Raw genomic sequence first — 288,358 nt, forward strand, 5'->3', positions numbered from 1 at the left:
ACCACAAGAATAGTGTTAAACCCTTGACTGGGTTGTAAGTCAGTAATAAAATCGAGGGACAACGTGTGCCAGGGTGCTGGTGGGATTTCCAGTGGTTGTAATAGCCCAGGCGGTCTCTGCTTGGATGACTTGTTTTTTGAGCACACACTCCACAAGATAGGATGAATTGGATAATGTCTTTACGCCACGTGGACAACCAATAATTTAATTTTACCTTGGCTAGGGTTTTAGCGATTCCGGGGTGGCCCTCGATCAAGGAATCATAATAACCGGACATCACTTGTTCTCGTAGTTCTTGGTTTGGTAAGAATAAACGATTACTGAAGTAGGGCAACTGATCTTTTATCATGTAATGTTCTCCTTGTGCACTCCACGCTTGTAATTGCTCCGGACTCATCAGATTTTGGATTTCTTCATGTAATTCTTTCTGAGTTATGGTTGCTGTGATTCCTAGGAGCTAGTCACTCGGGATGATTGCTATTGGGTCAGGGGTCTGATACCCTTGCTCTTCCACCCCCATACGGGAAAGGGCATCGGCCTTCCCGTTTTTCACCCCTGGTCGAAATGTTATCACATAGTCATATTCAGCAAAAAAAGAGCCCAACATAGTTGTCGTGAGGATTGGGCCTTTGCTGTTTTTAGGTACTGCTGGTTCCGGTGGTCAGTTATTACGGTGATTGTGTGTCTGGCCCCCAGAGGTAGTGCCGCCATGTCTTAAAGGCTGACTTAATGGCGAGGAGTTCTTTGTCTGTGATAGCGTAATTGAGTTCAGGGGGTGTGAATTTACGCGACCAGAAGGCAACAGGGTGTAACTGGCCCGTTTCGGGGTCCTTTTGTGAGAGGACAGCTCCCATAGCCATGCTTGAGGCGTCCGTTTCCACCAGGTATGGGAGATCAGGGCGAGGGTGGCGTAAGATTGGGGCAGATGTGAATCTTGCTTTGAGTTCCTGAAAAGCCTCCTCGGCTTCTGTTGTCCACTGGAACTTTTTGTTGCTTTTCTTTAGTAATGACGTGATGGGATGCACGATTTGCGAAAATCCTGGGATGAACCGGCAGTAGAAGTTTGCAAAACCCAGCATACTTTGAACCCCCTTGAATTAATTTGGGGATGGCCAGTTCAGGATAGCATCTACCTTGTGTACATCCATTCGGATTCCTTTCGGGCTGAGAATAAAGCCCAGGAATTCCACCTCAGAGACGTGGAATGAGCACTTTTGGAGCTTGGCGTAGAGCTGGTGTTGACGGAGTTTCTCCAATACGGATCGGACGTGTTTAACGTGGTCCTGCTTTGATGCAGAATATACTAAGATATCGTCGATGTACACTAGAGCACAGACATAAATCAATTCCCGTAGGACATTGTTCATGAAGTATTGAAATGCAGCAGGCGGGTTGCAAAGGCCAAAGGGTATTAATTGATATTCATACAAGCCGTATTTGGTGCGAAAAACGGTTTTCCATTCGTCCCCCTGTTTTACGCGAACAAGGTGATATGCCCCTCTCAGGTCTAGTTTTGTGTAGATTTGGGCATCTTTGACTTGATCAAGCAATTCAGGGATCAGTGGCAGGGGGTAGCGATTTTTTACGGTAATCTGGTTCAGTGCGCGATAGTCGATGCACGTTCTCAAGTCCCCCTCCTTTTTCGGAACGAAGAATAGAGATTGGCTGATGGAGACTTCGAGGGACGGATGAACCCGTTGGCCAGGTATTGGTCAAGATAGGCCTTCAGGTGCTGGTTTTCTGGTTCCGTGAGTGCGTAAATTCACCCACAAGGGATTTGTGCGCCGGGTATCAGGTCGATATGGCAATCGTATGGTCTATGCGGTGGCAGGGTATTAGCCTGTTCTTTCTGAAAGACATCTTGAAGTCCTGGTATTCACTTGGTAGGGTACCGATTGCCACAGTCGTGTGAAACAGAAACTCCCTATTGTCTCTGTGTGCTTGAGCCCCTTCTTCCCCGGGGTCCAACCCTTCCCTTTCATCCACAGCTCACCTTGTTTTCTTGGATAGTGTGCTCTCCGTCCTGCTTTCAGCGCAGGGGCGCGTTGATTGATGCAGGCTCATTGCTGCCTAGTTACTTCACTGGCAAGAGTCCGACAGGTAAGTATAATGAGTCTTTTGAACAGTTCTCTAACTTCGTTCCTTTCCTTCCTTAGATGATGGCCGGCGTCCGGGGATGGTGGCGTGCTGCTGAGATGAGTAGCGCTGAAGGTGAGTGAGAGCGCGATTCGCGATGCACCCCTTTCGTATTTGCATTGAACTGAGTTCTTTTTCTGTGTCTTTTAGGTGCTGCGACATTTTCAACATGGATGCCGGTTATGAAGAACAAATGCGGTGGGTAAGCGCGGTATGCGGCGCCTCTAGATGTTTCCACGCTAACCTGGAGTGTCTTTTCCCTCTTGCAGATGAATGAGAAGTTCCGGAGACAGAGTTCCCCCAGAGCGGCTGGGATTCAAGTAAGCGTTTGAAGCTCGTACAGTATATAAAAATAAGCGAAGATTTGCTGAATGCTTACTAATGCCTTTTTTCTGTTTTTCTGAAGCGGCGTGCCGGGATGGGAATGACACCGCCAAAGATGCCCGCAGAACAGAAGGAGCGATGAATGATGGGCAGAAGCGCCGCAAGGTAAGGCTGTTCCTAACAGTGTTCTTGTTCTTGCAGGAGCTGAGAGCAGGAGAAAGATGCACGCCTACTGGAGACCGATCCGAACACGATGAGTGTCACGCTGCAGGTGCAGAAAACGCAAAGCATGTTTCTCAGCCTGGGTGTGGCTTAAATAGTCTCTGGGTATCCCAGGTGTCTCTGGGCTGAACCACACCCAAAAGATTAGACCGCACATGCAGTTCTGGGAACCGAAATATGTGGGGGCTTCCATCTTGTCCCCATCAATGCACTACAAGTCCAATCCCCAATGTTATTCTATGGGAATGAGTGAGTCTGGTGCCACAAGCGCCAAGTCTGACTCCAAGTGGGTCTTTGGAGGGATGGAGAGGCCCTTGAGGGCCATGTAGGTGATTGTGGCCTGGCTCCAGCCTGACATCTTGGAGGGCTGGGGACATGAGGGGCAGGAATCTTGACAAAAAGAGGATCGTCTTTAATGACGCAAGGAGGAAGGCCATCAGGACCTGCGAATTTAGAAGTCTTTAATTTTGAGATTGAGAACAAGATATCTTCAAGAGACCATGGGCATCTAGATGGTATATGTGAAATTAAATTTGTGATGTTATAATATGGGAATTGCGACGGAAAGTAAATATTTCTGTTCAAAAAAAGCAAACCAAGCCATACCAACAATCGCAGATTCCAGAGAGGTATGAGAAGCTTTATTAGCTGATCGTAAGATCTTCCAAATGTCTCGGGTGTTATGATTGCAAATGAGTCGTACCATGTTTTGATTTCCTATAAGATGAAAGGAAGAACAAGCAGCTTTTACTCGGTTTTTGTGTGTTCTTATCAGAGTTTTTTTTGCTGCACAGTATGGTAGATTATCTAGGGCAAAGAACCTTTTTTTTCAAGTTTCTTAGCTCTAGATTTTTTTTAATTTTAATTGAGCAAGAGTGTTTGACAAAATAAGAAAAGTATTTGCTGTTGTGGGTGTCTTGTGTATAGATTCAGCTATAACGAGAAGATGTGACTGGATCATTTAAAGATTCCAAGAGAGAATCATCTGTGATGATTTATCATCAATATTTAAATCAGGCCATAAGTCGCGATTAACTAAAAATGTTAATCAACGACATGTTCAAATGTTCCAATGGATGGAAAGTAAAGGTCTGTCGATTTGAGCTAAAGCCAAAGAATCTAACACAGAGAAGGATTCTGTTATCACCATCATAGTACTAGAAAGTATGGAATGATCTCCATAAGGGGGAAAGGAAGAAGTAATAGGAGATAATATGCCTGTTAAGTACTTGGAAGCCACTATGAAGTCAATGGTAGAGCTTACATTTCCCTTTTTCCATGTAGAAAAGCAATTCGGAAGTTTTGGTTTGATCACATATAGATCCCAACATAAGAATTAACCCATCTTACACCATTTGCAAAGGCGCACTTAAAGTGCTTGGTGGAACCATTAGAAGGATGTGAGTGAGCTGTCGCGTAAAGGAAGGCATTAAAATCGCCGCCTATCATGATCTCCGCTGCGGGCTGTTTTCTTATTATGTCAGTTAGGGTGTCATTTATAATATTAATTGCTTCCTCAATATGTAAAGCAGACGGATTCCAATAAACAGAGACAAGCACAACGTTTTTAAGACCTGATATATTGATGTCCAAATCGACTAAAAGAAACAATTTCGTAGAAAAACTATAATTTATAGAGAAAAGGAGATAATTGTTCAGTAAAATTGTAATGCCCCCAACTAGACGACCCAAAGTCAGTTGAATAGCCAAGTTGTGAAAGGCTGTAAAGCCATCGAGTTGGAACTCATTGCAGCACATTGTTTCTTGCAGAAACAAGATTGAAGGTAGATTCCCAATATCGCTATTAGCAAACCATGTTGAGAGATTTCTAAATCCACAACTATTCCATGATTGTATGATCAGTTTTTTGCATTCTGACTTCGTGGGTGGAGAGGGGTTTGCAATAGTGTTTTGGAGTGGAGTTTTTGAATTGGGTAAAATCTCCAACAGGCCATTCAGTGCTGATGTGAGAGAAGCTAATTGTACTAAAATTTGGGAATTCTCAGATTGATTTGACATAGCAAGTGTATTTCCATTTTTGTCTTGCAACATCGATGGGGGTTTAAATTCCAAAAGAAACATCGCCTTTTCAAAGGAAGAAAAAGCCTAAGAAAAACCAAATCTGATTTATGTTCCCATATTAATTTTGATATAATGGGTGAAAGGACTTTACATAACATTCAATTGTTGTTGATAAAGGGTAACTTTATCCATTCTACATCTTGAGAGATCAAGTTGCGCAGAGAAGGAATTTTATAGAGTGCATTCATCAGGAATGTGCGGTTTATGGGTGCCATTCCATTAATTTGGGGATTACTAGACCACCCAATTATAGTTTGTGTTTCGCCAGGAATGTCATGAAAAGATTCAAGAGTCATATTATTTACAACCAAAGGAAGAGAAGACGGAAGCAAAGGTACCAGCTTCACTGGTTGAACATTCGACTCTTTTGGTGGTAATACAGAGTGCAAGTTAGAAGACGGAAGCGATGGCACAAGCTTCATAGACTGAACAATCTGCTCTTCTGGTTGCAATATAGAATGTGAATTAGAGGGTATATCAATACAAGGCGCAAGGGACTGAGGTGCAATATTCTGTGAATGGAGTAATTTTGGTTCCTCGATAAGCTGACTAGAAGAGGAATGATGGATCATCGCATGCACCACCAAGGGGACAGAGGATATGGGTTCTGTAAAATGTGTGTCAAGTATAATTTTTTCTCCATATCAAGATGTTTTTTTATTTTCTATAGTAGGGAAAAAAGTGTTCATATTTGCCTGTACCATAGGAGCAAGTGTGGCCTGGCCATCACACAAAGATGATGTTATAGATACGCATTTCTCTTCAATTACACTCTCTGCATTTGGTTTAAGTTCAGATGTAGTTGCACCCTTCTTCATGCCCTTTTTCGCTTTTTGTGAGGATTTGAATTGAAGTGCCATTTTGCTTTCTTCGTTTAGCTGGCTAAGGTTAAGCTGTAGATCTTCATTCCCCACAGAGGAAACGTTCTGTGCAGCTTCATCAGCAGATTGAACATTGACTGGACTATGCAAGGAGGAGCCTGCATCGATTGTATTAGACAAGATGTTTTTGTTCAATTTTGCTTTGTTTCTTCTTTTCACTGCTCTCTGATAGGCTTTCTTAATTCTACAAGAAGGATGGTAGACGTTCTTGGACACATCTATGGATTCTAACTTCTCACTAGCTTCATCCTCATCCAACTTGTTAGTGATGGCTGATGGGCTATCGGGAGAAGTACGTTCCATAGGCGTAGAATCTTTCACCATGTCATTCTGAATAAATTCAGGAGGAATTCCTTTAGATTTGAACAAAATGTGTTCTACCTGGAGAATTCGCTCATGTTGTAATTTTGCTACTTCAGCCAGGTCAATTACAGGAGGCGAGGAAGTTATAACCTCATGGACGAGAGGTTTCGCCATTGCATTCACAAATGAAGTGGGGGTTCCATTTAACAGTAATATGGATTCAACAGTTTGGGTGCTTTGAGATGTCAAAGCATGCAAGGGCAACAACGAAGGCAGGCTCCTTCTTACAATCTCAGCAGTTTGTTCTGGACAAGTTACATGAAAAGTGTGACACGCCTCTTGAGCTAGTATAAACCCTTCTATTTTGGAGAGTTTCGTGGAATTAGTTGATATTAATTCCTTCATGTCTTTCAGGAGAAGATGTGTAAATTCATGCCCTTTGTCCAGGAGGTTTAAAATTCGTGTAAGTACAGGGAAAGAGTATAATTCCTGTTCTAGTACGTGCAAAGAGTTCCCCTCAAGAGGTATCGAAGATACCTGAGAATGGGGAGAGATCGGAGCAGTTGTGGATTCCTGAGACATTTGTTTAGATGGAAGTTCTTGAAAGAAGGGATCTTCCATATGCAGCTTCTTTTGAGGATAGAATTCCCTTGTCTGAGAACTCCCTGCTTTGCTTGGGGCAAAGAAGGAATTAATAGATTTAGTACAGTTTAAGGGTTTAGTAAACAAAGATGTTGAGGGTAGTGGAGTGGGGTGGAAATGTACCTGTTCTCGAAATCCACATGACGAAGCAACAGGGGTCGATGGACCTAATGAGAGGCTTGTACGCCGTTCTAAAGCCGCCATTATGCCTGGTGCAAGTATGGAGGTGTCTGAGGGAGGAATGAAGGGATTATCGGTGGTGTCAGTCCCATGAGAAGGAGGAAAATTGGCTGCCCCTTCAATGTTGTCATTCAAATTAAAGGCAGAATCATTAGCTGCCTTTAAAGTAAAGGGTGCTTTTAACTGTGCTGGCATAATTCCTTCTGGCAGCTTTGTATCAAAGGGGTACACAGAAGGAAGAGAGGGAGGTGATTTCACCTCCAGACTTGTAGGAGACTCGACCTGTGTAGAAATGGAAAGGAAGGATTTTTGACCTTTAACCAACGAATGCGTGGATTCCATTTTTGGTATAGACATTTTTTTGGAAGATAATATTTTAGAGGAGTCACGCAAGCACTTGCCAATCCTTAATGTGGATTCCATGTGGGTAACGTCTGGTTTATGTTGGTTTGGTGACAACCAATATCAAAGGAATATACAATCTAGATTGGGGTCTCACAATAGAATAGCACAGAGTCCTAAGAAAGGGTCAGGCGGTATACTAACTAGTACTCTCCAGACCAATTTGAGCATGTCACCTGAGAACAAAACAGCGCCAAAGCTTCCATAAAAGACAACTTGTAAAACACTACGGACTAATCGCTAAATACCCAGCCCCGCACCATGCATCGCGAACAGCAAACAGTACTTGGCTGTGCTTCGCGGTGCGCAGCGCGGATGCGCTAGGCTGCGAGTGTTTTAAAGAGGCATGAAGGGCGTCACAAGGCAGGGAGGCGGAGCCACAATCCAAGGAAACACCTTTGAATAAAGATAAAAAAGGTGTTATAGATACACTGCTTCGTAGGATTTTCACTTTTACACAATCTAAGGGAGCACACAGTTTCAAAGGTCTCCAATGAAAACTAGTGGGGGAGCACACAGTCACATCCTTCTCTCCCTGACAAAGGCCAGGCAAGCCGGGAGTCGCAGCAAAAGATGTCCTCCAGGTCCACGAACGCTCATGGCACCAAAGTTACTCTGCAAGCCGCGAGTGAGACAGGAGGCAGGCGGCCACAATGTTCCTCCAGGGGGTCTGTTAGCAGTTAGCACAGCAAACAGTACTTGGCTGTGCTTCACGGTGCACAGCGCTGGAGTGCTAGGCTGGGAGTGTTTTAAAGAGGCAGGAAGGGCGTCACAAGGCAGGGAGGCGGAGCCACAATCCAAGGAAACACCTCCTTCTCTCCCTGGCAAAGGCCAGGCAAGCCGGGAGTCGCAGCAAAAGACGTCCTCCAGGTCCAAGAACGCTCATGGCACCAAAGTTACTCTGCAAGCCGAGAGCCGTAGACAGAGAGTGAGACAGGTGGCAGGCAGCCACAACGTTCCTCCAGGGGGTCCTTTAGCAGTTAGCACAGCAAACAGTACTTGGCTGTGGTTCGCGGTGCACAGCGCTGGAGCGCTAGGCTGGGAGTGTTTTAAAGAGGCAGGAAGGGCGTCACAAGGCAGGGAGGCGGAGCCACAATCCAAGGAAACACCTCCTTCTCTCCCTGGCAAAGGCCAGGCAAGCCAGGAGTCGCAGCAAAAGACGTCCTCCAGGTCCAAGAACGCTCATGGCACCAAAGTTACTCTGCAAGCCGCGAGCTGTAGACAGAGTGTGAGAAAGGTGGCAGGCAGCCACAACGTTCCTCCAGGGGGTCCGTTAGCAGTTATCACAGCAAACAGTACTTGGGTATCCACTCTCTCGACAATTCGCGCCAGATCTGTCACTTCGTCGATTTAGAGTGGTTTCTTCAGCAGTTGTTTCTTGAGGGCGGGGGACAAGCATCCCTCAATCACATGTAGCCATATTGCCTTGTCCAGAGAGAATGCATGGAACTGACAATGTGTGCTCTTTACCCTCAGGGGGGTGATGAACTCATTGACCGTCTCTTCCATTCTCTGAGTACACTGATTGAACATGTAATGTTCATAGTCTCGATTTAGTTCAATTACAAGCTTCTTGTTCAGGGCATTTATTAGCGAGGTGTAATCTGGTTGATCTTCTGGGGGAATTGTTTTGACAATGGTCTTGATTTCACTACCGACCAGGTTGATAAACATGTCATATAGGTAAGGTGACTTGTCTTCCCCCGCTGCTTTTACAAAATGATTGAAGTCCTCCATCCACTTGACCCACCTCAGGCCTTTGTCCACTTGCAGGGTCATGCTGAAAGGGAGTGGAATGTGCAACATGGTCGATTTGGAGATGGGCGTAGGGGGTTGCTCATTGTGGCAGGTGTGCTAGTTGACATATGGGCATCCTTCTGTGTAGGCTCCTTGCGGGGTGAAAATATCTTGTGTGCACGTGCGACCTGTGCGTTGGACCCAGTGCAGAGGCTGCACAGGGTGGGCTGCTGACGGAAGTTCTTGCCACATTATTATTATTTTTTTTGCCTTTGTGGGGTGTTCAGCTGTTCAGGACCACTCATGGGTTGATGGGAGGATGGAAAAAGAGGCTTTGCCTTGACAAAAGTGTGTATGGCCTTTAATGTGCACCTTGCTGTGTATCGTGGGTGTGGGCAGGGTAAGGCGCATGCTCCCAGTGATGCAGGTTGCCAAGCAGATAATAGATTAGAGCAGCCGTTGTAGGAAGGAGACAGGTCATGATGACAGCAGGATCGCCGATAATTGAAAGGGGGGGAAGTAGCAGTCAGGCACCAACATGCAGGTGGTGCGCATGCGCACGTGCGTTGCCTCATGCACTTTAGATGACCACTGGCGGAGTGCTACGCGGTGGACACGGCGGGCGGCCATGATCTTCTGTCCAGACAGGAGGGGCGCTGCAGTGGGGGCACTTGGTGCACCTCCCTTAATCAGCCCGGGATCGGGTGCAGGACTGTGCCGAGGGATCACCGGCACACAGGACGTACACAAACAGCGTATGGAGCAGGAGCTTGGAAGGCTGAAATGGCGTGGTGGGATCACCCACCAGCTCGGAGGACTCTGGTTCGCTGGAGATGGCCTCGTCGCCAATTGTTAGCCCGCTCAGGTCTATTGAAATGAGGACGTGACACTGGAGGACTTTCTAACGTCATCTTTATTCATACATTAACTACGTACTAACTTTTCCCAACTCAAACTCCTCCCCTTACTCTCTTCTCACTCCCACGTGAGCTGCCTGTCCCTTAAAAGGACAGAGACTGGTAACAGTATCCTTATACAATACTATGACAGCGTGCAAATTCAAAGAATCGCAATTATTTATAAGCAACATCATGCCATAACGATAGTTTATATTGTACATGTGAAACTGAGGCTGTGTATGCCACGACTGAGTAACTGACGACCTGCTGGCAACGCGTGTTAGGTAAAACTCCAGTTGGGGTCTAAGTAGCACATCGCATGGAAGTGTTACATAATGCTCTGTTCCAGCAACAGCGTTTAGGTTTCCCTCACATCTGTCACGACCCTCAGCCCTGATCCCCACTAGCAAGCCCATTGGCCAGGTGGAATCAGGGCTCGGATCACTAATAAGGCCTGGCATCCACTTCTCAGGCCCTCTTGGGGCCATTCCTGGCGCCTTTGGCGCCAGGCTCATCAGTAAGGAAAGACATCTGCTTGAGGAACTACTTTACTTTATTTAGGCTTTCAGCCAACATGGAGGCATCCACATAGCTTGATTCCTAGAACCAAGCTATGCGGTCTAGTGTTTTGGGTGTGGTGGCCTAGGGACTACTTTATCTGGACTACTTTACAGTGACTATTTAAACCTCACCCGAACAAGACAACACGCTTCGCGTTACTTTGCTTCTAGCAACGTGACTCTCACCGTGTCCAGCTTTCTCACGAGCCTGGTGAATTCCGGACCTGCAGAAAAACCAAGAACATCGTTAGCAGCAGAATCTTACCTGCATTCATCATCCTTCACTGCTTGCAGCTCCTGGGCAGCTCTGTTGGTTGAGTTCACCGCCCGGATCAAAGGACCTGAGAAAAGGAGGGAGACTTCATTAAAGGAGGTAGTGGATACATTACAACCACAAAGCGCTTAAAGACTTACCGGTTGGTTGCTTTTCGGCCGGCATAGCTCCAGAACTCCACCTGCGCTGGGAACTCACCGCGACCTATGAAAAGAGAAAAGCACAGGTCAGTGAGGACAAGACATTGCTGCGCTACGCAAAGCGCCTCCTTACCGCCTCACAGCGCTAGAGCGCACCATCATCTCCCGGTGAGAACCAGCATATCCAGTTTTCCAAGCAGACATTCCGCGCTCCTAGGGAGATAAAAAAAGAGACATTTAGAACAGAGAAAAGGCATGCAAGAATTACGACGCCATCAATCGCAATAAGACCTACCTGAAATACCCTACAAGGGCAGCAGTCAGTAACTGGACCGCCCGCGCCCACAAAAGACAACGCGCCCCTGCCCAGAGAGCAGGATGGAGAGCCCACCGATTCCGACAACTAGGTGAGAAGAGAACCTGGAGGGACTGGAAACACAAGGGAGGTGCGGGAAAACTTACCTTGGTCGCCCAGTCCTAGTATAGTCTTCATTTCCAGGCGGAATCCCATCGACACCGAGACCACACCAGGGAATCATTGGAAAGGGCACCAACGACCAACTGGCTGGGTGGCGTCCCCATGGATACCAGGTGAGTGTAACAATATCCTAGGAACTTAGTAATACGTATAAAGCCATGTTGGTGTGCATGTAGAACCATCCACCATCTAGTCCTCATTTTTAAACATTTTCAAACGATATTGCTCTACAACAAGCTCGTTTATCTTCAGTTTGGCATTTGGGCCACTCATGCCATGTTGGAATGATTGGCCATATGCCGGCAGTGTGAGCAATAACCCTATTTGGGAGTATGAGCAGCACATGACACAGATGTTTGATACAACGCTGTGTCTATCCCACTACTGGAGTCCTGGTTTGAAGATGCAGAACAGCTAAACTAGTACTACGTGTGGATGGAACAGATGGACTATATTGAACAGATGGAGTGGATGGAACGGACGGAGTGGATGGAATGGATGGAACAGACAGACTTGATCGAACAGATCGATTGTGTATGGAACGGATGGAGTGTATGGAACGGATGGAGTGTATGGAACGGATGGAGTGTATGGAACTGAGGGAGTGTATGGAACTGAGGGAGTGTAGGAACAAATGGAACAGACAGAGTGGATGGAACGGATGGAGTGGATGGAACGGATGGAGTGGATGGAACAGATGGACTGGATGGAACGGATGGACTAGATAGAACAGATAGAGTGTATGAGTGGATGCAGTGGACGGTATAGATGGAGTGTACGAAATCGAGGGAGTGGACGGAATGGATGGAGTGGACGGAATGGATGATGTGGATGGAACTGATGGAACTAACGGAGTGGATGGAACAGAAGAAGTGGACGAGTGATATAACAGATGGACCAGAAGGAACGGATGGAGTGGATGGAACAGACAGAGTGGATGGAACGGATGGAGTGGACGGAACGGATGGAATGGTTGGAATGAATAGAGTAGATGGAACGGATGGACTGGATGAGTGGATAGAATGCATGAGTGGATCGAATGGATAGACTAGATAGAACAAATAAAGTATATGAGTGGATCAAATTCATGGAATGGATGGAGTGGACGGGATAGATGGAATGGATGGAACGGATGGAGTGGATGGAACAGACGAAGTGGACAAGTGATATAACAGATGGACTGGATGGAACAGACGGAGAGGATGAAACTGACGGAGTGGAAGGAACACACAGAGTAAATGGTAGGGATCGAACGGAGTGGATGGAACAGATAAAACGGATCAAGTGGACGGAACAGATGATGTTGGATAAATGATATAACAGATGGACTAGATGGAACAGATGAAACTGACGGAGTGGAAGAAACACGCAGAGTACATGGCAGGGATCGAACGGATAGAACAGATGAGTAGACTGAACGATTGAGACGAACGAACGGATTGAACGAATGGAAAGGATGAGTAGGCTTAACAAATGGAACAAATGAAAAGATGGAATAAACCAAGTGGATGGAACCAGAGATGTCAATTGGGGGTCACCAGAGGTTGCAAGAGTGACCTCTGCCATTTCCCCAGCGACCTCTAGCATAATTCTGCGACCTCTGGCCTGGACTGGAGCCTGGAGCTTGCGCTTTTTTATAAATAGTTTGTTACAAACTATTTATAAAAAAACAAGCATGCTCCAGGCTCCAGTCCAGGCCAGTGGAAACAGCAGCCAGCGTGGCGCGCCGGTGCCTTCATGTCTGTTACCCGAGCTATGGTTGCTTAGCAACCCTAGCACGTCCAGGGCTGAGGCAGGAAGAAGGACTCGAGGTGATACACTTAGAGTGCATCTGAAGAGCAGCCTGTCATGTCAGCAGCTGTTGCTGCATTGATTGGATGGGGTCGGATGCCATTCATTGCCAGCCCAGCGCGGGAAAGGCCCAGTTAGAGTCAGTGGCGAGAAGTTTGCCAAAGGAGATGAACCAGCCGTCGTCGCCTGCCTGTCTCTGCTCCAGTGCTTGCACCTTTGCTGAATGCCACAATGACAACAAGGTGAGAGGAATCTGCTTGCATGAATTTTAAATGCCAGAGAAACTTGTAATGACAAGAAGCGTGCTCTCGGTGTGGGTTATTTCAGTAAATATTTCAGACACTTCAATGCCCCGTGCTGTACACTGTTGTCCCCCACCCCCTCCAATGCCCTGTGTCTTTCCTTGATGTCCCCCCACCCCCTGCATTGCCCCGTGCTGTACACTGTTGTCCCCCCATCCCCGCCGATGCCCTGTGTCGTTCCTTGTTGTCCCCAACCCCTCCAATGCCCTGTCTTCCCTTGATGTCCCCCCACCACCTCCGTTGCCCCGTGCTGTACACTGTTGTCCCCCACCCCCTCCAATGCCCCATGTCGTTCCTTGTTGCCCCCACCCCCTCTGATGCCCTGTGTCGTTCCTTGATGTCCTCCCACCCCCTCTGTTGCACCGTGCTGTACACTGTTTTCCCCCCACCCCCTCTGATGCCCTGTCATTCCTTGATGTCCCCCCACCCCCTCCGTTGCCCCATGCTGTACACTGTTGTCCCCCCACCCCTCCGATGCCTAGTGTCTTTCCCTGGCGTCCCTCCACCCCCTCCGTTGCCCCGCGCTGTACACTGTTGTCCCCCCACCCCCTCCGATGCCCCATTTTGTTCCTTGTTGCCCCCACCCCCTCTGATGCCCTGTGTCGTTCCTTGATGTACCCCCACCCCCTCTGTTTCCCCGTGCTGTACACTCTTGTCCCCCCACCCCCTCTGATGTCCCGTGTCTTTCCTTGATTTCCCCCATCCCCTCTGTTGCCCCGTGCTGTACACTGTTGTCCCCCCACCCCCTCCGATGACCCGTGTCTATCCTTGATGTCCCCCATGCCCTCCGTTGCCCCGTTCTGTGCACTGTTGTTACCCCACCCCCTCCGATGCCCCGTGTCGTTTCTTGATCTCCCCCCCACCCCCTCCGTTGCCCTGTGCTGTACACTCTTGTCCCCCCACCCCCTCTGATGCCCTGTGTCGCTCCTTGATGTCCCCCACCCCATCTGTTTCCCCGTGCTGTACACTGTTGTCCCCCCACCCCCTCCAATGTCCCGTGTCTTTCCTTGATTTCCCCCACCCCCTCTTGTTGCCCCGTGCTGTACACTGTTGTCCCCCCACCCCCTCCGATGACCCGTGCCTATCCTTGATGTCCCCCCATGCCCTCCGTTGCCCCGTGCTGTGCACTGTTGTCCCCCACCCCCTCCGATGCTCCGTCTGGTTCCTTGATCTCCCCCCAGCCCTTCCGTTGCCCTGTGCTGTACACTCTTGTCCCCCCACCCACTTCAATGCCATGTGTCGTTCCTTGATGTCCCCCCACACCCTCTGTTGACCGGTGTCGTTCCTTGATGTCCACCAACCTCCTCCGTTGCCCCATGCTGTACACTGTTGTCCGCCCACCCCTCCGATGCCTAGTGTCTTTCCTTGGTGTCCCTCCACCCCCTCTGTTGCCCCACGCTGTACACTGTTGTCCCCACACCCACTCCGATGCCCCATGTCGTTCCTTGTTGTCCCCACCCCCTCTGATGCCCTGTGTCGTTCCTTGAAGGCCCCCCACCCCCTCTGTTGCCCCGTGCTGTACACTGTTGTCCCCCCACCCCCTCCGATGTCCCGTGTCTTTCCTTGATTCCCCCCACCCCCTCTGTTGTCCCGTGCTGAACACTGTTGTCCCCCCACCCCCTCCGATGACCCATGCCTATCCTTGATGTCCCCCATGCCCTCCGTTGCCCCATGCTGTGCACTGTTGTCCCCCACCCCCTCTGATGCCCCGTGTCGTTCCTTGATCTCCCCCCACCCCTTCCGTTGCCCTGTGCTGTACTCTTGTCCCCCACCCACTCAGATGCCCTGTGTCGTTCCTTGATGTCCCTCAACCCCCTCTGTTGCCCTGTGTCGTTCCTTGATGTCCCCCCACCTCCTCCGTTGCCCCATGCTGTACACTGTTGTCCCCCCACCCCTCCGATGCCTAGTATCTTTCCTTGGTGTCCCTCCACCCCCTCAGTTGCCCGCGCTGTACACTGTTGTCCCCCCACCCCCTCTGATGCCCCATGTCATTCTTTATTGCCCCCACCCCCTCTGATGCCCTGTGTCGTTCCTTGATGTCTCCCCACCCCCTCTGTTGCCCTGTGCTGTACACTGTTGTCCCCCCACCCCCTCCAATGCCCTGTGCCGTTCCTTGTTGCCCTCACCCCCTTCAATGACCCATGTCTTTCCTTGATGTCCCCCACCCCCTCCGTTGCCCCGTGCCGTACACTGTTGTCCCCCCACCCCCTCCGTTGCCCCATGCTGTACACTGTTGTCCTCCCACCCCCTCCGATGTCCTGTCTCTTTCCTTGATTTCCCCCACCGATGCCCTGTGTCGTTCCTTGATCTCCCCCCACCCCCTCTGTTGCCCTGTGTCGTTCCTTGATGTTCCCCCAACCCCTCGGTTGCCCCGTGCTGTGTACACTGTTGTCCCCCCACCCCCTCTGAAGCCCCGTGTCGTTCCTTGTTGCCCCCCCCCCTCCGATACCCTGTGTCATTCCTTGATGTCCCACCCCTCGTTCTTGCTCCGGCTCCACAGGTCACTGCAGCCTCTCCAGTAGCTTCTTCTTTTAATTATCCGACCCATCCGAGGCCGAGAGTGTGTGCCACCAGCAAGTCTTTGTATTTGCCTTTGGGCTGGCTGCCCTAGACCTGCATGCTGCTCCTGCTTACCTGGCGTTGCTGTCTCTCTGTCGTGTCAGGTCCTCCTGGCAAGGCCTCATTTTGCACCAGGCTGTGTATGGCTAGCGCAGCCAGTGCTGTGCGACCGACTGACCTCAGTCACTGCACTGTTAGACCCTGAGTCTGACCTGACTGCACTTTAATTAAAAATTATGTGCACAGGCTGTGGCATGCCTGCCTTTTAGGTGACATTCTCATCAGGGAATTTGTAATAAACAAAGATAGATATGCAATTTCTTTGTCACAAACTTACTTATTCTTGTATTAAATGTGTGTCATATATTGATATTGTAACCATATGTTTCTTAGTGTACTGATGGATGTTGCCTTAGGATGTCACTTCCGGCGATGCCACTCGGGGGTGGGGTCAAATGACATCACTTCCTGTGATGTCACTTGGGCGGGGTCAATTGACATCACTTCCGCGACCCCTGGCATTTTGGTGAAATGACGTCCCTGGATGGAACGGATGCAGTGGATGAAACGGATACAGTAGACGGGACGGAACAGATGGAGTTGATAGGTACAGATGAAGCAGATAGGAACAGATGGAGCAGATAGGAACAGATGGAGTAGATAGGAACAGATGAAGTGGATGAAACAGATAAAGTAGATGGAACAGATGGAGTGGATGGAAAAGATGGAGTAGATGGAACAGACGGAGTGGACTGAACACATCGAGTTCGATCGAACGGATAGAGCGGATGGAACGGATAGAGCATATGGAATGGATTGAGAGTATGAAAGGATAGAGCGGACGGAAGGGAGAGAGTGGATGGAAGGGAGAGAGCGGATGGAAGGGAGTAAGCGGATGGAAGGGAGAGAGCGGATGGAAGGGAGAGAGCGGATGGAACGAATGAAACTGATGGATTACTCAATCTCAAGCGCTTTACTGATAACCACCACATCACACTACCATGCCTACTCTCTCCTTTACACCACCACTAAACTAGAACACAGCGATACTATGACACATTCGGTATAGCTGTTCTCATACTACCACCTGCCACATACTCCTCATCATCCTAATTTAAACACAGCTAGCACACATTGCTAGCTTATGTGTCTCCTCAGGCCTAACGCAGCCAGAAATCAATCTAGGAGTCCTCCCTCCAGAATTGAACACATACAACTGACCACCCCACCTCCACACCTACTGCTAAGAAGCAGCTATCATGCAACTGCCACACCGGCTGCACACATATCGGGTGCACCCACCCACCCTATGACTCTCTCTCTCTCTCTCTACTGACTTGAACTACGGTTCCCGAGGGCGTTCAACCTAACAGCACTTTGAGATCATACCAATGATACATAAGGTGCTATATAAATGCCAAATAACATAACATAACATAACTTGATTAAACAGGAGCACAATCACTGCCTATTGTGTGTGCTCTGACATTTATTTATTTTTAGAGGAAAGGAAAATGGGATATTCGTTCCCTCAAGTTAAGCACCTACAATTTTATAAGCAAAAGGTGTAAAAAAAAATAATAATTGGAAAGATCTATGATTTGGGTGGTCAGCAAGCACCGGTTACCAGGAAATACAGCCCTGGGTCATACATTTAAACAGGGAAAAAAACACAGTCCAGGGACCAGTTGTGCTCCACCCTCAAATTGAACAGACAGACAGGCAGTCAATATAATACAATACAAAGAAAGAGCAACACAATCTCTCTACTGTTTCTTGGAAGATAATCTGTATAATGGTGTGCCACCGACACGTGTTTCCACCTGTACACAAAGGTCGTCTTCAGGGCTTAATTATACCATTGGTCAAAAAGCAATTACATGATTACACAACATTTGATGAAATACCAACAAAAGCCCATACATTTCATACATTACCACAAAAATAGCGATCCATGTGGAAAGGTACATCCATCAATATTTGCATATTGCAAGTAAAGTATCAAATCCCAGCTTTCAGAAACCTCATGGACTAAGTGTCCTGTAAAAAAAGTTATTGTAGGCTGAGTCTACCATCCATACATCACGGATCTGGATATCCAACACCTGAAGGTGTACATGTTACCTTATTAGCGCCAATCAATTCTCTTTAACCTTCTTTGGGCAGCCTATAGGACATTAGGATTTGAATCCTTTCTTTTAAGTTAGGGCAATCCCAAGTATCTGGAATTTACCACGATTCACAGTTACTAGTTAGGCTAGGTCTATTCACCAAAATCCACACTAGCTAACTGGTTGTCAACAGGTTGCCCAATCCTTATCTCTAAATGGAGTGGTCCTCACATATAATGATAAGACATCTCACTTAATTAACCTTCTCAGGCCAGAGCACAAGCATAATCTGCAGTTCAATGGCTTTCGTGCCTGAGAGTAAAGTAGAATATGGGAAATAGTCTCATTCAGTTGCACATTAAAAGTTGATCTGACTGGTCAATTATGCGCCAAATATGCATCATCCCCATCTTCCTTACCTTTATATAAATGGTAATTCCCTTGAGACTCTGATGATTCACATTCCTCTGCTCAAACCCTGCAAAAGGATAACCTACATTGTTGTGTAATTCTTATAACTCTCTGCCCCAACAAATTGCAGAAGAATTATGGTAAGCCACCCATTTGAGACAACATGTTTCTTTTTTTAAACTGGTGTGTGGACCTTATTCACCCATACCCAGTTTCTCATAATGCACAATTACTAGTTAATGCTTAACTACTCTATGCCAATCCTATCAAGTGCCCGAGTGGTGAACTCACAAGCCTGGCAACCGGCTCAGACAGTTATTATTAACTGTACAGTCTCATTTCAGTCGGTTTCATAACATATTTCTAAACACAGCATAATGTCACTACATACCTATAGACATAGTAATGTACCATACACCATGGTTCATTAACATTATGCTATTGCATCATGATTTTCAACTCTGAGTGGCCTTTAGTATGAGTAGTGTGTCCAGTGTGTGGCTATAGGTTTTTTGGTTCCCAGACTAGCTGGTGGAATGCCAAGCTGGCCATGTTGTTGAGTAGATTTTGACTGATTTACTTGAAGGGAGGCTCATGATCACTTAGTTCGTGAAGGCCCCAATTACTAAAATTGTCTAATGAGTTAGCAATAATGGCCATTGAGTTTATTCATTAGAGCAGGAAGTGTGGTTCACGTCTGTGTGGAATGTGAGCTATAATCAGTGTGTTACACGAGTTGGCATAAAGTTGGCAATTGTTGGTGAAGTGTTCAAACCAATTGTATGACCTAGTGCCAAGAACCACGTGGACAACTCCATCCTTGTGATCCAAAGTAGAAAGGAAACCCCCACAGCAAAAATGCTGAATAATACATCCTGATGACCCACTAGAAAGATAGTGGAGACACACGTGTTCAGGTTATAAAACAAGGTTATAAAACAACTTTGAGGATTTTAAAACTATTGTACCTCACATTTTCCATTGGGATGACGTAATGAATTCATGAGGATCTAATTCAAGAATTCTTTCCTTTTCAACACTTGATTGTTACAAAATTAGCATTTTTCAACCTTGAAGAACCTCCATTCTTTCAAGGAGATTTTAAGGTACTCGACCTTGCTGGCAAGTATGGGGATGTTTGAAATCTTTATTTGCCATTTACTGAAAACAAACTTTGTTTGTTAATGTTAAAGGTATTTTGTACCGTGCACCGTCACCACCAGAGTGGTCCCCAGGTGCTCTAGTGGATCTGAAAAGGAGGGTGAAAAAAGAGGGCACATAAAAAATGCCAAATAAAGGTTTCACCAGGGTTCGAAATGAGGGATGCTGGAGGCTATTTAGCTCCTTCTTGTAGCCTAGAAGAGTGTGGTACCTTGACACCAACAGCTGCCAATAGCTACTTTTGGCTCCCCATGACAACTGAAGCAGAACATCATACAAAGGAAATATGGTAGGTAGAGTCCCTAAAGCAGTAGGTGGATTGGGACATTCAGGAAAAAATATATATACCAACAGTATCCAATATGCTAGAACATATTTGTGAAAGGTTTAATTCATTTTGACTTGTGTGTATCCAAAATCAGATATCACTATTATTTTAGGCCTCTGTAGATGCTGAAAACAGTCCTTATTCTTAAAACAAATTTAATAGAGCATTTTTTATTGCACAAACACATGTTGTTGACATATAGAGTTGAAAAAAACTTTGCTAATTAGAGAAAGGGGCAAGAACCCAAAAAATGATGACAAACAATGTTGAGTCATATTCCAACAATAAACCAAAAAAAACTTGGTTGCAGTCGTGCAATATTCAAATCTTGAAATAAACACAAAAGGTCAAACAACATTAGAAGATAGAGACAAATGATAAGCAATGAATGCATCCAGCTTGGGACTTAGTTAATAAAACCAAAAACGAGAAAAGAAAGAAAATTAGGAAATTAGAGAGAAAATTCTGCGGCCTCTATTAATATTCCAAATTCCACAGTTCCATGTATGCAGGTCTGCCCACTGAAGCATAACAAACACACCTATGCGTTTGGGACAATCTATAAAGAAACATTAGTACACATCCATACAACATTTAAAGCATTAGCGTTCATAAATAATTAATGAAATTATATTTTTGCAGCGCATGGGGAAGTTAGATTTGTGGAAATCTATGTACGAGCTCCTTGTCCTGCAGTGGTAGCTCCTTGTCACTGGTTAATGCTGAATAACCAAGAGCTACGTTTAGCTGCTGCTTATCAAATCTTAATGTCGATCCCTGTTAAGTCTGCATAGCTGACCTTTGAATGGCAGGATTGCACCAAATATGAAGTGTGTTTATGGTTTAATGTGCCATTTTACAGAAAGCACTGGTAAACATTTTGTCACCCGTCACCATGTGGCGAGTGCATTTCTCTTACGTCTAGTATGCAACTAAGGAACTTGCCCTGCAGGTCTAGTGGGATTTTAAGAATTTGGGAGGCATGCATTTGATTTCCATGCCCCAGAGAAGGGGGTGTTGCCTTCTCCTTGTTTGCCAAATAATTTTGTTCAGTTCTCACAGGTTGCTTCGATCTCAAGATAATCCCTTCTTACTGAAATTCAGGAGCTAGTTCTCCTGGTGGCAGCGTTCCCTCTTATGATGGAATGCTGCTGCGAGGAGAACTTGCTCCTGAATTTCAGAAAGAAGGGACTATCCCAAGATAAAAGCAACCTGTGAGAACTGATCAAAATGATTTGTCATACAAATAGAACTACCAGGAATTATTTAGTATATGTCTGGTTTTGAGAAAGGCCTAAGGCCAAAACACGTGTTAACCAGAGGAAACGGTTGAAATAAATATACCTGGCACAACTTGTCATGTAGCAAGTCTTCGATTTTTAATTTTAAGAAGGAGGGGGTAATACTTCTTGGCTACTACAAGAGTGATGGGCAGCTACAAATTCAAGTGTCCTTGTCGCAGAATCACTCTCTCTTCAATACCCCAAGTTTGTTTGTTCTTCTCCTTGTTTGCTATTAGTGCAGCGCTGGAGGACTTTGAGGGGTTTGGTGAAGAAGTGCATTGCTATGTGGAGGGGAGAGGGGCTGAGGGGGTTGACCCAGTAGCGATATCTGGTTGGAACAGATGTAACCAGGCAAAATTGTATTGATCCACATGCAAAACACCAAGAGGAAAAGCCAATTTACATACCAAGTGAAAAAGATTAGCAGTTACCATGTCTTCACTTGGAGACTGGGTTCTTACTAATGGTTTTCGGTCAGATCCACACAAACTGTCTGTGTTGTCAGCTGTGAGGAAGGCATGGTATCAACAGTAAGACAGACAAGTGACCACAGTTCAAGGGTGTTTATTGGATTTCCTTTGGGTTAGAAAAACGCCTATCTAATCCAGAATCTAAAGATTGGAGCAAGCTACCACCATCAAATAATAACGCAGCCCTAGTGGTGTCTTGTCAAAATAAAAGGCCTTATACTAATAAACCTATTTCCAATCCTTACCTCTAAATACAAATAGTGTGGCAAACAATGTTATGTAAAAGAAGAAGTGTTCAAGAAATCATATGTCAGGATATTCAAGCCGTAGCCGTATTGAAGCCGTAGGCTTCCTTCCCCATGTTTTTAGCACAGGACAAGGCAGCACACTTAAGTTTAGCACAGTTTCTGGCCTCTCTCGCACAAGGGTGCAATTCAAAACTTCAACATCATGGCTTTCTGTGCCAAACTGTCTTTGCCATCCATAGTCTCTTCTTTCAGAGGGCCTGATGCATCAGCAAACAATAAAGTTACTTTCCTTTTGTATTTCACATATACACAATTCTCTTAGGTGTTTTACTATCCACCATCAGACCCCCCTCTGCCGGGCTCAGATCTACTTTAAACAATTTTCTTAGGATTTTCACGTATCCAATTTCTCGGGTGATTCACTGTTCACTCCGGATCCCCCTCCGCTGCGCTCAGATCCACTTTGACATCAAATCTTCAATCAGTCTCCCTCTGCCGGGTTCAGACCAATAACACGCACTTGCTTTAACCCAAAGCTTTCAATTGATCTCTCTTTACCGGCCTTGGACCAATACTATCTACTTTGTTATAAACTTTCTTTATCAACATCGAAGACTTTCAACTGTCGCAGGATTTTGCTTGACCCGCCGTAGGACCACTTCGATTCACAATTCTTCACCAATCTTTCACTTTTGTTAACTCTCAGCTGGATATCTTACAGAGACCTTTGTTTGAGCACACACGCGGTGCCGGACCACTCTGTCAAAGGTATTTTGTCTTGGTTTCAAAGTTCAATCACTCATCTACCATTCAACTTCACTCACGTTGGTTTTCACACGTATTTCAAACAATGTTTGTTTCAGCGCTCGCCATACAATGTTGCTGCTTGCAGCCTTGGCTTCAACACAGACCGGTCCTATATCGGTGTCACCAACCCACCGGCTGTGTTGATTTCACTGATGCTGCTTTGTTTGTGGAGCCAAGGACAGTACCACAGCAGCTAGCAAGTCTCACTGCCTTGATTATCGACACGGGAGAGCCCAAGGTACCTCCGACACACAATACAGGTTTCATGAAAGTAACGGTTCCTTGTCAAAAACTTCCCTCCTTGCAATCCCCTTCTGTTGCCGTCTTTCTCCTCTTGTTAAACTGCCATCTTGGAAATGCTGTTCCCTTGTGTGCTTTGCCTCGCTCAGAGTGTGCTCTCGTGTTCTGCCTTTTATCCATGTGGGGAAGTATAATGGAAGTCAGGTGTGTGTGTGATAGTCATTAATTACCTGACCTTGCCTGACCATTGTATTGGGACACATCAGGTATACGGCTCGGGTGTTAGTCAGTTTTCTCACATAGCGGGCTGTCCATGAGAAAGGGTTTGTGTTGTTAAAAGGGGGGCATGAGTTCCTAAATATCCTATCTGATAGGATGGGGTAAAGGTGTTACAGGGAATGGGATAATGCGTCTCGCCATCCAGTGTCCCACTCCCACTCCCCGAAGACCCCTCACCCAGGTGATGCACCCACACTGGTCCGCCCCAGGAACTATATCCAAAAGCGATGGCTGTGTCCTAGCCACCTGGATGACAGATCCCCGGGGACTAGTGGTGCGACACCTTCTGGTTTCTCACACAGCCCACACACATGCCCATGCATCTTGCCCCATGAACAAATAATTGCTCTCTCTGCTTTTACGAAGAAGAATAGGTGAAGGCAATGCTAATCTCCAAGCCATTCCCACACCAAGAAATTACTGAACTCAACCCATCACTACTAGCACCAATCATCTTTACATTCCTCAAAAAACAATACTCCTATTTAGTTCCCCAAATAAAATACACTGTACATTCTGTAACAATATGCCCCATAAAGTAAGTAAAATATCTGATAAGTTTAGAATAGTATGCACAGTCAAATAGATTATAGTTACTCCTAGTGAACTAGCTGTGATGCAGTCTCTGCGGCATGCACCAAGTTCTTTCTAGGCCTCAAGTCCTTCTTATGAAGGGCATAGATAGGGTTCTCAAGATATTAACATAGTCATTTGCGCTGCTTCCATTTTTAGTAGATGATTTTTCTGCAAAACCTCCTTCTACACAATAGGTCATCTTGAAAGTAGGCAACCAACACCACATGTCTGAAGTATAAGCCTCCAAAGGATCAATGTTGCTTGTGGCCTTTCAAACAGCATCTTGGTGAACTGGAAAATGATTGGCATTACAAAAGCAATTAAACACCTGTAGAGTGTGTGTACATTTCAATTGAATAATCTGACTTCAGGCCAAGAGTGTAATAGAGAATGGCAAACTGGCATGCGAGAATGGAATATTGTACCCACTGTGCTCACTAGTTAGTTACATTATAAAGAGGTTTAATGTAAACCAGGATCTTTCAGTCTGACCCCCTTCAATTCCATAAGGCAATGGCCGGCATGTTAACCGTGCAAAGAGCTCCAGTTGTTCAATAATTTTCTCTTGACACTCTTCTTGGTAGGATACCTTTCACTTTGAGCCTGGACCAGGGATCCCCAACGTGTAGCTCGGGAGCAACATGTTGCTCGCGGTGCCCTAAATTGTTGCTCGCCAGTTGCTGTGGTCCATGGTGTGGAGGCCTAGAAGGAGGTGCTGAATGGATGAGACCTCAGTAGCACTGTAGTCAGGACAGAGACCTGGACTGTTTAAGAATGTTGGCCAATGAGCCGCTGTGTTTCCAGCTGGCTTATTTTTATACATGCAAGATTTGTGTTTGGTGCCACCATGCACATCATTTTTCAGTAAATGTCCTTACTTGTTATGGTAGTGTCATTGCTAAAAACCCTATCACCTCCAGTTACTTTGCCCAGCTGACAAATGTATTAATGAGTACAATATTTGAACCATGTTTGTGTTTTGGAGAAAATTGGCATATTCTGTTCCTTGGTATAGCTAGTATGAGCATAATGGACAAGGAGGTGGTATGCATACCCAACTTTCCTTTATTAAATATTGTGCATCCACACTTTCTGCACAAGTGAGGTTTGTGTTTGATGCCACCATTCATATTTATCGACAATATTCATTTTGGTGTCAACTGTATTTATTATTACATAGTGTCGTAGTGGAAAAATTGTCATTGTTTGATACTCTGCCCATCTGGCGCCTGTTAAATAGGCAGATACGGTAAATGCATGCCACATTTTTCATAATTAATTTGTCCTGTATTCCAATCCAATTAAGTTATTATTAATAGGTTTAAACTAAGAAGCCAATTAATTGATTAAAATACTTAGTTAACACCACCACACCCCTCTATGAAGTGGTCATCAAATGCTCAAAGGTTTGACCAATGTTTGCCTATAAGTCTTGTGTAAAATTCCCTATAGGCAGAGAAAATAGGCTCCAAATAATTGAGAAAAGTATTATTTTTATTCCATTTTTTCACAAATGCAACAGCCTTCTGGAGCTTTAAAACAAAAGATTTGCCATAACATTCCCAAATAATTCTCAGGAGGTAACCTCCAAAGGCCCAATGAAGTGATCTTTAAAGCCTACCATGTAATGACCTGAAGTACTAATTAATATTTAATCTTATTTCTCCATTAAGTCAGCAATATTTAAAAACATGTTTCCTATTTTTCATACAATTCACACAGAACAAGCCCAAAATAAAAAAGCAACTTTAACATATTCAAACTTGCTATATATAAAAGTCTGATCATTACAAATAATTACATATACCATAGCTCCCATGCATTCCACGCGTATGCAAAACAGAGAAACAATGGCAAATGAACAGAAAATGAACCAAATCTTGGACTCCTATTTTGCAAGCGCACTTTGTGCTTCCTCCTGCACACTTTCTTAATTTATTAAGGAGTGGGTACATTTAAACGTATCATTACCGCCAGCCTCCTGCATTCTGGGTATCTTATTGCACAGATTTCTCCTTGCCATCTTATATGTGTACTTAAGTCTGTATATAAGGCTAAAGTGGGCAGCCTATGTATATTTTGGACATCTGACTCTTTTTCCATCAGACAAGTTCTTGATTTTGGAGCTATTTTGAGGTTGCTTAATGCACCAAATGTAGTTATATCCCATCCCTATCCAAATGGACAGTGCCTTACAACGACCCCTAACCACAAGTATTTTTCTTCACTAGGGAAGGCTACAATCGCACTTGCACTGAAATTCACTTTATGATTAGCAGAAAATTCCAGATGTGCTTTTAAAAAATAAGGAACATTCTTAACTTGCATGACACTTTCAAATTGAAGACCCCCAATTCAGCCCACAAGGCGCTAACGGGTGTATCTGCAGAGAGACCTGCTAGTCGGCACAGGAATTTATTTTGCAACCCCTCCAGGAAATGAAAGTTCTAACCACCCTAGATTTTGCGGACTTAAAATCATGGAGCAGACCTTTGTCTTATATACCGCCAGACACTTCTCCAATCAGAATGCAGCAAACTTGAAATAACACTGTAAAAAGCCATTTAATAATTCATGATGCCTTTTCAGCTATCTTGTTAAAATGACTGACTCAGGCAGTGCTCTTTCAGAAGAGTAGGCTCAAATAAAAAGGGGACTGCAGTCTCATCTCTACATTCATTTAAAAACTAGCTACAAGGTTTCACTCTTTACCTGAACACCATCATTTTTGTTTTTATTATATTTAATTTCTGCAAAATTCCCAAAATAGTAACTTGTGTTTAGCAGGCCCTGTTGGAGACCTGCTGGGGGCAAGTGCAAAATAGCTGTGTCTTCTGCATAAGGAAGAATGCTATAAAATGAACCATTCAGGTGGAGGGTGGATTAACTTTCCTAAGAGAAGTACTAGAATCAACATCCAAAAGGTATACATTGGGTCCAACCGACATCCCTGCGTGTCACCTTTATTGGTGTTGGAAAACAATGTATAATTCCACAATCTTGTATATTGGACAGATGCTGAGATGTCTCCGTATCACGTTGGATAAGACTTAAAAAACCATTAGTGACCTGTAAGAATGTAGAAGTAGGACTCAGACACAGTGGGCCCATGTTGATTGACATATACTTTTATTGAAAGTAAAAGGGTGGGGTACTAGGGAAACTCCTGCCTTTCGCCAAAAACTAAGAGGGGGTTGTCTTCCTCAACCAAACTAAGGAAACTGTCAGGATGTCTTGTTTAAAGTAAATAGTCCACTATCACAAGTCTGAAGCCTATTTTCATCCCTCACACTATTGACTAACCTTTAAAAACAAAAGGTCTTCTTACTTCAGAAGAATAGGTTGTCGATCCAATCAAAGAATTCCAAGTAAATAAGGTTCCAAACCCAAAGTTCCATAAAGTTCTTAGATATTTCTCTGTTGCACAAACTTCGCAACAACCAGGGGCAACAACTCCCTTGTGCTGGTTCCTTCTCTTGTAGGTCCCAGATCTCTGCTTCTCTCTGTTTCTGCTTGGGCCAACTTGGTTCACGTCCCTGCCTAGTATGGTCCTTAGTAAATTACTCTGTGGTTTCCCTTCTTCTTATGGGATTGGGCCCCAGACCCCTCTTTAGGTTCAGGAACTGGGAGCCCTCTTCTCACAAGTACCACCACAAGGAATAGGACTTGTGTGTTTCTCGTGTAGTGGGTCCCAAACCCCCCTTCTTTGCGTGAGGGTACTTTGATCTCTCTTCGCCCATGTACCACCATGAGGAAGATGACTTGTGTGGTTCTCGTGTAGTGGGTCCCAGACACCTCTTCTTTGTGTGTGGGTACTTGGAGCCCTTTCCTCCCAAGTACCGCCACAAGGAAGAGGATTCATGTTGCTTTTGTTTAGTGAGTTCCAGACTCTTAGGTTTCTCTTGGTGGGGGACAGACATGGTTCACATGCCTGCCTGGTACTGTGACTATTAATATGCTGACTGCACCGTCTTAGTTTCCCACCAGCCAGCCTGAGTGCTCCCCCTTTGTAGTGGGCTCTTGTCTGCAGGAACACCGGGAGCTTCTCTCTGCCAGCTCGCCTTCTGGTACTTCCACTATGGACTGTCCCTTGTCCTTCCAGCTCTTCTCTTGGCATCCTGGTGTGCTTCCTTGCACCTTCCTGCACCGTGCTGGCTCCTGCAGCTCCTTCATGGAGGACTAGACAACTTCTTCCTGAGTCCCTCTTCCTTTTCTACTCTGCATTGGCCAATGAGCAGCCAGCAACAACTAGACTGCTCATTGTGGTTCTTAGGAGAACTCTTCATGCCCCCGCTCCTCCTCTTCATCCCAGTACTTATTCCAAGTTGTCTAGAATGCTCATGTTGTTTATGCGGAACACTCTACATTCCTCCATGCATCTTCTTTGTCTCAGTGGTTGTCAATAACATATCTTTCAACTCTTTCCCATTCTTCCTCGTCTCAGTATTTCTACCCTTGATCTCCCTTGGGTCGGTTGTGCTCTTCATAGTCCCAGTACTTATCTAGGGAAATGGCAGGGTGACTATAGCTCATGAGTCTATTAGGGAAGGGGTTGTTTTCTCGGTTATATGAAGGGAGGTCTAGGGTCTGGTGATTGGCAAGGATATTGCGTTCTTAGGGTAGGCTCGTTCCTAGTCCCATGAGGGGTTTCCTCTCGCATGTGATCCTCTCCCTGTGCACCACCCTCAGGGGAACTAATGTACCGAAGACGTACCGCCCTGGCCCCATGGGAATGGTCTCCCCCATAGAGGAGAAGGGACAGCATCCACAGTTTTGTCACAGACTCCAATAAAATGTAAATGATGCCACATTATGTTTCTATCAATCAAATACCGATGAAATCCAACGTGGAGTGCTACGAACTCCATAATTGAGGACTAACACCGCCAAACCACCACTTGGAATCTGGCAGTGATACCGCTGGACCAAGTGGCAGTAACGGTACCATTGAGATGCCACCAAACTCGTAATGAGCCCCAATGTCCAGTAAGGGAATTGGCCTGTAACCGTGAGGGGCTGGTGGTCCAATAAATACTTGTCTAAGGGGATGGCATAATGCCTGTCTTGACAACAGCAATAAACATAAAACGATTTGGTGTCCTTCAAAAAAGCTCCCATTGTTTCTCAAATTCTTTTTTTGTCTTAAGGCAATTTTTTATGCCATTTTGAAACTATAAATCTGACCAGCAGTGTACACACCCCTCATTAAATCATGGTTCAGTTTTCTTTTTGAGATTCTACATTCTGCATCGAACCATGGTGCATACCTTTCTATGACCTGGAACTCCTGAACTTGGGGGCACAGTTTGCCAATAGCTCTGTCCTGGATACTTTCTCCTAAAGACTCAGACAAACTGACACTTTCCTTTGCGGCCTCTGAACTGTTCAACAGTTTTAAGAGAATATCTTAATTTCTTGTGAATTAGTCATTCTTTCCAATGCCTACTTTTTGAGCATAGGCATTGCCAACCAGCCCCTCTGGCTGTTAGATATCTTCTTCGTGGTGCCTATCCTGGCCATTGGAAAATGAACTCAAGAGGATTGTGTTTACTCTTTGATCAATAAGAAATGTAACATTTCATAACATTCCTGAAGAAAAAAACCATCCACAATACAGTCATCAATGACTTTGGACTAGTATTTCCGATCTTGCATGCTTATGAATGCACCATTTGCCATTAAAGATCCCATAAAATCCTAGGCAGAATCTCAGTAGACCTGAAAAATCAGTGCTCCGTTTGTTGCCATTTTTACTGTCCATACATTTGCACTAATATCTTGCTTCGGAACCTGAAACCCCTGGTAATGTTTATTTACTCCTACTCTATTTTTGAACAGCTGGACTGGTCCTATATGTCTAAAAATGTACTACTGACCACTCAATTTCCTCAACATCTCTTGTAAACAACCACTTAACGTCAAATGAAGTTTAAGGCCTTGCACATTTCCTTGACTAGAATAACACGTGGTGTAGATAACTATTAAGTACTGCAAATTTTAAATGTTCTATATGCAGTTTTAACTTTGTTACATTAGTAATTTGTGTTGCAATAATTTGTCAGCCAACTGTGCGCCGATATGTTCCGTCGAAAAATGGATGTTGCTCACCATTTAATTTGATATGCCAATTTTGCTCAGTGCGCACAAAAGGTTGGGGACCCCTGGCCTGGACGATGAATCCCTGTTAGGAAAGATTTTTCTTTTTGCTGCTTTCCCTCCATAGACATCAATTTTTGTATTGTATTTTTAACCATTCCTTGTATTTGGAGGTATGTGATGCCTTTTTGCTTCGCTTACCTTGCTAAGCTCATCTGTTATGGGGGCACTGATCAGTCCCTATGACTGTCAGTGCAGGAGAACTTTGTTCTCCATAGTTAAGTTATTTTGTTTATTTTCCAGCCCACATCACCTTCTGTGCTTTGTGTCCCTGTAACTTTGTTTTGAGCAATGTAATGGTTACTTGCATCATGTGCCTATGATGGCCTGGTGGCAGCGGATACTTTTATAGTATTTTCTTTTTTATAGTTTTATGCATATTTGCATTTTACTGCTCGATGAGAAGTTTATTACCATCTCTCTAAAATGGCAGTGACACAAGATTTTCACCTCCCCTTGGGCCATCTTGTAGTTTGTCCTTCTTCCTTCCCCAAGGGGCTACATTTTCCACATATGGTAAGCTCTTTCCCGGGGGAAAGTTCCAGCTTTTGTGGGCAAAGTGGTGGTCTGTGCATGTGGATGGATATTTGGGGCTGGGCCTGTCTGTACCAAATCCACATCCATGCCAGCTGTGCCTGTTGCTGAGCAGATGAAGTGGAGAGAGGCTGTCCATGATTGGACAGTCCCTACTCATTTGAATGGAGCAGATCCTTGCCATTGGTAGGCTGAGGCAACTCCAGCCTGTATAAAAAGAGGACTCCTGCAGCCGCTCTTCAGATCACTGTTGGAGCCAAGAACCCTACGAACGGGAGCACCCTGCTGAATACCCGGAACTCCTTGTTAGAAGATCACCAGTAGCCCTTTTGTCATATGCCTGGCAGAGTTCTACATCTCTACAAATCTCTGGAAGACTTATCAGTGCTCTAACTCATGATTAATCAGTCCCAACCTCTGCCTGATGATCCAGCCGCTAGAAGTGCTCAGAACAGTCCCGTAACCATCCTGTGGTATAGCCAGATATCCTCCTGGGCTACTTCGATCCAGTTAATCGGAGCATGGAACTTCAAACTAGCCATACCCAAGAACCTGATGCCTGAAGTGACCTTTGCACCTGGAACTGCTGGGCTTCCTCCAACAGAACCAAGGGACAAATCCAGAAGGCCCACTCCTTTCAGGAACTCCTGGTGGTCCCTGAGTGAATCGAAGTACAGTGGGTGAGTAAACATACCTGTTTTGGCCTATAATCGCTCCAAAGGGTTGTATGGGCATAAGGTCTTTCTCTCCCTTGCCTAGCCTTGAGCAGTGGTGCAGGCCTGGTATCCTCCCCTGGGTCTCCCTTGAGGTTGTTGGATTGGGAGGCTATCCTCTTGATTTCATTAACTTTTGTACACTTACACTACTTGTTGGCTCAAGCCATCACTTGTGCAACTTCATAAAAGAGAATTCTAGCCCCCTGAAGAGACTTTGATTGGGTCCTGTGACTCTAAGGGCACTAGGCCCATGCTTTTCTCGCTAGGGGAGGCATATTTAAGGTTAGTACCTTATTTATAAGGTTGTTTATGGTGTTTATTATCTCCTTTCTCCTAAACCTTGTAGTTGTCAAAGTATTGGTTCTTTTTCTCTATTCACTATCGTTGTTACCCTTACAGTATTTTTAAACATATAATCTAACTGAATTTAAAAGTGAAGTATTGGTGCCCTTAGTAGAGCACACCAAGGTGAATGTGTATATTGTATTCGTGAATGTTTTAGTGTGTTGCCTGGGGTTTCTCATGGGGCCTAAGTAATAATGCCTTCCCCCGTCACCCAGTTCACTACCTAATGTTATTAACCAACCCTTCCAAGTAGACAGTTAGCCCTCTTAAAACAAACATGGCCCAGGAATAGAGAAAAACTCAGTAGAAGATGAGTACTGGATTAGACCTCATACAAACCTTTCTGAATCCTGCATGGTTCACTCATTGATCAAAACAAACATATTATTGAGAGATTCCATTATCCACGCAAACCCTTAGTGGAAACATAACAAAGGCCTTCCCAAATCCTATGCTCTCATTCCTTGCTCAATGGAAACATTTCAGCAAGGTACTTAATTTCTCTCACACTGGATAAGAAAGCTCTTATTATTGCCAAGAGAACCTAGCAGAGCTCTCAGGCACTTGTGCTATAAATTACAATGATAAACCACACCGGTTCCCACAGAGAGTACCTGTGGATATCCTGACCTCAAAGGGGAGAGGAGCATTGGCAGGAGTCCATCCTGGGCTGTTGCAGTCAAAAAACCAAAGGTCCAAGTGAAATAAAGTGCCTGGACGTAATTGCAAGTTATACTCTGTACTAAGTAATCGTTAAGCGCTCCACCAGCTCCTCCTTGAAGCCTTTCTCTGTGCTTTCTCTAAACTGCCTCTCATTCTCTGTCTTGCCCCCTTCCACATTCCCCATTCTGATTCTGAATAGAGCAGAATGTTGCACACCACCCTTCCTTGTGACCGAAACCCAAAATGGTATAACTATGTAGTCTTGTTAAATGATGCCGAAAACAAAAAAAGAAATAAATAACCATTGGCAGAAATTAGAGTAAATATTGACAGGACCTATAGAATGCAGATAACATAAAATACAAAAACAGTTAAGCCGATTCCAAAATGTACAATGCCATTGGTACCCATCAGTGGATCCCAAAAAAGTACGCTCCCGTTGGTATATTCCCTCCACATACTGCCTCAAGTAGCTTGGTTTGCGACATTACCTTTTGGGGTGATCATTCTTTGATCCTTCCCTTCCTACTGCCTCTCGCAACAAATCCCTTCCTGCCTTACTCATTCTAGACTGCCTGCATACTGTATTCACATTCCAAACTCTGCCATCCAAAGTTTTTACAGCTCCATGTAACCTCGCTACAACCTTGATCAGTTTAGACCACACTAAACGTGCATTTCTCCTTCCAGGAGGAGGTTTTAACCTCACCCAATCTCCTGCACTGACAACCTTTACTTTGGCAGCTTTCCTCAAATCAAAAGTAACCTTATTGCCCTCTTGTGTCCTGTTAACCTTCTCCCTAACAGTATGAATGTTAATCTTGCTCAATTTACCGATTCCTATCCTTGGCAGACACACTCTAGTATTGAGCTTTCGCCCTCTGAGCAAAGGGAGACATACCTGTGTTCGACTGAAGTGTGAACCTATAGGTCACTACCGTATCATCAGCAGCCATCTGCCAATCTCTCCCTTGCAAATTCACTCCACTTGTACATGCATACCCTAGGTGATGAATCCTATGGATCCCTCACTGAAACCCTACCTAAAGTATCCTACCAGGTGATATTGATATTGATATTGATGTTTTATTTCTATCGCGCTCATACACAAGTGTTTTAGAGCGCGACAAGGCAAGGGAAGGGGAACAGGGGAGAACAAAAACAACAATCTTACTAGGCCCAGTGACATTGAGAAGACGCAAGTGCAGGGTAGAGGGGGAAGAGGGAGAAGTGAATGGAAGGGGGAACAAAAGGAGAGTGCGGAGCGAGAAGGAAAAAACTAAAATAATAATAAAATAATAAATAAAAAGGCAACAAACAATGGGAGTGCAGCCAGCAAGTGGCAAGTGCTAGGTTTATGGCATCAGGCCGGGTAGTTAAGAAAGTGCAGGAAGAAAAGGGGAGGGCTGTATGGGTACAGATACAGAACCCAGTGCAAAGGGTGGCCCGGAGGCAGTGCGTGAGGGTGGCAAGATGAGCAGGTACCTGGGCCCGGAGGACAGAGGGTGGCAAGGTGCATGGTGCCGAGGGAGAGTAGAATCAACAGGGGAGAGGAGAGGAGAAGGCAGAAGCAAAGAGGAATGTTTTGAGGTGCTTCCTGAACCGGAGATGGTTTTCCTAAAGTCTTAGAGTGGCAGAAACGCTGTTCCAGAGGGAGGCACCAGCTGAAGACAGAGATCTACTCCCAGCTCGTTTCTTTGAGAAACGACTGACGTTGAGGGAGTTGGAGGTAGAGGAGCAGAGTGCTCGAGATGGGAGGTATTTGCAGAGGGATAGCTGAAGGTATGTTGGACCCAGGTCCCAGAAAGCCTTTTGGACAATGCAGAGGGTTTTGAATTTAATCCTTGCATCCACTGGGAGCCAATTGAGAGATTTCAGTGCTGGAGAGATACGATCCCAGGGCTTGAGGCCAAGGATAAGTCTTGCAGTCCTGTTCTGGATAAGTTGTAAAAGGCGGAGAGTAGAGGCAGGTAGATTAAGAAAGAGGCTGTTGCAATAGTCCAACTTAGAGAGAACCAGAGCTTGGGAGACAGTGAGCTTCTGGGGGAATGAGAGGAAAGGAAGAATACCTCTGAAGAGGTGCAGTAGGAAGTTTGACTTTTTTGATACATCAGCAATGTAGGTGGAGAAGGAGAGTGTGGAATCAAAGGTGACACCAAGGTTCTTGGCCTCGCAGGTGGGGATAGGAGGAGGGCCAAGGGAGGCCGGCCAGAGAGTGAGGGGAAAGGAAGGTGGTGGTGTGCCAATGAGGAGGATCTCCGTCTTGCTGGCATTACGACAAAGATCGTTGGCGGCACACCAATCTTTAATGGCAGTTAGGCAATCAGTGATGGGAGAGGTGGAGGAGGTGGCTGAGGGCAGCCTGAAAATGAGTTGAGTGTTGTCTGCTTAGCACTGGAAATTTGAGCAGAAAATGGCAATACAGCGGGCGAGAGTTGCCAGGTATTGGTTGAAATGCCAGGGCGAGAGGTTAGACCCCTGGGGAACACCACAGGTGGAGAGGAAGATAGATGATAGGAAGGACCCAAGTTGGACCTGGGAGGGTCGATCAGAGAGGAAAGAGGTCAGCCAGGCCAGAGCCTGATCGGTGCTGCCCAAGTTATCCCGGAGACGGTTGCGCAGGATGGTATGGTTGACCGTGTCGAAGGCAGAGGAGAGATCAAGTAGGATGAGAACAGAGGGAATGCTAGATCAAGGTTGGAAAGCAGATCTTCGCGAATGTTCAGGAGAGCAGTTTACGTGCTTCTGCCAGATCTGAAGCCAGACTGATGGTCATGGAGACAACCAACAGAATCAGAATGATGGTTTAGCTGAGAGATGGCCAGCTTTTCAAGGAGTTTGCCCAAGAAGGGGGTAATGGAAATTGGGCGATAGTTGGCCAGACAAGAGGGATCCTCTGTGGGTTTCTTGAGGAGAGGATGCACAAGGGAGTGCTTAAGAGGGGAAGGAGAGGATCCTGAGGCAAAGGAGTGGTTGCAGAAGTTGGCAAGGGCCGGAGCGAGGGTATCAATGTGGTCCTTGAGAGTTTTAGAGGAACAGGGATGAACCTGTTTTGACGAGGCTTTCATAGATCCGACTTGTCTAGCGACCTCATCAGGGGAAAAGAGAGGAAAGGAAGAGAAGGAGGGTGGGGGGTGGCTGGTCGAGGGTCGGTGAGTACTGATGGAGAGGGGAGAGGAGAGGGAGTGGAGGAGAGTGTGGACAGCATGTCCTGGGTTTTTGAGATAAAGTGTGAGGCCAGGGCATTGTAAAGAGCCTGAGAGGCAAGGGGGGGGCGGGTAGAGACTGCAGCAGGGTTGGCCAGCTCCTTACAAATTCTAAAGAGTTCGGCCGAGCTGTTAGATGCCGCAGAGACACGGGCTTGAATGTGGACTCTCTTCTTGGTACGGACAGAGACACGGTATTGCCTTTGGAGTAGGCGACAGGCCAATTTGTCAGAGGATGAGCAGGAATCCCTCCATTTTCTCTCAGCTGCCCTACACCTACGTTTAAGTGTAGCTAGGCCGGAGTCATACCAGGAATTGCACTTGGCTTTGGTCTTCAGGCGGATCCTCAGGACAGGGGCAAGAACATCAAGAGTATCAGAAATAGAAGAATAGAGAGAAGACAGGGCTGTGTCAGGGTGTGAGTCAGCCAGAGGAAGAGGGGGTGGGGAGAAGGTGGAAGCAAAAGCCTCAACTGACACACGCTTCATGGGCTGGATGTCCAGAAAGGTAGGTGGCAGTGTTGCGGTAGGCTTGGCTTGGGGGGAAGAGAGAGAGATGAGAGGAGAGGAGGTAGTGGTCACTCCAGGAGAGGGGAGTGGAGAGAGGTATAGATAGGGGAGGCTAGAGGAGATCAAAACATTAAGTGTGTGCCTTGCAGAGTGCGTTGGGCCAGAGGGGAGGATAGAGAGGGAGAGGGAATCGCAGAGGTCTCGAAAGAGCAAAGTTGAGGGACAGGGAGAATCAAGGTGAATGTTGAGGTCACCAAGGAGGAGGAGTTGAGTGGTTGAGACCAGGAGAGAGGAGGAGAGGTCATCCCACTCAGAGAGAAAAGAGGTGATTTGACCAGGGGGCCGGTAGATAGTGGCAACAGTAAGAGAGTGGCTAGGAGAGATTGAGAGCCTGCAGACGAGGTATTCGAAAGAGGAGTAGATCTGAGTGGGAATTATAGTGGCAGGAATCCACTCAGGAAAGATCAAGGCTACACCCCCTCCAGGGCGAGTGGATCTGGGTGCGGAGAGGATCTTGTAGCCATCAGGGAGGAGTGTGTCAAAGCGTGTGACAGAGCTGGCCGTGAACCATATCTCTGTAAGACCAAGGACGTCAAGGTCAAGTTCTTCAAGGAGGAGTCAGATGTCAGAGGAGTGTTTGACAGCAGAGCGAGAGTTGAGAGTGACAAGATGAAGAAGGGGGCCGGCCTTAAAGACCGTCTGGGGAGGGATACAAATCAGAGGTATGCCCTGCAGAGTTGTGGAGGTAGCCAGAAGATGGGCAGAGGAGGGAAGAGTGGGCAAGGTAGCCAAGGAATTAGAGGAGGGGACAGCCGGAGAAGAAAGGAAGTTGATGAGGCGAGGGGAACGCCTATCGAAGAGGAGGAGATTGGCCTGGGGACCTTGGATCATGACAGTGCCATTTAGGTAGAGGTTAAGGATGACTCTGGAGGAGTCAAAAGAAGCCATGAGGACTTCCCAGCGAGTGCCACCATTTATGGGAGAGGAGGAGACGGGACAGAGCACAGAGATCATATGGGGGGTCCATAGATCTGGCGAAGGAACAACAAAGAGGATGTCGGTGAGTGTCAGTCTGGAAGAGGCGCTGGTACAGGTATCAGCAATAGGGAGACCAGGGTTGGAGGCCAAGATATCCTTTTAAACTTCTTCATTCCAGACTTAGTGAGAAGGGAAGGATAGTTGATAGAGAGGTAGTTGGAATAGATGGGAGAAACAGACAGCGCCACAACTATGAAGAGAGGAGGTAGGGCGAGGAGTAAGCAAGTGCAGCGTTATGGATTACAATCAATGGCCAAAGTTAAATGCAAAATACACCCAAGTTTGACTTTCAAGTTAAATGCAAAAATACACCCAAGTTTGACTTTCAAGTTAAATGCATGATACACCCAACTTTGACTTTCAAGTTCAATGCAAAAATACACCCAAGTTTGACTTTCAAGTTAAATGCAAGATACACCCAAGTTTGACTTTCAAGTTCAATGCAAAAATACACCCAAGTTTGACTTTCAGGATAGATGAAGGTCCTGTAGTTAAGGCGTCAAGTGGGAGTCAGATGGTAAGGGTGAGTACAGACACGACTACAATTTGAGAACATAACAAGGAGAGCTGAAGGAGCACCAGCAGAGTAGGTAGTACAAAGGAAGTCAGAAAGGAGGGACTAAACCACGGCAGAATGTGTTGTAAGAGTCATGGTAGTCCAATAGTCCAGGGGTAGCAGCCTCAGGGAGGGTTTGGCTGTGGCAGAAATATCATGTTTCAGTCTGTAAAGCAGACAGGGAAGCTCACAGGAGCCTTTGTGTGGGCCGGCTCCCGCCCCCGGGTTGCTGCTATTGGTCTATGGCGACCTCTGCAACCAATGGGACGGGGAGACCAGTGCAGGCCCAGTGGAGCTTAGGGAAAGGAAAAATGAGCAGCCATCTTAGAGGCAGGAAGAAACAATGCACCACAATGAGGGAGAGGCAGAAATAAAGTGAAAACCAGGGTTTTTGGAAGAAATGAACCAGGTGAGGGCTCTCCAGGTAGTTAGTGCTTTGCCAGCAAGGTATTTTTCGAATTTCGAGCACAAAATGCTGAGCGTGCCACATCAGACGCAAAACACACCAAAAATGGAGGGCTTACGCATTGAGAGGTGCTGGTTGTGCTGGAGTTCGTTGTAAAGCAGCAGGAGGTCTTCAAGAGCAAAAACGAGGGCTCCAAAGGTGCAGAGGATCGAAAGAGAAATGAATGCAGGGCCTCCTGTGGGCCTGGGTGCACTGGGCAGGCTCCCGCCTCCCGGTTGCTGCTATTGGACTATGGCGACCTCTGCAACCAATGGAAGGGGGAGACCAGTGCAGGCCCAGTGGAGTTTAGGCAAAGGAAAAATGAGCAGCCATCTTGGAGGCAGGAAGAAACAATGCGCCCCAATGAGGGAGAGGCAGAAATAAAGTGAAAACCAGGGTTTTTGGAAGAAATGAGCCAGGTGAGGGCTCACCAGGTAGTTAGTGCTTTGCCAGCAAGGTTTTTGTCGAATTTAGAGCATATAATGCTGAGTGCGCCGCATCAGGCGGAAAACACACCAAAAATGGAGCGCTTACCCGTTGAGAGGTTCGGGTTGTGCTGGAGTTCGTTGTAAAGCAGCAGGAGGTCTTCAAGAGCAAAGACGAGGGCTCCAAAGGTGCAGAGGATCGAAGGAGTAATGAATGCAGGGCCTCCTGTGGGCCTGGGTGGGCATTTTCGTCTGCCAGGAAAAGGCAGACACTCCTTGATCCTGACCTTGGGGGGAGTGTACTGTGATCACCCGGGAGGAGAAAAGGGTCAGGAAGTGAGGGATACTTGTGGGATGTGATGTGGTATTCTACCTCTTCTAAAGAAGACATCCTACAAATTCCACATTATGTAATGGCTTGTTGCTTGCCATCATGCGTCCATTGTTCCACAAGTGGACCATTTGAATGTGAACAAATTCAGCCATAAACCTTATGGTGTTGAAAGTAATAAACTTTGTGTCATAACCCAAGAAATACATCTGGTTATAAAGTTCCCTAGCTTCCAAAAGCATAATAAGGGCAAGTTGTATGGTAATGGAAGCCTTAAGATCAAAGATCCATATTCCTTTTCTCCAACCTGCCTTATGCCTGATTCTTGTGATATTGCTTTGTTAAATGTCTTAGAAAGTAGAAATCCAAATTGTAAAGTAGAAGAGGTTAAGAAAACAAACATATTCATTAGGGCATTCAAGTCCCATAACTCCCTCAGTACTGGGACGAGGAAGACGGATGCAGAGGAGCAAAGATGCCGGAGTGGTCAGCTAATTAGTAAAAATGTCCTACACCTGAGGGCAACATAGGCCTACATGGCCCCCTCAGGTGCAGGCAGTCGAGAAGCAGAACTGGAGAAGCCGGAGTGGGCTGTGCATGCAGTGGAAGGAAGAAGAGGAGCAAGAAGGCGTTGGGACCAGGACAGGCTCTGAGAGGTCCGTGCCTCTAAAACTCTGAACTGCAGAGGTCTCGCAGTGGAAGCGTGGAGAAGAAACGGTTACCCCGTGAAACTACATTGTGCAGAGGTTGCTGAGCGGGAAGCAGACGCAGTAGAAGCAGTTGAGAGGTCTCAATTGGCTAGGTTGCACTGGAGACCCTCTGGAGTCAGAGCGACTCCAAACCAGCGTGGTAGAAGCAGTGGCGACCAAAGATAGAGGGTCCGCCTGGTTGGGAGAAGCTACTTGTCCAGCAGTCATGAGAACACAAAGCAGAGCCCCTGAAGGCGACTTACCCGATGAGTCTGAGACAAGCAAGTGACTCTGGGGCGCTCCAATGCAGGCTGCGTGTTCAGCGCAAGCAGGATCACTCACGAGCGAGTGAAAATCAAAGTAACAAGCATTACAAATACTGAACTGTCAAACGTACAAAAGCAAAGTAACAATCGTTACGAATGCCAAAGTATTGAAAACTAAAACCAAAAAGGTGATGGGTGGAAGGTATCAAATTAATCTGAACCACTGGCATTGCTCTGCGCAAGCTTCCACATCACCATCTTTTAGCCCGTCTGTGCCATTGCAAAAGGGGTCCAGCCATATACATATCAGTCAGGTATTGCCACCAATGGGAGCAGCCCTGCCCGAACTGCTAGGCCAGGTCCGCTCTGCATGGAAGGAGAAGCGTCCCCAGGCATGCTTCGGCCTTATTGGGCCGCCTCCTCCAGTGAGGTGCAGATTGGTTCCCTATGGTGCAGCAAGTAAGGGAATACCCAACTGTTGAAAATTCACAAGCTAATAAGCACTACAAATAGCGAACTGTTATAAATTTACTAAAGTGGCTAAAGTGAAATCAAAAGAACCCTAGAACTAAATATGTGAGTTCAAGCAAACACCAACAACCTGGTGAGGAGGCTTTATTAGAATCCCAGGCATACCACCAATACCCAAGCCAAGAGACATTAAACAACAGGCAGTATCAGTCTACCAGAAGTTGCTAAACACAGGAAGGGTATGTTACAAAAGCCCAGTGTTGTCAAGGTTGTGACTCAGGTTCTGGAACATCTATAACTGTGGTTGACTTCCACAGATTACCACAGTCAAAGCAGAAGCATGAAAATACTTTATCCTGACCACTATTTTGGTATTGTTGCAGAAGGGAAAAAAAGGTGGAAAACAGGCTGCCCTTCTGGAAGAAGTCATCCAGAGGGAGATGAGTATTGTTTGGAGACGGGTCCTAGTATGGATCCATATGACGATTCTGTTCCCTCAAAACTGCTAAAATTGTAATACCAAAAAAGACTGTTGAAGTTGTTGTTATTCTTATTTCGAGTTACCATTGAAGCGCTTTTCTGTTGTGGTGTTGAAGAAGTAGACTGGCAGGAGAGTACACCCGTAGGACAAGAAGTGATTGCCTAGAAGAAACCTGGTGAAAGTATAAACAAGGTAGTAGAAGGTGCAAGTGCTGAAGAGTGATACCAATAGAAAACAACATGTTACGTTGTGACATTTGGGGGAGAATTCTGAAAGCTGGTTGAAGAAAAAGTTTTAATTCTTTCTGAATTTGAAGTTGCGATGAACCATCCTGATGCTACGCTCACCTGGTGTCTGCGGAGACGTTGGGGCACGGTTGCAGCCCTCCCTGAACTTGAATCACCCCCTTCAGGCCTCTCCCCCAGTAGAAAAGCTGTGAGTGGTGGTATGTGGTGATACTGCTCCTGCGTGGAGATAAGAGTGTGTGAGTGCGCCAATCTGTGATTGTTGTACCTCTCGAACCCTTCACCCCAACGTATGGTTTCTGTTAGCATACAACAGCCCATAAAGCTCACCTGTGAATTGCGGAAGATAAGCTTTCCGTCCTGCTGCTTCTGGCAGGGGCGCGTCAAATGGGATCTAGAGTTCTCACTGATCCCTGATAAGGATTAGTCCAGTCCAGCTGCGACTATGCTTCTCCTTATGATTGGCAAGTCTTTCATGAGCTCTTGTGATGTTGTCCACTCTCTTTAATGTCTGTATATGTTGGTCCCATTTATGCCCGCAATAATGTCTCTCTTCTGTTATCTACCCTTAGATGGAAATGCGGCCTCAATGCAGCTGTGAGACGCGAGACGCAGCCGGATGGATGCAACCGCAATGCTCGACAGCAGGTAAGTGATGGTTTAAGGGAAAGCGAGAAGTATGGCGAAGCGCAACCTTAAACTGACTGTTTTTTCTATGTCTAACCTTTTCTTCTGTTTTTCCTTGCAGGCGCTGCTGTCTACGATGGAGCGTGTCGTGCTGTGGTGCCAACATTAAGATTTCGGCGTTCAGGAAAGTGTAAAGATGAATACTTGGTTTGCCGAAGAGATGTACTGGGAGAACAGCTTCCCCAGTTGGTAAGTATGCTGGCAGGAAGCAGGATGTCCAGGAAGCAGGATCTTCAAAGGTAAGTCTGACCTCAGGTGATGGTGAGCGTTATGCTGCTTGCAAGTGCAGAAAAATGCGAAGCGTCTGTCTTGAGTATCGGGGCAGCTTATATAGCTGAGATCGTGGGCACGCCCATTAGGGCCGGCTTACCAGCCACCCCCTGCCACTCATAGAGAGTGAGCACGTGCAAAGGCAATCCATTAGCAGCCACACCCAAGAATACATTTAGGGCTGCTTAATGGATGGAATGTTCAAAGTTAATGCATCCTGCTTAATGGATGGAATGTTCAAGGTTAATGCATCTGAAGTGCTATGTCCATAATAAAAGTATTTTGGTGTTAAATGGATGTTCTTGTTTTCTCTTGTTCATGAGCCTGGCACCAAAGACGCCGGGACAGTGTCCACCCAGGTCTCCTGTGCATGCGACCCCTGCATGCCTGTGCCCCTGACTTCATGACCATGACACCTGATCAAACTATTTTATCCCAGGAGGAGTGAGAATGTATGACTTTCTTTTCCAAGACACTTTGTTTAAACAACAGAACATTGTGAACTTGAACTGTGGAGAACAATATCAGAACTTTTGTGTTAAAACCAGGGCTCAAGTCGAGGGTACACGCGGGTGGACGGAGTCCATCCACTTTATTAAGAGGGTGGACTCAGTCCCCCCAGTTAAAATGAGAAACATTGAATGACCTCTTTGAATTGATTAATTAAAGCCGACCTCTGGGATCGAACCGCTGTTGTCAGGTTTGTAGGCCAGACACTTCACCACTGCACTACTGCACTGCATAACCTGATGAAAAACAACAAACAACTAAAGTTGAAATGTCGCATTTCGGTACTGCATGTTCCATGGAAAACATTTGAATTTGTTCTTGGATTTTAAAACATGCACACCTTTAAAGGTTTTCAAAAACACGATTAGAGGAAAATATCCTCTCTTGGTTTTGTGTTTGTGTTGATTTTATAAAAGGCAAATTCCAACCGTCCTGTGCAATTTGGGTTTTTATGCAAAGCCGATGTAATGAAATGTGCACATTTCACCTTGATATGCTAATTTCTGGCGATGTCGCATCCCATTGTGTTTGTTGATGAGTTCCCCCATTTTAATTTTTAGGACTTGACCCCTGGTTAAAACGGATTTCCTTGTTTTTCCGTTTGAACTGTGGAGAAAACCATTGTTTTGATCAGGGGAAGGGAAGTTCGCCCAGACTACTGTAGAGGAGCAGCTGAATGCCTCTGCAGGAAGGCCCGCCCCCCCTCCTTCCGGTATGTTGGGAGCCTGAGATTGTGGCATGCTTGACACCAGCAGTTGTGACCATAACACGGCAAATATTTGAGAAAAGGTATCCACTGAGAAAACCATACCAGATGTATGCCCGAAGAGAGGACAATCTGAGGGAGGAACTCCCAGAAGGAATATGAGATAGAGCGAAAGAGGAGCTAGTGACATCACAAGAGATGAGAAGTATTGCACTAAAGAAGACCGGCTGAAGAGAATGTATGTACCTTATCAAAACTGATGATGAAGTTATGAATCAAGTAAACTTTCATATGAGAAAAGAAGATTGTGCGTGTGTGACGCACTGAAGAGAATGCAAACTATTCAATGACTGTACAGATGCAGCAACGCAAGTAGACTAAATGATCTCAGAAGCTGGCTATACATAGTGAATAGACTATAGGCAAAGCCACCATTGTATAGATAATGGACATCAGTGTCATGAATTTAGTAAGCTCAGACCCACAGAGAAAGAAAGATTGAGAGCTGTGTCACAGCAAGGAATTAGCTGAGATAGCGGACTTCAATGGTGAAGCTGTCTGGCCTGGTATCAAGGTTGAAGCAAGCCAAGGCCTGTTATCTATTCTCAAGGCAGTAAAACATGACAAGCTGAATCATTCCTTGTTAAGGTGCAAAGAAAGAACACCATTTGTGTCAAGTTTTATTAATTTAAGACATTTAATTACTGCAAAATGGACCAAATTGTGGTCTCCTGTCACGGGATCCAAGGATGAAAATAGAGGTGGGCATGCAGTTTCAGAACTATGATCGTGCGTGCTCACACTCCCTTATATTCCCGGAGATGATGACTATGTTGCAAGGCCAAGTTCAAAGACAATCTTCATGGCAGAAGGCACGGGTGATGAGAGACGTTGGGCTAATTGGGTGGGGAGTCAAAGTCATGTCCTCCTCCTAGCACATTGGTATGAGCTTATGTGCTGCTAAATGAACCGAATATTCCAGACTGGCACAAGCGTGTCAACCAATTGTAGAGAGCTGTATAACGAAGGGCCTTACAGTTTGAGAGCCAATGGTATACTGTGTACTTAACAGTGTTGAAGATGACTTGCACTAGAGGAGGGCACAAGTTGTCCACCTGACAGTAGAGACCCTATCACTACCCAACCCCTTATAGAAAGTATATTTAGATGTTCCCTTCGAACGTATCACAAACTCTCTTAGGTTTTTCTTATTTGCCACGTAGTATGATGCCATTTATGACACATTTTTAGTATAAAGGTGTGATTTCTTTATTAAATGTACGAGAAAGCTTGTGCGACGTCTGTAGATGTCCGTTGTAACTCCCTGTTTTAGATAATTGATATTAAAACAGAAATACTTTGCCATCTTCTTGAGTTGATTCGATTATTTGGTGTCACAGTTAATCTGCATCCCATCCACTGCATGCGTATTACCCAACGGGCTCTAAAGCTCACTGCGACAAGAGTCTTTGGTCATATTATGAAGCAGGTTATATGTTCTATTTTGTTGTAGAATTGAATTGCCATACAATTCCTTTTTGATTTGATTGTTGTATAAGTGTGAGGGTTAGATATCCCTTAGAGTGTTCCCTGTAGTTTATTTTAGGCAGGAAAATCCTCATTAGGGTAGGGATAGTGAGGTGTTTATTCAACCTGTTTATTTAATAAACTGGAAAAAGTTGAAAACTCTTTACAAAGTTGTCCACCTCACATTTCTGTCCCCTCACACCGGCCACCAATAGTCTTGCCTTATTAATTGTTTAGTCTTAGGTATTCACTGATGTCCTTCATGAGCCATTTTAAAAATGATGTCCCTCACTCCCACAGGGGAAAACAGCTTGTCGCCTCTCAAAATCAAGCACCCTTTCAGGTGCGGAACAACAAAGATCATCATCACGGCATCTGGCATCATCCCTTTCCGTATCTGCTCACTCCTCAAGCCATTTGCTAACCTCGACTTTATATCCATCATTGTGTTATCTGCCATCATGGCATCTTTCCATTCCTCTTCTGATAGTACCACCCCGATCAACCTCCAGTATGTTATGTTATGTTATATTATGTGTGTGCTTGTATCGCGCCGGTAGCCCACAGGAATCAGGGCGCTGATAACATATACCAATACTAGACATACATTAGGACATGCCTTAGGCGTCCAGACAGACTCTCTATTTGCTCAAATAAGTGTGATCACTTAAAAAGGAATGTCTTCAGACATTTCCTAAAAATGTGTTAATTCTCTTCCAACCGCATAGTGGGCAGTAGTTTATTCCAATGTTGCGCGGCGCGTACAGAAAAGGATCTGCCCATTCCTGCCTTATGATTGTATCTTGGCACATTAAGCAGTCCTTTGTCCGCTGAGCATAGCTGTCTCAGGGGAGTGTATCTTATGAATTGCTTTTTAAAATAGCGGGGGGCGTCTGCAAAGAGGCACCTGTGTATGATGGTCATTGACTTAAAGTTCACTCTGTGTCAGTATCTGACCCCTACTCTCCTCATTCTTATCCTGCTCCTCTACCCCATTGGTTAGGCAAGAAAGACAATCGGCTGCCTTATTCATAATACCCAGAACATATTCCACATCCCAGGTATGCTAGTGTAAATCTGCAACCCATTTTCTTATTCAGAAAGAGACCTTGCCCAAACCCTTTGTAGTCATTATCTCCTCACCCCGTCTTGTGGTCAGAGAGAACAGTAAATCTGGCACCCCACAAAAAAGGTCTTAACTTCTCAATCACCCATTTCACAGCCAAAAACTCTTTCTATAGTCAAATAGTTTCTTTCTGCATCCTTAAGCACCCTGGAGCCAAATGCTGCTTTGTACTCTATACCATCACACCTCTGAGTAAGAACAGCTCCTAACCCTTGATTGCTGTCATCAGTTGTCAATATGCTCCTTCTCATAGGGTCAAATTTACTTGTAGTAGGAGCTTTGTTCAAAGCTAACTTGACTTCCTGGAACTCGGTTTCGCATTCAGCATACCTTTTTCACCAATCTCCTCATATTGTGAGTGTTGGGGCAAGACTTGGAACACATTTAGAATAATATTCCACCATCCCAAGGAATTACACAATCTGCTATTTACTGCTTGGACTGGATAAACTCCAAATATTGTCAATCAGCCCTTTCTTAGGATGGATGCCAAACTCTGAAATCTCGTGACCTAAATACTGGATCACACCTTTGTGGAAATTACATCTATCTTTACCGAGCATCAAACTTGCATTCTTCAAAATGTCCAGCACTCTATTCAACCTCTCATCATGTTCTTCCACACTCTTGCCATACACTAATACATCTTCTTGAAAGCATAACACCCCCTCTTCACTGTGAAACAGCTGGTACATCACATGTTGAAACAAACACAGCCGACACTAGACCAAAGGGCATACGACTGCACTGAAATTACCCTTCTGGTGTAATGAAAGCAGTGATGTTCCTAGCTGATAGATGCAAAACAATCTGATGGTACACCGATTTCAGGTCCAGTGTACTCGGCACTCCCTTAATGGTACTCAACATCTCTGCAATGTACAGTAAAGGATGTCTGTCTGGAATAATAAACTTGTTAACCGAACGCAAGTCGATACAGTCTCAATTTTCCATTGGGTTGTCACACAACTTCTAAAGGGGAAACACACTCTGAAGAATCAGCCCTCTCAGTCACACCTTGTTCCTCCATCAGTTCTAACTCCTCTTTCACTTCATTCCAATGGGCACATTCCTCACTTTGTGTTCTACAGGGATAGATCCAACTTTCATTCTGATCTCATGCCTGTAATTTCTCATACACCCCAGTTCCTCTCTAAACACAGGATGTTGTGGATTACGATCTTCAAGCTTTGTTTCCTTTACTTCCACTGACTACACTGTCTCCTCAGCATTTGGATCAAGCCTGATGCGTAATCCTATCTGGTGTGACCAACTGAATAATGGGTACGTCCCTTTGTTAGAGACGTACACTTTCCCTTTATCTTGCCTGTCCTTGAATTCCAAGATTGCCCAGAACCAATTTAACAAATCAATACATGTACCCCAATACACTATGGGGTTGATATCAACTTTGTTCAAAACCATCCTTCCAGCCCTGAGACTCTCAAACTGTTTCTTAGGCATCAGCATGTATTTGGCTCCTGAGTCTATCACCATATCTATGTCCTTTGGTTCAGTTTTTTTTTTTACTTCACGTTTTATAAATGTTTTGATAAATCAAACAAAGAAGATTACAACATTGATATCATCACAACCTACTTCACCCCCCCACTACCTTCTCCTGCCTGAACCCCCCCCTACCCTGCTCAACATCGTGATGGCTCTTTTCTGTTCACTCCTAACTCCAACCCCCTCTCGCTGGGATCGCAGTCTCTTTGATTAATGTGGCAATCCGCTCCTCTGTGGGGACCCATTTAGTCAGAATAGTGTACCAGTCTGGCTCATTTCCCCTCTGTGGGCCAGGCCATCCCCAGGTTTCACTTGTATTTTTCACAGAAGTCCGCCCAGTCAGTTCGCACAGACCCCACGTCCCCATGAATTGCAGCCATCAGGCTCTCCATCAAATATACATTCTTGGCCGTGGTGACCCATTCCTTCTTGGACAGAGGTTTCTCACTCTTCCAGTGGGTGGCCAGGCATGCCCTTCCCACCAAAAGAAGCCCATGCACCATTGTCAGTAACCTCAAATACTTCATTTCCTGCCCCAACAACATAAGCATCAGAGTTTTACACCTCATGATCCCATTTAGGTCCTTTGTCCAGCTGAGGACTTCCTCCCAGTATGATTTAACCACCTCACACCCCCACCACATATGCCAATAATTGGCTCTCTTGCCACACCCATGCCAACACATAGGGCTCACATTTTTATACATTTTAGCCAGCCCGACGGGGTCATACTGTCACCTATATAGCAATTTAATGGCATGGAGTTTGTATTGGCAGGAGATTGACGCCTGCAAAGCCTCCTCCCCCCGACATATTTTCTGCCACGTCTGGTTGGAAAGGGCCACCTCAAGATCTCCCTCCCATTTCTGTTTAAGCCTTCTGAATGCTCTTACTCCCGTGTCCACCAGGGCCCTGTATAAAGAACTGATTAGTCCCCTCAAGTCTGTGGCAGTATAAAGAACCTTCTTGAAAGGCGTGAGGTCCCTCTGAATCTTTTCTCTCCAAACCTCCCTTGTGCAAATACCCTTCAATTGAAGATACAAGAAGACGGAGAGCCTCCCCAACCCCAGGACCTCCTCCAACTCCTGTAGTGTGATAAATCTGCAATCCTTCCATAGCTGTCCAACCCTTTCCAGGCCCGCCCCATACCACGATTGGAACCTCTCAGGGTTCGGAATGGCGTCCCTGATCCCTGGGACCCAAAGATGTCCAAGGGGTGAGGGCCACAGCGTGACACCCCTCATTCCCGCTCCTTGGCGCCAGACCCCCAGATAGTTCCCAAAATGGGGTGCTCCCTAATCCTCCTCAATAATTTCCGCCTAGGCACCCACAGCCACTCCCTCACCGTAGCCAGTCTAAGATAATAGTAATCCAGGCCCACCCATTGTAAATCCTCCCTTCTTCTAAAGTGTGGGACCAGAATTCAAAGCTGAGCGGCCTTGTAGTACAGCTGTAGATCAAGAAGGCCCACTCCTCCCACATCCTTTGAGAGACTTAGTGTCACTTTGGAGAACCTCGGATGCCTCTCTTGCCAGAGAAACCGTGTGAGAGTGCCCTTAATCATCCTAAAAGAGTCTTGGATCTGTATGGGAAGCATTTGAAATAAATACAGAAACTTGGGGAGCACCCCCATTCTTATACCCATCCACGATACCATCAGCTTATCCCACTTCCCCAAGTCTCTCTCCACTTTTGTAGTTAGAAGCGAGAAATTGGCCTAATAGAGGCTTTTTAAATCTCTTGTGACGTGAATTTGTATTTTGTATTTTATTTATTTATATAGCGCACCAGGCCCAGGGGCAACCGGGCGCATCACATAGTTACAGCAAGATAAAAGCAGACAGGGCAGTACTTACAGATTGACAGGTCTATTACAAAGTATGCAAGCAAAATAATAATAATAAGAGGACAAGCAGCAAATATATACAGGGTACCTCTGAGTACAGGTTACACAGTGAGTCCATTGTTAGATGTCTTGGGAGGACAACCAAGCTTTGGAAAGGTGTTTGAATCTCAGGAAGGAGGGTTCTGCTCTGAGCTCATTGGGGAGTGAGTTCCATAATTTAGCTGCCATGATGGGGAAGCTGGTTCCACCTGCTCTTTGGAGGTTAAATCGAGGGATGACAAGGCAGTTGGCTTGGGCCATTCTAAGAGGTCTAGTGGAACTGTGGAAGGCGAATCTGTTAGCTAGGTAAGGAGCTTGGTTATGAAGGCATTTATGGGTAAGAGTCAGGGATTTCAAAGAAATTCGGTGTGGGATTGAGAGCCAGTGAAGGTTACGTCTAGTGTCAGATATGTGTTGGCACCTCGGAATGTTAAGGGCCGCTCTGATCGCATTGTTTTAGACAATTTGTAGCTTATTTAAGTTACAGTGATTAGAGCCTAGGTACAGGGCGTTGCAGTAATCAACCTTTGATAGTACGAGGGTCTTAGCCAGGGTCACACAGTTGGCTGTAGAGAGGAAAGGACGGCAGGCTGTAATAAGCTTACAAGTATAAGCCGCTGCGGAAGAGACTGAGTTGGTTTGTCTAGACAAGGATAAGGTCGAGTCAATGTAGATCCCAAGGGTTTTTGTGTCCTTAGCGGTTGGGATAGTATTCCCATCGATGGAGAAGGACTTAAACGCAGGTTCAAGCTTGGTGAGTTTTTGTGGCGAGCCAAGGATGAGGAGCTCTGTCTTTTCATCATTTAGACAGAGTCCGTGTTGAGCCATCCACGCTTGGATGACCTGGTAGATGACATTGATAGCGCGGGAGTCAGCAGTGCAGTCACCTGTGATAGGGATTAGTATCTGTGTGTCGTCGGCGTAGTTGGTGTAGGTGACACCCAGATAGTCCAAAATATCGAAAAGGGGTTTGGTGAACACGTTATATAACATGGGTGAAACGCACGATCCTTGTGGCACGCCACAGGAGACAGGTGCGGGTGGGGCGGCTGCTAGAGGAGAGAACACGCGCATTGATCTGTTGTCTAAGAAGGAGCTAATCCAGGTTGTAGCTTTGTCTGAGAAGTGAACAGCTGATTTGAGGTGGTGACAAAGAATTTCGTGATTGACAAGATCAAAGGCCGCTGACAGGTCCAAGAGGAGTAATAGCGCAAGTTTGCCTTTGTCTTTTAGATCTTCGATCTGTGTCTTTAAATCAATAAGGGCGGTTTCAGTACCGTGGCGTGGCCGAAACCCAGATTGCCTAAGTCCCAGAAGTTTGTTTGATTCAAGTTAATCTTGGATTTGTAGATAAGCAGCTCGGTCGAGGATATTTAGAAGAAATGGGACAGTAGTGATTGGCCTGTAGTTTGTGGGTATACTAGGGTCCAACGTAGGTTTTTTCAGAAGAGGGATGACCCACGCGTCCTTTAGGTTGTCAGGTACAATCCCAGAGCTAAAGGAGGAGTTGATGAGCGTAGTGATGAATGGGGCCACGTCATGAGCTGCTTCCTTAATGATGGGCGCAGGACAAAGGTCGCCTTGACAGTTGGAAGGTTTAAGGCTAGCGATGATCTTTTCCACTTCAGGGATGGAGAGTGGAGAGAAGCTAAAAGGAGTCAGCGAATCTGGGACGGGGTGGTTTAGGGTAGGGTTAAGGTTAGGTTGAGGGTTAGATTGTAAACTGGTTTGTTTGTTGTTAATTTTAGTTTGGAGAGTGGCAATCTTGCCTAGGAGAGCCTCTTGGATTTTGGTGCACCAAGAACTATCTTTGGTGCAGGTGTCTGGAGCAGTGACAGGAGTTTCAAGTTCTTTTAGGATTTTGAACAATTCTTTAGTGTTAGATTTGGCTTGTTCTATGCGTTTATTGTACGTGTCTTTTTTGGCCTGGATTATGGCTTCCTTGTAATTGAGGGTAGCCAGGAATAGACACGATTTGTTGGCTGGAGACTGGTTGTTTTTCCAATGTGATTCCGCAATTCGTTTTTCTTTACGCAAGGTTCTAAGCTGTGGTGTGAACCAGGAGTTTAGGTGGGCTCGAGGTTTGGATTTTCTCAGTTTAGATGGGGCGATGATGTCTAAAGCTTTTTGCATAGCGCAGTTAAATGTGTCAACCAGCGCCGTAGGGTCAGAACATGTGCGAATCTGGTCATTGAGAGCAGGGAGGAGGAGTGGGAGAAGTCTGTCGCAGGTGATGTCACGTTTATTACGTGTGTCCGTACCAGGTGAAATTCTAGGAGAGGGGCTGACAGGTTTGGACTGGATGTTAAACGTGATTAGATTGTGGTCAGCCCAAGAACACTGATGGTTAGATGTGATATTGATAAGACAATTGTGGGCGGCTAGCCAGTCAAGGGTTCTGCCCTTGGCATGGGTGGGTTGGTTTATGAGCTGTGTGAATCCTGCATTCATAAGCATATTGTCAATAGCCATGGCCGCAGTGTTGTTAGGACCAGAGAGGTCTAAGTTGAAATCCCCCATTATCATGGCTTGGGATTTGGATTTGGTGTTGTGAGTGATGATGTTAGAGAGGTCCTCAGCGAAGGTGGATAATGGCCCAGGAGGCCGGTAGAGTAGATGGAAGGTGATAGAATGGTTTGGGGTAACGGCTAGTTTAGCTGTCAGTGCTTCCATTGCGGAAAAGTGATGCGTGGGGGAGAGGTGGAAGTTTAAAGCATTTTTATGGATAATGGCAATGCCACCACCTTTGGACTGATTAGAATTACGGTCATGTCTGATAATGTTATAACCTGGGGGGATGGCAAGGGAGAGTAGTGGGCCTGAGGCTGCATGAAGCCAAGTTTCGGTGATTGCTATGAAGTCAAGGTCAAGGTCGAGGATGCGGTCCGCCACTTCAAGAGCGTGTGCCGTGAGTGATCTGACATTGATTAACGCACCCTTGATAATACTTGTGTTGGGGAGGTTAGTGTGGGCTGATGGTGGGTTTGGCATAGGTGAGGACGAGGTGGAGGTCAGTGGCTGTTTGTTAAGATGCGCCGAGTGGTGGGAGGCGTGTATGAGTCACGACCCAAGTCTGGCATTTCTCAGGGTGATGGAGCATGGTATGTTTGGTAGAGGTCTAGATGCAAAGTGTTGGATCCAGAGGGCTGGGTTGTTAAGATAGAGGTTAGTATGGTCGGCAAAGGAAGGCATAATGATGGTGTGGTACGGAAGTGTGTAGTGAATGGGGGCAGTGTTGTGGTTGGGTATGATCCCACCAGTGTGGCGTATGAGGGAGAGAAGGGTCGGCAGTAATCTAACAAGTAGGATACTGAGAGTGTACTTAGGCGAATCTGTGGCTATTAGGCTGTTGGAGAGGGCATGTTGGCCTAATATAGGTATCTTATTTTTCCCACAGTCACCTGCATGTCCAGAGGGAAGAACCATCCCAACTCGCTGTCCCTGTCTCTATCCAACAGAAAAGGGACTGATTTTCCGATATTTTTCTTAAACCCTGCAAAACGACCATATTTTTCAATCGGGTCCACTACACCTGGGACTGAATTCAGTGGGTTCACCATGTGTAGTAACATCTCGTCTGAATATATACCCAGCTTGTAAGTGACACCTCCCACCATAAACCCCTCAATTTGTGGGTCTTGTCGTATTCTCTGTGCCAAGGGCTCCAGAGATTGTGCAAAAAGTGCAGGAGAAAGCGGACAGTCCTGTCTCGTCCCCCCCCCCCCCTAGATGGAACCACCTTGAGTATCCTCCATTCACCACCACACAGGCCCTTGGTAAGGAATAGATTGCGCTAATAACTCTCTGGAATCTCTCACCCAACTTTATTTTGATAAGTACCGTCTCCAGAAAGTTCCACTCAACTCTGTCAAACGCTTCTCAGCATCGACCAACGGGAGTGTGGGATCATCCCACTTCATTAATCAAATGGAGTGTTTTCCTAATAGTATCTGCCCCCTGACGCCCCGCCACGAACCCCACCTGGTCTGTGTGTACCAAGTTCAGCAGATGCCCCCCCAGTTTGGCCGCAAGAACCCTTGCATAGATCTTGGCATTTATGTTGAGTAGTGAGATTGGGCGGTATGACCCACAGGAACTAGGGTCCCTGCCCTCCTTTGGTATCACTGAGATAAGGGCCTGGGAAAATGAGTCTGGTGCCCTCCCTGTGTCAAGGATATCATTGAAGAGTAGGGTGAGGAAAGGATCGAGGACCGATGTGAAAGTCTTATAAAAACCTGGAGTAAACCCGTCCTCCCCTGGCACTTTTCCCAATCGGAGGCATCCTCTGGCATTCTGGATTTCCTCACCCGAGATCCTGGCCTCCGTAAACCCTACAACCACTCCAGATATCGATGGGAGGGCGGTTCCCTCGAGGTACGCATCAATCTCACCCCTTGTGGCCAACAATTCATTTGCATACAAGGTTTCATAGAACGCCACAAATGACTCCTGAATTCCTTCTGTCATATCCTCATGCACCCCCCCTCACCCTTAACCCCTGCAACCCATCTGTCTGCTCGCTACCCCCTTAGCCTTGCGGCCAGTAGGGCATCTGCCTTATCTCCCTTCTCGTAGAATTTTTGCTTGAGGAACTGCAGGGTACGAACCACCTTCCCCTCCTCCAGCAATTTAAACTTTTCCCTCAGACCCCTCACCTCCTGAATGCGGTCTTGCCTCTCTGCCGGGGAGGACTGAGCCCGTCTCTCAAGTGAGCCTATTTTGTCTCTGAGTTCTTTCTCCATTAACGTCGTTCCCTCTTCCTAGGGGGCCCCTACCCAATCAACAACCCCCTCCATGTAGCTTTTGCTGCATCCCACACCGTCCCCCATCCCACCTCACCAGTGTCATTAAGGGCAGAGAATTCTGTAATGCCCTTCTCCAGGCCCTCTCTGAAGACCGGTTCCTTCAGCAGTGAGTCATTGCACCTCATTTGGAATTTCTCTGGCACAGCCCTCCCCAGTTAATATCCAAAGACACCATGTCATGGTCAGACCACAAAATCGGGTGAATTCCTGAATCTCTAGCCACCTCTCAGAAATCCGTAGAGACATACATGTAGTCTATCCTTGTTAAAGTGCCGTGAGGCACAGAGTAAAAGGTGAATCCTCTCTCCTATGGATGGAGATACCACCATATGTCCCTTAACCCATACATTTCCACGGCCAGTCCCAACTGATCATCTCCCTGTCTCGGCGTCTCTTGATCCCCCACCTGCCTGGTCTGTCTGTCCTGGCTAGCATCCATCCAAACATTAAAGTCCCCTCCCAAGATAAGGTGTCCCCGGCTTTCACTCACTATTTTCTCCAACGTCCTCTCCAGAAATCTCTTCTGGCCTTGGTTAGGGACATAAATTGTAGCAAAGGTGATCTCTATTTTGTTAATCCACTACCAAATCAGCACAAATCTCCCTTCTGCATCCGACCAGACCTTTGTTACGTCCATACGTAGTCCCTTTCGAACCAAAAACCCTATCCCTCCTCTCCTGACAATCCCTGTCCCCCAGTACTCACTTCCAATTTGGGATTCTCTGTTCCTCACCCCTCTGATATCTGGTTTCTTTGAAGAACATAATGTCAATGCCTGACCTTTTGAATTCCCTGGTGACCAGCTACCTCTTAGTAGGGGAGTTACGCCCCTTAACATTCAATGTACACACCCGCAGACGGTTTCCTATGCATGCCTTCCCTTTATCCACCATAAACTAAGCCCATGTCTGCCTATACCACCATACAAAAGCGATCCCTTTTGTGCCGGGAGAACATTCATCATTAGCAGGGAACCTACCTTGAGCCATTGTGTATAACCTCTTTACGCTCTCTTTATTGGTGTCCGCTCCTTCGGGCCTGCCCGGTATGCAAATTCAGCCAGCTGGGACTTGGGTCCATTCAGGTCAGACCCCCAACATGGAGGCCCAGCAGGTCAGGTCCACTCTGGGGGGACCAGGTCTCCAAAGGGAACAGAGCCCGACCGGCGCCCAGGACACCATCCAATCTCAACTGAGGCGATGAGGGGCGGTGAGACTTTATTTTTCCCCCTGCCAAAGTCCTCGGGCCCCTTTCCGGGTCAAGGCTGTCAGGCCCGGCGTCTCCCCAACAGTGTTTCCCCCACCGGAGATACTGGGTACCCCTCTTCATCAAGTTCATGGGGTCCGGGCAGGCGGGCGCACGCCCCGAACACGGGGGCCACACACCTACCCTCTGACCCTCAATCGAGGTCTCACTGTCCCAGGGGCTTAGCTGTGGCTCAGTCTCCCTCTGTAGCCTCCTCCGCATCCCCACGTCTGAGTCCGGCAAGGCAGGCACACGCCCCTGTCCAGGGTGCCCTCACTCCCCCCCCCTTTCGTGGTCTTCCAAGTGTCCCCCTTCTGGTTCCAGTTCTTAGCCTAGGTCACTTCCACCAGGCAGCTCCAAGGTGGTCAGGGGCACCGAGTGCTCCCAGTGCCACAGTATTATTTCCGGTTTTCTGCTTGGGTCAAACCCCCCCACCGCAAGCCCAGGGCACTCTGGAGCAACCCAGCTCTCCGTCTTCCTCCTCACCACAGTTATAGTGTCAGGTGGACCCAGGGGACAGGATGGATGGGGTGGGCGTCCTCCACATACCTGGGGGTCCCTCCTGCAGCCCCAAGCTAGTCCTCCGTGGGCACTGTTTGCCAGCCTCACTCACCTGCAGTCCAGGGTTAGCACGCCCTGCCCAGGGTGACCCTTCGGTACAGCCTTTAGTCACCTCGGCTGGAGCACCGTTAGGTGTGAGACCTATCACCCTCTCGGGCTGCCTTCACCCACTTCGTTCCTCCTCTGCTGGGGCCAGCATTGTTTGGCTCAGATCCTTATTCCTAGTGAACTCTGAGTCTTCTATTCAGAGTGCTGTGAGCCCATCCACAGGCCTGCAGTCTATATCTGGGGGCCGTGACTCTCTAGCCTCACGTGTGCGTGAGAGGGCAGTCAGCTGCAATTCTGCCCGCTAGGCACTCAGGCCAACTTCTGTCCTCCCCCTTATGGCCTCCATATCAGGCGACTCCCTTTTGTATTAGTGGGGGTGGAGGGGATAAAGTACTATGTCCGGCCCCCGCTCCCAGAGTGCACATGGCCCTCCTCTTCACTCGGGCCCCCACCAACCCGAATGGGGGGGGTGCTGGTGCCACTTGGCCTCCTTTGCTGTCCTCCTTCAGGTCCCGCTGCGGGCCGCATTACTCAGTGTTGGTGGTGGATGGGGGCACAAGGCACCGTGGCTGGACCCATGCACACCTGGGCGGACACGGCCCCCCTTCTCACCTCAAGCCCCCTCCGATGTAGGTGGGGGCGCCAAACTCTCGGGAGGATAGCTCAGGGGCAACGTGCTCACCTTGGAAGCAAGATGACACAGAGCAACACAGGTTCGATCCCTGGGTCCACGCTTTAGAAATCTCTGGGTATTAAGCGCGTTATAAATAACCTATCATATCATATCAAAGTTGGTCGGCCCACTTCAACCCCGATCTGCTCCTTCAGAGAAACTCAGACGTCCCACGTCCCGGCCTCCACTCCTCACTTTCGTTTTCTCGGCAGTCAGTGCGGAAGGCTAGATCTTCACCTTTCCGGCACCGCTTCCCCGCGGAATTCTCCCGGGAACAAACCCACAGGCCTAGGGGTCCAACACTGGGGTCACTTCCTCACCGTGGGGGCAAACACTCCTTAGGAGGCCCGGGTGATGAAGGAGCACATTTAGATGACTATCATCTGTGCGCCCCCTGGTGGTCGTCTTCCCTTCAGTTTTTATCACAACCATGAGTTTCTTTACATCTGCATCCATATGTTCAATGGCCCGATGGCATCCAACATGTCCTCCACGACATGCGTTCGCTCATTCAATTCCTCGTACAATTCATCCACACAGCCTGTGGATTCTAACTTGCTCCTGCAGCAGGTATTAAAATGCCCCTTTCTGTTGCATTTCTTTGCACAGTGCCTTGAGACTAGTGCATTTATCACTGTTTGTAAAGTGATATAGGTTATCGCAACAAATGCACTTTTTCCTTTCTTCTTCATTTTTTCCTTGAATCTGGCGTGTTTCTTCTTAGTCACTTGCTTATTTTTTCTATTCTCTTGCCTTGCACTGCCAACACTTCCATCGGCTGTGTGTTTTCCACCTTCTTCACTTCTGACTTGTGGGGGCGGGGAGGCGGACCACTAAATACCTGAGCCCAAAGCAGGCCCACCAACTGAGGAATGAGTGCACGTTTTCTATGTAAAGCAAGTTTATTGTACAATCGTTAGGGGGGTAATTAGATAGTACTGTAGGACCATATTAACCCAAGTAACAACAAACCACATCAATTGATACATTGCTATACCTTCTTACAACAGTTAAAACACTCCCAGATACTTTATTACCACCCACCCCTCACCCATGAGTGGACAAAACATTTACAAAGAAGTTCCATCTTTCTCTGTTTCTTTCCTTCTCATTGGTCATAGACAATCTGTACTACAATCTTCAGTTCATACCCAAAGTCCACCTCTGCTGGGGATTGGTCTGTGGTAGGTCGTGACATCATGACATAGTAAAACATTGACACACACACAAACCTAATTAATTACTAATAAAGCCCTTTAACCTTAAGCGTCATTGCACATGCTCCACACAGATATCTTGGCAACATGAGGAAAAGCTGACAAACAGGATATCTTTGAACTACTGAGTGCTATCTCATCCGCCCTAGCTTACTGGCTCCACTTAAGCCATTCCAATGTATGCGACTACCACTCCAGCATGCATGTCCTCTAGTTCCACCCTAAGAAAACAATTTAACACTGGACTCCATGGCCTCAGATCCCATCTTTGGCCCTGATTCACAGAAGGGTTTTATAATGGTGCAATCCCATAGAAAAATGTTCTGTGAATCAGGCCCTATATTGCTGGCCCAAGAAAATGACCAAACCCCTCTGCGCAACTTCAATGCAATGGGTAAGATTACAACTGTTCCTTGCGGAACTGTTAAACCATAAACCACTGCATCGTGTTCACTGGCTGACCTTCTTCTGGATGACTCATTATTCCTCCATTATTTCCCAAGCCTGCAAAACCAGAATTCCCCATTTAACTAATATTCATCACGCAACTGCTAACTGCAAACTCTGAATAAGTTCACAAAACTCCAGTAAATGCAGAGTTATGTAAACTCCTTATAAAACCCAATTTATATTTTTCTCCATGTATATGTTGTATAAATATTATTCCTTCTTTACTGCAGGGTTTCAGGACAGGCCCCCCCTCTGCATGCGCATTAAAGCCCTCTCCGTCTCCCAGTTTCTACATGCTTCCGAGCACACACTGTGTGAATCGTGTTCATGTTATATTTGGCTTTTTTAACATTGTATCTTTCTGCGTGCATGCAAATCTATTATGTGTCAGTTCTAAGAAAAAGTAACACTAGAAAGTAACATAACCCTCCATAATTAACTACACTCGATACATATGAAATTGCAAAATTTGGCTCAGTTCGCCGCCAACCCCAGTCCTCAGTATGGTGCACGCAACATGAAACCGTCATGCTCATGGAGACCCTTCCTGACCACCCCAACACACAAAACCCTTTTCTGCAGTTCCTTGACACACTTGTGTGTGTGTGTGTTCGACTTATTTTGCAACCCTAATGCCCTCTTCTAAGGAGAGGTTGTTCTTGGACCACAGAGCCTCTCTCACCTTGCTGCCACTGCATTTCAGCATGAATTGATCCGACAACTTTCTTACAAAGTGTTCCCAAAGTCACAGGAGGATGCCCGACCCCTCAAAGCAGTTATATACTGTTCTACAGAATCATTTGAGTCTTGCTGCTTTTCCCCCGAAATGGTATTGCTCCAACAGGATGCTCAAAGACTTCTCGTAGTATTTGTCCAGCACTTCTATACATTTCTCATACTCCGTTAAATTAGCCAACTCTTCTGACAAGTTCGGCAAATTCTCAAACTGGTCTTGCCCATAGTTACCGAGGCAGTGGTACAACAAACACTTCTTCCTTTCACTCAAGAAATTTGGACCATTTACAGCTTGTACATGGTTGTCGAAGTGTTTCTTCCATCGTTTCCAGGTTATAACAGGTTCCCCTTGTGTGTTCAGGAAAGTAATTTGGGGAGTGGTGCACCTTGCATACTCGTAGTTTAATATATATTCTTAAAGGTACTGAGAACTGTTCATTATTTGTTTTCGTCTCCTTTTGTTTGCACTGGCACGAAAAGAAGGACTTAATCCAATGATCGTAAAATGCCCAAAAATCTGTACTGGCACGAGGAAAGTGCTGACACCTTTTTTCCTTTTTTTTGTTTTTTTATTTAATCTTATACTGGTATGAGGAAGAGGGACATATTCATGTACTAGATGTACTAGTACATAGAATGAGGAGGATGAATTATACTCGATTGTTATATTTGTAACGAGGAGAGAACATGAAGCGTTGAAAATGGTTGCACATAACCAGACGTTATGGGGTTCTTTACTCTAATGTTTAGTGCCCTCTCCCTGGACTTCTTGGGCACGCAGCAGGACGTTCAGGGGTCCATTCCTCTGAAGATGTGCTGACAGGACGCACTGAAAGTAAGACTTTCCCAATCATCCTGGAAGACCCCCTCACCTCCGCAATCATGAAAGGGGATCCAGGCAAATATGGAAGGTAATCCCAATGAATACAGGAGACTTCCTGCAGATAGGCACACACAGATCAAGGTGCCTCCCCTGCATGACACGTAAAACGCAGCGGCCAGTTACCTGGTGGGGTGGCTATCGCTATGACAGCTCGTCGCCAGTGAAATAAAGTGGCTGGACTCAACGGCAAGTTATACTCTTCATTAAGTAATCGTTAAGCGCCCCACCGGCTCCTCCTTGCAACCTCTCTCTCTGCTTTATCTGAAAACTTGGTTCAGTCTCCCAGTCCACCAGTCAGCCCAGGTGAGCCAGGAAAATCCAACCAATCTCAATCCAGTACATGTTCTACAACATGGGTGCAGACCATCACAGGAAGGCCAGTTCAGTGGGCTCACAGTGGCACAAACACAGACTCTCATTGTGAAGGGTTGGGTGTTTGGAAATGGAGCAATCTTGGAGGAGGCTGGAAGAAGAAGCAGGTGAAGGTGAGGAGAGAGGATGATTCCAGTAGCTGGAGAGGAGTTAAAGCTCATGCCCAGGAGTTGCAAGGGGGCCATGAGAGAGGTGGCCATAGATTGTTGTATGAAATGATAGTGTGGGGCGAATACGATGATGTGGGGAAAGGTGAATGTGAGGTAAACTAAGCCTTCCTCATCGAACAAGAACCACAGAAGGTAAGTAGTTTACATGTAGGTTTATTCTACAGTTATTAAGTAGAGAAAGCACTGGGACATCCATCCAGCCCAGCACATTAGTTCCAACTGACACCAGTAGAACCCAGCACTCCAAACCTCCACCAACACTCCACATAGAATGTCAGTGACATCACCACACCATCATAACACACATAGCCCATAATCGGGTGTCAGCACAGATTATGACACATCTCCCTCCTTACCACTGACACAACACTACACCCATAATAGAGACCCAGCACAAAAGCAATATTGCAAGAAAAGAAGTTATGAATCACCACTAGCACACCACACTTCGATTGCAAACTGCTCACCAACCACAAAGATGAAGGAACACCCCAATCGTCTCACCGAAATACATAGCTCATACCAGCTCACAAACAACTCCCACTGAGCCACTCTGCTGCACCACAAAATCTCCAAATTCTTAAAAGGAAAACACAAAGAAACTAAACCCAAGCCACAGGCCCTCCCCACAGCTCGAACACCCACTCAGCTATAACACCCACTGAAGACAACAACAATTGAAGGAACTAAACTATGCATCCTTCCCCGGTGGAGACCCCGCACACCACAACCAAAACTAGCCCACTCAACTTCTAAGCCCCACACAAACATGTGGCCACCATGTTTGTGTCCAACTCCAAAAACTCCAAACCAAAACTCTGATCCTACCGCCAGACATCACATCACCACACTATCCCCATAACTTACCGAGACAGCACCTCACTGCCCCTTAACCAAACCATAGACAGCACCTCACTGCCCTTACTACACCATAGACAGCACCTCACTGCCCTTAACCCCACATAGACAGCACCTCACTTCCCCTTAACCACAACGTAGACAGCACCTCACTGCCCCTTAACCACACCATAGACAGCACCTCACTGCCCTTACTACAACATAGACATCACCTCACTGCCCCTTAACCACACCATAGACAGCTCCTCACTGCCCTAAACCCCACATAGACAGCACCTCACTGCCATTGACCGCCCGAGACAGCACCTCACTGCCCCTTAACCACAACATAGACAGCACCTCACTGCCCCTTAACCACACCATAGACAGCACCTACTGCCCTTACTACACCATAGACAGCACCTCACTGCCCTTACTACAACATAGACAGCACCTCACTGCCCTTAACCCCACATAGATAGCATCTCACTGCCCTTGACCGCCCCGAGACAGCACCTCACTGCCCCTTAACCACAACGTAGACTGCACCTCACTGCCCCTTAACCACACTATAGACAGCACCTACTGCCCTTACTACACCATAGACAGCACCTCACTGTCCTTACTACAACATAGACAGCACCTAACTGCCCCTTAACCACACCATAGACAGCACCTCACTGCCCTTAGTACACCATAGAAAGCACCTCACTGCCCCTTAAAACCACCAAGCAGCACCTCGCTGCCCCTTAAAACCACAAGGCAGCACCTCACTGCACCTTAAAACCACCAGAAAGCACCCGACTGCCTATATAAATCACTGACGGCACCCACACATAACCAGGGGACATACCCCTACGAACAATGACAAACAAAAGACCACAGGACAACATATAAAACCCCACAATAACCAAACCAGATAAAGTCCATAGCACCAAAGTCCCTGCGCCAACCCCAACATGTCCATGAAATGCAAAGCAACTTAATGTAAGGCAAGTAAATGCAAAGCAAATGAAAATGACATGGCACTAAAGTCCCTGCGCCATCCCCACACCCACATGTCCAATTCAACCCATCCTGCAAAGAAAACATTTTACAAAAACATTACAACTGCCCATGGACCCCACACCCACAAGTCCATACTGAAAACCCAGTAGAAATATCCTAAGAGCAGGCCACTGACATATACACAACAGCAGTAGATAAAGGTTAACAGACCTTAAACTACTAACATTTACCAAGGACCCAACCCTCCGTGCAGATCCTAACCCCCGAAGCCACAACACTAAACAACAACAATATTACAGGCCTCTATACACCTACCCAACTTAGTCCTGTGCAACAGTGCACATCTTGATCCACCAGCATATGCACACACAATTCTTCATGGTGTGCACTGTGATCTTCCTGAAAAGACCCCATAAATCGGGGTCCATCTCCCTCAAACACTACGCAAACATATGACACTTGATCCCGCAACCGCCGTCCTCAGGACCAGCCACACAGTTAAATAAACAAATTCCTAAAGCTCCATCGACCATGCACAGTTCAAACAGCACTCCTCAGTTCTCATGGTTTCCTGCCACTGCTCCTCCCTGGCCCGGGAAATCAATGGGACCATGCCGCCATCACTATGAACGCTGTGTTCCAAATGAAAGCCACTGCTGCATCCAGCGTTGTGTTCCAGCTGATGATGCTGGAACGCCAGGCCTCTGCCCACCGATGCCGGCCCACCTCCAGCCGACGTCACCACAATAGACGACGGCACCGAAGAAACAACATCTCCCACGTTGCCCTTCCTCATCTGTTGCGCCGTCCTGCATATATACACACCGAAATGGGCTCGCTCCATGCTGGAGCACCTCACAGCCCTACGCGCCACCCTGCGCAGGACCCGACTCGTACCAGGACAACAGCCGGCACGCCACAAGCTGTCTCCAGCACTGGATAGCTCCTCCTCCGCCTCCACAGGGCCCCACTGTTTAGGCCCCGCCGCAGCTACTGCAACCGCCCGGCTTGCAGTATAATAACAGGAGCACAGACTCTCAGGATCCTCCTCTGAATCTGCTGCGCTCCTCTGTGCCCTCCTCCGTGGTGACCTAGCGAAAGCCAATACACAGCCCTCAACCTCTGAGGGAGCCACCGCAGCCCCCTCCGGCACCTTCGCTGAACAACTGGACAGCTCCACCAGGGTCTGCACACCGCCCGCCAGTCCAGACAGTGGGCCACCTCAGCCCCGGCGCCGCCTGGCAGTTCCACCTTATGGACCACCGACTACGTGCTCCGCCGGAACAGGACCCCACACACGTAGACCTTCACTGCACCGACCGGCCTGCAGCTTCCTGCTGCTGGATGGATGTCTAACTGGAAGGCAGCACTTCTCACCCACTGTCCCTTCCCAGCAGCAGCATCCTCGTCGCCAATGTCGTAATCAATGAAAGTACTTCCGGACTCCAGTACATTAGTTAATAATTTAATTGTCCTCAGTTCAGCCGACACTCTACATTAAGGACATATGGATAGGACGACCAGACACCAGCTCCCCACACCCATGAAGCCACCTCTGCTCACTCAGGCTCCAACTGCCACACTGAGTATTGTGCTACAGTCCCAATGAAGTCACAATCACCTGCACGCACATCACACACGCCCAGCCCCATGCACGCGATTATGACAGTTAACATCCAGAAGTGGGGAGATGGGAATACCTGGGGGAAGGAGCTGAATATTAGCAATTAGGGGGCAGGCCCAAAGGGGTGAAGTGTGGAAAAAACACACATGTATGGGGGACCAGTGATTAGGGAGTTGATGACGGTGCACAAAGGGGCGAAGAAGGTGCCCAAACAGGTGAAGAAGGTGCTGAAAGTGGTGGAGAGTGGAGAAAAGACATATCATTAAGAGACAAGTGATTAGGGACTAGAAAGTGCCCGAAGGAGGGGGGAGAGAGCCAAAATGGGTGAAGAGCGGGGGAAGGACAAAATAGCGTGGGAGAGCAGTGGTTGGGAAGTGGAAGTTGCCGAAAGGGGTGAAGAAGGGTGTAGAGATGGGAAGAAAATTGACAAATGAAAAAAAATGCGCTCTGAAGTGTGTGGAGGAACTTATCAGGCAGATGGATGCCTGGACCCTTGATCCAGAGAAGTGAAATATGACCTTGGGTCCAAGTGTGAGAGGAAATCAAGGGGGAAGGGAGACGGGGCATGAATTGGGCACGGCCTCTCATAGGTGGACACCCTCTCTGTCTACCTGCATTTCCAAACATCCAAGCCTGGCCCTGGGTTTGCAAAAAACCTAACCCTCAGGCCCTATTCCTTTTCGAACCTGGCCAGCAAGGAAGGAACATTTCAAGGGCAAATGCCTTGATGTGGTGGACTTAAAGGCTGAACCCCAAGAAGATGAATATAAAGGCTGCAGGAAACCCAAAAGACCACACTGACGTTAAAGAAAATAGGGTTCAGAAAGCCCATTTGCCTGAAAGGCCACCAGAGAGAGAAGGGTGTGCCAAATCCTTTAGACTGGTCTGATAGAAGAGAAAGGAAGGGTGTAGGAAACATTAAGCCTGATCCGATAAGGGAAGAGGGCAGGAAACCTTTAAGCTTGGTCTAATACAACAGAAAGGAAGGATGTTAGAAACCATTATGCCAGATCTGATATAAGAGAAGAACAAGTTACTTAGCCCTGGTACCGTTCTTTCAATTAGATGTTCCTCCCCTTGTATTCCTCATCTTAAAATAGATATCCTGTCCAGCTTAGCTGCTTCAGAATTATTTTTTCAGTAGAGGGTGCTGTGCTTCGATGCAGTTGACTCGATGTCCCTCGAGGGCCTCTGTCTCGAGATCGACGTCATCGCTGGTACATATAGCATGCTCAGCGCCCAATAGCTTCAGTTCTGTTTTTACGCCCACATGCACATTTACCGGCATTAGTGTGTCCAAAACAGTATAAGACCTTGAATGAGCGTACGTTGTAATGCACTGAAATTCTACTGCAGAGTTGGGAGGGTCGAGGAGGAATACGTGGGAGGAAAATCCAATCGAAGGAATGTTACCAGGGGTAACTTCTTCGAATGGATTGTGTCCTCCCATGTATTCCTCATTTTTAGACTCCCAAAGCAGTGTTAATTTTGGAGGAGCGAGTAAGAATTTTAGATGCACATTTATGAATTGTGATGGACAGCATGTAAAACTGCCTTACCAAATCCTCCTTCCTGACCTGAGGATGAGTCAGACAGTAATATTTTGTCAAAGTGTGATTGGAAGACCATGTGGCCGCTGCACAATTATCATGTATCGGCACCCCTCTCTGTAAAGCAGAAGATGTTGCCATGCCCCATGTGGAATTTGCCCTGAGGCCTTCTGGGGGATCTTTCTCAGCCAATCTGTAGCATTCCATAATGCCGAATATCGTCTATCTATACAAAGTTTGTTTTTTAACAGATAGTCCCAACTTGTGACCCGTGTATCCAACTAAAAGTTGGTCATCCTGACGTAACGTAGCCATCCTGGAAATGTAAGAGCTAAGTGCTCGTCTTGGATCAAGCCTATGCAGTCTCTCCTCATCCTTGCTAGGGTTTGGAGGCGGATGAAAAGATGGTGAAACAACTTTCTGGGATAAATGAGTCTGATAAAATTATTGTTAGAAAAGTTGTTTTGACTTTAAGAACTACACTGTCATTAAAGAAAATAGTATATGGAGGCTTACAAGATAAGGCATGTAGTTCGCTCACCCTGCGGGCTGATGTTAAGGCAATAATAGGATGGTTTTAAAAGTCAACAGCCTTAAAGCACCTGAATGAAGTGGTTCGAGAGGAGCGCACATACAGAATTTTAGTACAAGATTGGGGTCCCAAATCAGAACTTGAAATGGAGATGGAGGAAACACGCTAGTGGGTCCTTTTAGGAATTGTATGATTAATGGCATCTTGAAGTAGGATACATCTTCCGACATGCGCTTGAAAATTCAAAGTGCTACCAAGTATCATTTAATGGTCCCAATCTGGAGCCCCAGATTTGATAAATGTAACAAAAAAGATAATACTATGGGTGTACTACATTGAAAAGGGGCCGAGTCCCTTTCCCTGCACCAGCTACAGAATTAGTTCCAACGGGAGCCGTACAAGGATTTAGTTCCTGGCCTTCTGGCCGAAAGCAAAATCTCCATTACGTCATCCGGGAGGTCTCAATGCTTACATATCAACCTCTCAGAAACTATGTGTGAAGATTGAATGTCTTGACCTCTGGATGGAGAACCCAACCCTCCTCTCGTGAGAGAAGGTCCTCTCTTTGTGGAAGACGTATTGGAGGGAATATGGACATGTTCAGAAGGTCCGGGTACCACATCCTCCTGGCCAAATCTGGAGCAATTAGGATCATGGATTTGCTGAACTTTCTGAACTTCATGTTCACGTAAGGAATGACGGGGACTGGAGGAAACGATTACAGGAGTGGAAACTCCCAGTCCACTACGAACAGATCCCCTAGATCTCTTGGGGGAAATTCCCTGGAGCAAAACAGTTTGAACTTCCGGTTGACACTGGGCACAAATAGATCAACTTGAGAGGTTCCCCAAGGGGCGAAGATCTCTTGAAGGACCTCCTGGGCTAGTTCCCACTCGTGGGAGACTGTGCTCTGCCTCCTCAGAGCATCTGCCGCTGTGTTCTCCTCTGCGGCTAAGTGAACTGCCGACATAGAGATTCCTTCTTGAATTGTCCAGAACCAGAGCTCCATTGCCTCTCTGCACAGTGGTAGTAAGCCTACACCTCCTCCTTTGTTGAGGTAGTTCATGGCCACTGTGCTGTCTGTCATTATGAGGACATTCTTTCCCTGCACAGAGGGCAGAAAAGCCTTCAGCGCCAGTTTGATTGCCCTCAGCTTCAAAAGGTTGATGTGTAGTTTGGACTCTGATGGAGACCAACTACCGCTTACTGTCAGATCGTTGGCATGGGCTGCCCACCCTGTGAGTGAGGCCTCAGCAACTACTATTATCTCCGGCCATGGTTGCCAAAAAGGTTCCCCTTTCAGGATGTTGTTTTCACAGGTCTACCACAGGAGATCCTGTGCGACTCTGCTCGGAACTTGGATCAGATCTGACATCTTGCCTGAGAACTGGGACCACTGTGTCTGAGGGGCCATTGGAGGGATCTCCTCCTCAGAAGAGCCTCTAGCACCAGGAAAATGCAGGATGCCCTGAAGCCGAGCCACCTCAAAATGTGGAAGGCCAGATGACGTTGGGCACTCTGGAACTTGGAGACCATCTGCAAGATGTGTTCAAGGTCTGCCCTTTCCTAAAAAATCTATTGCCTTAGTCATAAGATGCCTGTAAGAGGCATCTGCATGATCTGCCGGGTCCGGCTTGCCAAATTCAAGCTCAGATGACGTGTCAATGCCACTTGCAGATTGAAGTCCTTTAAAATGGATTCCTCAGAGGTAAAGGCCTCTGGGACGTTATGTGTACCAAATTGTAATCCAAAGGGGGAAGTATCTGCGTCTGAAGGCTTGTGTTCTTCATAAATAGAAGACAACGATTAGAAAAAATCCTTTCCAGGTAAAGTTTAGTATGATTTTTCAACCTCCTTAAAGGCCAATGAAGACTTCATGGGAAAGGCATTGATGGCTTCGACGCTGATGACGTGGAAGGTTTTGGCACCAGTGGTGTTGATGGTTTCAACACCGATGGCGTCAACGGTTTCAATGCAAATGCTGTCGATGTCCTCAATGACTTTGGCGTCGACTGAGTCCTTGAGGGGCATGAAGCCCGACTCATTAGGGTCTTCGCTGACTTTTCGTTGAGTCAAGAACTTGATGGTTCCCGTGGGGTTTCTGGTTTACAGCACAGGCTCGAGGGCGCGCAGGATTTTCCCTTAGCCCTTTCCTTGTCAGCTTTAACAGGCACTAAGTACAATGTTGTAACAATAATAGGCTGCCAGCAGGGCTTTCCTCATTTTTAGAAATGCATATTGTGTGTAGATGGACTTTAAATCACATTATGCTATGTATATAAAATTATGTAATGATTTGAAGGTCTGATACCGAATAAAAGTTTGATGACTGACTGTTAACAGGCACGACAGAAGCATGGCTTGTATGCTTCTCTTTTGAGGGTGTCGGGCCTCCTTCTTGAAGATTTTTAACATTTCCTGTCTGAATGACTCCCACTCAGCAGGAGTTGATGATTTGGTTGGGCATGTAATATTCCTCTCAGGAGATGAATGGATGAGGAGGTGGAAGGTGTTCTATGTCGCCTTTTATTCTTCGACAAAGATGAAGAGTGGTGAGATCCACACATGACTCAGCACCCTCTACTTAAAAATATTTTCAGAAGCAGCTAAGCTGGAGAGGATATCTATCTAAAGATGAGGAATACGTGGGAGGACACAATCCATTCAAAAGGATGAGCACGAGAAACGCTTAAGGCCAGACTGACAAACGAGAAAGAAGGGGTTCAGGAAACCCTAAACACGAGGGGACAATACCACCCAGGTTGGGCGAGAAATTTGGGGAAGTGTGGGCCCTTCCTTCGCTTGTTAGCTTGAACAAGAAGGGAATGTTTGAGGCTCCGGGGATAATTTTTATGTTTCGTTTTGATATTCTTATTACTTGGTGCACTTGCACATATTTTGCCCAAAATAAAGAAGATGTTAAAACCACAATTTTGTCTGACTGGTATTGTGGTTACCATCACCCATGTGACAGATCTGACCTGCCAAAAACATGCATTTTATGATCACCATGGACATACAAAGGAGGGGACCAGGATCTGATCAACCAGGAGTCCTCTTTCCTGAGCATTTTAACTATTTGTACCAGGCCTTCAACAGTACACAGATCAGTCAGTCTCTAAAAAACAGTTACTATCCGTGTAAACTGGGTTTATATTTATTTATGAATCATTTACCAAGAGATTCATTTTTTCAAAAGGTCAAATATATTGATGATAATTTGGCAAGGTACTGTTATAATGAACTTCCTTTCGAAGGAGGCAATGCACATGCGCACAAAAACGACAGGCTCCATTTACTGCTTATCCAACCTGCAGCCCCACTGCAGCAGACTCTTACCAGACACAGCGATGGTTAATGATTTACCTATGTGCACTTTATAGGTAGATAAATGTTATGTATTTTTCAGTTTTAACCATGCTTGGGGTATACGGTCTGAGCGTAATTCCCAGCCATGCAGTCATTAACATGGGCACCTAGTGTAATGCATTTGATATATTCAGGCAATATGTAGGATTCCCGATTAAATGCAGAAAATCACATTGGGTTTGGATTTCTGAGCTCTACACCAGACCTTACCTTTTTTATGGTACTTGCGGATACATCGCATAAACCAAGTCACTGACTGTATTCCTGACTTTGTGGAAAGTGTTCCAAATGCCTTGGTTATAGTTAATAAAACTGAAATAGCAATAATTGAAAGAACTACAGCACTTCCTGTAAATCATGTAGTTGCTGTGCGATACGACAGCAGCTGGTATAACTAGGCGAAAGGTTTTGGCAATCTGCATCAGCCTTGCTTTTAACAGAAACAAGCCTATTACTTCCCTGAAAAGATGCTGATACTGGGCCGGTGAGCTGAACAGCTTTTTTGGGTCGATGGTCTAAACAGCTTTTTGCTCCTGTTAGATATCATGCATCATGCTAATAAGGGAGTGTACAGCTTTTGCTGAGAGAACTATAAAAGGGCTGACTTCGAAAGACAGTGCAGGAGATAAGCTGTGATGGAGTTGGCAGACAAAGACAAGAGGCAGACGGAAGGCTGGAAGGACCGTCCAGAGGGAGAAGCACTGGGACCATTATCTATTATGAATAAGGGAGGGGGCGAAGTCTTTCCATTTTTCTTGCCTACCACTTGAAGCTAGTATATTGGATTTTTCGCCTTTTTTGAGACATTTGAGTCCCCAAAGGACTTTGCTATTGGCTTTTGAGCTGCATGGGGAATATTTTTACATTTCTATCCAAGGCAAAACAGCTCACCACCTATGAACAGATTGTATCCTTAATTAGCTTATGCTGGCACCATGGTTGATTTAAATTGACATTTACACATTTTGAAGCTTTTTTTCCTATATTCCTGCTTTTTGATAAAAAGACCATGGTGATTTGATAGGTGGTTTTTGATATTTGTTGGCATTTTTCTTGGATTGTGCAGACAGATCCTGACTTCTCCAGCCCTCCTCTCCCTACCATCTACAGATAGTGATTATGAGAGGTTTTACCCATTATTGATATCATATTGAGAAAGGTATTAAGGTATTGAAAAGGCAGGTGCTTTAAGGAAGATAGCCTAGGAAGATTTGATAGCAAGATTTGATGAGGTTGCCTAGCGAGACCTGGTGAAGCAGATAGCTGTTTTTAAGTTAGCTATGATATCTTGGAGAATGTAGATTAGTCTTGGTCTTGAGTAGAAGTAAAGGCAATGACATGAATTGCTGCTTATTCATTCATTACTTTTTGCATTTTAAGTGTGTTCTGCGTAGTGACAATAATGGTAGCAATGTGTCTTTATTTTTTATTTCTCATAATTAAAAGATGTATATTTAAAAGATGTATATTATACATTAGAGTGTACGAAGCATTCATTGAGTGTTCATTACTGAAAAATGCTTCAGAAGTATTTTGAATATGAGCATGTGTGGGGCATCTATTGAAATTTAAATATACTATGTATTGCTATGTTATATATGGTGCATGTTTTTAATTCTCTCTCTCTCTCTCTCTCTCTCTCTCTCTCTCACTCACTCTCTCTCTCACTGGAAGGTATGAGCAGTGGACTATCAGTACAAAATCATGTGACGATAGTAAGCCTCTCCTGTGCTGATGAATGAGAGTAGTTGCTCACTGCAGGGGGTTGTTGCTTACTGTCTTTGCTGATGCACAGTGATGGGTATATGCCTTTCCCTACCTCTATTCCTACCAAAGCCCCTGCTCACGGGGAGGGTTGTGGACACACCCCTGGGGGTGGAGCGAAGGCTCTGGAGGTAGGGGTGATAGGAATCATGGAAATCTCTCTTAAGTACATGCTGCTACTTTGTAATGCACGTAAGACATGAGGAGCCGACAGGTTAAACTGCAGTGTACTACCCCCTATACCTTGTTCTGCCCCCATCACTTGTCTCCTGCCTTCTTTTAGGGCATGGATACTTAGAACATTAAAGCCCCCATCATGGAGACATTTATAAATGGCCACCGTTGCTCGTGTGTTGTAGCATAGGCCCCTGTGTAGGCTGGTTAGTGAGGTACTGTTTGTAAGAGTGTGCACCTTTGCAGATATATGAGGCTGATGAAGTAAAATTATTAAGTAAATACACAGATCCTTTTCAGTATAAAAATAACTCCCAACAGGGATTTTAATAGTACAAGAAGAAAATCAAAATAAAATTGTGAAATGTTAAAACAGTCTCCTTGTGCATTGCATAAATCAAACAGGAACACATGGATAACGAAGCTGCCTCAGGTCCTGAGTACATTTGGGAGGCTTGAAGTGTCCAGAAGGAGAAGGTTCAGGAGCAAAAATTAAGAGAGTTTTCAGCACCACAGATTGTACATCAAATTAACCAGTGTAGATTATTTAAAAAAATGGGTCATTTGGGAGGTTGAAGCCATGGATGTTCTCACGTTCACTATGCAGTGCACTGCTCCATCAGGATTCCTGTGTTTGGGACCTGCCCATGGAAGGAGGCCGATTGCACTGTTGATCAGGGATGAAAATGTAGGCTTCGGTTTTAGGAACAATCTCTACAATTTAGGCCTCACAACTAATATTGAGGACCATGGGTGAAGGAAAGAATCAAAACTAGACCTCATTCCTTCCCCAGCTCAAGGATGTGTGCCACCATCCCCCCCTTAATAGCCCTGGGGCCATATCACTTATGTCCTGACCCCAGATGTCCTGTTGGGAGCTTAGAAATGTTCCTTTTTCCATTGATGCCCCTCCTCTGCAGGGCTCTGAAACTTACCTTATTTACTCTCTTAAGAATTTCTCCTATCCCCCAAGGTTCAGACCAGTTCAGTCCCCTATTGCAGTCCCCTATTGACCCATGGTGTGTTCCCCTGGTCTAGGTATCTTGCTGGTTTAGGGCTCAGACGCCTTCCCTCAACTGCTGAGCATATGTTTCCCTTCTCCCCATAACTTATAGATGTTCTGTTCCCTCCTGCCCCAATATTTTACTCCTACCTGGGGTTCGGACCCTTGTTCCATTTCCTGAACCCAAGGACCCTCCCCCACACAGGACTCAGACATCTTCCCTCCACTTCTGATCCACGGTTCTCTTCTTCTTTGGAATTAAGAACATGTCCCTCTTCTACTGACTCAAGAGTCTCACTCTCCGTAGGAACTCTGAGACAGGGGCCTTCTTTTCACTCCTTACCCATAGCCCTCTGCTTTCTCTTCCGTGCTCCCAGTCCAAGATTCAGGACCATTCCCATCCCTCCTAATCATGGTATTGTTCCTGCTTGGGCTCAGATCATTTTTTCTTCTAATGTCACAGGTTTCTCAACCTCTGCAGGACATGGGCTCTTTCCGTGACCCATGGTTTACTCCCTCTTAGTTTAGCCTTTTCCATCCTCTCCTGAACCATGGTTCACTGCCTGGGTGGAGCTCATACCCTTTCCCTCCTCTCCTGACAGTCAAGGGTCTCTGCCTCTGTTGAGTGTAAACCCTTTCCACCACTCCTGACCGAAGGCCCATTGTCTCCTTGGGCTCAACCCCCGCCCTCCACTCTTCTTATCCATGGTATCTGCCTTTTCGTGGTTCAAAACCTTCCCTCTCCTCTAGTCCAAGATGTCTTGTCATGATCCTTAGACTAGCTCTAAAGGATTCTGACAATCTCTAGCTTTTGCACCAGAACCCACTTATCCTAGTTTAAGTCCTATGGTATACTGAACATTATGCACTGTTTTCCACATCTCCCCTTCCCTGTGCCATTCTTTGTTCACTCAAAGTCTGCTTTTTCTTCCACTCCATTATGTCCTATTCATGTAGGCTTCCCTTACCACCTGCATTACTATACTCTTTTTCAAAGTCTTGCCTATGCTCCCTGATCACCTGAGCCACTCCCCCATGTTCCCTTTGCCTGCTCCTTGTTCGCTGGCCTTTTGGCCCCACGGATATGGGTGATGGAGCAGTTTCCCAGTGGAAGCAGGACATGTTTATTCCTTAAAGCTCACTTATGCTGTGGTTACATGTCATATGGCTGAATTTCCATCCGTCTATAAATCTGCTTCTACAATGGTCACACTTCATATGGATAGATCATCATGCTAGAAATCGTCTTGCGTTGGGGTTGCATGTTATATGGACAGATCTTGATCAGTCTCTACATCTTGTTAATGGTGCAGTTGCACATCATGGGGTTGAATGTTCATCATTCTACACATCTGCATTGCTGTGATTGCATTTCAAATGGACAAATCTGCAAAGTATAAATCTTAATTAAACTGCAGATGAATGTCGTGTATTTAACGTTCATCACTATATAAATATGCTCACACCGCCATTTCAAGGCATAGTGATAGAAATCTCCTTTTACAAAGAATGATTTTCATCAAACTGAAAAATGTGGTTATCTTCGGCTTGATCATCACATAGACACATGTTGATGCCCTCTGAACATGGTTATGTAAAGGGTGTATGTCATATGGAGGGGTGTAGAATGGTCTAGAAAACTTCACACATTGAGGTTGTGTGCCATATATATGGCTGTTCATTGGCATATACATCTTTCCTACATTTGGAATGCACATGTGGTGGATTGTATCTGTTTAGTCTATAAAGCATGATTATATTCAAGTTGTACGCCAGTTGGAACTATGTTTGTTGCACAGCCTGCTTAAATTGGTATTGCATGTCACGTGGACAGATGTCCATAGGTAGGTCCATAAAGCCTGCTTCCATTGAGGTTGAACATTGCATGGATTAGCCATGATCAGGCTACAAAGCTTGCTTACCTTGAGTTTGCTCATCACATGGGCAAATGTTCTTTACGCTATAAAGCTTGATAGCGCAGGGGTTATATATAACACCAATTGGTGCTGTTGCGTCTAGTCTGGAGGAATCTGAGGTAGTTGTAGGTAGAGCCCCTAGCTCCACTGGTCCAAACGCAATGATGCTACCCTTGGTGAAGAAAAAGATTATCTGGACACAAGGACAGAAAGTGTTCCAGCTGAAGGGTCATGCAAGGCCTGGCACAGTGTCGTAAATTGTCCACAGTTACAGGTTGCATCACTTAATTATGATTCACTGGGTCTGATGTCCTACGAGGATGTGGTGAGTGCATGTGTGGTCTTCCCTGAGAAGTGCTTCAACAGCCCCTTGACTGCCCTTGGAAGGGGCAGAGTGTCAGCCATCGCTTTGTCCAGCAGACTTTGAGAGACAGTGAAGAGGCAGCTCTCCTGCAAAGATGGAAGGCGACAACGCTGCATCCTTACTTGTAACTCTGTGCCTGCCGCAGTTGAGCACACCATGGGATAGAGGGGAGACCGGACCTGCCAAGGAAAGATGAGGGATGCCTGTCAGACTGTTCAAAACGAAGTGGCAGTGTAGACAAACTTGCAAGGTCAGGTCATCAGAAAACATTTAAACAGTGGAATTTCCTCATAGGCTTCCAGGTACCCTCTAAATACCTACCACTCTGCCTTGCGCGCTGAACCTCAGCCGGCAGACCTCTCTAATTCAGAATGCCCGAGTCTGGTAGAGTCCCCAGAAGAATACCCCATCAATTGCATCACTACAGATTACTAAAGAACTCCTGGAGTATTCCCCCACCCCCTTCTAGTTTACAACCTTGTTTTTAGGAAGCTTAGGCACTAGTGGCACACTTCACCTACCACTCCCTGCTTAGGGTTGGAAGAGTCTTCTGGCACACCCTCCTTATTTACCGCTCTGTTGCGTGATGTACCACTGCATTGATGGTCCACAGACTCCACAGCCACAAATCTTCTCATCCACACTCACCTTACTACTGGGAGAATTCCCAGGAACACCAATCACCTCTACCATATCTGCTATTGGGCTTCACTGTTTCTACAAATAGTACTCTAGGGCTCTACACAATTATATTATGGCGAGGCAGAGTATTGGGAGGGACCTGGTGCAAACTCCTCCAGTTCTAGATATAATGCTCAGGGTTCCCTCTCCTCCTGTAAGGGGCTGCAGCCTTCTACTATGGTAAGTTCAATTAATACTTCCTAAGAGTCCTCACTCCTGAAAGCATGGGAAGCTCTCCAGTCACTGTGAAATTAATCCAGCAGCACAGTTCACATTATTAAGGATGGGGGATTCGGCCAACTGCCTTGTCAAGTCCTATGAATGCTGTCCCCTGGTTCTCCCTATTGAGGGGAGTGTTGTCCTCAGTGGTCGGAGTGTACGAAAAGAAGTAGTGGAACTATGTTCCCTGCTGTTTTCTCCCCCACTGCCCACAAACCCCATCGCCAGGCCCCCTCCCACGCACAATCCAAACTCCCAAATAAGCACACCTGCTATTTAAGGGAATGTTCAGTGCAGTGCACTGAAGTGCAAGCTTCAACTTCTTCCTCCACTTTTATTTTATAATGAAACCATTCCAGAACGGTTTCTTTTTAAAATAAAAGTATAGGAACAGTGAAACCTAAAAATAAAAAGTATAGGAGCACCGCTTCGGACTGCTCTCGCCCACTTCAACCTCTGGTTGCCCTCTATAAAATTAACCTGCATGAATACTGCTCCATGGTGCTTCATGCCTGCATGCGTTGGAGCACATTATGGCATCATTACAAATACGGCAGTGTGGGAAAAACAGTGTTAATCACAGCCAAAAAGCAGCAGAATTGGCAGAATTACCGAGGCAGTAATTCTATCGAAATCCCCTGGGAGTCCATAAAGAAAATGGGGGCAAATCTGCAGGACCAAGTGGTGGTAACAGTAATTCCATTTGGCAGTATTTCTGCGGATTTACCACCGAAATACTGCCATAGTTGTAATGAGGCCCACTATCCTCAACCTTGTTAAGTCCTATGAATCCTGCCCTTTTTCCCTCATGAAACTGTTGGGGGTTGCCAACCTCTACTTTATTGTGTCAAATTGTAATGATATGTTATTTATTTAGCGCTTATGCTTAAGTACTTTACATATAATTTATGTACATACAATATCACTCAACTGAAGTTGGTACTCCTTTATCGAACTCGTAAGGATGAAAGGCTGAGTTGGCCTTGCCGGGATTCAAACCTGTGACCTGCAGATCACACACACTTCACAGCAGTGAGCACTCAACCCGAAGGGCTATTTTACAGGCCACATAACCCCGAATGGGATTCCCTAGTGGAAGGATAGGGGACACTTTTTCTAATCCAATTAATACCAACCCACAATTCATCTCAGGGAACAGTTTGAGGATACATCCCTCTACCTTTTGAGTCCTATGAATTCTGCCTCATATTCAACCTTATTGGATGGATTATGAGTTTCTCTATGTACCTTACTAAAGTCTAAATTGACCCATATTTCTCACTCATAAACTAATTATTTGTGGCTGCAATCGTCAAGTCCTATGGATATTGCTGCATGGATCTCCTTCATGGAAGACTTGTAGATGCATGCCTCTACCTTGTGACGCGCTAGGACTACTGCCCCATGGTACTGCCTTCGGAGAAGGGGATCCTGGTCTTTACCGTATCAAGTCCTGTGAATGCCAGCCCAAGGGACTGCCCTTTCCTGAAGAAGGTGAGTGTTCCCTCTGTCATGTTCAGGTGGACGCCGATTACGGTCCTCTTGTCGTAGAATGGTTCTGTATAGCGCCTACAGGCTCCGCCGTGCCAGAGGAAGCCTTTGTAAGAAAGACCCCAACTTTCACTGTCCTTTCCTGTACAAAGCAAGATGAAAGGAAGAATAAGTGATGACACTTCTATAGCGCTTAAGCATATAATGAGCTATACCTGGAATGAAAACGAGGTGAGGTTATTACCAAAAGGTTAGAGCTAGCGAAAGACAGTTTTATTACAGTGAGTTTGTCGAACCCAAAATCTAAGCCTTGCAGTAGTTTAACACACCCACAGTCTTTGAATTGTTCAGAAACCATCGCAAGGTTGTTTGTTTGTGCATTTATATAGCGCTACGAACCCTCAGCATCTGAGCGCTGCTCATTTCCCACCGTGTGTGGTTCTCACTTTGTGCATGTGGTGCATATCTATCACTTTCCTACTTTATCCTCCATCGCATGTTCTCTCAACCCAGTTCTCCTTTCAACTGCTTCCGTGGTGAGCTGGTGAATAAAGGAATTAGGAGGTTTATCTGACACGCTGGTGTATCTGAAAGGCTGAGGCAGACTCCGGCCCATTCTTACTGGCCCTTCAAAGGCACTGACCGTTCAGAAAACATTTCTCAGTGTTCCACTAGGTTAACGAGATGCTGGTAAAATCCTCCAGGCAGTGTATTCTCTCCATGTGTTCTCCCACATAAAGCTCAACAACCTTAGACATCAAGAGTGCCTTTTGGAGACATTTCCTAACCTTAAATGGTTGATGTTATTGACTTTAACAAGTAGATTTCAATAGGTTATCCAAAGAAATGCACATGTAGGCAAGTGTAAACCCCATGTAAACTTCTGGCTGCTAAAAATATCAAGTGAGGTTGCATGCGCCCCTTGCAACAGGGGAGTCGCCTCTGAATGAATGAAGAAACAGTACCATCTCAGCCCCTGAGCAAGCCCGTCAGAGGAACGGTCACATATTTTGGTAAAGTGCACTGTGCACCCTGGTGTAAAATATGTAATAAGGATTAGGTAAATGGGAGATGATCATCTAAAAGTATGATTATCTACTAGAATGACGAGAAGACCAGAGTATTGTATTTAAATGTTGCAAAATGGTTCATTGCAATGTTGTATGGGAAAGGGCTGAAGGCAGCGTCTCCACCTCTACATTGTGGAGAATGGAAGATTTCTAGCTGACCGACAGGAAGAGTTTTCTAATGTATTACACACTCCCACAGATTCCTCACCTAGATAGATCACCAGAGGTCATCGGATCCTGGCAGTTGTGTGCAAGCGCTGAGCCTGATATCATTTGAAATCAGCCCTCGGATGTTTTGAGAGGAAGTTCTCCTCGTTCTGGAACGGGTGACGCAGCATAGCACAGTATATTGGGCACCTGCTGGAGGTTTTAGTTTAGCATTCCCTGCTTCCAGGTCGAAAAAACAAGCATCATTTGGTTGGCTGATGAAACACCCATAATTAAAAGTGACACGGTGCAATTCAGTTTGGTATATACATACTTCTTGCTAGGAGTGATAGTTATGTTGCTATTTCTATTAGTGACACTTGTGTTGCTGGAAAGAGCGTTTTCCTTCCTTTGGCGGGCATTTAAGGACATTATTTTGTCCCGCCCTGGCAGGTTTTAAGGCATTCGCAGTGTAATGCGGTCATGCAGGTATAACTTGTTCTACTGGGAGGGAGGGCAGGGAGCAGCAACAACACATATGGTTCCCACCCCCAATTAAGTGCCTCCCCCTCCCTATTACTGAAGATAAACAAGGAAGTTTGACCTGCTGCACAACTCTTGCGAGGGAAATTACTTCTGCCGGTTCTGTGCATGTTTTCGACCTTTGGGAGCATACTACGCTCTTGGTACACCTCCTCTGTTAGTGAGAAGGGCTCGCCCCTGTGGCCACCACCCACCCGGAGTTATCCAACGCCTAGCCTCTTGCTGGGAGGCGGAAGGGGCATTCCTGTGGGCTGGCCGTATGGGAGCACCCATAAGGGGCCCACTCACTCTTTTTCACCCCCCCCCTCAGTGTAGTCGCGTTGTTGGAGTTGGCCTGGGGTAGAGGTATCAGGGACTGATTTCAGTATCACAGCCAGTTGGAAGAAAGCGTCCAGGCAAATATGGCCAATGGAGTTTAGAGTGGCCGGCCGTTTGATGCCGGCCCTCCGGTGTTCCCTCCAATCGATAGAGTTGCTCTGGCAGCATGCGGCAGTGTGAGGTCGGTCCGGCCCGTGACTGTACTGGTGGCGATGGCGTCCCTTATTCTTTGCGCGGGAAGGCTGCCTGGGTGTTTGAGGATGATGTTTGTGCCCTGGGTGGTCGCAATACCGCCAGGGTAGTTTTTATGCAGTGTGCTGCTTGATGTTTTGTTGCGCTATGAGTCGTCGCCGTGCCACCGGGGCAGCTTGAACATACATAACGTAAGATCTGATGTTAGTGTTGTGCCTTGGGTGGTTGCTGTGTCGCCAGGGTAGTTTATTTTTTAACTACTTTATTTAAATCTGGATGCAGCAGTTTACATTTGCATGATTGTGCAGTGACAATTGTATTGCTTTTAACCCCATAGTTTCCCCTCCTCCTCCTACCCCTTGTGCCACCGTTCTGGCAACTTGTTCCTTTTCCCTTCGAGTCCTTCCCTTCTTACTGCCCCTCCAATTGCTCCTTGGGCCTTAGGGCGAGTCTCGCTTGTGGTGGCTGAAAGGTTAGGGCTGGGAAGGCTCTGTCATATTCCAAGACTGGGTCCCAACAATCTGTAAAGCGGGGTAGTGTCCCCTCTTTGTCCACGTGACCTTTTCCACCACCAGAATATCCCATACCTTGGTCCACCACAGGGGAAGTAGGGGTCCTTCCTTGGATTTCCATCTGCGGGCGAGTCAGATCTTGGCCGCTAGTTACTCTGGGTAATCAGTTTTGCGGTCGGGCCAGGTCTTGGATAGCAGTCTGGGGTATCTGGTCATTGCATCTAATGCCATTCCATCGAATGCCATTCCATCTAAATGTTTCCATCTAAAAAATGTCCATCGAATGCATATTTTTGGGGGTAAAGGGTTAATGTGTGTTCAGGTGCATTTTAAAGGGTAAAAAACAGGGAGCCCCCCCGCCAAAAAAAGATTAAAAAATGCATTTGCTGGACATTTTTTAGATGGAAAAATTTCGATGCAAATATATGTCGATGCCAGGAATTCGATGCAATAACCATAAACCCAGTCCGGCACTGGGATGCCCGCAAGGACCACCTCTGGCGTCGGCGGTGGGTGATGGCTTCTATTGTTTGGAGTACCTGTTTCTCAGAAGGATTGTGCCCACGGGCATTCCTACAATATATGGGAGTATGTTCCCCAGGCACTGTCTCCAGCAATTCGGATCCAACAAGCTTTTGAAGTGGTGCATCCGGTGGGTAGTACCAGCGATATAGCAGTTTGAGCGCCCTTTCTTTGTTGGTGATGCAACTGGTGGTGGAGTTGCTTCTGGACCAGATGTCGACCCATGTCTGGTCCTCAATGTTATGCCCTAGGTCCGTTTCCCATTTGGCCATGTGTGCCGATCTCAAGACTAGCATGTCCTCTTGCAATAGCTTGTAGAGTTTAGTGATGTGACCTCTGCAGTGGGCTTCCGATAATGAGAGCTCCAAGGGAAAGGGCGCCCTGGTGGCTTTCTGTTTGGTTGGTGGCTGGGAAATCCAGTGGTGCAGTTGTGAGTAAGTGAACCTATCCATTTCCGGTAGGTTAAAGCGGGTCTGGCATTCCATGAAGTCTAGGGGGTTTCCGTCTATGAATAGCTGTGAGAGAGTTTGGTGTCCTCCTTGGGTCCAGTTGTGGAAGTTCGCCGCTTGCAGTCCCGGGATGAAGGGGGTAAGAGGGTCTAGCCCCTTCGGAATCTTTTTCTTTTGTAGTGCGCTATCCCAGATCTTCAAGGTGGCCCTTTTCAGTGAAAGAATTGTTGGCCATTGCCTGCGTGCTGCCGCTGAGGTGTATAAAAGTTTGCAGAGCAGGATCGGGCTTCTGGCTTGTTCGATCTTCACCCATTTTGGAGGGGCTGTGGAGTTAGTCCATGCCAGGGAATGTGTTAGCTGGGCCGCCATGTAATAGTTGCGGAGATAGGGTACTCCCATTCCCCCCCCATTTAGCTACCCCTGACATTACTTTTTGTGGGATCTGCGCTTTTCCCCCCTTTCCACATGAATCAGAGAATTTGTTTCTGTAATTGAAGGAGAGGTTTTAGGGGGATTTCCACTGGCAGCGCCACAAAAAGGTACAGGAATCTTGGCAGTAAATTAATTTTGCATGCTGTCACCCTCCCCAGGAGTGAGATCTCCTGGGTCTCCATCTCTTGAGGTCTACCTTTAGGTCGCTAAATAGATGGGGAAAGTTTGCTGCATAATAACTTTTTGGGGTCGGTCGCAGTATGTACTCCCAGGTGTTTGGTTGTCATGGTGCTCCATTTCAGCAGGCAGATTGGGCGGAGGAGGTGCAGTGTCTCCTTTGACAGATTAACTCCCAGGGCCTCCGATTTGGTGTAGTTGATGGAGAAGCCTGCCACCCATTCAAAGGCTGGCAATAACGAGCTATGGCTATTCGTGAGTGACAACATCACGTCGTCAGCATATAACGACGCCTTGCATTGGTCCCCTTTTAGCGACATTCCTTCGATAGTGTTGTTATTGCGGACTCTCTGGGTAGGGGTTCCATGATTAGGGTAAAGATCAGTGGGGATAGTGGGCATCCTTGTCTCGTTCCGCATGCGAGTGGAATGTGGGCTGATTTATGTTGATTCATTCTTAGAGAAGTTTTGGGGGCCACGTAGTTGGCTAGTACCATGGTGCGGAAATTGGGGCCAAATTGAAATGCCTTCAGTGTTGGGTCCATGAAAGACCAGTCGACACGGTTCATGTTGCAAGCGGGGCATAGGGCATGGCGCTTCCCCTCCCCTAACGGGTCTGGCAGGTGCCGCCATCTTGCTGAGGGCCAGGATTCCCTCTCTGAAGTGCGTTGAGCGAATAAGCCGGCTTGTCGGCTCTGTTTTCGCACCAGAGGCGGCTTGACTTGCTCGCATAGGGTTCCGCCGAGCATACCCCCGCACAGGGGAACCAACGGTTAAAGCCATTCGGGCTCGGGATCCTGCAGACGCTCTCACGGAGGCGACTGTTTTATCGGCCCTCCAAGCCACGCCCCCACCGCTAGGGTAGTTTTTCATGTGCAACGTTTTTTGTTTTAAAAGGAAATGTTATTAAATGAGGCAGTGAGATGTTTTTTTGCAATTTCGGTGCACTGCGTGAATGAGTCTTTGGGGGCAGGGGGGACAGGTCGAGCCTGTTTTGCTGGGTGCAATGCCATGAACTGGGTTGCGGGGGAGTACGACAGGCGCAGTGCCGCACGGACGTGGCGCATGGCGGCTCTCTGGGGACCAGGATCAAAGGGAGGGCTGTCAAGATGGAATTTATTTCGTGCCAAATGTGCAGTGCTTTCTTTTTTCATATAGCGTCCCAGTTGTGCCACAAAAGTGTGTCCTTTCTTTGTGGCGATGGCTGTGTACCAGGGAGGGGCTCATGAGGTGGTCACCCGTGCTGCCTGGTTTTTGTTTGGGCTGTACCACTGAGCGTAACAGTGCCTTTTCATTAAAGGGGATATTTTGTTTAAATGCGCACTAAATACATTTTTGTTGTGGGGAACATAGTGATTTTCGCGCCAATTGTAAATTGACAAACATCATCTTGGCAACTTTCGTTCCAATGGTGATTTAACAAATGCGTGCATGGCGAATTTGCGAAATACAATCCCCCTTTTCATGCTATAGCTGAGCTCAACGGTTTTGATGAGTAATAATGATGGTGCGCATCAGTGACTGCAGTTGTCTGTTGTGGCGATGGCCTGCGATTTAGGCTTGCTCCATTTGTGCCTTTCACATCAATGCGCTGCTTTGTGGGTGCTTGTGGGGGGCTTGCGGCCTTAACAGAGTTACAGTACTATTATAAGTTTCGGCAGGCACTTGTTCCTGGTCGCAAAGATTCTACATTAAGTGCCTTTCTCTTTTGGTGAAGGGGAACATGGCGTCTTTAGCACCGCTGGTAATGTAAACAGATACAGTCGTCCCCCTTGTTTACAGAGCAATGCACTGCGATGGGGCAATGGGGGCGTGGCAGGTTAAGCTGTGCACGCGTTTAAATTTGGTAATTCAGTATGTCACACCAGCATGTGTTTAATATACGGAGAATTATAGGAAGAATAGTTTTAATTTTTTAAGGTATGTTTTTGGGTGGCAGACATTACTACCACAGTTACACATTAAGCCCATCAAGGTAAATTCGACAAAGAGTACTTAACGGCATGACAAATAAAGGGCAGGACATAGATGGTGATTTATTTACTTATTTGTTGGCTATTTATAAAGGTTGCAGGACAAGAATTCGGAGTCCCAGGGGGGTAACGACAAATGCTATAATATCTAACTTTATAGTGATAACGGATTGTTTTGTGTGCTAACACGGGTTCAAGGATATCCTGTAAGGCCAGAGGGCCATTGGCAGGTCGGTCAAAGTACAAAGGAAGAGCTGAAAAATCTTGGTACAGCTTTCTGTGTGCGACTCAGGTGGAAAGAAGTGGCTGCAGAACCGATCTAAAGTAAAGGAAGTGCCCTCTGAATAACTTCCGTATAGTATAATGTTGTAGGGCATGGGAGCCTTTCAGGGCTGCTCAGGGAAGCCTGCAGGGGAAGTGAACGATATACACGCAATAACAGCTGAATTTTGTTCCCGTCCCCCTTAGGTCTGTTAGGAATATCGGGAGATGGGTTACCAGACATGTTCGCCAGCATCAAGGGTGGCTCCAACAGCCCCATTCTACTCGTCGACCACTTTATCTGACTGCCTACGATCATTGCGAACTGCCCACACGGCCAGATTGGCCTCAGGCGAAACGATCTATTCTACCACTTCTAGCAGCATCGTCACACCACTGGGCATATCTGTTGCATCTACATCATTTTACTACCTGCAACGGCCCCGGCCCCCCTGTCGCCAACAACTATTGCCTCACTACCGTACCAGAACGAGAGGCAGAACACTATATTTCACAACGACTGCAGGTGATGCTTTTTGAATTATCTGTGTTATGTGTATGTGATTATCTACGACCTGTCATGACGTTGCTAATGTAATCTCTAGTGTTATTCGGCATCACGCAACGCATTCCCGGTAGCAGAATATTTTAATTGATGCACCTCCTATTTCCCTGCACTTCGCTACTCTACATGTTGTCATGAAACACCCCATCGTTTACTGAGCTACTTCTGGCGTTTCACTGTATTCTGTTGCCTTGGACTCTGTCATGCTACGAATATCATAGCCCCACTCTTATTTGGCATTTGCTGCCTCACATCTTGTCATGTAATGCTTCAATGCATACTGACATGTTGCATATTGCGGACCTCGCTAGTCACGAAATGTATTAACGCTTGCTGATTCAGACGTCGATGTTACCCTCCATCAGCTGCATTTATATTTCAGAACTAACAATTCTTATTGTCACTGATGTCGCATTACCTCAACTTACAATATTCACTTGTTAGAGAACCTATGAGGCCAACTTCGCCCAGTATGCTTCATTTGCATTTATGTCAGGCTTATCTACCAGAGTGCTAGATGAGTAGATGATTGATAATATAATCTAATTTACCAGTACCTAGTTGTCCCTACTGAGATCTGACACATTCCAGTTCACTATTGCTCACCACATACTTCTTAGCCCGGTTCGCCATGTCTTCCTCCTTTGCCTCGCTACTGCCTAATATGCCCTCGCATTATCTATCTCAGATCACTCACATGTTGTTCCCTCTTTTAACCTTACTAGCTTGGACACCCGCCCACAGCACCACTCAACACCACTCCACCAGCCTTACCTTGAGTCACCCTGAGATACCTACCTCTATGATGTTGAACTCAGCCAGTAGCACCAACTGTAACCTACCTACTCACCAGCTACCTCCCTCCCAAGGCCACACCTCAGGAAGGTACCCTATCAGCAACACACTGTTTAGCGCCACACCTTCACCTTCCAACCCTTACCTAAACTCCCCTGCCTTATGGCTTGAACACTTTGCTACAAAACCTACTCTTAATCAACCTTGTGAGCTGCATCTAAGAAACACTAGACTGGACTCTAGAATCTCCTGTGCAGCCACTCACACACAGAAAGCCTTGCACCACTGCTAAATCCCCACCTACTAGCCAGAGACACCCTGTGCCCGCTACTTCCCTACCCACAACCACTCACGACCTCCTAGCCAACACATCCAAAGATAGGATAATTAAAGGCGCCTTGGTCAACGCTCAGTCACTCCCTGCCCATGCGCTGGACATTGCAGACCTCATCACCACCCATGATCTTGATTTCCTTGCCATATCAGAGACCTGGCTACACGCAGTCTGTGGACCTTTACTCTCCCTCGCCATACCTACTGATTATTCCATCTCTAGATGCGACCGCAACACCTCTCAATAAAGAGGCGGCACTGTTGCCTTTATCCATAAAAACTCACTTGCCCTCAGAGTGATGCCCAACCAACTGATTCGATCAGCGGAGCTGCTCTCAGTTAAACTTCCCATTTCACCCAACTAAACTGCAACCGTACACTTGATCTACAAACCACCCGGCCCTATCACCACCTTCTCGGATGACATTACATCCCTATTAGTGGACAAATTCAAAATTAAATCGCAAATCTTCTTACTGGGGGACTTTAACCTGGGCTTCCAAGACCCTAACAACTCCATTGCAGCTGGCATTGCCAACACTTTAACAGACTTGGGGTTCACTCACCACATACAAGAACCCACCCACATCAAGGGAAGGACACTTGACTGGCTAGTTGACTCCAACTGCAACATTAGCCTACAGTCTAACGCACCTTGCACCTGGTCAGACCTTCATGTTATCACCTTCAACATACAAGCCAATCAACGCCCCAAACAAGCCACCGCACCCGCTCAGCGCACCAGAAATAAAAAGGGGCATTACATGCGATAAATTACTTCCACTCATCATTCCCACCCTTAACAAAGCCTCCACATTTTGCTCTCACCACACTGCACTAATTGATACCTACAACCATGCCATACTCACAGCACTGATCTCCATTGCCCCAATGAAACTTAGGAAAGCTAAACCACGTGCACACCTTAACTCCTGGTTTACACCGCATTTGAGAGTGCTACGTAAAGAAAAACGTAATGCTGAAGCCGGATGGAAAAGCCATCCTTCTGATGTCCATAAGGACAGCCTCATCATAGCATCCCTTAACTACAAAGAGGCCATCTTCCAAGCCAAAAAAGATACATACAACATGCGAATCACGCAAGCAGACTCTAACACTAAAGAATTGTTTAACATTTTGAAAGAACTTGAATCCCCTGCTGCAGCCCCACCCGACTCCTGCACTAAAGATAGTACATGGTGCTTGAACATACAAAAAGCACTCCTGGACAAAATTGCCACTCTCCAATCTAAAATCGAAGCTAAGCAAAGCTCCCTGCAGATAGACCCGCAACAAAATCCCCCCACTAGTGCTAACACCCGGGCTACCCTTAACCACAAACCATTCAGTTTCTCTCCAGTTACCATCGCTGAAGTGGAAAACATCCTCAATAAGCTCAAACCATCCAACTGCCAAGGCGACACTTGTCCTGCCCCTATTATTAAAGAGGCCTCTCACGACCTACCTCCTTTCATCACCGCCTTCATAAACTTGTCCTTCAAATCAGGCATAGTCCCAGACAACTTAAAGGACGCCTGGGTCATCCCTTTGCTCAAAAAACCATCACTCGATCCTACCATACCAACAAATTAAAGGCCTATCAACACGGTCCCTTTTATGCTCAAAATATTGGACCGAGCTGCTTACCTGCAGGAATAACTGGAAGCTAACAAACTCCTTGGCCTTAGGCAATCTGGTTTCCGGCCATGGCACAGGATTGAAACCGCCCTCATTGACCTTAAAACCCAGATTGAGGTGCTGAATGACGATGGGAAACTAGCCTTGCTACTCCTACTTGATCTTTCAGCAGCCTTTGACTTGGTCAACCACCAATATCTCTGTCAACACCTTAAATCAGCTGCCCACTTCTCAGACTCTGCCACCTCCTGGATCAGATCCTTCTTAGAAAACAGATCTATGCGGGTATTCTCCCCATCAGGATCTGCCAAGCCTTCTCCCATTCACTGTGGTGCCCCCCAAGGTTCGTGTGTGTCACCGACACTTTATAATGTGCTCACCAAACCTCACTTTGATGTCCTTGACTATCTGGGTGTCACGTATACTAATTACGCTGACACCCTGCTACTCATCCCCATCACGGGTGACTATGAAGTGGACACCAAATCCCTGAATGACGTTTACATTGTTATTCAAGCATGGATGGCCCAACATGAACTTTGCCTCAATGATGACAAGACGGAACTCCTCATTCTAGGATCCCATCAACGTCTTAATACACTTAACCCTTCCTTCAAGTCGTTCATCATTGACGGCAATACTATCAAGGTCTCTAAGGATACCAAAACCTTCGGCATTTACCTTGATTCTACACTTTCATTGTCCAGACAAACCAATGCTGTCAGCTCAGCATCTGCCTATACCTGCAATCTCATTACAGTTTGCAGACCCTTCCTGACCACTGCTAATTGCACCACTTTGGCTAGAACTCTTGTCATGTCCAAGATTGATTACTGTAGTGCCTTGTATCTAGGGACTAGCCAATGCAACCCAAATAAACTACAAGTCACACAGAATAATGCCATCAGAGCTTCCCTAAATATTCCTAGAAATCAGCACATTTCAGACCATAGACGCAATCTACATTGGCTCCCTGTTGCGCAAAGAATCTCCTTGAAAACGCTTGCCCTCACAAAAGTGTTTGGTGAACCAGGCCCCTCCTTACTTGGCTAACTGACTTACCCCACATACAGCTACCCGACCTTTGAGAGCTGCCCAAGACCACAGCCTCTCCCTTCCCAGATTCAAGCTCCAGAAAGCCGGCAGAGTGAGCTTCCCAGTCTTAGCGACTAAATTATGGAATACCTTGCCCAAGGCCATTAGAGCTGAGCCCTCCTTTCAATCCTTCAAGAGTAAAACTAAACTGTGGCTCTCAGCTCAAGACATTTGAGACACCCGTCGCTTCTTTGTCAATGCTGCCCAGGCCAAACCTGTATCGCGACTTCACCTCTTTTTAGCATTTGTATGTAACTCTGCAACTTTGCAATATCATTGGATTTGACCACCCATACGTTGTTGTATCATTGTAATATTCTATTTTGCCTTTACATACACTACTGTATTTTTACTTGTACTATGTATTTTTACTGTATTTTTACCTATTTCATGTTTGTAAATTACCTGTCTGTGTAACCTAAGATAGGCCCCCAGATGCCTTTGGGCCAGGCACGCTATACAAATAATAAAATACAAATATAAATACAGTAGTCACGTGTTTGAGGATGAGGCCGTGTTGTGGGCATTATTTAGGAGAAAATACGCAGGAAGGGCACAAATTGGGTAAATACTATGCCGGAAGAAGAGCAGGAGGTGCCTACACACCAGCAGGTAGTTCAGGCCCAGACCTGCCCTCCCACAGCAATGGCACCTCCCGCCGAGTGAGATGCCCGTCAAAGCTCAACCAAAAAGAAAAAGGACAGTGCATCAACCGAGGGGTAAGGCAGCAGCGGTTAGGTTACAAGAACAAATGTTGTTACAGGTTACGGCTGATCATGCACAGCGCTCTGGTGTAGTCCAGCAGTCGGTGCTGCTAGCAGTTCATGAGTTAGGGCAGGGGCAATAGGTGGTGCATTGATGCCACCAACAAGTAACCAGTTGGGCAATGGGGAATTAAGTCCGACACTAAAGCTTCCAATGGGTAATGAATGTGAAAATAGGCAAATTGGGAAGGCATTGGAAGAAATGCTGAGGTTATTGCGGGGAGTGGTGCAGCCACCTAGGGAAGGGGCCACCATTGAGACCGCAAGGCGCAAGGAGAGTTTGGGAAGGCCCCTCAGAACCTGCCACAATCGCTGGGGTAATGGGGGGGACAGACCTATATTGCTGCACTAGGGCTGTCAGCCACACCGGAGGTTGTAGCACCATTACAACAACAAGGGTCCACAGGAGTGGTTGACTTAGGTGCGCAACGACAAAGGGAGAAAGGGGTAGCAGCCTCAACATTGTCCACAGGGGTACCCACACCACAGCGAGCGGCAGGGGTAGTGAGCAACACAGAGGTGACCAGTAGATCCAATTGGGAAAAAGGACCCCCCACAGTTGACAGACTGGTGCTGCAGGAATTGTTAAATGATTACCCAAAAGCAAGGGAGCGGATGGTTTCCAGATACCTTATGGGGGTCCACTGATGGTCAGGGTTGCAAAAAATGTACCCTCTGCGCTTCAACAGCCAAAGGTAGTATGCTGAAAAATAAAGAAGGAACTGGAACTGGGTAGGGAGGTAGGTCCCTTTGGCCCCTCCCCCCCCAAACCCCTTGTCCAATTTCATAGTTTCTCCATTGGGCATTGTGCCCAAGAAGGAACAGGGCAAGTTAAGGTTGATCCACCACTTGTCATGTCTGTCAATGACTGGCTCAACCCTGAGCACAGGTCAGTACACGATGTCTCCTTTGACAAAGCCGTGGTGTTGGTGGCCAGCATGGGCAGGAGGGCCCCCCTGGCCAAAGTAGACATAGAATCTGCATTTTGGCTGCTGCCGGTGCACCCCCAAACAGTTTCCACCTGTTAGAATTTCAGTGGAAGGGCAGGTTTTACATTGACAAATGTATGCACATGGGCTGCTCAGTGTCATGCGCACTATGTCAAGCTTTCAGCACTTTTTTGGAATGGGCTGCACGCAGGGAACGAACAGCAGGGAAGCATCGTCCACTACCTAGATGATTTCCTTTTCATAGGCAGGGAAGGGTCGGCTGACTGCGCTCATGCGTTGTCTTCCTTCCAGAACCTGATGACCAGGATGAGCATCCTGCTGGCACCTGAAAAAACACAGGGCCCCACAGAACTGATAACACTCTTGAGTATTGAAATCGGTACAACAAAGGACACTGACAGGTTGCCCCCCGATAAAGTACAGGCGCTGATTGCTGAGATAGAGAATAATCTATCCAAAGAAAGGACCATTTTGGAAAAGGTCCAGCAGCTGCTGGGCAAGTTGAATTCTGCCTCCAAGGTTATCCCAGCGGGCAGGAAGTTTACATGCAGGTTGGCCAGGGCAACATCAGGGGTTACACAGAAGTACCATCATATCTGGCTTGGTTCTGCCCTAAAAGAAGACTTGCAAATGTGGCTGTCATTCCTGCTAGGGTTTAATGGGGTGCAGTTATGAAGAACCATGTGGGAAACAAGTAGGGAGCTACAGATGTATTTGGATGCATCAGGAAATTAAGGTTTTGGGGTCATCCTGGGGCAGGAATGGTGTGCACAGAAATGTCCGACCCAATGGCGCAAGAAGGGTAGGCCCAAGAATATCATGGCACTAGAGCTCTTCCCTATTGTGGTAGCCCTCATGTTATGGCCAAAGGAATTGGGGAACAGAAGGGTGCATTTTTGGTCAGACAATAAAGTAGTGGTTCAGGCCATAAACTTACAATCCGCATCTTGCCCTGCTGTACTGAGCCTCTTGAGGAAATTGGTAGAAATCTGCTTGTACCTGAATATAGAGTTCAGGGCTCACCATGTACAGGGTGTTGTTAATACTGCTGCTGATGCTCTTCCTCGTTTTCAGTGGACCAAGTTCCAGAAAGCCCTTCCTGCAGCCAGGGAGAAGGGGGCGCAGTTCACAAGCAAGTGGTGGCATCTGGTGTTGTGGACAGGATGCTCTGGGACTTAGGGAGTGATCGCTCACACCAGGCGTAAGATCCAGGTACCAGCAGGGCTGTGGTATGTTTTTGAGTGTGTCACGTGCATTGGGCAACCCAGAAAGGTGCGCACAAGCCAATCCATTTTAAGTTATTGCAGAAACTACTTAAAGCCCTGGCTGACGTATGCTCCGATGCCTGAGGTGTCACTGTTTAGGTTTGCTTTTGCACTGACATTTTTTGGGGGCTTTCCGGGTCAGCAGCCGGCAAAGAGGATCAGTCAGGAAAGGCCCTTGCAGTGGGTGATGTTGCCTTTATCACCAGAGGCATGGGAGAGGGGTAAAGGATCAGGTTGAGAAAATGTAAGACCGATCAGGAGGGAAAAGGAAAGTGGGTCGATATGTATGGGTCCCCCTACAAGGACTGTTCAAACTGGAAAATACAAAAGCTGTAAAACAATGAGTTAGTAGACTATAGTCTTAATTTACATGGTCAGTGATCATGGTATCTAAGATATCCAAAAGTTCTTCCTTGAAACAACTAAAGATAATCTGAAGGAATCAGAAATAATATAAAGCTAATGTTATAAAAACATTTTTAAGGGTTTATTTGACAAGAAAAAGGAACATGATTTTTCATGAAATCATAATAGCAAATTAACATTCAGTTACAATGAAAGCGAGGTTCATGTAAAAATTGAAGCATCAGAATTTAAACAGCTGAATGAAACACAAACAGAATGTTCAGTACATATAAGCAAAGGTATAAATTAACACATTTGCCAAAATTGAGCAATAAATGAAACACAAACCGAATGAAAAATAAATAAATACATTTGTGCAAAAGTGTAGATTCACTTAAACAGATCTGCCTACGTAAACTTTTCACATTTATTCATGTCAAAAAGAACGGTCTCGAAATGATGTTTCAAAAAGGTTGGGGTTCCAATAAAAAGAGGCCAAGTTACGTTTCGGCGGGCCACCTGTAAGGCTGTTGATGTCAGACAAACGCCTTCCTTGGGGCAAAGTAAGAAATAATAATCCCTACAGGGAAGCAGACAAACGAAAGATACTAAATATTAAATAACATAAAGATTCCGATATGATTCTCAGTCGACTATCTTAAGTAGACAGGGTACCTAAACAATTTCTTGAAAGGATTTTAATATGACTACTGATTAGGTCTGTGCAGAAAAGGAACCTTACCCAAATCAATGCGGGGGGAATCTTCTAGACAAAGTTTCAAGACGCAAAAATCACCTCAGTGCCAGTCGTGAGCACAGGTGTCTAGTGAGAGATCAAGAACCAGTACTCATCTGTAAAACCTATAAATCAAAGTATATAGGTTAGAGTTTGGACTCAGAGTTAGAGCTAAAATAGATATATAAGAGAGGGGGACAGGCATATGCCTACCTTGGTAGAAATGCTGCCATGGTACCCGTGAAAGGATGGGATCCTAAAGTGTTGGGTTCGCCACCTGAAGTCAGTCTAGAAAGAGATTGTATTTACAGTGTTCAAGCTGGTAAAGATAATAATGAAAATGTATTGGTGCTGCACACTCAAAGGCATCAACAATTGCCAAACATGGAAAAGCAGTGCTTACTTGTTCAACTTGGCTTGGTAAATAGAGTCAGGTGTACTAGATGCCTGTCAGATATCTGGTACAAGGTGAGTAAACATGGGCACGTTCCCTATGTGATTTAGGAAACCTGCGAGGAAAGCGAGTCCAGCCCATTAAACATGAAACTAATGATAATGGAACTGATGGTGATAGAAAAAGTTCTATACAAAATTGCGAGCACATGAAATGGAATGAAGCAAATGCGACGGAGTACGGCAGGGGGCCGAGCACTGTGTATGCATGAACGTGCAGAAGTAAAAAATGGGGAGTGTAAGCACTTACCCACGGTAGTGCAGGAATCAAGCTGCGCGGGGAGCTCTGTAGCCATAGAGGACAGGTTCGCACGGAAGCCTAGCATCGAGTGTGTGCTCAAGCGGTTCCTGTGAAAGTAATAGGTAGGCAGTAGCAACACCCACCTAGAAAGCGAGGTACTGGAAATGTGACGTGGCTCGCCCTGATAGGCCGCAGGCCGGAGGCTGGTGCTGTGCGAACCTCATTGGTTGACGGCTGCGCACCCGCCCTGTGTGAGCTGCCATGACATGTCCGACCCTGATAGGTCGCCAGCGACACACCCTTACTAGGAGGTGTGTTCAGTACCAGGAAACGGTGACAGTAACCTCCATATCGAACGCGGTTGCAGGAGGTCGCCGTACATGTGAAAAGGATGGAAATAAGTCCAAAGCCGGAGCGATCCCTGGCGTAAGCTGTCGTGTATGCCAATATGTTGCTGAATAGTGAATGAGCCTGAATGGGTGCTAAAAAATAAAAAATCAGTGTTGAAGGCCGGTGCGCCCCCTGGTGTAAACCGTCGTGTATGCCAATATGTTGCTCAATATTGAATGAGCCTAAATGAGTGCAAAAAAAATTACGATTCTGAGAGTTGAAGCCAAGGTGTTGCCACCATCGTCAAGTGGTAATGCCAAAATGATGTGTAAAGAGTGCAATACTGCCAAGGTAGTATTGAAGGGTTCTACATTATTTCGCCGACCTATTTTTCAACGTGGGACTTTTCATTGTCAGAATTTTCATCGCCAAAAACCCTGTTTTTTGTTTTTTTTATTCTGGGGGGGTTCCCCCCCCAGACTCCCACTTACTAATATAATCAAACCCCAACCCCTACAAAACACCCCCCAAAATAAAAAATTGAAAGAACTGGGTTTTTGGCGATGAAAATTCTGAAGATGAAAAGTCCCACGTTGAAAAATAGGTTGGCAAAATTTGTGTATACTGTATTGAAGAGAGTAAACGCATGATTCAAGCGAAGGTGTTGGAGGGTGCTGCCATCTTCCTGCAATGGGGATGCCATTGTGAGAGGAAGGAAGTCAAGAAGCAAAGATGTGGCAAAGATGATATGGCCAGGCTGACTGGAGCCCTGTTAGAGTGCGTTAGGAGTCACTTAGGTCCTATGATATTATAATGGTGGGATGAATTCTTCATTTAATCCATGGGTGTGAGTGCCTAATCGAAAAATCCAACGTGCTTCTTTATCCAGTAAGCTTTTGGATATGTTGATGGAATCTTTCACTGTTTCCAGTATTCACCATAGCATATCGTTGGGAGAATGTTTCAAAGTCATGTAGTGATTTACCAGGGATGCCGTGGTGGTTTTGCATCTAATGCGCGAGTGATGTTCTGAAATTCTAATGTGTGCTGCTCTGCTTGTTTGCCCCACATACCTCAATCCGCAAGGACATTCAATGCAGTATACCACATTTTTAGTTTTGCAATTTGTCAGGTGAGGTAAGGTCCACACCTGCTCGCCAATTTTAAATTCCTTCATTTTTCTGGTAAAGATGCATGCCATGCAAGAACTGCATGGATAATGCCCTTTAACTGACCGCAAATCCCATAAACCCGTTTTGGGTGATTGTTTGTGAAAGCTCGAGTGTACCAGCTTGTCTCCAATGTTCGAAGCCCTTTTGAGATCGAAGCGAGGTGGGGGTTCCTCAGGTAAATCCAGTTTAACAATATCCCAGTGTTTCAAAATGATTTTCTTGATTTGGAAAACTTTGATGTTGTGAGTAAGAACACAAGTCATTTTGTTGTTCCCTGACTGCTGGGGTTTGGTGATCAATAAGGAATCGCGGTCCGTAAAGCGTGCCCGCTTCCGTGACCGTTTGATGAGTTTCTTAGGATAAACCTCTCTCTTTCAGTCTGGTATCCAATTCGTCCGCTTTCTTGTAGTAGTCTTGTATGTCAGTGCAGTTTCTCCTTATGCGCAAGTATTGCCCGTAAGGAAGATTCTCCCTGAGATGACGAGGGTGATCACTAGTGTAGTGCAGTAATGTATTCCTAGCACTGGTTTTGCGGTGAATACAACATTTAAGTATACCATCATTATGCTTAATGATAAGATCCAAGAAGATGACTTGATTCTTCGAGTGTTCAAGAGTAAATTGGATGTTGGTATCAATCTGGTTAAGCCAGGAAAGGAATGCTGAAAGTTCAGTTTCCAGTCCTTCCCAAATAAAAATAATGTCATCTATCTACCGCTTCCAGTTCAAGATGGATTTGAAGAAGGGATTGGACACATAAAGAATGTGCTCAGTTTTCCCCCTGCAAGGACAGCTGCCCTGTCCAGCTATTAATGTTTTTCTTGGCAATCAGGCCCCATCAGGAGTGTAAGGGCCTACTAATGCATGCCAGCTGAGCCCCCCTGGATCATTTACCAATTTCGGAAAATCTTGTCAGCCTCTCTGGGGGTAGTGGGAATGCACAGTAAATGCTGGTCCTCGCAGTTTTAGGATAGGGGCCACCACCAAAGCCTTTTTGCAGTCGATGACCGCACCTGCAATTAAGAGGATAGGCAGATGGGATTCTGCCCGCTGCCAACTATATGTGAGGCCAGGGGGCTACCCTAACCTCCCTTGTAAAAAGGAACAGAGGGAGGGTCAGCCTAAAATTGTAAATAACCTGTACTTCAGCGCAGGAGGAATTGACTTGCTAGTTGTTATCCTTGGTTTGATATTTTGTGACACAATTTTCTTGTATCGACAGAGGATGCAGTATGGCTTATAGAGCATTCATTTATAGTTTGGGCTGAGAAAAAAAGCACAGCAATGGAGTACAGGTTCCAACTTGGGATTCCAAAAGACAAAAGTGGTTTGGCTGGGCACGTTGGGCATGAGGTGGCATTCCTTGTTGTCCACAGTGCACAGGCAGCTGCGATGGAGGCGAGTGGCCCGATTTATGGTCTTGCACTTGGGTGGGAATCACCTTGCCACATTGGGAAGGGGCCGCTTGTTGGCTCAGATACAGGTGCTACTACAGATCTTGGCATAAGAGCTACCAGGCACAGAGATATTTTGGTTGGAAATTACATCCCGTCAGCAGTGGCGAGAAGCCTCCTCCATCGCGGGGATGGAAAAATCTGGACAGATTAAACAGGAGCATAGAAAAATTTGCAAAATCCGAGGGCCTGGGATTTATTAGGCATAGTTGTTTGAATTCGCTCCCATACCATTTTGAGACTGATGGTGTGCATTTATCCGACAAGGAGATGGACGTCCTCCTCACAGCAATACATGTGTCATTAAGAAGGGCAGGGTGCTGTGAGGAACTCATGGTACAACAAGTAAGACAGACACAAGTGACCACAGTTCAAGGGTGTTTATTGAACAGTGAATGATGTATTCAGGTTGGAAAAACACCTAATCTAAACCTAAATCTAAGATGGGAGCAAGCTTCAACCATCAAATGAAAAATAAGGCAGTCCTAGTGGCGTTGTGTCAAAATAAAAGGGCCTATACTAAGAAACCTATTGCCAAACCTCACAACTAATACAAAAAAGTGGCCTGGGATAGTTCTCAAGAAAAGAAAGAAGTGTTCTCGGATAATATGTCAGGATGCGTTAGCTTTGGTCTCCCTTCCCCACGTTTTGGGCACAGGGTCAGATGGGAGCTTGTAGCACAGCACTGTCTCGGGTCTCTCTAGCATGAGACAAAAGTTCCAATGGCAGCTCTCAGCGCACACTCTCAAGCTTTCAGCTATCAGGGCCGTCGATGGCTAAGTCTTGTTTCACTTGAAAGTCTCTTGCCTTCGAGGACCTGACGTGTTCAAATAACAAAACAAAAAGTTCCTTTGACAAATGAAAAGTTAGTTTCCAATGTTCTCTGGGTGATGGGTTCATCCCTGGGTCCCCCTCTTCTGGGCACTGACCTTTCTCAATTGTTTAACACAGCTTCACGTAGGGTAATGGCTTCACCCCTGGGTCCCACTCTTCTGGTTGCTGACTCTTCGTGTATCGTATTCCACAAATCTTAATGTCTTTTTAAACAGTTCCAAACACACTGTCCCTTGGGACTTTAGATTTTGCCGCTCTTGGGATTCACTTCCCTTTCTTTCAGTTAGTTTGTAGATCAAAGTCTTTCCATTGTACAGGGATTCTTCTTGACCCTTAGTATGACCACTTTGGCCTATTCTGCTGGCTCTCTCACGGCCTGCTGGTAACTGTAGTTTCTCTAATAAGGGGCTTGACCAAAGTCTCTTGACTTAGCATCCACATGGTGTCAGTTTCCCCCCTTCAACCCTTGTTACAATTCTTTTCACAGTTCATAGAACTTGGTTCAAACTTGCCACTCTGCAATTCTCACTCAACACAGCCTGGTTCTTATCATTGGCCCTTTTTGACTCACCGGCTGTGATGACCTGCTTGGCTTTTCTTCTTCATTGGAGTCAAGGCCGGTACCACGGTCGCGGGAGCTTCCCTCGCACCTGCTTTTCGGCATAGGCTTGCCCCGTGTAGCCTCGTTGGCTGTGCCGCCGTGCTGCCTGTCGTGCTCGTACTGTGCTCTCTGGCTCCACCTTTTATCCCTGTGGGGACGGTATAAATGGCCGTCAGGTTGTGCGATTCTGATCAATTGCCTGACTTTGCCTGACCCTTGTATTGGTAGATGTCAGGTAAACAGCTCGGTGTAGTCTGTTGTCCTTTGTGTTGTGCGAAAGTGTTTTTGTTTTGGAAAAGGGGGCGGGGCAGTGGTTTAGAATGCGCTACGTGAGAGGAGGGGAAACATTTGTCAAAGAAAGGGAACTACTGCGTCCCACTCGTCGGTCTCCCACTCCCCGAGGACTCCCATCCAGGTGATCCTCCCTCGCTTGTCCACCCCCAGGAACTGGATCCAATAGCGATGGCTGTGCCCTGGCCACCTGGATGACGGATCCCTGGGGACTAGCTAGGGAGACACCTTCAGGTTTCTCACAGTGCAAATAGGTTCCTTGGTGAGTATTCTTTCTATTTTGGGAGCAGAGTTATGGGCCAGACCTAGCCGGCCGCGAGTGGTACGCGATGGCCTGACCCATGCCAGGTTCAGGCTTGATGGGCACTGACTGCCTTACAGACAGTTGAGACTCCTTGTCAACTGAATTCATTGGTCCTGTGTATTTTAGAGCCTGGCAGTTGCTAACCAGAGGCGGACATCCTCTACTTTGCAAACTGGAAGTGACACATGTCACTGGTGGAAAATAAATCTTGTTGCAAGCCCGTGAAATCTAAAGGGCTACCTTAGATGGTGCTGTAGGGCATTGCTTTGCGTATGTGGCTGGGACCGCCGCCAATTTGTTTGCTTGACTCCAATAAATGTGATAATTTGTTTGCCATTAGACATTGATGGGGGGGAGGGGCTATTAGCAGCTTGCTCTCATTTCCTCGCTCTGTCTGTGTTCATTCAGTGTTCATTCAATTCCCTGTCTTTTTTCCTCTTGTTTCTCAGCTTGTACAACACAATTTGCCCTCAGACCTCTTTTCATCATGTTCTACTTCTTTTGTCTCACTCTCTCTCTTCTGATCCTTCTCTTCATTTCCCCCTCTCATCCCTTTTCTCCATTCCTACTCCTTCTCTTACCATTTCCCCGTTTCTCTCCCCTCCCTTTTTCTTCCCCATCATCTCCCATTATCTCTTCTCTCCCCTTCTCTTCCTTTCCCATTTTCTCTTCCCCCATATCTTCCTTTCCCATTGTCTCCCTTCCCCAGCTTCTCTTCCCCTTCTCTTCCTATCCCATTTTCTCTTTTCCCTTCTCTCTTCTCCAATCTCTTCATCCCCCTTCTCTCCTACTTCCCCTTCTTTTCTCCTTAGCATCCTCCCCTTCTCTTTAATTCCTCCTACCATTAGCTTTCCTTTCCCCTTCTCTCTTGCCCTTCGCTTCCTGCCATCTTCCCGTCCTCCCACTTTTTCCCCTTCTCTCCTTTTCCATCTTTTCCTTCAACCTTCTCTCTTCCTTCCCTTTGTTTCTCCTTCTGCTTTCCTTCCCCTTCACTTCTCCATGCCCTTCTCTTTCTACCCCTTCTCTCTTCCCATTCTCTCTTCCTGCTCCCTTCCCTTAGATTCCACTTCTTTTTACATCTCTGCCCCCTTTCTCCCTTCCCTCTTCCTTTCCCCTGCACTTTATCCTGTCCTCCCCTTCTATTCCCCCCTTAACTTCATTCCCCCTCTCCTTTGATTACTTTCTGCTTTCTCCCTCTTATCTTCTTCCACACTTCTATTTCCATTCTTTCTTTCCCCTTCTCTCTTACTCCCCCTTCTGCCTTCCCCTTTCTCTTCCATTCCCCTTTTCAGTCTCCTCCTTTCCATTTGCTTGCATCCTTTGCAGCCTGTCATTGTTCTTCCTCCTTCATGTTCCTCTAATCTCACCTTCCTTTTCCCTCTCTTCCTTTCCATCTGCCCTCCCCTACACACAACCACACACACACACTCATCCCTCCCCACTTTCCCTTTTTCTTCCAAACACACTGACCATTCCCTGAATCCCCATCACTTCTTCACCAACACCTCTCACCAATCCACTGGCTGCAAGACCTTGCACATCCAAGCAAGAGCTAACCTGTTACCCCAACTTCCTGATCTAACTAAATAGCCTCCAACAGCACTACATGCTTCTCCTTTGCACTCTCCTTTTGTCCTTTCTCAATGTTTTCTCTTCATTCCTCCTCTCACCGAACCACTCTGCACCTTTCCCTTCTCTCTCCTATCTCCTTTCAATGCTCTGTTAATTTTTATTGCCTTTCCTCCTCCCATTTTCCCTACTCAGCTGCTTTTTCTTCTCCCTTCCTTTTCTATTCCCTTTCTGCCCCCACTCTTCACTACCTCTTATCTTTAGCATACTTCATTTGCCTCTTCAGATTTCTTTTATTCCCTTCCACTTCTCTTCGATATTGCCTGCCTTTCCCTTCTCCCCCTTTACGGCCTATCGCTCCTTCTTTTATTTCCATTATTTCCCTTGCCGCCTCTCTTCCTGTCCATTCTTTTATTTTCTTCCCTGCACCTCCAGTTAGGTTTCTTTTTCACCTTCTCTTCCCTTTCTGGATTCTTTCTTGCATCGACACCTTGCTGCCTTCCTGTTCTTTCTTCTTTGCCTCCTTTATTTTGCTTACCCTCTTCTCTGATCCTCTACTTCACCCTGTGTCATCATCCCTTTCTTTTGGTCTTACCCTTTAGTTTAGACATCCCTGTGCATTTGTACATGTTCTTCTTTAGGCCACGCCCATCGAGTCTTACACAACGACCATCAGGCAAGCCACGCCCCCAAATGAGCCCCGCCCCTTTCAAAGTCTTACCCCATTTAAAGCACTGGTTGTGTGTAAATCATACCTGCCTAGCCTCTGGGTTTTTATGCTCTTCTCAGGGTCTCCGGGGAAGAGCGTGGTTTCTCTGGGATTATTGGCAATCCAAGTAAATCCGGCCACCCCTTGATGTGATTGGTTACAAACATGTGGACATACAAACATGTGGACAATCACATTGAGATGTGGTTGGAAACTAAGGATCTTCGACAGATCATGATGGCTGGGACCCAATTCCCCTGTTAGCAGCATCCCCTGCACTGGCGTAAAGAGAGGTAGTACCGCTCGCACACACAAACTCGAGATCTGCCCTTTCAGTCTGTTCAAAAAGGGGAGGAGGCTCATGTAACAAAATCTGTAGCGTTGCTTTTATCATTGCAGTTTTAGGATTTCTGAATAGGAATTCAAACAAAAGAGGATTTTAAGTCAACAGCAAATTCTTAAACACGTGATCCGGCTTTTATCTGAAATTTACTTTGCACTAATTTTAGAAGAGGCATGTCTCTCAGGCGTTTAAAAAAAAGTGTTTATGTGGTCGGATCGGGTGGGCTGGGGCATGAGTGTAGGCAGGTATGGCGTCCTTCTGACGTGTATACATTTATGTTAGAGCATATCCCATGTGGGGGAGGGCATCAGGCCAGTGCCTCATATACCTGTATCTTTCACGATCTACATAGTGCTGTATTTGTAGGCCCTGTCCAGTGTGTGTGAGTCAAATATCAAAAACAGGAGCGTATTTTGTGTCTGGAAAACAATGCAAACTAGTGTTAATACCCATGCAGGCACGGCTGCAGCTTTTTGTGTGTACTTCATATTTAAGTCATGTCATTTTTGACAAGTAAATGCCGTTATTTAGCTTTTTTAAAAATACGCCTTGTCTCACAATTTCGTGGCGTTACAATCTCTCAGATAAGAGGGTAGGGCAACATCTACAAATACGCGGAAACAAACATATTTTTCAATAACATGACTATGTTTGCAATGTTTTGCAAGACGGACTGATAATGGTGGTTGCCCAACAAATGTCAACAAAGTTATCATTGAGAAAACAGCTGATAGTGCAAAGAAACACGTCCTCGCTTTGAGCTGTCTCGCCCACCACAAAACGGATAAGTGCGTGCAAGCGCCGGGGCCGCGAGGACGCCCGGCAATGACGCGCTGTTGTGTAACCCTCAGGGGCAAAAGGCCACACTTATCTCTACTCGCACCGCCACCTTCTTTACTCTTTATCTCTTAGTGCCTGACATCATAGGAACTGTTCAAAATACTTCTCAATGGTAAGGATGCCTGATTTACGGTATTTTTTGGACGTTTCAGCTCAACTTTGAAGTCGAAGCACAATTTCCTCAAAATGTTTAAGGATTGTGACGAAGAAGAGCGCGACTGAGGGTAATGGAGGTTACAAGAGGTAGAGTATCGCCTCCCCAGGGGTGTTGCTCATACCTGCCTACGTTTGAAAATCAAAATTCCTGAGATGCATGCCCCGCCCACAGCCACACAAGACGCCGCCCATTTGCACACTGCTCCGCCCACCTGTCAAAAAGGTAAACTCGGTTGTTGTAGCCTTCAGTTTGCTTACTATAGCATTGAAAATAATCCATTCAATGCTATAGTAAGCAAAATGAACGCGGCACCGCCGCCGTAATAATAGTGCTTTCAATCCAATGCTATGGATTGAAAGCACTATAATTACGGCGGTCGGGGGTCGCATTGAGGGAGCAGCGGCCTCATATATTGGTGATGCGGGGAGTGGGCACGAACATTTTGCGTCGTTTCCGGGTCCCGTCTGTGGCGCTGCCCCATGACGGGACGCGCACGCGGCAGCGTGACGTTGCACGCCGCCGCGTGCTGTATAAACAAATGGGGCGTTCCCGGCCGCGGGAGAGCGACCGGGAAGCCGAACTGTAAGGACGTGTGCTGTGTGGTCCTTACAGGGTGGGCTTACGGGCATCGCGTGGGGGCGCTGCACACACCCCCAACAGCGGCGACGAGTGGAGGCTGATGCCCGGGCCCAGCGGTGAAACAATGCACAATTTTTCTTCCCTGAAACGGAACGAACTGATGTTTCGTTTCATGCCTTGGCCGTGCGTCACACACGCGGCTGGCTGCCATTTTGTCTATGAGGCCGTGGAACTTCACTGAGCTCCGGTTTGGCCGGTGAATGGCATCCAGGCCTAATTTTTGGATACACTGCTAGCAGGCAGTTATACCTGCATGCCCATGCCCGAAGTTTGTATTTTTTCTAACATTTGTGCCTCCTACGTCGAGTGTAAGCTAGGAGAGGGGCTATAAAGTCTGGGCCTGCTTAGCCCAATTCTCTTTTCTTGGCTCAGTTTTTGGGACTCCTACACCCACTGGGTGCTACTGCAGCGAGGAGGCAGGTGCTTCTTCATCCCCTTCATCATCAGGCTGCTGAGGCCTCATCTTCATCCTCTTCATCATCAGGGTGGACTGCTGCAGTGGCGGACCCTTCGAGTTCCACCATCTCCCCCCCAGGTTGAACGTTTATTTGCCTGGGTGGGGCATCAGGACTGTGCAGAGGTGGTGGGTGATTGAGTTGCGGCCCCCAAGATCCCAAGAAGGGGTGCCTGTGCGCTCAAGCCCATGAGTGATTCGGTGGAACAGGACGGTGGTTAAGCAGCAGCTCAACAACCAGCCGCTCAGGCTCCGGTGCCTCCAGTGCAGCCACAGGTGGCTGCTCCACAACAACTCCCTCAAGCCCAGGTGGGTGGTCAAGCTCCAGTACCGCCCGTGGCACAGCCGATTGCTCAGCATGGACCTCCCATCATGTCCCAAGCACTTGCCCATGCAGCCCTGCAGCCCATCCCCGAGTTTAACGTGTCGGGCCCACCATCCAGCATTGGGCCCAGGTGGAAGAGGTGGGTTGACCTTCTTGATATGTACTTTAGGGCCGCACAGGTGACGGATGATGACAGCAGGGTGGCAACGAGGCTGTACTTGGCGGGGCCTTCGGTCCAGGACATTTTTGAGTCGCTTCCAGCAGGGGATGGCTCCTACGGTGCGGCAAAGACTGCCCTTCAGGCTCACTTTCTGCCTCTTGCCAACTCGGACTATGAGAGATTTGTAATGCTGTCGGCCAAACAAAAGGAGGATGGAACGCTGGACACTTTCTATGGACGCCTGCTCCGCCTCTCCCCGGCATGCGCGTGGGGAGACACGGAGGACATGATACGCACCATGCTAATCCAGGCCTGCTCCTCGGGCAAACTCAGGAGGCAAGTCCTGAAGGAGCCGGAATCGCCCTACCCCGCATCCTCGAGCTGGGCCGGTGCCACGAGATGGCGGAGGCTCGGGCAGCCAGGATGGAGGCGGGGTCCCGCTCAGTCAAGTCTGAGGAGGTGTGTGCCATGTGGCGGGGTGGCAGAGGATTGAGAAGGCCTGGGACAGAGCAGGAAGAGAAGGTGAATCTTGCCAGAAATGCGGATACGACCTTCCGCACCCAACTGAGTGTCCGGCAGCCGGAAGAACGTGTGGTAGGTGCGGACTGCCTGACCATTTCTCAAGGGTGTGCAAGGCAGCCCTGCCCGTGATGGTGCCGAGAGGCCCAGCTCGGACCGGGTTTCAGCGCCAAAACCGCCCACCAAATGTTGCCCAGGTGGACCAAGGCGGGGAAGATGCCCACGTGGAGGAGGCCGACGAGGAAGACGAAGAGAACATTTTCTTTTTCTCCAGTGTGGGGATCCTGAAGGGCAAGAACAGGAGACAACCGAGGTCCGTGGTGGAAGTCAATCAATCGCCAGACCCGGTCCTGGTAGACACTGGAGCATCGGTCAATGTGATGGCCCAGGGGCATTATGATGCTCTGTGGACTCGCCCCCCAAGCTACTCACACCGAAAGCTCGCATATTTGCATTTGGGGGACTGGAACTAATCCCACTGGACAGTGCTTTCGTGGCAAAGGTGGAACATGAGGGCTCGCAGATCAAGACCTGATTCTACGTAACGCCAGTATGCAACAACACTGTCCTGAGCTGTTCCGCCGCTGAGGCTCTCGGAATTGTCAGCTTCGCATATTCAGTGTACCTTGAGGACATTAATGATCTGCTCGATAAGTATGACCCCCTATTTAGTGGAATTGGACGGATGACTGGTGACCCGGTGAGGTTGCATATTGATGACTCTGTGCAGCCCATTGCCTGAAACACTGCAGGGTGCCATTCCACCTCCGGGAGCAGGTGGACAGGGAACTGGATAACCTTGTGAGCCTCGACATTATTGAGAAGGTGGAGGGCCCGACTCCCTCGGTATCCCCGATTGTGGTCGTGAGGAAGCCCAAGCAACCTGACTCTGTCCGTATCTGTGTAGACATGAGGTTGCCCAACAAGGCCATCAAGAGGGAGCGGCATGTCACCCCCACCATCAATGACATTATTGCAGAGGTACAAGGGGCTCGCTTCTTTTCCAAGCTGGACCTCCGGGCGGGCTATCCTCAGGTAGTCCTCCACCCGGAATCGAGGTATATCACCACATTAACCACTCACCGGGGGTTATACCGCTACAAGAGACTGAGTTTCGGGGTGTCATCGGCAGCTGAGGTGTTTCAGAATATCATCCGAGGCGCCCTCGCAGATCTGGAGGGTGTGCTAAACATCAGCGATGATATCTTGGTGTTTGCAAGGACTGAGGTGGACCATCTGAGAAAGCTGGCGAAGACGTTTGAGAGACTGCAATCGCTAGGCCTCACCCTTCATAGGGACAAATGTGAGTTCCTGCGCCCTTCCATCGAATTCTTCAGATTCGTGTTCAAGGAGGGAGGGGTATCGCCGGACCCGAAGAAGGTCCAGGACATCAAGAAGGCACAGCCGCCTGAGTCGGTGTCCGATGTGCAGAGCTTCCTCGGCATGGTCACCTACTGTGGCCGGTTCATTCAAAACCTCGCCTCTAGGTCTGAATACCTGAGGGCTCTAACGAAGAAGGAATCTGCCTGGCACTGGGGCCCACTTGAGCAAGCGGCGTTCGAAGACATCAAGGGTGCCCTGGTAACTGAGGACACAATGGCGTTTTTCGACCCGGCGCTACCATCTGAGATCATTGTGGATGCCAGCCCATTTGGTCTGGGCGCCGTGCTAACCCAGGTAGACCGTGATGGGGGTGTCTGGCCAGTGGCGTACGCCAGCAAAGCGCTGTCCGAGACCAAACAGATATTCACAGATTGAGCATGAGGCTCTGGCGGTCCTTTGGGGCTGCAGGCACTTCCGGCTCTATGTCCTGGGACGCCCGGTGATGGTTGTGACTGACCATAAGCCCCTGCTTCCCATTCTGGCAGGGTCATCCTCAAAGCCACCGGCCAGGATCGAGCGGTGGATGCTCGCTCTTCTGGAGTATGGAGTCACCTTGGTGTATCGGCCGGGGGCCAACAACGCAGCAGACTATCTCTCCCGGCATCCGGGAGCATGTGGGGGAGTAGAATATGACACCTGGGCTGAGGAGGGTGATGATCATATCCGAATGGTGGTGGAGGCGGCCACGCGGAACGCAATGCCCTTGTCGGAGCTTGAGGTGGCAGCTGCCGAGGATGAGTGTTTCCAAATCCTAAAGCACTCCATGCAGCAGGGCTCCTGGAAGTCAGTGTTGGAGTCCTTGGCAGGACGGACTCAGGAGGCCAAGACGGGGCTAGAGCAGCTATGGAAGATCAAGGAAGAGCTGTCCTTCTCGGCGTCGGGCCTGCTGCTTCGAGGTGACCGGATAGTGGTCCCCCAGTCCAAGGTAAAGGATGTGATCACCCTGGCCCACCGGGGACACCAGGGTGCCGCAAAGACCAAGGCAAGGCTGCGGCTGAAGGTTTGGTTCCCCGAACTGGAGCTGAAGGTCGACGACTTCGTGGCGGCATGTGTCTGGTGCCAGGCGGCATCTCCGTCGCAGCGAGAGCCGGCCATCGAAGTGATGCCCCGGGGCACGCGGCCCTGGGAGGTGGGCCATGCAGACTTTGGATCAACGACCGTAGGCACCAACTTCCTGGTGATCGTCGATGAGTATTCACGGTATCCGGAGGTGGAGTTTGTGGAGTCTGTGGCTTTCGAGCACGTGGTGGTGGCCGTGGAGAAGGTGTTCGCGGCCCATGGATTCCCCCACACACTGTGTTCGGATAACGGCTCGCCCTTCCAGAGTGAACGGTTCTCTGTGCTGATGGAGAGCTGCGGGGTTCAGCACCGGAAGGTGTCCCCGTTGTGGCCCAGGGCAAATGGATATGCTGAGAGACTAATGCGGACACTCAATAAGACCTTCAGGATCGCACAAGGGCAGGGACAGTCCCTCCAAAGAGGTCTGTATCAATTCCTGCGGGTGTACCGCACCATCCCACATGCGTCCACGGGGGTGGCTCCGGCCGAGGCCCTGTTCAAGCGCTGCCCGCAGGGTTTACTGCCCGAAGTGGGGGAGAAAGAGCCTGGGGTGACTGACAACCAACAGATCGAGAAGGACCGGCGGGTGAGGATCGATCAGGAGAACTTGCGAAGGGGCCTCCGCCCACAACGGCTGGAGCCCGGAGACGAGGTCCTCATCCGTAACAGGTACCCCCATGGGAAGCTATCACTCCCCTATGAGCCGGAGCCATTGGATGTTGTGGCCGTAAAGGGGTCCATGGTGACTGCCTCCGACGGAAGGTCTGCCGTCACCCGGAATGTTAGCTTCTTGAAGAAGCTGGGGGATCCCAGAACTGAACCCTCCTCGGAGCCGGACTTAATGGACATGCCGGACGATGGAGGAGGCTCCCCTAGCATACTCGAGTCCCCTGTCCGGGGAACGTTTGTGGAAGGACTTCCCGTGCCGGAGGTAAGTGGGAGGTACCCCCAGAGGGCTGGGCGAGGGAAACCCGCTTACCTCAGCGATTACGTGCTGGGACATTTGGCTGATCAACCTGAGTCTTACTGTTGAGTAAGGGGACCCGGGTGGTTGACAATAAAGGGGTTGTGGGCAAGTGGTGTGTAAAATGTTGCTGTTAAGCATTTTGTGTAGTTTGCAGTGTATCGTAGTAAAGCATTTGTTTGTCCTCTCGGAAAAGGAGGAGTGTGGCGCTGCCCCGTGACGAGACGCGCACACGGCGGCTTGACGTTGCATGCCGCCACGTGCTGTATAAATAAACGGGGCGTTCCCGGCCGCGGGAGAGCGACCGGGAAGCCCGAACTGTAAGGACGTGTGCTGTGTGGTCCTTACAGGGTGGGGGCTTACGGGCATCGCGTGGGGGCGCTGCACACACCCCCAACACCGCCCACTTCTCCACCCGATTGGCTACCGGCGGCAGCCAATCAGGTGGAGAATATGACGGACCCGGAAAGAATATCAAAATTCCTGAGATTCAAGGGACTTTTCCGGAGACCCGGACAAATGCTTAAAATTCCAGGGGTTAGGCAGGTATGGTGTTTCTAGGTCTGGAAAAGATCCAGGGCTACGCTAACGTCGGGCCTGTTGGGATTCGGGGCTAGCTAGCCTTTTGGTTGTAGCCCCTGAGCTTCCAGCCAGGTCTACAACCCAAAGACCAGGGGCTATAGCCCCTCAGGCCCCCATTAGCAACGCCTCGGCCCATGTCCTCCTTCTTTGTCCCATTCCTAACAAAAAAAAAACAAGGCATACCAAAGCAGGAGACATAGGAAAAGGCAAGTTCTCAACCAAAAGGAGTATGCAACACACATGCATTTAATGAAAGTAAGTCAAACTAAAATAAAGACGCTGTTATTTCCTCACAGCTTCCAACACCCCCACAACAAAGCTATCATATCTATTGTCCATGAGATTCTGGCCTGATTCATGGATTATTTGTGCCGAAAAAAACGGGATTTGTGCACCATTCTGCCCGCAAATCCCTGTTTAACAAATGGGGATTTGCGGGTAGAATGGCGCACAAATCCCGTTTGTTAAAGGTAAATAGTTTTTCCCACGCACGTGGTCAGCACAACAGAGGTCAGGAGGAGGGACACCAATAAGCTGGGATGGACTGGTCTTTAGGGAACTCTGGAGATTTCCTGGTAGGTCTCTGCACGCTGGGCCTCTTTTGTCTGGTATTTCCAAATTTTTCCCATTGGAAATGTGTAATATGGGGCCACTTTGAACATTATTTCCAGGGGTTCTTTTGGTTCCCAGTCCACCCCTGCCAATAAGTTCTGCCCATGTAGCAGCCAAGAGTATGGTTGATTTCCACTTGGCGCATAGGGCCAATAGCATCTGGCCTGATGAGTATGCTAGAGTAATGACCCCCTTAATCCAGCTGCTAGGGCAAAGCCAAGGAAACCTTTCTCCCTCACCCACCAAACCCAAGGTGATAAAGAGACTCTCAGATTCCCAACGGGTGAGGTCCTCTACATGAATGAGCACTTCACTCATAATGTGAAGTCGGTGGTGGGCCCCCTCTTCTGCAGTGGAAGAAAAAGGAAGGAAAGACTATTGCTGGATTAACAGGGAGGTTCTCTACACTGAATCCTACAGGCTTCAAACAAACCCAATAGTACCACAATGGTGCTGGGAGACTTCAATAGATGTGAGGGGAATCAAGACGATTGAGAGGCTAGGGAATTTGAGCATCTTTTTAAAAACCATGCGTCCTTCATTCATAAGAATGAGCCTACTCCTATCCTGGGAAACACACTGGATTGGGTTGTGACGAAAGATCTGCCCCTAACCCCTCTGGTTGTAGTGATGTGTATTTAGTCAGATCACTTCCTAATTACGTTCCACCTTTCAATACGCACCTTGGTGCTGGACAGGAAAAGCGCTTTAATAAGAATGATCAGTAGGAATTATAGTAATATTCACAGGGAGGACTTGAAGACATGTCTTGATGAGATTATGGCTAATACTTCAGCAGAAGATAGTCCACAGACTCTGGTGTTGAAATATGAGGAAAAATGTACCAAGCTTTTGGAACAGGGGGCACCACTGATGTCTAAGACCTTCAGGGAGAAGTCGAATGGGCAGAAATGGTTTACTCCAGCCCTCACAATTCAAAAACAGGAAAAAAGGAAATCAGAGAGAATTTAGAAAAAGCATCAGACTTTAGAGAAGAGGAACTCCTTGAAGGAAATAGAAAAACTATATTGTAAGGAGATTATGCTAGCCTAGAAAAGTTTCTCTTTGAAATTCTCAGAAGTCTGTTGAACCGAAAGCACAATCTGATTACTTCATCCCACAAGAGGAAAATTGTGTAGCTACCCAGAAAGCGTTTGCAGAGAAAATTAAGATAGCACAAAATAATATCAGGACTAGGTTGGGGGATCCAACCTATACGGACCAAATGCAAAGTATGGATGTTAAAGCCCAGCAAAACAAGTCCAGGTTTGCTTTCAACCCCATCTCTAGTGAGACCATGTCTAAAACCATGAACAAAATGAGACCCACCATATATGCTTTGGTGAAACTTTCCCATCGAAAATTATCTTGGATAACAGTGATATTTGTGTGCCCTTTCATGTTAGATTTACTAATGCTGCATTTTAGAATAAGGAAATTCCTGCTATATTCAAAAAATGTATATCATTCACTCCGCTCATTAAGAAGGCTGGGCTGGATCATCACTCTACTCCAATTATAGGCCCATAACCAATGGCCCTTTCTTGCTGAAGATAGTGGACAAACTAGCCACTTTGCAATTTCAGCAACATCTAGAAGACGCTGAAATCCTTTCCAACAGACAATCAGGTTTAGATCCTCTCACGGCACGGAGAGTGCTCTACTAGACCTTCAAACCGAAATGATCAAAATTAAGGATAAGAGCAATTCAGGTCTGCTGATGCTTTTAGATCTATCGGCAGCCTTCAATCTTGTACACCATAATAAACTATTAAAGAGATTATGCATGGGTAATTGCTCTGAAGAGGCGATTTGCTGGAACAGATAATTCTTGAGTAACAGGTTGTCTAGAATTGTTTGGGGAGAGGTGTGTTCTGGACCTGAATTGCTTGAATGGAGAGTTCTGCCTGTATTTCTCCATCCTTGTTTAATGTTTTCTGTTGCTCGTTATGTGACTTGCTAGAAAAACTAGGAGTCCGGTTCTCAATCTATGCTGACAACACTCGACTCCTTATGGAGCTGAGTGGGGATTGTGCAAAGGACGCGAAGAAAATATCTTCTATTTATGGTACAGTCCAGAATTGGCAACTAATGGCATGTGCTCGAACTGAGATAAAACTGAGCTCCTGATCTTTGGTTTCCCCCAGGCATGTGCCAGATTGCATAATTCATACACTGGTTTTGCCATTGAGGGTTATTGTTTTGTAACGGCCAAGAAGGTCAAAACATTAGGGTTTATTTTGGACTCCTCTCTGAATATGGAAGTTCACGTTAACGGCATTATATGCAAAACACAATATCATGTCAGATTGCTGAGATTGGTCAAGCCATATGTTTCTGAAACTAACTGCTCCACACTGGTCCGAGCTATCATTATGCCTAGGATTCACTATTGTAGCGCTTTGCTGGGGGAGCAAACAAAGGATGTTTGGAAAAACTGCAAATTCTACAGAATGATGCCGTCCGGATTGTGATGGGTGTGCCAAGACATGAGCACATTTCGACTTACAGGAGGAAGCTACACTGGCTCCCGGTTAAGTTCAGAATAAGCTTTAAAATACTCACGATTGTCCATAATTGTTTATATGGACAAGCACCTGGGTATATTAAGAACTGCATTTCTGCACAGAAATACCCGGTCTAAAGACACCATGCACCGGGATTGTCCAAGGAGTAAGCGGGTGAGAGGCTACGGTCGTGCTTTGCCCGGGCCAGGCCGCAATGGCATGGAACAACCTACCACTAAATCTGCGTACTACCCAAAACCCACTTCTTTTTAGGAAAGCATGGGAAACAGCTCTGTTTGAATAACATGTTTTTATTGCCTTCTTCTGGCTTCTCAGGCTTCTCCAGCTGCCTCTTGAATTGTGCCTGATGCCTCCAGGCTCTGGCGCTATACAAATATATAAAGTAAAGTAATAAAGTAAAGAAGGGCTCACAACTCAGCTCTATTATAAATTATAAGGGCAGCTACCACGAAGAGGGTTTTAAAAGACTGAACCGCAAGGGAAACCCCCACTGGCAGCTCGAGAAGGGGAGATTGTGTGAACCCGAGCAGGAGTGTCTCACTCAGAACGGTCTAGATAGTAAAACAAAAAAACTCAATAGAAGGCAGGATACCACTTTTGAGGTGTTCTTACCTACTACTAAGAGTCTTAAAATGCTAGAATGGCTGCCAAATGCTTTCACAGCATTAACACAGATTGACCCATGGAAAACCAAACCTGAAGCAATTTGACAATCATGGGTGTAGGACAGAAGAGGGCTACGACATTCTGGGTGGTCTTCTTGATATTTGTACTGAGGTGGCCACCTGGCCGGAAAGCCTCATATGTTCTAAACCTCACCTTTCAACTTCAAGTTCTTTAACTGAGGGGAGTCCCCTGGTGCGACCAAGCCAGACCCTGATAGACCTGTGGAGGAGAGACTGGAAGTTTGGACAGTAAAGAATTGCCAGCTTGAGAACCAGGGCAAACCAAGACCAAAAAGGGGCAACCAGAAAAGGGGAGCCCACGACCTGTGATTTCACCTTCGCCAAGACCCATGGGATTAGGGTGTGGAGAAGAAAGCATGCAGCAAAGACAGTTTTGTCTCTGCAGGGAGAGAGCTTCCCTACCCCATCCACAGTTTTGTCTCTGCAGGGAGAGAGCTTCCCTCCCCCATCCTACCTTTTCCTGAAAAGTAACCTGGATACACAGGTTGTGTCCCTCCATGCAACAAAGTCCAGGAATGGGAGCCCAAAAGCCCTACAGGCCATCCTGAAACCATAAGCTGCCATGTGCCCTTGCAGCCTTTGCCACTGCCCTGTAGTTGTGGGTGATTTCATGACGCCACCTTGCTGCTCAGTCTTCTGGCAGGAACACCTTCCTGACCTTGTTGCAGAACGTGGGCCCAGTGAATGTTAAGTCAGGTGTTGCGGCTGACTCCTTTTCTGGAAACAACCATGCTGGAGAGGATCTGACATACCCACTGGAAATTGTTTATCAAGGACTCTGGTGTTGGTGCTTTCAGCACCCAGTCATACAGGCATGGCTAAAGTGTAGGATGGCCAGCAGCAGAGCAAGACATCTGAGGCATATACTTCAGTCCAAGAGAAATGGTCCAGAACAGAAAATGCTGATTCTCAATGCAGAAATGCAGTACTTCCAGTGCCATGTACATATATGAATCAGCAAGGTCTAGTGATGCCAACTATAACTGCTGCAACAACAGGGGTATGATTTGCTGAAGTGTCGCCATCTTGAAGTGAACAGTCATATCCATCATATCTTGATGTATTTGTTCAAGAATGTCAGATCATCCTGAAGTCACTAGAGGGTTTCTGGACCATGAACACGATCGAGTAGAGATCCTTCCTTTCTCTGAGGGGAGGAGAGGCCGTGGGGACCAAAATAAGGACCTCTTCACGAGAACCTTTCTTGAGATGTTGCATCTTTCTTGGTGATGGATCTTGGCAATGGAGTCACCAGCATCCTTCGGACGGCATAAGCTCCAAGGCACATTCCTCCTGGACAACTTCTAAGGAGTCAGGCCTTCTATCGTCTGAACTCGCCAGTGGATACAAGTTGGACAAAAAAACTCTGAACACTGATTTTGTTTGGACCCCCCTCAATCCTTTGTAGAGTGTCCTCCATGGCTGGGTGAAGAGGCAGACCCTCCTTTGTCAATCTGCATATTTTTATAGTTAGCATGAGCTAGTCCATTCATGCATCAATGTAAACTCGGTTTAGCAATATAGTTTGTTCTGAGCTATCATGGATCAACATTTGATGAGAGCCATGCAGAAAGATATACTTGTTATTTTGTAAAGCGCACATTGTAGTTTTCTAAGCGCTAATTGTGGTCTGTTTTTGTCCATTATGAATCAGGCTTTGCTGAGTACAAAAAAAAATGCGTAAATGTATTCATGCAGCTGAACACAGCAAAGAGATGTTATTATAACAACGTGACTCATGGCAGAGTGTCAGCTATCCTTTAGCAGAGAGAAACAGCCTTGACTGCAGTGTTAGCATGAATGATGTTTTTGTTTCTGTAGAGTTAGGATGTCTCGAACGAGAGAAGAATGTTCGCAATATGCCTTGTTTTCTTAGATTATATGTTCAGTACAGTTCATGCTATAACAATGTATGCACGTAGGTAGAAGCATGCTGTTTCCATGGAATGCTTCTATGCATGTAATGTATATCAATACCACTATGTATAACAGTGGATTTCTGTTCAGTAGAAGAGCGAGTGAGCTCTCAGAGGGGTGAGTGGGGTAGTGTGTGCTGCAGCGTTCATTGCTAGAGGGTGAGAATTGCTCATTTGCTAGAGAGGGCTCTCATTGCTAGTGCTAGTGTGACAGCTGAGTGCTGGGGGCTTGGCTTGTTAGTGAGCAGCTGAATTTCCCTGCTGCCATGCATAATAAACTGTGTTCCATTTAAATATGCCTCTCTGTGCCACTGTGATCTTATTTTGTTTCCATATATATTTATGAACTTACACATTGGCCTCACTCCAATACAGTCGGAGGCTGGAGGCCGAAGTATTAGCGGTAATAGCATCTTCAAAAATATTAAGCTTTGGTAACTCTAACACAAGAAAAATAAATCGCTCCTCTTGGTTTCTGGCTGGCAAGAAGATCGAACAAGTTTGATCCTTTAAGTACTTGGGCGTTTGGCTGAGTGATTTAAGATCGGAAGCCCCCATGCTAATACATCCACAAGCAAGGATGAAGGCTCTCACTAGCCAAGCTTGTGCCCTGAACCGGAAGTTTGGCTGCTTCTCTATTATGCCAGCCCTTAGGTACTATAGAGCTAACGTTGTACCAGTGATTATCTATGGAGCTGATGCCATGTTCAGCATCCCAGAGTCTCTCTAATCATGCCACCATGGTCAATTCTGGAAAAAGGTCTTGGGTGTCCCCTTGTAAACCTCTATCACCATTATCCGAAGAGAACTAGGTCTAAACTCACTGACATATACAGTTGACTGGAGCAGACTTGCTCTGTTCAGAAAATGCTATGCCTCTCCTCGCCCAGAGTTCCTGGAAATTGTACATAAAGAAATAACCTTCAATCAAATCCCCACTTTGAGTAAGTGGCGAACAAAAACCATAAACTATCTAACAGAAATCGGCACCACTCTGGAACAACTTGTGTCTAACCCTGAGCGCATAAAACAAAAAGCTAAAGAACACGATTGGATCTTAACCATGGAAACGGCGGGCAACTATCAATCTCTTGCCCACCTACCGGTCGAAAGTAGGAAACTTAACACAGTTTGTGACTATCTGAAGCAGTTCCCTGACAAGAAAATAGGAGATCAATTACTGCAAGTGTGTATGAACCTTTACCCCACGAATGAGATCAAATCAATTTGGGGTTTATCACAAGAAAATCACCATCGTCACTGCAATGACAAATCTAAGGTGGAAACCTTGATTCATTTAATAACAGTATGTCCAGCACTAAAGAACACCCGAACAAAGCATTTGAAACCACTTCTGTCCAACTTTCTAAGCTCTGATTCTGAAGCCTGGTGGATGTCTCTCATTGATGGACGAAAAGTTAAACATGTAATTGCCATGGTTAACTTCTTGGCTGAAGTATTGCCACAGAGGGGTGTCTTATGATAGATCGAGACCCCTTAATGACCACTACTACATTTACGTTTCCTTTTGCTTCTTTTCCTTTTTTCCTTCTTGTTTTATCTGGTAAAAAGCAAGTTGGTGACGTGAATTGTACTGTACACAGGTTTAGATTGTTGCAAAAAAATAGTTTTTTCAATTTAAATGCAAATAAAAAAAAAAGCATCTTCAGGAAGGCCCATGTTCTTTCCAAAACACGAATAAATGGTACGGAGCATCTCCTGGCCAATGTATTTGACCTTTTGATCCATCACCTCTTCCTTCTCATTCTTGGGTTCGGAGCTATAAGCCAGTGTGTGGGGGCACATTAATTCATAGCCTCCTTTAGGAGATCGCTGATCCTTTCCTCATAGTTCACCCACTGTCTGTGCAGACAGCAGCCTCACTTTCCAACCTTGTATCCCCTGTACCTGCGTGGGGAGGGAGAGGTTGAAGAATTAGAGGAAATATCCTTCTCTAAAGAGCGTCTCTTGTGGATGTCCTTGCTTGTGGTGTCTCACTCAACACAGCCCTGAACCAAAGTCTCTCACTGTAATGCCAGGGTTGAAACCCAAAGCTGTAAAACATCTGTATCAACCACATTACACACACAGCCCCACTCATCCCACTGTGTGAAAGGTCAGGAACCACCTTCAAAACTCTTATCCAAGGAGGACCGGACTAATACCCTAGCAACCCTGAGGGCTATCTTCTACACTGATGACATCCTGCCAGCCTCCATCCTCAAGACACTCCCATATAAGGTTTCCACCCTTTCCTGGTTTTCGTTAATGCACTACCCACAAAACTGTACACATATTCCTGCTCCTCAGCAACTAGTGTCCCATAACCCACCTTCCTTTTCTAGGTAAGATCCCTGAAAAAGCTGTAGCCACTGAAGCGCACAGACTTCAAGCACACAAACACCAACAACTTCCTACAAATGTACCACTCTAGCTTAAAACATAGAAGCAGCACTGAAACTGCCACCATCCAAGTGGTAGACAAAGCTCTCTGCATCCTCAATTATGGGGGCTTCTGCCTTCTGATATTCCTTCATTTCTCTGCAGCCTTTGACATCAAGCCCCCATTGCCATATTACACAATCGCATATCAGGAAAATCTCAGGGTGTAGGTCTGCTGGCCCTAATGGGCTGTCCAATTATATTTGCAAGAGTGATGTCACACTATCGGCTAATGTTTTGTTTCTGCTATTCTCTGATATTATAGCAACCAGGTGTTGGGCGGTAATATCTTCGCCACGGTTGTTCTAAAGGCTGTGGAAGATTGGGCCACATCGGAACACCGGCTAGGACCTCATCAGACAAGCTTCCGTAGAGAGATGGGGATGCTGCTGAACAGGTTCACTATGGGCTGCCTTCAGGAGGATGCCTGCCATAAGGATGCCCCTCCACTGTATGCTACCCTGATTGATTTTAGTCAGACATTTGATACAGTGAACCATTGTTTTTTCTGGTTTAAGTTGAATAAATTGTGAATTCCTGCATGTCTGTTGTCAATCATCAGGTTTTTACATGAACATATGATCCCCCAGGTAAGGTTGAATAGACAGTGTTCTCTCTGAGGAATTTAAGACCTTCAGGGGATTGCGCCAGGGCTGTGTCCTGGCCTGTGTCTCTTCAATCACTACCTTTCAGATCTGGGTGACAGTTTGGTTTCTGCAGTTTTTGCCTGTCCTGGGATTGGCAGTCTGAGGGTACCGTGGATGGCGTACGCCGACGGGGTGTCCTCGCGGACTACACACTGAGGGGCCTCCAGCGACTTATTGATGCTGTGGAAGCAACATTGAATGTGATCAGGTTCCATAGATGTCAGAACAAGTCATCTGGATACACATGGGCCATAGAAAAAGACTATTTGTAAATAAAGGGGTAAACCTGCACTTAAGTCCCTGATCCTTCAGGTATAGTACATAATGATCAAAAAAGTGGACCAGTAGAACGGGATGACACTGAGTTCAAAACATATCAGATTTTAATCAATAAACTCATAATAACAAATAATCTTTGTATCATAAAATTCGATAAAAAACAATTCATTCCTTCAATCACAGCCACATACAAAACTCATTCAGACATTCATCTATAAAACACCACAGTGTAATTTCTAAACCAGTAGACCTTGGTAATATTTCTACACCAGTTGTTTCAATTGTCACATTAATCAGTGACCCAGTCCATAGTATCAGGTGTCGTTATACATCCGGTATTCTATTCAACCAGATGATTCACACCAAAAAGCGTTTGTGGTGTTTTATAGATGAATGTCTGAATGAGTTTTGTATGTGGCTGTGATTGAAGGAATGAATTGTTTTTTATCGACTTTTATGATACAAAGATTATTTGTTATTATGAGTTTATTGTTTGAAATCTGATATGTTTTGAACTCAGTTAGTGTCATCCCGTTCTACTGGTCCACGTTTTTGATTACCATAGGGAAAGACTACATTAGCCCCAACACACAGCGTGACCTACCTAGTGCTTGAGCTCAATGCAACCTAAAATAAGAGCTTGATTTTGCATCGACTTGAAACAAGGTCCAGCCAACTTGCCAGTCAAATGAAGATTAACAAGTATTGTAGCTTTACCATTCTTCCACTTCTTGAATTTTCTAATAAGATAGTACTTACCATCATATATGGCTTGGAAATATCCAGCTTGACAAGATCCTTTGAGTGGAATTTAATTGAAGGGTTGATCTGGAAGAAGACCCCGAACCTTGCGCCCTCTCTTCCAATAGCAGCCCTACGATTTGAGCTGGGATTGGTGTCACTTAGAGTATGGTTTCACTGGAAGGTGCTCTCTTTCTATTACAAGTTGTTGGTTCCTCCCACGTAAGAGCACAGGTCACTATCCCTGTGGATCTTGTTCAGTGTGTAGATTCACTAAGAAAATACTAACATTCAATATCGGTACCCAACAGTGGACTTTAAACAATTTATCCAACTGCAAGAGCAATCAAGTTATATATTGTATCGAATGCCCTTGTGGCCTTCGCTACGTGGGACAAACTATGCGCAAAGTTGGCACTCGCATCTCGGAGCACCGCTCCAGAATTCGATGCAAGAATCTTACCTCCCCATTGGTCCCACATTTTCTGGCCAATCACCACACCCCAGATGACATTCTTTGGTGGGTGCTTGATAGGATCCATGACGGTCAGAAAATACAAATCAGACTCTTAGAGTTGGAAAAAAGATGGATCTACAGACTTGATTCACTGGAACATGGTCTTAATGAACAAACTCCTTTTTAAGGCCATGCCCTTAGATACACGGACATATACATCTGCTTCATTGGAGTCAGGCACTACACTGTCCTCTCTGAGCAGGGACCCTCCCAGCCACCACACCAGGGTCCTCAACCTTATTTTGACTCATACTGATGTCCCATCACTTCCATCCCCTACCACAGGAGCCTGCCACTCATTCCACTTCATGAGTTACAGGACCCCACGGGGCCTGACCCTCTGGTGTTCCCACAGCTCACACCACCTCCCCGTTTTCCCTCAGAGTCCAACTTGGGTCTGAACATAGAGGGAGCACAACTTCACTTTTACGTCTTAGGCCCCCCCTTTTTTTCTTTCTCTAATTTCTTTATTTATTTTTGAGTCATTTCACTCATCTCAGAATATTTATCTGACCTTATGACATTTCACTATCCTCAGGATAATACCAGGTATCCAATACGCACCGGTCGCAAGCGTCAGTAATGTATCTCCATTCGAGGTCCGAGACGATTTAGCTTCCAAGAGGGGCGTGATCTTTCCCTCTATACATAGCGAGCATGGAGACAGACGATCAATCACCCGTTCCACGGGCGATGATTTTCTTTCTAGGCACGGAAACATCATGGGTTCATTGCCTCACGCCCCTCTGCGGCATCATTGGTTGGCCTCACTGCACACCCACCTGTCAATCATACACTTGGCGGTTCCGCATTGGTCTCCGCGCGAACTACAGGTACCTCCCCACGCGTCTCGGATGCACGCGCAACACGGTTGCCTAGAAAACCGCTCCCTTTTCGTTACTTTTTTCGGCTCCAGCCTGCATTCACACGGCAGGCCGCAGAGAGGGAGACACGCAGCGGACACTCTGTGTTCCCTCCGTTTCAGCTACAATGGTGGAGCCGTGCTCCCCACGAATACAGGTAAGTTCATCCAGCCCTTTCTTTACGCATATGGCTGACAGTACAAACTAGCGGATAGATTCACCACCATTTCAAGACACGGGCAGATTCTCTTGTCCCTCTCGCATTACTTAAACACTTTTTTAGAAAATCTAGCATCCCAGTGACAAATAACTGGCTTTTTGTCAATATTGAGAATTGTTTTATGTTTTTCTTTCATGTACTATTTCTTATTTTGATTGTTTGAAGGTTTCTATACACTATCCACAAATATGAAATTTATGTTATTTGATTGTATATGTTCTTATATGTTGGATTTTATTATATGCATCACCTTTTTGATATAAAGTTTTATTATCAATCTCAAAAAATTCTTATGTTTGTATTCAAGGAGTGTCTTAGTACACACAATTGCATGTAACATTAATAACCAGTGCGGTTATATGGGTTAAGACCGGGTGAATGTTTCGAATTCATTTATACTTCACATTGACCAACCCTGGACATAGCAGTACCTTTGTTTTGTTGTGAATGTTGGTTCCTCCCACAGCATCTTGTTCATAGAGTTAAAAGAGGTGAGTTGTGATAGACCATACGTGGTTAAAGAATTAAGATCCTTTGCTGTCAGGTTCTTAGCCAACCATAATCAGGCTAGGGATGTATTGATGGATTCCCCTATTCTTTCATAAAAGCTTTTGTTGCAGGCTGATTGGCTTGAGACAATAGTGCCGATGCAAACTTATTCTTTATATCAACGCTTTTCGAAAGTTGATAAAAAACTGGGGATTATGCCATTGTACCTATGTAAATTTCCAAATGCATATTGGAGGTCTACGTTTTACGTTTCAGATAATCAGTGCGATCATCCAATAATGAAATGTCAAGCATTTGCCCTCTTAGCGCACCAATTGGAGCAAATAAATCTCTTAAGCACTTATTAATTGAGTGTGTGGCTGTACAGAACGATAGACTCCTATGTTTGGGTAAATTTGTGTTGAATCCTGAGTGGCTTTTAACAAAGGATTTTTGCAATTGCCTCTGTAGCTGACATGAGCTTTATGTGTTTAATTGCAGTTTTAAAATTTCTATGGAAATTGGATTTGGTTACTTTGAAATGGTAATTAATTTCTGCATTTTTGTATTTTAATCTCCTAATATGTACTGTTTTTTGCATTGTAATTGAATCAATATATTGTTAATTGTTTTTTTAATGACGTTTGTACTGTATATGAAAGGTTGCTTGCACAACCATATCGTATTACAATACAATAATAATTACCCAAGCACATGGGAATTGATAACAACGTCCTCCAGTGGTTTACCTCTTACATAGAAGACAGGCTTCAGTTTGTCCAGATGGATACCTCCAGATCACCTCTACTACCTGCCACTTGTGCAGTCCCATGAGGATAAATGCTCATCCTTGATCTTCAACCTCTACCTGGGGCCCTTGGTATCTCTCATTGTTAGCTGCAACATCCACAATAACCAATATTTAGATGATACTCAATACTCTCAAATATTTTGCATCAAAAACATCCACCAGCTCAAGGCCTGCCTTACTCTAACACAAACCTGGATTCCCCAGCGGATACCTGAAATTGGAACCCACTGAAACGGAATTACTCCTCCTCACCACTAACGCCAAAAACACTCAGACCATGGCCTGACTGTCCACCAATAACCTAGAAGACTTCACCACACAGCTGACGCCCTTTGCCAAGTCATTGGTATTCTACATTGGAAGTAATCTCGCCTTCAAAACACACATAGAAAAGAAAAAACACATAGGTTGGTACCAAGTCGCTCTCTTGAGGAAAATCGAGCTCTTCCTTCCAAAAAATCATTTCCATTGCATGGTACAGATCCTCATTTTTTTTATCACCCAAGTGCTGGAAAACCCTACTCACTGGCCTACCCTCCTCCACTCTGACACCCACGAGACGTGTCCTCCATGCCACACCCGCCTCAGCAAAGGCCTCTACTATTTGACCACATTACACACATACTCATTGAACTTCATTGGTTGCCCTACAAGCATGTGTCTCCTTCCAGACCAACCGCATCATTTATAAAGTGGTCACCTTGCATCTGCCCTCCCCCCTCCTACTTGACTGACAAGACTATCAGTTCTGGTGGCCAACACTCCACAATAAACCAGATTCGCGATTAGCCTCACAACCAACCTCAAGCAATTCAGAAATGAGTTTAAGGCTCTCCTCTTCAAGGAGCAACTCTTTTATGCACAGTAACCCCCTCCAGTCGCTACCCCTAGCTGGCCCCAAATCAGCCTTAATTACTGCTCCTGCTGCATAAGTGTAATCCAACACAGCCCTGTTGTAACTTTGCCCTGTAAAGTGTAATCATATTGTCCTTGCATGTACAGCGCTCTACTGCTTCTCGAAACTAGGACCATGCTCAAACAATAGCTTAAATACATAAACAGGAGCATGAAAATGACCTAAACACTAGAATCCCTGAAATGAGGTTTCCAGAATCACCGCATCCCCCTGTGCTTTGCATGCATAGACTCATGCCCTGCTGCACATGCTCCACCTCCAAATACCCCTACACCATTGGCTTCAAGCCATATGCTTGGGACAAGCATTGACCTGGCAGGGAAATCATTAAAAACCTTTGCATCCACTCCGCTGCGCCATGTGAGGCCCCCCCCATGCACTGCCAACCAGGGTTGGATTGGCCGCTCTGCCTTTCGGCCCGTGGCCGGGCCAAAATCGTCCCAGAGGAGTGGGGGCCGGTTTCTGGTCATGTCTGGCCCGGTTTCTGGCCATGTCTGGGCCGGTTTGGACACAAAAAAATGGGAACAAAATATTTTTTGAGGGAAAAAAATACCTGCAACGGCAAAATTCATCGAAGCAAGGTAACACGTTACGTTGCTTTGATGATTTATGAGCATGCATGATGTGTGCATCATAAATTATGATGCATGCATCCTTCACATGGTGCTGTAGCATGCAAAGTTGAGGGGCCGGGGGCTATCACTGTGCTGCCACTCCACTCGATGCCCCCTGGAGTTGCTGTGCTGTTGTATTAGTGATAAATATGTATTAGTGATAAACAACCAATTTTAGATTAGAATAAGCATCCATTTCGGACTATATAGTTTGCCTTTTGCAAGTTGCAGTAATAGCATGTTTTTTCCTGCCGTTGTCTCTGTTACGATCATCACAAGACATTCCATCTCAGTGTCCTCAGTCACTTGACACAATCCTTGTGCCTAAAATATTTGACCATAGCACATCAACTGGCCATTGACTTCATTGTGCCACAATGAATGCTTTGTTGTAATGTGTCTATCTTTCCCATCTCACTGGCATGCAGTTCAGGATGTTTGTTTGCATGTATGTGGTAACGAGTGCTCAGAGTATGGAATGTCCTGTGAGTGCGCTGATTTCCCTATTTTGCCAACCTCTGAAGCCTGAAAGTAGATGCATGCAACTTTGACATGCGGTCAACTTTGCAACAGACCTGCAGATGAACGTAACTGGTCTGCTGTTAAATCTCAGTTACCTGTTTAATGGTATCCACTACAGAATAATTGCTCATTTTACTATAGACGATATGATAGCTCAGTGGGTTGAGCGCTCGCTGCTGCAATGTGTGTGTGATCTGAAGGTTCGAATCCCAGCAAGGCCATCTCAGCCTTTCATCCTTCTTAGGTCGATAAATGAGTACCAACACAGGTTGGGTGATATTGTATGCATATTTGTTCTATAAAAAAGAGCTTAAACGTAAATGCTATACAATAACATTATCATTTGGCCTTGGACGTCTGCTTGCATTCACAGTAATTTGACAATATGGATCTATACACACAGATATTAATGATACATATGGTGATCCATTCTTGTATGAAATGTATATCACATTAGTGATAATCATATTTTTCGCAGTGTATTTAGGGACAATGCTATTTGATGCTGCTTCCTGTTTTGTCAAGGGGTGAAAGGCTGTGTTTCATCGCTTCCCGGGATGTCACTTTGGGGTGGGGTCAAATGACATCACTTCCGGTGATGTCATCAGAGGTCAAGGGTCGTGAGGCAAGGGGTGGGCCACTTTGTTTTTGGGGTATCCGGGCCTATTTCTTGTCCCATAAATGGTACGGACATGAAACTACTAATTCCTCTAACTTTTCTGTTAGCGGAGATTGAAAGTTTGTTGAAATTAGATCCAACACTGCCTAAATGAATTAACAACTGTGTTCGAGAGTGATTCTGCAGGAGTTTAAATGGGGAGGAAGGATTTTTGTTGTTAAGGATTGACTTGTTTGGTGTTTTGTTATTTTTTACGGTTTTGATAAAAACGAATAAACAAAATTTTAAAAAAAATCTTGTCTCAGTCCAACCCTGCTGCCAACACTGCACCCGGCTCAACTGGCTACGCTGAGGGAAATTCTTTCAATGGGCTCTCCATGAGCCAATTCCTACAGAGACCCGAGTCTCTCAGGGGTGGTTGATGTTTCTGGATCAGACTCCGGTCTCGCGAGAGACAAACAAGGTGGCATTGTGGCCAAGTGGCCCTCTTATAGGTCACTCATAGGGGAGGGTTGTATGCAGCAGCACGAGAGTGAATTAATGTTTTGAAAGGATCAAGCCAGTTGCAGGGTAGGATGATCTCCTTCTGTTAGGACTGGGACGCAGAAGGGGAGGGGGTAATGACTGGTTCTGGGATTGCTGCCGACCTAAACCACGTCTCCACAGCTAATAAAGAGCTTCAAAGGGACGTCACCTCTGTTTTATGTACATTGTAAGTGCTCTCGGTCTACACATCCAGTCGCCTACAAGCTATTATTGAAAGCATGGGGAGCCAAATAAGAGACCCGCCTTCTGTTTTTTTCTCAAATAAATACTTACAGGAAGTTGATTCATTTCCGTCTCGATGTTTTATGTGCACATCAGTAAAAACAGAAAACGCGTTTTAGAAAATAATTGTCATTTGACAACTATAAAACAACATAACATTGCGGTCAGATGTTCTAATGTGAAATATGAGACTTCCTTAAAAGCGGGTGCCTCTGAAATTCTGTAGGGCTAGGCGCAAGGCCAGTCGCATGCCAGCTCTAATCCTCGAAATGCCAGGAGCACTGAAGCAAAGTCAGTCACGTGCCAGGCACGAGCTAACAGATCCTGTTGCAGCTCGGAAAGGCTGTTGGAGGCCCGCCCCTGGCTGATCACAGGTGCTCCAGCTTTCCAGTCTCGTCTGAATACTACTGACATCATCCGTCAGGCCTTGGCGGGGAGGGCTCCGGGCACGCACCGCCTGACATTTCACCGATTCTTCACTGCCCCGGCAGACGTTCACACCCGCCACCCTGTGAAAGTACTTTTCACTTCTTATGTCCAGCTCAGCTTCTGAAGGGCGGTGACTCAGAGCAGGCACCATGGGCTGAAGCTTCATTTTACCCATTGAAGGACAGAACAGACACATGCATGTTTTAATGCGGGGGGGTGGGGGGGGGGGGGGGGTTGGAGCCCTGCAAAGGAGTGGACTGGGAGCCAAAGGTCGCCCTGGAAATGTTTTTCAAACTCACCCATATTACACCGTGCAGGCAAGTGCAACCCCTCTCGGAGGTTTAGGGAGGGTTCTCCAATAGGAACAGTTTAATGAAATGTGTTCAAATTGAGCTTTTTAAAGGACGTGTCCTTATATAGGAATTGAAACGTAGTCAAGCATAACACAAATAAACATTTGTTAAGAGTGAGGAATAAAATATTTCAATACATTATTTACTGTGGGGGCTGAGGAGCGATGGAAGGAATGGGCAGGGAGAATAGGATAAGAGTAGCAGAAAACCAGGGTACCCACATGAAAGAGGCCCATGATGCCGAGGCCCACAAGGAAATCTGCAGAGTTCCCTGTAGGCCAGTCATGCATACATGCCAATATGCTCCATTCCATTCGTGGGGTCCTCATGCTTCCATGTTTTTTCTTTGCATCCTTGGACTTCGTAGTACTGGATTTATAATGGGGAATCCAGGGATTGAAAGTCCCAGAATGCAAAAAAAGCAAGACTGCACAAGCAGCTCAGAATGCAATGGGGCATGCTAGCATGTTCATTATGGAGCAATCCCAGGGCATGGCTTTAAGCTCAAGAAGCAGCAAGACTAGGAGCAGTTGCCTTGGCCAGCCACATTCACATATGAACTGGCCTGTTGATGCGCAATCCCTGGGCATGGCTCTATGTTCAAGCGGCAGCAAGACTAGGAGCAGTAGCCTTGGCCAGCCACATTCACATATGCACTGGCTTGTTGATGCGCAATCCCCAGGCATGGCTTTATGCTCAAGCGGCAGCAAGACTAGGACAGTTGCCTTGGCCAGCCACATTCACATATGAACTGGCCTGTTGATGCGCAATCCCCAGGCATGGCTTTATGCTCAAGCGGCAGCAAGACTAGGAGCAGTTGCCTTGGCCAGCCACATTCACATATGCACTGGCTTGTTGATGCGCAATCCCAGGGCATGGCTCTATGCTCATGCGGCAGCAAGACTAGGACAGTCGCCTTGGCCAGCCAGATTCACATATGCACTGGCTTGCTAATAGTTCCCTTTAGGCCTGTGTACATTTGCTGTGACATCATTAATGTTCAATAGCAATACATTTTCTAGACAAGCCATGAAAACCCCAACACCTTCTAGGATTTCAGTGAAAGGCCCTTGACGTACCTAGCAGGTCAATATATGTGTGATTCCCAGCATGCAGCAGTGCCTTGTGCGTCCCGACTCCAAGCATCACCGACAGTCCATAAGGCGGTTCCAAAAACTCAATCTCCCAGTAATGCTCCCCGTGGCTAAAACCTGTGCATGGGTGGAAGGAGGCAAGGTGAAAAAGGGGCAAGAGGGATGTGGAAGGGAAGAAAAGAGGAGAGGGTCATATTAACACAAACTAGAAGGAAGAGTGACGTTTGGCTCCGTTGCAAAACATCATTTTTAAAACACAGAAAAGATACGTTTGACTATGTCGTGACTCTTGTAATCCTAATCCTAAAATGTCTCCCATTCACACATTTTAGATATGCTACCACACATTGGTGAGGGAGTTATAACTGTGCTACAACCCAAAGTTGTGTGCAGCGTGTCACGCAATTGCACAAGGCATGTGAAATTAACCCTTCCACTACGTGGTAATGCGCCCTCGTCAGTTATCCTATTTTGTAGCCAGGTGGGGTGTACAGCTGGCCAATTATTTGGTGGGAGTGCTTTGTAAGTAGGGGGAATACTAGGACACGGCACAAAGGAGTCACCATGCATCACTACACACAACCAATTCCCCAAAAGCTTCAAAGTCCAAGTGATCCTGCAAAGGCTGAGACGGAACTCTTACAGTAACCATGACTAATGAGATTCTAGAATCCCCTTCAGAGAGAGAAGCCTTCCACATACTGAGAAGCAATCCCTCTCATACATTGATTCTTGGGAACATAGGAATACACACATTTAATTTCAGTCCTGAGGAAGGTGTGGTGCCCTAAGGACTAACGATAGGTGAAACTTGCATGTTGACACATGCAATACAAATCTGGAAATTATTCAATACATTTTAAAGTAATTAATTTACTAAAGTAATTCAAGTACGGGTTGTTCAAGAATGACCATTTTAGGAATTCTGTTAAATAAATCCCACTGTTTAATGCGCATGGATGGATGAATGCAGGAGATGGGGTGTGCATTAGGTGCAAACGTGTTGAGGTCAGGTTCATGTTGATTTGCATAGGCGTCTTTCTTAATGATTTTTATGCACTTCACATTTTGTAAAATGTTTAGACTAATTGCTTCAAAAACAGAAAAAACAATATTTACATATAGGAACAATAAGGTGTTCCTTAAACACTGAGGCATTAGTTGGATTCGGTACCATCACGTGTGTTTGCTGTATGAATAAACAAAAACGAATATTAATGGAATACTCCCTCACAGAAAAAATGTGTATGTGATATTTACCTTCATTTCTGCAAGGGTCGAAAGAAGGTCCCCTTGTGTTATTAGTGCATTGCTGATGCAAGCAGCAGGAAATTAACCTTTAAGGTGCTGGTTGAGATTTGGCAAATATTGGAAGAGGTAATGGGGTGCTGGACCCCCCTTTCATCTTGATTCCATACCTTTCTGAAATGAAGAAACAAGAAGGCCGTCTCCTTGATGTGACTATCAAGACTATCAGTTGGGGTATGTGCCTTGTTGAAGAGTTTGAAACTGATATACCTGAAGGAGATTATCACTGGAGATGCAAAAGTGGCGTTAAGAGCATTGATTGGCCCTCCAGTTCACAGGAGGACTCTACAACTGATGATTAAAGAAACTGGCCTAATAGGAAACCCATGTGTGCAAGGCCATTTTTCTGATGGAGCAGGTGAATGAGGGTTGGGGAGGAACACAAGAGATGGAAGAGGCAGCAGAGTGAAGCCAGCCCAATTCTGAAAGACTGACTGCTTTGGTGACAGAGATGGAGAGAACACTAACTTGAAGGTAACAAGGGAGTGAACAAGAGATTGTGAATAGTATGTGTTATGAGAGCCCCTAGACAGACTGCTACAGAACACTGAGCGACAATTTGTTGTCATTACATGAGGGGGGGGTTATGGTTGACTGGGGGATAAACATATGGTCTTATTGCCTCAGGTGGGTTGCCTGAAGTGTCCAGACTACCTGTCTCATAGAGGCGGGTTGTATGATATTCTTTGCCAACAATCTACCTGATCTTTAGCCTTCTTGCCACAGATCTCAACCCTCAGACGAAGAAGCACAATGGGAGGATGAAATGCAGACCCTTTGCAGTCATTGATTTGCCTTGATTGGGAGCCTCCAGAACAGTTAAGTGTTCCCATGGAGGGAATTACCGATGAGGAACAGACAGATAACCATCGGAAATCCTCCCTTTTGTTTTTCACCCCAAAATAATTAGCTGGAATATAACAGTGATCCCCTTTCTGAAAGACAATCCTCCCCCATGATCCTCAGGTGGAGAAGCTTTTGAACATCCAATTTTGGTGTTTTTCATTGAGAATGGTTGGAGAGAGGACAAGACTGAGGTAGTCTTTCGCTGACGTGTTAATGACAGCAGGATGGGGCTTACCCAACAGATAACAGCCTGTGAGCCCAAGGGGAAATAGCCAAGTGAAGGGAGGGCCTTCATCGAGGGCTAAGGACCATTACAGGTGGATGAGGGCAGGTGACAAGTGCTTGCATCTCTGCAACCGGATCTAAATGGAGAGTTTTGCAGGGCACATGGCAAAATGAAGCTATCTGGCGCTGTTTGGTAGAAAGGTAAATGAGCACATCTCACCTAGCATGGCTCAGAGGACGGTGGCAAGACCCTATTGAGCCTCACTCATCTTAGGGTTGACCCACGAGGAATGGACGCAAAATGGTGGTGGCACATTGGAGCACTGTAGGAGAGGTGCAGTGCAGCCACAGAAGACAGCGGCCAGTAGGCATAAGCAGCAGTGGGGAATGTGGGTACATACTGTCAGTGGCAGCCTGCGTTCCTTGCCTGCTGATTGGTGGAACAACATTCTGTGGGAGCTAAAGCTGGAAATGGTTTTTTATACCTTTTTAGTTAGGCTGGTAAGACTGAGCATACCTATACAAGTCTGAATGGAAAGACACACTGCATGGAGAAGACTAATGTGCCATGCTCCTTAGATGATGTAAGTGAGAGGGACGTAGAAATTACCACTCTGGTCTTACACATATTACGGCAGCAGCTTCGCAGCGATGAAAAATAATTGTACTAATGTGCCATGCTCCTTAGATGATGTAAGTGAGAGGGACTTAGAAATTACCACTCTTGTCTTACACATATAAGGGCAGCAGCTTCGCAGCGATGAAAAATAATTGTTCTATCGAATGGGAAATGCAGGTCTATCTCGAGTGACCTTGAACGTTTTCTAACTGTTCAACTGAGTTGCTATGTTATGCCAAGATTTACACTATTTCCAGCAAAATCAAGAAATGTTAATCTTCATCCAAAGTAATAAAAGTGGATGTTGCATCAGCCCATAATGATACTACACATAATCAAGCAGTATGGTGTAAGAAATATTATATATTTGGCAGTGCACCAATCCACCATACAGATCCCATCATGCACCAGTGTTGATACTGAATTAATTGCACCCGGAGATCCACTTTGCAGCAATGAATACCCTTAGCCTTCTGTACGGTGCAATGAATTCGTATTTGCACTGGATTTATCACTGCATACCCATTGTATTAAACAAAAAGCAACACTCCACACGGTCGAATGCCTTTTTGCCGTCCAGGGTGAGTACCATTGCAGAAACCCCTTTTTTTATTCACCTTCTCCATTAGATGGCCTACCTGTCTTGTATTATCAAATATTTGCTTCCCCTTGACTAAGCCTGACTGATCGAGTTTAGCTAGGTTGGGAATTATCTTTTCCAGTCTAGTTGCTAATATTTTGGTAAATATTTTTGCGTCTAAATTGATGAGGGCTATGGGCCGTTATGACCCACATTGCGTTTTATCTTTATTGGTTTTGAGCAAGACCACAACTTTTGCCTCCTCCATGGTCTGGGTAATATGCCCAGAGACCTCAAAGGAATTAAAAAGGGAAGCCAGCTCCGGGACTAAGACTTCTTTAAATGTTTTGCCAAAGCTTGCCATGAAGCCATCCGGACTGGGCCTTGTTTACTGTTAGGGACAGGATAGCTGCCCGAACTTCTCAGGCGTGATTTCCCCCTCCTGGCCCTCCCTTTCCCCTGCCGCAATTTTCATTAGTGGACAGAGCTTAAGGCAGGCCTCTTGATGTTCTTCACTTGTGGAATCTGTAGAATAAAACGCGGAGTAGAACTCCGTAAAGGTCTGCAGTATGTCCTCCTTCGAGGAGATAATGGTCCCCTGACAAGTTCCAATCTGAAGGATGGTCCTTGACGCTTCCTTCTTCCTCAATTGCGGTGCCAGCAAGCGGTCTGCTTTGTTTGCTTTGATGTAGTACCGCTGCTACATGTATAATAGGGATTTTCAGCTTGCTTGGTCTGCACTATTTCCAGCTGACCCTCGGCATATCTATATTCTTTCCCAAGGGCTGCCACGTGTCAGTTTCCATTCTAGTCATCACCCCCTGTAATTGCGATTCTAATTCAACCTGGAGCTTCGACAGTTGTTTCTTTTGCTGTGCCTTTCTTGCAATAAGTCCCCCCCCCCAAGCATGGCTTATGCCTAAACGACGACAAAACTGAGCTACTCCTTCTCGCCTCCCCAACAAAATTGAACAAACTAGGATCCCTCTACAAATCCTTCAATATCGACAATAATATTATTAAAGTAGCAAACGACGTTAAAACACTAGGAATATACATTGACTCACTCACAAGACAAACTAACGCCTTAGCATCATCCACAGCATACACCTGCAAGCTTATCACAGCTTGTCGACCCTACTTGACTACTCCTAACTGTATCTCAGTAGCAAGAGCACTAGTACTATCAAAGCTTGACTATTGCAATGCGCTCTACCTAGGAACTTCCCAACAAAACATCAATAAAATGCAAGTGGTGCTAAATAATGCTATCCGATCCGCTTGCAATATACCAAGAAAACAGCACATTATTGCAACTAGACAAAATATCAAATGGCTTAATATCAAACAAAGAATAGACCTTAAATCACTCTCACTCACCCACAAATGCCTTAATAATCAGGCACCTACATACCTGTGCGACACCTTCTCACGCCACCTACCAAAACGACCCAGTAGAGTAGCGCAAACACACTGTGTTGCCATCCCACGATTTAACCAAGAACGAGCTGGCAGAGCTAGTTTCCCAGTTCTTGCTGCAAAAAAATGGAATGCACTTCCGATTTCCCTACGTGAAGAACCCTCCTTCTCCCTCTTCCGAAACAAGGTCAAGACATGGCTCACTGAGCAAGACCTCAACCTACCCACCACACAATAGATGACACTTCACTATTAGAATACTTCCGCACTGTCTCTGCTGTCTACTTGTCTTATGTAAATTGTACAATATTGATTCTAGAATAGTAACTCTTATAGTGTCTGTATATATATGATAATGTTGTTCACCCTTTCTAGGTTTTCCCCCCACCTATCATGTCTATAACATGTATTACCTTTCTGTACAGCGTTGATTGTGTAACCTGTAAATTTACAGCGCCCAGCTGCCCCAGGGCTTTGGCAGCGCTTTACAAATAAATAAAATACAAATACAAATACAAATGGTCGCTTGAAAGGCATCCCATACAGTCTGTTACTGCACTTCCAGGGTCCTGTTTCTTTTGAAGTATTCCCCAATTTTACCACGTACCACCTCACAAATCACCAGGTCCCTGAGTAGTTGATCGGGGTATTTCCATTGCTAAAGCCTGGACCTTAACCTCTCTTGATGTAGCATAATCGTGAGGGGAGCATGGTCTGATATGGCAATGGCCCCCAAATCCAACTTCTGCACCTGCCCCAATAGCTTACTGGACACCCATACATAATCGATCCTTGAGAAGGAGCGATTTACGTGGGAGTAAAACGTGTACCCTTTAGTCCCTTTTATTGAGTCTCCTTCCGGGAGCCCACTAAGGCTAGTTGGGCTATTCGTGCCTTTAATTTCACAGCAGTGACCCCTTGTGTCATGAAGATCTTTGCGCTTCTATCTGTTAGTGTGTCCAAAGCGAAGTTGAAGTGCCCCGTTACTATTAGTTGACCCACTGCTAACCTTTCCAACTTTGTCAGCACCGCTCGCAGGAACCGGTCCTGCCCCGAGTTAGGTGCATATAGGGTGGCCACCTTATAATGTTCCCTCCCCCATCGAATATGGTTTGTACATTTCCCAATGCAAACATACGTTTCAAAAGCCTACATACCTACACCACCCACACCATACCCCCACCCACACCCTCAACACACCTTCAAGCAGACCCCCAACATAACCATACCTTACTTACCATTTGAGACGCCTTGTGTCCCTGCAGCGCCAGTTCCCTTTCACTTCCATGATCGGGAACCGGCGCCGCAGGGTCCTTTTCTTTTTTCTTTTTTTTTTGTTGTTGGTGTGCTGCGAGGGTGTCCCCCGCAAACCACGCTCACTATACTGTATAGTAGCAGTCTTTATTTCTTTTTTTACCTACCTTAAATGCATACCACCAAAGGTTCGAACTTTTGGTGTTCGAACCTTTGGTGGTATGCATTTTCAGACTGTTGGTGCATTCAGACTTTTAAATTCGGTAAAATCGTACAATACCGCCTTTCCTATCCACCTCAGTTGCTCCTATGTGCAATCCTGACAGCACCTTAAGGGCTATAAGAACCCCTCCAGTTTCCCCTAGGCACTGGACTGTAAGACACGGGGATACCCCCTAATTCTAATTTTATGTCTATCCCTCTTGCGAATATGGGTCTCTTATAGTGTTACTATTTTGGGCTTTTCCTGTCCCCGGAAGTACTTAACCTTTTTCCGTTTGACCGGACAATTTAGCCCCTGAATATTAAGCATCAGCAGCCTAAACCCATGATTATCCCCGACGGCCACCCTGGTACAACACTCCACTTATGACCTGCTGTCCCCCTCCACCCCCCTTTGTCTCTCCACCATTCCCCCCTGCACTGCCCCTACCTCCCCCTTTCTTCCCATAGATCTTCAGTCAGACTCAACACTCCTCCCCCTCCCATGATATCAACCATGGGGGCTGAGTCTCGCTAACTGCCTGGAGAAAAACCGTGTGGATCTACTAGAACCCATAACCTAAGCAAAATCCCTAGCATCGAGATACTACCTCCCACCTCCCTCCAGGGAGCCTATCCCACACTACTCCCCCACCAGGCAGATAATTCCCAGCTTGCTGGCTTCTTTCATCCTGTTACAGCAGGGAAAAGGACTCTGCCAGAATGGGTATCTTTGTCGCCACTTTGGCCGGACCACCCAAGGCCCTCTTTTTGTGGCCTGAATCAGGGACTTTCCTCCATTCCCAGAACTTCTCTTGGCAGACTCTTGCGTTGGTCTCGGCTCCAGTTGCATAACCCCTTCTTCCTCCAAGTTTATTATCCAAATTCCTTCCTCACATCTGTTGATGCAGTGCCGACGGCCTTCCTATGAGAACAATAGGCCGAAGAGGAAGGTCCATTTATATCTCACTTGTGCCTGTTCCAGAGCCTTGACAATAGGCCCCATCATTCTCTGCTTCACTAACGTGGATTGCACTATATCTTAAAACAGCTGTATTTCAATGCCGTTGACCTTTATGGGGCATGCCTTCGTGGCAGCAATCAGGATTTGCTCTTTTTGTCCATATCGCTGAAGCGCCACCACCACGTGTCTTGGTCTGGTGCCCGGCTCCCCCCTTTCAGGATCCACACGATAGATCTGATCCAGAGGAACCTTCCCGCAGGACTCCAGCTCGAAAAGATCGGGAAAGGCCTGCTGCATCATTTCTCGCAAATCTCGGTCCATAACTGCTTCCGGCAGCCCCTTTATCCTGATGTTGGATCTTCTTGAGTGATTCTCAAGGTCCTCGCTCTGGATCTCCAGATTTTTGGTGACCCTTGCCAGTTGTTCCACTAGACTGTCTATTTTGCGTGCGTCTTCCGCTAGTTCCTGGATGGCATTTCCTGCTGCATCGGTCCTCTCACTCTGTTCTGCAATGCCTCCCCTCACTTTGTGTAACGACTGAGCCAGCTCCGTTCTGATCAAGCCCAATTGGGATTGGAGGGTCTCTGTGATTTTCTTCACTGAACTCCTGGAAGCATATTTGGAACACCTTTTTGGTCGCTGGTTGCTCCGCCATCAGGGTTGGTGATGTGCTTGAGTCCTCATGCCCCGGGGGGCTCTGCTCTGCAGGCAAGCCTTCGTCCCCTTCCTTCCTCCAAAGCTTCTTTAAAGTACCTTCTTGCAGCTTCTTCACCAGCTTGGGAATTGGGGTCCCCTCCTTTCTGCAATCCAGACCCGATCATGGGGTGGGTGTGCCACACCCCAAGAACCCTGCTTTGGGTGAGGGGTCCCCCCGAGGCCCATAACTGTATTCAGGGCTTTTGGCCACCAGCCCCTGGTGCACCAAGTTGCTGGTGATGATTAGCGTGGTGGGGAAGACTGCATGTCTCCCGGCGCCAGCTCCTCCTGTACTCCTGTGCTCAGGGGTACCTGGACCTCCGGGTTATGCCCCCCAATGGTTTTCTGGCCATCTGTTCTTAGAAGGGGTCCCACTGACATGGGGATTCGTCCTGCTGCTTCGTTGGCCCTATGCCTGGGGGGCGATCCAGGATCGTCCTGATGCCACACCCCCCTTGGGTGCAATCCACATTGACGGTTGCAGGTGGTGCTATTTGGGATTGATGATTCTGTAGCTGTGCCGGCCCGCTCCTTGCCCGGGGCCGCCTCTCACTTCCCAGCCCCGGACGGGCCTGCCGTGGATCTGCTGGATGTCATAGGCTCCTTGCTCCCTGCTCCTGCTACACACTGTCCAGGGCACCGGGTCGGCCGTCCGTGGGTCAGTGCCGCGGGCTGCAACTCTGATTAGTCTGCTTCTCCTCCCCAGGGGTGAGCAGGAGTTGGGCGGGCCCCGCGCACCCCCGGCTCCCTCTGGGAAAATGTCTGGGCTGCCCGACCATCACGGCCGCTCCTCGCTACAACCTAGCGGCCACAGTCTTCAGCGCACCGGGGAGTCCCGCCAGTGCCAAGCAAACCTCCTGTTCCCCTTCCGACTCTTGTCCCCGCCTGGAGGGGGGGTGCTTATTGTTATTACTTTACTGTAGAGTTGGCGCCAGGGCGAGAGCTTCTTCCTCACAGTGTTTGCGTCCCGTTGGCCATCTTGGAATCCTGCCTGTGGTACTTTTAATTTCAATCACGCCACAATTTGAAGAGATAAAAACATACTCTCAGAAGTGGAGAGACAAGAAAACTGAATAAGAGTGAGCTATTGTGGGTGGAAGGCCAGGCGCATGGGAGTAGGTAGAGACACCTCTCTTAAGCCTATACATGTGTGCTTCCAAGTTCTTAAAGCCCAAGGCACGACCGTTCTCTAGTGGAAATTCCAGTTGACCACACAAATGGTTTCCACTTGATCAGTTTGGTGGCGTATGGGCTTTTGGACATCTACTGAACTGCTATGTAGAAATTAGTAGATGATTCCAGTTACATCTTGCAGCTAGTTGGGTGTCTTTTAGTTTCAGTGGATATTTTGATATAAACAGTGTTGTTCATCTTGTTTTTTCCCTTGGTCGTATTTAGTCTAGTTCCATAACTTTACCTCTACTGCATGTGCATCTGTATCTTTTCTTTTTTATAAAAATAAATGGTGCCGTGCTGCGTATCTTTTTGTATCCCCCTTACGATCTTTTACATCTGTTTCGTTTGTTCCCTGAAAAATGAAAAAAGCAATCTAAATGCGTTGAATGCAAATGCATAGAGATGTAAATGCGGGAGATGTAAAGACACGTCACCCCACCAGGTAACACAGTTCCTATTCCTGAGATACTTTGTGTGTAGGACTGGGCGTATAGAGTAAATCATCTGAAGATTAGCCACTTTAGAAATGTTGGAAATAATAATTGATTGCCAGCAAGGGTTACCATAACTGTTGAGTCAGTGAGATTCCATGCCATGCACAACAAAACCAATATATGGATTAGCATATACACTCAAGCACCGACTATGGACAAAAAGACTGATAAAGACATTTCAAACTCTGGAAAAGAGCATGGGCGACAAGAGTGGAGAAAGGAATTGGACAGACACAGGCACAGGGATGCTTGCTTTTTGGGACTCGAGATGGGATTGTCAGACGTAAACAGATGTTTTGGCTCCTACCTTTGGTGCCCCGGACCCCTGCAGTCCCTTGACTCTCGACAATAGGGTCAATATGGAAGTAAACGGCTTGTTGGCAGGATGACAGCTCAGCAGCCGGGGACTTGGTGTTGATATCCCACACCCAGGGTTCCTCCATGTATCCAGCAGTGACTGGCAGCGCTGAGGGGGGCATAGTGTCCCTGAAAGGGAATGGTATGTTATATTACTGGTATTTGTATAGTGTGCATTTACACTACTTGGCATTGGCATTTCTAAGATCATCCAACACACACTGCATCCTTTGCTGCAATAAGTCCATTTTTTCTTCATTGCTGATACACCTAAAAGCAAACTAACTGCATCACTCCACTCTCTTCGTGGTGTGCCACTAGTGGCAAAGCACACGGTCCATGTGCAAGGTGTTAGCCACACTCAAGATGTCATGTTACCCACTGTTCTGAAGTGTAGACCCTCAATGCCATCCCCAAGATAGTAAACACTGGAAAGTGTTTGGTACTGTTACCAAAAGTGGCCCCTCTTGCACAAAGGGCCAAAGTTTGAAATGTGCAGTGTCTCCTAGCAACCATACTAGACACTGCATTTCACACAGACTGGGTTTTCACTCAACATGCTGGTGGGGTCGATCAGACATATCTTACACACAGCATTACTATGGTTTAATTAAGTCCAAAGATAGGCAGTGTTTGGTCCTCGAAGGACTCAAGTCCGAAATGCATCAGACCTCTACAATTGCCTTTGTCTTTAAAATAAACTAGTCTTTGCAAAACATCAATGGACTATGTGAGATTTCTATTTGTGATTTGAATCTACCATTCGACTTCACGTAGAACTTTTGTGTGCGTTTGCACATGAGGTTCTTCCAATCACCCTGATCACCAAATCGCAGAACCTGCACATCCCCAAGATGGCATCCATACTCAAAACATTGGGCCTCATTCCGAGTATGGCGGTAAGGGATAGCGGCCACCGCTAACGAGAGCGGTGGCGGTAATCCCTTACCGCCATACTCCGAGTTCCCTTAGCGCCATGGTGCTTTTAACACCTGCTTTTAGCAGGCGTTAAATACCATGGCGCTAAGGGACCTTGATGTTAATTACGCCACCGTAATTTACGGTGGCGTAATTGACGCCTTCCCCACTCCCATTATGCCCTATGGGGCAAGAATGGGAATGGGGAAGGGTAAATGGGGATTGGGGAATTACCGCCCCGCCAACCTTGGAATGGGGCGGTAATTCCGCCAACCACCAAGGCGCTGCCGGTCCGGGTACGGCGTCAACCAAGGCGTTAATAGCGCCATTGGTTAGCGCCGTACTCGGAATGAGGCCCATTGTGTTTAGGCTTATATAAGCGTGTACATGCTTCATAACCAGAGCATTGGTAATGCAGACGAAGGGAGCAGCATTGTGTACAGTGTTGTTTTATAAATGTAAACAGTCATGACCTACCATGAATACAAATAACCCAACAATTGAAAATCATAATAACATGAATAGTTGTTAAAGATACCACGTTACATCTCAACCAAAGAATGAAGATATGGGCCTTGCAGACAAAGGGAGCAGGGCTCGAACGTCTGCACCAGTGCCCAGTTTTTCATCTCATTTTCTTGAATGCACAGTGATAACTTGTCAAGTGGTATCAAGAGCCTACGATTATGCAGGGCTGTCAGTGAAGGTTCTATGTAATTACAAGTCTCTACAAAACATTTCCCAGGTGAACAGTGTTTTTTCTTCTACCAAACACAAAAGACCTACAGTCCTAGCGAATGTGGCAGACATGCTAGACACTCGGAGACGATAAACATTGTTCTTCCATGCAATGTTTTGTAGGTGTGGTGACATTATGTTACCTCAGTAAATACTCACAACACCAATTTGTTACTATGATAATGAACCTCATGCTTGTTGCTTTGGTTAGTCCACACACCTCTCCCCTACAACTCACTGTGAGCAGGACAAAGACTATAGCCAACATTTGTGACAGATCCTCTCGACTACCATGATAAAGAATAATTTCTATTAATGAGCATATTTAATATTATTAGGTACTCAATGGCTGAGTTGTACAAAATAATACAAGAGTTCTTAACAATATACATTTACCAACATAAGAATTTGTTACTATTGTCTTATTTTTAGGACATGGAATTAAGAATAAATAAAATGCCTGAAAGGTTTGACTAAATGCCAAGCCGAGTTGATGTAATCCCCCTTTGTCCCTGAATGTATACCACTCACACATCTGATGTGTTTATCAAGGGGTCACATGAGATCCAGTTGATCCTAAGTACCTCCTGACACCCTATCTTGTGGAGTTGAAGCAGCAGTAATGGTGCCTGGTAGGCTAGGAGTCAGTGAGGCAAGGCTAACCTGTGAAGACACTGTGGTCTGTGTGGGTTTGGCCACTGCACAAGCCATTGCAGAAGAGAGAGGTGCAAAGGGGCATCGATTGCCGGAGGCTCATGTGCGGAGCACTGGGGGTCGCACTCCAGTGCATGGATATTGAGGCCAGGAAACAGAGAGCCCTGGGAACTGGAATGCAATCCTGACTTTGCCATGAACTAATTGGAGCCTGAAGACACAGGAAGGACCATCAGTCGGGAAGGATCTTGAAGGATGGCTGACAGCTGAAAGCTAATCCTGGGGATAAAATGGAGGGCTGATCCACCTCACACAATGTGACTACCCTGGAACTACAGGGATGCGGGTGGTACCTGAATAATGGCCTGACTCCCTCCTACAGGAAAATTCAGGTGCTGCCTGGACCTTGAATTAGGACTACAGGGTTGAAGCTCAAAAGGGGGTTATTTTCAACTGCCACAAACACACGACCCCAGGCCTTTCTTTCATCCCCCTGTCATATATTTGAGTGGCGTCCACAAAGAGTCCAAACAAAATACTAGATAAAGACACTTTTTTTTTTAAAACACAAAAAGCGTCTCATAATGTTCAAACAGTTTAGGGCTCCTCCCCATCACTCACAGAATCTAGGGCTCTGCCTACAATAGTCCTCTGGTTTGTCAGCTCCAATCCTTCTTGCAAGTCCTGTAGACATTGCTGGTGTCCCTGATCAACTGGTAGACTGAGCTAACTGCATTTGCCTGCTCCATTTTCCACAGAGTAGCTTAAGAGGGCTTTATAACCTCCCTTTCCAGCTCTGTGCTCGGCTCTCATCTAGGGATCGATAGCTCGGGCATCTGCAGTTACCCTGTGAGGTTTTGCATTCTGGATGTGCACTTATGTGTTTGGAGCTTCATCCCTCCTTCTTACTCATTTACATCACAAAAACCACAAGGAAATACACCACAATCTGCGAAGTAATAATGACAGCATAAGCTGCTGTAGCCCTGAATACTTTATTGGTGTGTGTCATCGTGTTCAGGAAATGTATGAATCACAGGCTTTAAAAGGAATCCACACTCCACTTTCCATCTTTTCTGCTCCTCATTTCAACGTGAAGAATCCCCTGCAGAGTTGCAGCATCACTCTGATACCGAAAGCCTGTTGCTGTGTCAAAACCTGATTGCAAGCCCCACCCACTTAACCCGGAACTCCCTACAAAGAGCAGAGGCTGCGCGCATCTGCACGCGCTTGTGTCTCGTGAGTGCTGTTTGCTGTCAGACCGGAATCTACTGTGCCTAAACAAAACTGAAACTGTGGTACACCTTGTGATCAATACCTCTATTGACCACCACTTCTATTGGACTGCCAATTGACTTGATGCCCTGCAAAACCTGCTAAAACATCTCTAACTCAATTTAAATCATAGTTTGCTTCGTAAATTGCAAGCCCACTTAACCCAGAACTCCCTACAAAAAGCAGAGGATGCGCACATCTGCAGGCATGCGCGCATCTCTTGAGTGCTCTGGGAGTGCCATTTGCTGGGCTGCCGGGCTATTCGCAGTGGTATGTGGTATGAGTAGCTAATGTGTGAGGTTCATGAGTTTCAGGTAGTTAGCTGGTATTGCCTATGCTAAGTGTGCTCCATTCCTTTGATTTATACTTCACCCATTACGGTTGGGAGCATTCATTGGAGACGATACACTGGTCCCCCCACCCCCACTCATTCCACTACCTGAATGTAACTACCCATTGCGCCATGGCCGTGTATGTGCACCCCAAAACTATCACTAAAATGAGCCACGGCATGAAAACAAAGAAATGGACAACCTATTACCCGTAACTCAGTGAGTTAACTACTGCAGACTAGGAGAGAGTGCTAGAAGAGATTGTGACCGATCGCAATACATCCTTAGCATGTTTAGGAACAAAGAGGGTAGAGCGCATTATCTGCGATGCAGACAATAGTGCGAGATTGAGCGCGAGCATATCCCCGAGCACACCTGCACCCTGTCCCCGCTGTGTGAGAGCGTCCCAACAAATAATTACTCGAGCACAAATATGTGGCGATAGTGTGGGCCTGAGTGAAACCAGTCAGAAATATTGGGACGCTACCGTGCTCACTATATACAGTGTTTGAAAACAAAATATTTATGCCAAATGTGATTGTTATTGATGCTAGTGATGTCACACATGGGAATATTGAAATTGAGGTGTTGGATGGGGTTACTGAAAGAGTTCCTAAAGGAGTCATCTTCTCAAATAACATCGCTTTGCAGAACTCCATGCCCACGCTCTCGCCCACGCCTCACAGTGACATACCCCAGCTTAAGATGGGGGAGTTGCCTTTAGTGAGGGGCATAATAGCAAGAATATGAGTGTAAACGTCCCATTGTCTGTGGAGGGAGACTTATTATGTAACAACTTAGACAAATCACATGAGTCTATGCAAAGTGACAGCAGTGAAACTAGCATGAGCTCTAGTGCGATGCTTCACGCATTTGAGAACCTGCTTGCTACAGCTGGTTGATAGATGTGTTAGAATGGAGAACAAATTGAGCATCCAGTCTGTCCTCCTCCACATGTCTAACTACCATGGCAGGAAGATTTTAAAGAACAGGGAGTTAACACTCCAGCCACCCCATGAAATGCATTTATTGGTGTTAATACCGAAGAGATAGTAAGTCCCCAAACGGAAGGAGCTGAGGATGGCAGGATCGATACACAAGAAACAAGCTACCTCCCAAGCATGTATGTATTTATGCAAAACGTACAAAAATAAGAACGAATGTATGTATCATCAATGAGGACAGTAACATACTTAATATTGTGGAGCTAGATAATGTATCCAATCAGACGAATGCTATGCCAGCACATATGAATGATACTGGCAACTCTGTATCTCGAAATAAATCCCCATGACTTATAATGCGAGAACATACAAACTCTCAAGGCAATGCCATTAGGAATGACATGCTTGACACAGTGCATAACAATAAGACTAGACACGTAGACGAGATTGCTACTCACTTGCCAAAAAAGAAACCTTCACCCAAGAAGATTAAGCACAAAAACACAAGTGAAGCTAGTGATGATTTAATAATGGTTGACATCCCAAGGCTATTTTCTGCTGAAGGCGTCCCTCCCCCTGCTTCTCCCACTTATAAGCCTCTATCAGACAGCAATGTTGTAGTACCTTGATACCTCTCATCCTGCAGTTCAAAAAGCACACACTAGTAATGAGTAGTGTATTGTTGCTATTTACTGTTCAAAGAACAAAGATGTCGTAGAAAATAAACTAGACGAAACTACAGATGAAATTAGAGCTCTCCAATTGCAGTCTGTAACACCCTCCGAATATCATCCGCCTTTAAATCAAGCAGCTGCATTGCATATCTTGAATACTGCGATAGCCCTACGAGTAATCACTACTGACAACATTAGGATTGTCGATCAATTGGTGGATGTTGTATCACCTTTGTGTAACATATGGTTTGCAGCCACATCCACACTTGATTACATTCTGTGATATGAGACAGAGATTTTTAGATCAGGCTACACATGTAGAGTTGTACATGTTACCTGAAAAATACACCAGCATTCTGCATGCACATGCATCTAGTAAAGCTGCCAATTGCTCTACTAAAGCATGAAGTGTGCTGATCCCAACTGATCGTGCCATAACTGGTGTAGCCCATCCAAACCTGCAAGGTACCTCTATTGGACCAAATATTAATAAAGATGACATTGATACTGGGGATGGATACTGGCAGTGGTTGCCTAAGTTAAAAAAAAAAAACACTTCTCAGCAATAGTACTCTAACCAGATATGATTTGTTCTTGGAAAACTAGAGGATTTGCGCACCTATCAGCAGTGGGTGGTATGATTGAGCACATTGATACTTTTTCTATAATTACTTTACAGGAAACCTGGATGATAGATGGATAGGAGTTTGATAATAGGAGCACTGTACACGTAGCTGCTACTAAGGGTCCCATTGGTCGCCCCAAGGGTGGTCTACTGGTCACAGTAGGCCACCCTTGGCGCATCTGTAAAATGACCGGCTCTACCCAAATGGTCCTGGCAGTAAAAATAGATCTTGGGCAAAATGTTATGTTCCTTATTAACATATACGACCCTCCAAAACTTGTAGCAACCAATCAAAACTTAGCGACTGTGTCGAAACTCCTTCATAAATATGACCAAAAAGTCCCTGTGTGGATAGTGGGAGACTTCAACCCTCAAATTGTAATAGGAGAAGTAGATCTTTTCAATACGTGCATATCTGCCACGATGAACCCCTCTGCAAGAAATAAGCTGGGTTGCGACTGGGCAGTACTGTTACAACCCCACCACCTCATTGAACTGAGTGGACGTTGCCCAGGTGATGCTCATAAGGCATATACGTGTGTGAGTGGTCGCAGTGCCTTTATTATTCTCAATGTAGTCAACAATATTGAGGCTCTTGCAATGGTTAAAGACATGGCGGTTTTGACACGCGACGAGAGTGACCATCTACCCCTGTGTGTTTTATTGAATGTTGACTCATATGGTGGTGTCGATGAAATCCATGACCAAAATGGGGATATTTATTTAAATGCTGGACAGAACTGTATATTATGGAACGCAGCTAAATTTGACAAAGCTAAACTAATTGTCCTGACATTGTTTCCAACTTTTATCAGCAATGGCATGGTCTGTGATGAAACAGCTATGATGTCTGACTTTTTGATGCTACCAACCAGTACTAAAGAAATGATACAATAACGGAGAAAATTCAAAAATGTGCACGAGCGATGGAACAAGGAAAGCAAGCAATAAGGGCATAAATAACTATGACAAAATAATCAGTGGTGCCAAAAAACGATTGTGCTGTAGCATTGTTGGTATACTCCATTCTCCCAATCGTCAGCGTACAGGTGCAGAGATATCTGAAGCAATTAAACTACAAAAAAACTATCGCAGGTGGCTAAGACAGCATAGGCAGCTATGCGAGAAATAAAAATGGCAACAAATCGCTAGTCATGCTCAAACCGGCAATAATACAGGCGTTTGGAACTTAATCAGGGGGACGACAAGAAAGGGCCTGCCTATCAACAACGTCCCTGAAGAGGTCTGGGTCGCCAAATTGCAGCGACTTTGGGGTCCAGCACCCCAGTGGACCCTATGGAGGTCCTCCCGAAAGTATCTTGGGTGTGTAAAATGTCTGTAGCAGATCTCATTATTATAATTAAGCAGCTTCGTGATGCTCGTGCTGCAGTCCCTGATGGGACATGAAATAATCTGATTAAATCCTCTCCAAAGATGTGGGCAGAAGCACTGCACCTCCTGCTCACCCACATAGGTGAGTGCAGATCCCTACCTCCATCATGGACAGAGAGTCACATCTTCCCAGTCCACAAGAAGGGATGTTGGACCAATCTGGTGCATTATAGAACGTTGGCCATGTTAGATATTCCGGCCAAACTATTTGCCAAAGTACTACTAGTCGAACTAAATTAATGGATTGTTGAGAACCACATATGGCCTCCAAATCAAATTGGATTTAGAAAAAACGCAGAGATGACCCATAATCTTCTGCTGTTAACATCTGCGGTCGAATGTACGTAGATCAGACGAAAGGTTTCAGTGTATGGTGCATTTACTGACTTCTGTTCCGTTTTTGATACTGTAAAGAGGAACAGGTTGTGGCGGAAACGTATATCCTGGAATATACTGCGTGGCCTTTTAGCCATGCTCTTGCCACTCCATAGAGGAAATAGCATTAGAGTGGGCTCAGATGGTCAGGGCAAACTGTCCAAGTCCTTCCCTACAAGTAGAGGTGTTAAGCAGGGCTGCACAGTTGCTGCAACCTTGTTTAACCTGTACCTAGCAGATCCGGCTATAGTGTTTGAAAATGTAGATGTTCACCCGGTTAAAGTGGGAACCCCAAAAATGTATTGGCTGTGATATGCTGATGATCTTCTACTATTAGACCATACACCAAAGGGACTTCAAATCATGCAAGATGCTCTTAGCACATATGCCGAAATAAATGGACTACGAGGAAATGTTACGAAAACAAAGATTATGGCATTCACTGGCAAAACTAAACGCAATGGCAGTAAATATAAGTGGCAGATTGATGCTTCTGAAGTAGAATGTGTCAGCAGCTACAAATATCTGGGACTCATTGTGGGTGACAGACTTAGCAGAAAATGGGATTGGGAAGAATCCTAAAGGAAATGTATGACAATTGTGCAAACAATAAGCTCATTTATTGGGAGAAATGGAGGCTGCTCCATATAGACCATACTTCTACTCTATACTGCGAAAATTGAATCCGTTCTTATGTACGGAGTAAAAGTGTGGGGCCAAAAACTTACTATTGAACAGAGTAAATTTGAGGTGAAAATCCTACGGATCTTGTTTCATATGCCTAAAACGCTGGCAGTTGAATTCTTAAGATTGGAATTCAACCTAATAGACACTCCAGTGATTTTTATTTGCAAAGTGGAAATGTGCTACGAAAAGATGCTGTACCTAGAGAATGGTACTATTGTAGCTAACTATATCTGCGATTTTATGAGACTTGATCATTTTGATCAAATGGGTAGTTTGGGGTTGATGTACACTTTACAAAAGGAATGGTTTGGAGAGTTTGTTGAACCAACGAATGACCTAGCAATAAGCTCTCGCAAATGTTGGTTAAAATATAGGCTATATGACTACAGTTACGAGATGAATCTTGTGCAACTCTCAACTAATGTAAACAGTGGTCCTTATATAGAACACAGAATGATGCGCAAACCCATTCCGGAATATGCGTCAACTTATCCATAACCAGATAGCAGTATCATCAGAGAATACCTGTTGCTGAAGTTTAATGCGAGCCAGGTCCTCGAGATTAAGGTCGCAAGGATTGCATTGCCTAGATCCGAGTGCATGTGTCGATTATGTGGTGTTAATGTGTTGGAATCTGTGGAGCAGATTTTGATACATTGTGAGTGTCTAAATTCTATCAGAAATGGATATGTCAAATCATATAATAATGCTATTCCTGAAGCTGATATGTCATTTGTGGGAAATGTGGATGGAAGGTCATAATCTCAATTTGATCTATTTTATGGTGAAATGTTATATTAAAAGTATAGAAATGTTAGATTAACTATTTTAGAATATATGAATTGTAACTGTATCTTCCCCATGTATTCTGATTTGATAACGGTCTTAAACACAATTACTTGATGATGTTCAGTATTAATTTTTAATTTGGAAATGTATACTTGTTGTGTTACATATACAAATCGAGTGTGGCTATGTGTAGATTAAATAAATAACCTCCCTTTTCTTGGGTTCTGATTTCTTCCATCTGTGCAACCGCTCCTGCGCTGATCCTGATCCTACTGGTTGCCATTCCACATGCTTCTGCCTCATCCCATCGAGGGGGTAACCCCTTCTGATCATTTTCTCTCTCCTAGCCATTGGTCCTCCCTTCTCCCAAATATAGTTCCTTCCTCCTCTTGGTAGATATCATCCAACTAGCCCTCTGAGCTTTCTCCTGTTCCCAACCACTTTCTGGTGCCTTACACCTCCTTATGTCTGTCCCTATCACTGCCTGTTTTGTTCATACTACAACATCCTGCTGTTTCCTCCGACTATTACCTTTGGTCTGTCTCTTACTGCCTCCTGATGTCTCTTTTCCCCGTCCTATCTCCTGCCTTCTTCTAACTCACTGAAATTCCTTCCACAGCCTTTTCCAAATGTCTACAACTCACCTTTCTGGGATGTCCCTTTAGTACTCTATCTTGCTCAGATAGATAGACCACTTCTCTCCATTCGATGGAACACCTCAACTTGTCGTTGTTTAACATTTCTAGTCAATCGTGACTGGTGGCCTGATTCTAATGCTGATGACACTTCCCCTCGGTGTATTCTCTCGTGGAATATACAAATGATTCAGTCTCACCTCGAATTTATTGCAGAATCTAATTTAAAACAGAAGAACCCTACACACTCCTCTCTGCTTCTATCGAACACACTTGCAAAGCTAAAAACTAAAAGAAACCGCAAATTTAGAGAATTGAGGACTAAGTTCCATTATATGGATACTATAACCTATTATGCAGCTAAAAAACTCTTCAAAGTAAACATAAGAATGGTACAAAAGCTGCCCGTGCTGCATTTTATTAAATAGGTAATAAGAACTTGGTAAAACTAATCTGCAATCCTAATATTCGCGACATTTGGAAAATACTTAGGACAGCTAATAAATGTCCCACGACCCAGTTAGAATCAGCAATCGATGGTAAATCCTGGTTCGCTTTCTTCGAACAAAAATACTTACTTCCTCCTAGATTTAAACAAACAGATATCTCTGATCTAGTTACACATATTCCATCGATTTGTCCATGGTCTGTAGAAGACATCCTCATCGCAATCACAAAATTAAAATCGTCAAAGTGCGCCGGGCCAGATGGTCTTCCACCATGTGTCATTAAGGATGACCCTCTTTTTTGGGCTACTGTGTTTCTGAGGATTTTTCCTTCAATTTTTACCAACAAATGCCTCCCTCCATCCTGGGTCAGCTCGATTATTATCCCGATTATTATTATAAGGGCCTCTGAATACCCCCTTAAATTTTAGGCCTATTGCTCTCATTGATGTTGCGACCAAAATATTTGCCCTACTACTTTTAAAGGAAGTTGAAACCCATATTGCGGAAAATCAAATCCTTAATAAAGCTCAGACAGGCTTTAGAAAAAACATGGGGCCCAACTTAATGCAACTATTCTTGCCCATTTAATAGCGGCTTCACACTGTCCTGATCACGGCCCCATTTTCATAGCCTCTTTAGATCTTTCTTCTGCATTTGACTGCGTCATTCGCAGTAGGCTCTGGGACAAAATGTTAAAATATAACTTTCCTCCATCTTTAGTGGCGCTTATTGCACTACTACATCACAACACTTCATTCAGAGTTCGTATTTCAAACAATGGGCGATTGACCGATTTAATTCCAACAGCAATTGGTGTAAAACAAGGTTGTAACTTGGCTGCAGTTCTCTTTAATTTATATCTAGCCGACATTGAAGGTATTTGGGACTCCGCGAAATGCAATATGGTCCGTCTTGGTAAGCTACAACTTTCATGGCTGGCCTACGCCGATGATGTGCTTCTATTTGACAGTACGCATTCTGGACTTCAGAACAAATAAGAATTCTTCTGTCACTTTTGTTTAGAAAATAATCTGGCTATTTACGCAGCCAAATCAACCATTCTGGTGCTATCTTCAAAGAACAAGATACGTAAATTTCGCTGGCATATTGATTCCCACTATCTTCAGCTCGTCAAACAAACCATTTATTTAGGCTATAATCTGGCAAACAATTCTTCCGCCTCTTTTTGGCAAAAGGCACTAATTGAAAAAATATTACCCCTTCAAAGCCAAATGAAAATAATATATCGGAAATATTGTAAGTTATCACTATTGCCTCTATTTGAATTCTATTCTAAAAAGGTTGAAGCAATCATCCTATATGGACTAGATGTATGTCTTCTCGATTTATCTATTTTTCTTAACAAAGTACAAGCTAAGCTTTGGAAAGCCACTCTCGGTTTGCCCGTATATTTGCCCAATGCCATTCTTCGCCATGAACTTGGCTTAAACTCTTTGTCTTCGCGACACCATTGGCGCATTTTAAATACTTATGTAAAGATGCGCTTCCCGATAACAAATTCTTTGTATGAATATTTCTTCACCATGTTGAAAGACTCATATCCGAAATCTATTGCAAATTTAAACAAGCGTATATTTACTATACTCTCGGGTATCAATATTCTTCCAGATGATCTTCAAATTAAATTGCGCTTAGCACATAAATGGCTTTTTTGGAACGATTGGGCTACAACATCCTCACAAATTGCTTCTTACTCCTCTTTTACCGAATATGCATTATTTAGTCATAAGCAAATTCCACGCCTTCAATATCTCACGCTCTGTCAGAGTAAAGAAATTCGGACACTATATATGCACTTCGACTACATCTTCTACATACGAAAGTGAGAACAAAGTATTGGTCTAGCAACTTCCAAGAGTCCAATGATATCACCTACAGATTCTGCAAGAAAGCTGATTGCACAGAAACTTTAAAAAATATTTTTCTGATATATCCTGTGTTGGAAGCAGAAAGACTAAAAGCCATTAACTCCTTTACATTGACACACACTGCATATGGGAGGGAATTAATTTGGGCAAGATGCATTTGGGGTTCATGCAACTCCATAATTATTGCAACAGTTCGCCTAGTGAAAATCATTGAGACAGCTTTATCTATGTAATTAGAGCTCTTGCTATTAGAATAACTCTTTTTGATATGTGTTGTTATCATTCTTATTATTTCTTTTATAGAATTGTCTGTAATGACGCATTTTCTCTTTTCTTCGGATGGAAGGAAAGTGTTTTCAATGATTGTGATGCTTATTTTAATTGTATGTATGTCAGATGGATATATTTGAATTTTAATTTTTTTGTAAATTTGACTTAAGGATTGAATGTTGATGTTTCATAATTTTGTAAAGATGCGTAAGCATCAAAAACAATATCAACCAATGAAAAAAAAATATCTAAATAAAAAAACTCTAGCGAGTCCTCCACTGGGGCCTGCCTGGGAGTAAGGGCCTGCACATGTGTATCCTTATTCTGGCAGGCATGTGATTGGTTAATGTGCAGTGTAGAGTATGTCATAGTATGTGGGCTGGAACGTGGCTTTCAAATTCTGGTCCACCATCTTGGATTCCTTGTCTGTGCAAGTCCACAAATGTAGGGCGGCAACCATGGACTGAAACAGAGACCTATATGCAGCAGGATCCATGGTGGATATGGTGACCGATTCAAAGTTGCTATGGTAACTCTGATTAAGGTCTGGCCCTGCATCTTAATGAGCTTGGTTTGGGAGAGGGATACACTGACCTGCATCCCTTAACAGGCCAGTAGCCTTTTTGACCAGCATGTCACTGTCTCCTGCCCATTGACGGAGGCTTAGTGAGGGTGAACAGGGTATCATTCACTAGGGTGCAGAGATACCTGCCCCCCCCCCTTAGCCACCATACTAGAAACGTCTAGAATAAGGTAGGGGGCTTTGTCACACTCTCTCTCCTGCCTTTCTTCCCCCTTGCCTTCAATCAGGCTCTTTTACTCCATGGGAGGCATATTATTAGAACTTTTGGCCATGCACTAGGAAGTCCCTGGGTGGATTGAAATTGCGAGTGGGATTCTTTGAGCAATGCTTTGATCTCTTGTGTTTCGTGTGCGGCCGTAATGTTGGATAGTGGAGCAGGTTTACATTCCCTAATCACCAAGGGACTGAGCTTTTGGTGTTTGTACTGCAAAGGCTGCTTAGTCTTTTTTTTGCTTCTGGAATTGTGGTATTGATCCATTCCAGGAGAGCACAGTAGGGCATGGGATACAGCTCGGCCATGATTATCAACAGTTTTGGGGGATTTGATTCACCAAGGCGAGAGGTGGCAAGACACTGTAGGAAGCAAACAAGGCAAGAAAGTCTGCTTCACACTATCTACTTTATTTGATGTAATGTTTTATGACGTGATGATGCAGATTCAATCATGTCTGGTCCCCACTCATACGATTTGGAAGATGATCCAAGAGTCCAAACCAGAGCTCAAACAGAAAAAAAGGGAAAACGGAATAGACACCCATCGTGATCTGCAACCTTTGTTTGAGCGAGTGACAGTTACAGAGACTGTGGTGGCTGATCTTGAAAACTCACTAAAGATATTAAAGTTTGAAATTGACATGGTATTTCCACAAGCCTACGTTCATAATATAGTAATGATGGTGCAAAGGGTCACTCCTGCTAACCTTAGGTTGGTGGATCTGCTGGGGGGTGAAGAGGGAAAGGACACAGCTCGGTTCATGGAACAATTGCTTCTAATGGAGAAATGGTGGCAATCGGATTACCTATAACAAAAGTCACACAATGCGCTCATGTGAACAGTAGTGCACTCTTCCTGAGAATCAATCTCAAAATACAACAATAAAACCAACATTTATATCTACTATACTAACTTATCAAAACAAATCACCTTCATATACATATATATATGTTAGTAGAGTAATATTTTAGTATAACATTTTTGTACTGATTAGAAGTCAATCAAAATAAATCTGAAATCTGTCCAAATCTTGTGGGGATGCATGCAGAAACTTTATGGGCTGGTGGGTAATGTCAATGTGGACCTGTGTTCAGCAGGTCCTGTGGCACGGCACAAACGGGATTGGTTTTATGGTGACAAGGTTTTGGGTGTCCAGTGAGGAGGGAGAATACAAGGGTTTTTAGCGAGAGTCCTTATTTTAAAGGGTGAACTGAATGCCATAGCTTTGAATGTGCAGGGTTTGAACTTTATGTTAAGCGGTTTAGGCTGGGTTCCTTTCTCAGAAGACATGGGATGAGGGGAGAGGAGCTGAATTGAGTGGTCATTGAGTGAATTGAAGGTCGCACCTTCCCCAGGCAGAGCTTTCCACCGCTGGTCACCCGGTTCCACGGCCATACAACGCAAAGAATGAACTATGCGATAACTTATGATTTTGCTAATACTGTTATGAACTGTGCCATGTTACACTTTTGCCAATACTGATGTCAATTGTCTAATCATTGTTGAAAAAAAAATGAATTGAAAAATATGAAGGGGCTAGAAGGGGTGTCAGGGTGGTAAAAGGATATAAGGGGTAGGGGTGTGTGGGGGAATAGGTAGTAAATAACTGGGAATGGGGGGATAAAACATGATGCCCATGGCTCCAGATAAGATTTGGAAGTGGGAGTACTTTAAGTTAGGACTATAATGTTTTTAAAAATATTTTGGACAACAGGCAGACAGTTTGCAATTGACGTTCAATCTTTTCCATTAGTACAATTATTAACTTTCTTGCAGGTGTACAATATATTTATGATTCCAGTTATTCATTTACATTTTATGGCATGCTACTGCTGTGTTTCTCTCACGTATTCCCGGAATGGTCCCCAGATATCCTTGGGTCTACTCATTGCCGCTACTGTCCCAATATAACCCTCCTCTCTCTCATGTACATAAGTCAAATCTCTGAGCCATTCATGTATTGTTGGGGCTGATTTGGATGTCCATTGCAATAATATACACTTCTTTGCTACAACCCATCCAATGTTAAACATTCTACGCGTTTTGACATTGACCTTTCCGATATCTCCCAACATGTATTTTTCCCCAGAATAGTATCATTTAGGGGCAACTCCAAAACATGTGAATATTGTCTGCTCCCTCTGCCCCGCATTTCATACATATGTCTGATACTTCCCGGGAAAATCGTGCCACCTTCGCTGGGGTATAATGCAGTCTATTTAATACTTTAAATTGTATGAGTCATAGGCGGGCATTGAGTTAGACGTCCCTGGTTAGGCAGCAGAATCTCTGCCACTTAGTCTTGTATATGCTTGTTGCAATGTCCCTCATCCCTTTTTCCCTTCACTGTGTTGTGTTGTGCCATACTGTCCTGTATCACCCCATGTAGCCATGAAATCAGCACCCATCGCTCATCCCCCAGCACTATAGCCTCTATGCAATTGGAGGGCTGCGGTACCTGGGGAAACGATGGCCACCTCTACCGCACCGCCACCCACATTCTAAAATATTGCAACATCTTGACTGGATTATCTCCCAATTTTGTCTTGTATTATGCCTCAGTTATGAATCTGCACTCTGGGTATAAATAGCCAAACTTCATTACTTTACCTGGGTCCCACGAGACGTGAATATCTATATCTAATGTTGGGGGGAGGCCTGGACGGTTCCACAAAGGAATTTTGCTACTGTATGGGGAGGGTATATCCAAGCGTTTAAATATCCGGTGTTGTGCGCACACCGGGTCAAATGTACATGTATCCATGTAGTGGTCTTCTAAAATGACCGATTTAAGGTCTGTCGGGCTGCTCCATAATGCTCTAGGGCTCTGTGTCATGGACTGGTGTACAGCCGGTACCAAAATCCTGCATAATGAGCCTGAGCCACCAGATACTATAGTTCCAAATCTGGGGTGGCTAGCCCCCCCTCCCCCCCGCGGTCGTATGGTTCAGTTAATATTTCCCAGCTCATGTGGGCTGTCCCACCCTCCCAGACAAATTGTGTTGCCAATGATCGGAGCTTCACAAAGAATTTACGTCCTGGCCATATTGGGATGGTATTGAAGTAATATAGTAACTTGGGCACCACTACCATCTTAAGCAGTGAGACCCTACCGTATAATGACATTGGGAACTCGGACCATACGTCTAATTCCACAGCCAATGCATTGAGATACACTTTGTAATTCTTTTCATATAACAGTTTCTGTGTTCGTGCTATTGTAACTCCCAGATATGTTATGCTAGTTAGAGCCCATCTGAATCCACATAGGTCTTTCGGCTAAGTAGTACCTTCAGTTAGTGGGAACAGCTCCGACTTTGTGGTGTTGATCTTATATCCTGAGTCATGTGTGAACGTGGCTACCTCCTGCATGACGGGTTTAATATTTGACCCAGGGTTCCGCAAATATAATAAGGCATTGTCGGCATACAAGGAAATAATCTGTGGGGGCGGAGGGGCATCCAGTCTTGGTGCAGGGGCAAGGGTGCAGTGCGCACGCTCAACCAAAAAGTGGGTAGAAAAAGTGGCTGATACAAATAGGGTTTTCAGGAGTCTTTCAATTAATGGTTCCATTCGGCCCTTGCATGCCGCCTCAGGTGCCCCATCAGTGCGCACATTATATCTCCTTGAGCACGACTCGAAATCTTCGCATTTGCCTCTCACTTTGTTAAGTTCCATCTTCAAGCTGGCGATATCGCGGTCGTGTTGACCCACCTTGTCTTCCACCTCACCAATCCTTGTCTCTGCTTCATTGATGCGGCCTCTCTCCTTTTCTAACGTTGATTTTAGGGATCCTATGGTCGCGACAATGTTGTCCAGCTTTGCGTTCACTGCCATGAAGCCACTCTGCATGGGCGTTAACAAATGGTCCTCGTGAACATTTTCAATCATTGCTTCCGGTCCGCCACCGTGCCTTTTTTCTTTCCTGTGGCTTTCGTCATGCTGTACTGCTACTTTTAAAGGGATACGTTTCTGTGGGCACCTGAGGTGATGTTGTTCACCTTCCCTGAATTCGGGTTGCTTACGCGACACGTCTGCACCAGGTCCCCTCCGTGCAGTTGCTGCCTCCAATGCTGCTTGGTTGATAGTGTTGTATCTTTATGCAGTTGTTTATGTTAGGGCTGTAATCCTCTCTAATGACCAATGCAACTCAGGGGTCTGTACCTCAGTTTTGGATTTCCTGTATTTTTTCAGATTTTGGCATTCAGCAGGGGGGGTAGTCTCTCATATGCGTGTGTTCCAGTCCTGCCTTCAGTTGCCTCATAAAGATGCCATCTCTTGTGAATGCTTACAATGCATTAATTGAGGAACGCCTTCTCAGGCAACCGTGCCACCCTTTCTAAGTGGGAGCACCAATCCAATTCACTGCCTTCTATTTGGATATGCGAGGGGCAGGAGCAGTCTGTTCTGTGGGGCCCAGTCACGTAGTTATTTTAAGAAATGTCTACACTGTACTGTAGTGCAGTGTCCTCCAAGTTCTGACCCCTATTGTGCCTTCCCCACGTTGTGGCCACTGATGGATTGGCCACACATTCTTCCTCTCAATGTACTGCAGTCCAGGCCTCGTTGGAAGAGCCCCTATGTGCCATGTGCTTGATTTCCTCCTATGAGCGCTTCCTTAATTGTCTTTGTTAAGCAGAGCCGTCTCTGTCACGGTGCATTCTCGGGATGAGCAAGGAGGTGCCCTGGAGGCCCGTTTTTTGGGCCGTCAGGGCCTGTGCTTGTCAATGCCTTGGAGGAGGGGCACTGTGGACAGGCCAGAGGACCGCTATATTACTGCTGGGCACCCCCGCCACCCCGCTATGCTAGTGTCGGTCGGATTTCCAGCTTACTGGGTCTGGGTAAATTGGGCAGTAGAGGGCCCCCAGTCCGGTGCCGTGGCGTTACCTGAGTCTGCAGGTCTGGCGCGTTCCTTGTTCGTTCCTTGATCGTATCTCTGCACCTTTGCTGGACAGGGATACGTTGCGTAGCCTGATTGAGTATCAGGCGCGTGCAGCCCCTTACCCTCACAGGCCACTGCAGCGCCGGTCCCCAGCAGGAGTTCCTCCTCCTACTCTCAGCGGTCTGGGTTGGAGTCAGCATGCACTCTGCACCGTTGAAGTTCCCGTCTGCCACTCTGCTGCTACCATTTCGTTCTGAGACACCAGTGTTCACCCTCCACTTCCACGTACAATCAGCTAACCTCTGCGATGTGAAAAATTCAGTCAGCACGCACTTTTAAGGATGTTTTTATGTTTAGTATATTGCCTGGTACAGAGCTTTCCAATCAGGCAGCCATTTTCTTCACTGCTCAACAGTGCCCCTCAGGATTAAATTATTTTTTGGGAGTAAAATTGTAATTCACATTCCGAATAGGGGTAACTTTGAGGCAAGTAAAAATACATTTTAACTTCAGACAGGCATCACCTTGTAACCCATAATTCTTTGCACCTAGTAATTTATGCAAATTAAAAGATACATTTTTAACTTAAAGTTCCTCTTCACTTTAGACAATAACAATATTAGAGCACATTCCTGTTACACTGCTCCGTTGGTAACACTTTTCCAAACATATCCATGGATATTATATGTGGATAGAAGCAGGGGGCAGGTTACTGTCTGTGAATCGTTTTCTATTTTTGTTGGGGGCCTTTTTACACTATATTTTGTTCGGAATATGTTGAGAGTAAAGGTTTTTGGCAAGCCGCATATCTGTAGGGCCGAATATGCCCAAGAAGCGATACATCTGGTGCCACTTTAATGGGCCCATATCACAAATTGCTGTCTCTAGGCTGCCGCCCTGCAAGCCTGATGCACTAAAAGCAGCGCCATACAGTGCGTTGGGTTTCTGGGTTAGCGGCATGGAGACTGCAGGAGGAGGAGGCAGCGGTGGCAGTTAGAAGGTAAGGGGTGGGAGCGGGGGGGAGTTGGATGGCGCACCAGTAGTGGGGTGAGGGGTATCCCTCCAAATGGGCAGGTATTGGGGGAGGCCTAAGACTGATGTTACAGAAGGCAGCCTTTACATCTGCCATCCGTAACGTAGGTCTGTTGTTCGCGGTTTTCAAACCCCAAACCCATTTTGCATTCACATGTTAAGGGAACCGAATCACAATAGATCAGACAAATGGTCTCCATAACATGAATAGTTTCATATCTGTTTAGCACACTATCAATTTCAGCACTATGTTTTCCTTGGTTATGTTTGTGTGAGTGGCCTCAAGTAAAATGGTCATCCTTCCTAGGCTTCTTCATATGTTTGCAGGGGCCTCTGTTCAGATTACTGTCACTGTTTTAAGGAACTGGATATACTCATTATGAAGTTAAATAGAGGAAGGGTTAACCTAAATGTCCACCATTGATGTAAGGATAGAGGTATATGTAACCCTGACTTGGAGGCTTATTATATGGCCTTGCAGCTTAATTTGTGGATTGTTGGATGAATCAAAGTCAGAATTCCTCATTGCCCAGTGCATACCTCCCTTTGCTTACCGGGCGTTGCTCACTCAAAAAAAGCAATTTATTTTTAAGTAAACAAATGTGTGCCGGAGTCAGCAGCATGTGTGGGTTTTTGTTTTGACAGACAGCAGACAGCTGCTGAGCTACTTCGTGCTACTTCGTGCTGCTCTGCTAGAGCTGGCCTCAGTGATGCAACACTACATGAGCCCTGCGATCCATTTTGTGCGCAGACCACATTCCTTTTGGCAGAGAACCTGCTCCTGTTGTGGTTTCAGATTGTAGAACTAAATAGAATTTAACATTTACAAATGTATTCAGCTAATAGTTATTTGCACCTTATATTTAACTAATAACTGCCTTTTTTAGTGCCATTCCATGTCTGTGTGTGTGATAATATTTGAGCTTTCTCAGTGCCCCTCCTCCCCCCTGGTCTCTTGCAGTGCCTAGGAGTCAAAAGAGGTCTTGCCTAATTCTAAAGCGCTTGGGGGTGCAGTAAGGCGCTAGCTCCTTCCCAACATTAGGCACTGCATTCTGGCCCCCATGGCACAATGCAACCAAGATGAAGTCCCCACGGAGAGCACCTTACCTGTTCAAGTCCTTCAAGGTCAATGCCTGCTGGCGAATCTGTTCCTGCTGCCTCCTTGCCCAGAGAAGACTGAAGTAGCAGAAAACCTATAGGTAAAAAAAATGTAAAGTGATTTTTGCATGTCTGTTTGAATGTAATTGTTTATAGGGGGGGGGAGGGGTGTGTGTGTGTGTGTGTGTGTGTGTGTGTGTGTGTGTGTGTGTGTGTGTGTGTGTGTGTGTGTCTCTTGTTGCGACTGACAATGCATGCATTTGTTTGGTGGGCAACGGGACTGCTACTTACAATGAAAATGCCGGCCTACATTTTGTGAAGCACATCAATGGGATACACTATGGCCATCTTAACACCTAAGGTGGACAGAGCATCATGAAGGTCCTATACAGTAGCAGTACTGATATCTTTTGTGGGCACAGCTTCATGAAAGTGATTTACTGTGGCAATGTTGGCATATGTTAGCGGTGCTCCCAAAAAGTGATGTTGGGTGGCAATATGTATTCTGGGCATAACACTAAAGCAGTTTTCTGCTGGCAGAAGCATCATGAATGTGATACACCATAGCAATGCTGGCATATGTTATGGGTACATCTTCATAAAGGCGATTAAAGGTATCAATTCTAGTATATTGTGCAGGGTTTCGAAAATTGAGGGGTGCTGGGAGCTATTTAGCTCCTGCTTGTAGCTTGGAAGAGCCGGTTTTGCTTGACTGCAACAGCTACCAGGAGCTACTTTTGGCTTTCCAGGCCAAGTAATGCAGAACAGACACACTTATGTGAATTTAAATCTGTGCACTTAGGACAATCTATAGCTAAATGTTAAGATACATCTATACAACATTTGTACATAATGAGCCATAAATAATGGACACAGTGATATGTCTGCATCTTATGTGGAATTTAGATTTTCAGAAAGCTACTATCAGCTCCTGGTTCCCACGTGGTAGCTATTGGTTAATGCTGGATACTCAGGCGCTGCTTTTAGGTCCTGCTTATCAACCATTCATTTCGATCCCTGTTGTGGGTCCAACATCATGAAAGTGATATACAGTTGCAAATCTGGCACAGACAGGTGACACAGCTTCGAGGAGTGCACATATGTTAATCAGTTAGCAACACATTTAGGGACGGGGGATGTTGTTGAGAAGATTTCATGAGATGAATGAACCATGAAATAAAGTCATCATCTACTGGAATATTCTGTGTGAAAAAAGATGTAAAGGCATGCACCAGTGATGTGTAGTTTTACCTTGAAAAATAAGATTTAGAATATGCCAATATTAATATGTATTGTTTAATAAAGAGCACAGTAAAAAAACACTAGTATCACAAGCATTGTTGGGGCCCGATGATGCTGGCAATCAAAGGATCCCTATAGTACGTGTGCCATAATGCATTTGGTGGATATCTAAAAGCCCAGACTGCTGTAATACAAGTGTGAAGCAGATGTAAGATGGGCAGCGGCTAGTCATACTCTAGCCCCTGCCAAACACGCCATTTGGCTTCTGATTTGCAATAATATTTGTCCGGACATAGTGGCAGACTTGCACGAGAAAAAAAGATATTTAAGGTGAGTGTTTATACTCAAGTAAATTGCAGGAACTGAGTAAACTATAATATGAAGTCACCAACTGCAGACTGTGTGATGAGAAAGGAAAATATTGTGTGTACACAGACGCAACAGATCACTGTGAAATACTGTTTTCAGCTGATCCCTTCCTCAAAGTAAGCATCAGATAAAAGCGCATTGAATGACCAAAGTGGGCAGCACTGACAAAACATACAGAAATTCCCTCTCATGATGCCCTTCATACAAGTATCATACGGACATTGCAGACCTTGGACAGATCAAAGTGAGGAACATCTTTGAACTAATGATGACATTCTCCAGACTGTGTAATTTGCACACAGGGGACCCTCCATGCAATTTGTATCACTTGCACTCCTAAGTGCAAATCAAAGTTATAAATGCAGGTGTAATCGCCTGGTTGTCTTTGTTTTTGCACTTCACAGAACAAATGGACGCATGGCAGTTGGCATTTGTAATGGAAAAGGCTGCAGATTTTCTAGGAATTAATTGGTTTTACACCAGCATGAAAATACCATGCGAGCATAAAAGTCGTTTTTGGAGCGGACAGGGGAGTCGGGAAAAGTGACGGGCCCCCCATTGCTATCAAAACCAAAAATGCCCCAGAGTGTAAATAAAGTTGTTAAGACGGGTGTAACACTGCCTGTTTTTGCAAAGCAGCTATTCAAAAAAGGAAGTGATCTAATTGTACTACCATTGTACACTGTCTCTTTTTAAAGTTTTACAATGTTCATTGCCAATTATCTCTTCCAGTAAATATGCTATTCATAACAAGATATTAGACTTATATTACTGAGACAGGAACATTATAAAAACATAGAATAACCATAGAAGGTATTTACAGATTGATAAAAGCCTATCATTTCAAGATGGACAGCCTACTACAGTGATACCCCTATGGGAAAGGGGCAAATACCACCATTGGGGGCTCCATATTGCTTTGAAGGAAGTCAACGTGTATTTTGGGAACATAAGAAGGAATAAAAAGGACTACACATCTTAACATTTAACAAATATAATTGCGATAAAATGTTTGGCTTCTTGAATCAATATATACATATTGTTCACTGGCCTTGGTGCTCATTTGAAATTTTCACAACAGACAAACTAACCTTGACATGTTTGCCACATTAACCACATAAACTGATTCAGATAGACTCGGGACTTGAATGTGAGGTTAGAATGGCTGTGATGTCAGTCCCTCCATTTGGGTCCCAAGAGCAGCCCCACTCAGAGTTGTAGATGGGTCTCAGGGCAAGGAATGCCATGCCCATGCTCAGTGCCCAATGCCCGATGCACAGACATCCAAGGAGAATTATATGTATAGAATAAAAGGAGAGCATTTATCATGAGGCTAGAACCCAGCACCCTTGTCGGATTGTTTCCCCACTGGAGAGTGCTATAACTTTGAGTCCACTCATGTTCTGGCTTTTGGTGCACACCTGAACGCTTATATTTCTGAGAATGGGTGCCTTATGGACAAGGCGTGAACGAGCAAGCCCTTCGACCCCTTTTGAATGATAAGTAGACACCTAGAGGCGAAAAGATAGACAACATCTCATACGGCCTTGTATCATGGATATTTTGTAGCCTTAATAGTCGTGATGTGCTGATGAATTAGATATTCTGGGCGATAAAACAGGCGGATATATCTAAGCATTGTCCTCAAATACAGTAACATGTGTGGCCTTGATCCAACTCTGTAGAGTAACTTAGCATGTACACATGCCATTGTGTGGAGTTGTACAGGTCTGACTGTGTGAATGCATTATTCCAACCTAGTGCACCTGTGTGTGTTTGTGACAGTCCAACAGTGCTTGTCTGGATACGTTTTAGTGATTGCCCCAGGAGAACTATTTAAGTTTAGCTGTGAAAGGGAATTACTATACCTGCCTTACTTAACCTTCCTCCCACCTTTCTTATCTGATTGCATTCACATCCTACCCTCCCTTTCACTTATATTGCGTCCCCTCCTACTGCCCCATGTGGCGTCTGAAAGTAGTTTGTTTTCAAGAAGCACAAAAGAAGTCATAATATATCATCAATAAAATACACTGAATACATTTTTCCAGTTCCGTTATGTGTGTGGTTATAGTGTGCCTTGATGGATTTTGGTGTCTATGGCTGAGTTAGTTCACTTGTGCGCTTTTATTAATATGATTGTGTTAGTTCGTGTGTATGTGTGTGGCTCTGCTAATTCAGCCGTATGTTACTCTATTTGTGTGATACTGTTAGCTCATTTCCGTGAGGCAGTGTTGATGTGATTGTATTAGTTCAGCTGCGACTGTCAAACAGAATTTTAATCTATGTTGAGGTGTGTGAAGGGGCTGTGTTTGTTCAACTGTGTGCAGATGTTTTTAGGAAAGATGTCTCTTTACATCAGCTTTCCTTCCATTTCAATGGACCCTCCCAAACATTTTGCTTTTATTTTTGATTCTGAACTGCTCTTTTTGAAGTGCAGTGAAACCTTCAGCTTCACTACACAGGCCTTTGCTCATCTGTTATGGGGAAACTGGCATGTCCTTCAGGCTGTCAATACTGGGAAACATTGTTTCTCTTAGTCGTTTTACTTTGTTGCCACTTTGGGTAACTTGTTATCATTTTGGAAACTTTTTATCATTGTGCAATGCATTTTATAAAGCAGTGCATTGGGGTACACTTATTGTTTTCCCTACACTTACACTCAGAAGATTTTTGGTTACTCTAGGTGTTCTAAGGGACACGCTGGTGGCAGCAGTTCATACTTGCTACTCTTTGATGTAATTTACCTTACTGCGTTTGGCTACCAACTGTGGCCAGTGTCCAAACATCGCTGTGCCACATGGTTTTTCGTTTGTCCCTTGGCCATCTTGTCTCTAACCCTACTTCCTGGCCTGTGAGGCCAGGACAATCCTTTTATGGACTTCCAGTGTCTGGGGAAAGCAGAGGCTTTCAGCGGGCTACTGCAGAGCCATGGGTTTTTGCTGTCAGGAAGTGGGTTGGGACTGTCTGGTCCCAATCCACAAACTGGTTTCAGTGTGTCTGAGTGGTATTCATGAGTTGTGTCACCAGTGGTCCTGATTGGACCACTGCTAGGTCTGTGTGTGTGGGACAGATCTTTGATTGGCTAGTGCTCTTACCTGTCGTCTTGGATAAGAAGAGGAGCCCTGCACCCATTCTGGAGAGATCCTGGAAGAAACTGAAGGATCCAAGTATCCTGTCCTGCTTGAGACTTGCGAGGAGACTGTGGACCCTTTGGAAGAAGGCCTGGAGACCAATTTATGCTGCTGTCCTGGAAGAGTCCGGTCTTGTTGAATATCGCCAGCAGTCCTGCGAAGGAGCTGCGACCCTTGAGTGGAGGAAGCATCATTTTCGACATCAGCTCGGAGTGCTCTGAAAAAGAGCCTTCGGAAGGGTCGGAGTTTGGGCTACCGTGCTGAAGACGTCGCCATTCCGAATTGAGGCCTGTAACCTCAGGAAATCGCCAGCATGTACTACAAGACTCACCTCTGCCAAATTTTGTGATTCCAGCATCAAAGCGACCCGAGATAGGAGGCAACTCAGAGTGTGTCCTCCTGCGTCATCGTGCATCGGTGGCCATCGTCCAAAACAACTTTCCTGTGTCCAGTCCTGTGCTTAGAGGGGCCCTCCATCAAGTTCTTCTCCATTCTCCAACCTGAAGACCTTGCACCAGCATTTGTCATCCACTGGAGAAGTGCTCGAACCTGCAACCCCTGGGCATCAAGGGCTGAAAATGACAGCAAAAAAGCGACCTTGGACCTTCCTCAGAAGACCTGCCACGTCCTACGAAAAATTGAAGTATGGGGTGAGTTGTAACCATACTTACCTGAACCCCTATCGCCCCTTTTAAACGTTTGGTAACTTTTAGAAACTTTTACAACAGTTTGGTTTTGCCATTGCATGCTCGCGCAAATACTCTGAACGTTGGGGACACTTTGTTAGAATAACCTTTCCTCTACCACTTGGAACTCTTCATTGGACCCCAGAAACCCTACACTAATTTGTAGAAAATCAGTCCTAACGGATGTGTTGGTGCGATTGTGTTAGTTCAATTACAAGCAAACGTGTTTTAGTGATTGAGAATAGGGGAATTGTGTTCAGTTGGCTGTTGACGTGGTTGTGCTAGTTTGACATATTAGTTCAGATGCATGTAGTTGTGTTACTATGGCTCTGCTAGTTCAATTGCGAGTGACCATATTAATGTGGTTGTGTTGCTTCAACTGTGATTGATAATGTTAATATGGGCTCTTACATAGCACATCATGGCATATTCTTCCTGCTTCCAAACAATGTAAATAATAGGGGGTGTTATTAACCAATTTTATAACACTCAATGTATTCGACCTGGAAAGATGAAGGGGTGAGTCAGCCCTGCTGCGTAATTCAAACTTGTGAAACGTGGTCTGACCCCCATGTCTGAGGCAAGCACCTAACCTATACCGTTCTCCACCCGAATATGATTGTATTAGCTCATCTATCTGTGTCAGTGTTGCTTGGATTGTCCGGTACCATGCGAATTAGTGTGACTGTGTAAGTTCAGCCCTTAATGCCATCATTTGTAAATGCACATGAGTATATTTTACTATATCAAGATGGAACAGAAATATCAACATTTTGGACTAAAGTAGAGGGAACATTAAAGAAAGTTGGCCTGGTTGCTTCAGTCATGTGTGGATTGTGTTGGTTTGGTTGTTGGGATTGCGTTGGTGTGATTATGCAAGCTCATCTTGGTGGCATTGTTAATGTGATGGTTAGTTCCTCAGATGTTTACTATTTTGATGTTTGTAATTTCTGGTGGTGTGTTTTGCTCTGGGTGGGTGAGCGAGTAAGACTATTTAGAAAGCATACACTGTGGGCTAGTTTGCCTGTTGGCGCTGTTAATCACAGACCAGACAGAGTAGGAGAGACTGGCTAGCTATTGAAAATCAAGGTTTTTATCTGCATGTGGAATAACTGATAGTTGGCTTTGGGATAGATGGGCCCCGGACACTAAAGCAGAGTCGTCCTCTATTGAAAAAGTGAAATCTGGGTGTGGTCGTAATGTATTTACCGCTGGTACAGATAGTAGGGATCTATCTATGTAGGAGGCAGAGTATGTTAAATTGAATTGGGGATTTTTAACAGGGTGGAGCTAAAGGGCCTTGCAGGTTGCTGAGACTCCCTTTGGAGAGCCCAGATCCAGTCAACCACCACATTCTTTTTGTGGGAAAGGCTGGAGACCACAGAAGGACCTGATGGCATAATCGATGAGTTGATCAAGGAGCCTACTACTAGGCGTCTGAGATCCCGGGGATGTATTGGAGAATTCATCTGTTTCCCTAAGTGGAAGAAGCTGGCTTCTTTGACTTTATTTATGTGAGGGATGAGAGTCATGATGGGCCTTCCAGAAATCACGATTTGTGACAGGTGTCCTTGAAGTTGACAGAAGGAAAAGAAATACAGAAAACGGAAAAGGAGAACATATTTTGAGTTATTCATTTAATCTCTGCACTTTGGTTTTAAAAACATTTTGAAATGAGGCCTGTGACATGCCCATTTGGATGCCCGGGCCTCAGTTCTCCGTCCTCTCTTGATATTTGGGTCCTTTTATTGATGTTTTGTAACGTTCGATGGACGTCTGGCGCCTTCATAGCTGGCACGCTGTTTCAAGGCGCTGAAGATGAAAAGGAGAGAGTGCGAAGTTGGAGAGGGAGCAGAGGGAAGTGTGCAGACAGTATATGCAGTGTTGCCCGTTTAAGAGAATGAGTCATGACTCGAGTTAATAAAAAGGGTCTCTGTGCGCACGTTCATTGTGTGCTGGGTGAACCGTGTGATCATGGCTGTTGAGTACACCATGTCCTGTGTGCCCACAGTGCCAAAAGTTGAACGGGCTTTGTGCCCCCAGTGCCTGGACCCACGAGCCGGACACCACATTGGCGATGAGGATGGCCTTAACCTTCTCCGAAACAGCGCTTCTGCTGAGGGGCGTCTCGTCTCACTCGCTACACAGCAACACAGTAACACTCGGCCCACTTTGTGCGGTCCATATGTGCGGCTGTTTTTAAAGGTAGTCTCCTCCCACACAGAGCGCAAACGTGGAAAGACTACAGGTAGCACTCTGTAACACTCGGCCCACTTTGTGCGGTCCATATGTGCGGCTGTTTTGAAAGGTAGTCTCCTCCCACACAGAGCGCAAATGTGGAAAGACTACAGGCAGCACTCTGTCACCAGGCAAGTGAAAATTACTGGCAACAAGGGATCAAGAGCTTTTAAAGTGAGCACCACCACACCACACAATGTGCACCACCCACTTCCCCTCGTTTCTTTTAAACCTTGGGGACTTGAGGCAGCCTACGAGCCACAAACGGGTCATACAAACCAACACTGTGATGTAACCAAGGTGGGGTCCTTCCACCACACAGCACGCAGGAACCAGGTAGGTTACAGATAGTTATTGCGTCCAGTTGTACAGGTAAGTTCATCAAGTACATAGGAAGAATAACACTGGCCCATCCACCAAGCTCACTCTCTCTCCCCATCTCACACCTTGGAACCGCCAGACTCAAAGATCCACACTCAACACCAACATTCCACCCACTAGAGATTCCACAGCGCCAGCACATTACACCAGCACATTACAACACATGGCTATTAAAGGAGCCATACCACAACAATCAAACATCATATTTGTATCTGATCTGCCCTCGATCCACAAAACATTGCTAACATTTTCTCACACCCAAGCTGTTTCTCCCGAGCGCTTTCAGCCAATTTGACTGGTCACAGCTTACTTACGTGGGCTGTTACATATTTACATACATTTTTTCACATCTTGAACACACGCATTGTTCAACTATGCCGTATGGCCGCGTCATTACACGGTAAATGCATAATGAGTACTGAAGGAGATATAATTTAAGATTCCGTTGAAACTCCACGGACTGTTTTGGTCATTACAACTCATAAGGATTTGCCTGCCCAGGGAGTTGGCTCTCACAAATTAAAACAGGCCAAACAAGTTAAAATTACCTTCTTTTGCCAAGCAATAGCGTCTGAACAGGATTCAGGCTCTCATCCGAAAACTGTGCCAATGGCAGTGTGCGAGATTATGAATTCATCTATAGTCACCATCAACGACTTTGAAATGATTAATCCAACTGTCCCGTTCAACAAAACAAAGGCTGGCTTCTACAGACACCTCTCGGGAAAACCAACCAGAGGAAAACATTGGCAGATCGATAACGGTTACAGCTGTGATGGCAACCCCTTGTGTTTCTTTTGTTGACAATCCTCTGCTGGTCAACAGGTTGGATACCAGTGTGAACAGAGAGCGGGACAATTCGATCGTTCTAGATTAATCATTTTCACGCCTCTGCAGGGAAATGGGCGATTTAGGTGATAAGAGTGGGATGGATTGCATCACAAATGGCACCTTATCTCAGGCTACAAATGAAGGCAGCCTGTTGGGATGGGACATACAAGCTTTGGGGAGAAAAATGTTGGGAAGAGGACACGATCTTCCCACACCCCCAAGCGCTTCAGAATAAGGCAAAGGCTGCCACAGGTACTGTGAGAGACCAGGGCGGAGGGAGGTGCCCTTAAAGGTTTCTACATGATTACATTAGTGCATGCTTCCTAGATGCAGTGCACATGTGGGGATAGCAGCCATCTTAGATATTAGCAGCCATACTGTAGCACAAAGCTTAAACACAGAATGGCAGTCAGCACCCCAGGCCTAGGCCAGGAACAGGAGTAAAGGAATAGGTTGTATCCCAGGCACTGATGAGAAAGGCCAGAGCTACACAGATCCATAAACCATTCATTGTCCTAAAATGTTGCCAGCCTTCGCGCCCTGGGAAGAATGTGCCCTGCAAGGCTATGGGAGGAGGACTGAGCGTCCTTGTACGATACGATCCCAGGAGAAGGAGGCCACAGGCCTCTGACCCCCACCTGTCCCTATTCTAAGTTATGGCACCCAAATTCCCCCGCTTTAGGACCTCTGAATTCCAAGGTGCCAGCCAGCCCCAGACCACTGATCATAAATCTGTTAGATCCCTGATCAATCAAAAAGATCAGAATGCAGAGCCTTCCTGCCTTCACTTCGGATCTATGTGATCCGACCACAGCTGATTTTCCAACGGCTGGAAAGTTTGCATGCGAAATGTGCAAACCACCAAAGGTTCACACATTTCCCATGCGAACACACGTACACAACCCCCACATACCCATACCCCCCACCCACACCCACAACACACCCACGACACCCCCCAACCCACACCCTCAACACACCTCCACCCACACCCCCAACATAAACATACCCTACTTACCTTTTTCTTCACACTGAGTCCCTGCAGCGCCAGTTCCCTTTCACTTCCGTGATCGGGAACTGGCACCGCAGGGTCCTTTTCTTTCTTTCTTTTTTATGGGGCTGCAGTGGTTTCCCCCCCACCCCCGCTCACTATACAGTATAGTGTAGTACAGTATACAGTATAGTGAGCGGGGTGTTGTGTGGGACACCCCCAAAGTCTTTTTTTTATACTTACCTATAATACTCTACACTCTCCTTCTCTCCTCACATCTCTGACATCTCTAAGAAGTCACACTACCAGATGCACCTCCTCAGAGGTATTCTTCCTTTCCTCTCCTTCCCCCAGAAGCTCACAGTCTCCAGAGCTCTCGTTCTCTCTGACTATTGCAATAGCCTCATTCTAAATCTTCCTGCTTCTACTCTCGGCCCCCTACAACTTATCCAGAACAGGACCGCAAGACTTGTCCTTGGCCTCAAGCCCAGAGATCGTATCTCTCCAGGACTGAAATCTCTGCACTGGCTCCCAGTGGCTGCAAGGATTAAGTTCAAAACCCTCTGCATCGTCCACAAGGCCTCCTGGGGCCGGGGGCCTCAATATCTTCAACTCTCTCTCCCCAAATACCTTCCTTCTCGAGCTCTTCGCTCATCTACCTCAAACTCCCTCAGGGTCAGGCGCTTCTCCAAGCAACGAGTTGGTGGTAGATCTCTTTCTTCGGCTGGTGCCTCCCTCTGGAACAGCCTCCCTGCCTCCCTGAAACTTGAGGAGAATCATCTTCGGGTCCGAAAGCACATCAAAACCTTTCTCTTTGCTTCTGCTTTTTCTCCTCCTCTCCATTGCTAACTTCCTGGCTGGCACTGAATTTGTACTGGTTACCTGGTCACCCGCTGATCTCGGGCCCAGGTCCCCTCCCCTGCCAGTCGCACTCCTGCACTGCCCTCCTGGCAACACCCGCACTTGGGGACTGTTTCTGTATCCTACAGTCCCACTACCAGCACTTGACACCTGGTGTCGGCACTTATCCTTGCACTTGCCACCTGCTGCCCGTACGTTAACTTGCTGTTTAATTTTGTTTCTTTTACCCCATGTACTGCACTGCCCTCTCCCCTTTCTCCCACGCACTTCTCCTCCTTTCCCTTCCCATGCAATTGTGCGATCTGAATGACACCTGGCCTAGTAGGATCGTTGTCTGCCCTCCCTTGCCTCATCACACCTTGAAACACTTGTGTATAGGTGTGTTATAAATGCCATATCATATCATATATCATAATGCTACCACCAAAGGTCCGAACTTCTGGTGTACGAACCTTTGGTGGCAGCATTTTTAGGACTTTTTGTCCATGCAAACTTTTGGATGCGGTCCGTTTGTACAATTCCTTCACTTCTAGGTCATGTGATTTGTGCTGCGAGGTGCATGGAGGGATGAGATTACAGTCCAGAATGAGGGTAGAAGACCTTAGAGAGATGCCAGCCTGTCTGGGAGCGAGTGAAGTGTGTAAGTATGACCTCGACTTTCCCACTGGCACCTGTCTGCTTATACCAGGTGCACTATTACATAGACAGAGATGTGTTTTTTTGTTTACAATATGATTGCCACTTGCCCGCCTTCTGACAGATGACGACTGCTGCATCACCTGCGTAGAAGAAGATGGACGGACGGGTCTGGGTCCAATGGTCTGGCATCCCCTATCGAGCCGGTAACCTATAGTTAGGAGCGCACCAACCAGCCGGATGGGTTTCTACTGTATGTAATGATGTCACTGATGACGCTGTGCACCTTCATAATGTGCTGCTCCTGCAGATTTTGCCAGAACGTTCCATGTGAGCAGAGTTCTTTGTTGGTGCTTCCATTGTTGTGTGGAAATAAACTTGTTTTCCTTGCAAGAGGTGTATTGGGCTTTTTTTCATAATGGGTTGCATTTTTTCTGGTGTGTGTGTGTCTAGGTGCTTTCCTACAAAACCCACCCTAAAGACGTCATATATCACTGATTTCTTTACCCCCAGGAATACACAAATTAGGCGTGATTGCAACATATTGCCAAATGTTGATTTCCTAGCCACACTCCATTTCAGCTTTACACTTGGCCCTTGAATCCTTGTTAAGACTGTATGATAACATCAAGGATACAGTACAAGACAATGCCACAAAAATGTCAGCATCTGATTATAAATGACAGTCTCTGCTGGATCATGTTAGAACAACCAAGGGCAAGCCGTTGGCAAATAAACCAGATGTTCTGGCTTTTGATTTGGACATGGACAAATCAACACTAAAAGAGCCGACTATTGCAATTGTCATCAGTCAAACATCTAGTAGCCCATCACCACTAGTGGACTGTTACACAGGGTTGAGTGCATCACCAGTACTGTTCGATACGCCAAGACTAGAGGATGACCCAACGGATGTCAGGATGCGAGATAGCACAAATCAATCTGTGGTGGATAGCTTGGGACCAATTCCAAAGCAAAAAAAGCAAGGAGAAGAAATCGCCTACAAAAGAAAAAGAAAAATGACCAGAGGTTAATTGAAACAAAAATAAATCTGCACCAAAATAATTGCGTTAATTACCATCAGAGGGTGAGGTCATTGACCTAAGCTCCCAGGGTTCAAGATCATGCCCTTGACTGTTCCAACTACTATGAAGGGCACCCCCGCAATGGGTCAATTTGTGGAAAAGGATAATCAGAGCAAAATGACCACCTTTGTGAGACCCACAAGGGAGGAGGTCTCCAGTCACATAGAGCCTAGTGGCAATTGTTCCTACATTCACAGGATGGACGAACACACTGTGAAACTTTAACTAGATCTGCAGTGCCAGCTCAGAATGCTTATGTGCAGGGCCCAGGGGTGCAGCTAGACATAGCAACATCAGCCATGCCTCACAATTTGTATTTAATAGAATTAAGGTCACAAAAACTATTGGCTGGGAAAACATCATGGACATAAATGGAGACCTGACAACAAATAGGGGCAAATTACTGGAAATCTTCCAGGCGGTTCCTGCACTACGTGCTTTGTACACAGGAGATATTGATTGCGTAGCATTCCCAGAACAAGGCAACGATCGTTTGGGCCATTATTTTTATTCAAACATAGTGGTTAGGCTGGTCTTGGATGAGCGACAGATACTAAGAACCCTGGGGCTTGACCGATATGAGCTCAAACAGAAAACAGGTTCATCTGCTTGGCCACTACATCAAGAACAAGGAGGCTCTGGGGAGCTTACAAACACAGCTAGGATCTACCTCTGCCTTCCAATACAGAACCGGCTCAAGTTTGGTCTTGGATGAAAGGCAGCTATAAAAATGTTTGCTAACTCCAGAGACAGTCCAAAGCATCTTTGACCCTGTGCCCCTATCTATAGCCTCTTGGAATGTTTGTGCGTTCACTAATGTATCAGGAGCCTTCCAATCAACCAATTTTCTGATGGACAAGCATGTTCTGATGTTTCAGGAAACTATGGCACTACAACATTTCGATTCAAAACATTCACTAAAATGGACAACAGAGGGAAGTCAGGATGCCCTTCTGGTGGACTGGCAATATCAATCGATCTAAACATCAAAGCTACATAATAAGAAATCAAGGCTGGCAACGAGGTTCTCCTGGCAGTTGAGCTGCTTGCTGAATCCATGGGCATGGAAATCCTTCCAATAAATCTATATTGAATTCCAGAAACATCACTAGTTCCTCGTTGCAAGCAGCTTTGTATTTGACTATTAACAACTGGTTAGAAGGGGGGCACTCACATTCCATTATTATAGGAAGGGACTTCTACTCAGACTGTGTTGAGGGCGCCAAACTAAAAGACAGTTTGGCTATCTCATTGTCGGCTCCGTCAAGCTGCATTGCATGTGGTTCTGATTCGAATTTCTATGTGCAAGGTCGGGGTATGAGTTTGTGCTTGCCTGTGGTGGGTGGAGGGGGGCTCCACCATACAAAGAGCTTTACTTGGCATAGAGGAAATGTTTCCTCGTGTATCCCAGGGACTGCATTCTCTGTGCAGTCCCATTATTATAGAGAACATGGTAATGAGTGACCATGCACCCTTGCAACTCGACTTGCACTTGCCAATCAAGCTGCACAGCTTTTACCCACACATACCTAAGTTATTACTGGCTAAGGGTGGCCTCTCAGTAAAGTGGAATGCAACAAATGATGGTGGTTTCTCGAAGGCTCTGAGGAATGTAACAAGTATTGGGAAATCAATGGGAGAAACCACGTCACACCCATTTTCCACTACAAAATTCAACACTACATTGTTGCAGCGTTTGAAAGTACAACCGGAGAAGAGTAAGACGTCGGGGCCCAGAAAATTCCTGCATACATACCATGTTAGGGTTGCAGAGGTGAACACGTGCAAGAAAATAACGCCAAGGGATCTGCAGTGTGAACAGCTTCCACTGAATGTTTAAAGGCTCAAAATGAAGTCTATTCAACAGGGCTATACAAACTACATCAAGTCATTACAGATACAAATGTACAATAATGACAATTGTAATATTCTAGAAAAACTTAAAAATAGCAATACTGCTGAATGTTGGGCTCCTACAAACAATAAGGTGGGTGGGTTCCAAGTGATTATGCCATGTCCCATCTCAGATCAGTTGTGGACTGACTTCTACTCAGACAAGTATGCAAAACCAGAGAGGGTCATCTAGGTGGACCATAGGATTGTTGGGCCAATGGTTCCTGGAGTGTGTCCATGGGATGAATACAACAATGTATAGGCCATTAAAAAAGGAACGTTGTCGAGGGTGCCTGGCCCAGACAGCCTAGCTCCAGTTGTCATCAACATTGACACCAGACTCTGGGTGGGCCCTTTGGAAGTGTTTTTCAAATCCATTTTTGCCACTCATCGTTTACCTCTGACATGGCTTGAGTCAATTAATCTCCTGATATATAAAAAAGGGGATCTTAACAACTATAGGCCAATAGCACTCCTGGATGTGTCAAGCAAGATCTGTGCGTCTCTCTTCGTGAGGGACTTAAATGGCTGGTTGACGAATCTAGGTGTTGTTGCCCACTTCCAGGTGGGTTTTAGCACCTGCATGGGCACTGCTCTAAACGCAACCCTTATGGCACACTTTCCAGCAGTTGTCAAAAAAGTTTCCACCAATAAATCGTACATGTCATCTATAGATATATGCAGTGCCTTTGACAGAGAAACACTGTGGAACAAATTGTTGGCTTGGGGAGTGCTGTTGAAATTGGTACAACTCCTTGCAACTATGCACAAAGGGATCTCCATCAAAGTCAGGTTGACAAGAGAGGGTATGGTGTCAGGATCAGTCAAGACTTTTGGAGGTCTGAAGCAATGCTGTGTCCTGGTCCTTGCCCTCTTCATCGTTTACATACCTGACATCGATAACCTCTAGTCATCTGACATCACTTATGCAGTCAAGCTGGATCATCTTAAACTTGACTGGCAGGCTTTTGCTGATGACTGGATATGTTTTGATTGCAGCAAAAACGTTATGTGTTTGTTCAATATGCCACGCATAATAACCTGCTGGTTAACCGCAATACATCAAAAATCGTCATTTTTAGAACTAAGTCCAGGCCAAAGACTGTGTAATGGAAGGTGGGAGATCAAAGGCTGTAAAGAGTTCTATCCATCAGATACTTTGGCTACAACTTAACAAATGGTGGCTCTATAGTTGAGTCGAAGAACTCACTAAGAATCAAATCTGATCTCCAATATCCCAGCTAAAAAGACTACACAATCAATTGTTCAAGTACTTACTCCTTCCACTAATTCGAATCGATTTGGCTTAAGTAGAGCCAATACTTCTCTATGGTCTGGACATGACGCTGATGGAGCTGGGTCTGCACTTATACACCTTACAGGGCATAATCTGGAAGGAAACCCTGGGAGAGTCTAAATCCATCTCAAATGTCGTCACTAGACAAGAATTGGGGTTGCTTTCATTACAGTATAGGGTTTTCTGCAGACAGCTGTCAAGTTGTGCTAAAATCAGGGGTGTACTGGGATTCAAAACAGGCCGTGGAAATCATTTTCAAAATGGCCCCATACTATACATTTTCAGCAAGCCCAGCCCTTTTCCGATGAGAACATTTAAAAATAAAATAGGCTACCACATAAAAGAGGTCCAGAGTGCAGAGGCCTATCGGGAATTCTCCAGAGTTCCCTATAGGCCAGTCCACCCCTTGAAAATAATAAGTGCTCCAGCAAATTCCTTGTATATGGACTTGGGGGAAATCTTAGAATCTAAGTCCTTGGATTCTGTCAAGTTCTTCAAGGAAAAGATGACTAAGCTCTTAAATGACATCTAATCGTCAGAGGAAGAACTTCTTTCTAGGCCGGTTAAAACAAAGGGAAAGCTATTCACTATGGACTGGTCTGAAACTATGGAACGTCTCAATTATTATCATACCTACAAATATGCGAAATTCGTAATGAAAAGAGTCAATAAACCAAAATACAGCTATCTCTTTCCCTGCAACAAGGTACGCAGTTTATACTTGCGTTTTTACCAAAGCCAACTACCTACCTTAGAAGGTACTGATAGCTGGAAAGATCGACCAGACCAGTCCTTGAATTGTGGACTTTGCAAGTGAATGTCTACGCTAGAAACACCTAGGTATTTAGTTCTAGATTGCCCAAAACTAACTAACATCAGAACACACTATTTTAAACCGGTAGTACCGGAGGAAACAATCTGGTTAGGAGAAATGTTTTGGACACGTTTAATGTGGGGCGAGAGTGTCACATTAATCTTGGCGTTGTATAGATTTCTTCTGGAAGCATTCAAGAATCTCGATGAAGGACTGTAAATTCCTAAGCAGTAATGTGTATGTTTTATACTGTTTCTTGATTTTAATATCTTCTTTGTATTAGCATGATATTACACTTTCTTTTTCTTTATAGATTTTATGAATAATTAAATGTTGTAATTCTTGCTTTGATGGAATGTTTTGTATTTGAAAGGTTTCATTTTACAAACCATAACACAATTTTAAAAAAGCAACAAAAAAGAGCTCTTCGGCCTCAGTTGTTTGTGTATACTTATATTTTTGTGATGCTGTATGTTGGGATGTTGTGTGGTTTTCACAGTACGTGTGGCAGGCCTTGTGTCCCCCATCCTCTCGGGTCTCTTGTTGTGTTTGCTATCTTGAAGGTTCGCAATGCAGCGTGATGTCGTATGAGATTGTGATGCGTGTGTTTCTGTTTGCCATGCTGTGTTTATTAACGAGTGTGATGCAGTGGTGGAAATGCAAAAAAGGAACTAGTGGTACTCTGGCTGCATCCAAAAAGGAGTGAGTGGGATGGTCGGACAAATGGTTAATGGCTGTAGTGGGGTGGGGTGTGACCAGGATCACACACATTGGCTCAAATAGTTGGATTTCAAGTTATAGAGTAATAATGTCTTAGAGAGTTCACTTACAAAAAATATAAATTGCATAATAAAGGCACAAAATGTAAATCCTTATAGCAACATGGTAAGCCAAAAGAATATTATTGTAGCTTTAATTTTCAAATCCCTCTACTTTCCGTGATTTAAGACATGCAATAAAAGTTGTGTAATAAACAAAGATAGATATACAGATTATTTGTCACAAACTACGTTATTCGTGATGTTCAACATTTGATTAATAACTTAAAGCAACTTTATTTTTTGCATGTCACAATAGTAGACATCATGGCTACGGACACATCTTTAAATGGGCCCTTTGTGTTGCTCACTTTAACTATCAGAACTGGAGCTCTGCGAGCTCTTTGAGTTGGAAATGGCCATCGTGCATATGCATGGCTCTGCCAGTGATAAAGAAACGTGTTTGCAACCGGAGCACCCTGGCGACCTGGGAAACTGGTAGTGCTTGAATGTCCGGCCTGAGCCAGTCTACATTTGACTCGGGAAAAGAAAGTGTCCAGAACACGTTTCTTGAGCCTTTGAACTAAAGGTACGCCCTGTCAAAATGAAAAGAACTGGTGGTACGGCGGCGTCCCAATGATTTATATCACACTTCCATCTCTGGTGTGGTGCGATGTGTGGTTGTCACCTTACCTGCTTCGGATCGTCAGTCCACGTTCTCTCTCGTTCCTTCTTTGTTGTGTTGTTGTCAAAGTGCCAGCTTCTGCTCCTCCGTTCAACGGTCTCTTGTTCCGTTTTCTGTCCCAAACCGCGGACCCGGAGCTGTCAGTTTTCACTCGGAGAACAGGCTGCCATTGATTGGTGGAGCTGGACCAGCTGCAGCCAATCAAAAGGTGACTTGGACCCAGCCCCTAGAGTGAGGCCGCTGATTGGTCAGACATGTCCAACCTTATTTGGGAGTGGAGTTAGAGAAAAACAAGGTCGCGTTAAAGGGGCAGAGTACGTGTATTGCCCAGGGCAACTGTTCAAATGGTACCAAAAGTGGTAAACACAACAGCACCTGATATGTAGAGAAGTGCAGCACGCAGGTGGCAGCTGCAAAGGAGTCAGTAGGACCATGCAATCTGAATTCACGTGTGCCAGCAATTGAAATTCGTTTATGGGATGCAAAGGGCGGCGTTTTAAAAACAACCCTCAAGCAAAGAAGTAACTAAAATCTAGTAAACTCATAAGTGATACACATCAGACCATATTCCAGCATGAATACCAGACCTCTGGGTCAACGAATTTCATATACTGATTGGGTGTCCACCCGATGCAACAGGAATAAAGGTGCATGCACACATAAGCAAGCATACCTTGTAGGAAACCCTAAGCACGTGAACACATTGTTTCACGCAATACTCTCTGTGGGCTACTGTACTAATAACACCTAGACTCATACAGTGGCCTTGTTAATACTCAGACTCAACCAGAACTCGGTGCTAGTAGTGATGCCGATGCGCCAATTACTTAGCGACAATCTTCATTACTCCTAGTGCTATTCTTCCTCGTCCCAGTCCTTACATTACCCCTACCTCAAACCTTTGAATCCACTTTCCCACACTCATCAACTTACTAGTGACGGCTCCAACAGCCTGGATTGGCTGGCCACCCGAGGGGGCAGGCGTACGCACTGTAATGAAGATGAGAAGGACTAGAAGTATTGGAAATCACAAAATAATCTGAGCGTTACCTCCACGCTCCTCTTCCGTGTCCTAATCCTCACGCTTGAAGCATACCAAAGAGAAAGCCAATTCATTCCAGCAGAGACCACACAGGACACAGAGGTACTGCACAAACCATTAATGAACTGTGCTAATGATTAACCATAGAACTATGCAATACTGTCCATGTACAAGGAGCTGATAGGGTTGAACAAAATGGAAAGAAGATGTCCAAGTGGCCACCGTGCAACTGTCTAAAATAAATGCACCATGTGCTTCCACCCAAAAAGCAGACCACCACCACCATGAGCCAGATGAAATGAAGAGGTCACCTTCGGTCTGAAAGTGGGGCCACATATCAGGGGGTCCACTATAAGAGAAAGCACAAGGTAGGGAGGTGAACAGAGGATGGTTCCCAGTTTCCCAATCTTACGTACCGATGTGATGGCAACCAGAAAGGCAATCTGTAGAGTGAGGAATTTTACATCTGCAGATGCAAGAGACTCAAAAGGAGGACCCTGAAGAGTTGCAGAGTCCACAGCACAGCTGGAAGATTCCAATTCGGGGTCAAAGATCTCACCCTGTTGCAAAGGACAGCAAAACCTTTCAACAGGCGAGTCATGACAGGAGCCGCCACCCGAATAGCCCTCCCAGCCCCCCACAAGGATCACAAAAAGCTCAGGTCATGGACCACAGTGCCCTGATTGAGGGGTAAGACCTCTTGCTTCCAGCACCAAGCCACGAAAAAATCCCAGTGTTGGGCATAACATTTGAGGGTTGTTGGTTTACAAGAGCTCTCCATGGTAGTTGACATGCTCTCCTGAATGCCATGGTGTGTCAATCATTCTGTTTCAACAGCCAGGTCCACTCCAGTGTCAGCTGTGGATCGGCAGAGAGCCTTCTGGACCCAGAACTGGAGGATGGTCCTGGGGTAGCCGCAAAGGTGAATGGTCATCAGGGAATCACCAAGACTACCTGTGCTCTAATCTCCCTGATATCCAGGGGCATCCAAGAAACCAGAGTGATCATGCTTAAACTAAAGTTCTCAGCCACTGAAAGGACAGGGCATCTGCCCCCAGGTCACCGGTTTCCAGAATCTTAAACAAAACCGGGGAAGAAGGCAATTTCATTTATTTATTGAATATTTATAAGCCGCCTGTACAGAAAGATAGTGTTTTCAGGTGCCAAGATACCATTTCCAGGCGAGGCAAACATGTCCATCTCTGGCTGACCCAATGTCCAGGTGATTCATTTGAAGGCAGTTGCAGAGGAAGTCGGAAACACCTAGCTCAGGTTTCCACCATTGAATTCTCCACCTTGTGTATATGTAGTGTGTTGTAATGGAACCTTCGAAGGTTTACCTACGTCCAAGGTTCCAGATTCTAGTCAGTTATTACTGGCGGAAGAGACCTGCTGGGTGGGGTTTGCCGACCAATAAAGCCCTTTGCTCGACCCCCATCAGCCAAAGCATTCGACGAGTCTGGCACAGGGGACTGCTGCACAAGATGATTGGCCTGGGATTTCCGAACGACCTGGTGAAGACGATTGCAAGCTACCTGGGAGGCTGCGCCTTCCATGTCGCCATGCGATCTGAGATGTCCTCATCACATCCCATCCGAGCAGGTGTGCCACAGGGATCGAACCTCAGACCCTTCCTGTTCAACCTCTTCACCAACGACATCCCGACAGATCTCCACAAGACAGACCTGGTGCTGTATGCAGACGATGTTGCAGTCATCTCCCAGTCATTCAGCGAAAAGGAAGTGGCGAAGAACCTGCAAGCTTCATTGGATACCATTGCGAAGTGGTACAGCGAATGGAGGATAGAACTCACCACCAGCAAGACAACCGCAACGCTGTTGACCAGAAAAAAGATCAAGGAGCACCCACATATCAGCCTCAACGGGGAGACCATCAAATGGGAGAGCAGCAGCCGCTACCTCGGCGTGACCCTGGACAGCAAACTCAACTGGGAAAGCCACATCGAGAATATTCAGCAGAAGGCAACAGGAAAGATGGCAGCGCTGTACCCACTCCTGAAGAGCAAGTCCATGCCCCTCCGGACAAAGATCAATGTCTACAAGGCGATCATCAGACCAACCCTGACGTATGCCTCCCCAGCATGGATGACCTGCCATGAGGGACACCGGAAGAGTCTTCAGATAGTCCAGAACAAGGCCCTGTGGCTATCGTCTGGAGCTCCAATCTTCACAAGGATAGGAGACCTTCACAGAGACCTGGACATTGAGATGTTGGACGAACATCTAGCGAAGCTGAGTAAGAACTTCTGCCAAGGACTGGATCAGAACCCAAACCCTCTGATCAGAAGACTCACTGCCACCACTGCAAACCCATTTGACCGCTACCCGCGGCCCATCACTGCGAAGACCCTGTGAAACCAGCCCTACTATGATAAGACCACACAGACCAAGAAGAATACAAACTCACGACTACATACTCAACCCAAGAAGATGGAGTAATGAGGCTCAAGCCTCGGTATCCAAAAATCACAGCTGATGGATCAAAATCTATCAGCAAGAAGAAGAACAAGCGCCATCAGCCTTACCTCGATGACTTCACTGGCGGCAAGGATTTAGCAAACGCCAGCAGAGACCACACGTGCCACCCCCGCCTCCGGGAGCAGCTGTGGCAGATCACCGCATACCAAGCAGCGTTGGAAGGCCAACGAGCCCCATCCTACTTGCTGCACCTCTGAAGGCCCTGCGCAGACAGCAGCTTCCAGTGCCACCATACTGGCACCAAGAGGGCGACGCAGCAGGATCCCGCACACAGCAGTGACGGGACGATGATGGACAGTGGAAGGTAGGACCGGCACACAGCGTCCCCTGTGCAGCGCTTGTGAGCGTACCTCTGCTCGCACATTAAACCTAGGGCGGGGAGTTCCGGGGGCATAGCCTGAAGGCCTAACCAAACCAGCCACATTGAGGAGTGGCCAAAGCGGCAGGCCTGAAACTAAGAGTTTTCTAGTGGCCCCAGGACGAGGCAGTGTGCTTCTGTTGCTTGGCAACCAGCAGAGTTGTTGTTGCTGTTTTGCTCTGTGCGCGGAGGAGCCACCGCAGTTTCACACACGGATACGTGCACAACCTTGCCTGAAAAAAAAGAGAAAAAAAAGAAACTAACAGAAAGAGGAACCTCATAAGGGACATGTACTGAGACTGCCACGCTATTAAATTCATTTCCCAATCTCTGCACAGCACCATCAGTGGGAACAGTGCCTAACATTGCTGTACCACTAACTACCAACCACAATCAACCTGTGTACAACAGAACATATAAATACACAGGGAGAACATTGTTAGAGGCAGTAGAAGCCTCTCCAACCACCAGTGAGCGCAACGCATCTAAGTGGCGTGGCAGCGCAGGTTTGAAATGCAACAGAATAACGCACATCCACCGCTGGCATTCCTAGCCAACCATGGAGAAACCCCTATTCCTTGGGAACTCTGGATAGACCTACTTGAGGGCAGCTGGAGGTGCCAGATACAGTGATGACGATAAGAAGGCGGCACTGTTGAACTGCCTAGGAACGGAGGGTCTGCGCATGTTCAGACACCTCCCAGGTTAGGACGTACAAGTACCTGGCACCGGAGATGGTGAAGGCAGTGAGGGCACCATAAGTACATACAGGACCGCTCTCAAGAAACTGGAGGAACGTTTTGGCAAAATATCAAATGTAGTGCTGGAGAGGTACCATTTCTTTTCCAGAGCTCAAGGAGTGGGGGGAGGAATAGATGTGTATGTAACAGTATTGCGGATGCTTATCTCCACTCGAGAAGGTGATAGAAATAGCATGAGCTATCGAGGAATCTCGGATAAGTGTACAGGAAGGGACGAAGAGGAACGAGACTGTACATGCGATAGTGAGCAAGAAATGTTCAGGTGAGAGTAAAGGAAGAACCAGCAAGGGAGAAAGTAGTCGAGGAGGAGAGAACACATACTTTAGAGACAACAAAGAATGGTGCAGGAGGTGTGGCTGGAAGGGACATGCCACAGGAGCCAGAGACTGCCCAGCACAGAGCTCACAAAACGTCAAGTAGCAGGTGTTTTTGAGGAGATAGAAAGTTCGGAATGGTTGTCACCCGTGGTGTTGGCGTGTAAGGCTTAGAGTAGCATGAGGATGTGTGTGGATTTGAGGGAGCTAAATGCCAATTTTTGGGTTGACCAGCATCCCCTGCCCAATATAAATGAATTGTTGGCGTCAGTAGGGAAGGCAACATGTTTCTCCACATTTGATTTGTCATCTGCATACCACCAGATAGACTTATATGAGGATTCACGTGCCCTAACATCATTTGTAACTCTGTTTGGAGCATTTTGTTTTTGCCGCATGCCTTTTGGACTGGCATTGGCATCCGCAGTGTTCCAACCGCTTATGCAGAATCTGTTTGGTGGTGTGCCTGGGGTAGAGTACTTCCAGGATGACATTTTGGTGTGGGGCAAGGATCGCATGGAGCATGACAACAGGGTGATCAGGGTGGTGCAGGTGTTGAAAGAATGTGGATTGACTGTAAAGTGGTCTAAATGTCATGTGGGTGTGCCCAGTGTAACGTATTTGGGGCACACATTAGATGAGAAGGGTATATGTCCAAAAGGAGATTTGGTGAAGGTCATGAAGGAGGCGCCCACGCCTACTAATAAGGAACAACTTAGATCATTCCTGGGAATGACTGAATACTATATGAGATTTATTCCTAATTATGCTGAGAAAATGGTTAACACGAGGGCATTGTTAAAGAAAAAGGTTTGGTTTGAATGGACAGAGAATTGCCAGAAGGAGTTTGAGGAGCTTAAGGTGGATGTGGATGTGGATCGCGCCCTGTCTTTGGCTTCGTTCTGTCCCAGGAACAGGACCGTATTAACAGTTGATGCTAGTAAAGTGGGCGTGGGTGCTGTTCTGGGCCAGTGGGTGGATGGAAAGTATCGCCACATAGCTTTTGCATCTAGAGTTTTGAGAGATGCCAATAGAAGGTATGCCGTGATCAAGAGGGAAGCCTTGGCCGCCATGTGGGCATCCAAACATTTTAGGACGTTTTTATGGGGTATTACATATACGATACATACAGACCACAAGCCCCTCATGCATTTATTAACCACCAAGGGGATGTCTTCTGCTTCTCAAAGAATTGCCAAATGGATGGTTGATCTACAAGAATACAACTTCAGAGTGGAGTACATTTCTGGTACCAAAAATGCTGTGGCAGATTGCCTGTCAAGATTGCCTGCACCGGGCAGTAAAGGGGAAAACAATCAGGAAGTTTGGGAAGAGGGTACACGGGTAGCGAGTGTGTTCCCGGCAGTAGACAAGGAGGAATGGGACAGAGAGTGCAATGTGGATCCCGTTTCGACTAAGATCAAGGAGGATTTTAGGAGTTGTGTGTTAGAGTTTGGTGACATAGTGTTAAGGAAGGGTTATGAGCATATGTGGCAAAAATTATCTGAAGACCCATGGGGCATTGCCAGAGGTCAGCGGTTGGTTCTGCCGTGCAGTTTAAGGTGCAGGTTAGTGAACTTGGCTCATGAGGGCCATTTAGGAAGATCCTTGACCAAGAGGAGGCTAAGAGAATCATACTGGTGGCCCGGGATGGATGAAGATGTGAAAGGGGTGTTGTTTGACAGATGTGTTATCAGAGGCTTTTATTTTTTTATTGTTACTTGTTTCAATTGAAAAACACTTTTTACAAGAATTGAAGAAGTTTTTCATCTTTTCTTTTTTTTTCTTCTTTTAAAAAAAAAAGAAAATCGGGATTCTAGAGAGGGGGTAGGGGTTGAAGAACGAATGGTAGGGCAAGGCGGATACTCTGTTGGTGTAAATCCCATTTCTTTCTCCGGGTGAGAGTTCTGCTTAGTCGATTGAGGACTTCTTCTCCCCAGCCCCTCATGCATTCTTCGATCCTGGCTTTCAGTCCATCCCAGTGGTCTCGAGCTTCAAGTTCTCAAAGAATTTGGTGACAGCAATCACCCATGTAGTTCTTTTCCCACTCAGCAGGCGTAGCCACCATTCATTTTCATCGTAAGAGTCGAGGTCAAAAAGGATGTGTCCGAAATAAGTTTTACGCTGCTGTGCTAATGCTGTACAGTTTAGTAATATATGTCTTAAATTTTCAGTTAGCTCCTTGTTTTGGCAAAACCGACAGGATTTTTCACTTTGTTTACTCCTTATGGCTTTCACCTCTTTGGTCTTTAATAAATGTAGTCTTATTCTCATGAAGTTTTCTCTTAGAGTTTTGTTGGGACATTTTTGTAAGGTAATTCGGTGGCTGGTTGATTTTGTTTAGTATTAGGGTAATGTCTTTTGTCAATTTATTTCTGTTAGCGCGGTCTTGAGTTAATATCCAATCTTGGATAAGTATCTTTTTTTTAAATTTTTACCGGATTTTCCAAAAGATCCTTCTCTGAGCAGCCAATTTGATCAAGTTTCTCTTGTATATCAATCACCCATCTTGTCATGATCTTGGTGCTGTTTTCCCGAAGTTCTTTTTTAATTAAGGCAAATATATGCAGGCTTGCAGGATCAATTATCTTCCTGTATAGCATGATTCTGTTTCGAGCTAGAGTTGATGAAATTGATTGGATGCTTAGCTCTCTCCGGATCGATGCTATGGGTGTTGATTGCGGAAATGACAGAACCTTTCTCCAAAACTTCCCTTCTAGCTTGTCCCACAGAGATTCCGGGAGATTAGGCAATGCTTCTACACCGTAGACCAGACTTGGTATGATTTTGGCTTTGTAAAAGTTCAGAACCGGTAGGAGGGAGAATTTTCCATATTTTTTGTTTACGGCTTTAGTCTGAACAATCAGGAGTTCCAATTTTTCCTGTAATGCCTCTTGATTGGAAGATCCCTTCCACTTGAACTGAGGGTCACACCTAAATATTTGAAGCTGGTAACTGTGTCTAGTTTTTTTCCCCTCGATGAACCACTTCAGATTTTCATTTTTCCTTTTTGCAGATTCAAAAGACATTATCTTAGTTTTGGCATTATTGATTTCCAAATCATTTTCTTTGATGAAGCAGACCAAGTTGTTCAATTTTCTTTGGAGGCCTATTGTGTTTGGTCAATGATGATAATGTCATCTGCGTAAATTAGTCGCGGTAGTGGTTCACCACCAAAGGTTGGAGGGAAAGCTGGAATTTTAGATTCACTGATCTTATAATCTGTGATGTAAGCATTATATAACACCGGTGCTAAAGGGCAGCCTTGTTTTACTCCTCGGGCTGTTTAAATAGGTTTTGTTAATTGGCCCGCTCTGCTGAGGTGTACTTGGATTGTGGTTCCAGAGTATAGTGCTCTGATTTGCGCCAGTAATTGAGGTGGGCATTTCCAAGAGACAAGTTTTTTCCACAGTTTTGACCGGATGACTTGGTCAAAGGTCTGTACAAGGTCAATGAATCCCATAAATACTCTCGGCTTGCCTTCCAGCACTTTGTTCTTAAGTATACTTAGCAAGAGAATAGTTGCTGTTGTTCCTGTAGCCCTGACAAATCTGGTTTGTAGAGGGTAATTGATTTTACTGGTATTGGTCCAGATTTGAAATTGATCCAATACAAAAGAGGCGAAGATCTTTCCTATTGTGTCAAGTAGTGCAATAGGGCAGTAATGTTTGGGATTATCCCTTCTTAAATATTGGTACTATGTTTGCACATTTGCATGACACAGGGATCGATCTAGTTCTCTGGCATTCTGCGAATACTTTACTGATGAATACATCCCATGCATCTGCCTGTTTTTTCAGATCGAAATTGGTCACCCTGTCTGGTCCTGGGGCTCTGGATTGGTTTAGTTTCTTTATTTTGATCAGTATTTGGTCTGGATTATGGGGAATGGTCCATGCCTCGGAAACTTCATTCGATATTGATTGCGCGCAGGTATTTCTTGCTTGGTACAGTTGTCCAAAATGGTCAATCCACTTCGCTTCTCCCACGCTATTCTGTAATGCCTCATTTGCTGATCTTGTAGTGGTTTTTACTAAGGTCCAAAAAGTACTTGTTTTTCTCCCAGAAAGAGTTTTCAACATCTCCTCAGAATCAGCCTGATACATTTTACTTCTATGATTTCTTACCCAAGCTTTGTATTCTTTTTCTGCTTTGCAGGCGTCCGCTATAATATCGGGTGAGGGTCTCTTTTTTGCTTGTCTCTTTAGTTTGCGCATCCATTTGCGCTTTGCAACTAATTCTTGGTCGTATATATGATTTTCAGGTTTTGTATGGTTCTATGGGTTACCATTTGGTTGCCTGAATGTCAAAAGAAGTGGACGATAATCTATTGTTTTGTTAATCATACTAGTGTTAGAATACCGTTTTGTTAGCTGCACAATCTCTGCTTCCATTATTCTAAGGCGGACTGCACTGCAATCTGCTTCTAAGTCTAGATGGATTTTCTGAGTCGATAGTTTTGGGGATGTCCATCTCATTTGCAGCATGTTATGATCGCTATGAGTTGTTCTCACTACATTGAAGAATTTGATTTCCGTGAGCAGATTTCTTGAGACGTAGATGTGATCTATGGTTCCTGATTGATTTTCTCTCTCCCAAGTAGGTATCTTTTTAGTTGTTGCTTCAAATATTACATGGAGTTTATGCAGGTCATTGATCTTCATGAGTGAGTCCCATAGATGCGCTCTTCTTACCATATCTGTGTTTTGCGGATAGACAATTTTTTGATTGTCAGTCCCTTCGCAGGTTGTATTCAAATCACCTCCGATCAGGATGTGATCGATGTCAAATTTCTCAGACGCTGTTTCGATGGCGTTTTCCATAGCATTCAGGAAATCTTCATCCGAAGTTGCGTTTGGATTCCAATAAGTGTTTATGAACATCAGCTTCCTTTTTATCACTTCTGATTTTATGGTATGTGATTTCCATCGAACCAGGGAAGCTTGTAAGAATTTTGTTGATGTCAATGGTGCCATCAAATGGAACCCACTACTGGAATGGAAAGCTGTTAATAGGCCAGACATCGGACGACCTTTGATGCCTCTATATGCCAGGGAGAAGTGGATTTCAAAGCCGTCCAGTAAAGGTTTGTTTAGCAATCAGGTTTCTTGTAACATTATTACATCGTGTACTCCCAAATTTATATCGGTTTCCCTAGTCAAATGAGAGAAACCTCTAGTGTTCCACGAAATAATAGATACATTGGCCCTCATTACGACCCTGGCGGAAAGGGGAAAACGATGGCGGAAATGCAATACCGCCATCGAAAAGCGCTCGGTGCGACTATGACCCGTCACCGCAAAGTACGAAGCCATTAGCGACACCGTAGTGAACGCCAACGCTAACTGCACTAAGCACGCGCGCGCGCACCATGCCAAACCGCAAACACCACCATGGTGCAACGGTACGCCAATTCCGACCCTAGCGGACATGTACCTAACGCCATCAGGCATGGCGGAATGGACCATTCCGCCATGGCGAGAAATACGGCATCGTGAACCAACCGTAAATGGCCCACTGAGTGCCTGTACTCCACTCCCTGGCCACATTGCACAACTCCTGGCAGGCGCAATGTACTCACACCATGCAACCAGTGAAATCTACAATTCACCCATGCATGCCAACGTAGAAATGCATGCAGGTGTCCGAAGCGCCCCGTGAGTGGGCATCCATGTACGGCATTTCACCATAGCCGTACTGATGCAGCACAGGCATGTGAAGGTACAAGACATCAAAATGGAAATCAAGAACACATGACACAAAACAACAGTAGTCCCCCATCGCTTGCCACCAGCGCAAGGCAACATCCAAAACAGCATCCTGAGGGGGATTGCACCAGACCTGTACTCTTGCCAGTAAACAAACCAACCATCAGCAGAAGCATGTACCACACAAGTTGGCAGAGTGACTGAGCAGCCAGGCACATCCCAAGAGGGGCCGATGGGAGCTGCAGGGCACAGATGGCATGAATACAGAAGCTATTCCAATGGACATGACCCCAGTCCCCCTCCAACAAACGCACGCAAACACAGGCACCTGTGACCAGCCACATTCTGAACATCCCATCATACCATCAATCGACCTGGCTGACAGGCACCAGTCGGCCAAAAGCCAATCCCCCGCCCCTGAACAGCACATCATGTAAACAGTCACAATGGCAGCCCCTATCCGTGACCACACTGTGCTACGTAGGCAAAAGCGGCCAGTACTGTACCACACAACTCAACTCAGAAGGCGGAACACAATGCAGATCATCTCGCAATACATACCGCCACAAATCGAAAATCGCCACATCACCTGCAAAGAATAACGCAACACGCCAAATATCGGAATACAATTTAAATGCACATCCAAATGACAAAGGCCTCACAGCAATTTGTAAAATAACACCAAAACATCCATCATCACCGAGGGCTGCATCTGCAATAATTGACCAGCTTCCACTTGTGTGACGCCCTGTACCATCATGGCACACAGGGCCAACATCAACGTTCCAAAAGGCAACATGGAAGCGGCAAGAACCGCAGGTCCGTCCCATGAGGCAGGCACTAGTCCAGCTGAAAGGCCGAAATGTTGCACCTAGCCACCAGAACAGCGTAAGGGCATGTGGCCCATTGGCGATCGTCCCATAAGATCGTAATGCTGCTCCACTGATTCACCCGAAGCAGCAGGTGTCGAGAGTAAAAACCATCTGGAGGAGTGGCGTACAGATGGCATCTGCAATAGGGCAGGAGATACCTGTCACCAAAATGAAACACAAATTAACCGATTGCACTACATGACACATGATGCATCACTATCTTCATTCAACACACCAAATCCACACCCATATGCATGCTAGCCCACTCCAAATGAATATACACACCCCTAAATCAGTATCGATACATAACGAAACCAATCGAGGTTAATACACCATTGGCAACGTCGGTTACTGTGCATGCGTCCGTCAAGATAGAACCCATGACATGGGATTAGTAACGTGCCTAGACACAAGTGTATGAAGGCGCGTCGAGACAGGGAGGATCCGACAAGGGCAGATAGACGTAAGTCCCACTATGGCAGCCTTGCATCACATAGCGCAGGGGAAGGGGATTGAATCAAAAAACACATGTACATGGCAGACCCTAAATGGAATCATCTGTCCATGCATCCATTCATCATTCCCTCATCCCGCAATGAAAACGCATGAACATTCACTCACATAATATGTGAAACTTCCATCGCGTCTGTGCGTAATGCAGTCTGCAAAAACCACTGTGCTCCTGGCCGGATCTGTAGTGTCGTGAAGCTAGATGGACTTGGGAACGTCCTGCCTTATCGTCCACTACGCTATTGCGCATCCCATTCAATTCATGTCATTCATTGCTTGCTCGTTATGGGCCCTGTCCCAAGGACATTCAACAATAGAACGTTACATTTCCAGGCAGACCTGTGGGCGTCTCCTCACCGCTACTTCGCAACCAAAAATCCTGGCCTTCGAATTCCTCACTTGCAACATTACGTCGAAAAGGCTTCTGTGAACGCTTGCATTCACAATTACATCAATGTAGTGCGGCTGTGTGTCATAATGCTAACTGGCTGCAATCACAAATGGGACGCCACGCCCGTCGGTGAAGTACGATACTGTGCTGCATGAGGGTCGGCCATCGATCGAGCCCTACATACCACTGACTCTTCACAGGTATGTAAGCGGCTGCAATCATAGCATGTGTAACAATGGGAGCATAGCATGAAAATCAGTCAAAGTACATCACACTGCCATCGGGATTTGATACATGATTCCAATCCCAAGATGCCATGCGGCCAAATGCAGCCTTACGTGCGGGACGTGCTCGGCCAGAAGGGATTGCATCTGCCACAGATTCATTCAATCAGCACAGGTGGAGGCCATACGGGCCGACAGCACATATATAGCAGACCCAAACCCCTCCCACAACCACTCCCACTCCAAAATGCTACCGGCAGGACTAGCGATGTTGGGCCTGGGGCACCAGATAGCACTGCAAGTGCTACAACTACAAGAAGACGACAAACAACAACAGGTACAACAACCGGGCGCACAGGGGAGACGGAGGAGAAGGAGGAGGAGGAGGGCAAGGCAGGGTCAGCAAGGCCCACAAGCACTGCCACTACCACCACGCAGGCGGCCCGCAATCCCACGCCTCCGAGCTGATCCGTTCAACCTCACTGCTGAGCAGATCCACACCCTCTACCGTTTGGACCGGGACACCATAATCGCCATTGTGGACATGACACATGCTGACCTCGTGAGCATGATAGATAGCCCAACCGCCATCCCACCCCTACTGAAGGTGGTGTCTGTACTCCACTTCCTGGCCACAGGCACCTACCAGCACACAGTGGGACAGTTGCATGGCATTTCACAGCCACTGTTCTCACGGACACTCTCCCAAGTGCACGATGCCCTCCTGAAGCACGCCGACGACCACATCACACTACCACGCACGTACCAGGAGATTACCAACGCAAAGGTGGGATTCCATGCACTTGGCGGCATCCCGGGTTGCATTGGTGCCATCGACTGCACCCATGTTGAATTGGTTGTCCCACATGCCATGGAGGTCCAGTACCGCAACCGGAAACAATTTCATTCAATCAATGTGCAAATGGTGTGTGACTCCAACAAGATCTTTACGCATTGTTGTGCCAGATTTCCAGGATCTACCCATGATTCTATGGTCCTGAGGAACACAAGAATACCACGCTACATGGAGCGACACGCAGGGCACAGATCCTGGCTACTCGGTGAGTCTCATTCCATGCATGACATCGTGGCCCATTTGATGCGTCAATGACCTTGCAGGAGGGGGGGGGGGCTACTTAGCACTATCATTCCACTGACACCCTTTATTCGTCCCATACAGGTGATGCCGGGTATCCACTGAAGAGATGGCTCCTTACACCAATCCGGAACCCACAGAACCAGCATGAGGAGGACTACAACCATGCCCACTCACGTAGCCGTGTGGTCATTGAACAGGCATTCGGCCTACTGAAGGCTCGTTTCCGCAGCCTCAGCAGGTCTGGCGGGGCACTCATGTACAGCCATGAGAGGGTTTCTAAGATGGTCATGGCATGTGTCATGCTGCACAACATGTGCATACGTAGGAATGTGCCCATGCCCCCTGACGCTGTACTGCATGCACCTGAAGATGATGATGATGAGGGTGGGGATGTGGAGGCACCCCAGGGAGTCCATGAGGCACAGGATGCACGTGCAATCCGACAGAGCATCATAGATGCATGCTTCTAGCAACCACGCATGGTGCCTATTACACGGAAAGGGGACCTGTGGCACTGTGTGTGTGTAGTACAGGCACATAGTGGACTGTACGCCTATGAAGGCCTCGTACGCAAATATCAATGTCCACACATGTCATTGGATGATAATGAAGTGCTGTATTGTTAATGTGATTTGATTCATACACCCTATGGACCCGCCACCCAGTGAAGCCCAACACACCCCCTCCACCCTACTTCCTCCCCCCCCAACACCAGTGTCCAGATATGCATGCTGCCCGTGGGTAGACGCTATTGCAAGCCCCCTCTACGGGTATCAGGGGCACCCCTGCCCGTGGAGCGCAGGTTCCTGCCAGATCTGCGTTGGGGGCTGCCCTGGACGGAACTTGCCACGGATGACGTCTCTGCCTGCTCGCGTCCATGCATGTCTCTGAGGGTTTGTGAGAGCTCCGAGAGCACACGGCGCACAGCAGCAAGTTCAGCACAAACGTCTTTGGACGTCGCATGCAGTTCCCCCCTCAGGCTCTCGGTGCTTTTCTCCATTTGTGCTCTCAGGCTCTCGGTGCTTCTCTCCATTTCTCCCCTGAGGCTCTCACTACTTTTCTCTATTTGTGCCCTGAGTGTCTCGGTGGATGTTTCCATGGCTGCCCTTGAACCCCCGCATTCATTTGCATGGTCCTTGAGTAGCGTGGACGCTTCCTGCTGTTGCTCGATCAGCAGGTCGAGGGACTGTTGCCTCTGCTGGGCCATGGACATTTGCGGTGGTGTGACAGGGGGGCTGCTCAACACATGTTGCCTTGGCACAGGACTTGTGGGGGTTGGCCAGTCGTCGTCTTCAGGGTGCCCCTGCGTGGTTTCGTCATGGTGTAGGGGATGGAACATGCAGGGGGATTGGGAAAGGTCATGGATGGTACCTACGTCGCCAGCACTGTTTTCCGTGTCGGAGCATGCTGGCATGACAGCTGTGTCACCTATGGTGCTGCTACCACCAGAGGCAGTGCCATCAGATACGTTCTTTGGGGGGACCTGTGGTGCTGGGGTTGTGGACTTGCTGGCTGCTGGGGTGCCTGTTGCAGTCCCCTCCAGTGTGCTGGCACTTGATTCCTGCTGCTGCCGTGTCTTGATCCTTGCACCTGAGGTGGAGGCTCTTGGGACGTTGGTCCTGGCCCTCTTTGCAGGCGTGCTGGTAGGGGTGTCCTGCAGCTCGTCGTTGGTATCGGACCCTGTGGTGGAGTAAAGAGGGGCGAGCGTTAGTTATGGGTCTGTCGGATTTGGAATGGCAACGTATCAAATGCATTGGGGTGGTACATGAGGCTGATATGGGACTGGGCCTTGGAGGTGGTCTCATTTTCGTGTGGATTGAGGATGCATTCATTTGGCTGCCTGCAGTTAGGGGGTGCATGCTGCACATGTAGGGGTTGTTTATGGCATCTTGATTCATTTGTTTATTCATTCTGACTTTTAGAGGGCGCTGTCAGGGCAAAGTATGTATTGCACTATGGGGTCACATGGTACTGCACATGTTCGTGGTTTGTGGATTTCGCATTGTTTCTCTTGGCAAACCTACCTGATTCTCCGGATGTCGGCACTCCTTTCTCCATCCCTCCGACTCCCTCTATGCTCTCCATTCCTATGGTGGAGGCGCAGATCTCCTCCCAGGGGGTCAACTTGATGGGCGACTCTGATCCCCCCCCGGTAGCTGTGGCGATGTTCCTGTTCGCAGAAAGTATGCTGCGTACGCGGATCCGCAGGTCGTCCCACCGCTTGCGACATTGCTGTGGCGTGCGGGGTGTTGTCCCCACCGCACTTACGCGCTGTGCCACAAGGGCCCATATGGCCTTCTTGTTGGCAAGGGCCGTCCTGGTCATTTGACTGGAGAAGACGACGGCGGCATTTTCCTGCAGGGTCTCGGTCAGCACGGTCAGTTCCTCTCGGGAGAAGTGGACCTGCCGCTTGCGATCACACGCTTTCTTGGCTACCTTTCCCATATTTATTTTTTTAACTGGGGTTGCTAACGGGTTGGGATGTGTGTCAGGGTCGGATTTTTAATGGTTGTGTTGGGATTCGGATTTTATAGTTGTGCGGCGTGCTGTTTCCCGTTCCGGCCACATGCTTTTACTTCCGTTTCCGTATATTTACGGTGCCCGTAATTTGCGGTGCCCGCTCATTACGGTGCCCGCTCATTACGGTGACCGCTAAGATGGGTGGCGGTATTGCACCTGGTGCAGCGTACGGCGGCGGTAAGGGCCGTTTTGGGGTCATTTCCGCCATCGCAGCCTTTCGGATTCCGCCATGGCGTAATGCTCGTGCCCGATGGGTCGTAATTAGCCGCACTTTGCTCCTTCGTGCAATGGCGGAAACGCTATTTACGCTGTTGCGGTCCGGTCAGTCAATTTCCGCAAGGGTCGTAATGAGGGCCATTGTCTGGTAGATCTTTATCAGGTTTTTCACTTGATTGTTGTATTCTGACGAATTTTGCTGGTTGCTAAGCTTCTTTACTTGCTAAGGTGGACGTGATCCAGGCCCATTTTTCCACGCTCTTATCTTCATACGATTTGCGTTCAATTGAATCATTATTTTCGTTCACTGGTAGTTTTTGGTCAAAGGTGATTTTCATCGTTGGTATTGGGCCCTTTGGAAAGCAATCAGGATCTCTGGATTCAGTTCATGAATCACGATCGTTAGAAATGGAGTGATCAAGATCTAAAGATTTTTCCATTGAGGGGTGTTTGTACTGTGATCTTTCTTTGTCTAATCGGGATTTAGTTGGGTGATCTGATAGAGATTTCAGTAGATGCTTTGTCGGCCCATAGGCACACGCTTTCGCTTGTCATGGGCTGTTCCCCATTCGGACTCATGAGGGGCAGGAAGCCAGGTTCAAAATTAAGAGTTACTGCTTTGGGGGGGCGGAATTCGGTCTGAAGTAGACATGGCGTAAGTGTTCAGAAGGGTGCGTTGGCGTCAGGAGAAGGCGAGGGTGGAGCATTTGGGAAGGAAGCCCCTTATGGTGTCGATGGGTGACTGTGTGCAGGTGAAAAATCCCAGGTTTGTACCTGTATGTATATGAAAGCAGGTAGAGGATATGTGGTATTGGCCGATGGTTCTAGATGGAGTAACATGAGAGTAGTGGTAGTGAAAAGGGGGTTAGACAAGAGCCCTGTGATCTCCGGTGGAATGGGAAACGTATCCAATGATTCCGGTGTGGATGGTGGTAGGATAGAGGGTGGTGCTGGAGGTTGCGATGCAGGTGAGGATGGTGGAGAAGACGGTGTGCCGAGGGGGAACCTGGTGAGAGATGATATTCCTAGCATGCCAGAGATGGAGGAGGAGGCTCAGGTTTTTCCTACACGTGGCAGAGATGGTAGGGGAACAGAGGGGGAGGTGATTGTGGGTCGCCCTGCAAGAATTAAGGTGCCTCCTGTTCGATTCAAGGATTAAGTGATGAAGTGTTCCGAGAACTGAATTATATTTGGTCCAGGTTGTGAATGTGCATTTGTGTGTATGTGGGTGCGTAATGTTTGTATGTGGGTGGTCGAGGTTAAGATATGCATTCATTGTTGTTCTATTCATTATTGTTGTTCACTATGGGGGGAAGATGTGTTGTAATGGAACCTTGGACAGTTTACCTACGTCCAAGGTTCCAGATTCTAGTCAGTTATTACTGGGGGAAGAGACCTGCTGGGTGTTGGGGTTTGCCAACCAATAAAGCCCTTTGCTCTACCCCAGCGGTATTCAAACTGTGGGGTGCGACCCCCCCAAGGGTCCGCAGGTGCATCCCTGGGGGGCCGTGAGAACTCAGCATGAAATATTTAAAAAAAATAAAATATTTTTTTAATGTATTTTTTTAGATTGGAACAAATGGGAAGGGGTGGCTCACATGGTCGGGCTGAAGCATGAAACTGTCTCAGGCAACAATGAAAAAGTGGCTTGCAGTTGTAAATGGATATTCATTCCTTTAGTCACAGACTGGGCTTCATTACAACTATGGCGGTACGGTAACAAAGGTGCCGGTAAGCTACCGGCACCGTTGCTATCATACCGCCATAGTAAGAGTTGTGCTCGCGGGTGCTTGACAGCCCGCCAGGTCTGACCTGGCAGGCTGTGCTGCACCCGCAATCACAGCTCGTCGGATGCACCGGCACCATTATTAACGGTGTCGGTGCATCCAAGCTCCCCATTCCCATTGAGCCCTTTGGGGCTCAAATGGGAATGTGGATATACCGGTACCGGCACCCGCAAAAGGGCAATTATCAGGTCTGCCTAACTCGGCATGACCCAGTAATTGACCATTCGCGGGTGCCAGACCCGGATGCAACTCCGGCGGCAGCTATGCCAGCTTTACCGGCACAGCTACCACCAGGTTTGTAATGAGGCCCACTGTTTCAATAGTACCCAAGGGGGTGCTTTGTGTTAAAATTTAAGTAAATTGTGATATATTCAGCAACAATGGTCAAAATTACTAACTGTACAGTTAAGTAACTCATCAAACTGGTCCACATTGGCCAAAATGGTGGCCCATTTTGACTGGCCCACACTAGCATTTTACATTTTTGGTACAGGCATTGCCCTATAGGCCAGTCCAAGCCTGGTGGCTCATCCATAATGGCGACGGAGCGCCCACCCAGTGGCCCCTCACCCATTATGGAGGAGCTAAGGAGCCAGCCCAGTGAAACAGTGAGCACTCCCTCAGCTGCTTTTTCCAGCTGATGGAGTGCTCCTGGGCTGGCTGAACTGTCAAAGGGAAACAGTTTCCCTTTCACAGTTCAGTTTAGTTCCCCAGCCGCACATACTTACTGAGCCATGCAAGTGCTGGGGCGTTTTGCTTTGCCAGCATTGCATAGCTCATTGGAAATGCTGGCTGGGGCAATGCCTGTCTGTATGTCCGAGGGGGAGCTCCTGCGCCTCCTCGCACATGCGGACAGAGCAGCCTGGAGCAGGGCGTTTCAGCACCCACACGCAGGCCAATGCAGAAGGTATGTTTATGTTCATTGTTTTTATTTAAACATGTGTATGCTTATGTTATGAGTGAGTGTATGGTGATGGATGCTCGTGGGAATGATAGAGTGATTGCTGTATGAATGTTCAGCGCCTTGCATACACACATAATCTGTATGAATGTTCAGCGCCTTGCATACACACATAATCGTGTTGATTGTGTTTGGGCCAGTGGGGCACAGGGGACAGGGATGGTATCTTTTTACCATAGATGTCCAGTAAAAACATGTCATGCCTGCCTCCTGAGCCCCCCAGCACCTATTGCAAATTGTTAGGCTATTTACCCATTTTTTTGTTAAAAGTATACTCTACAATGCAACATTTTAACTCATTAATTAAAAAAAATTCACAGGGGGAAACCCCACCCGAACCCCCTTTATTGGTTCAGGCTCCCTCACTATGCTCGTTCGCTCTGGCATTTTTGGGGGAAATAGTTATGCCCCTCCACTTAAAAAATCACCAGCCGCCACTGGCCCTCAGACTGTGTTGGGAACGGGATGGGGGGAACCCAGGGTGTGTGATGGGGTGGGGAGAGACCAGGGATTGGGTAGGAGTGGGATGAGGGAGCCCAGCGACTGTGATGGGAGCAGGTGACGGCACGCAATATATACTGTCCATTTGGCATTTTTGACTGGTCCTGACCTGCCCAAATTTTGCTCAGGGGGTGCCCCGGCCAAAAAAGTTTTAAGACCACTGCTCTACCCCCATCAGCCTTACCTCGATTATTTCATACTGCCCTCAGAGCCCTAGATCCCATCCCCTCTTGACTACTGATGTAAGCCAGGGTCAAAGTATTGTCTTTTCTGATCAGAACTGGGTGCTCTGGATCTTCAGAGCAAACAACCGTAGTGCTCGATGAATCGCTTTCAGTTCCTTGCATTTTGAGCACATCCCATGTTCCTTCCAAGACCAACAGTTCTGAAAGGTCTTTTTCCCTCGTAAGGCACCCCAGCCCAGGGAGGTGGAATCTTTAGTGATCTCTGTAGCAGGTGTGGGATCGAGGAGGAAGCTCCTTATCAGGTTCTTTGGGTGCATCCACAATCGCAAGTAGGACAAAAGGAAGTCTGACATTTGGATCAATTACTCAAAACCAAGGAACAGGGATACTAGCATCTGTGAAAATTGGACAGAAAAGGATGGAGATGAAGATGAGTCTAAGGCATCTCAAATGCGAACGCGCTCATCAGGCATCTGACCTGCAGTTGCACCATACCTCCATCTGTGCACAAGACACCAGTGATAAATTGAAGTCTCTGTGTCAGACCAAACCGTGATTTTTTGAGGTTCAGAATAAAATGTCCCATCAAGACACCTGGACATGCCATCAATCATCCAAGTAAGAATAGATGGTTGCCCCTCCCTCATGAAGTTGACCCACCAGTGGTGCCAAGACCTTGGAGATTACCTGCAGAGCCGAGCAGACCCCAGAAGGGTTACACCCAAAACGGGAAGTGTTGCAGACTGGATCTCTGATGCCTGTTATTCATGTCCCCATTCATCCCTCCTCCTTCCAGTATCTCAGAGGTGGAGAGGTGCCAAACAATCTCCCCTGGGCACAAGGGGGACGATCCTCTGCATGGTCTCCATTATGAATGAGATCTTTTGGACGAAACGGTTGACCCCTTTCAAGCTGATTACCAGATAAAACTCCCCTGAGCTCTTTGGGAACTAAGAAAATATTGCAGCACCAACCCAAGCTGCCCTCCTCCAGGAGAACCCTCACGAGCGTGTCCTTTAGCAGCAGCATCTGGATTTCTGTAAGAAGGGCCGTCCTCTTTTCCACACTCCTCGGGATATCTGTGATCCGAGCTGCAGTCCTCACCGAAATTTCCATAAACTCTATACCATTCCCCACCCAAATAATGTCCAGGACGCAGTGGATTCCCCTCTGTGGCGATACCAAAGTCATCTGGCTCCCACCCTAGATGTTATGACATAGTTAGGACCACCAAGTCTTTCTGAGAGAAGGCTCCAAATTGGCCTGAGGTGTTTTCCCCTCTTTTCTACTTTCCCTCCTCCCCTAACGACTCTGAGAGAGAAATGATGATGGAGAATAGGATGAATGGGGGGTTCCTGTGCCTATCATCCTTCCGTTTGGTTGTGTCTACCCTTTCCTCATTCAGGGCTCTCATGATGAGCCTGAAAATGTGCTCACTTGAGCTGGATCAACCCCTTCTAGCCTTCTTTTTGGAAGAGAGATCCTCGTATCGTAGAGAAATAAGAGGGATTCAGGTGCCTCCACTTCTCACTGTGCTTTCCTAATCTGAGATGTCACTAGAGCAATCAGCAGCTGCTTACTCTACCAGTCTGCATGTGCAAACCTTGCGACACATTAAAAGCATTCTGTGTGCTGAGCCTGGGAAATCCACTGAGTTGAGCCGCATCGCCTATGAATTATCTAGCTCTAGGGGACGTTGCAGTGCTATCCCTCACTTAACCAGCACTGCCTACATAACATAACGGGTAGTGTCATTCTAAATTCCCAGTAAGTTGCAGCAACCTGCCTTACATGGCATGAGGTCTGCCCCCAAACTCGTAGAATGAAGACGAGAACGAGGAACCAAGTCAGCAGCTGCACTTTCTGTGGCCCCACTCTTACCTGTTACTGCCTATGTCTGTGCTCGTGCGGACCCCCACAATCCAGGATCCAGGCGAGAACCTTCTGGGCTGGTAGGCAGTGTCCAGCTACTGCCAGCTCATGCTGCAGCAGGGAGATTGGTCCCTGGGCAACCATCGCCTCCCCGGGAACCAGAGGTTGCCCACCTCTTTGTACTGCACTTCCCCAGCTGCCCTGCAGGGGAGGCAGGAGAAATCTATGTTTGTGATCCCAGAAGCCCAGCACCAGGAGCACCATCCATGTAGTTGAATTAAGAGATTAGCTGAGCAGGCCCTCCACGATGACTGTCCAGAGTGCATAAAGCAAAGCAGGAAGGTCCTCCCCTTGGAGGTTGGAGCCATAGGTTTGTGGTGGAGGCATTGGGAATCCCTCTCAGGAAGGTGGCACCCAGTTCGGCATTATTGGCTTAGGGGGCTGCAGGGGTGTCGCATGCTTACATAACATCAAAAGCGGGGGACATAAAGAAAACTAAAAAAGAAAACCAGTTAAAAAAAATGCAAGCATTTCAGCCTCGCTGTGTTCCGCTTCAGTATTTTCGTCTGTGTTCTTTTAAGGTACATCCGCTGGCACACCTCCAAGAGTAAGGACTTGGACGAGAATGTGGGGCATGGAGGTAATGCCTTAACCCACCCAGATCTCTACCCCTGATAATACTGTAAGGAACCAGGAATGAGACGCAGACACAGAGGACTCATGATGATTGGTATAAAGTTTTATTGAATAAAAAATGGAGTTGGAAAATTCCCCACTGTGCCTAATCTAGGAGGTATTTCCCCACCTCAACCAAAATCTAAGGGTTTGTCTGGTGTCAAGATGTCCAGAGCAAAAATGTAGTGTGTCCAAAATCAGATCCCAGCGCCCTCGTTCTAAAAGATACTCTGTTGTGTTAAGGGTATTGTCTTTGGCTTGGAAAGTGCACACATGTTCAAGTTCAACAAAAAGGTATAAATCCAACAAAAGTTCCAAATAGATAATGCTCAGAGTTCCAGGGAATGACTCCCTTCCCCAGGTTTCTCTCCACAAAACAAAAGTTCAGAAGAATAACCAAGTTCTTCGTAGCTCAAGTGGATAGCCCCCTCCTCTTTATTATTATTATGGTATTTATTGAGCGCAGACATGGCTTCGAGAAGCAACAGAGTGCTTTACAGAGGTATACAACAGTACAGATACATATCAGAGCAGTTTTCAGAGGTAATAACCGAAAAGATATACAGAGGGGCATAGGGGAGGGGTACAGTTGACTGGGTGGCAGGGAGGAGATGGGTGGGCAGCATCTACCGAGTCAGGTGGTGCGAGGGCGATGTGATGGCCTAGGTGTTGAGCAGCAGAGATTCCTTGAAAAGGTGGGTCTTGAGTTCTTTTCTGAATTGTAGGAGCGTGGGGGCGAGTCAGATGCTGGCAGGGAGGAGGTTCCATAGTCTTGGGGCATAGGCAGAGAGGGCTTGTTTTCTGGTCCTTTCCTTTTTGCAGCGGCAGATTTCAAGTCTGCACGTGTCCTGGCTTCTGGTAGTGCGCTGTCTGCCGGAGATTCTGAGTTTCTCCGCGAGGTAGCTGAGTGACTTGAGGGCGACTGCCTTATATATGATGCAGCAAGACTTGGAGTGATTTGTGCATGCAGTCGGAGCCAGTGAAGGTCAATGAGGGCTGAGGTAATGTGGTTGTATCTGCGTAGACCCTTGATGAGGCATGTGACTGCATGTGGGACACTTCTCAGGGACACAAGTGACGATGATGGGAGGCCTTCAAGGAGTGCACTGCCCCCATCCAGATAGGATAGGACCAGTGCTTGAACAGTGGATCTAAAGCTGTCCGGATGGAGGAAGGGCTCGACCTTTGCAGGAGGGAGAGTTGATACCAAGCTGTCTGAGTTTTCTTTGCTATGTGTGTCTTGAAGGAGAGGTGTTCGTCGATATGGAACCCTGAGGGACTTGGCGCAGGAGGCGAGCTCAGGTGTGAAGCCCTCAAAGTTCATGGTTGATAGCCAGGTCTGTATGTCTGGGTGTTGTTGGTGAGGGGAAGGAATTTGGTCTTGGAGGGTTTGAGCTTCAAATATGCACTGGACATCCAAGACTGGATCAGCGAGAGTCAGGTTTTGAGCCTTTGGATGTCCTTGATGGATTCGATCTTGAGGTTTAGCTTTGTGTCATCAGCGTACTGGTGGGTGTGTTGTGTGTGGCTAGGAGGGCCACTCTTGGTGTTGCAATCCACTCCAGGGGAAATTACTCCCTCCCCAGTCCCTTTCCACATTCAATGCAATTAAAAATCCTAAGGGCATGAGTCTCCCTTGGGATTTGCATTTCAAGATACCACAACCTGAGTGCGGGTCCCAAACTTGCAAAACACCTTGTATACTCTCCTGGTAGGGTCTCTCATTACTTTCAAGATCTGAGGGCACATGCTTTTTTTCACCTCAAGTTCCTCTTATCACTGGTGTATTTCTATCTCCCCAAATACTGGGACTATGAAAATCAGTTCATTATGTAAGCCATAGGAAATGTGCCTCCCGTTCCAATTAGGGAATGCCTTCTCCAGCTCCCTCCCATGGCCCGACCTTCCACTGTGGTCTCACCGGCTTTAAAATGACTCCCTTGGTTTCTCCGACCCCTCGGGTCCTTCTCTGCTTCCGCCCCATCTCTCTCTGCCAGGAGTGGACTGGGAGCCAAAAGAGGCCCTGGAAATAATTTTCAAAGTGGCCCCATATTATACATTTTCAGCAACACCAACCCTTTTCCTATGGAAACATTTGGAAATATCACACACAAGAGGCCCAGGGTACAGAGGGCTACTGGCTCCAGAGTCCCCTATAGGCAAGTCTACCCCTACTTTCTGCTTTGGGTTGCTCATCTCTTCAGCACTCCGGCTTCCCTTGCCGGCACAAAGATCTTCCTTTGCCTCGCAACCCACATCAGCGTTTCTCCTGCCTGTGGTAATGTGTCGCCAGTCCAGACGCCACCTCCCCCTTTCTTCATGCCGCTTCTCTGCCTCGCTCACCACCTCCTAGATTCCCAGCCCGAGCTGGGAAACCTTCTCCATGGTTCTCCCGCGTCTCCATGCTCACCTGTCCACCTGACAGTTTGGCTTCCCTGGCAGTGGCTAGCCAGTCAGATCTCTCTGTTGCTCTCAGCTGTTCCATCTTTGAACTCGTGCTTCAAGGAAGAAGTTTCTTGGAGCCAATCTGCTTCCGCCACGCTCTAGACTGCTCTTCTGGTTCAGCCAAGTAATCTTCATTTGGGTAGTCCTCTTTCTCGTCTCAGTCTTTATCATTCTGTTTGCTACAGAATATTGAACTCAGCAGACTTTACTGGTTGTTGAGGGGTTTATCACAGTGTGCCATCAAGGCATGAGGAATGGAGGGGATATCCTTTGAAGGGAAAGGGGGATACCAGGTCTCATCTGATGATGACTGTCCCTCCCCCTGATGGTCGCCTCCCCTCATGTGATCCTCTCTCCGATAGCCACCACCAGGGTCAGGATCAGGTAGCGGCTGCCGTCCCCTGGCCACATGAGGAGAGGCTACCTCCGGGAAAGGAGTGAAGACATCACCATTCATCGCAATACCCACAACCCGCAGAGAGTGCTGTGAGGTATCAGCAATGATAGGTGGACATAAGGTTGTGTTATTTTCAAAATAGACATTTTATTAAACAAAAATGGGTCGGAAAAATGACTCTCTAGCCCTATCCTACAGAGGAATCTCCCTGCCTCAAAACTAAAACTAAGGATCTGTCAAGGTCAAGCAGTCAGTGACTTAAAAGCCATCCTTGTGTCCAAACATTCTAAGCTGACTCTCACACTAGAAACAAAACAACAACGGATGCAAGAAAATGTCTTTGTCTGGATATTAGCAAACAGTGTTCACGATCAAAATATAAAGATGACTCCAACAACAAAATAACTTCCAAGGAAATATCCTTGGATCGAAAGGGTGGTTCCCTTCCCCTGGACATTAGGTAGGAGTGCAAAAGTGTCTCTTTATCCAACCGTTCTTTTTGTACCTTTATATTGGACTCACAATGTTCTTGTTCAAATATTGAATTCCTTAACAGTCTTCCTTTAACGTAGTCAAACAATGAATTCCAAAACAGTGGGCCTTATTACAGGTCTGGTGGTCCAGAAATAAGGGTGCTGGTAGCAACGTACCGGCGCCCTTTCCGTATCACCAGACTACGAGATTGCCTGCAGGGGCCAGATCTCCTGGCAGGTCTGACCTGACGAGAGTACCGGCCCCTGCATGCATGGTTTCCACGGAAGCAAGGGCACCTGTGTCCTATGGGACTCGGCAATGGAAACTTGAACTTTCTGTCACCTGATTTCCTGACCCGTCGCTACCTGTAATATCCCAGTGGCACCAGGATATCAGGTGGATATCAGGTGGCAGAAATGGTGTTACGAGGTTGGCGGCAGCCCGTCAGTGGCACTGGCAGGTTACCGCCAGCCTTGTAATGAGGCCCAGTGTCTCTTAAACTTGATTAAGCAATAATTTACTTATCAGCTTTTCTTTAACTTGCCTAAACAATACATTCCAAGACAGTGGGCCTCATTACGAGGTTGCCGGTTAAACCTGCTGGTAGCAGGCAGGTTACTGGCAACCCCGTAATGCTGTTACCTCCAGCTGACATCACAGTGGTACCGGGATATCACAAGCAGCTGCGATAGGACTCCATGGGAATGGGGACACTGAAGCACCAGCACCAATGTTAACAGTGGCGTTGCTTCAGTGAAAAACATGCCGGTAGCGACCTGAACTCCCGGCAGGTCAGTGCCCCTACCAGCATACTTATAGTTTGGAGGTCCGGAAAGGGTGCGGTGCGTTGCTACCGGCACCTTTATTTCCGGACCTCCAAACTCATAATGAGGCCCAGTCTCGCTTCACCTTGACCAAGCAATAATTTCCATATCAGGTTCTATGGGCTTTCCGGAATGTCTGGTATACTCGTTTTCCTAGCTATTATGAGGGAGTGAAGGGCCATTTGGGCCCCCCCTGTACATTCTATACGAAATGGATAATTTGCTCACACACTAGTGGGGGACGCCTCCATTGCCCTTATGCTATCATTAGCATAGGTGTGACTATTGCGGGATACACCTGGCTTCCATTTTGTGTGTCCTCGGCTCCATCTTTGGACTAGGCCGCACTCCAATACTACGAAAATCTTGTCTCCTCTCTGCAGCACTGCGCACAGCGTGCTCTGGCCCCCACCTTTTCTTCCACTGTCTGAAGCTTCCCAGACCCCTTTCTCACAAATGCGCCGGGGATAATTGAAACAAAGAATTAAATGTATCTCCTCACTCTTCCTCTGAGATCACTGTCCTGTGTGTGAACCGGCCTGAGCCATGACTTGTAGCTCATCCATCTCCACAAACCTGCTCCTGCCCTCTCACCCCCGCTGTAGGAAAATTACTGCCAAACTAACCCTGTGCCATCTTAAGGTATTCTCTTGATGTACCAGAAGTGTGACCCTGCTGTGCAGCCCACCCCTAAGTGCCCCTACTAAATCCAGACCTCTGTCACGGTATAGTGTGTCCTAAAACTAACATATGTCATTATACTCCCCACTTGCCTTGATGTGCTGAGAGCCACCCAGTCACCCAGGTTATCACGAAGGACAAGCCCCCTAAACCCTGCACCTCATAAAAGTCCTAATGAAAGATGATGTAATCATGTGTATGCAATTTATAGGTCGACAAGATTTACTCAAAGGTATACCTGTGATTGTTGTTTATATATGTCTAATGGTAGTTTCTCATGGCAGCTTAGTTAGTGTCAACTCTATCTCGCTGTGACCTAACCCTCACCCCATCCGGACACCGACTGCTGGACCTCGTGACTTATACCCTCCCGCCAACTGGGCAGCCTATCCTGAAGAAGCAGAGCCATATGGGACGTCACACTCCATCCAGTCATGTGCCAGCATTGTAACCTATAATGTAATGACGATATTTTGCTTTATAACCTTGTCTAATTGTAATGTTTGCCAGAGCGCTCTCGAGGCAGCAGAGTACTCTGGATGCCAATTCTATATAAAAGCTTGCTAACCTTGCAACCTGTTCTCTTAGTCTCATTCCCTACTGGGATGTGGCATTTATTATATGTTTTTCTGGTACTACAGGGAGTGAGCCTTTACATTTGGTGACCTCTGTGACGTGATCGAGAAGGGTGTGCTGAGAGAGGTCCCCCGTGCCGTGCAGCGAGATCCGGGACACCCCCAGCAAAACCATTGCCTCCACGGTTGACCAGTGTGCGCACAAAAACAAAAGGCTCCAAGGGTCCCCGTCATCTTTGCAAATACCCAACTGCTCGCCGAGGCGGGTCACGGCTTGGTTGGGGTGCGGCCCTGATTGTGGATAGACCGTGAACGGTGGCTCTCGGACCACCCCGGACACATGAGTGCTGGTTGCAAGATTCTCAAGTGAGGGGAAAAATGGTGAACTAGTTGATGTAAAGACAGAGGTTACAGAATAGTGGGAATAAACATTTTGACTCTAGGGACTGTGTGAGTGAAACTGTTAGGCTTTTTCTTATCTATCCTTTATATGATCATTAGGTTATTGTGGACGAAGAGATAAAAGGAATACGGGATCCTAGCTCCGAAGGGGGGTAGAAGGCGGCACCGCGTAGCATTGTCTTGACCAGTGCTGGGTATAAGTGGAGATAAAGAAAATTTAGAATATTCTTTTTCCAGGTGAGCAGAATTCTTCTAGAGGGCAGCGTATGGGGGCTCAGAAGTGAGGAGTGAAAGAAAAAATAAGAGTAAGAAATAAAAAGACTAGAATAAAAACCAAGGGGGGTGATTCACACCAGAAGGTAGTACATGTTATATGTTTAATGTTGTTGAAGTTAATTGTGTTGGTCTGTCGATAAAGCATGTGTGTATTTATGTCGTTTTTGGAATACGTTTTGATGAAAAGCTTGTATTGTGGTTCCTGAAAAAGCTATGAGTAAAAAAGATTGTTGAGATTTAGCCCGGTGCGGGCCAAAAAAGGTGTTGATAAAAGTAACTAAAAGTGTCTTCTCAATCGTATTGTTTGATATACCAAGTAGAGGAACCCAAACATTGGGACAGGGATCCATGGGAGGAAACACTCCGTTAGCTCATATTTGCCAACACCTCCTCTTGTACAGTGAAAAAATACAGAAGTACCATGAACAGTGGCTTACAGAGATAAAGGGAGAGGGATCGTCCCAAATTTGGCTGGAAGGAGGGTCCTTTGAGAAAAGAGTGTTAGACCTTGTTACAACGCAAAGTATTGAGTAAAACAACTGCAAAATGGAAGTGAAATATTAGATTTATGGAGAATGTTTGAAGAGACATCCCCGAGCAGTAACGCGAACCAGGACGCATTCTCGGAACGGCCAACCGCCCGACAGGGGAGGAGGGAGGTACAGCAGGAGAGTGTACAGTAAAAATAGGGGGAAATTACCTCACCAGGCTTTACCCATTATTAACTAGGCCCGCTGCAGGATACAGTGACCCTATGTACGTTCCTGCGCCAAGCGCCCCAACAACCCCAGCTGCTACAGCCCCGCCACCTTATGGCCCAAGAGGCCTATATGGGCCAACCAGCCCCTCTGCGGTAAATATAGCACGGCTTACTGGGGATTTAGAAAGACAACTCGCCATTACACAGATGCAGTTAACACGATTAAGGGCTCTGTGTGATAGAGGACAGATATTGCATGGGGGAGGGGAGGTACCACCCAGTATAGCCCGTGACCTAACGCCCCCACCCAGTGTAGCGGGAGGGTCTACACCTTCGCCACCGCCACAGGAAATATACCTAAAGGGCCAGAGAATGAGTGGCAATCAGGAGAGTTTATCTTCCATTTAAATGACAAGCCAATAAGAATTGTGCGAGCAGAACCCACAGATGAGCAGGCAGGAGAGGGAGAAGGAGGTGGAGAGTCAGATAGAGGGATAGACGAAGTTTGGAGTGAGACCGATGGGATATTACCAAGCGCTCCCTCCCATGGGAAACAAGCAGCAATTTGGCCATCCCCACCCAGGCAGTCCCTATGGATTAGCAGTGAGTGGAAGTGAGCAACACAAACAATGTTATAATGAGTACCCGCAGAGAACGCAACAAATGCCACCTAGGCAGCAGCCCCAGCAGCAAGGTATTCTACCACAAATAGCGCATCAGAATACGATGGGAAATGCACAAACTAATATCTTTGCAACAACTGCAAATGGCGCGCCGGCAGATGGGTTCTAATAAACAATGCAACAAAACAATCATCATTCCAGATATGAAAAAAGGGACGGCAGCAGTAATTGACACTTACTGGGTATGTGGCAAACAAGCATACCTGCATCTCTCGCCATCGTGGAGAGGTACGTGTGCCCTGGATACACTGCATTCGGCATTGATGCAATTCCAGAAAGCCACATCCAGGGGGGGAAATATTCGGCTGACATATCGGCAGAACCCCAGCCAGCAATGCAGGAACCCTCCACATACGACATTCTGTCCGAAAACGAACTACAAGACAGAGTGTCCTTCAAGAGAAGGTCATCCAATTACATCTCCAGCAAATCTTCAGAACTCCTGGCAGAAATTCATTATAAATACACGCTCTTCAAGTCAGCCGAGACATTCTTTGCTTCCCTTCTGGTGCCAGAACTTCAGGCGCAAGCAAACGCCAAATGGCTGCAGATCGTCCGCTGGGAGCTGATCCAATTGGCCAGCAACACTGAAGAAGGATTTAACGTGATCAAGGTGGAACTCTGCACCCTGTGGTTGATGACCATGCAGAACCGGTACGTCCTAGATCTCCTCAAAGCAATGGACGGCAGTGTTTGCTGAAAAATCGGGAGTGCCTGCTGTACATCCGTAACTTCTGAAGACACGGACAATGGAACCCTCTCCCACGTCATCTCGGCGGTGCATAATTTGGGGGAAAGAATGCAGAAAGAAGGAGGAATAGAGCTAAGCAACTGGTTTGACGACATCTTTAACTGGATACCATCTTGGTTCAGCGTGATGATGAAAATCTTTGTCCCACTCATCGTTTTCATGCTGCAATTTTTCTGTGTGTGCCAGGTGGGAATTCGATGTTGTGCAAAATCAATGCCTAGTTCAACAATGGGCAAATCGACAAGGGTACAAAATATGAAAGATGCACAGATCCAAACTGGGGAGTCTGGTCCCACTAAGTATCGTATGACAGCAGTATACTGCTATCCTGGGGATAGGGTGGACAATTTATATCATACCACAATCAAAGAACCACAAGAACTACAATGGTATAGAGAGGTCTGGGTGGACCTAGATGGAGATGGGGGAATATACATGACATGCACACCTGATGAATATGCTAGAAGGGGTCAGAGTTTCCGAAGTGTCTGCAGGGCCTGGATGCCAATAAAAGGGACCCCAGCATGGGATGAAGCAGTGCAGGAAGCAGAGTACTATCGGAATGAAAATAATCGTAAGGATTAGTTTGTTACTTTAGATGTAACGAAAGGGGGGAATGTGAGGTAGAGAAGGGCCGTTTGGGCCCCCCATGTATATTCTATACGAAATGGATCATTTGCTCACGCACTAGCGGGGGACGCCTCGATTGCCCTTATGCTAACATTAGCATAGGTGGGGCTGTTGCGGGATACACCTGGCTTCCATTTTGTGTGACCTCGACTCCATCTTTGGACTAGGCCACACTCTGTTAATACGAAAAGCTTCTCTCCTCTCTGCATCATGGCCCCCACCTTTTCTTCCACTGTCTAAAGCTTCTCAAACCCCTTTCTCACAAATGCACCGGGGATAATTGAAACAAAGAATTAAATGTATCTCCTCACTCTTCCATGGAGATCACTGTCCTGTGTGTGAACTGGCCTGAGCCATGACTTGTAGCTCATCCATCTCCACAAACCTGCTCCTGCTATCTCACCCCCGTTGTTGGAGAATTACTGCCAAACTAACCCTATGCCCTCTTAAGGTATTCTCTTGATGTACCAGAAGTGTGACCCTGCTGTGCAGCCCACCCCTAAGTGCCCCCACTAAATCCAGACCTCTGTCACATTATATTGTGTCCTAAAACTAACATATGACATTATACTCCCCACTTCTCTTGATGTGCTGAGAGCCACCCAGTCACCCAGGTTATCACGAAGAAGCCGTGTACCTCATAAAAGTCCCAATGAAAGATGATGTAATCATGTGTATGCAATTTATAGGTCGACAAGATTTACTCAAAGGTATACCAGTGATTGTTGTTTATATATGTCTAATGGTAGTTTCTCATACCAGCTTAGTTAGTGCCAACTCCATCTCGCCGTGACAAACTAACATATGTCATTATACTCCCCACTTACCTTGATGTGCTGAGAGCCACGCAGGTGCGTCAACAGTAAGTAATAGTAAGTAAGTAATAGTAAGCTATAACAGACTAGTGATGGATGATTTAATGGTGTAGGTACATGAGGGCCATGTTAACTTACTTGAGGTAGCTCAGTGAGTCGAGCACCAACTGCAGCGCTTTGAGTTTGGGGATCTGCAGATCATGGGTTCACATCTGGGGAAGGACTTCCGAGCCTCGCAATTTCCAATATGGACGATTGGTTACCGACTACAGTTGGGACGGTAATTGCATGGCAATATGTACTATATACAGTACTCAGGGATATAAGAGAGAAAAATAACGAAGGAGCAGCATTTTTTTCTTTTCTTTTAAAAAAAATCTTTTTAATTCTGTGGCTAGCACCTGTATTTATTCATGCTCTTGCCGTGTGCCTGATCGCACTATTTTCAGGCTGTTCTGGGCCGTGTTATGCAGAGAGCTGTTATCCCTCAAGTTCTCTCCACATGCTTTCTCCACGTGTCTCTGCGCTTGCTTGCGCACTCGTATTCTACAGTGTGGGTCAGGTTAAGCCGCACCTCCGCCAATGGCATTCAAAGCTGAAGGCTTTGAGTCGTTCTGTTCGTTCGTTCGTTCGTTCGTTCGTTCGTTCGTTCGTTCGTTCGTTCGTTCGTTCATTCGTTCGTTCGTTCAAATGAATGTCAAACATTGCCGGGCCCGGCTTTCTTGATCTCTGCAGTGTTCGAAAGCAGTCGCACGATAAATGCTATTGTGCGGCGCAGGGCTCTGACTCCCCCTCCCCAAGGGAGGGGGCCGATGCGTCGCTCTCACTTGTGCCCCGCCTCCACGAGGGTGGGGGCCGTAAGGCTCCGGTCAGCTGTGAGGGAGGACGAGCCCCTGGGCATGTCAGGAATGAGACATGGGGCTCGCCTCCCTCTCGCCGGTATGCTCCCTCGACCTGCCGGAGCAATCTGCCACTGTATTGTAGGTCCCTATCGGTTCTATATCTCACGGCCCTTATAAACGTGAATTTGCTTAGGTCATACGGTCGCTGCTGATTGCGACCCTCATACCTCTCCTACGCATTATTGCTATACTACTGTACTAGCTTTGGTTCCAAGTGTTAATATCCCCACAAAAATATCGCCATACAAAAATATCACCATATTTTTCCGGCAATATTAAGGCATGGAACCTGCGGGGGACACCCCTGCAAGCCCCGCTCCCAAAAACCCCAAAATGATCCCGCCCAAAAATCTTGCCTATGGCCGATCCATATGACCATATATACAGCGATTTATTTGGTGGAGATAATATGTATTGATACCCTAGCTTCTTGTCATTCACATTATTTACGACATAGATTATCAATTTTGCCTGCTCAAAACATTCAAACATGCCATTTTCTGGGATAGAGGTAAAAGTGTACTAATCTGCTTGAAGAGCAGGAAAAGAAGTGGCGGAGTCCAAGGAGAGGAAGTGGTCATAAAGTGGACTGAGACTAGAAGGACTATAGAGACAGTGTGATTTGTAGTTTAAGAAAAAGAAAAATTGAAGAGAGACCTTTTCAGTTTTTCTTATGTTTGTTGTTGAAACTGCTGAAGAGTGAATAAAAGAAGTGAAGCATAATGCTCGCCTCCTAGTCTTTAACAGAATTAAGACTCCCTGTGCAATTAGCAGGGGTAATCTTCATTGCATTATGCTCTGGTAGGTGGTGCCAAAAGGTATATGGCTGGCAGCGACTGGCAATGGGCCACGCGCATGGATAAATGGTGAGTGCAAGGGGCCACCTAGAATGCCCAGGTACGTCTGGGAGAACACCCGTAAGTGTGAACAGGAAAATAATTCTAAGGGCAGTTGAACTGCGCAACGAAAGGCAAGTGGCCTGTTGCTACGCTCAGTGCACAGTGCAGGAGTTACTTCCAGACAATGAACGCAGAAATTGGTAAGACCACGAGAAGAAGGTGTCCCCGGCAGTGCCATGGAGTAGTATATGCACTTGAATACTGGGTTGCAACACTAACAAGAGGTTGGGCGATAAGGACTTAGTAAATATTTCTAGCAGCGGGGTTAGCCTGTCTGACAATGGCAACAATGTGTTTCCGAGGTGTTTATTCAAAGCACTGACAAGGTACGGATGATCATGGCACCTAAGGGGGTAATAGCGACAGTTTGCATAGGTATGAGGGTGTCAGTAGTAGGAGACACAAGGATAAAGGAACTAGTGGGGTTGCGTGGGGGCCACCCCCAAAGTGTGGCAGAGTTACATGGGCGGTCCTAGAGAAGGAGGTACGTTGCGGTCCTGTCGTGAGCTATACCCGCTGGCTGCATGAGCCAGGATGGGGTGAGATGGGCACTGACACCACTATGGACAGTTGGGACTCCTCAACAACTGCATGCAGTGGCCGGATTGGATTAGCTCTCTCAGCCCGGGCCTTTTTATGTGCCTCCCTAGAGCCAGCTGCTTCCAGCCGGACCCTGGGCCCCCCCCTCCCGCCACCCTGAGGTGAGGGGCGGAGAGCCTGGCGCATGGGGTGAGAGGGGCGTCCTGCTATGCCAGCTACCTCTCTAGTGTCCCCTGCGTGGGCTACAGCATCTGCTTATCACTTCCTCCAACACCCAGTAGTTGAGAAAAATGAAGATTCTTCTCTCAAAATCCTTGACTTACTCTTTGCTCCTGTGTGTGGTTGAATGTATCAGTATGCGAGTTTAAGCTTCACCTCTTAACATCATTTTCCTACATTTAAACCCTTTGCAGTTGTCAGTTTCTTCGATCCGATTGGAACGGCTGGAGCCTCAAAGAACACTCGAGTCCGATACTCGCCAGGTTGAGATTCTGCTGCAACAATCACCCCTTATCGGTGTTTGTTCGGGTAGACTATTATTACTTCTTCTGATAGGGTATTTTTCTTACTTGCCTTGGTGGTATTAGAGATTCCTTTCTGAATTATTCTATTATTTTCTATAGATCTGACAAGGTCCTTTTTTCTACCAAGAGATAACTTTATTAGGATTGATTCCGGTTGTTCACAGGTAGACTTCTTTTCTGTTTAACTTTCTCTCTTGGAGTATTCTGAGTTTTTGTTTTCAGAATAGGTCGATGGTAATTGTACTCTGACTTACTTTCCTGACCTAGAATTCCGGTCCTACCAGAACATTCTCATTCCTCTTTCTGATATCACCCTTACTTCCTGGCCATTGGTAAGAATTTTGGACTTTGGATCTTCATCTTCTATCTCTACTAGTTGGTATCTAACCACTCTTATCTCTTTTTCCTCACCAGTCATTCTGACATAACCGGTCAGGATCAGAAATTCTAAAGCCAATTCCGTTCTACATCAGACTCCCGGGATAATACATCTTGATCACTGGGACCTGCCAAGGAGCCTACGTACTCAAGCAGCTCCTCAGGGTTTTATTCCTGTGAGGGTTTCCCTGGGATTCTCCCGGGGATCAAGCTTATTGCCGGGTCGCCTGGGGAGTCTCAGGGGGATTCTATTTTCATCTAGGAGATCACCCCTCTTCCAGTCTGGTTAAATAAGATACCTAATTCACATCCTCAGCTCTTCTAGACTCAGGTGAGAGACCTATGGGTTTGATGTGTATCTTACTGGGGACAATAATGTTTGCAGAATTTTACAATATTTAATTATTCTTAACACGTACGGCCATGACCAGACGGAGATTAGTTGTGTTGGAGTTTTGGTAATAACGTTGCTCAGGAGATGTCAACTGGGAATATAGATTGTCAAGATGTTTTTTGTGCAATTTTTTTTTCCTTCCCGAATAAGCCATAATGTGGCCTCTAAGTGCAGCCTTAAATGTATCCCAATTGTTCACTATGGAGGTATCACTATCGTGGTTGTCAGCATAGAATTGTTGCAGGAATAATTGAACAGATTGAATAAACTGTTGTTCTTATAATAAGTCATTATTGAATTTCCATCGGGAAGAAGGTTTGTTAATGTCTTCAAAATTAAAGGAGGTGCTAACAGGGGCATGGTTGGAAATAATGTTGGAGATCGTAGAATCAACAATGGTACCGTGAGAGTTTTAGAGGAGAAAATGTAGTCTAGGCGAGAGAGTGTGTTATGTGGAGATGAATGAAATGTATAATCAAGTTGTGTCAGATGGGAGAGCCTCCAGGATTCGATTAGACCAGTTTCAGCCAGACACTCTAGAAAGGACTTGTGAGATTTGGTAGCTTTAAATACACAGCTAGATTTCCGATCCAGAAACAGGTCAAGGACCTGATTGGCATCTCCATACATAATAAGATTAGTGAAGCTATTTTTGAAAATCATTTGTTTGACAGATATCCAAAAACTGGGATCGGGTAGGGTGGGCGCATAGATGTTCAGAATTGATACATGCACGGAGTCAATCAGGAGCTTGACCCACCCCCAACGCCCCTCAGTGTCAACATCCTGGTCCAAAATTTAAAATTGTCATTTTTTGCTAAGTAGTATAGCGACTCAATTTTTCTTGGCTACTGCATGGTTTGTAATAACTTCTTTGACCCACAGGGATTTGAGCTTCATAGCTACTTTGCTAGATAGATGAGTTTCCTGTATGCATGCCACAGACAGTTTGCGTTTATTAAGATGAGATAGAATTTTACATCTTTTAATAGGAGTGTTGCAACCCTTAATTTTCCATGTAAATCACTTAAATAACATTTATATGATTAAATAGTTTTAAAGAAATAATATAAATCAATAGTGGGTGGGAAACATAGGTGTACCTAGAACGGAGAGGCCTTAAAAGAAAAACAAGTTTCAATATAGGCAGAAGACAATTGCAATCCCATAGACCAAGAAAAAGACACAAACGGAAAACACATGAGGGATCAGGGAAAGAGGAGGAAGCCTGATCAAGAACTGCTTATACTGAGCTAGAGAATAAGGAAAAAGCCTCAGAATCAGAAAAAACAAGGACCTCAGCATATGTGATTGCAGGATAAAAAAAGGAGATCAGACCGGGAAGTAGAAAAAAAAGGAAGAAAAATGTAGCAGGGGTAGGTGACACCTGGAGGGCCGTCAAAAGGAAAAAGAAACCACACAACGGGAGAGGGACGCCACAACAGTGTCCATCCTACCGAAGTTATGATAAGAAGATAATAACGGCATTGAGTGAGGTTCAACAACAGGCAAGATGAAGAAAAACCTCATGTTCCAGAAGAGGTAGAAGGATTCGCTGGAGAGGATGTGTCCATGCCTTCAGTCTTGATGGAACAAATAAAAGCATTTAAGTCAGCCGGATCACCAAACATGGCAGAGCGACCTTCATGTGTAATTTGGAAGGAGCATAGGTGTTATAATCCATACTGGATATTGAGCTGCTTCAGAGCAGGACGAAAGGATAAGAATTCCTTTCTGCGTAGAGCCGTACTCCTTGCGACATCCTGTGAGATATATAAATTGCTTCCATGCCAAGTAAGAGATTTCTTTTCTTTGGATGTTGACATAATAAGCTGGAGCTGAGTGTATTCGAGTAAGTAGAATATGAGTGTTCTAGGAGGAGGGCGAGAAGAAACAGAGGGCCTCATTACACGGATGGCGGTAAGGATTTACCGGTACCGTTACCGGTAAATCCTTACCGCCTTACTACGAGGTCCTTTTGCAGGTTGGGGGATTTAACGCCTGCTTTTTGCAGGCGTTAAAAACCAACCCGCAAAGGGACCCAGGGAGCTAATTACGGTACCGCAATTTGCGGTACCGTAATTAGCGCCTTCCCCATTCCCATTGAGCCCTATGGGCCAAAAATGGGAATGGGGAAGAGCAATGGTGGAAGGGGGAATTACCGCCCCACCAACCTTGGAATGGGGCGGTAATTACCCTTTCCGCCAAGGCGGTGCCGGTATTTTACCGGCATGAACCATGGCGCTAATAGCGCCATGGTTCTCTGCCATCCGTGTAATGAGGCCCAGAGACTCTTAGTTGACCAATGCGGTGAGCTCTCTGTATGTTTAACTGAGTATCCATGGGTAAATGAAGAATGGCCAGTAGTATTTTTTACAAAAAAGCAATGGGGTCAGACCCTTCACAACCCTCTGGCAGGCCTGACATTCGAAGATTATTGCATCTGCTCCTGTTTTCTAAGTCCTCATTGTGCTTCTGGGGGTCTTTGATGGATTCTTCAAGCTGCACCAACCTGGGGGATACATCTTCCACAAAACCAACCCGTCTCTCCACCTCTTCCATTCGGTTTTCAAAGCCTTTCCATCTGTCATCTAATTGTTGGAGTTTCTGATTCGTAGCCTCAATGAAGGGCTTTAGAGCTCTTATTTCTAGTAGAACTGCCTCTATGGCTGGATCAGATATGCTGAGCGGTGGTGGTGAGTCGCTTTTGGGTCTTTTCAAATTAGTAAAAGAAAGATTGGTGTCCTTTGTGGCAGGCAAGGTTTTTATGATTGTTTTTGTTCATTGCGATTGTTGCCATAGGTTTCAGATAGGTAATATTAGAGATAATGACCACTGACCTAGAGGTTCTGTAGATTTGGAGCCAGGCATAAGGTACGAAGAAGAGCTGTTGGTAGTTACTGTTGTGTAGGATGGTGGTAGAGATAGCTCCTAGAATCAAAGTCAACACTAGGGAGTGCGAAAGATTTAGAAAATACAAATACAACTATAGTTCTGAGAAGGGCTTCGGAAAAAAACTGATAAGGGAATTTAAGGTTCATGTATTATTTAGAAATTGCCTCTGAGCTGATGTTACCTGTGTTTGCTGCTTTTATCTCTTTTCTCTTCCTTTTATTGTTTACCTTGTCTGTTGCTCTTAAGAGCCTTCAATCAATCCAGCCAGACGTAGAAAAGGATATAATGTGTTACAGATAAATGCACCCTTCTATTCTCTTAATATGTTGTATTGCAGTGTAATGCTCCACAGTAGCAAATGGCTAAAATAAAGTTTGTTTCATGCTGTGGTGAAAACTCCAAAAAAACACCAAAATTCAACAGTATTCAATATTTGCAGTCAGACGTTGAGGAGGCTGCAGTTATAACACTTTGTCACGTTACTACACATTATCAATATCACATAATGCTACGTGCCATACAATATTACCAAGTGACTGGGGAAATGTTCTTCACATGCTACAGTGAAAACAGTTGAAAAACTCGGGAATTTACATTACAATTTATTGCACCGCTCCCCTTACTTAATATATAGTGAAGCCGCGTATTGCTCCGGAGCACCCAGTGAATTAAATAACGTTTGCCGAACACAGCAGTGAAAACTATTGAATAAAGCGGCGGTTTCCATGTAAAATTATATTCTCACGTATATATTATAGCTGTATCTGTGTAGTTCAAGATATTATCATATGATGGCGTTGTCCTGGAGGAGGCGCTGAAGAGGCCAAAGCCGGCACGTCACGGTGGGAGGAACGCTGAAAGTTTCCTCACATAAGGCGGCCGCAGCAAGGTGCTGCAAGAGTTCGAATGGTGCCATTCTGTGCGACGAGCTCCAGAAGAGTAGAATAGAAGTTGGATCCTCCGCACCAGTCAGCAGAACGTTTTTACGAGGTCCCAGTTGGTAAAAGGTGGGAAAAATACACAAAAGAACACACAAAATACCGTATTTATGCACAGGTGGAACGGAGCTACAGTTTTAAGCGGACGTCTTCCTCGGCGTCAGACCACACACCCTATTAGACACAGGATTACTCATAAGATCTTGACACTTGCCTATAAGTGCTGGACAAACACGGCCCCTTCAATACCTGAAGGACCGGACCAAAGCTGACATACCAGGTCGCTCCTTGCGCTCCCAAGATAACCTGAAAATGGCTCAACCTAGATACGAGCTTGTCATGTGTGGCGGTACACTGTTTTTTTTTTTTTTAAACTTTGTTTTATTAGCATTTTCATAATATAACAAAAAGGTGCAATACATTTAAAATAAATGTGCAAATAACTGGCCCAGTAACCCCCCCCTAACCCTCCCCAAATTAACCCACCCCCCCATAAACGTAGTCCCCGTAGAATCATCTTTCTGGGGAGACACGTTGAAAGCTCTGAATGTCTGGAGCTCGAGAAAGAGCATGAGCGTTGACTACGTGAATGGCTGAATATCGACCTTCGTCCCCTGGGCCGTGGGCGCCTGTTCACTCCTTATTCCCCCCCTGAGGATCAGTGCACATCCCAACCCCATGTCTGCTGTACCCCGTACCAATTTGCTTGGAATGAGCCCAAATCATTGTTCATCATTGCCGTCAATTTGTCCATTAGGAACATATTTTTAACCTTTTTTAGCCAGTCCTCCTTCGAAGGGGTCTCCGGGCTCTTCCATTTCTGGGCCAGTGCAACCCTTCCCACCCTCAACATTGTTTCCCACATTCTTGGGTATCGGGGTATGTCCGTATCCTCCGGGGGGAGGCCCAGCAGCATTGTCAGAGGGTTCTGGGGGAGAAGTTCCTCAGAAACTTCGGCGATCCAGCCCCTCACCTTCTCCCAATATGCCTGAGCTTTCGGGCAATGCCACCACATGTGCCCTCTCGTACCGACCGGGTCACATCCCCTTGGGCATGCGGGGGACACTCCCGTGAACATTTTTGACAACTTCACAGGGTCTCTATGCCACCCCTGTAAGATCTTGAAGTTGTGTTCCATGTCCGCTGTGAATAAGTTCCCATGGAAAGCTATTTTAAGTATCCTTGACCAGGCGTCCTCCGAGATCTCTTCCCCCGCCAAGTCATTCCAAAAAGTGCGGAACCCCCTTCTTTCCCCCAGGTTAACAGTGTACAGTAGTCTATACATCCCTGATACCACTCCCTTCCTGGAGGTCGCTGTGTCCAGGAGTTTCTCAAAGGGGGTCAGCTGTCTTTTCAAGTTCTGGCCCCAGGCCTGGTCACATAGGATTCCCTTCAAGTGGATATATTCAAATATGGAGAGGGACCCCTGCCCGAGGGCGTCTCTCAGTTCCTCATATGGTCGGAATTCCCCTTCCTTAAACATTTGCCCTGCCCACTCCATCCCCAAATCGGACCATGACTGGGCGTTGCGGAACCCCCTGCTTCCCAGTTTGAGGGGGTGACCCCAGAGCGATGACATCGTGATGGCCACGATGTTAGGTGTGCCGTCTGGGGACTTTCCCTCCAGATTGTCCAGAGAACACCCAAGGTTGGATGAGATTTAAGTCTGTTCGGGATGAACTTGCTAGGGGCCCACAGGAGGTCCCGAATCTTAAGTGGGTGAGCGTCCATATCCTCCAAATAGGACCAGTACGTGCCCATCCCCTCTTTCATATGTTCCAGGAGGACGTGCAGCTGGGCGGCCCGGAAGTAAAGTTGAAAGTCTGGCAACACGAATCCTCCCTCCTTCCTTCGGTAAGGTCAAGACCTTCTTTGCGGTCCTCGGGGTCTTGCCCTGCCATATGAACTCACGCACCGCGTTCTGGAGGACCCTGAAGGTCCGGTCGGGGACAACAGTTGGGAGGGCGGTGAAGAGATATAATAAACGTGGGCGAATGTTCATCTTCACTGCCATCATGCGGCCGTACCAGGATAGAATCATTGACCCCCATCTCCTTAAATCTGCGGTAACCCTTGACACAACGGGGTCGTAGTTGGCGGGGGCAAGGTTGGCTAAATCCCGAGTGAGGAGGACTCCCAGGTATCGAATGGAGGCCTTCCCCACCATTATTCCCTCCAAGCTGTCCAGAGGGTCCAGGCCCGGGTCCCAGGTTCTCATGGGGAGCAGGACTGATTTGGACGCATTAATCTTGAGACCAGAGAAGCGCCCGAACGCGGTCATCAGGGACAGGAGGGGGGGGAGCGAGGGTCTCGGGTCAACCAGATAAGCCAGTATATCGTCCGCGAACAAGGAGAGCTTAAATTCCACCTCGCCCCTCCTAATCCCCTTAATGTCTGGGTGTGCTCTGACTGCTATGGCCAGGGGTTCCATGGAGAGGACATAAATTAAAGGGGAGAGTGGACATCCCTGCCTTGTCCCCCGCGAAAGGGGGAAAGGCTCCGACAACCCGCCATTCACTTGAACTCTGGCCTTTGGGGACCTGTATAAAGCCGCCACCCAATACCTGATGTGTGACCCAAAGCCCATTTTCTGGAGGGTAAGTTCCATGAATGTCCACTCCACCCTGTCGAACGCCTTTTCCGGATCTAGGGACAGGACGCTCGCGTCCAAATCCGACACCTGGGCATAGTGCAACAAATCTATAGTTTTCCGGATATTATCTGAGCCCTGTCTTCCCCTAATGAACCCCACCTGGTCTTCGTGGACCAGCTTCGGCAGGACCCCCTCCAATCACCTTGGCCAAAATCTTTACATCGATATTCAACAGGGAGATAGGGCGGTAGGAGGAGCATTCCATGGGGTCCCTGCTGTCCTTGGGGAGCACCACAATAATTGCCTCCATCATGGAGTCCGGGAGGGACCCCCCTCCAGCACCGCGTTAAACACTTTTACCAAGTGGGGGGAAAGGGTCGAGCGAAACCTTTTGTAGAAGTAGACCGAGTAACCGTCTTCGCCCGGGGAAGTGCCCACTTTCATCCCACTAATCACGCGCTCCACCTCATCCTCGGTCACCAGGCCCTCCAACCCCTCCGCCATCTCCCTGGTCAAGGCCGGGATCGGAATCGAGTTCAGGAACCCCTCAATCTCCGCCTCATCCCCATTATATTCAGACGAGTATAGTTTCTCATAGTATCGGCGGAAGGCCTCGCCAATGTGGGGTGTATCGTAGCCTACCTCTCCCACCTCGCTATTTACCGCTTTCCCTAATCTGCTTCTCTGCACCTCCCTCAGTTTCCAAGCCAGAATCCTATCCGCCCTGTCCCCTTTTTCGTAGTACTTCTGTTTGACCAGTTGAAGACTCCTCTCTGTCTTATGGAGTAGGAGATCCTTCAGCTGGAGTCTATAATCGTCCAGGGCGGCCACCTGGTCGCGGTCTAGGAGAACCGTGGGGAGACCCCCCGGTTGGAGTAGGGCGATTTTCTCCCTAAAATACCTTTCCTGGGCCTCCCTTTGCCTTTTTTTCTGGGCTCCCATTTTGATCAAGACTCCCCGTAGGGTCGCCTTAAAGGCGTCCCAAAGGCTGTGTAAACCTACTTCCCCGTTGTCATTGAGTTCGAAAAATTCTGTGATGGCCTCAAGGACCTCCTGGGCTAGGACTTCATCCTTTAACAGGGAGTCGTTGCACTTCCATCTTCCCCTGCGTTCGCTTAGCCCTCCCCTTGCTATAGTGACTCGGACCAAATCGTGATCAGACCAGGGGACGGGGTCAACCCTGTGGCCCGAAATGAATGGGTGTGGGGTCTCGTCCACCAAGATGTAGTCTTTCCTGGAGAACGACGTATGGATGGCTGAGTGGTATGTGAAAGAGGGGGTGTCTGTTCTGGGGACAGGGATCGTGTCCATCAGACCCAATTCTAAGTTGACACTTTGGAAATTACGCGCCATGGTCTCGTCTGCTGCCCTGGAGGACTGCGGACCTGCACGTTTCCTGTCCAGGGCAGAGTCTAGGACCATGTTGAAGTCCGCCCCCACCACCACCGTGCCATGGACGAAGTACTTGAGTTTGTCCCTTACATCCTCCCAAAATTGGCCTTGGCCTTCGTTTGGGCCGTAAATGACGGCTAGGGTTAGTGGGGCCCCCTGCAGGGACCCCCGCACCAGCAGGTAACGGCCCCCTGGGTCTTTCAGAGTGGCTTCATTCTCGAAACCCACATTCTTCGCTACTAAGATGGCAACCCCTCTCTTTTTGCACTTGTGGGATGCACTGTAAACCTCCCCAATTCCCCCTCCCCGCAATTTGGGCTCCTTCCCCCGCGGACAGTGAGTCTCTTGCACGAAGAGAAAATCTAGGTGAGCCCTTCTAAATTCCCTACAGACAGGGATCTCTTAGTGGGGGTATTTAAGCCACGTACATTAAGTGAACCCACACCCAGGGCGGGCAGACTGTCAGCCATGATCTAGATTTTCCTCTCTCTCGGTCAACGTCTTCTCGGGGCTCTTCCCCGTGTGCTCCGTTAGTTCAGCTCTATGTTCCCCTTCTCCCCCCTCCCGATCCCCCCGGGTGGGCTTAGAACAAAACCCCAACTGCTCCCCCTCCCTGAACCGTAACTGAACTGCCCCAACTCCCGTGTTCCCCCCCACCCCGGCGTCCAGCCAAGTAGTTCTGCCATCGCTGGCTTTTGGCCGAACCACCAGCCTGCCCACCTCGGCCAGGCAATCTGCGTAAGAAGCTCATCACCTTGAGCCCCCAAAGACCCCCCGCGGCTGTGTCCCCACTATGGACCCCACCTACTTGCTGATCGTGGGGACGTTGTTAGCAGTGAATCCTCTGAGTCTGCGTCCCTCTGACCAGGGCACACCAGGGTGACCCCGTTCTCAGTCCTCAGAGTCATTACGTTCTCCGTCCTTTGATGGGGAGGGGGGTGTTCAATTTCCTGAATTTCCTCGCACCGGTGCACCTTCTCCTCTCACCGGACGGTCCAGGGCCACTGGGTCTGCCATGCTCCGGCCCCGAAAGACCCCTCCGGGGGTTCGTATCCACTGTATACTCTTGTATGGCTCCCCTTATGTCTTCTTCCGTGATCAGGGTCGATCATTGGCCCATGTATTCAAAAGTCAGGGAGAAAGGGTAGCCCGATCTGTAGCGCACTCCCTTCTCCTTAAGCACCTGTGTAAGAGGGCGGCACATTCTACGCCTGGCCAGCGTATAGGCAGAGAGGTCTTGATATATGGAGACCTGGGCGTTATTATAGGTGATTTCCCTGGCCTTTCTGGCCTCCTCCAGCACCTTCGTCTTCTCTGAGTAGTAGTGGAACCGGACCAGAATCGACCGGGGGGCCCCTGCCCTGCCCCCCGCCCTGTGCACCCTGTCGAATGTGAGCTCAGTTGTCATTTCCTCCGCGAACAGGAGGGTGATGATATCACGCACCGCTCGGGTGACGTCCCTCTCCGTTTCCCCTTCCATTTCGGGCACCCCAAAGATTCTGAGGTTGTTCCTCCTCTCCCTGTTTTCGAAATCGTCCATCTGCCGGGCCCTTTCCTCGTCCCTCTTCACCAGGGCCTCCAGCCTCATGCTGTTTTGTACGTCTTGGGCTGCTGTTGACGATTGGTTGGTCTCGACCTGTAGCAGTCTGTCCTCGATCTTATCCACCCTTTGGTCCATTTTCTCAAATTTCTGGGCAATGTCGGAGCGCATGTCCCTGATTTCCTGCAAGATCGAGGCGAAGCCGCTTTCCATTGCCGCCGAGGAGGGGGCTGCGTCCGCCGATTGGGCCATGATCCTTTTGCGGTTCGTGCCTTTGTCACTTCTTACAACCTCCTGGAAGCGGTATCTCTGTAAAGCTTCCCTCCAGCTCATGTGGTGCTTTCCTGTGCCCTGCCGTCCAGATCCCCGCGGCCCCGGCGGGGAGCGGAGGGTCCCCTCTGGGCCAGTCCTCTGCTTTCTTCCCGGTGTGTTCCGACTGGGCACGTGCTAGAGGGAAAAACAAGGCAAGGTCACTCCTTGCTTGGGTTGTACGCTCCTCAGATGCCCCAGAGGGGGTGTTATGGTCCGGGGGGCGGGCACACGCCCCACCAGTACCCAGGCGGGGGCCTCTCACCCTGCCCAAGCTCCTCGTGGTAGGCAGAGGCCTCTCTGGTATCCCTATGGAGGGGTGATGGCGACTCAAGGGGGCCCCTCTGTCCAGGCCAAAAGGGTATTTCCCGCAGAGCTGGGGGGGGAGGGTGCCATGGCTCACGCTCCAGGCCTGTAAGTTCTCGTCTTGGGGGGGGCACCTCTGGGCGGGCACACGCCCCACCAACAGCGGGCGGGGGCCTCCCACCCAGGTCGCCCCCACGTCCGGTTGCACTGCCTCTGTGTCCCGAGGGGGGGGAAACTGGAGCCCCCAGCTGGAACTCCACAATGTTTGCCCTCGTGCTCCTGGGGCCCCTCTCCACTCGAGCGGGGTGCATGGGAGCCCTCACCCCGTCATCCGCTCACCTGTGGGGCGCAACTCCTGGGCCCTCCGTGACTCCGCTGACTTCGCTGCTCTAGATTCCGGCAGGCCGTGGATGCCCGCAATGAGGATTCACTCCGCTCCTTCCACTCAATCCCACGGGGGGGCGCCGGATCCCTGGTGGCGGCGTTCCAGACCCCCGGGTGTCGGGCGTGCACTCGCCTCCTATCCGCATGGGAGATCCCGGCGTGTTGTGCTCTGGCTCGGGGTGTGGGGCGAGGGGCGGAGGGAGCTGTCCCACGCTCCGCGGCCGCCTCTCCGATGTTGCGGGGGCTCGGACCCCGACCGGGTCGCTCCCCGCACACAGAGGGGGGGCCAGTCGCAGGGGGAGGAAAGGCTGGCCGGGCAGCTAGACCGTGCGTGCCCGGGGAGAGACCACTTCTCATGCGGTTCCGAGGCCGCTCAGGCCCTGCTGCATCACCCGCCCGGGAGCCACGGGTTGCGATCTCCGGCCCCCTGGGGAGCTCAAGCCCCGCTCTTTCGTTCGTTGGGGGCCCAGGGGGGCGCCGAATCGATCCGCCAAACTGGGCCTGCTGGGGGGTCTCGGGGAGGGGGGCTCAATCCCCTCGGATTACCAGGCTTCGGCGGGAGCTGTGCACTCAGGCAGCCATTGCCTGTGCGCCCCCTGGTGGCCTCCGCGGTACACTGTTTAACGTACAGGCCCCACTTACCTGGAACCCGCTACCAGCATCTATTAGAGCGGCAGGCTCTATTGATCTTTTTAAAAAGCTTGTGAAACACCACCTCTTTAATCTTGCTCCAGGGTAGTGAGTCACGTCCTGCCTCCTCTTCCCCTATGGCGCTGTGATCTGCTTTTTGGAACTGACCTGCCTTTTTTTGTCTGTCTCTTGTTTACTCTTTTTTGTGTGCCGAGGCCTACGAACATGCGGCGCGTTATAAAAATTCAATAAAAATAATAATAAACAAGTCTATCAAACTCCTAAAATTACAGCCATGCTTTTAAAAAAAAGAATTATTTGCGTATATAAGGTTTTCTACACAGTAATTCCATTTCGGCAGGACATTTTTCCACACACAAGTTCAAATAAGACATTTTGGCAAACAGGCAAATAAGCACATTTTCGAAAACTATTGGCAATGTCAACAATAGTCCCGAGATGACTGCACAGAATTCTGCAGGAAGAAGGCCTTCTGCGCATGTTCAAACGGAATTCCGACCTCCTTACTCCACCGCAGCACGGCCCTGCCCCTCCTTAAAACGCTGAACGGTTCGTCTGTCAGTCGAAGATTTGAAACTGCGCAAGGCATCTAAACATGCTGGGGGTGGAGGTGTTTACAGGCTTATCTAAACCAGTCTAGTTAGCTCGGAATGCTGGCTCAACTCATCTGCACAGATGCAATTCCTGCTGGTGGCCCTGTGACACCGGACGGGGAATCTTGACCCACCGCCCCCTACTCCTTGTGGCGTTGCCCCGTAAGGGCTGCACACGCGGCGGCGTGACGTTGCACGTCGCCGCGTGCAGCGTTAATAAACGGGGCGTTCCCGGAAGCGGCAGAGCGACCGGGGAGCCCGAAGCCGACAGACGTGTGTGTGTGTGAGCTCTGTCAGGTTGGGGGCTCACGGGCATGCATGGGGGGGCCAAGGACAAACCCCCAACAGTGGCGATGAGTGGTGATGGATGCCCGGGCCCGGCGGTGAAAGGCTTCCGGAATTTATCTTACGATCGGAACGTTCACGGACGTTTCGTTTCACGCCGTGGCTGTGGACCGCACATGCGGCTGGTGGCCATTTTGAACACGAGGCCGCGGAACTTCTCGGAGCTCCGGTTCGGGACGAGAAGGTGATCCGGGTCTAATTTTTGGATTTCATGGTTGCTGAGTGCATGACCTGCACGCCCATACCTGATTTGTGTGTTTTCATCATATTTTGGGACTGTTACGTCGAGTGAAAGCCAGGATAAGGACTACTATGGCAGGGCCTGCTTAGTCCAGTCCACCCACATGGCTTAATTTTTGGGACCTCTACATTGCGGTGCATTGCTGCAAGGTGGCAGCAAGGCACTTCCTCGCCCCTTCATCATCAGGACACTTTCTTGATCCTCTTCATCATCACGAGGTGGTGGTGGTTGGTGCTCCATCTTCTATTGGTCCTCTTCATCATCACAAGGTGGTGGCCGGTGGTGTGTTTTTTTTTGTGTGTATGACTCTTGGCTGGTGCTCAAGGAAGGGGACACACGGCACCGTCTTCTCCGCTCTACAATTCAAGACCCGTGCTGTGCTTGGCATGGGGGTGCATCCATCTGCATGGTGATGGTGGGAATCTGAGTTGCGGCCCCAGGACTTGTGGTGGGGGTGCCTGTGCGCTCAGTCCCATGTCCGACAGCGTCCAGGACGGTGACACCGCGGATCCTGTGGAAGACTCTCAGGACGAAGATCAGGCGGCCCAGTCTGCAGCACCGCAACCGCTGCCACCGGGGAATAAGGCGCCTGCACCACAGGCACCACTAGGGGCGCAGCCTGCCGCTCCACAAGGGGCTCCTATCATGGCTCAAGCGAGACCCAGGCCGCCCTACAACTGATACCAGAATTTGATCCCACGGGCCCCCCGTCTAGCCTGGGGCCCCGATGGAAGAGGTGGGTGGCCCGCCTGGACATGTACTTCAGGGCTGCTCGGGTGGACGATGATGACAGCATGGTGGCCACCATGCTGTACTCGGCGGGAGCCGCGGTTCAGGAGATCTTCGAGTCGCTGACTCCGGTTGACCAGACCTATGGTGAGGCCAAAGCGGCTCTACTTGCACACTTCCTTCAACTCGCCAACGTGGACTTCGAGAGATTTGTAATGCTGTCGGCCAAACAAAAGGATGATGAGACCCTGGACACTTTTTACGGCCGCCTGCGCCGCCTTTCCCAAGGGTGTGCGTGGGGGGACGCGGATGATATGATACGAACAATGCTGATCCAAGCATGCTCCTCCGGCAAACTGAGGAGACAGGTCCTCAGAGAGCCGGGAATCACTCTGCCCCGCATACTGGAACTGGGTCGATGTCACGAAGTGGCCGAGGCACGGGCAAACAAAATGGAGGCGGGATCACGCTTGATCAAGGCCGAAGAGGTGTGCGCTGTGTGGCGGGGCGGCAGAGGAACAAGAAGGACTGGTGGAGCCCCCCGTGACAGAACAGGAAGATCGGGGGAGTCGTGTCAGAAGTGTGGCTATGACCTCCCTCACCCAACAGAGTGCCCAGCCGCAGGAAGAACATGTGGCCGATGTGGACTGCCGGATCACTTCTCAAGAGTGTGTAAGTCGGCTCTACCTGTCATGGTACCGAGAGGTCCTGCCCGAATCTGGACTCCGCGCCAAACCCGGCCGTCCAACGTGGCCCAGGTAGATCAAGCGGAAGAGGAGACTCAGGCAGAGGAGGCTGAAGAAGAGGAGGAGGAGAACATTTTCTTCGTCTCAAGCATGGGGGTCCTGAAAGGCAAAAGCAGGAGGCAGCCAAGGTGCGTGGTGGAGGTGAACCGCTCGCCTGTTCCCGTGTTGGTGGACACAGGGGCATCTGTCAACGTAATGGCGAGGAGACATTATGACGCTCTGGACCCGCTACCAGACCTGGCTGTGCCAAGAGCTCGCATATTCGCCTTGGGTGGACTCGAGCCCATACCGCTGGACGGGGCGTTCGTAGCGAAGGTGGAACATGAAGGCTCGACGATCAGGGCTCGATTCTACGTGACCCCTATAAGCAACAACACCCTGCTGAGCTGTGCGGCTGCGGAGGCACTCGGGATAGTGAGTTTTGAGTACTCAGTATACCTGGAAGATATCAATGATCTACTTGACAAGTATGCAGCCCTGTTCAACGGCATTGGGAGAATGACCGGTGATCCAGTCCGGCTCCACATTGATGACTCAGTACAACCCATTGCTTTGAAACACCGGAGAGTTCCTTTTCATCTGAGGGAGCAGGTCGACAAGGAGCTGGATAACCTGGTGGCCTTGGACATCATCGAGAAAGTGGAAGGCCCAACACAATGGGTGTCCCCCATCATCGTGGCCAGAAAACCAAAGCAGCCGGACTCAGTTCGTATCTGTGTGGATATGAGGCTGCCCAACAAGGCCATCAAAAAGGAGCAACACCTGACCCCGACCACTGACGACATAATCGCTGAGGTACAAGGGGCCAAATTCTTCTCCAAGCTCGACCTCAGAGCAGGGTATCATCAAGTTGTCCTCCATCCGGAGTCCCGGTATATTACAACATTCACCACTCACCGGGGACTCTACAGGTACAAGAGGTTAAGCTTTGGGGTGTCATCGGCTGCGGAAGTGTTTCAGAACATTATCCGAGGTGCCCTTGCTGATCTTGAAGGGGTACTCAACATCAGTGATGACATTTTGGTGTTTGCCACCACGGAGGTGATCCACCTGAAGCGCCTGGCCAAGACCTTCGAGAGACTGCAGTCACTGGGCCTCACCCTCCATAGGGACAGGTGCGAATTCCTGCGCCCCTCCATAGAATTCTTTGGGTTCGTGTTTAAGGAGGGAGGAGTGTCACCCGACCCGCGGAAAGTTCAGGACATAAAGAGTGCACAGCCCCCGGAATCGGTGTCGGAGGTGAGAAGCTTTCTGGGCATGGTGACCTACTGTGGTCGGTTCATCCAAAACCTGGCCTCAAGGTCTGAGCCGCTCAGAGCTCTTACCAAGAAAGAGACTGTCTGGCACTGGGGTCCACTGGAGCAGTCGGCGTTCGAGGACATCAAGAGCACCTTAACAACGGAGGATACCATGGCGTTCTTCGACCCAGCGCTACCCTCGGAGATCGTGGTCGACGCCAGTCCATTTGGCCTGGGGGCGGTCCTGACCCAAGTGGACCGGGATGGAAACCTCCGTCCCGTAGCATACGCCAGCAAGGCGCTCTCGGAAACGGAACAGCGGTACTCCCAGATCGAGCGGGAGGCCCTGGCGGTCCTGTGGGGATGCAGACATTTTCGCCTCTATGTGCTGGGGCGCCCGGTGACTGTGGTGACTGATCATAAACCCCTGCTCCCGATCCTGGCGGGCTCGTCATCAAAGCCCCCGGCCGGAATTGAGAGATGGATGCTCGCATTGCTTGAGTACGGGGTCACGCTGGTTTACCGGCCAGGCACCAACAATGCGGCGGACTTCCTCTCCCGGCATCCCGGAGTGCGTGGGGGTGTGGTGGGAGACACCTGCGCAAAAGAGGCGGACGACCATGTCCGGATGGTAGTGGAAGGAGCAACACCAAATGCGCTGCCCCTGTCAGAGCTGGAGGCTGCAGCGGCTGAGGATGGGTGCTTCCAGATACTGAAGCAGTCGATGCAAAGCGGATCCTGGAAGTTTGTCTTGGAGGCTCTCGCCAGGCAGACCCTTGAGGCGAAGACCGCCCTTGAACAGCTGTGGAAGGTGAAAGATGAGCTGTCTTTCTCGGCGTCGGGGCTCCTGCTCCGGGGGGATCGCATAGTGGTCCCCCACTCCAAAGTAGGTGATGTGATCGCCCTGGCCCATCATGGCCATCAGGGTGCTGCCAAGACGAAGGCGAGGCTGCGGATGAAGGTCTGGTTCCCGGAGCTGGAGAAAAGGGTCGATGACTTTGTGGCAGCCTGTGTATGGTGTCAGGCCGCCTCCCCGGTGCAGAGGGAACCGGCGATCAAAGCAATGCCTCGAGGGACCAGGCCCTGGGAGGTCGTGCATGCGGACTTTGGGTCCACGTCCGTGGGCACCCACTTTCTGGCCATAGTCGATGAGTACTCCCGGTACCCCGAGGTGGAGTTCGTGGAATCGGTGGCATTCGAGCATGTGGTAGTCGGCGTGGAAAAGATCTTTGCAACCCACGGATTTCCCCTGACACTATGCTCGGACAATGGGTCGCCATTCCAAAGCGAGCGGTTCTCAGAGTTTCTAGCCAGTTGTGGAGTTCAACATCGGAAGATATCCCCGCTGTGGCCTCGAGCCAACGGCGATGCCGAAAGGCTGATGCGAACGCTGAACAAGACATTTCGGATTGCGCAAGGACAAGGCCAGCCCCTCCAACGGGCATTGTATCAATTCCTGAGAGTGTATCGCACCACCCCACATGCATCCACTGGTGTTGCCCCGGTGGAAGTGTTATTCCGGCGATGCCCCCGGGGTCTACTGCCGGAGGTACAGGAGAGAGAACCCGGGGTGATCAACGACGAGCAGGTGGAGGCCGACCGACTGGCCAGGATCAGCCAAGAGAACTTGCGCCGGGGTCTTCGGCCCCAGCGGCTGGAACCTGGGGATGAGGTGCTTATCCGGAACCGACATCCTCACGGGAAGCTGTCCCTCCCTTACGAACCAGCGCCCCTGGATGTGGTCGCCGTGAAGGGGTCGATGGTGACGGCCTCCGATGGGTGAACGGCTGTCACCCGAAACGTCAGCTTCTTCAAGAAGCTGGGAGACTCGAGAACTGAACCCCCTCTGGACCCGGGTGTCGCTGAGATCCCTGATGATGATGGGCCCCCTCTCGGTGCCCCGGCCTCTCCGAGTCGGGAGGCTGTTGCTGATGGACTGCCGATGCCAGAGGTGAGCGGGAGGTACCCCCAGAGGGCTGGGCGAGGGAAACCCGCTTACCTCAGTGAGTATGTGTTGGGACCGTTGGAGGTTCATCCTGAGGGAAGGGACCCGGGTGGCTGACATTAAAGGGGCCTGGGCTCAGGATGGGCAAGTTGTTTGCTGTGTGATATGGTGTGTTTAACTAATGTTGTAATTGTGTGTCCTCCTGAAAAAGGAGGAGTGTGGCGTTGCCCCGTAAGGGCTGCGCACGCGGCGGCGTGACGTTGCACGTCGCCGCGTGCAGCGTTAATAAACGGGGCGTTCCCGGAAGCGGCAGAGCGACCGGGGAGCCCGAAGCCGACAGACGTGTGTGTGTGAGCTCTGTCGGGTTGGGGGCTCACGGGCACGCATGGGGGGGCCAAGGACAAACCCCCAACACTCCTCACAACCTCTTGAATGAAGGTCACAGGAGCGTAAACCGGCCCTGCAGGATCTGCATAGCAAGACACACACACAAGTGTGGGGTCCGGGCCTAAGAGGGCCAGGGGTAATTCCCACTTATTAACGAAACTCGAACTGGCCTAAATGCCCCAGGGACAGGCCCAGAATGCTACTGTGAGTGAGCCTGATTTGTGGGCCCTGATGAGTTACTGCACTGGCCAGCTGGTATTCTGCACAAGTTTACTGACCCAGCCAGCAGTGTGTCTTAAAATGCACTCTTTCACATACATCAGGCAAAACGTGCCCCTTTGGTACTACTGAAACACTGTCGTTAAAACTAACGACTTGTGGGACAGCACTTTAATCGTACTCAGACCTTGTTTGTGTCCCACTCCGACCGTCGAAAACTCTCAACGCGACTAGAGAAACGCTCTTCACCTGGATCCGTGGAAATCCCAGAGTACCAACAGTAGTTTATGACACTGCACAGATGTCCAAGAGGCTGCTATAAGCAGGAAAGCGACATCTTTACAAGCAGGAAGTAGATTGAATAGCATCTAAGCACGACATGACACCCAAAACCTCGGCCTGCTGCCAACTGTTCACACTTGAAACACTCACATTCTCAGGTGCCCATCAGAGCCCAACATTCACCTTTCCATCACTCACCCACTGATCACATTCAGCAGCATCTCTGCAGACAAGCATCACTCCCACCTCCAAGGGGTCTGGAATGCTGCAGAAATGCTTGCATCATTCCCACCTCCAAGGGGTCTAGACTAGAATGCTGCAGACAAGCATAATGCATTACACACGCCTCCAACTGGTCTAGAATGTTGCAGACAAACATGCATCATTCCTGCCACCAAGGGTTCTAGAATGCCACTTACAAGCTGTTGCCTATGGATCTAGGCCTAATGAAGGACGCACACACGGAGGGATCAGAGGAACGTCTTTATTCCCTTTTTACAACGTAGTAACTGTCGCCTCTGGCGCACATTCCCCAGAACCCCATTCTCCCTCATCAGACTCCGCCTCCCCAACGGAGGGGGCCGAGAGTCTTAACCCCTTAACCACCGGGTAACACTACCCCCGAGCAATATGTCCAAACATTAACTTAACACTCTTCAACAAGTCTCATCGGTTTCCTGATGCTTCGTCGTGGCCTCTCACCTTGAGCAACGGGCTCTGGAACATCTTGAGTTTCCATTCTCTGACTCGTCCCTCCAGGATCTCCCTCCGGAGGGGTCCACAGGTCGTACCGCTGCATCCGTGGTTCTGGGGAAACAGACCTCTGTGGTATTTCTGTGCCTTCTCTCTTAACATAATGTCTGAATTGTTGACAGTTCCTGGTGACAGCTCTGTTCTGATCTTCAGCTGTCACCATTGTGCCTTTCACTGCGATTACCCTCATGGGACTTGGGGCAAACCGTGGATCTGTCTTCCTGGTTGTTGGCTGTTGGACTAGGACTTCATCTCCTATGTGGAATTCTTGTGTCACCGCACCGCGCCGCGCATCAGTACTGCGCCTCGCGTTCTCTTTCGCCTCAGCATCCCTTTGGAGCAGGTCCCTGTCAACCGGCTCTGCACTCGACGGGTTCCGCGGAATGCGGGTCCGCACCTCGTAGCGAAACATGAGCTCGGCAGGTGTCTTGTTTGTAGCCTCATGGGGATTGTTCCGGTAGTCTCTTAAGAGGCGACATAATGCCTGATGTGTGTTGACTGCTTCAAGCCGGGCTCTCTGTATTGTCTTCTTAATCGACGCCATTAAGCGCTTGGCCATTCCATTCGCTTGTGGGTGTCGAGGAGTTATCTTCATGTGTCTGAAACCCAGGTGCTCCGCCAGTGTTCCAAACTTGTGCCCACAGAACGGTGGTCCATTATCAGACTTGACACATTTGGGGATCCCCCACTCGCTAAATACTTCCTCTATCGCCGCTGCTACCTGAGGAAACGCTGTGGTGGTAACTACTTTGACTATAGGAAATCTCGAATGTTCATCTATAAAGAGTAGAAGGTAATCACCTGCTTCTGTAGGCCCATAGAAATCCATGGCTATTCGTTCCCAGGGGCGGTCAGGTATCTGAGTGTGTTGTAATGGGGGCGGACGTTCGGCAGGGGCTGTACACTGACAGGCATGGCAGTTCCTTACCCACTCATCGACGACGGCATCCAGGAAGGGGAACCACACATGGCACCCCAGCTGCTTCTTCATATTTTCAGCCCCTCTGTGGCCTTCATGGGCGGTGCTGACCACCTCGCTCCTGAGCGTGGCGGGAATGACAATCCTGCAACCCCTTAGTAAAATGTTGTTGTCTTTCACGGCAAGTTCACTCTGCACCCTAGCTAGCCGCTCGATCTCCTGTTTGTTCACTCCTGGATGGGCTAACATTGCTCTGTGATGATCCTTCATTTGCTGGTCGTCGTTAGGCTGATAGCCAGGGCTGTCGTTGGGTCGGCGGCAGACGCGGCGGCGACCCTTTCAAGGGATAACGCTGGTGGCAATGAGTGGGATGCCACATATTGTACATAGGCAACATCGCCCTTCCGGGCGAGCGGGGCTCCAACAGGGTATCGTGACAAATAGTCAGCGGGATTGAGGTCACCTCAAGGGCGGTGTACAATGTCATAGTCGTATTCTTGGAGGCGGATGCCCCACCGTTCGATCCTTGGTGGCATCTTGGTATGCGGGTTGCCAAATAGGGATAGAAGTGCCTGGTGATCGGTGATCAGAGTGAACCTCTTCCCGATGATAAAGTTGTGAAAATGTACACACGCCCAGACCGCCGCCAAGCTCTCCTTCTCGGCTTGGGAATAGGCTAGCTCTGGCGTTGACAGCGCCCTGCTTGCATAGGCGACCACATGTCTGGGGTTGATGTCCGCGCCACTGGTTTGTGCCAAGATGGCTCCGAGGCCGACCGGGCTGGCATCCACCACCACCTCGGTGTGCCATGATGGATTGAAGTATGCGAGGCGGTGGGCTTCCGTGAGGGCCTGCTTGATGTTGGTGAAGGCTTGTTGACATGCTGGGGTCCATTCGAAGGATGACTCCTTCTGCAGCAACTTTCTCAAAGGGTCTGTAAGGGAGGCGTAGTGGGGTATGTACCTCGCACAGTAACCCACCATGCCGAGAAAAGAGCGGTCGTCCGCGACCTGTAGGGGTTCGCTGAGGTTGGTAATCGTGTCGACCTTGTCAGGATCAGGCATCATGCCTTCCCTGGAGAAGATATGTCCGAAAAATTTGAGCTTCGTTTTACTGAAACGGCATTTGATGATATTGAGTGTGAGACCTGCCTTTTGAAGGGCTTCACAGGTGTCGTGAAGTGCTGTGTCGTGGGCCTCCTTGGATGATCCAAAGACAAGTATATCGTCGCTATAATTCAGAGCTCCCTTTATAGGTCTGATTATTTGACGTATCGCTTCCTGGAAGATCTCTGCGGCAGACGAAATTCCGAAGTTTAGTCTCCGGTATCTGAAGAGTCCATCGTGCGTTGCAAATGTCGTGATGGCTCTGGAGTCGGGATGGAGCTCCAGCTGATGGTATCCTTGGATCAGGTCTAGCTTGGAGAACATCTGGGCGCTGTTTAACTGCACAATCATGTCCTCAATACATGGTCCCGGGTGTCTCTCCCGTTGTATCGCTGTGTTGGCCACCCTCATGTCCACACACAACCGAATCTTTCCCCCTTCTTTGGGTACCACCACGAGGGGGGAAACCCATGGAGTCGGCCCCGTCGCCGGTTCTATGATGCCATCGGAGAGCAGTTGTTGGAGCGCCTCTGATACTGCCTCCTGCAGGTGGAACCCGACTCTTCTGGGGTGTTGTGGCACTGGTCGCACCTGAGGGTCGATGTGCAGTTTGATGGGGGGGGGCGTTGAGTTTCCCTAGTCCCGTGCACAGCTTGGGGAATCTTCTCGCGATGTCGTCCTGTGAGACGAGAATCTGAGGCTGGTGGAATGCTATTGTCCCTGTGGTGTTCTTCGGGTCCAGGTTGTTCGAGGTTGCAGTGATCATGTCACCAGCGTTCACGTGAATCTCAATCAATCCCAGGCGCGATGCTGTGTGGTTGCTGAGCAGACATCTGCTCCTGGCGAGCGACCGGATGACGTGAATGGTTGTGTTCACTTGCCGCCCATTTAGGCGGAAGCATTGAGCAAACTGTCCCACTGTCTGTAACGGGGTGGCAGCCCCCCATTGAAAGATTCTCGAGCGGGATGGGTCAAGCGGCGGCGGGTGTGGTATCCTGTCATAGTCCTGCTCACCCATAATGTTCACAGTAGCAGTCATGAACTGAAATTGGCAATTCCCCATTTTGATCAGGATTTTTGGGGCCTCCCTGGCTTCTTTGTTGTCAAGTATGAGGTTGACGAACTCGTCCTGGTCATATTGATCATACGGTGCGTAGTAGGCCGTCGCCTGATCATCCTGGTAAAGTGTCTCAGGCCTGTAGTCCGTTGGAGGGTTATCATATTCGTCGGTGAAATACCTGGTCTGTTCTGCCTGGTCGTACTGTGGTAGATATCCTGATGATTGGTATTCATCGATTGCCCTGACGTAGCGCCTCTGCCCCTGCCATTGTTGGTAAGGTCTTGGTTGATTGTACTGCTGAGGCGGTGGCCGGAAAGGCATCCTGGCGGCCGCTTGGGGTCGCATCGGGGGAAATGGTACGCCCTCTCTGCAAACGGAGTGAAAGTGTCCCTCTCTCCCACAATTTGTGCATCATTGGGATAGGGCCGGGCATGACCCCGAGTGGGGGAACGACATGCCGCAGCGGTTGCACTGTCTTTGTTGGCGTGGGGCGGGCGTCGCTGGTGCTCTGTACGGCTGTGGTCCCCTGTCGCCTTGGCGAGACGGTTGTATGGCAGCTATGAGTTCACTTGTGTCTTGTTTAGGGTTGCCGCAGTGTCCCTTGGATGAGGCTTGCGCATCCACCCTCTCATGAATACGAGCAAGTTCACTCACTTCAGGGATGGTGAGTGGCTTTTTTAATATCTGCTTCTTGAGTGCGGGGGAGAGGCAACCCTCGATCACCCTCAGTCTTATGGCTTCCTCTAGCGAGAACGCGTCAAACTGGCAGTTTGCTCCCTTCACCCTTAGACGCGTTATGAACTTGTCAACAGTCTCCTGTGGCAGTTGGGTGCATTGGTTGAATAAATATCTTTCGTAGTCACGATTGACCTCGATGATTAGCAGTTTGTCTAAGGCAGCAATCAGGTTGGGGAAGGTGTTTTGGTCAGCTGCCGGCATCGTTTTCACTACAGTCTTTATTTCCCCCCCTACGAGGTTAAGGAAGATGTCTCTTATGTTGGGGGAGTCACCGTCACCCGATCCCCTCACGAAGTGATGAAAGTCATCCATCCAGTCGGTCCACCTGGGGCCTTTGGTGGCTTGGGGCGTCATGGTGAATGGCGGGGGCAACCGTAACTGTATTGACTTTGCCGCCCGCGGCGGTTGAGGAGATCCCGGGTTGGAACCAGGGTTGGAGGGCGGGTTGCTCATGGTGCCTAAAGGGTGGGAGTCTGCAGGTGCGTAGCCAGCACGTGGGGCGAGGGCACTGGGCCTCAAGCGTGTCCACGTGCACCCACACGCTCACCTGGGTGTCTGATGGCAGGGGAGAACAGTAGGGCCTCTTCTCCAGTGAGGTGGCTTCCGTGGCGAAGGCCTGTGGTCCAGGAGGGAGGGCGTGGGCGGGATCGCCAGCACGCGTGTCTTCGCTGGAGCCCTGCAGCTTTATGGGGCCTGCTGCACACTCCCCGCGTTGTCGTTGCGGCAGATTAGCGTCGGCCGGGGCAGGAGCAGGCGTGCCTGTGCGAGGTGAGGAGGAGGAGGCTCAGCGGGTCAGCGACCACCTGAGCGAATCCGGCGGATTACCGTGTTACGCGCTGGAGGAGGAGGCTCGCTGTGTCTCCCGCAGCACGAGCGTGGATGTGGCAGATTGCCACTGGAGGAGGACTCCGGTGTGCGGGAGAAATCCTCGTCGCCAAATGTTGCCTATGGATCTAGGCCTAATGAAGGACGCACACACGGAGGGATCAGAGGAACGTCTTTATTCCCTTTTTACAACGTAGTAACTGTCGCCTCTGGCGCACATTCCCCAGAACCCCATTCTCCCTCATCAGACTTCGCCTCCCCAACGGAGGGGCCCGAGAGTCTTAACCCCTTAACCACCGGGTAACACAAGCATGCATCACTCCTGCCTCCAAGTGTTCTAGAATGTCATTTACACGCATGCATTACTGCTGCCTCCAGACAGTCTAGAATGCTGATATCATCACGAATCCCCCCTGCCTCCAAGGGATCTACATGCTGCAGACTGGCTTTGTGCAACACTCATGCCTCCAAGGAATCTGCAATGCATCACTCCTGCCTCCGGGGGTGGGGGGGTTTAGAATGCTGCAGACAAGCATGGTTTACTCATGTCTCCAAGGGAGCTATAATGCTGCAGACAGGCTTCATGCATCCCCACTGCCCCCAAGAGGTCTAGAATGCTTCGGCCAAGCATCATGCATCACTCCTGCCTCCAGGGGGTGTAGAATGCTACAGAGCGGCATCATGCATCGCCCCTGGCTCCAAAGGGTCTAGAATGTTGCAGAAATGCATCGTGCATTACCTCCATGTGGTCTAGAATGCTGCAGACATGCATCACTTCTGCCTGTATAGGGGTTAGAATGCTACAGACAAGCATCAACCCCTGCCTCCAAGAGGTCTAGAATGCTGCAGACAAGAATCATGCATCAGTACCGCCTCAAAGGGCTCTAGAAGGCTGAAGACAAGTATGATGCATCACTCCTGCCACCAATGGGTCTAGAAGGATGTAGAGTGGCATCATGCATCACTCCTGCCACCAATCGGTCTAGAATGCCGCAGACTGGCTTCGTGCATCACTCCTGCCTCCAAGGAATCTAAAATGCATCACTCCTGCCTCAAGGGGATTTAGAATGCTGCAAACAAGGATGGTTCACTCGTGTCTCCAAGGGAGCTATAATTCTGCAGACAAGCTTCATACATCACTCCTGCCTCCAATGGGTTTAGAATGCTGCACGCAAGCACCATGCATCACTCCTGCCTCCAATAGGTCTAGAATGCTTCAGACAAGCACCATGCATCACTCCTGCCTCCAATAGGTCTAGAATGCTGTAGACAGGCATCATGCATCACCTCCAAGGGGTTTAGAATGCTTCAGACATGCATCATGCATCATTTCTGCCTGTAAAGGGGTTAGAAGGCTGCAGACATGGATCAACCCCTGCCCCGAAGAGGTCCAGAATGCAGCAGACAAAGATCATGAATCACTACCGCCTCAAAAGGCTCTACAAGGCTGTAGACAAGAGCCACTCAGCAGCCGCACCAACCTCCTGGACACCTCGCACCTTACTATCCAAGCCACCCAAAGAACACAGCTTCAGCCATCTCTGCTCCCAAACATTAGGAGGCTCACCACCCCTCATCAATGCGGCCCTTATAAATACTAGATCGATACATGTGCATGCCCTCGACGTCAATGACATCATCACAGCCCAAAACGAGACCTACTGGCTGTGACAGAAACTTGGCTACATCAACCATCTGGCCGACCATATTCCTAGCTATACCCATTGGCTTCACAATCGTGAGAACGGATACACTTGATGCTAGAGGAGGGGGGGTTGCCCTTATCTATAGAGTCTCCCTACACATAAAGCCCATTTCCCTACATAGGGTGGACAAAGATGAACTTCTCTCTGTCAAGATCTCAGCCCCGTCTTCTGACTCCCTCACTATCCATACCATATACCGCCCATCTGGCCCTATCTGATCCTTTGAAGAAGACCTTTACAGCTATGGGAGCCAACATCAAGCCCACTACTAGAGCTATCATACTAGGAGACCTGAACTAGGGACTTAATGACCCCTCGGACCATCATGCCACTTCATTGGCAAATTCCCTCTCCGACCTGGGGTTCAAACATTGCATCAATTTACCCACCCATAACAAAGAGCAGGACACTTGTCTGGGAGGCTGACCTTAACAGTCAGGTCATTGTCTTAGACAACATGCCATGTCCGTGGTCTGATCTTCATATACTTTCCTTCACCTTCTCTCCATCCAAATAGCACCAGTGCACACCACAGGCCCTTCCCCCACCTGGAGTCGCAGTGCCCGAAAAATGTGTAACCCTGGGTGGGTGAGGTCCTGGTTTGACTTTTGTCTTTGGTGGTAATCCTTTGGGAAACCCGCCAAGGCTCCAGAGTATCTTGGAAGACAGGAAACAAGGGAGGAGTCAGAACTCTGCAGTCCTTTGTCTTCTGACTGGAATCCGTTACAACTGGGAGGCTGGCCATCCATGCAAAGTTTGAATGTAGCATGAGTGCTGATTGGCTGGGTTTCTGGATAAATGGTCTGGATCTGGAAGCTGAAGACAGGTCGATCCTTGGAACAGAAGAACCAAAGATAAAGAAAACCAGAGGCACGTGCAGCCCCTTCCAGTAACCAGTAAATCTGCTGTAGTGACCGCTGCTGTCCTAAACCGTTTTCAAATCGACAGGGAAGCTCCAAAGAGGACAACTTCCTCCCATGGACTGCTGGGAATAATCAATCCTAAAACAATCTGCAATTGGAGCCATACCACCACGTGCAGCAACCATCCTGGGCTGCAAACCGCCAATACCCTGGGACCTGCGACCATCCTGCAGTGCATAGTCTTCCTGTGAATTAACTCTCCCGAAACTTTGGTGGACTCCTTCAGGACCTCCAGATGCAAGATTCCACTCTTCAAAGTCTCTTCACCAGAGTGCAGGACCGAGCCAGAGAGACGAATCAATCGTACAAGAACTGTGCTTCACTGGTGTCTCTGAAAAGGCACAAAAACAGCAGATCGGCGTTGAAGCATGAAGAATCCTTTGCTGGGAGTCCCCTCCCTCGACTGCTATAGTGAAATCCTATCCAGAGTCCCTCCTTTCGTCACCACAACCAAGGAACAGGAGATCGGGTCTACAGCTGCTACCGTGTGAAGGCATCCAGCTTCTTCATCACTCCTCAGGTACTGGGGGTCTCAAACCTAGAGTCTTTCTGTTGCTCCTGTGTGGCTAGGGGGATAATTTGTGTAGTTGGGAGTTCACCCATCTATGATCGTCCAGACCGAATGCTAGAAGGGATTACGGAAGCTTTCGCCAAAGTCCCTGTACCCTTTTACCCACAAGAACTGTTGCATAACTGCTCCAGGAGATTTCCACATGAACTTCTGCCTTTTCTACAGCCTGTGCCTGCCTTTTTACCTCCAATCTGACCCCGAAAGAGACTCAGAACTAGATAGGGAAGGACTCTTAAAGACTAGTCTCTATGTAAACATTACTAAGTAACTTACCTTGGGTTGTGTGGTTTCTGTCATAAGGATCCAAAACCAAGTTTTTACTTACCTTTGAATTGTGACAACTATTCTAAAAAGTATCACAATGTTATTACTCACCTTTGAATTACATACAGTCATTCTGAAAAGTATTACACAGTTCCTAGTTACCTTTGAATTATGTCCCCTATTCTATAAAGTAATTATAAGCTCTGTAAAGTGTTTAACTGCTTGTGTTGGTCTTGTACCTTCATGTTATTCCTGAAACCGAATAATTTACCAAGATATTACTCACCTTTGAATTGCATAAGGCCATTCTGAAAAGTAATTGTTAGGTTCTTACTTACCTTAGAATTGTGTCTACTATTCTAGAAAGTATTACACATTTCTTACTCACCTTTGAATTGCATAATGCCATTCTATTAAGTATAACAAAGTTTACTTACCTTGACTGGCATACTGCCATTCTATAAGTCTTTTAAACTGTGGTTCACTTACCAGAAGATTTGCATTGGTTTTTTATGGTGTTTTCTTATTGTTATACTACTTACCTCTCTAAAGAATTCTGTGTGTGTGTGTGTGTGTATATATATACACACACACATTTATATATATATATAACTATTATTTTTACATAACTGTCTATGTGTTACTTTGGGCCATATATATGCTACAAGCTATTTGTACCTTCCTACAGCCCTCTCTCCCTCCTAAAATAAGCCTGGCTGCTCTGTCAAACAATCATTACCTTGAGTGGCAGAGACTTATAGTAGAAGTTGGAGCTCAGTATTGTCAAGGAGAGAGTCTTATAAAAGTCTTTTGGGTGGACTTTAGGAAACACTCCCTACCACCCCTGCATCCTTAGAACACTGTGGTTACCCTGTGTTAGTGTATGCTCCAGAGTGGCCTAGTGTGTGTGTGTGTGATAATGTAGGATGGCAGTGGGAGGACTTTCAGTTGGAGGCGGAATTCAAGGTGACATGTCCTTTTCGGTTGAAGGGTGAGCCCCTCCTAAACAACAAACAGTTTGGTTTCCTTGAGACGTGCTGGGATAATAATACACACACATGCATGCATTGAAAGTCTGCATAATATACATTGATAGCAAAATAAGATGCTATCCTGCTACCCGCTCCCTGCACTCCCACTTCCCAGAACATGCTGCCACAGCACATGGCATACATGCCAAGTGTAAGGTACATTTTTATATTTTATGCACAATCTCCTCTACATGTGAGTCACCCAGCACTTTTTGCTGGATTTCTGGTCTGTTCCCCTGAGTGTGTGGGAACCTTTTTCCACACTCACTCTTTTACCCTATTTATGGGATACTTTGTATTTCTTTTTATAACTCTCTTGGCGAAATGCTTTCCTCCAAGTTCCATGACATCGGTCATTGGATTTTGCTACACATGGCACTCTCTGTGCAGTGTGGCTGGGAGATATTTAGTATCCTTCCTAACTTTTATATTGTGAGATCTGCACACCCCACCTTATGTGGATTGCTGAGGGGTTACACAGTATCTCCTTTCTCACTACTCCTGTAACTTTTTGCTTACAGTGACAGCCAAATCAGAGTGGCTGGTAGCAGTGGTTTTATCCTACCTACGTTTGTGCAATTTTTAAACCCAGGCTGTGCTCCCAACCACGTGTCATGATCTCTTCTTCCAAAAGATCAGGACTTGCCCGACTCCCTTGGAAGCAGACCCATAACCCCGGTTCCGAGTGCCAGCCAGTCCCAATTGGGACCTTTTGGACCCTGTCCTGGCGCCAGTGGCACCAGGCTCATAAAGATGCCCAGTCCCAGCGCTGGAAGTGCCGGGCTCATAATGCTTGGGTGGATTTACCTGCAGCAGACCATGCTGCTTACTTACCTGCCAGTTGAACCCCTGATCCTCTTCTGTTTGGGACTACTTTTCCTGTTGGGTGGGGCAGGAGCCACTCCCTAGGTTCAGAACACTGGAACTCTTCTGGAAAGCAGGAACTCTTTTCTTACCTAGGCGTGGCTGTGGAAGGAGACACCTAAGCACTACAGGAGGCTATTTAAACCACACCCGATGGATGAATCTTGCTTTGTGTTATTCTGCATTCTCTGCAGCAGAACGCTCATCGTGTCTTCTGCTTCTGATCCTGGGCCTAAGGGAACAAAGGCTTACCATCCTGGAATCCAGTCTTCAGCAGCACCTGTAAAGACAAAGAAAGAACAGGTTAGCACTACGGTCTTCAGTGGCAGCGCATCTCTTACCTGGTCCATCAGCTGTCACCAACGCCTCGCGCTGCATTCCGGCATCTGAAAGACAAAGGCTTACCTACTCTTCGCAGGCTCCGGAGGTCTTCGCACTGCATTCCGGCATCTGAAAGACAAAAGCTTACCAGCTCTTCGCACGCTCCGGAGGCCTTCGGCGCTGCATCCCGCATCTGAAAGACAAAAGAAGGTGCGTTTAAAGACATTGGGCAACTTTATTACTCACGTGCCATTACTCCTTCCCACGCCGAATCCAGTGGGTATTCCAGCACCCTTCAGCTTCTCTAAAGCTCCGAACTTGTACCTGCAAGATAAAAGGGACAGTTAGTGCGCATCGTGAAGCAGGCTACAAGCGCTTACTTACGTGCTTCCAGGCGCTTCTATTCCTCACGCGGGTTCGATCCTCAACTCTCATCAGCCCGCCATCCGCCATCGCCGGAACCCTGCAAAACAAGAGATATCATTACAAAAGACTTTTAAGACATTTGAAGTGCCCAGAACTTACCGTTCGTGCAGTTAACGACGGACAGCAGTCCTCTGAGGTCAAGAGGCCTGCACCCTTATCCAGTGAAGAAACTGGTTACGGCACCCTGCCCCGAGGCAGATGGAGAGCTCGGCGTTCACTTACCTAAGACATCTTACTCTTCGAGTCAGACATACAGTGCACAGAGGTCCAGCCCAAAGAGCCAACCGTGTGTTACACATCACCTTTGACGAAACGGCATTCACCCAGTCAAGACCGGCGCCTCTGCGGGAATCAGGTGAGCATTACAGAACACAAAGCCTACCGCAAAACTCCCACCCAGGCGCTATGGAAACCTCGGATACCGACCAGCTAGCCCAGTTACTTGGGGAACTAAGAGCAGAAGTGCATGCAGCCCGTCAGGAAACGAATGCTCTAAGAAGGGAACTGATTATTTCCAAGGAGCGAACAGACGATCTCGCTAGACAATTGCTACAGTCACAAGCTGGACAAACTCCGTTACCCGCATCAGGGGCAAATCTTCCTTCAACATCCTCTACGAACCCAGTGCAGATCAACCTACCTGGGAATGTACCTCTGGCTCCGCCCGAACGATTTTCTGGTGACCCAAAGAGGTTTGCAGTATTTATTAATCAGTGCCGGTTGCACTTCTTATGCCGGCCAGCAGCCTTTCCAACTGATCAAGCTAAGGTAGCTTTCGTGCTTTCGTACCTTAGTGGCAATGCGGCAGACTGGTCGATCCCTCTAGTTAATCAAGATGATCCGGTTCTCCATGATTTTCAAGCTTTTCAGCTCAGTATGGAAAAACTGTTTGCAAGACATTCACAGGGGCAGGCCTTGGACAATGAGCTCCTTTCATTGCGACAGGGTAATCAAGACCTTTTGGCTTATATTGCGTCTTTCAACAGACTGATAGTGGAAACTCGATGGCCTGAGGACAAAAGGATTACGCTGTTTTATAGAGGTCTACGTGGAGAGCTCAAAGATGTGTTAGCCCAAGTAGTGAATCCCCCGCAAGACTGTTCGGACTATATTGACTTAGTCGTTCAAATTGACCACAGACTGCAGAACAGGAAGGCCGATCGTTCCAAGTTTGATGCTCGAGTATTTTCCAAACCACCAACTCCTACCAAAGGAGTAGACTCCGGGGAACCCATGCAAATAGGGGGCCTGAAAGGACCACTAACACAAAAGGAGCGGGAAAGGAGAAAACAGCTGCAATTATGCCTCTATTGCGGAAACTCGGGGCACTTTCTTCGAGACTGTCCGGTGAAACCAGCCAAGAAGGCAGTAGGAGCTGCAGTTACCAGGGTCACAAACTCTGAGCAGGGAAACGACCTCGCCCGACAAGAATAGAGGTCCTCTTGCCGAGCGTTAAAACCAGTTCAGTGACCTCGCATTTCGTGATACCTATGGTCCTCATTAGCCCTGAACATCCGGATCGATTACATGCGATTGAAGCTTACGTCGACAGCAGTGCCATCGGCAATTATGTGGATCATGAAATGGTTTTGAGGATGAATCTGACTCTTTGTCCAAAGGCTGTAAAGGACGTCATTACTACGGTGGATGGTACGGAGATAGCCTCCGGACCAGTAACGCATACCACCCAAGAAGTGACGCTAGTAAGTCAAGATGGACACCACGAGAAGATCGTGTTCGATGTGATCAAGGCCCCTCAGTTCCAGATTATTCTAGGAATTCCTTGGTTAGAGAAGCACAATCCTCAGATCGATTGGCGAGCAAGAACGGTTCAGTTTCCAGAATGTGTCTCTACTTGTCACCCTCGACCTGGTGTTGCACTGGCAGCAATTTCCTCGGAGGCTCCCCAGTTACCTTCTGAATACCTAGAATTCCAAGATGTTTTCCGGAAGGATCAGGCTAACTCTCTACCTCCTCATAGGTCTTATGACTGCCAGATAGACCTGATACCTGGATCTACTCCTCCTTGTAGTAGAATTTATGCCCTCACCGAGCCTGAGAATCTTCACCTCCGACAATACCTGGATCAATACCTAGCGAATGGGTTTATTCGTCCTTCCAAGTCCCCTGCTTCCTCAGCTTTGTTCTTCGTTCCAAAAAAAGAAGGGGACCTTAGAACTTGTATAGATTATCGCGCCCTGAACCAGATCACCGTTAAGAATAGATATCCGTTACCTTTGATCCCTGAACTCCTGGACCAAGTCAGAAAAGCATGCATATATACAAAGCTGGATCTTAGAGGAGCCTACCACTTGGTACGAGTAAAAGAGGGCGATGAATGGAAGACGGCCTTCCGCACCAAGTATGGGCTATTTGAATATCAGGTCATGCCCTTCGGACTTTGCAATGCCCCGGCCGCCTTTCAATATTTTATGAACAATGTCCTCAGAGAGCTCATAGATGTGTGTGTTGTTGTTTACATTGACGACATCCTCGTTTATTCTTCATCGGAAACTGAACATCGGAAACACGTGAAAATGGTCCTCGAGAGATTGCGTCAACACAAACTTTTCGCTAAGTTGGAAAAATGTGTTTTCAACGTGACTGAAGTTGAATTCTTGGGATTCATATTATCACCTAGCGGAGTGCGTATGGATTCAAAGAAGGTCGATGCAATTCTCAAATGGCCATCGCCATCCTCCGTAAAAGGTGTTCAAAGCATGTTAGGCTTCGCTAACTTTTACCGCAGGTTTATCCCCGAATTCTCTCGAATAGTCCAGCCCATCACCGCCTTGTTAAAGAAAAACAAACGTTTTGAATGGTCTACCGAGGCGGAACAAGCTTTCCAGAATTTGAAGACTAGATTTATCTCTGCACCGATCTTAAAACATCCTCGCCCAGAACTCCCCTACATCGTTGAAACTGATGCTTCGAGCCTTGCCATGGGGGCAGTTCTATCACAAAAGGACTCAGTAACCAATCAGTTGCATCCCGTGGCATTTTGGTCCCGCAAATTCTCGCCTCCTGAAATCAATTACACTATTACTGATAAGGAACTTCTAGCTATCAAGTCCGCCTTTAAGGCTTGGCGGCATTATCTTCTGGGGGCCCGACACACCGTTACTGTGATTACAGATCACCGAAACCTGCAATATTTGAAAACCGCAAAAGCTCAATCCTCTAGGCAACTCCGTTGGGCACTATTCTTTGCCGAGTTTGACTTCATAATTACCTATCGACCTGGTACAAAAAACGGTAAAGCTGATGCCCTTTCTCGGATGGGAGTGGAAGAACATTTGATCAATCCTAAACCTGTACCTATCATTCCCGAACAAAGAATTCTAGGTGTAATCGCCACACAATCCATAGAGGAAGTTAAGGATAAAGCCAGGCTACTGGTAACTCCAGCAGACATACAGAGTTGGCATCTGCAGGGAAAGGACTTTACGGTGAAGGACAACCTATTACATTTCCAAGAACGGTTATACCTGCCCAGCACAGATTTACAGAAAAAGGTAATCTCTTGTTATCACGATTCTTTAATAGAAGGACATCCCGGTATGACCAAGACCTCGGAAAAGATCAAGCGCTACTTCTGGTGGCCGTCTTGGAAAAAAGATATCAGAGACTTTATAATGTCCTGTGGAGTATGCCCCAAAACAAGAGTCAAAAGGAAAAACCAGCCGGCCTCTTACGCCCTATTGACATCCCGCCTCGCCCTTGGCATACGCTTTCTATGGACTTCATCACCGATCTACCTCCATGCTCTGGATACAATACGATCCTAGTAATCGTGGACCTATTCTCCAAGATGTCGCATTTCATTCCACTCAAAGGCTTACCAACAGCAGCAACTCTGGCCCGAGAATGTCTCGAAAACATCGTCTGACTGCACGGTTTTCCTTCAGTTCTAATTTCGGATCGAGGTAGTCAATTTATTTCTCATTTTTGGCGAAGTTGCTGTCGGTCGGCTCAAATTGATGTGAGACTTTCGACCAGCCACCACCCTCAAACCGACGGACAAACCGAGAGGACCAATCAAACTCTGGAACAGTATTTGCGCTGCATGCTACAACAAACTGAAAAAACTTGGAAAGATATCCTTTGGATAGCCGAATATGCCTACAATAACTCTGTCCACTCGGGAACTGGGAAGACCCCGTTTTTTCTTTTATACGGTAGTCACCCTCGAACCTCGGAGTTGGATCCATTCCAAGATCTTGGAACACCAGCAGTAGACCACCTGCATTCTACAATCACCCAAGCCTTTAAGGAAGCCGTTTCTCACCTTCAAAGGGCTAAAGAACAATACAAGAAAGGAGCAGACCAACATCGGAAGGAAGCCCCCCAATATCAAGTAGGATATCAAGTCTGGTTATCCACCAAATATCTACCTCTAAAAGGACCACGCACATTCAACCCAAGATACCTTGGTCCCTATTCCATCACTACCATAGTAAATCCAGTAGCGGTCAAGTTGGACTTGCCCCCTCACATGAAGATACATCCGGTCTTCCACGTCTCTCTATTAAAACCCGTGCAACCTCAAACCCGACTAACTACATCTCCAAAACCTATTCTAGTTGATGGAGAACTCGAGTTTGAAGTCAAAAGCATCCTGGATTCCAAGATCTCCAAATCTAAACTATTTTACCTGATTGACTGGAAAGGCTACGGTCCCCAAGAAAGATCCTGGGAACCTGCAGAATATGTCCACGCGCCTCGTCTAATCAAAAGATTTCATCGAACATTTCCTAACAAGCCCAAACCCCCGGAGAAGCCCGGTTTGGGAGGGGCCTTGAGGGGGGTGCTGTCATGATCTCTGCTTCCAAAAGATCAGGACTTGCCCGACTCCCTTGGAAGCAGACCCATAACCCCGGTTCCGAGTGCCAGCCAGTCCCAATTGGGACCTTTTGGACCCTGTCCTGGCGCCAGTGGCACCAGGCTCATAAAGATGCCCAGTCCCAGCGCTGGAAGCGCCGGGCTCATAATGCTTGGGTGGACTTACCTGCAGCAGACCATGCTGCTTACTTACCTGCCAGTTGAACCCCTGATCCTCTTCTGTTTGGGACTACTTTTCCTGTTGGGTGGGGCAGGAGCCACTATCTAGGTTCAGAACACTGGAACTCTTCTGGAAAGCAGGAACTCTTTTCTTACCTAGGCGTGGCTGTGGAAGGAGACACCTAAGCACTACAGGAGGCTATTTAAACCACACCCGATGGATGAATCTTGCTTTGTGTTATTCTGCATTCTCTGCAGCAGAACGCTCATCGTGTCTTCTGCTTCTGATCCTGGGCTTAAGGGAACAAAGGCTTACCATCCTGGAATCCAGTCTTCAGCAGCACCTGTAAAGACAAAGAAAGAACAGGTTAGCACTACGGTCTTCAGTGGCAGCGCATCTCTTACCTGGTCCATCGGCTGTCACCAACGCCTCGCGCTGCATTCCGGCATCTGAAAGACAAAGGCTTACCTACTCTTCGCAGGCTCCGGAGGTCTTCGCACTGCATTCCGGCATCTGAAAGACAAAAGCTTACCAGCTCTTCGCACGCTCCGGAGGCCTTCGGCGCTGCATCCCGCATCTGAAAGACAAAAGAAGGTGCATTTAAACACATTGGGCAACTTTATTACTCACGTGCCATTACTCCTTCCCACGCCGAATCCAGTGGGTATTCCAGCACCCTTCAGCTTCTCTAAAGCTCCGGACTTGTACCTGCAAGATAAAAGGGACAGTTAGTGCGCATCGTGAAGCAGGCTACAAGCGCTTACTTACGTGCTTCCAGGCGCTTCTATTCCTCACGCGGGTTCGATCCTCAACTCTCATCAGCCCGCCATCCGCCATCGCCGGAACCCTGCAAAACAAGAGATATCATTACAAAAGACTTTTAAGACAATTGAAGTGCCCAGAACTTACCGTTCGTGCAGTTAACGACGGACAGCAGTCCTCTGAGGTCAAGAGGCCTGCACCCTCATCCAGTGAAGAAACTGGTTACGGCACCCTGCCCCGAGGCAGATGGAGAGCTCGGCGTTCACTTACCTAAGACATCTTACTCTTCGAGTCAGACATACAGTGCACAGAGGTCCAGCCCAAAGAGCCAACCGTGTGTTACACATCACCTTTGAAGATACGGCATTCACCCAGTCAAGACCGGCGCCTCTGCGGGAATCAGGTGAGCGTTACACCACGGTAATGCCCTGAAGCGTCACCATTGACAACAAATGGTGTCTGTATTCTTTTTTTGCCATTTCTAATTTGCTTGTCTCTTCTTGGTCTTGATTCTGCCATGATGGATGGGGGAGGTCTTGGTTTGATGTTTGTCTTCGGTGGGAATCCTTTGTGAAGTCCGCCAAGGCTCCAGCATGTCTGTGAGGACAGGAAACGGAGGAGTTGTCAAAAACTTTGCTGTTCTTTGTCTTCTATTGTGCCTGCCTGGAACCAGTTCCTACTGGGGACACAGCCCCCACCCAGAGTTTGAATGGTGCATAGGTGCTGATTGGCTGGGTTCCTGGATAAAAGGCATGGATCCTGCGGCGGAAGACAAGCTGACCCCTGGGACAGAAGAATAGACAAGGAGGAAGGGGAGACGATGTCCACAGCCACTTCCAGGTGACCAGTGAAGCCCGCCGACCAGTGCTCCAGATAGGATTTTGAAGTGGGAGTATTTTACTCCCTATTTTTGAAAGTTGAGAGTAAAAACATGAGCTCTGTCCCCAATGGGAGTATTTTATAAATGAGCAAAAATAGGACCAACTGTAAAATAGAAATATTTTTGTGAGAAATACTTCTTTGCACCAAGCTATTCATGCACATTAAAAGATACATTTGACTGGTTCCATAATTATAGTTGTTTCTTCCTGTGGTACTACACAAACTACTGGTCCAAATAAATCCATGGATCTGTTTGGGTGAAAGCAGGGGCACAATCTCCTAATTTTATTATTTGGGAGTATTTGCAAGTTTTTAGGGAGTAAAAGTGGCCGATACACCCCTCCTCTGTGGGCTGCCTCTGAGTAACCGCTGCTGCTCAACCCCCTTACTCCAAATGTCAGGAGAACTCTGAAGAGGCTGAGTCTCTGTTAGACTGGTGGGACCAATCAGTCTTGAGGCAACCTGCATTTTTAGCCATCCCATGACGAGCTGTGACCTTCCTGGGCTGTAAACCGCCAATAACCAGGGACCTGCTACCATTGTGCAGTGCATCGTCTTCCGAAGAGCAGATCCTCCTGGAACTGTGGTGAACTCCTTCCGGATCTCCAAAGGCAAGATTCCACTCCTTCAAGTCCTCTCACCAGAGTGCTGGACCGAGAAAGCAAGGCTAATCTATCAGGCGACAACCATTCTTTATCTGGTATCCTAAAAAGAGTGCCAAAACCACACACTCGTGGGAAGAAATGAAGAATCGAAGCCTCTTCCCTCGACTGCTGCTGAGAAATCCCCTCCAGTGTCCCTTCTTTCGCCGGCCTGACCAAGAATCCGGTGACGTGTCTGCTGCTGCTGTATCATGGAGGCATCCTGCTGCAACTTCTTCTCCACGCCTAAGGTGTTTAGCTGCTCCTGTGTTGCTGGAGTGCTAATTTGTGTAGTTGCGAATTCACCCATAAACATTCACCCTGGCCTAACACCTGTGTGGATTCAGGGAGCCTTCTATGAAGGCCCTGACCCTTTTTTACAAACAAAACTGGTACTTACTTGCTACAGAAGACTTCCACTGGAACTTTTGAACTTTCTACAGCTGTGCCTTACCGGTATTGCCCTCCAAACTGACTCTGAGACACACATAACTAGTTAGGGATGGCCGTCTAAAGTATCAGGACTAGTATTATGACTATTTGAAATTATTATTATATTATTATTTTTACTTACCTTTTGTTGGTTTTGTATAATTTATCTTACCTGAAACAGTCATTGCAAAAGTATTTGACTTAACCTTTGAATTGCATACTACCATTCTAAAAAGTATTGCAAAGTGGTTTGCTTACTGTGAATAATAAATTGGATTTTTACTAATGTTGCTTATTCTGTGTTATAGTACGTACCTTTTAACTTTACCTTAGTATATATATAAAATAAACCATTATTTTCATATAACTCTTAGTGTGTCTGTGTTTCTTTAGGGCTATGTGTATACTCTAATGTCTTTGTACCACCTACAGCCCTTTGCACCCTCCTAAGATACGTCTGGCTGCTCAGCCATTGCTGCCAACATACTTGTGTGATTCAGGCCTATACTAAGAGTTGGAACCATATAACCCAAGTGTGAGTCTTCTCCAGTCCTACCTAAGGTAGACTTTTGTAAAACTACCTAACACCAACATTCCTTTTGGGAAGTGCTTGTCCAGGCCTGTTTTTATTGTCTGCACTGTGGGACTTGAAGTCCTTGATTTCCCATTATAAATGCAGGACAGGGGTAAAAGTTGCAGAAGTCAAACAAACAAGCATTGGCCAAGCCAACAGTTTGAGCTTTTGTGTCAAAGTGGGACAGGCTTTTTGGGTGCACTGATATAACAGAACTATTTGGAGATAAGATCAAAAAAGCTGGAAAATGCAGCAATTTACTGGTGTCAGTACCTGGCCAATGCTTCTCTAATACCTCAAGTGAAAACGGTTGGCCTTGTCATTGCTGTCTTAATAGGATGTGAGTGCATGAAACAGATATAAATCAAGTGGTTGAAGGCTCACTTGGTTAACACATTTGTATTACACCAGTAGCGCTTACAGTTTCAATTAAGCATTTAACTCTCAGACTTAAAAAAAAAACATTGGTAGGCTAAAATGTGATGTTACTGCTTTATAGTGGGAGCACAAAGAGATCCCAGGGGAATGTGTTTAGGGCGGCGAGGGGCAGGCAGTGGGTGGGAATGGCTATAGGGATTAGCATGGCCATCGGTTGTCAATGGGTGGGTAAATAACCAAACAACAACCACACGCTGTGTGTCTCTCCTCACATGTCATCTCCCTCCTAACTGTAATGCAATACAATCGTTTCTGCTTATACATGATGTTTTAGCTCCAACTAACAGCCCAAAGTAAAAAAAAACGGGACTGGAAAAGCAAATCCAGAGAGGGGAACAAGGCATGTCACATGTGGGCATAAATACCAGATGGGGCTGATTTTCTTATCAGTGTCTTTCAAATGCGGAACTCGTTCACATTCTGCAACTCTTCCTCAAACAGGAAACACCTTGAGGTGGTTTAGCTCACTGCCTGTGTTGTGTACGCCCTCTCATTCCTTTGCCAACATTGCTGTTAAGCAGTGCCGTTTCTATTCTAGGGGTGGCCCAGGGGGGTGGTTTTCCGGGGTGCAGAAGGGGGGGGGCACAAACCGGCAGGTGTCAATCTGTCCCCTGGAGGACCTCATAAACACATGCACCTTTGATGTTCAGTGATTATGGCAAGCGGGCAGCATGCCGGCTGAAATGGCTGGTGGGAAGTCGGGCCTGGATGGGTTTGAAGAGGGACTAATGTGCACGCGAAGAAATAAAGCACGCGGTGAGGCCCAGGCTCGGCAGCTCACAGGAACACACAGGTGCAAGTGTCTGCACTATAGCTCCGATCGGCGCCGATCTACACCCCATCCGCTCCCTGCATCATTTCACTCCCCTGTTTTCGTGGCATGACAGATCCCCGGAAATACAACAATGCAGTCAAAACACACGTATTGCTGAAGTTCCGCCTCCTGGTTTTCAGGGGGTGTAAGCCGATTAATATCATTGTTATTTTAGCCTCGTTTTCTTTCTTCAGCAGCATGATCATGACTCATTAAGTATTGCAAAGGCACATTTAAGAGTTGGAAAACATTGTGATTACTTTGTAAAGAATGTGACTTTTCTCGGCTGCTTTCAAGCGAAGTATTTTGCACAACTCGTTATAGCGGCATCGTAAAAAAGTGACTTTTCTGATGAGTTTAATTGCAGTAGCTCTTATGGGTTTACGGCAGTGGTGGAAATGGAAAAAATGTGGTGTGGGATCCCACAAGACCCAGGTGGGGGAGGAGTTGGGGAAGAGGGGGCGTGGTCTAGAGGGGGCGGGGTTGGTAGTGGCCAGCCGATCAGATAAATATTAAAAAAAAAAAAGAAAAAAAAGCACCCACAAAGGCAACATTGCCTTTTACCACAGGGCTTTAAGTGGGATGGGGCCTGCCCGGGCTCAGCCCCGGCAGGCTCCGAAATTTCAATTTGAGGCGGGGCCCTGTGGGGCCCACTGATCTCCCCTGCCAGCCCCGGCCACTAAATTAAATTATTTCCATTATGGCTCGGTCCTTAACGGAAATAATTTATTTATGAAGTCAGAGTGACTTCAAAAAGAAACAATTTCTTTCAAATCTTCAAATCCTTCAAAACAACGCCCTGAGAGCAGCTCTCAACATCCCACATTCCGACCACATATCCCAAGCTAGACTGGCAGCCAACTGGCTCCCCATAAAAGACAGTTTACCTTCAGAACACTCATGATCACCCACAAATGCCTCAACAATACAGTGCCCAAATATCTTATAGACAAATTCTCTTGGAAAACTTCGTCGAGACCCACCAGAGCAAAATACAGCCACTGCCTCAAAATCCCCAAATTCAGACTCCACAACTCAGGTGGATCCAGCTTCCCAGTTCTAGCTGCCAAAATCTGGAACTGCCTGCCCCCCCCCCCCCCACGCTTAGAGATGAACACTCCTTCCTAGCCTTCCGATTCAAAGTAACATCCTGGCTACACCCCCAGACCACCCCATCCCAAACATCACCCACATAACACCTTGACAGCATATCTATGTAAATATTGAAAATGTCTTCCACAGTGTCATATGATGCACACTACTTGTAAATCCTGTACACGATGTAAATATTATATATATGCAATGTTCTGTATTGTATCTTACTATGTATAACATGCCTGTAACAGGTCCTCAAGTTAAGCGCCTAGCTACCCAAGGGTTTAGCGTGCTATACAAGCAAATAAAAAAAAAATACTCTTTGTTCATGGTAAATCATACACAACAGCTATCACACATCTTTCTCTTCTATCTCACCATCCAAACTCGTTCTCATTTAACACTCTCACTGATTACTTCATACACAAAGAAACAGGGAAAAACAGGTAATCACATCTGTATAAAAAACAATCCCCTCAGTATACAGTATTGTTCCACCTAAGGCAATGTATAGTGTGTTCTTCACAGAATAGCAAAACTAGCTTTTCCACGAGATCTACATGTTTTGGTCGTGTTGTGGCCCACTCAGCCCATTGTTCTCTGACCTTCCTCAGGATCAAGGTCAACCCAACTGATGGTAGAAGAGAAAGATGTGTGATAGTTGTTGTGTATGATTTACCATGAACAAACAATATTAAAATTGTTTTTTGAAATAATCACGAAATAATCACAATATTTTGATACAAATATATAAAAAACGTTTGTTATTCGAGTGATCTCTCTAGCTTCATTTGCCTAGGTCCATTGTGAGTTTTGTGCATGTATAACTTACCTGGAGGACCTACATTGTTTACAGGTACCCTTGAATTTAACCCTTGATTACTTATTGGTAATCGTCATTACTCCTAGCCCTATTGTTCCTCGTCCCTGTATTTGTGTATGAGGCAAGGAGCCTCATACTTAAGCTATGGGAGAAGGAAGATGAACGTGAAGGTAATTCTGGGCCAAGGAGCTGATTTTGGAAGTTGGGATAGGGAGTGGGAGGGAGAGGGGAAGTGTGGGGGGCGTGATTGTGTGATAAATAATAATTGTTGTCCATGTCCAAGCTAAGCAGGCATGATATGTGGTATTAGTGGCTAGAGAGGCATTTTGGTGTAGCCAGTCTAGTCATTCCTCAGTTTGGTATGACTTTTTTTTTGAACTGCACATTTCTGATAAAGCAGTAGTGTAATTAACTGGCTAGACTGGCATTTGGGTGCTGCCAGTTCAGCCGTTTCTTACTGCAGCATTGTATATTTTTCTGGGCATCTGTGATAAAATGATACGATAAACGTCATTTATAACACACCTGTACACAAGTGTTTCTAGGCACGACAAAACAAGGGAGGGAAGATAGAGGGAGGACAAGACAAACAATCTTACTAGGCCTTGTGTCATTCAGCTCGTGCAAGCGCGAGAACGAGAAATGCAAGGGGAAAGGGAGGGGCAGAAGGGCAAGTTAGAGGGGAAAACAGGGCAGTAATGCTCTTAGTAAGTGCAGCCAGGGCAGCATGGTCTGTGTAGTGCAAGGAGAACTAGGGACTGTAGGGTTACAGTTACAGCCCCTAAGTGCATGGTAGTACCGGAGGCAGTTCAAGGGTTACTGGTCAAGAAAGAGCCTGGACTCAGTGAGACTCTGAAGGAAGCCAAGCAACCAGTCAGGAAAGCAGATAGGTAGGTGAGGTAGGTCAGAAGGGGAGGGAGAGAGAGAGAAAGCACAGTAGAAGAGGAACATTTTGAGCTGCTTCTAGAACTTCAGGTGGTCTGCTCACGTTTGAGAGGGGCAGGGAGGCCATTCCAGCAGGAGGCACCTGCAGAGGAGAAAGATCTATCCCCCACTCTGTGCCTCGAGAAGCGTCTAACCCTTAGAGATTTGGAGGTATGGGGGAAGGGCTAGAGAAGAAAGGTATTTTGGAAGAGAGTGGTGGATGTAGTATGGGCCCTGATCCCAGAAAGCCTTGTGGACAATGCAAAGGGTCTTGAACTTGATCCTTGCAGCCACCAGGATCCAGTGAAGAGATTTCAGGGCTGGAGAAATACGATCCCTGGGTTTGAGGCCAAGAATAAGTCTTGCAGACCTGTTCTGGATTAGTTGCTGTCGGCGGAGAGTAGAGGAAGGCAGATTGAGAAAGAGGTTGTTGCAATAGTCCTGCCTAGAGGGAAACAGGGCATGGAGACGGTGAGCTTCTGGGGGAAAGTCAGAAAGGGAAGAGTACCTTTGAGGTGGAGCTGCTGGTAGTGAGACTTCTTGGCGACGTCCAAGATGTGAGGTGAGAAAGATAGAGTAGAGTCGAAGATGACACCAAGATTTTTTAGGTCGCAGGAAGGTGAAGGAAAGAGGGCCCAAGGTGGGCGGCCAGAGTGAGAGAGGGAAAGCAGGGGCAGGGGTACCAATGAGAAGGATCTCCGTCTTACTGGCATTAAGGGAGAGATCGTTGGAGGCGCACAATCCTGAATCACGGATAGACAGTCAGGAATGAGCGAGGAGAGGAGATTGAAGGAAAGCTGTGTGTCATCAGCATAGCACTGAAAGTTAGAGGAGAAGGTAGAGATCAGGTTGGCCAAAGGGGCCAAGTAGACGTTGAGAACCAGGGTGAGAGGATAGAGCCCTGGGGAACGCCACAGGTAGAGTGAGAGAGGGGTGGTGGAGAGAAGGGGACCAAGTTGGACCTGGGAGGGGCAGTCCAAGAGGAAGGAGGTCAGCCACTCCAGGGCCTGATCCGTGATGCCCAGGTTCTCACGTAGTCGATTGATCAGGATGGCGTGGTTGACTGTGTCGAAAGTACAGGAAAGATGAAGGAGGATTAGGACAGAAGGAATACTGGAATCAAGGTTAGAGAGCAGATCTTCATGGGTGTTCAGGATAGCAGTTTCCATGCCTCTGACTGCTCTGAAGCCAGACTGATGGTCATGGAGACAACCAACAGATTCAGTGTGGAGAGTAAGCTTGAAGATGGCCAGCTTTTCCAAGAGTTTGCCCATGAAAGGGGTGATGGAGATTGGGTGATAGTTTGCTGGGCAGGTAGGATCATTAGACTGCTTCTTGAGGAGTGGGTGCACAAGGGAGTGCTTAAGGGGAGAGGGGAACCTTCCTGTGCCAAAAGAGTGATTACAGAAATCGACCAAGGCTGGAGCGAGTGTGTCAATATGGTCCTTGATGGTTCTGGAGGAGCAGGGGAGCGCCTGTTTGGACAACACTTTCATAGATCAGACTTTTCTAGAAACCTTGTCAGGTGTTGTCAGAGAGAAAGAGTAGAAAGGGGGAGGAGAGGTAGAGATGGCCAAAGGGGGTCCGAGAGAGGGAGAGGAAGAGGAGATGGAGGACAGTATGTCCTGAGGTTTAGCAGAGAAGTGAGAGGCCAGAGCCATACAGATGTCCTGGGAGGGAACAGGAGAGGTAGAGACTGCAACAGGATTGACCAGTCCCTTGCAGATTTTAAAGAGTCTGGCCATGTTGTTAGAGGCCGCAGAGACCCGGGCTTGAATGTGTGCTCTCTCCTTAATGAGTGTTATTGCTTCGACTGGCATTTTGGTGCAACTCGTCTAGGTATGTCTAAATGTGGCCTGGCATGCTTTACTGTAATATTATTACTTGTCTACACTGGTCTACACTGTCCAGTCAGTGGGACATGTTTTCAATGTGGCATGGCATTTTTAATAGCAAAGCATTCATGTTCCTGTGCACTGTTGGTGACTTGCATGTATTGGATTGGTGTTAGCCTACAAAACAATTGCAAACACTCTGGCTTTTTAGCCAATTGTTCTCAGAAAGTGTGCTGTATATTGCATTAAAACACATATTTATATCTTTCTCCTACTACATTGTGCGGCATACCCCTTCAGCAGCACGTTTGTACGTATTGTGCAAGCGTGATAATCTAGGCCAGCCCAGAGTGTGGCACAACCCGTGATTTGTTGCCGAGTTGGGGGGCCCTCAGCATGGCTCCCGGGGGGGCCTACATTTTGTGTTATTCCACTGCTTGCACTTGCACTTACAGTACAGCTCCACGTACTGAGCGTCTACTGTTTGCTTAAATATAATGTCAACCAAAACACTGCATTATCCATGCTTCGGTTGACAATATATTTAAGCAAAACATAAATATCACAGAGCCCAGGTCCCTGCGCTGTGCCAGAGTCCCGCTTCCATTGATGTTTTTGGTTAGAGGAAGAGGCCCTCAGAGATCCACCCTATGCCACTCCTGGGCTGACTTCACATAACAGTGGTTTTACTCAGCCCCTGGGATATCTTGTGTCCCTGCTTTAGGCCGTAGCCATGGGACTCTATCACAGGGACATTAAAATATATAAACAGAGCTATGATGAATGTTTTATGTATTTCTTATTACCCTGTTTCAAACCACTGGGTGCTAAATTAATGCATTTGGATGGTACATATGTGTTATCCGTAAAAGGATGGACACCTGATTTGGCCTACTGAACATATACTATGCAGATACAGATGGCTTACTGACTTTGAGAAAGCAGTCTCGTACCTATTTAACTATTTTTTTAGTAAGTCTACAGGTTTAGACTCTGTTATTCTGAGTGCTCCAATCAATATGCCTTTGCTTTATGGGTCTCAGGGTCTGAATAAGAAAAGGGTACTGCGAGAGGGACTGTAACAGTATCCAGACATGCTCCTTGCGACCTACAGTTTCACACCTACCGGCAGCCAGGACAATAGCACTATAAGGAGAAAATCATTGGAATAACCTCTACAGAATTGTATATAATACACCCACGACAAAATGATTCTGTTTGTCTGTGAATGGGTAAGGGGAACGTAGTCGGGCTGCCACTGGCACCCCAATTTCTCTGCTGCTTGTGCTGGACTCTTGTTATTTTAATGTCCCGCTGGGGCAAGGCTGTCCCCTGCTTGGAAACAGCCAGAAGTGCTGCTTCCGAACAAATTTTAGTCATGATATGTGTGAGACCGTGAATGTTCATTGACCTTTTATGTGAGGGTGCAGTTGTTACTCGTACACAAGGTGATGCCAGCCTCCCACAATTTAATAACAGAAAAGAGCAGTATTGTGGTCACATCAAGGATCAAATTGTTCTGAGTCATTGTATGCGGTCTAATTTTTCATTGAGTCTCTCAAGCAGTGTGGTGGCTGCCCCTTTAAGGGCGTACACACGTGGCGGAGTGACGTTTCACTCCGCCGTGTGTGGTTTAAATAAAGGGGGCGTTCCCGGCCGTGGCAGAGCGACTGGGGAGCCCGAATCGTACACACATGTGCTGACTGTCTTTGTGTGCGGTGGGGGGCCCGATGAGACCGAAGGCCCACAACAGTGGTGACGAGGCAGGACACCAACATCCTGGCAGTGAGGGGCTGTGAATATTTTTTGTTATCCTCAGTTTTCAAATGCCACAGAGACGGAGGTGTTCATGCGGCTTGGCCGCCATTTTGACCGCATGTGTAGAAGGGTCGCGGCTCAGAAATAGAGTGCCTCTGTGCCCATATACACACAATTCTTGGACTCCCTGATGGGGGAACAGCTGATGCTGCTGATTTATCACATTTGAAGTGTTTTACACACTTCCATTACATGAAGTGTTTTACACACTTCCATTACATCAAGTGTGAGGTAAGGAGCTGGGGGAGGCCTACCATCTTTTGTTCTGATCTCCTGGTCCCACCCAACTCAATTTCTGGAGCCACCAGTGTGGCAAGGAAGTTCCTTCTGTGCAATTCCTACCTGATTCGGACATTGATGAAAGGTGGTTACTGTGGTGCAGGCCTGGTGACTCCATACATTCATTTTTGGGTAATTGAAAAACATTTTGGACATTTAAAGGAGATGCCTGGGGGGACATTTTGGCTGTTTGTGTGGTGGTGGAGGAAGTCATCGGAAGTATTCTGGAAAGGGGTGCCTGACCAACATCTTCACACTCATCATATGTGTACAAGAGTAGACCAGTGAGTTGCAGCCCATTTCCTTTTGTCTGGGGTGCCTGTGCACTCTCTGCCATGAGTGCTAACGACCAGGGAGCGGCAGCGCTTCCTGCCCCCAAACACCACCGATACTGAGACAGCAAGGGGCATTGACGCCAATGACCGAATTCGACATCTCTGGTGCCCCATCCAGCCTGTGTCCGAGATGGACGATGTGGATAGACTAACTGGTCATGAATTTCAGGGCCACAGGAGAAACCAACGATGACAGCAAGGTGGTGACACTCTTGTACTCAGCAGCTTCGGCTGTTCATGCGTTTTTCCGATCCCTACAGCCTGCAAATGCTACATATGGCACAGCGAAAGATGCACTGCGGGAATACTTCATGCCACTGGCCAACGCTGATCACGAACATTTTGTCATGTGTAGTGCTCACCAGAAGGATGACAAGTCGTTGGACAAGTTCTACGGCCGGCTGTGCTGCATGTCTCTCCCATGTGCCTGGGATAATGCGGACACAATGATCCAAAACCAGCTGATCCAGGAGTGTCCATCCGGCAAGCTGTGCAGACAGCTTCTGCGAGAGCCTGGGATCACGTTGCCTTGCATATTAGAACTTGGACGGTGCCACAAGTTGTCTGAGGTGAAGGCGTGGAGAATGGAGGTGGCTGTGCGCCCATGGAAGGTGGAAGGTATGTGTGTGGTGGGCCGTGGTCAAGGCGGCAGAGGGGCGAGACATCTAGGCGGTAGTCAGAGAAACCGGAGTGCGAGAGCCATGGACTCCTGCATGAAATGTGGGTATGATCTCCCACACCCCGCTTAATGCCCAGCACAAGGGAAGTTGTGTGGACTCTGCAGGGTGCCGGACTATTACGCCCGAATGTGCAGAGCTCCGACGATGGGGGTGGTGCCAAGGGGGCCAGTAAGAGTGGGGTTTTTCAGACAACAGCGCCTGCCAAATATCATCCAAATCGATCAAGGCGAGGAAGAGGAAGAGAACATCTTCATTTCAAGCGTCAGTGCTTTGCGGCCTAACAATAGAAGACAACCACGATGCCCAGTAAAGGTTAACAAGTCCACGGTCCTGGTGCTGGTGGATAAAGGGGCATCTGTCAACATCATGGCAAAGTACACTACGATGCCATGAAAGTGCCACCTAAACTACAGAAACTAAAAGCACAAATCTTCACGTTTGGAGGTGAACAACCTCTCCCACTTGCTGGGGCATTTGTGGCCAAGGGGGAACATGGAGTGTCGTCCATCAGGGCCCGATTCTATGTGACAACTGTCAGCAGCAACACCCTGTTGAGTTGTGCAGCAGCGGGGGCATTGGCCATTGTGAGCTTTGCATATGCAGGATACGTGGAGGATGTGCAGGGGCTCCTGACAAAGTACAGTCAACTGTTCAAAGGCATCGGCTGCATGGCAGGTGATCTGGTGAGGCTTCACATTGATGAGTCCATCCAATCTATCACCCTAAAACATTGCTGGGTTCCATTCCATCTGCGGGACATGGTAGACAAAGAGCTGGACAGCCTGGTTGAGTTAGATATCATCGAGAAGGTGGAGGGCCCAACACCTTGGGTCTCCCCCATCGTTATCGCCAGGAAACCTAAACAACTGGACTCTGTGCGTATATGTGTGTACATGCGGCTCCCAAATAAGGCAATAAAGTGGGAGCGTCAAATCACCCCCACAATAGACGACATTATCGCTGAGCTTCAAGGGGCTTGCTGCTTCTCTAAGCTGGACCTTCAGGCCGGATACCATCAGGTGGTGCTACACCCGGACTCGCGGTATATAACAACTTTTACCACTCATCGTGGCCTTTACAGCTACAAGCATCTGAGCTTTGGAGTGTCATCTGCAATAGACGTTTTTCAAAACATTATCCATGGGGCCCTCGCGGACCTGGATTGCGTCTTAAATATCAGCTATGACATCCTGGTGTATGCAAGGTCAGAGGTGGAGCACCTGGACAGGTTTGCTAAAACGCTTGAACGAATGCAGACTCTTGGGTTAACACTGCACAGAGACAAATGTGAATTCCTGAAGAAGACTATTGAATTCTTTGGCTTTGTGTTCAAGGAAGGGGATGTGTCACCGGATCCTCGGAAAGTAAAGGACATTGTGGAGGCACAGCCCCGGAAGAACATGTCGAAGGTCCGGAGGTTCTTAGGAACGGTCAAATATTGTGGCTGGTTCATTAGAAACCTTGCATCCCGGTCAGAGCCCTTGCAGGCGTAGACTAAGAAAGAAGTCGCATGGCAGTGGGGACTTCTTGAACAGGTTGTGTTTGAAGATGTGAAGGGGTCTTATGGCTGTCTTCGACCCGGCTCTACAGTCAGAAATCGTGGTGGATGCCAGCCCGTTTGGTCTGGGAGCTATGCTCACGCAGACGGATGCCAAAGGGGAGGTCCGGCCTGTCGCCTATGCCAGCTAGGTGCTGTCAGAGACAGAGCAGCGGTATTCCCAGATCAAAAGGGAGGCCCTGGTGGTCCTGAGGGGTTGTCGTCATTTCCGTCTCTACGTGCTGCGATGACCGGTGGCAGTAGTCACGGACCACAAGCCCCTGCTGCCCATATTGGCGGGGTCGTCATCCAAACCTCCGGCTGGCATTGAAAGATGGATGTTGGCGCTGCTCGAGTATGGAGTCTCCCTGGTATACCGGCCTGGCAGCAACAATGCGGCTGACTATCTGTCCAGACACCCGCAATGTGATCCGGAGGGACAAAAAAATATCAGTGCGAAGGAGGCCGACAAGCATGTCAGACTGGTGGTGGAGGCGGCCACTCCTAACTGAGTACCTACCCACGAGTTAGAACAGGCGGCAGCCGACGACGAATGTTTTAACATCTTGAAGGCAGCCCTGCAACAGGGCTCATGGAAGTCGGTTCTGGAGATGTTGGCTCTGAGGACCCAAGAAATGAGATCGGCACTGGAACAACTATGGAGGGTCAAGTACGAGCTGGCGTTCCTGGAGTCGGGGCTATTGCTCCAAGGGGCCCGGATCATGTTTCCACAGTGTAAGGTCACCCAGGTGATTGAGTTGGCACACCAAGGAACCACCAAGACCAAGGCTCGCCTGAGACAGGTGTGATTTTCGGAACTGGAGAGGTGGGTTGATGAGTTCTTAGCTGCCTGTGTATGGTGCCAGGTGTCTTCCCCAGCCGAGAGGGAGCCCATAATTGAGACGATGCCTAGAGGAACAAAGCCCTGGGAGATCGTCCACGCTGACTTTCAGTCCACAGGCCGGGACACGCACTTCCTGGTGGTTGTGAATGAAGGGTCCAGGTATCCGGAGGTGGAATTCATCGAGTCTGTGTCATTCGACAAGGGGGCCGTGGCGATGGAGAAGATTTTTTGCTACCCACGGCCTGCCCCAGACTGTTTGTTTGGATAATGGTCCACCCTTCCAAGGTGAAAGAAGTTTCACCCAGCTGATGGAGGAGTGTGGCATTCACCATCTCTTTGGCGTCGGGCGAACAGCAAAGCAGAACGATTTATGAGAACTGTGAACAAGGCATTCTGCATCGCTCATGGCCAGGGACATAGCTTGCAGAGGGCACTATAACAATTCCTGAGGGAATACCGGGCCACCACACACACATCTACTGGAGTGGCCCCGGCTGAAGCCATGTTCAGGTGATGTCCCAAGGGCCTGTGAACCCTTGGGTGAAAGAGAGCCGGCTGTCATCGACAACGCACAGGTGGAAAGGGAGAGGAGCATCAGGATGGAGCAAGAAAACATCAGAAGAGGACTCCAGCCCCAGCAACTTGCCCCAGGGGATGAGGTGCTGGTGAAGAATCGGCACCCTCAAGGAAAGCTGTCTTTGACGTATAAGCTTGGTCCATGGACTTGGTGGCAGTGCATGGCTCCATGGTAACGTCTTCTGATGGGACTGCCTCTGTCACCTGCAATGCTAGCTTCTTCAAGAAGGTTAGAGAAGCCAGGTCAGAAGTGTTGCAGAGAAGGGACTTTAACGATGTACTGGATAAGGGTGGTGGCCTGGCCCATCTGCCGAGTTCCCCAGGGTGGGGGAACACAGGTGAGGAGGGCCCGATCCGGGAGGCTGGCAGGAGGTATCCCCAGAGGGTCAGGAGGGGGAAGCCTGCCCACCTGAGTGTCTATGTTTTGGACCCATGAACTGGTGGGACCAGCCCCTGCTCTGGAAGTGACTCATGGGACTGGGAGCGGCTGTGATTAAAGGGGTTATGTGTGCAGTGGTGTTATTATGCTTTGTGTATATTTGACCTTCTTTGTTTTTGTTATGAAAAAGGAGGAGTGTGGTGGCTGCCCCTTTAAGGGTGTACACACGCGGCGGAGTGACATTTCACTCTGCTGCGTGTGGTTAAAATAAAGGGGGCATTCCTGGCCATGGCAGAGCGACCAGAGAGCCGAACCGTACACACGTGTGCTGAGTGTCTGTGTGCAGTGAGAGGCTCACAGGGGGTCTTATGAGACTGAAGACCCACAACAAACAGCACTTTAAGTGGGCTGGGTACCGAGGCAACAATGCAGAAGGCTGGTCGACTGCGGTTTCCAAAATTGCAGACCTGATCGGTTATGGCTCACTCACACAAAACCTATCCCGCACTTGCTTTACGAGGACTCTGTTACACCTGTCTCACAACACAGGAGATCTGGCTCATTCATTAAAATAAATCTCGATTGATCTTCTGACATGTCACCAACTCAGGAGCACAGAGCCGGGGACATGTCACGAGATAAAATAACCACGTCAATCTACTGCCCTTTTAGGGGCGCTGCCTGTGTAGAAAACTCCCCAGTTCCCCATACGCTAGTTGCCCTGCGCCCTCGGCCTGATGGTGCTTGATAATAAAACAATGTTTTCATAGTACTTCATGGCCGTTTCCTACTGCTTCGCTTCAAAGTGCTGTAATAAGTGTTAAATAATGAATATGACCTTCTCTAAAGAACCACCCACATGGTTCAGATGGTCTGTTGCCTCGGGGAAAACAGGGTTTGTGTATTTTGTATTTGCACAGTGTTTACTCTTTTCCCAGAAGTGAATAAACAGACATTTTTCAGCTGTGACAGGAGAAAACATTATAAATATATTCATCGGACGGTGAACCGTGTCTGCATAGAGCTCCTCAGGAATGATCGTGTCCTCAATTGGTGGACACTCCCACCCCCTGCACACCTCATATACTGACAGCAAAGTCAGTCAAAAGCCAGTGGCGTAACACAAAATGTGGGAGCTTCCCTGTAAGCCATGCTGATGGTCCACCCCCCAAACTCAGCAACAAATCACGGGTCGTGCAACACTTTTGGCCGGCCTAGATTGTCACGCCTGCACAATACGCACAAAAGTGCTGCTGAAGGGGTATGCTGCACACTGTACTAGGAGAAAGATATAAATATGTGTTTGAATGCAATATACAGCACACTTTCTGAGAAAAATTGGCTAAAAAGCCAAAGTGTTTGCAATTGTTTTGTAGGGTAACACCAATCCAATACATGCAATTCACCAACAGTGCACAGGAACATTAATGCTTTGCTATTAAAAATGCCATGCCACATTTAAAACATGTCCCACTGGCTGCACAATGTAGACCAGTGTACACACATACTAACATTACTGTAAATCATGCCAGGCCACATTTAGATATGCCTAGACTGGTTGCACCAAAGTGCCAGTCAATGAAATAACACTCATCAAGGAGAGAGCACACATTCAAACCCGGGTCTCTGCGGCCTCTAACAACACGGCCAAACTCTTTAAGATCTTCAAGGAACTGGTCGATCCTATTGCAGTCTCTACCTCTCCTGTTCCCTCCCAGGCCTCTGCTAAAACTCAGGACATCCTGTCCTCTATATCCTCTTCCTCTCCCTCTCTTGGCCCCCCTTTGTCCATCTCTACCTCTCCTCCTCCTTTCTCCTCTTTCTCTCTGACAACACCGGACAAGGTTTCTAGAAAAGTCTGATCTATGAAAGTGTCGTCCAAACAGGTGCTCCCCTGCTATTCCAGAACCATCAAGGACCATATTGACACCCTCGCTCCAGCCTTGGCCGATTTCTGTAATCACTCTTTCACCACTGGAATGTTCCCCTCTCCCCTTAAGCACTCCCTTGTGCACCCACTCTTCAAGAAGTCGTCTGGCGAACCTACCTGCCCGGCAAACTATCGCCCAATCTCCATTACCCCTTCCCTGGGAAAACTCTTGGAACATCTGGCCATCTCCCAGTTTACTTTCCACACTGAATCTGTTGGTTGTCTCCATGACCATCAGTCTGGCTTCAGAGCTGCCAGAGGCACGGAAACTGCTCTCCTGAACACCCATGAAGATCTGCTCTCTAACCTTGATTCCAGATTCCTTATGTCCTAATCCTCCTTAATATTTCCTCTACTTTCGACATAGTCAATCACGCCATCCTGATCAATCGAATATGTGCGAACCTCGGCATCACGGGTCAGGCCCTGGAGTGGCTGAACTCCTTCCTTTTGGACTGCCCCTCTCAGGTCCAACTTGGTCCCCTTCTCTCCGCCATCTCTCTCTCTACCTGTGGTGTTCCCCAGGGCTCTATCCTCTCACCCTGGTTTTTCAACCTCTACTTGGCCCCTTTGGCCCACCTAATGTCTACCTTCTCCCCTAACTTTCAGTGTTATGAGCATGACACTCAGCTTTCCTTCAGGCTCCTCCCCTTGCTCATTCCTCACTGTCTATCCTTGATTCAGGATTGGTGCGCCTCCAACAATCTCTGCTTTATGTCAGTAAAATGGGGACCTTTTCATTGAGACCCCGGCCCCTGCTTTCCCTCTCTACTCTGGCCGCCCACCTTGGCCCCTCTTCCTTCACCTTCCTGCGAGGCAAAAAACCTTGGTGACATCTTCAACTCCACTCTCCCTTTCTCTCCTCACAACTCGGACGTTGCCAAGAAGTCCCACTACCAGCAGCTCCTCTTCAAAGGGACTCTTCCCTTTCTCACTTTCCCCCAGAGGCTCACTGTCTCCAGAGCCCTGTTTCTTTCTAGGCTGGACTACTGCAACAACCTCTTTCTCAATCTGCTTTCCTCTACACTACGCCCTCAGCAACTAATCCAAAACAGGACTGCAAGACTTATCCTTGGCCTCAAACTCATGGATCGTATCTCTCCAGCCCGGAAATGTCTTCACTGGCTCCCGGTGGCTGCAAGGATCAAGTTCAAGACCCTTTACATTGTCAACAAGGCTTTCTGTGGTCGGCCCACACTACATCAAACACTCTCTTACAAAATACCTTCCTTCTCGAAGTCCTTACCCCAGCTACCTCCAACTCTCTAAGGGTTAGACCCTTCTCCAGGCAGAGAGTGGGGGGAATATCTCTCTCCTCTGCAGGTGCCTCCCTCTGGAATGGCCTCCCTACCCCTCCCAAACCTGAGCGGACCACCTGAAGTTCCGCAAGCAGCTCAAAACTTTCCTCTTCTTCTATGCTTTCTCTTTCTCCCTCCCTTACTGACCTACCTGACCTACCTGTCTGCTGTACTGACTGGTTGCTTGGCTACCCTCAGAGTCTCCCTGAGTCCAGGCTCTTTCTTGATCAGTCACCCTTGAATTGTCTCCGGGCCTACAACGCACTTAGGGGCTGTAACTGTAACCCTACAGTGCCTTGTTCTCCTTGCACTACCCAGACCGTGCTGAACATACTCAGAGCATTATTGCCCTTTTTTACCCTCTTCCTTGCGCTTCCGCCCCTCCCTTTCCCCTTGCATTTCTCATTCTAGCACTTGCACGATCTGAATGACACAAGGCCTAGTAAGATCATTTGTCTTGTCCTCCCTCTATCTTCCCTCCCTTGTCTTGTTGTGCCTAGAAACACCTGTCTAGAGGAGTGTTATAAATGACTTATATCATATCATATTATCACAGATGCCCAGAAAAATATACAATGCTGCAGTAAGAAACGGCTGGCAGCACCCAAATGCCAGTCTAGCCAGGTAATTACGTTTAGCAGGACTGATTTATCAGAAATGCACAGTTAAAAAGTCATACCGAACTGAGGAATGACTAGACTGTCTGCATCAAAATGCCTCTCTAGCCATTAATACCACATATAATGCCTGCTTAGCCTGGACATGGACAACCATTATGATTTATCGCACAATCCCACCCCACACACATCCCCTCTCCCTCCCACCCCCTACCCCAACCTCCAAAATCAGCTCCTTGGCCCAGAATTACCTTCATGTCCCTCTTCCTTGTCCCAGAGCTTAAGTATGAGGCTCCTTGCCTCATAAGTAAGTACTGGGATGAGGAAGAGTGAGACTAGGATTAATGAAAATTATAGGTAGCTTAGTCAGGCATTACCTCCATGTACCTCTACTGACTTCAAAAATAAACAATTTCTTTTTTAAATCATAGGGCTCTCCCCACCCCATGACGTGGAGGCCACCAGCCTGGGGGCTTCCATGTCATGGGGTGGAGGGAGCCTTCGGGCTTCAAAAAGAAAGTTTCTTTTTGTAGTCACTCTGCCTTCATAAAGAAATAATTTCTGTTACAGAAATAATTTCTTTATAAATGCAGAGTGAATTCAAAAAGAAATCTTTTTTAAAAAGAAATTAAAAAAATATTTCTTTTAATATTTTTTTCTCCAAGTGGGGCCCCCTTCCAGGACTTGTGCTAGAGGGGCTCCCTGCACTGCGCGGTTTGCAGGGCACCCGTTACACGAGTGCGTGGTGCCTGCAGTGACTACCACTCTGCCACCTCTCCGCACCACGGTAACAGGGTTTTTGTTTTTGGAAGCCAACACACTTCCAGTAGAAAGCAAAAACAGACCAGCGAAAGACGTGGTGCCTGCAGTGACTGCCTCTCTGCCGCCTCTCACTATGAAGTGAGCCAGGTGACTAAAGATGGAATTAGAGTTTATTACATATATTGCTCTTGAAATACAAACTGTTTAGAATTGTTAGTATCAGATCTGTTCTATCGGTTTACTATAGATGACTCATGAAGTTTGAAGAGACACATTAACGATAATTGCAAATTTAGCTCCTGACGAAGGCTCATTCCCGAAACGCGCTGAGCTCTTTTACCATGTTTGTGTTTCCCGTGTTGAACTATTTGTGCTGAAATTTTATAATAAATGACTCATTACCTATATTCACTAGACTGTCATATGTGTGGCGCTGCCCGATGACCGGGCGCGCACGCGGCGACGTGATGTTGCACGCCGCTGCGTGCAACATAAATAAACGGGGCGGTCCCGGCCGCGTCAGAGCGACCAGGAAGCCCGCACCGAGAGGACGTGTCCGAGTGAGTCCTTTGGGGTCTGGGGCTTACAGAAGGCGCTGGGGGTCCCGACCAACCCCCAACAATATGTACACAGTTTGCATATGTGACCCACAGTCTATACTATGCTTAATATCAAATACCCATGAGTTTGTGGACTTTTGACTGACCTTGCTGTCAGTATATGAGGTGTGCAGGGGGCGGGGGTGTCCACCACTTGAGGACACGATCATTCCTGTGGAGCTCTATGCAGACACGGTTCACCGTCCGATGAATATATTTATAATGTTTTCTCCTGTCACAGCGGAAAAAGGTCTGTTTATGCACTTCTGGGAAAAGAGTAAACACTGTGCAAATATAAAATGCACAAACCCTGTCTTCCCCGAGGCAACAGAGCATCTGCGCAGCCAATGTGGGTGGTTCTTTAGAGAAGGTCATATTCGTTATTTGACTCTCATTACAGCGCTTCGAAGCGAAGCAGTAGGAAACGGCCATGAAGTACTATAAAAACATTGTTTTATTATCCAGCACCGTCAGGCCAAGGACGCCGGCCAACTAGCGTAGGGGGGGACTGAGGAGTTTTCTAGGCAGGCAGCGCCTAAAAGGGCGGTAGATAGAGGTGGTCGTTTTTATCTCGAGGCATGTCCCGGCTCTGTGCCCCCGAGTCGGTAACATGTCAGAAGATCAAACGAGGTCTATTTGAATGAGCCAGATCTCTTGTGTTGCGAGACTGGTGTAACGCAGTCGTCATCAACCAAGTGCGGCAAAGGTTCTGCGTGAGTGAGCCATAGCCAATCAGGTCTGCAATTTTAGAAACCGCAGTCGACCGGCCTTCTACATTGTTGCCTCGGTACCCGGCCCACTTCAAGCGCCGCTCGCGAGACTCGATTAGACAGCATACAATGACACTGAACAAGTTCATCCTTGACGTGACCAAACTACTGTTTTTTTTCTGTTATTAAATTGTGGGAGGCTGGCGCCACCTTGTGTTTGACTAAAAACTGCACCCTAGCACGAAAGGCCAATGAACATTCATGGTCGCACACATACATATCACTACAATTCGTTCGGAAGCAGCATTTTCGGCTGTTGTCCAGCAGGGGACGGCATCGTCCCGGCGGGACATTAAAATAACAAGAGGCCAGCACAAGGAGCAGAGAAATTGGGGTGCCAGTACGTTCCCCGCCCCTGTCCCATTCATGGACAAAACAAAATCATGTTGTCGGTGGGTGTATTACATACAATTTTGTAGAGATTGTTGCAACGATTTCCTCCTTATAGTGCTATGGTCCTGGCTGCCGGTAGGTGTAATACTGTTGGTCAGCAAGGCGCACGTCTGGATACTGCTGAAGTCTCTCTCGCCGGACCCTTTTCTTATTCAAACCCCGAGACCCATAAAACAAAGGCATATTGATTGGAGAACTCGGAATAACTGAGTCTAAACCTGCAGACTTACTAAAAAATAGTTACAATCGGTACTAGGCTGCTTTCTCAAAGCCAGTAAGCCATCCGCATCTGCACAGTTTATGTTCACTTCCATGACAGATATCTCACTGTGTTGGGTGCTTTCTGCATAGTGAAGTCAAGTCGTTGATGCACACACGCCATGAACGAATACAACCCCCTAGGGAAAGAAGCCAAGAGATAGCTTGCAAGGATAACAAGGTTCAGTTATACAGAATGCAAAATATCAACAAAGGACTCTGCTGCTGGAGAACGTTCCAACTCCAGACTGAATGTTAATGCCTTTTGAGAGGCTACAGTGTCACAGGTGACATCACATATAGGGCCCGATAAATAGAATCCAGCGCAGAAAAGGCACAATCGCCGAGAAGGAGAGGGCCGTGGTGCAAGGAACATCAAGCGGTGCCACTAACGCCCCCATCATGCCCCCACGTGCAGTAAAAAGCAAGTAAAATGCCAAACACGGTGCAAGCCCCCTCGCCATCCCTGGACCAGCTTACAGCCCCCCAGCCAAATCGCGTGAAAACTCGGTGCGGACCGGGTACGTGCTGAGTATCCATGCGATTTGGCTGGGGTGTGGACTGGGTATGTGCTGAGTTTCCACGCGATTTGGCTGGGGTGCGGACAGGGTACACGCTGAGTTTCCATGCAATTTGGCTATTTGGCTGGGGTGCGGACAGGGTACGCGCAGGGGTTTCCATGTGATTTGGCTGGGGTGCGTCCGGGGTACGTGCTAACTTCTCATGCAATTACTCCGTCTGCACCGCAGCCAAATCGCGTGGAACCCCCCGCACGCACCCTGTCCACACCCCAGCGTAATTGCGTGAAAACTCAGCGCATACCCCGGTCGCACCCCAGCCAAATCTCGTGGAAAATCCTGCGTGTACCCGGGACGCACCCCAGCCAAATTGCGTGGAAAATCCTGCGCATACCCCGCGATACACGCACAAATCAACTGGAAGCTGACCCCTCCTGACCGGACAGTCACACCGCAGCCCCATCACCTGTGACCACACCCCGCAGGCAGCCCACACCACAAGGGGCACCCCCGTTGTTAGGGAGAATTCTCATTTATGGCTAAGTTCCCTTACCTAGTGAGTCCCTCAGCAGCTTTGCTGGATTTCTGGGGTTTATTTTTTCCACCTGGTAAGAGTGTGAACCTCCCACTCTTACATGTGTTTTGCCATGTGTATTTCTACTGTTTGTGTGATCTTGGGCTCTGGAGCTACACCACTCTATGAGCCCCACGTTTTGTGTGTGTTACCCAGCACCTTCAGTGAAGTGACACAGGGTTGTCTTTGAGACTTCCCAATGACTCAATTTTGTTCTGGGGCTGACTACTGTCCCCCAGAAACATGTAAAGTGCCATTAACTTTATGTAGTCATTTAAACTGCATACCCAATACACCCCATCTTTCATGGAGTATTGGAAAGGGTTAATTCCTACCCCTTTTTGTCTGTGCCTCTCTGAGCTTTATTTTGCTCTCTTAACACTAAGACTTGGCTGGTGGCAGTGGTATCTACCCTAACCTTTCTACCGCGATTATACTATATAAACTTGGTACTGTTTTAGGCTATTGTGTTAGCCTAGAACTTAAACCCGCTTGACCAAATACTTTTTATTTTGGCTCCGGTCGGGTTTTATCTCCATTTCTTTTTGTTAAAATCCTTCTTGTGTTTTACTTTCCGCGGCAAACCAGGTTTGCCTTCTTTGTTCGCCGACTTTTGGCGGGCTTCTGTCCAGAAGCCCTCCTTTGGCGTCTGGGTGTCTAAGTGGGCTGAATGTGAGGGAGAGGTTTAGTCACCCCCTGCACAGGGTCTCCTTGGAGACCCAAGTCGCACTTTATGCCGATTGGCTGAGGTGGTTGTCTGGGCCGGACAACTCCCCTGCTGAGTGATTGACAGCCAGGCTGTGTGAATGGGGGATTTTGGCATAAAAGGCAGGACTCTTGGGCTGGAAGTCAGAGTCACCACTGGAACTGCAAAGAACTGAAGAGAAGTGGAGAAGAAGACGGCTGCTGCACTCCGAGTCCCGGTGAAGCCCTGTTGCAGTCCTGAGCTATCTACCCTTCAACGACAAGCGAAGATCCAGTCTGGAGTCTTCTTCCCTTGAGCCTGGTGGGATCAACCAGCTCACCTTCCACAGCCAGAGGACCCTCTTCTTGGTCGAAATCGCTGCACACAGCTGTAGTGGTCCGGATAACCATCTGAAGAGCCTCTCCTGTTTTAAAGGAGCGCACCTTTTATTCACTGTTGCTTCGCTGCTGCTGGCCTCATCCCTGGGTAGTGCAGATCTCTCCAGACGTCGTCCTTCTTGTCCCCACGACTGAAGCTCCAGGAACCGTGAGTCTGCAGGAACTACCAGGAACAACTGCCGTAGCACCAGCTTTTCTTCAAACGAATAAGGTACTGTGTCTGACTTCGAGGAATTGGGGTGAACCCTTTCTCCTCACCCAAGGCTTGCCCTTGTCTTCCTTCCTTCTTATAACTTTTGCTTCCCTTGTGACAATATCCAAGTACTCCTGGCATCTCGAATCGTGAACTGTTCTAACCTTGTGATCCTCGACAACGGGACACTGTCTCATTTGACACTCGCGTAGGCCTATTGATTTATCTACATTTTAGAAAGTGCTCTTGGATTCTAACTGTCTTGACAAAAGTATTGTTTATGATTTTTATCCCTTATTCTCTTGTGTTAATTCATGTGCTAAGTCTGTTTGACTACGGTAACATTTCTTCTCGCGGGTATGCCTTTCTTTGGTAAGACCAAACTGTCATTACTGTCAAAAAGTGTTGCGTATTAACCCACGGTATCGTCTTTGTTTCACAACACCGGTCTGTCAAATCCAAAGGTACTCACCTTGAATTGTTCTGCACAAGGGGAATTGGTTGTGTGTAGTATATTGTAAGTGTGGTTTTAATTTAATAAAAGGGAAGTGTTTTGTGAACAGATGGTCTAAAAATAAATGTACTGTTACTTTTAAACCAGAAACCTTGAGTCAGTGTTTGGTTGAGTCACAGTAATTGTAGTCCTTTGTGTAATCTCTACTACTGCTCATTTGCTCTTGAGATAAGTCTGGCTGCTCAGCCATTGTTAACACTTTTTCGGTGTAGTACAGGCTTGTACCAAAGGTGAAATTGTACTACCACTTGTAGTCTTAATTGTATATAGTGGTCCCTACGGGCACTGCACAGGATTCTGCCTAACACCCATCACCCTTGACCGCATCCCGCAGCGGTAACCCACACCACATGGAACAACCCCATCACCCAAGACCACACCCTGCAGGCAGCCCACACCACAAGGGACCCCCCCCCCAGCCTCCATAACTCATCACAGCAACCTGCAGGCAGGCCCTGTGTCATGGGACACCCCCACCCCATCACTCATCACAGCAATCTGCAGGCAGGCCCATGTCATGGGACACCCCATCACCAGTCACGGCAACCTGCAGGCAGGCCCCGTATACTGGACACCACCTGCATGCCACCTCCATTGATGTATGTCTGTTAACTTGCATGCCATGTATTGACACCACTCTCAACCTCCTGTCCACAAAATATACAGCAAACAACAAAAAAGCCATGCACCTGGCCCACACGCATCAGTGTCCCAGCTGATCACACGCAATTGCTGATTGCAACCACATCCCAACATACACATCACAAAAGAGCGGCTCTGCATGCCATGTGACAAAGTAATGTAAAAAAAACACATGTACAAATACACACACCGTGACAGAATTCAATGCACCATCGATTTGTGTCACATTAAGAGAAATTTGCCTGGGTGGGTGCTGTCGGACGCCAACAAAAATGGCCACCTGAGAGAGTAGCTGCGCTGTGAGACAAAAATCCTGTTGAAAACCCTGGGTATCCAGCCACCATCTGTTCACAAATTGCAGCGGATGTAGATATGAAGCTCCATGGTACCGGCAGACCCCTAAGGGATGTGACAGCACGCGCTAACAACGGAGCACCCCTTTGCTGAAATACCGACTATCAGTCCCGGGCAGGAAGAGCTTGTGAGGCCGTCCATCCCTACCCCTCCGACGATGGGCTTGGCATAATCTGCAGCGCATGAAACAAATGCGAATCACCTAGAATGGGACCACAGACGGGGAATAGCAGTCTGCACGCAGACACCAGTGGCAAGTTAGAAGTGAACATCTGTGAGTGGGGAAAGGTGTGAACTAACCCTCCCCAGCGGCTGCAGTGTGCGCTGTGTGCGAGCGGCTGGCCGGTCGGGTTGAGGCTGGGCTCCCCCCTACCCCCTGGCTTGCCCAAAATGACCAAACGGGTACGTGCGGTGGGTACAGGCCCTCCGCCAAGGGGGACATCCTGAATTAGAGCCCACAAAATATACACAAAAAAATTACGAGGAGCAGCAGCCGGGGCGGGAAATGCTACATTTGGGGAAAAGGTGGCGCTGAGACCCACCGGGACCCAAGAACGAATACATGGGCCATCCCCCGCATCTAAAATTACAGACCCGGGGATACAACAGGTTAGCCATGGAACCAACACACGTGAAGGAGTAGTGTAGGCCACTACGGCTCGCAGGGCTGGCCACCCCTCCCTCGCCGACAACGAGCTCATGAGAGTACCAGGAGCAGCCCGCAAGCACTAGGGGACAAAGGAATCGAGTATCCACGAGCGGGAGCGTGTGTGGGATAACCCTCCCTGGCGGCCACAGTGTGCGCTCGGTGCGAGCGGTTGGCCCCCCCTCCCACTCTCCCAACAACAATCAACAAACTGAGGCATGTACGGGCAGCGCAGGCATTAAATACACACAAAAACAGAGCCTGATAAAACAAACATAAGAAAACTGCAAGGGGGGGTGCCGGGGTAAGGGAGACCACGTGGAGGAAGGTGGTGCTGGGTTCTAAACAGCAGCAATGTTGCCCCCACCTTTTTCCTGACAATACACACCCCAGGGAGCAGGAGGAAGTCCTGCAGCATATCCTTCCAAGTGGGACCGAGGAGCCAGCATATGTGGAGGGAGGTGCATGACATCACAGTGGACTGTAACATAGTAAATAAGAGCCCCTCAGCACGATAGAGGGAGAAACGCTGAACTAAGGGTAGCTCCTACCACAGGGCGAAAGAATCACACCAGGTCACGGCTTAGGAGAGGTGCCCGTATACGCACATAGCCCACGCTCAGCATGTCCAGAGACAACAAACATAATAGAAAGGGACCCATGGATGCATTTACCAACGCCATGGGAGACCAATCTGCCGGAGCATCACGGGCCACCACTCTAGAACCACAGAGCCCTAGAAGGGGATCACCAGACCCCTATATGGTAGCACTGCAGACTGGATTCACCGCAGTAAACTCCAAACTGGACGAGATTGGTAGTACCATTTCTTCCATCAAAGCAGAGCTCCATCAGGTAAATGCACGAGTACTGGAAACAGAGACGCGGATAAGCACCGTTGAGGACACTGTAACCACCCACGGCAAGGACATGGAAACCATCAAGAAGCACCTGAAAGTAGTCCAGATGAAATGTGAAGACTTGGAATCTAGGTCTCGCTGTAACACCATCAGGGTGGTAGGGCTGATGGAAAAACAAATGTAATGTCCCAATGGAGGTTTACATGGAAGAAGTAATCCGGGCAGTACTCCCTGATGCACAGCTCTCACAGCAGTTCCTGATCGAGAGGGCCCACAGAGTCCTGACGTTCCGCCCGAAACCCAGTGCACCGCCACGCACAGTCATAGCCTGCATCCTCAATTACCGTGACAGGGACACAATCCTGCGTCTATCCCGAGAGAAAGGCACCCTAACATATGACTCTGCTAGCATACACATCTACCCTGACTTCTCGAATGGAGTGCAAGCTGCTCGTCGCAACTTCGACCACGTCAAAAGAGCACCCAGGGCATGATCTATCCCCTATGCAATGATGTACCCCGCCAAGCTATGCCTGTAGCATGCTGGAAGGACGCACTTTTTTTAAACCCCGGAAGAGGCCATGGGGTATATCGAGCAGCACATCCCGCAAGAAACAACTGACAAAGTTCCAGTACCCGGACCCAGCAAATGAGACTACACTGGGAGCATGAGAAGACAGGAAAACTCACAGTTTATGGATACACAAAAAGATAGGTGCGACGGCCCTTAAGGCGGTCTGGTTGGCAGATGGAAACGGACAGAATAACCGTACAGAGCCTCCCAGCAGTTCAAAGGTTGAAATGTTTTGAGGGATTCACACCGTCCAGTTGGGGAGATGGTGAGGGAGGGGTAGGAGGGGAGTTGGGCCAGTTGCCCACGGGGCAAAGCAAAAGAAGCATTAGATTGTACACGAACCTGGAACATGCCTCCTGTTATGAAAGCGGGAAGTAGACAGAAGAAGAAACAGAGTAAAGCTAACAAAAACACTGATGAGTGCGGCACATGCAGCAGGATACTGCAACAGCAGAGGGAGAGACTACGACATACCACTGTCACCATTATCAAAGCCACTGGAGATGCAGGAGGTTAGGCTACTCACGTGGAATGTGCAGGGACTGGCACACCCGATAAAAGCAAGAAAGATACTTGCATATGCAACACGGCATAAGATCGACATACTGCTCTTGCAAGAGACACATGCCATCAGGAAGGTCACAAAAGCATTTGCACGAAACTGGGGACACATAAAGGTGGCCACGAACTACTCCTCGATGGTGAGAGAGGTCCTCACAATAGTACGTAGGAAGGTCAACTTTCAGATGACCCAAGTACTAACCGACGAAGAGGGCCGCTATGTATTTATGTGGGGACAGCTATACAACAGGGAAGTCATATTGGTCAACACTTATGGTCAAACACAGACAGCCCCGAGTTTTATCTTCGTATTGTGGAACTGATATCACCAATTGGAACTGCAAATGTTATATGGGGCGGTGATCTCAATCTAACCCTGGATCCGGAGATGGACCGGTCGACGGAAAATCGTAGGCCGCACACCAAAGCGGCCCTCACACTTAAAGAGGCAATGGCTACGTTGCCCCTGGCAGACGTATGTAGGGAACATGTACCCCCTCGGAAGGTACTATACATTTTATTCGGGGGTACACAGTACTAGCTCACAAATTGACTATTGGCTGTGCTCCCCCGAGCTGATATCACAGATGGAACAGAGCTCAATCCTACCACGTACAATGTCAGATCACTCTCCGGTCCTTCTGAGAATGACACCCAAAAACATGGAGCGTAACACCCGCACATGGCACATGCCTCCGGAGCTACTAAAGGATGAATCAGTGATTGAACCACTTAGAACAGAGATAGAGGACTTTTTTAACACAACTCTGGCACAATACAGGCTCAGAGTTTGGTCTGGGAGACGTTCAAAGTGCGGCTTAGAGGCCAGTTGATGGGGACAACATATGGCACCTTAAGGGAAATAAGGAAGAACTTATCCCAGACAGAACGGGAATTGAAGGACCTTGAGACTCAGCACACACAGGGAAGAAGCACCTACAAAAAATACAAGAACACTTAGAAGAATTCAAGACCCTGGCAGAGAAAGACATTTTCTACATAACCCAACCTGCAAAGGCAAGGAAATATGGTGAAGAGAATAAAGCGAGGAAAGCAATGGCAACCCTTATCAGAGTTGAACAGGGATCAAGACACATTACCAGTATCCTCGACGCTGCAGGGAACGTAAAAATTGCCCCAAATGCAATCAACGAAGTGTTCCAACGGTTTTATTCCAAACTATACACAAATGCGGACACAGTGACCCCGGAGACCTCAAAACATACATGAACTCATTCCTGTTGCCCAAATTAGGGGAAGAAGAAAGATCAATGCTATAACTTCCACTGACAGTCGAGGAGATTGAACAAGCCATTTCGGATCTCCATGCAGGTAAAACTCCGGGATCGGGCGGCATCCCGCTCGATTTCTATAAGGTACACAAGGACTAAACTGGCCCCGAGACTACTGGAGATTTGGGAAGAGGCACCCGAGAAGGGAAGTTTACCAAGTACCATGAGAGAAGCAATTATAACAGTCCTTCTAAAGCCAAAAAAACCTCTGCAAGACCCAGCATCCTACCGCACTTTATCACTGATAAATTCAGACGCAAAGATCTACGCTAAGGCAATAGCAAATCGACTGATCCCACACATGAACAAATTAATTCACACGGACCAAACGGGGTTCATCCCAACCCGATCGACAGCACTGAACCTGCGAAGAATTTTTGCAATGTCACAGTTGGATCCGAAAGCCAAGGCAGCCGAAATTACCTTGGACGCTGAAAAAGCATTCGACTCTGTGTCCTGGAGCTATATGTTTGCAATGCTAGATAAACTGGGATTTGGGCCAATGCTCAAGTGCTACTACCATATGTTGTACAAGAACCCTGCAGCAATGGTGAGAACTAACAACACTCTATCCTCTCCCTTTGAGCTGGGTAGGGGCACCCGGCAAGGCTGTCCACTGTCCCCACTCATATTCGCGCTCACAATAGAGGGCATGGCCGCTATGGTCAGACACGAACACATGTGGAGAGGTATTCGCATCAGAGGGGCCCCCCAACTACTATCTCTCTACACGGACGACACAATGGTGTATGTTAGCTGCCCGGAATTACATTTGCCCCCGATAATGCAGGAAATAAACACATTCTCTATGTACTCTGGCTACAAAATCAACCAGATAAAATCAGAAATAATTCCGTTAACACCAGCCACAGAGCAATCCCCAGCCACGTCAGCTTTTAGATGGTCCCCCACAACAGCAGGTTACTTGGGAATAATAATGTCCACTGTCAGATAGACCCTTTACACTAACAACTATGAACCATACCTGAAACTCCTAGAACACTCGCAGTTTGGAGTAGGCTACCGATATCCATCTACGGACGTGTGGCCCTGCTCAAAAAATGGTGATAGTACCCAAATTACCACACATGTTTTGAGGGATACCCATCTGGCCGTGCAGAGATTTCTTTCAGAGGCTACAGAGACTAGCGGTCAACTTTGTCTGGGCCGGGAAATTGGTAAGACTAAAATGGCCCATGCTATACGAGAGATATGAAACTGGAAATATGAAATATGAAATATGGCCCCAGACTTCATATTATATTTTCATACAGCACAAGCACACTTTGCAAAGTACTGGGGGGACATCGCAGAAAAACCTGCACATGTGCGGGCTGAATAATTTGCAGTAGCCCCCGCCAATATCCAGGCGATGCCATACACAACCAAGAAAGGCATTATTAAAGAAGTGGATCCTGTGAGTTCTACAGTACGTGCCTGGGTGGCCCTGTTTGCTAGGGTGGGATGCGAAAACCGTATTGGCCATACAACCCCCTTTGGCATCACCCGTACTTGGAACCAACATTTGATACGGCCATGCAGCGTAAATGGGACCTGGACAAAGAAATGAAAGTAGGAGACCTATTTCCAGAAGACAGGTTTGCGACACTTGCTACTGTACATAATAAAGTGGGGGCGGGACTCACTAAAACTCTGCAGTATTATAGACTAAAGGCAGCCAGTAAAAAGAAATGGCCGTCGTTCCCGGTGCCCCCCCGATACATGAATTCCTGTCGGCAGTGATGTCACAGGAGGGGTTCACTGGTTCAGTGTCTAGTCTATGTAAACCGGTCCAAGAACACACCCCATCAGGGAACAGTATGAAGAAAAAATGGGAGCGTGACCTACATACCGACATAGAAGACGCCCATTGGTCAAAATACTGCCGGCACACTAAGGAGATATCAATTAACTCTAACTTAAGGTTAATCCAGTTTTAAATCCTAAATCATCTACATATAACTCCCAAAAAGATCTACTCTCCCAGCAGCCTGCCCCAAATGTGGTATCCCCAACGCAAATGCTATGCATATGTACTGGGAATGTCCTCCAATAAAGGCCTTCTGGGAGGGAGTAGCTAAAAATATAAGTGACATCACGGGGCTACACGTCCCAGCTCTCTCACATAAATACCTCCTGGGCGATATTGGAAAGGCGTCTGTAAAAACCCGTAGTTTCCTGGCTGTAGTGGGGGCAGTGGCCAAGAGAAACATACTACAACTCTGGAAATCCAAGACAGCCCCCACTGCAGAGGCATGGCTACGGGACTTACTCTATGTGCAAGAGACGGAAGAACGATATGTGAATAGTGTCACCCCTACCAGTAGACCTAAAGACATCTGGGCATCACTGCGTGCCTACCTCAGAGACAGTCAGGGAGGGGGATTGGAGGACTGCTCATGAACTATGTTAAAACAATATGATATGCAGGATATATATTTTGCAATTGTATGTGCTCAGTAACTATCTGTCAATTGAATCCCTCCAACAATGTTATTATGAGATGTATTGTACTCATCAGCAAAAATAAAGGTTTTTAAAGAAAAAAAGAGAAATTTGCCTGACGTGTCATGGCATGAGCCTCAATTAGCACACATCACATTAACCTATTACCCCATAAACACACGAGTGACCTTCCCATGTGTGAGGGACATGACATCCAATCAAATCACATGTCAATGGCAATGCACATGTACACAAGTGTGCAAAGGGCCAAAAAGTCCCGGGAGGGGGAACTGAGTGAAGACAGACACTAGAAATTTGTCTGGGCAGGTGACATTGAGATGGTGCCCGTGCCTGGGAAGTGTTGATAGTTGAAATGTGCTTGAGGAGGTGGCAGTTCTGCACATGTGAAGGACACCTCAAGAAAAACACCCTACAACAATGTTAATCTGGCCAGCCGGTGTCAATTCCAAGCCTAAGTGAAAACAGGATTTGCAAACTGTTGGTAGGTGTCTGTTGGCATACATAAAAACAGTCTAAATATTGTGCATGTCTATGAGCCAGTTCTGGCATGCGAGGGGACCTTATGACAAGTTCAGAGGGTACACCGCTGGTCATAGCAGATTTCCACAGGTCCTCATCAAGGCAGAGGAGTACCAAAAGCACAAGCGCTGAGGAATGGCTCAGTCATGATTGTGTACATGGCAAACATACCGTTACCTAACAACATATACTGCAGCCTTGGTCTGTCCATGTGTCAAACCCTAGCAATAGGAAAATAGGAATAGCAAAGCAGGATGTCCATCTACACGAGATACAATTAAATTAGCACAAAAACATGATTGTGAAGGCACTTACACTGCATCAAGCAAATCCTGTTCCAAAAATTTCAAAATTACACACCACCATCACTTACCCAACCCACCACCCTCCCAAAAACACTGAGGACCAAGACACAAATATGCGGCACATGTGAAATTAAAGACCACCACATGGTGCACACTCCAACTCCCCCTTAACACCCATACACTGGTCATGCACACCAGGACATGCCCCACGCGAATGGTTGTCAAACATTACACATGCATGCTTGTGTGCATACATATGAACCACATTGGTCATCATCAGGGACACAGAACAGAGTAAGGAAGCGTCAAACTACCACAAAATCCAAGACCGAACACCACTTGTAGTACAAATAAGAAAATATAAGAAAATATATTAAAACAAATATGAAATTCACATTCATTTCCTGAAAATAAATAAAATGTGCATGAAATAAATAAAAAGTAAGCATGTCCAAATGAAAAAACAGAGGTCACAAAAAAAATATGTCAAACTCAAAAATGCGGACCATGTCCTTAAATGACTCTCAAAATTAAAACCAAAATTAAAAGAAATCCATTCCATCATGGTGAACACAAAAGGATCCAGAAAGATGAAAACTATGTACAAGTAAGTATAAGAGTTCCATTGTCCCAAATACATAACAAAAACATGAAAAAACAATCCACAAAATGACACACCAAAAAATAACTATAAACAAAAAGTGGAGCACAGTCCTGTGAGGATAGGAGAGAGGACCCCAAGGGAGCCGGACCTGGCCTGATGCAGGGCGCTCGGGGAACGGCAGAGCAGGCACCGCCTGCTCCACCGTGGTCGGCGCAGTTACAGGACACAGGAGAGGTGCCGCGGCGGGCAGCGCTGGAGGGGAACGCGGGAGAGGGGCCACCGACAACGGGGATGCCTTGCCGGCGTTCCGCGACGGGGCCGTCTGCGCTGCGGCAGCGCCGGCCCCTCTCACAGGGGCCCAGGACAGTAGCGCTGCGGCAGAGCAGTCCAGAGGCACGCCGCATCAGCAGGACATGGCCTGACACCTCAGGCTCCGGCGTTGAGCGGCGGCAGAGCTTGGGAAACCAAGAGCCAGGCTCAGGCAGACCGCTCAGCGTCAGAGGAAATCATTATACGTGGGAGAGCGAGGGCAAGGGTGTATACAATAGAACCCCCTCCTTACCTGAAGAGGCTGCCGACGCAGGACCTCACACGAGACAGGCATACAATGAAGCACCATGTTGGGGGGGTGGGGTCTATGGGGAAAACGCACATCAAGCACTGCTCAAGTGCAATGGCAGCAGGGGGAGGGCTGGAAACGTGGAGGGAGAGCTGGGACCAATCAACAGAAGGAAGGGAGGAGGAAGGGAGAAGGCATCTCTATTTCTAGAGGGAGGGCTCCTTGAGGCTCTACCAATCAGAATGGGGGAGGGAAAGTGTCCCTGATTGGCCCTTTTTCCCTCCTAGGACCGGGTATAAAAGGGACTGGCCTAATGGCAGTGTTGTTGCTTTTTGCAGGGAGAAGGAGAGGAGAGTGGAAGCAACTGGTGGGCCTATCCGGGTCCGAGCAAATAGGAGACACTTCACAAGGAGAGCAAGCCCTGGTTCTTTTCCCACCGTGAAGTAACTGTGGGACTGCCGGGAACCCAACCTTAGTGGTTAACACAGAACATTAACCCGTGTTTAATAAAGTTCCCTCAGCATCAACCTCGACTACTGTCCTGATTCTCACAAGTCCAATAACTCCAAAAGAAATGAACCAAAAAATAAAATTTACACCTAAATAACTATATACAATGGCAGCGGGCTAGTCCTTCTCCTCACCATGCTCCCTCATAGTGTCGGCCAGGGCATCATTGGACACTGCGTCCACTTCCCCTAGGTGGGCCTCCGCTTCCTCCTCGAGTGCCTGCAGGGATTCCAACATGCTCCTCTTAAACTCCCTGCAAGTCTCCTCGAGGACCTCAGCCCGCCTCTCTGCCCGACGCAGTGAATTCTCAACCCTGGCCATGGTGAGTCTCGCTCCCGTGCCCGCTGCCGCTCTGCCCTGCTCTGCAGTCCCAAACACTCCCACATGGAAGACATCCTTTGTGTAAGGTCCAAGTTTGCCTCCTGCCTGATGGCCAATGCCTGCCGCCCTGCGATTGAATGCCCTGAGTCATGTAGCCTCCTACTCCGAGCCTGCTGCTGCCAAATAGCCCTGTGCCTGCACCTCAAGGACAGCCTCCGGGATGATGACGGCCCCTGGGGCTGTCGTGCACGTGCCCTGCTCCTTGGTGCCTGCTCTTCCTCCATTGCCACAGCTCCTGTCGCTGGCTGGATCTGCGTGGTGACCACCTCAGCTGATCCAACTTCGACTCCCGATTCTGGCAGGGAAGTGGTCTCCACCAGACTGGCTGCCGGGGTTGGGACAGGTACACGGTGGCCCTCGTAACATCTAGGCCAGAAGACGGCAGGGAGGACGACTGGCGCACAGAGGAGGAAGATGAGGAGGAGGTTGCAGAAGTGGCCCGCCCACGCACCCAATTCGAGACCAGGAAATGTGCTAGCCAGTTTACCAGACGGCAGACCTTCTCGTGATGACGTGCAAGCCCCAGATTGGAAGCCTGCACATCATCACAAATGATGCCTGTCCGCCTCATGATACCAGCTAGCACTGGTTCCACACGGTCCCAAAAGGCGACATCTGCAGGTATTGGTGGTTCCGTTTGGGTGGAAACATCTACCACCTGTGGATGGGTCCAGCCTGGGGCATGCCTGCAGGTGCATACTGGTGCAGTCGCAGTCCCAGGGGCAGGATCAGTCAAAGGTCCCTCCACAGCGACCTGTACTGCCTCCTGCCCAGAGTCTGGACTGCACCAGTCACACCCACATCATCACCCCAGCCGGGCCCCATGGGCTCACCCGATGCAGCCTCTTCCTCCTCCACCAACCTGGATGCCTCCCCACTGACATCTGCATCGGATTACCCCTGTGCTACCTCACCTGTCCCTCCAACTGATGAGGAGCCCACAGCCGACTACACCCTCTTAGGCCTCCCCTCAGCAGCTACGGCCATTGGCTTGGATGCGGCACCAGTCTCCTCGCTCCCCGAAAGATATGAGCTGGCAGCATGACTGGGCCTTGCATCTGTACCTGGTTGAGGCATCCCTGCTGCCTTGTTCCACAGCGCCTTCTCCACCCTCTTCTTCCATCGTCACTGTGGATAGGGAGACATAGAACACAAACATCAGGGTACTGAACATATGCCTGTTTTGCACAAAGCAAATGTAAATGAGTGGTGCTGTCAAAGGTCACAACCATCATCACCGACCACAACACACAGGTTAGTGCAATTAACACACATGTACAATCATGTCTGACATTCTCAACAGACAATCACATCCTTGGACAAGGCACTGCCAGCACCTCAAAGTTGTGCATTCACCTCACATGCACCATGGGACATACACATCTCATTCACACACATCATCTGACAGTCAAGAAGCAGTGCATGGAGCTATCACGTCAGAGTGCACTAGAGGTCAATTTGGCAGCATGAGTCAATCACACAATCTAATGCTCAAGTGACATCCATCATGGAGTGTTGGCCAGTCACACACTCACTCTTCAGACACATGCACATATGCACCATGCATGTCCATGACGTTGACAAAAGTACCCATGTGTGACACCTCTCACATGGCCAAGTCCAGACACATGAAATCAACCATGTGCACGTCGTTATATGCTGCCACGCATCACACATTGCTACACAAACACCATTGATGTGACACATGCTTGAATGGAATCAAATGCAGCACTGTCTGGGACATGCACACAGACACCTGTACAAGAGGCATACCAGACATGAGGCCAAGGTGCATACTCCAACCATACATCAACACGCACATGCACTATGGTGGACAAGTACACATGGAAACTTACCAATCGACTCCAGACTAAGTTCCAAATCCATGACCTGGGCGTACAGCGCTGGATAGAACCACTCCAGGACCTGCTTGCTATCGGTGGTCAACCGGCCCCGGTGCTCCTCTTGGTCCATGCCAGCCTTGAGGAAGCGCAAGGCCTTCTTGTGGGTCCTGGCTTTGAAGTCCTCGCAGCACTTGTGGACATGGTTGTAGTCTCGGGGTGCCTCCCCCTCTGCGTTGGTACCCACACTGTCCGCCCAGATCTTCCTCCGTCCTTCCTTGCCGACTTGCGATGGTCCGTGGAAGAGGGCATCATAATGCACCAGGACTTGCTCCATCAGGATGTCAACTTCCCTGGCTGAAAAGCTGAGATTCCTCTGCCTCACTGCCGGGGGGGGGTTGCCACTTGCCTCTGATGATGTTGCTTCAGTCATGGCAACCCCCGAGGCAGGTGTGGGTGGGCAGGGTGGTCCTGGTGCTGGGCTGTCGAGCGGTAGTCTGGCACATTGGGAGTCTTCTGGATCAGCAGATGTGGTTACAGGTTCAACGACAGGAGCACTGGCAATGGCTGTACAGCAGGCACAAAAATTGCAGGGCACGTGGGCAGCAAGCACACACAGTGGGTAGGCAGCAGCAGATGGCTCATAGGAAAACAGAGTGACTCTGCACGTGCGAAAACAGTGCGTAAGCGTGAAATCAGAGGAAAGGCCCTTAGCGTGTAACTTACGTGACACGCGCTGAACGTTGGGCGTGGCGTTCAGAATCGGGATAATGTAGTGCGTAGGAGGGCATCACCCGCTTGTCGAGTAATAGTGGACAGATGTGTGGACTTCCACGTGATCTCTTCACTGCGTGCAAGCCTCTTGTTTTGGTGGGGGATTACTTTTGAGGCTGACAGTGAGTTGCGTACGCATTTTGCATTCTGTGGGTGCCCCTGTGTGTCGCGTAACCCCTTATTTAACATCACTGCGTTAGGTTTTTCCTTTACACGTGGGCTGCCGAGGGGTTGCGTACACATATTTTTCATATGTGGGGTGCCTGTGCATTACACAGCCTGTTTATTTTACCCACAGGGGTTACATCGAGCCTTCTGGGGCACAATGGTACGTTTAACATCATGTACACTGCCCACTCACTCAAATTGCCCAGGACAATGGATAGCTGCACCTCCCATTGCACTAATCCATCTGTGCCATGACTGGGAGGGCGACGAGTGGGAAGGGAGGCAAAGGTGGCGCAGGTGGGCGAGGTGTCTGAGATGTCCGAGGTGTCTGTGCCCATGCAAGGAGAGCTATGCCCCCAACCAATAGGGCCAGGAAGCTGCAGGGGGAGCTGCATCAACCACCACCCAGCCTCCAGGTCACCCAGCCAGGCCTGTGGTGCTCCCCACCCCGGTCCACGGAGACGCAGGGGCAGATGCTATCCATGCATCCAAGGGGAAGGGACATGCTGTGCAGCGTCATGGCACCAGCACCCAGGGTCCAGATGCAGCAGTGTCAACTGTTGAACACACCCGCCAGGGTCAGATAGCTGCAGGGGCAGCTGCAGACCTCACCACCCAGCCTCCGGGTCATACAGCCAGGCCTATGGTGCTCCCCACCCCGGTCCATGGAAACGCAGGGGCAGATGCTATCCGTGCATCGAAGGGGAGGGGATATGCTGTCAGCGTCATGGCACCAGCACCCAGAGTCCAGATGCAGCAGTGTCAACTGCTGTACACACCCGCCAGGGTCAAATAGCTGCAGGGGAAGCTGCAGTCCTCACCACCCAGCCTCCGGGTCACACAGCCAGGCCTGTGGTGCTCCCCACCCCGGTCCATGGAGACGCAGGGGCAGATTCTATCCGTGCATCGAAGGGGAGGGGATATGCTGTGCAGCGTCATGGAACCAGCACCCAGGGCCCAGATGCAGCAGTGTCAACTGCTGTACACACCCGCCAGGGTCAGATAGCTCCAGGGGCAGCTGTAGACCTCACCACCCAGGCTCCAGGTGCTTCCCACCCGGTCCACAGACATGCAGGGGCAGATGCTATCTGTGCATCGAAAGGGAAAGGACATGCTGTGAAGCATCGTGGCACCAGCATCCAGGTACAGCCACCTGCAAGGGCACCTACCGTCACACCATCAGTGTGTGATGCCACAGCCCAGGCCACCAGTGCTCCAGCACCTACTGACCCAAGTGGTCCCAGCCACTGAGGGTCTGCACAACCTTGCAAGAAGGCAAAGCGTGCTGTAGGCAAACAGGCTCAGTCCCAAGGCACAGCACAGGAGAACCACACATCAAGGAAGAGGAGCTTTAGTTTAGTTTGGGAAAGTAAATAATGTAATCTCTTGTTTTTTCTTCTCTTTCTTTTTTCACTTTCTTGTTTTTCTTCTCTTGTTGTTTTCGTTCATTGATTTCTTTATGATTGTAATATTGATTGTATGGTATGTCTCTGCATAGTGTTAAAAGTCATTAATTGTGTGTATTTGTTTTTGTTCCTCTTTTTTGCGTATATGCTATAACACTATTAAATAAATAAATAAATAAATAAATAAATAAATAAATAAATGATGAGGAACTCCAGATCCTCATGGACTACGTGCAGGAACACGAACATGACATGCTTGTGCGGGCAGGGAGCACACATACGCCTGCCCAGCGTATGACCCACTGGCAGTGTGTCGCCAATCGTATTAACGCCTTGAGCCATGAGAGGTGCTCAGCTTCTGATGCAATGAAGCGTTAGTATAACCTCTGGCGCTGAGCCAAAGATAAGCTGAGTGCCAACTACGCCTCTACTCAGGTGACTGGAGGTGGGTCACCACAAGAAGATGAAGAACTCACTCCACATGAGGCGACCATAGGAGCTGTGATTGATGTGGAGCAGAGACAAGGCGTGGGAGACCTGCCAATTTATGAGGAAATGTCTGATGAGTGGTGATGGGTGTTTGTCCAGGACATGTGTATGTTGCTTGGATGAAGTGTAATGATTGTCTGTCAGTTCTGCCTGCATTTACATGACTGCCATGGGTGAACCATGTCAAGGTGGACTGACACGTGCTTGTTGTTCTGCAGACTGCATACACACAATGTGCTGCACACCTTGACGATCCCCATCACCACACATGCTCACTCCTTCCATGTCACTCTCTGTCCAGGCTCTCTTGGCCCTCTTCCTTCTCCAACCTGTGATGGCGGAAATCTTGTGACAATCTTGCACTCCACACTCGCCTTCTCTTAGCACATCCCTGATGTCTCTTAGAGGTCACCCTGCCAGGTGCACCTCCTCAGGGGTATTCTTCCTTTCCTCTCATTCCCCCAGTAGCTCACTGTCTACAAAAGAATGGCCATACCTATGGTGGGGTACTGCAACGGCCTCTACCAAAATTTCTGTGGCTCTACTCTCTTCCCTCTGTAACTCATCCTGACCTGGACAGTGGGAGTTGTCCTTTTGTCTTGGTGCCAGGTATTGAATCTCCCCAGGACTGCGGTGATGGCACTGGCTCCCATTGGCTACTACTGTTCATTTCCAATCGCTGTGCATTGTCCATACGGATTTATGGGTCCTTCAATTCCATCTTCCCAATTCGCTTCCTTCTCATGGTCTTTGATCATCCCTTTCCTACTCTCTCAGGGTCAGTTACTTCTCATAGAAATTAGTTGGTGGCTAATGTCTATCTTTGGCTGAGGCCTCCCTCTGGTACGGCCTCCCTGCCTCAATGGAACTGGAGGTGAATCTTCTCTGGGTCTGGAGGCACTTCTGATGCTTCCTCATGTTGTTGTGCTTTCTCTACCTCATCTCCCCTGCTGGAGTCCTGGATGACAGAGAATGCACTAGTCACCTGCCCACACTCTGATCTCTGACACAGGCCTCTGAGCCACCACTTGTACCCATGCACTGCCTCCCTGCCATCCCCCACACTCGGTGACTGTTTACTGTATCCCTACAACCCTCTAGAAGCAATTGACACCTGATGTCTGCACATACACTTCCACCAGCCCGCCGCATTTTCATTGCTGATTATGTAGTTGTCTCTAACTGGTATGCCATTCCCATGTACTGCACTGCCCACTCCCACTTCCAACCCCAGGTCTCACCTTCACCATGCCTATTCACTCGTGTGATGTCAATGTGACCTGGCCTCATGGGATGGGTGTGTCTAGCTTCACTCTATTCCACCACCCTTGCATCGTAGCACTGTGTGACACTTGTGTGTATTGAGTTTGTGGTTTACATGTCATGTCATATCCATTGTACATGGTTCTGGGACAGTAGTCAGCAAGTTCCATCTCATGCAGTATTACAGTTCAGGCATGGCTATGCTACGTGGCATATGTGTTTTTGCATCTGTGATGTTGGTGAATGAACTATGCCAGTCAGATGCTCATGTGTGTAGTAGTTGCTATGCACCATGCACTACAGGTTGTATTTAGCCCTTCCACACACATCCATGGCTGCTTTCATGCTACCCATCACTTGCATTGACACTGTGTACGTGCAGGAGTTTGTGACATGGCAGGTTGATGTGTTGCAAGACGACATTGTGATGTCTATTTGTGTGGGCTATGCTATTTACATGGCTCTTCATTTATTTTTTGGTCCATGTGCAGGTGATGAGGCACTGGATGCAGAGGAGGAGGTGGATGAGGAACAGGATACTGAGCCACGACCAACCACCAGTGGAGGACGTGGTGTGGTAGCCCCTGACGATCCACTGGTGCTACAGACCATCCTGGCCCTGACTCAGTCTGAGTCCGCCTCCGAGGAAGCCTTTGGCTCTGGTGGTGAAACGGATATAGATACCTCTGTGCTGTTGCAGGTGAGTGCATTGGGGCAGTCAGTGTTGGTAAGTCCGTCTGTGGTGGTTACAGCAGCAGGGTCATGCTCTACAGTATTGACTCCAGGTCCTGGGGCAGCTGATCAAGGGAGGGATGCAGTCCTGCAGCCACAGATGGCGCCATCACATCAAGGTCCAGGTACTCTTGGCCCAGGCAGGTGTGGGGTCCGCCAACGAAGGTGGCCGTGTGTTAGCTGGTGATACTGTGTGGGAGCAGTCCATGTATGCTGTTGCACAACAACAGGCTGCTTCATATGAGATGTTGGCTCAGGGCATGGATAGGGTGGCCAATTCCATAATACCCCCAGCAAGACAGGTGGAGCACCAGCAGCAGGCACTGTGGTCCACATGCCACTCACACAGGCTAAACATGGTGGCCAGCAACATGAGCCGACAGGCAGAACTGAGGGCTCTGTGTGCATCCATGGCTGCAGAGGGTCCGGCCCACAGGGAAGCCCTGAGGTTAGAGTGTAGGTCCCTCAGGACTACACTAGCTGTACTCGAGGTATCCAGCAGTAGACCTCTGAACAGCAGATGCAACTGATGACTTGTACCATCATGGAGGAACAGCATGCATCCTGTGAGGTATTGCATGGAGACCTCCGAGCCATCAAGCTGCAGATGCAAGCATCTCAGTACTGCATGGCCACTGCCATGGAGGACCAGACCAGGTCTATACGTGGTGATCCTCCCTTTCCACTACCACATTCTGGTGCAACACCAGAGGGTGGCGACAGCAGCGACCGGTCTCCCGATCCATGATAGCCGTGTGGCCCATTAACCCATTGAGGTTTTATTTTTAACATCCACACATGTGGGTGTTGATGTGCACCCTGCACCTTCACCCTCCCATCCCCATCCCCCATGGGCATTTTTGATTTTCTTTTACTCGTTTTGTGTCTATTGAGCATTTATGTGACAGTGTGTTGCTTTGTGTGGCAGCCAAGGGCATCCACTGTAGATTCCAGCTGGACCCATACAGGCTTGTCTCGTGTTGGTACCCTCCTTGTTTGTGCCTTAGGGTACAGACACATATGCCACTCCTGCTTCCCCTTTCCATGGGCTTGCAAGGAGTGCAGCGTGTAAAAGTAACTTACACAGAGACATTGGGATTTCATTATATCTGTCTGCAGTCTCAAGTCTGACTTGTGTGTACACCCCTAGTGGGATTCATGATTGTTTGTCCAGTGCAAGTTAGCATCCCTTTTTGTTTGTACATTGAAATTCATCCTTTGTTCATGGTCCATCTTCATGTATTGGCTTGACTATCTCCATTATTGTTAGCCTTCCTGCTGTATGTGCTTCCCTGCCCCCTTTGGTTATCAGTGCCACACGAATATACAAGGGTGCCATGTGCAAATCACGACACATTGAGGCACATGTGCAATTATGTATGGTCACGGTCAGAGGGATTAACTCTTGGGTCCTGTGTTTCTGGTATGTTGTACTGGCCAATTGATGTCCCTGTGTACATTATTAGATAGATGAGTGGAGTGAGAGTGAGTTCATTCTGAACTTGTTCAATTGATTGTTGAGCGCTTTGTGTCAGTGGTGTTATGTGTTGGCCATTTATTTCTCAGTTTGGACATTGCATGCCATGGCATGGTGTGTCAACCAGGTGACTTGAAGTGTGGGAGGGTTTAGGTGACATACCAGCATTTAGATGTGTACTTTGGCATGGTGTTAGTGGCATACTCCATCTTCCATGTCTTCCTTTTGTGCCCACCTGATTGAGATACTTTTACTACTAAGGGATGCACACAATGTAGCACTTCCAAGGACACATTCTCAGGGTGTTAAGGTTGGGACAGATGATTGTCCCTTTGTCATCATTGATTGTCACCTGGAATGTGCCAGGGCTGTATGCACTCCGCAGGGGTTGGATTTGAGGTGGAAATTTGTGCTACAAGCTGGGCAAGGGCAGCCTCGCCCCGTGCCCTTTACCCTCCCATGCGCAGCCGCCATGCATGTCGTTGGGCATGTGGGGGCACCACCATGTCCACCGGTATGCCACGTCGTGTTGCAATGTTGTACAGGACACATGCTGCCACAATGATCCTGCACACTACTGGTGGTGCATATAATAGCTCACCACCAGAGCAGTCAAGGGAGCATAAGCGTGACTTTAGCACTCCGAATGTGAGCTCCACTGTGGACCTAGTTGCAATATGGGCTGCGTTGTACCTTGCCTGGGGCGGTGTGGTTGGGTTCTGTATTGGCGTCATCATGTAGGTGCTCAGAGGGTAGGCACTGTCCCCCGTGGAGGTGAGGTGGGTTGTCAGTGGTGTAGTTTGTCTGTGTGAGACATGCATGCATTTGCAGAGCCATTTGTAATCACCAATGAGCCATGTGTTGCCATGCCTCCCAGCTTCCAGGGCCCGGTGTAGG

At 47.4% G+C, this 288,358-nt stretch overlaps 1 protein-coding gene and 1 long non-coding RNA gene across 2 annotated transcripts; both read right to left on the minus strand.

The window, feature by feature from the left end:
- Positions 1 to 71,432: 71,432 nt before the first annotated feature.
- On the minus strand, positions 71,433 to 173,995 carry LOC138503459 (SPRY domain-containing SOCS box protein 3-like). The gene is made up of 6 exons (XM_069623209.1): positions 173,844 to 173,995; positions 155,947 to 156,032; positions 135,433 to 135,611; positions 125,329 to 125,460; positions 76,765 to 76,955; positions 71,433 to 74,601 (listed from the first exon to the last, which is right to left on the minus strand). The coding sequence occupies exons 3-6, from the start codon at positions 135,602 to 135,604 to the stop codon at positions 74,371 to 74,373; spliced, it is 726 nt and encodes a 241-aa protein (XP_069479310.1). The 5' UTR covers positions 135,605 to 135,611; positions 155,947 to 156,032; positions 173,844 to 173,995; the 3' UTR covers positions 71,433 to 74,370.
- LOC138503460 (uncharacterized) lies at positions 91,448 to 92,723 on the minus strand. The gene is made up of 4 exons (XR_011279641.1): positions 92,598 to 92,723; positions 92,108 to 92,182; positions 91,901 to 92,019; positions 91,448 to 91,738 (listed from the first exon to the last, which is right to left on the minus strand). It is a non-coding gene; the product is annotated as an uncharacterized lncRNA (long non-coding RNA).
- Positions 173,996 to 288,358: the final 114,363 nt, after the last annotated feature.

The sequence above is a fragment of the Ambystoma mexicanum genome, chromosome 11, assembly GCF_040938575.1.
Source record: "Ambystoma mexicanum isolate Mex_15411 chromosome 11, UKY_AmexF1_1, whole genome shotgun sequence".
Classification (NCBI taxonomy): Eukaryota; Metazoa; Chordata; class Amphibia; order Caudata; family Ambystomatidae; genus Ambystoma; species Ambystoma mexicanum.

Coding starts and splice junctions, on each gene's coding strand:
- LOC138503459 (XM_069623209.1), bottom strand. CDS start 135,604: ATGCCCCCCTCAGCGCTGCCAGTCACTGCTGGATACATGGAGGAACCC. Junction 125,461..135,432: donor AGGGGTCCGGGGCACCAAAG/GTAGGAGCCAAA, acceptor ACCCATGCACAG/GTTTTAGCCACGGGGAGCAT. Junction 76,956..125,328: donor CACATATATTGACCTGCTAG/GTACGTCAAGGG, acceptor TGCTTTGTACAG/GAAAGGACAGTGAAAGTTGG.